This window comes from Lampetra fluviatilis, chromosome 2, assembly GCF_964198595.1.
Source record: "Lampetra fluviatilis chromosome 2, kcLamFluv1.1, whole genome shotgun sequence".
In the NCBI taxonomy this organism is placed as follows: Eukaryota; Metazoa; Chordata; class Hyperoartia; order Petromyzontiformes; family Petromyzontidae; genus Lampetra; species Lampetra fluviatilis.
Window position 1 is genome coordinate 23673061 of NC_136276.1, and position 288358 is coordinate 23961418.

The 288358-nt window shown below is 49.7% G+C and overlaps 2 pseudogenes; one reads left to right on the forward strand and one right to left on the reverse strand.

Annotated features, from left to right (window-relative positions):
• Positions 1–16898: 16898 nt before the first annotated feature.
• On the reverse strand, positions 16899–23615 carry LOC144937348 (histone H2A-like; annotated as a pseudogene).
• Positions 23616–42687: 19072 nt separating this feature from the next.
• LOC144944355 (sodium-dependent neutral amino acid transporter B(0)AT1-like) lies at positions 42688–208627 on the forward strand (annotated as a pseudogene).
• Positions 208628–288358: the final 79731 nt, after the last annotated feature.

The window sequence follows — 288358 nt, forward strand, 5'->3', positions numbered from 1 at the left end:
CCGGTGGAGAAATTGGTCGGCATTGGACCGATTGTGTTTGACCTCCCATCCTGCGATTCTCCTGAATGTTCGCCTCCATACCTCCGCAGTCTGTGTACCTTCCCGCTGGATGGTTATCTCGCCATCTTTGTGTGCAACTTTGACCTCGTGTGTGTCGTGGCATGGTGTGTTGATATGGTTTTGTTCTGAACCTCCCCCTCCTGCGATTCTCGTACATTTTTGGCCCAGTGTTACTCCCATTTGGGTGCCAAATTTTTTCTGGATTGTTACTTTGCCATTTTTGTGGGTAATTTTGACCTTGCATATGTCGGGGCATGGGGTGTTGATATGATTCTGCCCTTGGTCTCCACATTCTGCGATTCTCCTGAATGTTCGCCTCCGTACCTCCGCAGTCTGTGTACCACCTTCTCGCTAGATGGTTATCTCGCCATCTTTGTGAGTAATTTTGACCTTGCGTGTGTCGTGGCATGGTGTGTTGATATGGTTCTGCTCTGAACCTCCCCCTGCGATTCTCCTGAATGTTCGCCTTTGTGCCGCTCTCATTCTTGTGCCCCCCTCTCTCTGGGTTATTTTGCCATGTGTGCGTGCGTCTTTGCTCCTCCCTGCATTGTAGGACTGCTCGGTGATTTTTATTCCTCTCTGAGAGGCTGGGTTCCTTATCCCTCTCCCTGTGTTCTGGATCCGAATTATGATTCTTAGCTCTGTATAACCATGCCATGTACGCCTTGCTCTCTATGCGGCGTAAGGATGCGGTTTCTGGATTCAAAGCCATTCTCACCCTTTCTGTAATCTCTGGGCTCAAGGATTCAAAAAACATAATTTTGAACATTTTATCTCCTTCGTGGTATTGATTCACATCGCCTGCGTAATACACTCTTTTAAATTGTTAAAGGTAGTCACGTGGGTCTTGGTCCATGCCCTGGGTCATCGATTTTACCGCATAAAACCCCTCGATGAGTGTCGAATATTCTCCAGACTTCCGAATCACTGCCAGGCTCAGTTGTTTAAAATCATTTCTAACCTTGTGTGGTAGTGACTTTACCCATGGGATAGATTCTTTATGTAAGCTCCGTTTCAACAAACTCGCTTTTTCATCCCGTCTCCTCAGCCATCTGATCATTGCCTCCTCTTCTACTGTTGCGATATGTGTGTGTATATCCATGGATTTATTGTGTGGGTCAAAATCTGGAATTCTGACTAGAGCCTTGTCCATCAATTTAAGGGTTTTACTGTTGAATAAGTATTCCGAAAGTTGATCGCCGTCAGCGTCATCATCAAACAAGTTATCATCAGGCAATCTGTCACTTTGGTCTGTGCTGTGTCGCTCGTGTTTCAGCGGTGTGCATTTTTTGTGTGCGCGCCCAGTGCTGTGTCGCTCGTGTTGCCATTTCCCTTCAGTTTTTGCCTCTGCCCTTAGTGGAGCATATCCTGTCGACTTTACTTTAACATTTTGCCTCCCTCTATCTGTGAAGTTGTCAGTCTCACATGTTGTTGTTTGCATATGTATCTCTCCATCCCTTCTCTCGAATTGTGAGGGTTTCCCTTTGTCAAGGATTTTTTGTTCGATATCCATAATTTTTTTGCGATCAGTCCCTGGACTCTGTCCACGTACCCAAGAGTGTGATTTACTGTTACTTCCATATTTATTCTGTGGATCAACGTCTGTGAGTTTCGCTGGTGTCGCGAGCACTGATTTCTCCTCCCTTACGATGGTGTGAGGACATTTCTCATCGTTTATTAGAGACGATTTCTCTCCCGTTTCCTTTCCAAAATTTTCCTCATTCCACAATCCCTGTGTGTATGCCTGTGTGGGAAGGCATGAGTCCTGTCCTGCCTTCTCTGCAGTTTTTGCATCGTGTTCGCCTTCGTTACATTTTATCCAGTCAATTAGTTTCCCCCGAGGTGTGTTTGTGTTATCGATACAGCTCCCTTCCCATATGTCTCTCTGACTGTACTGCTTTGTAACAGATCGATCGGTACGTTTTAATACGAGCTCCCAGTACCCCGTAACCCATTAAAAAATTATTCTTAATCCAAGCATCTCAAGCGTGGCGGGAGTTACTTTGACATTTCCTTTTAGAGTGCATATAAAACAATTATCTCACAGAGTGTAGTCAATTTGACTCGAGCTACTCTGTTATTTTCCGATTCAGAGTGCGTACCTCTAACACCATTTATCACAGGATGCAATTGGTTTGATACGATATTATCTTAATTCCACTGTCTCTGTTTCAACCTGCTATTCTGGGTTTTAACCTTAGAGGGCGTTTTTTTTTTTTACGCCCGTTTCCAATCACCATGCAATGTTCGATCCCGATATTCTGGTTAACACGTAGTGATTCATTCCATCATCCATGCAAAACACTGTCTGCGAGAGATCCCGGACGACGCCACCCATTATGTTGTATGTGTTGGGTTATGAAATTTTGATAAAAATATAAAAAATTACTAATTTTCCGAAAAATGCGCAAATTGCATTAATTATGTTAATGTGTGTATTAACATGCATAAATTATGATAATGCATACATTATGATAACCGCGGAGATAATCGTAGTAATTTATGCGGATGCTTGCGATTATGTCACTGTGAGCAGTTGTGATAATTAAGCTTAGCTTCGTTTATCCAGTGTTATATCAATCAGGATAACACGATTATCGTCGATTAAACGTTTACTGATGATCTTAGTGTGTTTATGTTATTTTAGGTCTCCAGTTTCAGATCTCATCACAGGATACAGTTATCAAGAATAAGATAGTTTTGCATGGACTTGGAAAGAAGCACTCGAACAGTTGGTGTTAAGCAATTTTATTCTAAACAAGCACATGACACTCTCTTATCCGAAAGCAAGTATACGTCAATAAATTCATGGGCAAGATTATGCGATTAACGAAAATGAATGACTAAAAATACTTCTTCATTGGCGTGATTATGCAGTTAACGAAAATGAATGACTAAAACATTTCTTATTCATGTAACTCGACGGCAGCAACTGCGTTGCACGATCAGTTGATACTGAATGCACCACCTCGAAATGGCAACCCTTTTTGAAACGCAAAGACAATTTTTATTTTTTCTTTCGGTTAAGTCACGTCTAAAGATAAAATAATAAATTGAATTACATAATAGAATACGACGTTTCGATTGCAACACAAGCAATCATCATCAGGTATAATGAAATAGCGACATAAAATCTAACCAGAAAACTATAGACAGACATATTAGCAGACAGATATCACCAAGATACATAGAGAGAGCAACACAGGTAACAGAGAGAGGTGGTCGTCTCTGTGGGGTGGCCTTAAATAGACAGAGGAGGGCGGACGCAGAGAGAGGGAGGGGGTTTAGAGAAAAAATTAGCATATCAATGAGTGGACAACAAAACGTGGTGCTGCAAGTGCGATGACACGGCAAGCAAGCCTGAAAATCAGGAGAAGGACACACTAAAATTAAATAACCTAGTAAATATCGAAATGTAATGTAATACAACACAGAGGGTCGGTCAACACACAATTAACGCATAGCCTGGTTGATTACGTATTTCAAAGATTGCTAAGTTAGAATTTAAGTGTGAACATTCCAAAGAGAGGACACAGGCAGAGAGAACAAGTAGTCAGAGAGAGAAAAAAGAAGATAAGTTTAAAACTTCCCCATAGAAGTGGTTCAATCTTAATTTTAGAACTTTCGTGACTGCAGGAATTATTATTTGTTTCTTTCGGTTAAGTCACGTCTAAAGATAAAATAATAAATTAAATTAAATAATAGAATACGACGTTTCGATTGCAACACAAGCAGTCATCATCAGGTATAATGAAATAGCGACATAAAATCTAACCAGAAAACTATAGACAGACATTTTAGCAGACAGATATCACCAAGATACATAGAGAGAGCAACACAGGTAACAGAGAGAGGTGGTCGTCTCTGTGGGGTGGCCTTAAATAGACAGAGAAGGGCGGACGCAGAGAGAGGGAGGGGGGTTAGAGAAAAAATTAGCATATCAATGAGTGGACAACAAAACGTGGTGCTGCAAGTGCGATGACACGGCAAGCAAGCCTGAAAATCAGGAGAAGGACACACTAAAATTAAATAACCTAGTAAAATATCGAAATGTAATGTAATACAACACAGAGGGTCGGTCAACACACAATTAGGCTTGCTTGCCGTGTCATCACACTTGCAGCACCACGTTTTGTTGTCCACTCATTGATATGCTAATTTTTTCTCTAACCCCCCTCCCTCTCTCTGCGTCCGCCCTCCTCTGTCTATTTAAGGCCACCCCACAGAGACGACCACCTCTCTCTGTTACCTGTGTTGCTCTCTCTATGTATCTTGGTGATATCTGTCTGCTAATATGTCTGTCTATAGTTTTCTGGTTAGATTTTATGTCGCTATTTCATTATTCCTGATGATGATTGCTTGTGTTGCAATCGAAACGTCGTATTCTATTACTTAATTTAATTTATTATTTTATCTTTAGACGTGACTTAACCGAAAGAAACAAATAATAATTCCTGCAGTCACGAAAGTTCTAAAATTAAGATTGAACCACTTCTACGGGGAAGTTTTAAACTTATCTTCTTTTTTCTCTCTCTCTGACTACTTGTTCTCTCTGCCTGTGTCCTCTCTTTGGAATGTTCACACTTAAATTCTAACTTAGCAATCTTTGAAATACGTAATCAACCAGGCTATGCGTTAATTGTGTGTTGACCGACCCTCTGTGTTGTATTACATTACATTTCGATATTTTACTAGGTTATTTAATTTTAGTGTGTCCTTCTCCTGATTTTCAGGCTTGCTTGCCGTGTCATCGCACTTGCAGCACCACGTTTTGTTGTCCACTCATTGATATGCTAATTTTTTCTCTAACCCCCCTCCCTCTCTCTGCGTCCGCCCTCCTCTGTCTATTTAAGGCCACCCCACAGAGACGACCACCTCTCTCTGTTACCTGTGTTGCTCTCTCTATGTATCTTGGTGATATCTGTCTGCTAATATGTCTGTCTATAGTTTTCTGGTTAGATTTTATGTCGCTATTTCATTATACCTGATGATGATTGCTTGTGTTGCAATCGAAACGTCGTATTCTATTATTTAATTTAATGTATTATTTTATCTTTAGACGTGACTTAACCGAAAGAAACAAATAATAATTCCTGCAGTCACGAAAGTTCTAAAATTAGCAAAGACATTTTTTTTTAAGTCTTATTCGTGTGCGTGCTGTGTGTGCGTTGTCTCCTTGTAATATCAATTAATTCTTAGAGCCGGGAGTTGTGTCGTTAGCTTGTGTGGTGTGGGAGGATACAAACAGCGGCCAGAAGTTTTCTCTGGGTTGGGCGTGGCCGCCGCGAGCCCCTGCTGCTCCCTCGCTCGGCGTGTCTCTGCTTGTGCGCTCTCTCTCTCTCCACTGCTGGACGACGAGTTGGCACGACGCTCGGTGACGCCCGGTGACGTCCGAGTCGTGCTGCTCTTGCGCTCTCTCTCCCTCTACTGCTAGATGACGAGTTGGCACGACGCTCGGTGACGCCCGGTGACGTCCGAGTCGTGCTGCTCTTGCGCTCTCTCTCCCTCTACTGCTAGATGACGAGTTGGCACGATGCTGTCCTTGAAGATGCTCGGTCGCTCGTGTCGCTCGGTGGCGCTGGGTGTCGCTCGGTGTCGCTCGGTGGCGCTGGGTGTCGTTCGGTGTCGCTCGGTGTCGCTCGGTGTCGCTCGGTGGCGCTCGGTGGCGCTCGGTGGCGCAGCTCTGCTGGCGCTCGGTGGCGCTCGGTGGTGCTCAGTGGCGCTCGGTGGCGCTTGGTGGCGCAGCTCTGCTGGCGCTCTCCTTCTCTTTCTCCCGGCTGATTGTTCGTTAGCGCAACTCCAGTTGCAGCTGTTGCATTCGCTCTCAAAATTTATAATTGTATTTGCACACCTCTTAGCCGACTGTGAAAACTTAGTACAATCAACTTATCGCAATCCTTGACTTTGCGAGCAACTCAACACATCAGGATAACTGTAGAAGAGAACTTTCAGCGATACTCTCTCGGCTCATGCCGACACCTCCCTTGCGAGCCCCGTTGCACCGCTGAGCGCGACTCGGACTGACTGCACTCAGACTGTCACCTTAACGACGTCTCGTCGTCCCATCTCTCCTCGAGGCACGATCTGCCCCAGCTCTCTTGCGAGCCCTGTCGCAACGCTGCGTCGCAAGCTGAGTTGCGAGACCGAGCACGACTCGACCCAGACTGCCTGTTCGCTGTGTGCGCCCGTGCCTAACTCAAAACGTGACTCCCCTCTACTGCGCATTCCTTGTGAGCGGGCAACAAAAAACACAAACAGAGCGAGAAGAAGCAGACACCCCCGCGACCCCTCCTCGCGACCTTTCCTAACCCTCCAAGCATTCATGGGCCATCTGTTTGTGCTGCGGGGAGACAAAGACGGCCGTGTTTAACTCAAACGTGAGCACCCTCTCCTCTCTCCGCGTCTCTTGCGAGGGAAAATAAACAAAAAAAAACCAGATGTTCTCGAATGTCAGCACAAACCCCCCCCTTTGTGACCTTTCTGCTCCCTTCTTGCTTGCCCTGCGTGGGTCATTCTGAGGTCAGACCCCGCTGGAAGACAAAGGTGGTCGAGGAGATGTATGCGATACATTTATGTGGTCCTGTGTGTTACATTTATTCTTGAATTATATTTTATGAGTTCCTTCGGTCTTAGTATCGTGGTTATCATTCGTCTATGTTTAATGAATATTCGTAATGATCCTCGTCACATTATTATTTTGGGGCTTCGCCAAGTTTAGTTCTCCAGAGATTGGTGTTTTATTCTGAGTTATATTTTAATGTCCTGAGTTTAAATGTAACTATGTTTCCACTTAAGCTTTCTGGAATTCGTACTCTTTAGTTTTTCGAAAGGTCGTGTAGATAGGAAACATATAATTCTAAATAATATGTATGCGGTGAATACGAGTAATATAAGATAATTACTAATAAAAAAAACCCTATGGTTTGTTGGTTAATTCTCTTTGTTAAGTTTCTACTTTTCGGTTAGGAAAACGTTAAGAAAACGCGAGTGGCAACCGTTATTATCCTTTACTCTGCTCTGCACCCCCTCCGTGCATCTCAAGATGTCTCGGGAGTTCAGGTTATCGATCTTTGTCCATCTGGATGTCTCTGACCTCTCTGTGACCGACTTCTTACCAGTTTAATGGCCGTTTCACAGATTCCTGATGTGCTTGTAGTGGGTTGTTTTCATTATTTAATTAAAAAAATATATATAGATATAATAAAAAAAATATATATATATTTTTTTATTATTCTATATATTAATAACGGAAAACAGGGCATAGATACAACACGCCCCCCTCCTCCTCTCCCCCCTCTTCTTCCGCCCCTGCTTGCCGGGCTGCCGCCGATCGAGTGATCAGCCTCCCCGCACCAGCGTCCTCTCTGAGGGACATGGCTAGTGGCTGGCTCCCCACTGCCTGGAGTTAGCGGCCACTTCCACTAACGCGGAAGTGGCTGCGTGAACGCGCGTGCCCGTGCAAGTTGCTCACCACGGCTCGCGTTAAAAATAGCCGTAGAAATATGCACTCCCCCCTCCTATGGGTCGGCCTTAATCCGCCGCGGCGGCTGGAGCATAAGTACGCGCACGGGCACAGGCATGTGGGCAAAACGACGGCCGTATTCATGACAATTTACGTACACCCCACCATTGATGCGATTGTCGCTACGTAAACGCACTGCGTATAACGCGCTGTGTAAACACGCACTCGAACAGGTTTTAACTCACCCCTCCCTTGCCCTATTAATCACGCGGCTGCACGGACACGGGAGCCGTTAATGAATTACTACCCGAGCTGCCTCACACACACACACGCTCGAATTACACACTACGCCGACACTTTCACCACACCCACAGAAATCACACCACACGGATCCTCTGTGCTAAAGTTTATTAATGGCGCCAATACGCATTACCCGGAGGAGGAATATTTCGCGAGGAGAGCCTAGCGTAACTCTGACTATGAACCCAGTTACCCAAACGTTCTTCCACGTACCTCGTAGCTGTACTCACGGCGTCGCACAGACGTTGTGAGAGTCGGAGGGAGAAGGACGAGCGAATCCCTTGCTTATCACTGCCTCATAGCAGCACTCGCGGGCATCACACGGATGCTGCGAGCGGCTCAAGGAGGCAGGACAGCAGGGAGGGGTCTGGATCGCCCTGAGGTTGAATACAACTCAACTCACTGTCCCGGAGCACCTATTTTATTCTATGAACTTCAGCCCAGGGTGACGTCATACCGCGCAGCCAATCGGGCGCTTAACTGTGCCCCCCGTCGTCATCCCCCTCCACCGTCTCTACCGTGGCCTAATCCCCGCACTTCAAAGGTCCAGGGTGGCCTTGTACTGCGCAGCCAATTTCGTGCTCACCTGCGCCGTCTACATGGATGGCTACGGGGTTTGCTGCTGCGGCCCCTCACCCATTGTCCTCCCGTGCTCATTAATTCTAACCCACTGGTCTGCCCTTCTGGCCTAATATTCCACCCTCCGCCTCTCCCAGTGTCGTGAGTTCTGCGTCCATAAAATCTTCAGCCAATTTAGGGGCACCCAATGTAACCTGTCCTGTGAGGGTCGGCCAATCTCCTGCACCGGAAAACCGTGGGACTCTCCCTCGAGGGGCCCTTCGGATTAAAACCCGATGTGCCAGGCAGCCCCCCGTCAGAATACTACGTGGGTGCGCTGTGTGTGGGTGCGTGTTTAGTGTGGGGGCCGGGAGGGGAGTGCGGTGTTTGCGGAGTTGCTCCGTGGTCGTGGCACCACACCAGCAATCGGGTGGATGAGTCTATCTAACCTATATCATTCATTTTTTGTCTGTCCGTCTGTCCGTCTGTCCCTCTGCGTACGCTCGCTTTGAGGGATTTGGCGCTCGGGCCGTGGGGTTTAGGAAGAACATTTTTTGCAGGTGGGCACGCCCCCGGCCCCGCGGTGAACGTAGGCATTTCCGATTTTTCGTCCGTCGCCTTTAAATCGGTCCGATTATCGATTTTGTGCGAATTCTCTTTATTTATTTATTTACTATTGCCGACCGGCGCGGACCACGGCGGTTGCCCCTGGCAACGGGTAGCGACGCCTTCGCTGCAGGGTGGACGCCATTTTTAATTCCCGTTAAAAATATGCACACGCATTAACACGCGACGCTGAGGTAAATACATCAAAGTTTCACGTCCTCTTCACTCCCCCCCCATTCCAGTGTGCGCAATTACTATTATAGGGTCTGCAGATAATAAAATTATAGCGATTAGACAGTATTATTCCAGCGCGGGGGGGTGGGGGGGAGGCGACCCCAATACCCAGCATCGGCCGGCTGGGCAATCTAGGTGAGGCTGGAGGCTCTGCACGGTACTAGGCCTCGACACCCCACACGTGTCAGGCGAGCACTTTGTGCTATAAACTCGATATACCCAGCGTTGCCCGGGTGAAAAATACATTTATAAACTTCTGAACAATATAAAACATAACATACCAATGAAAATACAACTGTGTAATTACGTTTAAACCCGACGCGCCAAGAATCGAATCTCTGAATCGCGCAAAGGAATCGATGGTTGTAGATTCATTTATAATCGCCCTGTTCCCATTTAAAATAAGTTGATTATAGAGTCGATATAAACTGCTACGAATGGGAAATATCCGGCGTTGACCGGGGCAAAAATATAATTAAAAACTCCTGAAAACTTTCAAACATAACATACCAATACAAATAAAACTCTGTAATTAAAAATGTAGCCCAAGCGCGAAAAGAAGCGATTCTTTGCAATCGTTGCGAAGGAATCAAGGGTTGTAGATTACTTTAGAATCGCCCTATTCCCTTTTTAAAAGCTGCGTGTCGCAGACACACACATTCACACATTTTGCTTTTACATTTAACATACAAAACGTCAGCATGTACTGCTGTCATCATAGGCAAAAATATATACACCCTCACCACTCTCCCTCACCACTCTCCCTCACTCACCACTCACCACTTACTATCACTCACCACTCACACCAGAACCGGCTCTAGATCTTTGGGGGCCCTAATCAAAATTTGGTTGGAGGCCCCTTTGATGTATGATTTTTTTCACCCACTAGCTCGCAGTGACTCTAGGGGGCCCTCTGCTGGCCACGGGGCCCTTTGCAATTGCAAGGGTCGCTTAGTGGCTGGGCCGGCTCTGACTCACACTCACCACTCACCATCACTCACCCTCACCACTCACCCTCACCACTCACTCACCCTCACTACTCACCCTCACCACCACTACTCACCCTCACCACTCACCCTTCTCCCTCAACACTCACGCTCACCCTCACCAATCATCCTCACCCTCACCACCACCACCACTCATCCTCACCACTCACCCTCGCCACCACCACTCACCCTCAACACTCACCCTCACCACCACCACTCACCACCACTCACCCTCACCTCTCACTCACCCTCACCTCTCACCACTCACCTCTCACCACTCACTTCTCACCCTCACCACTCACCCTCACCACTCACCCTCACCACTCACCTCTCACCACTCACCCTCACCACTCACTCTCACCACTCACTTTCACCACTCACCCTCACCACTCACCCTCACCACTCACGCTCACCCCTCTCCCTCACCACTCACGCTCACCACTCACCCTCACCACTCTTCCTCACCACTCTTCCTCACTCCTCACCACTCACGCTCAACACTCACCTCTCACCACTCACTTCTCACACTCACCACTCACCCTCACCACTCACCTCTCACCACTCACCTCTGACTACTCACTTCTCACCCTCACCACTCACCCTCACCACTCACCTCTCACCACTCACCTCTCACCACTCACCCTCACCACTCACTCTCACCACTCACTTTCACCACTCACCCTCACCACTCACCCTCATCACTCACTACTCACCCTCACCACCACTACTCACCCTCACCACTCTCCCTCACCACTCACCCTCACCATTCACCCCTTTCTCTTACCACTCACGCTCACCACTCACCATCACCAACCATCCTCACCCTTACCACCACCACTCTCCCTCACCACTCTCTCTCACCACTCACCCTCACCTTAACCACTCACCCTCTCCACTCACCCTCAGCACTCACCACTCACCCTCACCTTCACCACTCACCACTCTCACAACTCACCCTCACCATTCACCACTCACCCTCACCACTCACCCTGACAACTCACCCTCACCACTCACCATACACCCTCACCACTCACCGCTCTCGATCACCACTCACCCTCACCGCTCACCACTCACCCTCACCACTCACCATCACTGTGGTGGTGGTACCTGCTATCATGACAGTAGTACAAGCTGACGTTAAGCATACTTGGCGACACGTAAGCAAGTTTTTTTTAAAACGGGAATAGGGTGAGTGGTGGTGGTGAGGGTGAGTGGTTAGGGTGAGTGGTGAAGGTGAGGGTGAGTGGTGATTGGTGATTGGTGAGGGTGTGATTGGTGAGGATGAGTGGTGAGTGGTCAGGGTGAGGGTGAGTGGTGAGCGATGAGGTGAGTGAGGGTGAGTGGTGAGTGGGCAGGGTGAGTAGTGAGGGTGAGTGGTGAGCGTCAGTGGTGAGCGTGACTGGTGAGTGGTGAGGGTGAGTGGTGAGGGAGAGTGGTGAGGGAGAGTGGTGAGGGTGAGTGGTGAGGGTGAATGGTGAAGGTGAGTGGTGAGGGTGAGTAGTGAGTGGTGAGGGTGAGTGGTAAGTGGTGAGGGTCAGTGGTGATTGTTGAGGGTGTGATTGGTGAGGATGAGTGGTGAGTAGTGAGGGTGAGTGGTGAGGGTGAGTGGTGAGGGTGAGTGGCAGTTGTGAGTGGTGATTAGTGAGGGGTGAGGGTGAGCGTGAGTGGTGAGTGGTGAGGGTGAGCAGTGAGGGTGAGTGGTGATTGGTGAGGGTGTGATTGGTGAGGATGAGTGGTGAGGGTGAGTGTGAGTGGTGAGCGGTGAGGGTGAGTGGTTGTTGTGAGGGTGAGTGGTGAGGGTGAGGGTGAGTGGCAATTGTGAGTGGTGATAGGTGAGCGGTGAGGGGTGAGTGGTGAGTGGTGAGCGTGAGTGGTGAGGGTGAGTGGTGAGGGTGAGTGGTGAGGGTGAGTGCTGAGTGGTGAGGGTGAGAGAGTGGTTAGTTTTAAGGGTGAGTGTTGAGGGTGAGTGGTGAGGTTGAGTGGTAAGGGTTAGTGGAGAGTGGTGAGTGGTGATTGGTCAGTGGTGATTGGTCAGGATGAATGGTGAGGTTGAGAGGTGAAGTTGAATGGTAAAGGTGAGTGGTGAGGGTGAGTGGTGGTTGTGACGGTGAGTGGTGAGTGGTGAGGGTGAGTCGTGAGGGTGAGTGGTGAGGCTGAATGGTGAGGGTGAATGGTGAGAGTGAGTGGTGAGTGGTGAGGGAGAGTGGTGAGGGTGAGGGGTGAGTGGTGAGGGTGAGTGGTGACGAAGAGTGGTGAGGTTGAGTGGTGAGTAGTAAGGGTGAGTGGTGATGGTGAGGGTTAGTGGTGAGGGTGAGTGGTAAGGGTGATTGGTGAGGGTTAGTGGTGAGGGTGAGTGGTCAGGGTGAGGGGTGAGGGTGAGTGGTGAGGGTGAGTGGTGAGCGGTGAGGGTGAGTGGTTGTTGTGAGGGTGAGTGGCAGTTGTGAGTGGTGATGGGTGAGTGGTGAGTGGTGAGCGTGAGTGGTGAGGGTGAGTGGTGAGGGTGAGTGCTGAGTGGTGAGGGTGAGTGGTGAGAGAGTCGTTAGTTTTGAGAGTGAGTGGTGAGGTTGAGTGGTGAGGGTTAGTGGAGAGTGGTGAGTGGTGATTGATCAGTGGTGATTGGTCAGGATGAATGGTGAGTAGTGAGGGTGAGGTTGAGTGGTGAGGTTGAGTGGTGAGGGTGAGTGGTGAGGGTGAGTGGTGGTTGTGACGGTGAGTGGTGAGTGGTGAGGGTGAGTGGTGAGGGTGAGTGGTGAGGCTGAATGGTGAGGGTGAATGGTGAGAGTGAGTGGTGAGGGAGAGTGGTGAGGGTGAGTGGTGAGGGTGAGGGGTGAGTGGTGAGGGGTGAGTGGTGAGGGTGAGTGATGACGAAGAGTGGTGAGGTTGAGTGGTGAGTAGTAAGGGTGAGTGGTGATGGTGAGGGTTAGTGGTGAGGGTGAGTGGTTAATGGTGAGGGGAGAGTGGTGAGTGGTGAGTGGTGAGGGTGAGTGGTGACGGTGAGTGTTGAGGGAGAGGGGTGAGGGTGAGTGTTGAGGGTGAATGGTGAGGGTGAATGGTGAGGGTGAGTGGTGAGGTTGAGTGGTGAGGTTAAGTGGTGAGGGTGTGTGGGGAGGGTGAGTGCTGAGGGTGTGGTGAGAGTGAGTGGTGAGGGTGAGTGGTGAGGGTGGGTGGTTATGATTTGTGATGATGGTGAGTGGTGAGGGTGAGTGTTGATGTTGAGGGTGAGTGGTGAGGGTGTGTGGTGAATAGTAAGGGTGAGTGGTGAGAGTGAGTGGTGAGGGTAAGGGTGAGTGGTGAGTGGTCAGTGGTGAGGTTGAGTGGTGAGTAGGAAGGGTGAGTGGTGAGGGTGAGTGGTGGGTGGTGAGGGTGAGTGGTGAGGTTGAGTGGTGAGGTTGAGTGGTGAGGTTAAGTGGTGAGGGTGTGTGGTGAGGGTGAGTGGGGAGGGTGAGTGCTGAGGGTGTGGTGAGAGTGAGTGGTGAGGGTGAGTGGTGAGGGTGAGTGGTTAGGATTTGTGATGATGGTGAGTGGTGAGGGTGAGTGTTGATGTTGAGCGTGAGTGGTGAGGGTGTGTGGTGAATAGTAAGGGTGAGTGGTGAGAGTGAGTGGTGAGGGTAAGGGTGAGTGGTCAGTGGTGAGGTTGAGTGGTGAGTAGGAAGGGTGAGTGGTGAGGGTGAGTGGAGGGTGGTGAGGGTGAGTGGTGAGGTTGAGTGGTGAGTAGGAAGGGTGAGTGGTGAGTGGGGAGGGTGAGTGGTCAGGGGTGAGGGTTAGTGGTGAGGTTGAGTGGTGAGTAGGAAGGGTGAGTGGGGAGGGTGAGTGGTCAGTGGTGAGGGGTCAGGGTTAGTGGTGAGGGTGAGTGGTGAGGGTGAGTGGTGAGCGTGAGTGGTGAGGGTGAGTGGTGAGGGTGAGTGGTGAGTGGTGAGGGTGAGTGGTGATGGTGAGGGGTGAGTGGTGAGGGTGAGTGGTGACGAAGAGTGGTGACGTTGAGTGGTGAGTAGTAAGGGTGAGTGGTGAGGGTTAGTGGTGAGGGTGAGTGGTGAGGCTTAGTGGTGAGGGTGAGTGGTTAGGGTTTATGGTGATGGTGAGTGGTGAGGATGAGTGGTGAGGGTGAGTGGTGAGGGTGAGTGGTGAATGGTGAGTGGTGAGGGTAAGTGGTGATGGTGAGTAGTGAGGGTGAGTGGTTCGGGGTGAGTGGTGGGGATGAGTGGTGAGGGTGAGTGGTGAGGGTCAGTGGTGAAGGTGAGTGGTGAAGGTGAGTAGTAAGTAGTGAGGATGAGTGGTGAGTGGTGAGGGTGATTAGTGAGTAGTGAGGGTGAGTGGTGAGGGTGATTAGTGAGTAGTGAGGGTGAGTGGTGAGGGTGAGTGGAGAGGGGTGAGAGTGAGTGGTGAGCGTGAGTGGTGAGGGTGAGTGGTGGTGGTGAGGGTGAGTGGTAAGCGTGAGTGGTGAGGGAGAGGGTGAGTGGTGAGGGTGAGTGGTGAGTGGTGAGGCTGAATGGTCAGGGTGAATGGTGAGAGTGAGTTGTGAGGGTTAGTGGTGAGTGTGAGTGGTGAGGGTGTGTGGTGATTGGTGATTGGTGAGTGGTGAGGGTGAGTGGTGAGGGTGAGATGTGAGGGTGAGTGGTGAGGGTGAGGGAGATTGGTGAGGGAGATTGGTGAATGGTGAGGGTGATTAGTGAGTGGGAGTGGTGAGGATGAGTGGTGAGGGTGAGTTGTGAGTGGTGAGTGGTGAAAGGTATTGTCAAAGCCCACCGGGCTTTGACAATACCTTAGTATCTAAGAAATATATTTTGCACCCGGGCAACGCCGGGTACTTCTGCTAGTTTATATATAAGATGATACATGTATATTGAGACATTCAAAAACGTGCAACACAACTCATTCCCTCACACGACGTTTTTGTCACGTTTTGAATTGTTTTGGAATTTCACAAGGCAGAGAAATCGTTAATTTAAACCGAATCATTGGCTGGGTTTCGAGTACACTCAGCATATATCAAAGGTCGTGTTTATATGCAAAGGACTGATTATATTTGGTGACATTTCAACCCTCTGCAAACACACGTAACACTTATACATCAAATGCTTCAAACATAATCGTTAAATGACAATTGTTATTCATTTTTAAAGTTTTCAAGGCAATGAGTGAAGAGCGCATCAATCGATGGGTGGAAAATTAAGTAAAACTGTCTGGAATTATTTGATATTTTGAATAAAGACCACATTTTGCGCGTGCAACATGATGATGATGCAATGAAGATGCGCAACAATGAATAAAAATGGTGAGATTCTTCAAGAATGTCTGGATTTTGAAATTGTGGATTTACTTTAGAATCGACAGACAGAACGTGGACGTCGCTGAGATCACCCAGCACTCAAGTCTAGTGAATGAGCCGCCTCCCGACTGGCTGTGTTAATCAGCCCTGCCTTCGGGCTCGATTATTCCCATAACATTCATGGCAAAACACATCTAGTTGGTAAATAATCGTAAGGACCATTTCTTTAATGTGCGTAACGTAAACAATCTCCACAAATACTCACACCTGAACTGCATCACCACGCGCCTTGAACAGGGTCGAGGAGCAGCGAACAATCATCAGCAACCACATTGAGCTCCTGCGACTCCGTCGCAGTCGATTGGTAAACAAAAAAAAACTTACCTTTAATGCACCGTACGACTTGAAATTCTAGGAGTGCAGGATCGTTTTCCGCAGCATGAATTGAATTCTATTCGAATGCACATGCATGCAATGCCAATTAATTAATATTTCACTCCAAATGGAAATCATTTCAAGGAGTACGCAAGCAATCTGTTGATGGAATTTATTTGTGTGAAGGCGAGAAATGTACCAAGATGTTCATAACGATGCAAAAAAAATCCTCATGCCACGTGTGAATTATTCATTATAACTCAGTACTGTAGTAAATTATTCATTGTATTCCCTTTTACGTTTGACACCAAAGGATAAAAAAATAGCAATTCTAACTGTAATTGTTTTGGAATTTCTCAATGCAGACAAATTATGAATATTCATAAATTAATTGGCAGGGTTACGAGTACAGTGTGTATTTAGATATTTCATATCGAGCTCTGCGCGGTGCTAGCAATTAATGTCACTGACCATGGCGAGCCAATGAGCGTGTTTTTTTTCTTCCAGCCGCTATTTCCATGTTTTCTGATATGAAAAAATGGTGGTTTCACGCTAACAATAATTTTCTGAACTGTTTAAAATCTACTGGTGCACACCACTACAGCAAGTTGCTGTGACAACATCCCCTCGCGGAAGCCGTGTTTTTTTACAACCAAGCGCTCACTTCCTAAAAAACTTCAGTCAATTCGTGCAAGTGGACTGTAAGGTGATGGCGTCAAATAGCCTATGTAATCTGACGGCTCAAAAAGAACGTTTTTTTTTCTTAAAAACACAACTTTCTTCCAATACTAATGCCCTCAATTTATTCTAAACCATGTTTTATGATTGATGCAATGTTGGAATGCTGCTCAAACACCGTTCCCAAATTAGAGAAAAGGGGTATCTGGAATGAGCAGAGCATTCGTTTAATTGCGAGCAATTTGGGACGGCCACTAGGCGATTGTGTCCTCATTAATAACACGACCCCTGTGTACGACTGTCCGAGCTCTTTGCAAGCAAGTGGGTGGCTCTAAAAAGAGCTGTTGTTGTGGTGGTTGAGGCGGCGGCGCGTTCACTTCTTGGGCTGAGAGGTCTTGGGCAGCACACCACCCTGGGCGATGGTCACATCGCCCATGAGCTTGTAGAGCTCTTCGTCGTTGCGCACGGCGAGCTGCAGGTGTCGGGGGATGATCCTCGTTTTCTTGTTGTCGTGGGCGGCATTGCCAGCCAGCTCAAGGATCTCGGCAAAAAGGTACTCGAGCACGGTGGTCAGGTAGACGGGTGCTCCAGCGCCGCACGCTGGGCATAATTGCCCTTGCCGAGCAGCCTGTGAACGCAGCCCATGGGGAACTGCAGACCGGCGCGGGAATGTTGTGTATATATGTAGGCCTTTTTCCAAAATTTATGTTAAGAATAATTCTGCCAATATTTATTTTATAATAATCATTCGCGGTGTCGCTTGGGGCAAAAAGGGAGTGATGCGAATCCCCTCCCCTCAAACAGCAGCTGCCTTTCACACTCATGACCAGGCAAGGAAGTAGCCATAAAAGGTCATTAAAAAAAGCAAAAAAAAAAGAGGAGAGCGGGGGAGTTGCTAATGAGATTCTGGGGAAATCTCTACACGGCTTCAAAGGCCGCATCAAAAGCGTACAGACAACAGGCTCCACGAGGACAAAAGGCAACTGTTTTTTAAAATAGTTTCTTAGTTTCTTTTGATACAACAATAAAAGTTCGGAACTTAGCAACAAGAATAAGTCGACATCATAGTCTGCCAACACACTCACCCAGATTGAAAACCAGACTGCAGTCCACATTGGTGGCCTTGCATTATTACTTACCTTATTTTACTCTCATTCACCTCACATTGTTTTTTATTGCATCTTGCTATCTACGTGACTTTACCAAAAGAACCAAGGAATATGAATTCCAGCAGTCAAGAAAGCTTAAGTGAAAACTTAGTTACATCTCCAACCTCAGGATATCAAAATATAACTCAAGTATAAACTGCACGGATCCCTGGATACAGACGGGTAACAAAGGTTAATAAAACCCTAGGAATATACGTGGTAATAACGATGATAAATCACAAATCTTGGGAAACAAACCAAATAATAATTATGAAGTTTTAGACCGGATGTCATCCAGAAGAGATGCAAGGCGAAATAGGTCAATCACACATGACCAAGATGAAATGTATTTCATAGAGAAAGCCTCCCCAACCGCCTTTGCCTTCCAGAAGCACGTGGTAAAAATAAAATCACAAAGGCAGAGACTTTGCCCCTCTTTGAGAGAGACAAAAATGTAACACCCAGCCACGGGGGGTGGGGGGGAAGAATGCAACCGGGCAAAAGGAACCCCTCCCTCTTTCCAGATTAATTATTACAGAAGTTGAAAAAAAACTAGGAAAACACCTAGGGGCAATTTGGAGCATCTGTTTTCCACTGATGAAAAGGTGGCTTGAGGAGGGGGACAGGAACCAGGCTTTAGGGTGAGACTTAACAGATTGTTTAATAAGTCAGAACATACACATACACGTACACCGGACAAACAACTGCCCCCACAGCGAAGAACGAAATCAAAGGAAGTCCGGTCCTTTGTGAGAAGGTGAGCCGAGGGGAGAGAATTTCAGAAATTAACAGAGACATAACACACAATTGAGTACTGCGAGCAGCAGGCTCCAGGAATCTACCCCCGTGACAGGCACATCTATAGGGAGCTGCATCGACAGAAGTGACCAGTCGCGGAGTTCGTCTTTTATTTTTCCTTTTTTATTGTTCATTTCACCATTGAGAGCATAACCAGCACAGCCCTGAAGTAAGGGCGGGTGTCCGTGTGAAGCTGGCAGCTGCATGATCAAGAAGAGAGCAAGAGAGAAAAAGAGTGACGAGCAACGACACGCAATCAACCTGGAGAAAGGGCGGAAATCGCCAAGCATCGACCAAGCGAGCATCGCAGAGGACCAGCCGCAGCGGACGAGCTACAAGCGCAATCATGCACCGCCAGAGAGCACGGAGCAGGAGAGAGCGCGCAACCAAGTGCAACCAGCTCCACCGAGCAAGGGTGTCTGCCATCAGCGAACGAGCTGTGAGAGAATCGTGCATCGCCAGAGAGCACCGAGCAAGAGTGCCAGCCCCAGCGACCTGCCGACTCAGCTCATCCAGAAGTGGACAAGCAGCTGACGCCGAGAGCGCCGTGTGTATGACACGCACACAAACACACATGGCTCATTGCACAGCAGGGGACAAACGAATTTTTGGTACAAGAAAGCCACAACCTCGATGTCTGCTTAACGCAAACAGTTGAGCAAGGAGACAATCCACCCACACACACATAACGCACATATTGGGACTAATAAGAGTCTCCAAAGTTCTTTCTGTGTTTCAAAAAAGGGTGGACATCCTAAGATGGTGCGTCAACTATTAGCTGATCATGAAAAGCATTGCTGCCCATTGAGTTACGTGGATATGGGGAAAGGGGACAAACCCTATTATTATATTTTGGTACTGGCAAAGGAGGTCCAATGATGTTAGATGCTTACCCCGAGCCATCATTACTTTGATAGTGCATTATCTTTGAGCTGTATGCCTTTCGGCGTCATCTAGTCTAGCACCAATTGAGACTAGGCTCTAAGGAAAGCTGTCTCTGGTGTGGAACAATCAATTTCAAGGACAATGCATATACTATCAGAGTGTGTGTTTTTGTTTGCATTTTGACTAAGTATTGTTGTTAATGCAGACATGAATCCTCGTAAAAAAAGGTTTCAGTTTTGTTGCCATAAAAAAGGGGAAAAACCCTCTTATTATATTTTGCTACTGGCAAAGCAGGTCCAATGATGATGTGGATATGGTCGTTTAAAAGTATTTTAGTCATTCTTTTTGTTAATTGCATAACTGTACCAATGAATTCATTGATGAAACTAAACATTTAGAAACATATGTTAAGAATCTACACATTCACAGGGAGACTATTGTGTTAAAATCTTTCTTTTGATTACGTAATCTTGTCTGCAAATTTATTGAAGCCTTAGCCAATTGATAAGCATTCGCTACACAAGCAGGCACACTGCCGCACACCATTGTTCCAAGATATTTTGTTAATTGCATAATCTTACCAATGAGTTCATTGAGGTCTACTTTTGCTTTTGGGACATGTTTCTTTATTGCTGTTCGTATGAATATTGTCATATTAATTTGTAAAGACTTTTTCCCATCGCCGTGTATGCGCGCTTTACTCTGAGGAATTAACCGATTGTTCTGCTACTCAGTTTAACAAACGTAAACATTGAGGGTTAAATGTATGGATCAATGAGGAGGACATCTCGAGGAATACTGTGTTGACATTCCAAGCATAAGAGGTCGTATATTAGAGTGTTATGTTTTTGTTTAGAGATTAAAGTTGCTTAACACAGAAGTGTCTGAGTGGTGCCTTCCTAAGTTCATGCGTAATAATCTTAATTATAAGAACTGTATCCTGCGGAGAGATCTGAATTTTGAGACCTGACATAAACACACTAAGACACAACCAGTAAAAGTTAAAGTGAGAATTATTGTATTATCCTGATTGATAATACAACCCTAGACAACGAAGCCGAGCTTAATCATCATACTTACATTAGCATAATCGCATACACTTGAATAACTTTATACAATTACACCTTCCCAATTAGCATAAATAATCTGCAGAATTGCATAAAAAAAGGAAAAGAACTAAATTAAATCACGACAGTAAAATTACAGTAATTTTGCTGTGGCGGTTCCACCTGAAGACGGAGGCTTGTGTTGCTTCCGAAACGTGATTTCATTTAGTTTTCATTTACATTTATTTTATTTTATTCTTTACCTACGTGACTTTACCGAAAAACCAAAAAGTATGGATCCTTGCAGTCACGAAAACTTCAAATCTAGAAATAATTCCATAAATTAGCATACATTTTCAAGACCCGATATATATGTAGTGGTGATACGCGCTGGCAGTAGGGATCGTGTGGCAGCGCGTGGTGATTGGCTGTGTATTGGTGACGCGCGCTGACAGTGAGGGATCGTGTGGCAGCGCGGGGTGATTGGTTATGTGGTGGTGACACGCACTGGGAAAAAGGGATCGTGTGGCAGCGCGTGGTGATTGGTCAACTAGAGTGGGTGCTCACATCGAGGTCCGCATAGGCTCCGTCCCCTCGGGAGCGGAGGACTATAAAAGGCGATGCGCGCGGGTGCTCGGGGAGTTGGTAACCAGTGAAGACGGAAGACGGAGGAGGAAGAGATAGGGCCCTTAGACCCCTAGTCCCGCTGTCCTTGTAAGGGCCGGGACCCTGTGTGGCTCAGAGGCGGGACCTTGGGACCCGCGGCCGGACATCCGTGTGAGGGCCGGGCTGCGGGACCCAGTGGTCGTGATCCATACCCAAGCTGGGGTGGGTCTGTAAGTTCCCCTGGAAGCTACGGGGCTGGAGAGCCCGTGTGTGTGTAGCCGGGTGGAACGTGTAGCGTGAGCTGTAGTGACCACACGTGTTATTGTGGCAAGGAAAAGTGTTAATAAAGTGTGCTACCCATCAAGTGGTCTCCCGCCGTAATTTACGATATTACAACTGGCGTCAGAAGTGAAACAGTCTTCCAGCCATGGATACCAGGAAAACTCATCGGACTCACGAGCGTGACCGGGAGGAAAACCACGACGACTCGGGCCAGCAGGCATCGGGGGGAGAAGAGGAGGAGATGCCGGCGCCACAGGACTCCTCTTGGGCGCCCAACGAGCAACTGGGGTCCGATGTTGGACTCCGCGACGCGCACTCCCGCCTGGCAGAGCTGCTACTCGCCGCGCATCCATCCTAGCGGAGATCACCACGTCTGGAGGAGGGAGAACGTCGACGGATATCGAGAGGGGTCGCGTTGCTGATTCCTGCCAAAATGTGCTTCACACGAATGACTTTGAAAATCCCGCCATTTCTACCGAGCGGCCGTCTATTGGCGGGAATCGCGAGCAACACGTGGGGGAGGTCCTCCAATCTCTGCCGCTCACGTCATCAGCGTGCGCTACAGGCCGCCATCAGACACCCGTCACAGGGGACGCCATTTCTCCTATCGACGGTGCGGCGCGGGGAAAAACACGAGGCGGAGGACGACATTATTTTCCAGCAGCGTCTTCCCACGTTGACGGCTTTCAAGGCGGAAGGGGGTGACTGGGGCGCATTCCAGCGAAGATTTCTCGCCCATCAAGAGATGTCGGCCTGGTCCGACGCTACGGTGCTGCGGGCACTGCCTGCGATGCTGGACGACAACGCGCTCGCAGCCTTCAGGTCCGCCCCGAGATCGGCCCGCTCCACGCTCAAGGCCGCGCTGGGCCTCATGGCCAAAGTGTACGGACCACCTTCGGCCTGCCGCCACAATTTTACGAGCAACGGAAGGCGGACACGGAGACCGCGCTCGCCTACCGCACGGCGTTGTTGGCTCTCGCGGACGCCGCGTTCCCTCGTATGGACGAGGAGGGGCAGGACGCTATGGTTTTGGAACAACCGCTGAAGTTGGCTTAGGACCTGGGGGTCCCCATCAACACAGCCGACGAGGTGGACATATGTTTGTTGCGGGTGGCGACGAGCATCCAGGCGCACGAGGTCCTGAAGTGGAAACAAGTGGTCGTCTGCGCTTCTGCCGCGGTCTCAGCTCCGGCCCCAGTGGACGCCGAGCCCCAAGTCATTCGCCCATGGGAGGAGGCGTTCGCTGCAGCACGACCAGGGGATTGGAGGTCAGGGGGTCGTTTGCCTCTGCGATCGACCCGCAAGCTGGAGCAACCGAGACCTCCGACGTCCCTCGTCACGTGCTACAACTGCGGCCTTCGGGGCCACGTGGCGTCCGGGTGCCGCGCTCCACGTCAGCGCGCCACGGGACCTCGGCTGGACGACGACCAATGCCCCAAGTCGTCCCAACTACCCCCGGCAAGTCGCGGCACTTCACATGCTCGGCCAACATACACGACACACATGGGCCACCGCTTTGCGGTGGAGGATGTGCGATTGGGGGCCGGGGATTCGGTTCAGAAAGTGGGGTTCGTACGGGGCCAAGGGGAAATTAAGTGGTCCGAGTTGGGCCACAGAATAGTGGCTGCGTCGGCCGGCTCGTCTGTCATTACGGGATTCATAGACGGCATCGAGGTCAGGGTGTTGGTGGACACGGGAGCGTCGGCGACTATAATTTACGATCTCATTTATAACATTCTCCCCGTCCAATGTCGACTTCTGCTCCCGGTGGACGTGCCATGTTACGCGGCAAATGGGGGCTTGTTGGGCATTATAGGTCAGATTCGGGCGAGCATTTGCATAGGGAATATTAAATTGGCGGGACCTGTTTTGGTCTCCTCTTCCCTAGAGGTTCCTTGTCTGTTGGGTACCGACTTTTTGGCTAAGATGCCCATTAAAATTCTGGTTGATCAACGTTGTATTGAGCTGCCATCGGGTCGCCGTATTTCCTTTTTATCTAACCCTACTGAAATACGGACGGCGTGTGCGACGATCCAAGCGCTAGCGACCCATACGGTGCACGTGCCCCCGGGTTTGCAGATGTTGGTACCCCTCCGGTTGTGGAAGCCATTGGGTGGGGAGACTGCGGGACAAGGCGTGCTTTTGGGTCCATCGAATAGAGCTGTCGGGGGTCTGGATTTGGCGGTGGCTCAAACGTTGGTTCGGGCTGACGGGGACCCGTTCGTTATGGTTTTAAATGCTGGTTCGCGGCCGGCTGTTATTCCGCAGGGCACCGTGCTTGCTCACGCGGCACGGGTCCCTGTGGAAGAGCGGCTTATTGCGCATGTTGATCCCGTCCCGGCGCAGAAAATTCTATCGGGTGAGGACCTTGAATGGGTGGACTCGCTGTGTGCGGGCTCCAGTGATTTGTCAAGGGTGCAATTGGGTGCGCTGCGCACACTGCTGATCGAATTCTCCAATGTGTTCAGCAAGCACAAATATGATATTGGGTGCACGGACCTGTTATGCCACCACATTGAAACAGGTGATGCGGCACCAGTCTGGCAGAATCCTTTCCGGCTGAGTCCTGCCGAGAAGGACCACGTCCAATCGGCCGTCAATGACATGCTGACTGCCGACATCATTTCACCCTCATCCAGTCCGTGGGGAGCACCTATCGTTCTGGTTAAGAAGCAAGACGGGTCCTTGCGTTTTTGTGTGGATTTCCGTTGCCTTAATAAGATCTCCGTGGCTGACGCGTATCCGCTCCCCAGAATGGATGAGTCTCTGGACGCATTATCCGGGGCGCGGTATTTTTCTACACTTGACTTACTGTCGGGATTCTGGCAACTACCACTCGACGATGAGTCTAAACCTAAGACCGCATTCTGGACCCCAGGGGGCCTGTTCCAGTTTAATCGCTTGCCCATGGGACTCCATTCCGCTCCCGCGACGTTTCAGCGCCTTATGGAATTGGTTTTGTCGGGTCTGCAATGGGATACTTGCTTGATTTTCCTTGACGATGTCATTGTTTTCAGTAGAACCTTCGAGGAACACCTCCAGCGATTGAGGGGGGTGTTCTTGCGGATGCGATCGGCTAAGTTGAAGTTTAAACCGGCTAAATGCCACCTGCTTCAGAAATCCGTAAGGTACTTAGGCCACGTTGTCGACTCTTCGGGGATCTCCACCGATCCTGCGAAGACGAACTGTGTCAGTTCATGGCCAACGCCCACGTCGGTTTCTGAGGTCCGCAGTTTCATTGGATCTGCTTCCTACTACCGCCGATTCGTTGAGCATTTCGCCACCATTGCCAAACCCTTGCATGCTCTGACAGCCAAGGGGGTCAGGTTTCGATGGGGGCCAGAGGAGGAGGCCGCGTTCTGCTCCCTTCGGGACGCCTTGGTGAGTGCCCCGCCCTTATGTTACCCTGATTTTACGACACCCTTCTTGCTGGATACTGATGCTAGTAACACGGGCATTGGGGGGGTGCTCTCACAGGTCGTTGGGGGAGTCGAACGGGTGGTCGCCTATGGTAGCAGGGTTTTATCGCCAGCGGAACAGCGCTACTGCGTGACTCGTCGCGAGTTGCTGGCTATTGGTTTTTTTGTACAGCAATTTAGACCTTATCTCTATGGCCGTCATTTCACGGTCCGTACGGACCACGCGGCGCTGCAGTACGCATTGAGGGTCGCCCAAACCTCGGGCCAATTATCACGGTGGTTGGAGGTCCTTCAGGACTATCAATTTACAACCACTTACCGTAAGGGGTTGCGCCACACCAACGCGGATGCCCTGTCGCGGTTGTCGCCTCGTCCAGAATGTGCGTGCTTGATGGGGTCGGCGCGCTGTAAACCGCATGGTGCTGTACCCGAGGGTGAGTTGGTCGCGGCCGCGAATGCACCGTTGGTTGACGTTCCTGCTACTCCTGTGGGCGGGGACTCGCTACTCTCACTGTATCTCGTTGAGTGGGGCCGGCTCCAGATGGCTGACAGCTCCCTGCTCGCGTTGCGTCGCAGGGCGGGGGGTCCTGAGGAAGGTCACAAGTGAGCTGGCTCCTTGCTGCTTAAGCAGGGCCTGCTGATGAGATGGGACAATATGTCCCGGCGGCACGCACTCGTCGTGCCTACCGCTATGCGGGGCAAAGTTGTTCTGGCCGCACACGAACGCCTCTTGCATCTTGGAGTAAACAAAACACTCGCTTTGATCCAGCGTGACTATTATTGGCCGGGGATGGGGAGCGATGTGGTCAATATACTGAAGGGGTGTGTGGATTGCGCGAAACGGAAACCGCCGCCCGTTGCGCCAAATCCACCGTTGCAGTCCATTCAGGTCTCGCGCACTAACGAGCTCGTTGCGCTGGATATTTTGGGGCCTTTTCCTGTCACGCCTAGGGGTAACAAGTACCTGTTGGTTGGTGTGGAATACTTTACTCGGTGGCCTATGGCGTGGCCACTCGCCAACCAGTCGGCGGCGGCCGTGGCGGACGCCTTTGTCCAGGGCTACGTCTTGGACAATGGGGCTCCGGAACGCTTGCTGACCGACCAGGGGAAGAATTTTTCGAGCAAATTGCTGCATGAGGTGTGCGACCTTTTGGGTACAAAAAAGGTGCGTACTTCCCCGTACCACCCACAGACTGACGGGATGGTGGAGCGACTCCACAGAACTTTAACTTCCATGTTGTGCCAGCAGGTGGGCGAAGCACAGGTTGACTGGGACTTGCAGGTCCCGGGGGTCCTCGCCGCGTACAGGATGGCCCCCCATGCAGCTACGGGATTTTCCCCATTTTATCTGATGTACGGTCGGGAGGCCGATCCGCCCATGGAGACTCAGCTGGGGCTTTGCGTGCCACGGCCTAATTCTAAGTTGGCCGACCATATTAAATTTAACATCGCAAAACTGGCCGAGGCACGGGAGGCCACACGGCTAAATTCAAGGTCTCGCCAAATCGCCAACGAGCGCTTGCGTTCACGGAATGTGTCCGTGCACAATTGGGAACCGGGCGATAGGGCCTGGCTGCACTGCCCTCATGCACCATTGGCTACGTCGCCTAAACTATTGAGGCCATGGCGGGGACCCGTGGAGGTCGTGCGGGTTGCACGCCCCCAGTGTGTTCAGATAAAATGGGGAAAGCGCCGTTGGTACGTTCACCCCTCTCGGCTGAAACCGTTCTCGCCACCATATGGCCTTCCTTTATGTCGTGAGGACCGAGCATGTGATGTGACCGACGACCCGGGGAGGGAAATGTCTCCGCCTGATCCTCACATGTTTTCGCCTGATCCGCTCCCAGGTGTCTCGGAACTGACGGCTGCCGACCACCAGCGACCGGATCCCCATGACACGGACGGTCCTTCCAGGCCCGAACTGTGCCTTCCTGGGCTGCCGGAGCCACCGGACGGTCGACAGCGTCCCGTCCCGTACGACGGACCGGCCAGGCGGACTCGCGCTAGATCGCGCCACTTTTCCTGACCCAATAAATGAGGTGGAGGTGCGGTGCGAGTCGGCCGGCTCGTCTCGTCACGGCGTTACCCGTCCGTTTGACCGCTCTATCGTTCCGTTCAAGGAGCAAGCTGGAGGGGGATCGGGAGTCGAGGACACACTGGACACATCGGTCTTTTCAAAATAACTTTTATTCTGTTACTCGTCGGTTTGTACATAGTTCGTTGTTGTTACTGGTTAACGTTCGGTGTTGTGTTGTTGTGTTGCATTATGGTTACGGGGCACACTTGGGGAGTGGGGTTTTTTTGGCAGCCGGGCCGGCTGCGAGCTATGTGGGAGGGGGTGATGTAGTGGTGATACGCGCTGGCAGTAGGGATCGTGTGGCAGCGCGTGGTGATTGGCTGTGTATTGGTGACGCGCGCTGATAGTGAGGGATCGTGTGGCAGCGCGGGGAGATTGGTTATGTGGTGGTGACACGCGCTGGGAAAAAGGGATCGTGTGGCAGTGCGTGGTGATTGGTCAACTAGAGTGGGTGCTCACATCGAGGTCCGCATAGGCTCCGTCCCCTCGGGAGCGGAGGACTATAAAAGGCGATGCGCGCGGGCGCTCGGGGAGTTGGTAACCAGTGAAGACGGAAGACGGAGGAGGAAGAGATAGGGCCCTGAGACCCCTAGTCCCGCTGTCCTTGTAAGGGCCGGGACCCTGTGTGGCTCAGAGGCGGGACCTTGGGACCCGCGGCCGGACGTCCGTGTGAGGGCCGGGCTGCGGGACCCAGTGGTCGTGATCCATACCCAAGCTGGGGTGGGTCTGTAAGTTCCCCTGGAAGCTACGGGGCTGGAGAGCCCGTGTGTGTGTAGCCGGGTGGAACGTGTAGCGTGAGCTGTAGTGACCACACGTGTTATTGTGGCAAGGAAAAGTGTTAATAAAGTGTGCTACCCGTCAAGTGGTCTCCCGCCGTAATTTACGATATTACATATACATCACTGCTTTCACTACAGCAGTGCATATTGATTGTGGTGGTACCTGCTATGATAACAGCAGTGCATACCGACTGTGGTGGTACCTGCTTTCACTTCAGCAGTGCATACCGACTGTGGTGGTACCTGCTATGATAGCAGTGCATACTGATTGGTGGTACCTGCTATGATTACAGCAGTGGATGCCGATTGTGGTGGTACCTGCTATCACTACAGTAGTACATGCTGACTCTATCTATCTTACATATAAAAGGGAAATTTGCAACCAACTTATATTAAATGGAAATAAAGAAATCTACAACCTTCGATTCATTTGCGCGATTTAAACAATCTATTCTTGGTGCGCTTGGGTTTTATTTTATTTTAAATTAATGAGTTTTCTTTTCATTTGTATATGTTATGTTTTTAAGTTTTCAGAAGTTTGAAAATATATTTTTCCCCGGGCAACGCTGGGTATTTCCCGCTAGTAGCAGTATATATCGACTCTAGAGCACAAAGTACTCACCTGACAGAGTTCCGTGGTGAGGCTTAGTCCTGTGCAGAGCCCCCGGCCTCGCCTAGATTGCCCAACCGGCCGAGGCTGGGGGCTGGGCCGCTACCCCCCACCCCCCACCTCCCCCCAGAGTTCAAATAATACTGTTTAAGTGCTTTAATTTTCGTATCTACCGACGCTATAATAGTAAGTGCACACATTGGGGTGGGGGAGAGAAGAGGACGTGATACTTTGATGAATTTACCTCAGCGTTGCATGTCATTTTTTTGGCATTTTGAACGCGAATGAGAAATCCCCCTCACCCTCCCAGCGACTGCGTGCGTTGCCAGGGGCAACTCGTGTCAACGTTTCGCGCATGCGCAATCGTGTGCTTTGTCCCGCGCCGGGCGGCAAAAGAAAATATATAAATAAAGAAAAATCACTCAACAACGCTACTTTAACTACTGTAAAGTTTACAGATGCGAAACGGAATAGTCTATTCCCACCGCGGGGCTTGGGGCGTGCTGCCCGGCAAATATTTTTCCACATACACCCCACCGTCCGAGAGCCAAATCCCTCACAAGCGCACGTACACAGACGGATGGACATAGGGACAGAGAGAGAATGCCTTTTATAGGTAAACAAGTATAACCCGTAAAAACAAAGTTTTTCACTATAAATCCTTTATATGCGTGACGGCTAGAGTCCTCTCGTCCTCTGGCTTGAGATGGCTGCCACCTATGAGTCAGATGATTGCATTGCACCATTAAGCAATTGGTAATTAAATATAATATTTTTGTCCTAAGAAGTGTACAATTTTGGAGAAAAAAAATTCACGAACATTAATTGTCACGCACAACGAGTCTGTGTGGAAAATGGCAGCTCGATTGGATCACGGGAAGTGGGTTAAAAAACGACCGAAAGATTTGCACGGTCATAAGCAAGCAAGCGAACTTAATATAAAGGATTTAAAAAAGCGCGTGCTCGCCCATACCAACTCACACGCGTTCGGTGGGGGGCAGGGCCCCAACCAAGTCACACGCGTTCGGTGGAGGTGTGGGGGCATTTCTCTATCATGTGGACACTGCGCAAGGTAACATACACGCAATTACAGCTCCCTTCAAACATACATTTATCGTATTTATCTCATTTCTATTACTGCTTTTTTATAATACAATCGTAAACATTAACAAAATGTTTGATGACAGCAGATATACACTATGAAACAGGCTTTTTTCCCCTGAATACCAACTGTTCTATTTCATTTCCTTAAGGCAACAAAGTACAGCCATTGTGTCTTTTCCCCCCACAAACTTTCCTATTGTGAGCAGGACTTTATGTCAAGAACTTTTTTACTTTGTTTACATTTAATTTACACTTGTGTCAGTGTAAGTCCAAGTGTGTGTGTGTTATAGTCCATGTGTGTGTGTGATTCGCTGTATGTGTGTCAGTCCATGTGTGTGTGTGTGTCGGTAGTCTAGCAGTAAGCACGCTGCACCACGAAGCCGCCGACCCCAGTTACAATCCCCCTCACGCCCAACACCGAGGAAGATTATCTGAAACGGTCGAGAGCCTCCCCCTAGGTGGCTTCAACTTCAAATGATAACCTGCTGCGATGTACGGTAAACATCGCCACCGGGGACTAAAACTAAATTATTCTTTAAAGTGTTTATTACCGCTTCTGAAAATTATATTGCAATGCATCAGTATTAATAAACTAACTCTATCCATCTTCTTGGTTCTTTCGGTAAAGTCACGTAGAATGGAAATAATAAAATAATAAAAATAAAATAATTAAATCATTCTCACGACGTTTCGGCCACAACGCAAGCAGCCGTCCTCAGGTGAAGAACAGGTCTGTCGAGAAGACAGAGTTTGAATGACAACCCCAGGCTTAGAGCGTCTATTTAAGCTGGGTTGGAGGGGGGGAGAGCGTCTTGACAAAATTATTTGCATATCAAGAGGAATTTAGCATATTTATGGGAAATGCAGATATGCGATTAGTACTACTTGTGAAATGCGTAGGAGGTTTGGCGGGGGGTTTAAAGTCTGCATTTCCCATAAATATGCTAAATTCCTCTTGATATACAAATTTATTAAATTATTAAAAATACAATAACAATTTAAACTACCAAACAACGGCCTGCCTGGCCCAGGACGACGACTCGGGACTTGACGACCGATGATGTCTTCGCTTTGGAGTACAGTACAACAGCCCCGCTCTGCGTTCACACCACGCTTATATCTGGTTTGGCGTGGCTGGCTCCGCCCCGGCGTGGCTGGCTCTCTTCAGGCCACGCCTCCCTTCCCAGGACACGCCTCACTTCCCCCACCTCTGGGAAGGTCCGGATCCCTCCACCACGTGACCCCCCAGGCACCCCCTTGGGGCCCCCAGCCTTCGTACAGGCCGACACAGTAGTGGCCATTCTCTGTCACTACACCTGTATAAAAGACACCTGGGAGCCAGAAATCTTTCTGATTGAGAGGGGGTAAAATACTTATTTCCCTCATTAAAATGCAAATCAATTTATAAAAAATTTGACATGCGTTTTTCTGGATTTTGTTATTCTTATTCTGTCTCTCACTGTTCAAATAAACCTACCATTAGAATTATAGACTGATCATGTCTTTGTCAGTGTGCAAACGTACAAAATCAGCAGGGGATCAAATACTTTTTTCCCTCACTGTACTTCATGGGAGATGAAGGTCAGCAATGCAACCAGCGCTGCATCAAAGTTCCCGGTGCCAGACTTGAAATTGTCCTCTCCCTCCAAGGGATGTTCAACCAACACAATTTATTAATTACAAGCTTCAAACATGCAGCACAACAAGTCACCTCCAATGATTATCAGGTTGTAATCCGTGCATCCAAGGTTCCAAGCGGGGAGCACAACGCAGGTTCAATGCCGCAACTTGTTGTGAGGTTGCTGTTCTTATGGTGGGTGAGGAACATGGTAAGCGAGAAATTCTGCTTCGATACCAAGACAACACCATCAAAATAATTCCTGAGACAAACAGAGCATATGATGCCCTACAATACCCCATTATACTGTGGCAAGGCCAAGATGGGTACCACGTCCAGATTCCTCAAATTATCAAAGCTACAGGACAAAGCCATCATCACAAAACTGTCTCCTCTAAAGACTTCTATTCCTTCATCATCATGGACAGAGAAGGAGGAAACCACATATTACGGTGCGCCAACCTCTTTCACCAGTATCTTGTCGATGAGTATGCACAAATTGAGAGTGATTGCCTTCTTTACACTCAACTTAATCAAAAACGCCTGTGTGGAGAACAGTATGCTCATTTCAGGGACACTATCAATGCTGACGGAGATGCAAATGCTCAGAATGTGGGGAGATTAGTTATTTTGCCTTCATCCTTCACAGGTGGACCAAGATACATGCATGAGAAGACTCAGGATGCCATGACGTACATCAGGTAATATGGCAGGCCCGATCTCGTTATCACCTTCACTTGCAATCCTAAATGGAAGGAGATACAGTTTGAGCTTTATCCAAACCAAAAGCCAACAGACAGACATGACATCATTGCAAGGGTCTTTAAACTCAAAGTTGTTGAACTCATGACGCTTATTACGACTAAGGAAGGTGGCGTCTTTGAAAAGACAAGATGTAACTTAGTCTTCCTTATGCTCACATATTGCTTTGTGTTGTATATATGAGCCTTTTTCCAAAATTCATATTAAGAATAATTCGGCCAATATATTTGTTTTAATCAACCGCGGTGTAGCACGAGGCACAAACAAAAATTGTAACAACCACCCTCCCAACAGCTGCCGTTCACACTCGAGGCCAGAGAGCAGAAGGTGAGCCATACAAGGGTAATAAAAAAAACTGAACAAAAGAGAAGAGGTCGGGGGTGTTGCTAGGGAGGACTCCCACAACTTAAAAGACCCGCCACCCATCAAGGATGGCGAGGCTCGCTGAGTAGCGATGTGCGAGTTCAGCGCCAACAGAAGAAGTATCGCTCGAAAGTCATCCTGCTCAGGGTACCGACTCCCACGAGCCACTGCTGTTCGAGTTGAGCTGACGAGAATTCCAGCATTGTCCTCGAGAAAGGGCGGAAAGCACCAAACATCGACCAAGCCAGCCCAGCATCACAGCGCCAGCCACGCCATCGAGCAAGAGTGTCAGCGCCAGCGAGAGCACCGTGTGTTCGACTACACACACCAACCTGCACCAGCTGGGAACCAAGACATCCAGCAGCGGACGAGCTGTGCGTGCTATCTGACGACGGAATCATCGCGCACCGCCGACGGCGAGCGCCGTGCCGACTCGTCATTAACAGCAACTCCCCCCCGGGCGAGAGAGCGTGAGGGAGCTTCGAAGTCGTTCGTATGCCCCTCCCCCACCCTCGCAAGCTATAAGTACATTAGTCGTTATATTATAATTTTATATTATTTTTGTATTTTTAATCGCATAAAATTACCAATAGATTCATCGATGCAAACTAAACTTTTGAAACCTTCGTTACGAATCTACACGCTCACAGGGAGAATATTGTGTTAAACCTTTTTTTTGAACACCGAATCTTGCCAACGAATTAATTGAAGCTTAGCCACCGCTGCACACCATTGTCTCAAGACATTTAGTTCATTATATAATCTTGCCGATGAATCTATTGACGTATACGTTTGCCTTCGGGATGTAATAATTTGCTTTTTATTGCCTTTCGTATGAATATTGTTGCATGCATGTTTTAAAGACTTTCCCTATCGCCGTATATGCTCGCGTTACTCAGAGGAATTAATCAATTGCGCAGTTGCCCAGTGAAACAAGGCAATCATTGATGGTTAAATGTACTGCTCAATGAGGGAAATTTCCCCGATGATGCTGTGGATTATTCCAAGCATGAGAGTTCGCACATTAGAGTGTTACGTTTTTGTTTAGAATTAAAATTGCTTAACACAGAAGAGTCTGAGTGCTTCCTTCCTGAGTTCATGTATAATAATCTTATTTATAAAAACTGTATCCTGCGTTTAGATTTGAATTTGGAGACCTGACATAAACACGCTAAAATGTAGTCAGTAAATGTTTAAGCAAGAAGAATTGCATTATCCCGATTGATAATACGACCCTAGACAACGAAGCTAAGCCAATTTATCATTGCTGTCCACATTAGCATAATCACATACACTATAACAAATTAATAGAGCACCATTAATTAGCATAATTTATGTACATAATTGAATAAATTAGCATAGTTCCCGTTTATTATGCATTTTTCCATCTTCATTAGATTATCATAATTTGTATTCATTTTTGGAAAACCCGACATATACAACATTTGGATGAGGGAAAAAATGTATGCAAGTGACATTGACACGTTTATCAGTGCTGAGCAACCTGACCCCCATCAATACCCTGCCCTATTTGATGTGGTCTGCAAGCAAATGGTCCATGGCCTATGTGGGGAGTTCAATCCAAATTCGCCATGTATGCAAGACTGCAAGTGTACCAAGAAGTATCCACGAAACTTCTTGAAAGGCACTCAGGCAAGGCATGAGGGCTATCCTCTATATCGTCGCAGAAATACTGAGGATGGTGGATTTGAAACAACGCTCAGACCTGGCACTAACTCTTAAATGAAGGTTGACAAGCAGTAGATGGTTCCCTACTGCCCTCTTCTGTGCAAGATCTTCGAGGCCCACATTAATGTGCGATTCTGCAATTCTGTGAAAGCCATCAAATATGTTTGCAAATACATCAACAAAGGCTCTGACATGGCTGTCTTTGCATTACAAAAAGAGGGCAAAAGTGTGGATGAGGTAAAAAAAAATACATCACTAGCAATGAGGCCATTTGGAGAATTATTGGCTTCCCCATCTACATTGAGGAACGCATCAAAAAAGCAACCGGAAAACCGCGCATTCTATGGAAAACCCTCAAAGATCTTCTACATCCTGGTAGCACCATGGTCCCTCACCTTAGCGATCCCCTTGCCTCACTGAAACTTGCCACCTCTTTTAATACTTACTTCACCAACAAGCTAATCACCGTCGCAAACTTGTGCACGTCTACCGACACATCGTACCATTGTACCCCGCTCATGGTACCAAAAATTGTAAGCACTAACCAAGACACTCTTCTAAAGCCGGTGTCTACAAAAGACGTTTTCTCTTTAATTGAATCACTTCATTTAAAGGCAGCTCCACTCAACGTGCTCCCAGGTTCCTTGTTCAAGCAATGTGCTCCGGAACTCGCCATCATGATCAGGAACATCGCAAATGCCTCCTTCTCTTCGGGGTGTTTTCCGTCCAACCTCAAAGCTGGCCTGGTTTCTCCCTTGTTAAAGAAACCAAGTCTAGACCCGGATGACCCATCTAGTTATCGTCCCATCACTAACCTCTCGAACCTCTCTAAACTCCTTGAACGACTAGCTACAACCACACATCACCTCCTCCGCAAACTACTGCTGCTTCCAGTCAGCTTACCATCAAAACTATTCCACAGAAACAGCACTCACTAGAGTGCTCGATGACAATTTAACGATCATTGATTCCGGCTCAACTGTTGCACTTGTAAGTCTGGACATTTCGTCAGCCTTCGACACCATCAACCATTCGCTCCTTACTTCCCTCCTGAAATCCGACTTCGGTATATGCGGCTCAGCACTCAAGTGGATAGTTTCGTACCTTTCTGATCGGCAATCTTCAGTCAGGGTGGGCATGTCCACATCGCCTGAAACGATAGCATTATGCGGGTTCCCCAGGGCTCTGTACTAGGTCCCCTGCTCTTCACAGCCTACACCTCCCCGATCGGCCGGCTCATCGCAAGCTTCGGTGTTAAGCATCACTCATACGCGGATGACATGATTCTATTCACCGCCATCGATTCTAGCAATGCATCTGGATTCGAGAGGCTCTCGGAATGTACCACCGCCGTGCAACAATGGTTCACTGCACACAACCTAGCCTCCTAGTCCTTAATCCGAAAAAGTCAGTGGCCATCATGTTAGGTACCAAGCAACGTCTCAATTCAGCAGCACTCCCCACACACATACACATCTTCGGTCATAGCATCAAGTTCACCGACCACTTCAGCTACCTCGGTGTCATCCTAGATTCAACTTTATCCTTCGACCGTCAAACCAACCATATCATCAGCTCATGTAACTTTCACCTGAAGGCTCTCAGACACATACGTCCTCTCATCTCTACTGAAATTGCCAACACATTGGCATGTTGCATAGTTGGGTCTCGCCTTGACTATTGCAACTCCGTCCTAGTCCGGACCTCTGCTGGCAACCTAAAGAAACTTCAAAGACTACAAAATAACCTAGCACGCGTCGTCATTGCCCACACTGATCCCCGTCTCAACTCACTAGCTTGTCTCCGTGCTCTCAACTGGCTACCCATCGCCAGTAGGGTCACATACAAGACCGCCTGCCTCTGCCACAATGCCTTCATATCCGCCTGCCCGCCGTACCTTTCTTCATTATTGACAACTTGCAGCTCAGCACACGGCAGATGCCTGCGCAGCGCGACTCACGACCTCCTCTTGATACCAAGATCCAGGATGGTCATGTCTATGCGTCGCTTCTCAGTGGCAGCCCCAACAGTCTGGAACGATATCCCTCTGCACATTCACAGCATCACCTCAATCGCCTCCTTCAAGAGAGACTTCAAAACTCACCTCTACAATCATGCTTTCGAGCGACTCTGAGCTTGGCTCTGCGGCTCTGAGTTGCGGCCACTACGTCTGCAAATTTGCGCGCATTACAAATTGAACTATTATTATTATTATTATCCATGAGCGTTCCCCCACAGTCGTCCATTTGGTAGTTCAGCTCGAAAATAGTCAACGCATCTACTTCACCGAAGGAAATGCCTAACAACAGGCCCTGGCTCCATAATATACTACCCTAATGGCGTTCTTTGTTTTGTGCCAAAGTGACCCATTTGCTGCCAACCTGCTCTACCATAAACTTCCCTCCTACTATACATGGACTGATAAAAGAAATATGGAAGCGACATGCTTGTGACGCTAAATCTGATGCCTTAGGAAGAGTCTACACAGTTCATCCAAACGATCAGGAGTGCTACTTTCTCCGAATGCTTCTCCATGTTGTCAAAGGACCCAAATCTTTCCAAGATCTCAAAACAGTGGAAGGAGTTGTCTGCCAAACATACAGGGAAACTTGCAATCTTCGTGGAATTCTTGATAATGATCAGCATCTTGATAAAGCTATGATAGAAGCTTCTGTTAGTCAGTCCCCTTCTCAACTGAGATTGCTCTTCTGCATAAATATTCAAGTTTGCAGCCCATCTAACCCCATGGGACTCTGGCAAAAATACAAAGAGGGCATGAGTAAGGACATCCTCCACAGAGCTCAATGAGATAATCCAAACCTCGACGTCACCTTTTATGATATCATCTATAACCAGGCCCTCATCCTCCTTGAGGACAAACTTCACTCCATTGGTGGAAAAGACCTCACGTCTATCGGACTACCAACACCCTACACTCCTACAGGGACAACCTGAATGTCCTTGCTCAAGAGATCCTACGTGAAATATTATGTGATGGGTTAGAGCTTCTTAAATTTGTTGAGGAAAATGAACCAAATCTGATGGATGCACAACGAGCAGCCTACACGAAAATCTTGGAAGACATTGAGTCTAAAAATGGAGGCATATTTTTCCTTGATGCACCTGGTGGTACTGGGAAGACCTTTGTTCTCAACCTGCTCCTGGCTAAGGTTCGCCAGAGGGAGAAAATTGCTCTAGCTGTGGCATCATCGTGGATTGCGGAAACTCTGCTTACTGGAGGAAGAACTGCCCATCCACATTCAAGCTTCCAGTGGATATATCCCGACATAAAAACCCTGTTTATAATATTTCAAAGGAGACTGCCCTTGCAAAAGTCCTGCTTAATTGTGAATTAATAGTGTGGGATGAATGCACCATGTCCCACAAGGGAGCATTTGAGGCTGTCGACACATCTTTGCAGGACCTCCACAGCAATTCCAGGATTATGGGTGGTGTAACTTTTCTCATGGCTGGTGACTTCCGACAAACCTTACCTGTTGTACTTCGAGGAACCAAAGCTGATAAGTTAAAAGTCCTGCATCAAGTCATCATTCCTCTGGAGGCACGTGATGAAACTGAGACTAACTACAAACATGTGTGTATATCTCCATGGAGACCAAGAGGCAGGCAACTTTTCTGAAGCTCTTCTTGATATTGGAAATGGCAGTATTCTTGCTGACGGCACAGATGGACTTATCACCGTGTCTAAAGTCATCCTTTCCACTTCAGAACAGGAACTTGAGGAAAAAGTCTACCCAAACATGCAACAACACTTTCAAGATGTTATCTGGCTTCACGCATGCATGCGAGCGCTTACCACCGTCGAGGTTATCCTCAACAGAAACGGCGGCGGTATGATTATGCACACCTACACCCCCCCCCCCCCCGTGGATAAGCCTTAATCCTCTGTGCAAACAGAGGCTAATGCTAGCAGAAAAGGAACGGCGGGATAGGGCTATGGGGCATGCCTCACCGTTAACGCTATTTCTACTGTGTAAACGTGATGTGTAAAGCACGCTGTGTAAACACGCACGTGAGAGCAAGCACGCGCAAACGACGGCGGCCGTGTGTTCTACAGTACACGTGCCTCACGCGCATGCTCAAATCACTCGCACCACCCCTGCGCTGCAGCCCTGTGCTCACTCTGGGCACACCATCTTTCCACGCAGACGCACCACACACAGATCACAGACGCTATGCCGAGGTTCTGACCACACACCCAGAAATCACACTACACAGATATTTTATACTAGAGTTTATTAATGGCGCCAATACGCGTTACCCCGAGGAAGAATATTTCACAAGGAAAGCCTAGCGTAATTCTGCCTATGAACCCAGCTACTCAAACGTCCTACCACTTACCTTGAAACTGGACTCACGGCGTCCCACAGACGCTGAGAGAGTCGGAGGGAGGAGGACGAGAGAAGACTTGCCCAATCACTGTCTCGCAGAAGCACTCGCTGGCATCACACGGATGCTGGGCTCCTACTTTTATACTCTAAACTTCAAAGGCCCCAGGGGGGGGGCGTCGCGCAGCCAATCACGTGCCTACCTTTCGATTTGCAACTGATGCCCTGCCTTTACTTGGAGCGTCTGTTACGCCTCCACCCATCGTTTTCTTCGTTCGTGCCTCCGGTTTTTTTGCTCTTTCCGCCCCTTACCCATTGTTCTCCAGTGCCCAGTAGTTTGAGCCTTCGGTTTTGCTCTTTACGCCTAATATTCCACCCTCCGTTCTCCCCACAATGTTGTGAGTAACTCATTGCGGTTGGCCCAGGGAACCTCGCCTTTTTGCACCCATACAATTTTAAGCCAATTTAAGGGCACTGCAATGGAACCTGTCCTGTGGGGGTCAGCCAATCTCCTGGCACCGGGAAACCATGGGACTCTCCCCCTAGGGGCCCTTCCGATTAAAACCCGATGTGCCAGGCAACCGCCTCCCCCCCCGCCAGGACACTACGTGGGTGTTCTGCATGCGGGTGTGTGTTTAGTGTGGGCGCCGGGAGGGAGTCGCGGCGCTTGCGGAGTTGCTCCACGGTCGTGGCACCACAGGTGATCGACAGGATCCTACTCATGGTGACAGCCCCAAGCCTTCGCTCGGGTCCACTTTTATCCTCCCAGCGTGGCCTTGCTCCGCCCCAGCCACGCACCCTTTCCAGAACCTACTCGCGGGTCCTCGGGCTTTTCTCCGTGCCCCCTCTGTAACCTTTTCCTTACATCCCTCTCTCTGGCTTGTCACGCGACCTGCTGTCAGTCAGAGCTGCTGCAACTGCAGATCCCCTTCTCTGTCAGCAAGCAGCGCTATGCTACGTAGTGACCCATTCTATGTCACGACATATTCATTCACTCACTCAACCATCAGTATATCTCTCTTCTAGCCCGTGTTATACAAAGACAAATTCACTCTACAGAACAATGGGAGAACACTGTGAAAAAGAGCTTCATAGATCATCGAATTCCTCCAGTATAAATTAATATTCTGATTCTGATACAAACTCAACAAAAAGAGGACCGCCCGGGTCGGGAGTTAAACCCAGAGTCCCTGTTGGTGAGAGGCTACGTGGCACATGTATGACGGTGCCTCTACCTTGGGGAGCATGCGGTGTCCAATCCTTTTGGGCACGGTGTCCTTGTGTGAGAGATGATTCAACCACCTTCGTGTTTAATCAGTCAGCAGATTTTTTCAGCTCCACTAGCGGTCCAACGCAAAAACAAAGCTCCCCCGTGGAGCCTCTAGCAGGCTGTTAAGGCAAGTGCTGTTAGCGAACACCTATGAAGGCCGGCAATGTGGCAAATGAGGGGGTGGGTGGTCAGCACCACGCCTGACCGCCTTTGTCTCCCCAGTGGCGATGTTTAGGACACTCTGCACCAGGTACTATTTCATCCTGAGTCGACCTACGAGAGGCCTCACGTGAGACTCTTAGACACAAAGAGAGACCAACAAACTCGCACAGAGACAAAGATCCCCCGTATAGCCTTAACAGACTTGGGGCAAGTGCTCTTAGTGAGGAGCTATGAAGGCCAGCACGGCACACGAGAGGGTGGGTGGCCAGCACCACTCCCGGTCGCCTTTGTCTCCCCAGTGGCGATTTTTACAACACACCGCACACCAGGTTCTCATTTGAGGCTGAGTCGACCTAGGGGAGGCCCAGCACTACTGGACATTTTTGGTAATTAAAGATTCTGATTCTGGTTCAAAATATTCGCCAATCGTTTTTTGGGTCGTGAGTGGGAATCGAACTTGGGTCGTGGGGCTCGTAGCGTAGTTGGAGTGCGCTAACCACTGCACCACCGCTCCCCACCAGGCTATACCGAACCCCCCGCCCCCAGTCCCGTCTCACTCTGTAGGACGGGAAGTTACCCATTAACGAGAGATACCTCACGGGGCCAGCGGGTCTGGTGAATGAACGAATCACCAGCAATGATTAAAATGTAAAGCAAGCCCCGAAGTGTGACTGGCGGTTAATCCGGTGTCACAGGTCGAGTCCTACAGCCGTGAGGTGATGGAAGGTCGAGGATCAGCGTTGCAAGTCTCTGCCTGGTTGCCTTCCTAGTTGCATGGCTGCTTGGCTGCTGTCCTAACCCCTTTATCGTATATAGTGGACCATATATCGGTGACACCGTGGCGAGATGTGAATTCCCTCATCTGGTATTCAGGAGGTCCTGGGTTCGACCCTGACCCTTGACACCTGTTGTATATTTGGAGTTTGCGTGTCTCTCTCCCCGTGGATGTTTCCCCGGGAACTCCGGTTTTTTTCCTCCACATTTAGAATAAACATCACGTGTTCAGAGTATGACTGCTGCTACAAATGTCCACGTGATAAGCCACTTCGTGGAGCTATCATTTATGGTCACCGCTTCTGATAAAGAGCTACATATATCAGTGGGCCTTACCTGCTAAAGTCAAACATAGTTATTTAGTTTAGATAAGGGGGTGGCAGCAGCAGCTACACAGTCGTCAGGAGCCGGCGCTTCCAAGAATTGCACAAGGTCCGCAGTCCTCTATATATTAAGATGTCAACAGACAATGCGTGTTTTTTATACACGTGGGAGGAAAGCGAAGCCCAAGCATGCGAGTGGGAAACATTCTATCCAGATTGAAAACAATTTCTTTAAAACTGTTTGTTATGGTGTTTAGTTTGTTGTCCTTCACCTGTACCTCCGATTTGCGCGGTTGGCTACGTTCGGTGCGAAAGGAGTTCAACATACATTCAAATTAAGGTTAGTCCGCAATTTGCTGCACCACCTCCCAGTGAGAGATGTTACGGCTCCTGCTTGACACCCACAGGAACGGGTTGTGGAAGATATGAGGGTTAGTAAACAGAAGTGAGCTACCATTTGTAGCCAGGTCGCTTCTAAAAAATAGTTACATAACTCAGTGGTCCTTACCTGGTAAAAGCAAAAAGAGTTTAGTTTGCTGCTTGCTGCTGCCATGTTGCACAAGAGCAGAACTCATTCATCATAACTCGGAGTTAGGAGTAATCTCAATGTAATCTGAGAGTACCACACCGCTTTACGATGTCCTAAAACGTTCAGCTCCCAGTTCGCCAGGGATGGTGATCCTCCAGGATGGTGGGATCGCTGTAGTTCTATGGGAAAATCTGAATGAGTCTGTGGGCCTCTGTGTGCGTGTTGGCCGTGAGTGGGAATGGAACTCGTGGTCTCCTGGGCCAACGCTCCCGAAGTAGAATATGTACACTCACTCATACACTTGCTCGGACACCAATGCACAGGTGTAACATGTTGACTGATGTGCCTGGCTAGGTACATGAGGTTACTGGACAGACCCAGGTGCCATGGGTTGATTACTGTACGATGCTAGGTGCAGGGACCCAGGTGCTATGAGTTGACGGCCTGAGATGCACCAGCTGTGCCCCTACTATGCCAACTTGCTGCGTTTAATATGCCCGGCGCTACGCTCGTTTTTGTGAGCATCGCTCATCTGCTCTCCATTGTTGCTGGAGGGCGACTGCCTCCAACTGACCAGTAGCCTCACTGTACACCTAGGCTGGTACTACCTAGTAGCATATTTAACGAACCTCCTCCACAGGGGCCGATCTTGGCGCAGTGGTTAGCGTGTTGCGCTACGAACCCGGCCACCCGAGTTTGATTTCCGGTGATGACTACCGGTGACGATTATCTGAATCGGTCCTGGACCTCCCCTAGGTCGACTCTGCCTCAAATTAGTACTTGGTGCGGTGTGTATAAACATCGCCACTGGGGAGACAAAGGTGGTCGAACAAACATTATAATGCTGGCCACGAACACATCGTGTGCTGTGCTGGCCTTTATAGGTGCTCGCTAACAGCACTTGCCCAACAGTTTGTTATGTCTATATGGGGGATTTTTGTCTCGTCTTTTGAATCTGTGGGTCTCTCTGTTAGTCTGTGTGTCTCTCCGTGTGAGACTGGTTTCTTGTATGTGTTTGCGGGTCTCTGTGAATATGTGGGTCTTTGTATGAGTATTGGGGTCTCGGTGTGTTAATTTGTGGGTTTCTGTGTGAGTATGCGGGTCTGTGTGTGTTTGTGAGTCTATGGCTCTCTGTGTGAGTCTGTGGGGCTCTATGTGTGAGTCTGTGGGTTTCTGTGTGAATCTGTGGGTCTCTCTGTGAGTCTGTGGACTGTGTGTGTGTCTGTGGGTTGCTGTGGTTCTGCGGGTCTCTGTGTGTATGAGTCTGGAGGTCTCTGCGTGTGTGGCCCAAAGGTGCGGTGTGTAAACATCGCCACTAGGGAGACAAAGGCGGCCGGGCGTGGTCCTGGCCACCCACTCCCTCGTTTGCCATGCCAGCCTTTATAGGTGCTCGCTAACAGAATTTGCCCCAACAGTCTGTTAAGGCCACACTGGGGATCTTTGTCTTTTGTGTTGAACTGCTCAAGCGAGTTGCTGTTATTGTTGTCTTGGTGGTGGGGGAGGGTCTTAAAATAAATATGCTTATTTAACTTCTGTTAATCGTCCACTAAACACCCGTGCTTCACATTAATGGCACTCCTTTCAAACCCACCCCTACGTGCGTATAAAACATCTGCTGGTGTTGGGAAGGTTCCCATTGATCTCCGTGCTGTAGAGAGGGAGACATCCCCAGACAATCGCAGCGACAATTGCGGCTCTTCCCACTCACCAGGTGAGATTAGCTCGGGACACTCACACCTGGCCCGTTACACCACATGTGATGGTGTCACTTTAAGAGCCATAGACTCACGCGGAGACCGATAAACTCACACAGAGACCCATACACCCACACAGAGACTCATAGACTCACATTTAAACAGAGACCCACAGACTCACACAGAGACCCATAGACTCACACAGAGACCTATAGACTCACAAAGACTCATAGACTGCGGGCTGTGTTGAGTATACGGGCAGTGGTGAGTCTACGGGCAGTATTAAGGCTACGGGCAGTGTTCAGTCTACAGACAGTGTTGAGTCTACGGACAGTGTGAGTCTACGGGTAGTGCTGAGTTTAAGGGCAGTGCTGAGTTTAGGGGCAATGTTGAGTCTACGGGCAGTGTTGAGTCTACGGGCAGTGTTGAATCGATGGGGAGGTGAATTTACGGGCAGTGTTGAGTCTACGGGCAGTAATTGAGTCTACAGGCAGTGTTAAATCTATGGGCAGTGTTGAATCGATGGGGAGTGTTGGATTTACGGGCAGTGTTGAGTCTATGGGCAGTGTTCAATCTACGGGCAGTGTTGAATCGATGTGGAGTGTTGAATTTAAGGGCAGTGTTAAATCGATGGGGAGGTGAATTTACGGGCAGTGTTGCATCTTCGGGCAGTGCTGAATCGATGGGGAGTGTTGGATTTACGGGCAGTGTTGAGTCTACGGGCAGTGTTGAGTCTATGGGCAGTGTTGAATCTACGGGCAGTGTTGAATCGCTGTGGAGTGATGAATCTACGGGCAGTGTTGTATCTATAGGCAGTGTTGAGTCTACGGGCAGTGTTGAATCTACGGGCAGTGTTGAGTCCTTGGGGAATGTTGAGTCTGGGCAATGTTGAGTCTACATGTTTTGTTGAGTCTATGGTGAGTGCTGCGTCTATGTGCATTGTTAGTATATGGGGAGTGTTGAGTCTATGGTCAGTGCTGAGTCTACGGTCATTGTTGAGTCGGGTCACATGGTCATTATGATACAGGGTTGCCCAAAGGTATCGACACAGGGTTATTATATAGGTGTCCTAAACGTCAGTACACATAGGGTCATTATACAGGGTGGCCCAAAATGCAAGACACATAGGTTTATTATACAGGGTGGCCTGAAAGTAAAGACATACAGAGTTGTTATACAGGGTGGCTCAAAGTCAAGAGACATAGGGTCATTATACAGGGTGGCCCAAAATGCAAGACACCTAGGTTTATTATACAGGGTGGCCGAAAAGTCATGACACAGGGTTATTATACAGGGTGGCCCAAAAGTCAGAACACATAGGGTCGTTATACAGCGTGGCCCCAAAGTCAAGCCATATAGAGTCATTATACCGGGTGGCTCAAAGTCAAGTGACATAGGGTCATTATACAGGGTGGCCCAAAAGTATGGATATAGTTTTGTTATACAGGTGGTCTAAAATTCAGGACGCTTAGGTTGATTATACAAGGTGGCCTAAAAGTCCGGACACGAATGCTGATTATACACGTGGCCTAAAAGTCAGAATACATGTAGTTATTGTGCAGGGTGGCCCAAAATTAAAGAAACAGGTTCATTATACAGGGTGGCGTTAAAGTGAGGAAATATAGGGTTATTATACAGGGGTACCCTAAAATTAGGACACAGGGTTATTATACACAGTGGCCCAGCAGTCGAGACATGTAGGGTCATAATACACGGTGGCACAAGAGTCAGGAGAAATAGGATAAAGGGTGGCCTAAAGTCAGAACACACATGGTTATTATAGAGGGTATCCCAAAAGTAAATACATATAGGGTCATTTTTATACAGGGTGGCCAAAAAGTGAGGACACGTAGGGTTATTATACAGGGTGGCCGAAAAGTCAAGATACAGGTTCATTATACAGTGGCCTAAAAGTCAGAATATATAGGGTTATTATAAAGGTGGCCCAAAAGTAAAGACATAGGGTTGTTATTATTATATAGGTTGGCCCAAAAATCTGGATATATTGGGTTATTATATAGGTTGGCCCCAAATTCAGGACACAGAGGGTTATTTTACAGGGTGGCCTAAAATTCAGAACGCATAGGATTAGTAGACAGGTGGCCTAAAAATCAGGGCACATAGGGTCATTATAAAGGGTGGCGCAAAAGTCGAGGCACTGGTTCATTATAAGGGTCTCCTAAAAGTCAGGACACACACACACCATCACACTCTCAGACTCACACACTCACCCTCACATTCTCAGACTCACAGACACATACACTCACCCTCAGACTCACACACACACTTAAAACTCACACTCTCAGACTCACACACATACACTCACTCTCAGACTCACACACACACTCACTCACACACTCACTCTCACACTCTCAGACTCACACACTCACACTGGTAGACTCACACACACACACTCACCCTCACACTGTCAGACTCACACACACACACATGCACTCTCACACTCTCAGACTCACACACACATACACTCACTCTCAGACTCACACACTCACTCTCAGACTCACACATACACTCACTCTCAGACTCACACACTCACTCTCAGACTCACACATACACTCACTCTCAGACACAGACATTCACTCTCACACTCTCAGACTCACACACTCACTCTCAGTCTCGCACACACACTCACTCTCATACTCTCAGACTCACAAACACACACTCACTCTCACATTGTCAGACTCACACACACATACACTCACACACTCAGACTCACACACATACACACTCACTCTCACACTCTCAAACTCACTCACACACACACTCTCACACTTTCAGACTCACACACACACTCAGCGCGGCGTTCAGGGGGGGGGGGGGGCAGTTGGATGAGTGGGCATGTTTACCCTTCCCCCCCACTTTCCCTGACATCGTCAACCAATCGCGGCGTTGCTCGTTTTCGGTGGGGAGGGGATTGCATGAGTGGGTGTTTACACCCCACCTCTACCAATGGCGTCCCCGCTCGGCGTTTGGGGGGGGGGCAGTTGGATTAGTGGGCATGTTTACCCTTCCCACCCTCCCCGACATCGACAACAATCGCGGCGTTGCTCATATTCGGTGGGGAGGGGATTGCATGAGTGGGCGTGTTTACACCCCACCTCTACCAATGGCGGCCCCGCTCGGCGTTTGGGGGGGGGGGGGAAGTTGGATGATTGGGCGTGTTTACCTTCCCCCCACCCTCCCCGACATCCTCAACCAATCGTGGCCCTGCTCGGCGGTCGGTGGGGGGGTGCATGGGTGGGCTGCATTCCGATTCACGACAGACAAATAATCCCTGGTGGGCAGTGTGGAATCTGTTATTCCTACCTGTAAAACGTTTAGTTTTATAAGGCCACCACGGGGAGACCAGCCCCTCCTCACCCAGCCCCACCCCTCCTACCCCCCACCCAGCCCCTCCCCACCCAGCCCCTCCCCACCCTCCCCTCCCCACCCTACCCTCCCAACCAAGCCCCTCCCTCCCCTCTCCACCCATCGCCACCCACCCCTCCAATATTTGGAATGCACGACGGACAGAATAATCCCCCGTGGGCTGGTGTAACCAGGAGGTTACTACCAGTATAAGTGGTCTAAAAGTCAAGGTACAGGTTCATTTTTCAAGGTTGCATAATATTCAGGACACATTGGGTTACTATACAGGTGGGCTAAAAGTCAGGGCACGTAGTTATTGTAGAGGTTGGCCCAAAATTCAAGAAACAGGTTCATTCTAGATTTAAAGTTTTCATGACTGCAAGGATCCATACTTTTAGTTTTTTTCGGTAAAGTCACGTAGGTAAAAAATAATAAAATGAAATAAATTAAAATGAAAACAACTAAATTAAATCACCACAGTAAAATTACAGTAATGTTGTTGTGGCGGTTCCACCTGAAGACGGAGGCTTGTGTTGCTTCCGAAACGTCGTGATTTCATTTAGTTGTTTTCATTAAAAAACATTTTTTTATGATTTTTTACCTACGTGACTTTTCCGAAAAAAACTAAAAGTACAGGTTCTTCATATAGCTTGACCTAAAATTCAGGATACATAGGGTTATTATATAGGTGGCCTAAAAATCAGGACAGATGTGATTATTCACGGTGGCCTGAAAGTCAGAACAAATATGATTTTTATACAGGTGGCCGACAATTCACGACACATTGGGTTATTATAAAGAGTGCCCCAAAAGTCAGGATACACAGGGTTATTATATAAGTGGCCTAAAATGATGGACACATGAGGGTATTATACAGGTGGCCTCAAGGCAGGACACGTAGAGTTTTTATTCAGGGGGCCTACAAGTCAGGACACATAGTTATTTTACAGTGGCCCAAAAGTCAGGATACAGAGGGTTTTTATACAGGTGGCCTAAAAGTGAGAATACATAGGGTTACTATAAAGGTGGCCTAAAGCCAAGACACACAATGTTATTATACAGGGTGGCCCAAAAGTTAAAACACATAGGGTTATTCAGGTGGCCTAAAAATCGGGACACAGGATTATTATACAGGTGGCCCACAATTCAAGAAACAGGTTAATTACACAGGGTGACCTAAAATTCAGGACATATAGTGTCATTGTACAGTGGCCCAAAAGTCAAGACACAGGTTCATTATACAGGGTGGCCCAAAAATCAGGACACATGGACATTATACAGGGTGGACCAAAAGTCAGGACACATAGGATTATTAAAAACGTGGCCTACAAGTAATGAACACAGGGTTATTTTGCACAGTGCCCCAAAAATCGGGACACATAGGGTTATTATGAGGGTGGCCCAACATTTAAAACACAAAGGGTTATTATTTTTCATTGTGGCCGAAAAGTCAGGACACATCGGGTTATTATACACGGTGGCCCAAAGTCAAGACACATAGGTTGGCCTAAACGTTAGTACACAGGATTATTATACAGGTGGCCTAAAAGTCAGGAAACATTTAGTTATTGTCCAGGGTGGCCCACAATTCAAGAAACAGGTTCATTATACAGAGTGGCCTAAAGTCAGAACACATAGGGGTTTTATTCAGGTGGCATAAAAGTCAGGATTATACAAGGTGGCCCAATACCAGGAAATATCGAGTTATTATACAGGGAGTTCCTGAAGTCAGGACACGTAAGGTTATTATCCAGGGTGGGACAAAAGTCAGGAAACACAGGGTTATTATACAGGGTGGCCCAAAAGTTAAAACACATAGTGTTATTATTTTACATTGTGGCGAAAAGTCAGGACACATATAGTTATTATACAGGGTGGCCCAAAATTCAAGACACATAGGGTTATGATAAAGGTGGCCTAAAAATTTGGACACATAGGGTTATTATGAAGGTGGCCTAAAGTCAGTACACATAGGGTTATTATACAGGTGGCCTAATAGGACACATCGGGTTATTATACAGGGAGGCGTACAAATCAGGACACATATGGTTATTATACTGGGTGGCCCGAAAGGTCAGGATAAACAGTTATTTTTAAACCAAGTAAGTATTTGATTGAGTGTATAAGTGAGTGCTTGAGTGAGTGCATGAGTCAGTGTATGAGTGAGTATTTGAGTGAATGTATGAGCATGTGAGTGTATGAGTGAGTTATGAGTTAGTATTTGAGTGATTGGTACCATCGTACGCACGATTATTACCTCATTTATGAACGATCTTCTGTTGCGCCTATGACATCGTTTGCCTCTAAAAAAACCCCGATACAGCAGGGTGAGGATGAATGAAAACAAAGGCGGCCGTGAGAGGGCGCAGTGGGGGACCAAGGCTGACTATCTCCTCAGCTGTGTCGGCTTTGCGGTTGGTCTTGGCAACGTCTGGAGATTCCCATATCTGTGCCAGACGTACGGTGGAGGTAAGTCAGCGAGTGTGTGTGTATGTGGTGAGTCTGTGGATTTGTGTGTGAGTCTATGTGCCTTTGTATGAGTCTATGGTTCTCTATGTGAGTTTATGGTTCTCTGCGAGTTCATGGGTCTCTGTGTGGTGAGTCTATAGGTCTCTGTGTGAGTCTGCGGGTGTGTGTGTAAGTCTGGGTCTATGTGTGAGACTGTGGGTTTCTGTGCCAGACATACAGTGAGGGAAAAAGTATTTGATCCCCTGTTAATTTCGTACGTTTGCCCACTGGCAAAGTAATGATCAGTCTATAATTTTAATGGTAGGTTTATTTGAACAGTGAGAGACAGAATAACAACAACAAAATCCAGAAAAACGCATGTCAAAAATGTTATAAATTTATTTGCATTTTAATGAGGGAAATAAGTATTTGACCCCTCTGCAAAACATGACTTAGTACTTGGTGGCAAAACCCTTGTTGGCAATCACAGAGATCAGACGTTTCTTCTAGTTGGCCACCAGGTTTGCACACATCTCAGGAGGGATTTTGTCCCACTCCTCTTTGCAGATTTTCTCCAAGTCATTAAGGTTTCGAGGCTGACGTTTGGCAATTCGAACCTTCAGCTCCCTCCACAGATTTTCTATGGGATTTAGGTCTGGAGACTGGCTAGGCCACTCCAGGACCTTAATGTGCTTCTTCTTGAGCCACTCCTTTGTTGCCTTGGCCGTGTGTTTTGGGTCATTGTCATGCTGGAATACCCATCCACGACCCATTTTCAATGCCCTGGCTGAAGGAATGAGGTTCTCACCCAAGATTTGACGGTACATGGCCCCGTCCATCGTCCCTTTGATGCGGTGAAGTTGTACTGTCCCCTGAGCAGAAAAACACCCCCACAGCATAATGTTTCCACCTCCATGTTTGACGGTGGGGATGGTGTTCTTGGGGTCATAGGCAGCATTCCTCCTCCTCCAAACACGGCGAGTTGAGTTGATGCCAAAGAGCTCCATTTTGGTCTCATCTGACCACAACACTTTCACCCAGTTGTCCTCTGAATCATTCAGATGTTCATTGGCAAACTTCAGACGGGAATGTATATATGCTTTCTTGAGCAGGGGGACCTTGCGGGCGCTGCAGGATTTCAGTCCTTCACGGCGTAGTGTGTTACCAACTGTTTTTTTGGTGACTATGGTCCCAGCCGCCTTGAGATCATTGACAAGATCTTCCCGTGTAGTTCTGAGCTGATTCCTCACCGTTCTCATGATCATTGCAACTCCACGAGGTGAGATCTTGCATGGAGCCCCATGCCGAGGGAGATTGACAGTTCTTTTGTGTTTCTTCCATTTGCGAATAATCACACCAACTGTTGTCACCTTCTCACCAAGCTGCTTGGCGATGGTCTTGTAGCCCATTCCAGCCTTGTGTAGGTCTACAATCTTGTCCCTGACATCCTTGGATAGCTCTTTGGTCTTGGCCATGGTGGAGAGTTTGGAATCTGATTGATTGATTGCTTCTGTGAACAGGTGTATTTTATACAGGTGTAGTGGGTTCGAATTAGGTGCACACACACACAGCTTGGAGGCAACACTATTTATTAAACGGTAAGTAATATAACACTGTACATGAGGTGGTGACCACCTTCCTCAACTCACTAACACTCTGGAACACGACACAGAGTGGACCAGGCAGGCAACGGGCTGCCTGGTCCAGGACGACGACCCGGGACTTGAGGACCGATGATGTCGTCTTCACTTCGGAGTTCAACAGCCCCGCTCTGCATCCACACCCCGCTTATATCCGCTCCGGCGTGGCCGGCTCCGCCCAGGCATGGCCGGCTCTGCCCAGGCCACGCCTCCCTTCCCAGGCCACGCCTCCCTTCCCCCACCTCAAGGGAAGGTCTGGGTCCCTCCACCACGTGACCCCCCAGGCACCCCCTTGGGGCCCCCAGCCCTCGTACGTGCCGACACAGTAGTGACGTCCTATGTCACTACATCACACCCCCCCCCCCCCCTGTATAAACACACAGCCGTCCCCGGCTGTAACACAACTGTGAAACATCGAAAAAGTGTGCCTCCGAACCAGCAACATCAATAAATGACCGTCGTCCGATAAGAAATACAATCACGTAATATACACAGAATCGACGAGGGTAAAAGGAAGGGAACCCCATAGAAAAGGGGAATTAACAACAACAAATATACATGAAAACTGGCTAACCCACTTATGCTCCAGCACAGCCTCCCCGTGAGAATCACGCATGCACCGACATGTGAGTGTGGCCATTGGAACGACGGCGTAGGCAATGAGCAAGGCGTCTGAGAGCCATGTAGAGCAGCCAGTCTTCCACAAGTCCATGTGGCCGGGCCCCCCAGGGCAGGTGCACACACCCCCCCTGGAGGCCCTGGGGAACCAGAAGCGGCCCAAAGGGCACGGCCCCTCCCCAGGAGTCAAGAACAGGAGGAGCAGGAGTAGCTGACGCATGCTCTACTCCCTCCCCCCCCAGTCCATAGCCGGTCGGCATAACCGGCCAGTCCAAGGTGCCAGGTAGATACTGCCTCCTGTGACGAGAAACAAACCCTCCTGAGGCATCACTCAACGAACACTCACCTCCACTCTTCGGACATGACAGTCACCCGGCCCCAGGGTAGTGGAGATGATTGTATACCGCCCGGTGGGAGAAAATAAAACTAAAATATACAGATTCCGACGCGTTGGATGCACAACCAACACCGGTAATCGAACAGAAATCACACAACCACCCCATGGATGGCAGGGTTCCACACCACCGTACCACTGTCCCATCCGTCAGGTGGTAAGAAGGCAAAAATCAACATGTCTAGCACCCCTCTACACACATTAATTAATATTCCGGATGTCTGTCTACGTCCCGGGTCGAGAAGTCGTACTTCAGGGTCGACCCATTTACTGGGCAAAGAAGTCGCACTTCAGGGCTGCTCCAGTATCTACATTTTAAAATATATATATATAAAATTGACATGACACAAACAAAATAAATCTGCCTGCTCTAGCCCAGAAATGGCGGCCGCACGCGCGAACCGCATCTCCAAGGCTACCTGTGCTTGCGTCCCAGCAGCCCTCACTGAGGACCACCACATACATTACATGTCACCTGTTAGCACCCCCCACTTTTCCGACGTGGCTTCTCCATCCTAAAACCGTCCACGTCGGCCATATCGGGGGGGAATTTTATGTAACCACCCCACCGCCTTTCCGACGCGCGTCACAACCAGTAGCACGCGTCAGCCGTATCGGGGGAATTTTAACCCAGTCTCTCTCCAAGACTCGCATCGCAGCATATAGCTTTACCGACCGAGCTGAGACGACCCATCGTTCACTCACTGTACAACATGCACCCTAACAACAGAGGGATACAGTCCCAACGTAACGGGACAACTACACCTGAACACTACGAATCTCCAGCCCATTGTTTCAACGCGCCTCGGAGTGTCTCAATCTCCGGGCCGTCAGGGCGAGCCTACAGCTCCAAACGCACCACGGAGGGTCTCAACCTCCGAGCCGTCAGGTCAAGCCGTCAGCCATAGTGTAATGCGAGCAAGGATTGAGGGGGGGCGGAGTCTGGGTCACGTGGGGAGTGGGTGGAGTTAGGGTCACGTGGGGGAGAGGATTTAGGGAGAGAACCGGAAGGGGAAGGGAGAGTTGAGACGGAGTCAAATACGAGGAGGCCACGCTGGGCAAGACGGAGAGAGTGGCGCGGTCGCCACGCGGTGGGAGACGTCGACACCGACAGCCATCGGTGTCAGACGAAGAGAGCTAACGGGGCAGTGAGAGGCTAGCTGTGAAAGGGGCAGCAGTGACGCTAGATAGTGGGGCAGCGGTGTGGCTGCAAGGATTGCCTGAAGGGGCAGCAGGGAGACTGCATATTGGAGCAGCAGGGAGACTGCACAACGGAGCAGCCGAGGGCTGTGGAGAGGTCGTCGAGCGGGACGCGGGCCTGAGCGAGACGCCGTGGTATCGAGATTCTACGAACCCAATAAAGGACAACGGAGATCGACATCTGAGACAGAGTCCTTTATTACATTGGTGTCAGAAGTGAAACGGCATGTCAAAACAGCTCAGGAGGAAGACCGTCCCTGCACCATCTTCGGCAACATCTTCCGACGACAACCTCCCTCCAGCGGTGGCGCTACCCACGATGGAGGAGAAAAGCGGAGCGGGGACGAGCGGGGTTCCAGCCGTGCAGGACGTGGCCGCCTCAGTGGGCCCACCCGCGCGACTGGATGCTGAGGACGGATGGCGACAGGTGGCGGCGCAACTGGAGGTGCTGAAGACGGTGTTGGCGAAATTGTGCGTCCTCGTGACGCCGGCGACGACTTCGGGGAGGCCCGGTGAGGAACAACGGGCCGGTGCCTTGCCGTCCCCATCAGCCCTCTCGACCACGCGACACGAAGACGCCATCTTGGGCGTGGCCGAGGAAGAACGGCGGGAAGCCGCCATCTTGCGCCCTCCACCGCGGGAAGCCGCCATCTTGCACACGTTGCGGAGCGACGCCATCTTGTCGCTGCCGCGCGTGTCACCATGGGAGGAGGACAGAGGAGCAAGAACCCGCAGCCGTCATTTAACAACGGTCAAAGAATTCTCAATCGGCAGCGATTGGAGCACATTCGCCTGCCGTTTTCAAGCGGCCGTACGCTCCGCCAAATGGACGGACGCGGAGGCCCTGGAAGTCTTACCAACACTTCTCGACGACGAGTCCGTCCGGTTCTTCCGCTCCATCAAAGCCGACAAGAAGAAGACGCTGCAGCGTGTCTTCGAGGAGATGGCGGATGCGTACGAGCCTCCGGACGACGCCCATCGGAGATTTGAACAGCGCCAACGGGCGCCTGATGAATCGCCGGTGGCCTTCAGAGGCGCAGGTCTGGAACTGGCGATGGCGGCATACCCCGAGACGGAGCCCGATTTGTTGGAGCCCCTCGTGTTGGGAAAAATGCTCGAATTATCTAGAGACCTGGGGATCCCCATGCCGGTGTGCAGCCATGATAAATTGACGTCCCGTGCTGTGGCTAAGTGCTTGGACGCTCAATTTAATCTCCGACGCTGGAAGCAGGTGTCAGCTTGGACGGGGGGGGGCCCGTCGTTGAAGGCGGTGCTACGGGGTGGGATCCTACGAAGGCGATCTGCGTTCCTGATGACAAGGGTCCGCAGGAGTTGACGGCCACCTCCGCCCAGTGGCCTGCTCAGGGGGGGGACAGGGCCGAGGTCCGGGCCGCCAGCGCGGGAGCGTCGGGACAGGGGGGGGTGCCGCGCGTCGGAACGACGTGGAGTGTTTCCGCTGCGGCCGTAACGGCCACTTCACCAGGGACTGTTGGGCTCGCATCCCGGGGCCGCCCCAGCAGGAGGCCTTGATCACGGACGTCGCGCGAAAGGACCCACCAGTACAGGCAAGTCGGTGCGCACCAGACACCCGGCAAGGCCTGTCACCTCATGCATCACCATCGCCGCGCGGTTTGTTTGTCTTTAACAACAAGGTGCCTCCGGTTGACCCGTGTCGCTCGCTGACGCAATGGCGCCGATTGGCACGCAGGGTAGTTGCGGCCGCTACGGGGTCGTATTTCGGATGTCATTTTCCATCTTTTGGGCATTCCGCCAGGGAGAGTGCGAGCGGTTTATGATTCATGCATAGCGGCGAACGGGGGAAGTATGGGCATTGTGGGCCAGGTGGACGCCAACATATCCATCGGGGGGGTGTCGGCTTCAGGGACCGTGTTGATCTCTAGGTCCCTCGCGGTACCCTGTTTGTTGGGGACTGATTTCCTGGCAAAAATGCCCATTCAAATAAGGATTGATCAAAACTGCATTGAATTACCGGGGGGGCGCAAAATTTCGTTCCTACCGTCGCCATGGGGCCGGCCTGCCCCTGTTTGCCAGGTGCAGGCGCTGTCTGAGGTATCTGTTAACATTCCACCTGGTTCGCAGATGCTTATCCCGTTGAGATATCGGAAGCCAGTATCTGGCGTTGAGGGAGCGGCGGGGGTTCTGTTATCGCCGTCCACGGCTATAACGGGCGGCTCGGCGCTGGTTGGGGCACAAACAATTGTCCAGCCGGGCCAGCCCCCGTTCTTACAGGTGCTAAATGGGAGTGCAGAGAATGTCAGTGTCCCGGCCGGAACGGTTGTGGCTCACGCCACGACCGCGTTCACGACCCATGACAACCGGGTCCGCCGGGACATGGTAGGGGGGGTTTCAGGGCCAACGGGGCAGGATGACCGTTGGGTTGCCGAGTTATGCGGGGAGAATTCATCCCTGACCAGAGAGCAACGGTCCGCGCTTCGCGCGCTGTTGCTAAGTTATTCCGACGTGTTCAGCTCCGATGATTTTGACTTGGGACGCACCTTTCTGCTTTCCCACCACATTGATACGGGGGATGCCGCTCCCATTCGGTTGAACTCGCATCGGTTGAGCCCGACGGAGTGGGATCAGGTTCGCGGGGCAGTGGAGGACATGCTAGCCGCTGACATTATATCCCCGTCTAACAGTCCATGGGGTGCGCCGGTAGTCCTTGTGAAGAAGAAGGATGGGAAACTGCGATTTTGCGTCGATTTTCGGAAATTGAATAAGGTGTCCGTCGCAGACGCGTACCCACTTCCGCGTATGGATGATTCCCTCGATGCCTTGTCTGGGGCGAAGTTTTTTTCAACATTGGATTTCTCTTCGGGATTCTGGCAGCTTCCCCTTGATGAGTCCTCGAGGGAAAAGACGGCTTTTCGCACGCCGCAGGGACTGTTTCAGTTTAATTGCCTTCCGATGGGCTTGAATGCGGCTCCCGCCACTTTTCAGCGGTTGATGGAGCTGGTGTTAACGGGTCTGCAGTGGGAGACATGTTTGATTTATTTAGACGATGTCATCGTCTTTAGCCGCACATTTGACGAAAATTTGCAGAGATTGGAGACAGTTTTTGCTAGGATGCGCTCCGCAGATTTAAAATTCAAACCGAAAAAGTGTCACCTACTGCAACGATCCGTGCGTTATTTGGGACACATAGTCAGTGCGGACGGGGTGGCCACGGACCCGGAGAAGACGGCGTGCGTCCACAACTGGCCAACCCCTGCCTCGGTTGGGGACGTACGTCGCTTTTTGGGGTTCGCCTCATACTATCGCAGGTTCGTCCCGAACTTTGCTATGATCGCTAGGCCCTTGCACCTCCTTACGGGTAAGGGTTGGAGGTTCAGTTGGGGTCCGCCGGAGGAAGCGGCGTTTCAGGGCCTACGCGATCGGTTGGCGACGGCGCCGACATTGGACTATCCGGATTTTGATTGACCTTTTATTCTGGATACGGACGCTAGTGACACTGGGATTGGGGCCGTTCTGTCACAGTCCAAGGGCGGCGTGGAGCGCGTTGTAGCCTACGGCAGAAACCCGCTACTGCGTCACTCGCCGCAAATTATTGGCTATTGTCTATTTTCTCAGCCAATATCGGCCGTATCTTTACGACCGGTCATTTATTGTGCACACGGACCGTGCGGCTCTGCAATATGCCCTGAGGGTTGACCAACCATCTGGCCAACTGGCACGATGGTTGGAAACCCTGCAGAAATTTTCCTTCGACATACAATATCGGAAGGGGTCGCGTCACGAGAATGCGGACGCACTCTCCATATTACAGCAGGGGTCCCCTTGCGCTTGCGCGTCGGGTACGAATAGGTGTACGCCGGTTCAGCTACCCCCTCGGCCTGTCGTGTCAGCTGTCGAGGTGCCAGGGCTCCGGTGTGCCCAGGACCGGCCGATGGGGTTCTGAACCTGCCGCGCTCGGTATGGATTCGTGAACAATTGCTTGACGACTCGTTGGTGGCTTTACGGAGTCGGGCTGCGAAGGGAGCGGGGAGATTGCTATCCGGTGGGACGCCGGGGGCCGCTCTCCAGGATGGGTTGCTCATGTGGAGAGAGGGATTGCATGACTGCTGGCGTCTGGTGGTACCGTCGTCGCTACGGTACGAATTGATTCGGACTCTGCACGGCGACACTTTATTACATCTTGGGGTGCAGAAGACTTTGTTAACATTAAATTGAGACTACTTCTGGCATGGCATGACGACGGATGTCGTCGGACACATTCGGGCGTGTCCCGAGTGTGCCCGGCGGAAGCTGCCTAAAAACCTTTACGTGCCGCCGGTGCAGTCTATACAAGTGTCTCGAATCAACGAGTTGGTGGCGCTGGATATTTTGGGACCTTTCCCGCCATCCGCTAGGGGTAATAAATATTTGCTGGTCGGGGTGGAATATCTTTCCCGCTGGCCGATGGCTTGGCCCTTACCCGACCAGTCGGCGGCGTCTATCACGGACGCCTTCCTATTTGGATATGTGATGGACAAAGGGGCGCCGGAGAGGCTACTCACGGATCAGGGGCGAAATTTTTCTTCCAAATTGTTGGCGGAAGTGTGCGCTGCTCTGGGAACCAAGAAGGTTCGTATGTCTCCTTACCACCCGCAGACGGATGGCATGGTGGAACGCCTTAATCGGACGCTGTCGGCCATGCTATGTCACACGGTTGACGAGAAACAAGCTGATTGGGACTTGCATATACCTGGGGTACTCTCCGCGTATCGGATGATGCCTCATGCGTCCACTGGGTATTCTCCATTTTTTCTCATGTACGGCCGCGAGAATGTACCGCCGGTGGAAGTACAGCTGAGTACGGGGGCGAAGGGTCCTGTTAAACCTCTCCCCGAATACATTCAGGACACGGTTCGACGCGTCGCCGAGGCACGGGAGGGGGCCCGGTTGGCTACTGCCAAGACTCAGGCGCGAAACGAGCGTTGCGCCCGGCGCTCGACCGGTACATGCCCCTGGCGAGTGGGGGACATGGCATGGCTGCACTACCCGCAGGTGCGCCCGGAAACCTCCCCTAAGCTTCACAAACCATGGCAGGGGCCGGTTAAGCTTATTGAAGTCCCTAACCCGCAATCCGCACGGGTTCGGTTCGGATCGCGGCACTGGTACGTTCATACATCTAGGCTGAAGCCATATGTGGCCCCGCGGCCGGATGCGTCATCCCCTGATATTGCCTTGCCGGTGTCTGTTGTGCCCGACGCACCTCTGCCCTTGCTTGTTGACTCTGCAAGCGCGCCTGTCGTGCCTTCTACAGACGAACCAGCCGTGACGCAGGCGGATGTGGCGAATCCTGCTCTGGGTGGGCCTACCACGGCGACGGGGCCACTTGGCCCCGCTGCCCTTCCAACCCCACCACAGACACGGTTGCCAGAGACCCCGGACTTGGGTCTCCCTGGGGAATGGGACCTTGGCGTTGACGGGCCTCCAACAGCGGCGGGCGGTTCTACTCCCGACGATCTTAAGACCCCGTCGCGTTCTCGGTCCGTGGGGGGACCGCCGCCCGTTCGGGATGGGCCGGCGACCCGCACGCGTTCTAAATCCCTTTCCTTTCGTTGATTGTTATTGTTCTTGTTGTTCTTGTTATCGTTCTTATATTCTCCGTTGTCCAGTGATGCCAGATGGTTCCAATATTGCTCGCATTATTTTCTTGTAATTATTGCAGCCGAGGACGGCTGGGTTTTTATTAGGGGGGGGGGGTCGTGTAATGCGAGCAAGGATTGAGGGGGGGCGGAGTCTGGGTCACGTGGGGAGTGGGTGGAGTTAGGGTCACGTGGGGGAGAGGATTTAGGGAGAGAACCGGAAGGGGAAGGGGGAGTTGAGACGGAGTGAAATACGAGGAGGCCACGCTGGGAAAGACGGAGAGAGTGGCGCGGTCGCCACGCGGTGGGAGACGTCGACACCCACAGCCATCGGTGTCAGACGAAGAGAGCTAACGGGGCAGTGAGAGGCTAGCTGTGAAAGGGGCAGCAGTGACGCTAGATAGCGGGGCAGCGGTGTGGCTGCAAGGATTGCCTGACGGGGCAGCAGGGAGACTGCATATTGGAGCAGCAGGGAGACTGCACAACGGAGCAGCCGAGGGCTGTGGAGAGGTCGTCGAGTGGGACGCGGGCCTGAGCGAGACGCCGTGGTATCGAGATTCTACGAACCCAATAAAGGACAACGGAGATCGACATCTGAGAGAGAGTCATTTATTACAATAGCATGACGGGACCACATTCTCTGAGCCATGTGAGCGCACAGCCCACTAGGCTAGACAAGCCATGGAGTGTCTCGATCTCCGGGCTGTCAGGTCAAGCCATCAGACACAGCATGACGGGACCACAACGTTCGTATTAGACACGCAACACTCACTGGGCCATCCTGGTCAGAATCTGCGCCCCAAGATAGGTGACAGCCAGCACCACAATTCCAAATCCCTGGCAGCATGTCACCATCGCAATTAAAATGCTCAATACCAATGACGGCAGAGCCACAAACCAAGGCAGTCATCCCCCACACAATCGCAATTTGACACCATCACAACACATACAATTTGAATTAGGATCCTCCACTGAACTGATCCAATGCCGAACAGGTACGCACAATTTGTGACGATCCTGAATATTCAATGGTCAGAACAATACACCTCACATCCCGTATCCGTACACATCATCTCCGAGACTCGCATTGCAGCATGCAGCTGTACCAACCGAGTTGAGAGAGCAACGCAATTTTGCGGCAATTAACTGAAACGCACCCCCGATCCATTTAGAACACAAGGGGCATTCCCGCACAAAGACAGCATCTGTGCTACAACGGACAGGAACCAACCAGCGAGTTTGAAACACACCGAACCTGTCATTTCAAAACCCCCTTCAACATTAACCATGGGACTCAGGGCATTCGAATTTTGAGAGCAAAAAAAACTAGACACAAAACCCAAGAATCACCGAATTGATTAATACAGTATATGCAGTATACGAAGTTCGTATAGTCAATCATTTGGAGCAATGCTCCATCCAGTCCCCAATGGCAACACACACAATCAATACTCCAGACAATCCGTACATAGTAAATAATCACAAGCAAGTATCCAACAGTCCATACACTGTTAACACTCTCAAGCAAAGCTCCATGCGGTCTGTACCTTGGCAACAATGACGATCAAAGTTTCTGACAGTTACACGTGAACAATCACGAGCGAAGCTCCATACAGTATACACAATAACAATCGCGATTTCGCAACAAAACGATGTAAGAACACGAGTCATTAACACGGCAACCCACAGGATATCAACGGAGCTCGGGACACCCAACAACGAATTAATCATTAACTGCCCCCTGAAGATAACGATCTCGACGCCGTAATTAACAACAACACTGTTACAAGCAGACACCCGCACGGACGCCGCGTCAATTTGTCACGCACACAACCGGACGAACACGCTCCGCAAACCAGCGAGTTAAAAAAAACACACGCAATCGCAACCCGGCACGTGCAAGATGGGTCAAGTTATTATTATTATTTTTCTTGGGGCCCGGTGCTTATGTCATGTCACGACTCGCCTGGCAAACTGTGAATAGCGGAGTGCTGCAAGGTGGAGCAATGGGACGCCTCAAAGAATCTTGCATGGTGAATACGACCTCCTCTTGCGAACCCATCCACCTCTCGCGCTCGAGCAGAAGATGGGCGTGCCACCCGAATGTGTGGAACTCCCCCTCCGCAGGCATTGATGTCGGTGGGAATGGCATTTCGGCAGCAGGAACAGCGCCCCGACCAGCCGCCGAATTGGCGGGAGCGGCATTTTGGCAGGAACAGCACCACGACCAGCTGCCGAGTTGGCGGGAGCGGCATTTTGGCGTGAACAGCGCCACAACCAGCCGCCGATTTAGCGGGAGCGACATTTTGGTGAGATAAACGCCAGGACCAGTCGTCAAGTTGGCGGGAGCGGCATTTTGGCGGGAACAGCGTCACGACCAGCCGCCAATTTAGCGGGAGCGGCATTTTGGCAGGAAAAACGCCAGGACCAGCCGTCGAGTTGGCGGGAGCAACATTTTGGCGGGAACAACACCACGACCAGCCGCCGAGTTGGCAGGAGCGGCATTTTGGCGGGAACAGCGCCACGACCAGCCGCCGAAATGGCAGCCCCACTGCGTGGCCCGCATGCCCGGGCCTCCCTAGCCAGCCCCCACAGCGACGACGGTGTCCTCTCCCCGCGGCTCTGTCGCACCATTCCCGATGGCGGCGAAGCAGCGGTGCGATGCCCTTCCCGCCGCTCCGCGTGCAGCGCCATCTCTGTCACCGGGGCTGCCATCCCCGGGGCTGTCCGAAGGATGGTCGTCACGCCGTCCCCACCGTACGAAGGCGTCCAGGTGAGTTTTGTTTTTGTTTTTCGTGTGCCCATTTTACTTTCCTAGGATAACACCTAGCAATATTTATTTTTCCACAACTTCGAATTAGGTGCACAAACACACAGCTTGGAGGCAACACTATTTATTAAACGGTAAGTAATATAACACTGTACATGAGGTGGTGACCACCTTCCTCAACTCACTAACACTCTGGAACACGACACAGAGTGGACCAGGCAGGCAACGGGCTGCCTGGTCCAAGACGACGACCCGGGACTTGAGGACCGATGATGTCGTCTTCACTTCGGAGTTCTACAGCCCCGCTCTGCATCCACACCCCGCTTATATCCGCTCCGGCGTGGCCGGCTCCGCCCAGGCGTGGCCGGCTCTGCCCAGGCCATGCCTCCCTTCACAGGCCACGCCTCCCTTCTCCCACCTCAAGGAAAGGTCTGGGTCCCTCCACCACGTGACCCCCCAGGCACCCCCTTGGGGCCCCCAGCCCTCGTACGGGCCGACACAGTAGTGACGTCCTATGCCACTACACAGGTAAGAAGCTGACATTAGGAGCACTCCCTTTAAGAGTGTGCTCCTAATCTCAGCTCGTTACCTGTATAAAAGACACCTGGGAGCCAGACATCTTTCTGATTGAGAGGGGGTCAAATACTTATTTCCCTCATTAAAATGCAAATCAATTTATAACATTTTTGACATACATTTTTCTGGATTTTGTTGTTGTTATTCTGTCTCTCACTGTTCAAATAAACCTACCATTAAAATTATAGACTGATCATTTCTTTGCCAGTGGGCAAACGTACTAAATCAGCAGGGGATCAAATACTTTTTTCCCTCACTGTACGGTGGATTTGAATCCGTGGGTTTCTATATGAGTTTATTGGTCTTTGAATAGTGAGTCTATAGTCTCTGTGTGATTATATGAGCTCTATGTCAGTCTGCGGTTTGTTGTGCGAGTCTATGGGTATTTTTGTGAGTCCGGGGGTCTGTGTGAGTCGTTGGGTCTCTGCGTGTCTATGGGTATCTTTGAGTATGGGTCTCTGTGTGAGTTTAACACGGAGGCTTTCGCGACCAATATGATCGATATTAGAGGTTTTTTGGGTTAGATCGGGTAGATATATAAATGTGTCGTTAAAACCCTTCACCACCCGACACAGCCAACTAGTAAGGGTTCTCACCGGTGTGTTGGAGAGCCAAGCCACAACATTTACAAACTGAGTATGACGTTTCGCCAGTAATTACAACTAGCTTCATCAGGCGACAGCCCGATTTGTGGAGAAGTCTTACTATTTTGTTCCTTATATAGAGGCGTACATGTGTTGACCACCCTTCTGCGCTAATGCACAATATGAGGGGGGGTGGGATTACTGAGGCAACGTACATTATGCATGTACATTATGCCAGCCTTTTGAACCTGTCTTTCCTGTCTATTGTGTTTATTAAAATAGCCCTACCAACGGTAATCCCTATTGGAGTACGCTGCCGTTTGTAGGCATGCATTTAAATAATGTATTATTTGATGATTCGCTTTCATGCAGCACTAAGACGGTAGCTATCCAAACAGTTAAAGTTACTTTGATTTCTTTCAATTTCGACAGATTATCTAATTAGTCTTGGCCAGTAGTAGCTGGTTTTGCACAAAACTTCAACATTATCAAAATAAATTGTGTCCTTGTTGGCACGCGTGTTCTGCTACTACTGACAGTTGCATTAGGGAGAATTTAATATTTCTCTGATGTTCTTTTAGTCTCGTGCTGATCATTCGTCATGTTTGCCCAACATAACATTTACCTCACGTGCAGTTAATCCTGTACACACCTTCTGTTGATCGCTTCGGTAATACATCTTTTGTACCAGATATTAAATTCTGTATTTTATGTATTGTGCCAAATCTGACTCGGGTGTTTTGTTTTTCCAAACATCTGGCTAGTTTATCAGTTACTCCCGCAATGTACGGTATTTTGATCGTTTTAATTACTTGGGCAGTTTCAATGCTCTCGTTATTTGATTTGATTTTGGTATTCAATTCATTTGCAGCACTTCTTTAACATGTTGAATTTCACTTCTCAGACTGTCACCATCTGACACTTTCTTAGCTCGATGAATGAGCGTCTTGATAAGAGAAGATTTCTGTGTGGGGTGATGGTGTGACTGCATTCAGATAGGCGTCAGTATGCGTTTTCTTTCGGTAAACACTGCAGGTTATGTTACCATTTCTACCCCGTCCGAGCAGAATATCCAGATATGGTAGAGTTCTGTCAGCTTCCACTTCCATGGTGAACTGGATGGATGGGTTTTGCGAGTTGAGATGATTTAGAAATGTGTTCAGTGTATCTTTGACGTGTGACCAGACCACCTAGTTAGATTAAATGTTTACGTGGTGAAGACAACCTACCAGGACGTTGTCTGACGACGAAGACGATTAGGGCATTATTCCCCAGACAGCCCCGGGGATGGCGACCCCAGAAAAAGCGAGCGAGGCGCCGCCAGCGGAGCAGCGCGACGATCATCACAGTGACGCCTCACTGCCTGCGGGGAGAGAGCGCTAATCATTCCGCACCCACCTCGGCGAACTTTTCGAGGCCGTTGCCGCGATGGTCGCCGAGCTCGACCGAGAAGAGTTGGCGGTGGAGGAGAGAGCGCCGGAGCTGCGCAGAGCCGAGTCCTCTGCCCCTGATTCCCGCGTGCAGGAGGGTTTGGTTGCACAGCCTGCACACGCAACCGCCATTCTGCTCGTCTGGCGGGAAGGAGAGCCCGCCAAATCTGAAAGCCTATCGTGATCCCATCACTCAGGCGCCGTCTACCTTTTGTGAAGGAATTCACGGCTGCGGGAGGCGATTGGGTGGCCTTCAAGCGTCGCTTCACGACGAATTGTGACTTGGCGGGATGGACGGAGGCAGAGGTGCTGAGCGCTTCCCACCGCCCTTGACGACGACGCCTTAGTAGCGTTCTGCGCAATTCCGATGGTAGAGAGGGCCACGCTTCTGTAGGCCTTTACCCAGATGGCGGCAATCGACGACCCGCCGTCAAATGTTCGCCACAAGTTCACTCCGCGGAGGAGGGGGGAGTCCGAGACGCCCCTTGCCTTCCACAGTGCACTGTTGATGCTGGCAAAGGTGGCCTTTCCGAAGATGGACCACGCTGGAGTCGACTCGCTGGTCCTTGAAAGGTTGTTGATGCTGGCGAAGGATCTCAACATCATCCTGCCAGCTATGGAGGAGGATGATTTGTCATCCCTCAAAGTTGCGAGGTAAATTAAGGTGCACCTGCTTTTGAAACAGCATACGGGGTTGGTGGCGTGCACCGCGCCTCTTGAGATGAGTGGTGCACCCGAAGATGCAGAGCCTGTCCAAGCCTGTGCTTCGGTCCACTGTGGAGGCTGGCGGGGAGGCAACATGGAGCGACGGGAGGGACAAGACCGATGGCGGGGGACCTACACTTGTCCAGGGAGCTGCCCTGTCGTATGCTACAACTGCGGCCTGCTGGGACACATCTCGTCGAGTTGCCACGCCTCACGACGACGACTCCCTGGACCGTTGCCATCATCGTCCCGACTGTCCTCAACTCCACTAGGTCTCAAGGTGAGTCACAGCACACAACACACTCAGCCCTTGCATCCACCTCATTCATCGCGTTTGGACGTTTTTCATTCCTGTCGTGTCATGTGGCATGAGGGTTCAGATTTGGTAGGGGTCGGCTGGCCACTCTGACCAGTTCAGTGGTTGGAGCTGGCTCATCGGGTTGTTGCCGTGGCAGCGGGATTGTCTGCTGTTATCGGTATGATACACGGGATAGATATTAGGATGCTCGTCGATACCGGTGCGTCCGCTACCATTATTTCCGAATTAATTAACAATTTTTTGCCCCAAAAGCGTCATACCCTGTGTCCCATCAGGATTCCGTGCTTTGCCATGAATTTGCAGCTCATTGGGCATTATTGGTCAGTTCTAGATTTGAAGCTTTCGTGACTGCAAGGATTCATACTCTTAGTTATTTCGGTAAAGTCACGTAGGTAAAATTAATAAAAATAAAACAATAAAAATCACGACGTTTCAGAGGCAACACAAGCTTCCGTCTTCAGGTGAAACCGTCACAGCAAAATATCTGTACCTTATATAGTGGTTAAGGGGGGAGGAGCCAGGAAGGGCAGCGGGGGAGGAGGAGTTGTGAAGTGGTCAGTTACTGCTTTTGTTATAATGCTGGGTGGGTAAATGAATTAGATACGATTAAGCCGCTCTTTGTTATGCTGTTTGTGCGCAAGTCACTGTGGGATGAATGGACTCGTGGTCAGGGACGTGTTGCGCAAGTAACTGTGGATGTACATAATAGAAAAGGAGCGGAAATGCCCATGTTTATGTAGTGGTGATACGCGCTGGTAGTAAGGATCGTGGGGTAGCGCGTGGTGATTGGCTGTGTGTTGGTGACGCGCGGGGTCATGGGTTATGTGATGGTGATTGGCTGTGTGTTGGTGACGCGCGCTGACAGTGATGGATCGTGTGGCAGCGCGTGGGGATTGGTTATGTGCGCTGGCACAAGAAGGGATCGTGTGGCAGCGCGTGATGATTGGTCGGTTAGGGTGGGTGCTCGCATCGCGGTCTGCATAGGCTCCGTCTCCTTGGAGCGGAGGGCTATATAAGGCGGTGCGCGCGGGCGCTCGAGGAGAAGTTGGTGACCAGTGAAGACGGAAGACGGAGGAGGAAGAGATAGGGCCCTGAGACACCTAGTCCCGCTGTCCTTGTGTAGTGACATAGAACGGTCACTACTGTGTCGGCCTGTACGAAGGCTGGGGGCCCCAAGGGGGTGCCTGGGGGGTCACGTGGTGGAGGGATCCGGACCTTCCCAGAGGTGGGGGAAGTGAGGCGTGTCCTGGGAAGGGAGGCGTGGCCTGAAGTGAGCCAGCCACGCCGGGGCGGAGCCAGCCACGCAAAAGCAGATATATAAGCGTGGTGTGAACGCAGAGCGAGGCTGTTGTACTGTACTCCGAAGTGAAGACATCATGGGTCGTCGTCCTGGGCCAGGCAGGCCATTGCCTGCCTGGTCCAGTCTGTGTCGCGTTCCAGAGTGTTAGTGAGTTGAGGAAGGTGGTCACCACCTCATGTACGGTGTTATATTACTTACCATTTAATAAATAGTGTTGCCTCCAAGCTGTGTGTGTGTGTGCACCTAATTCGAACCCACTACACTTGTAAGGATCGAGGCCCTGTGTGGCTCAGAGGCGGGACCTTGGGACCCGGGGGCCGGACGTCCGTGTGAGGACCGGGCCGCGGGACCCAGTGGTCGTGATCCGTACCCAAGCTGGGGTGGGTCTAGAGGTTCCCCGGATGCTACAGGGCTGGAATGCCCGTGTGTGTGTAGCCGGGTGGAACGTGTAGCGTGAGCAGTAGTTACCACCCGTGTCAGGTGGAACGTGTAGCGTGAGCAGTAGTTACCACCCGTGTCAGGTGGAACGTGTAGCGTGAGCTGTAGTGACAACACGTGTTATTGTGACAACCCAAGTGTGAATAAAGTGTGCTACCCGTCAAGTGGTTTCCCGCCGTAGTTTACTATACTTCATTTATACCAGTGTTGGCTGACAATAAAGAGTACTGTTAAACGTTAGGGATGTTAACACTCGGTGAAGTAAAATAGTGCCTGTCAGATAAGATGGTCCAAAAATGTGTAATTAAATCTTTTTTGCATGGTTGATGACATCTTTCCAATGATTACTAAGTTTGTACCCATCATCACGGTTGAAATTATGTCTGTGTTTGTATATCTGAATGGCTTCGTGTACAAACCTTTGATGGTAGCCAGAAGGCTTGCAGAGCACCTTAGTCTCGGAGAAAACAATCTCATGAGAGCCCACCGAGTTGTAGCAATGATCGGCAACGGCGGACGACTCAATTTTGCCGTGTTCCAAATCTGACTTGTGCTCGCGGACACGATCAGAGACATGACGTTTCGTTTCCCCAATGTAACAGTCACCACAGCTGCAACTCAGTTTATAGACTCCATCGTATTGCAAGTCAGGGATGACATCCTTCACAGATGGAATTATATCACAGATTTTATGTACTGTACTGAATCGGACTTGGATCTTATGTTTGTTATGTTTGTTTCGAATTTTGGAGATCTTTTTGGTCACGCCTGCTATGTATGGTAACGTGACAGTTTTGATCGGAGTTTCAAGTGGCTGTTTCTGTATGGTGGGAGAAACAGCTTGGAGGATGGTGCGTTCAGAGTATCCGTTCATCCTGAGGGCCCGATGTACATGTCTCAATTCACTGGCCAGGTGGTGTTGGTCAGAAATGCCATGAGCTCTGTGGTATAGCGTTTTGATGAGAGAATTCTTTTGAGATGGGTGGTGGTGAGAATCCGGTTTCAAGTAGAAATCTGTGTGGGTGGCTTTCCTGTAAACAGAATGTCCCAAGGATCCGTCAGGTCTCCTCTCAAACAGAATATCTAAGAATGGTAGTTTGCCATCTTTCTCCACTTCCATGGTGAATCTGATGGATGGATGTCTGGAATTGATGTGGTCCAAGAAGTGGTTCAATGCTGGGAGGCCATGTGGCCAAATGACGAAAGTGTCATCCACATACCTCTTCCACAGGGAAGGACGCAGGGAGGATGTCTGAATGGCGTCTGATTCAAACTTTTCCATGAACATGTTGGCTATCACTGGTGACAAGGGGGAGCCCATAGGGATACCCTCATTCTGTTTGTAGAAGGTGCCATTCCAGGTAAAATAAGTGTTGGTGAGGCAATGCCTAACCAGCGCAGGTACATCCGAATTCAATCCATGTTGGACCAAGTCCTCAATTAGTGTTAGGGTATCAGGCACTGGAACTTTGGTAAACAGAGATACTACATCAAAACTAACGAGGATATCATCAGGAGATAGTACCATGTCCTTGACCAAAGAGACTAGTTGGGTTGAGTTGAGTACTGCCGAAGAGGTCTTGCCTGTGAAGGGAAGTAGAGTGTCTGATAGAAAACGGGCTAGTTTGTAGGTAGGGGAGTTAATCGTTGACACGATGGGTCGTAGCGGGGCGCCTTCTTTATGGATCTTGGGAAGACCATAGAGTCTGGGAGGTCTAGCAGCCGAGGGTTTTAGAGAGGGACGTTTAGTTGGTTCGATTAGGGAAGTCGAACTAGTGATGATACTGTTGGTTTTTGTCGTTAGGCTGTTAGTAGGATCGCTTTTCATTTTGGAGTAACTACCATCATTAAGTAGGTCCAGGATTTTGTTGTTGTATGATTTTTTATCCATGATGACCGTGGCATTGCCTTTGTCTGCCGAGAGGATGACTATATCATCTCTCTTTTTTAAGTTCGCGAGTTTAGAGCGTTCGTTTTTGCCAATGTTACTAGTGGGTTTCTTAGCATTCTTTAGAATCGTGGCTATTTCAGCTCTTGCTACATCCGCATGGATGTGTCCTATGCCTCTGAGGGCAACATCAACCTGAGAAATGACATCCTCTACTGGTATATATTTAGGGGTGACAGCGAAATTTAGTCCTTTGGACAGTACCGTTTTCAGATTGTCAGAAATTGGTATGTTACTCTGATTAATAACAGTCTTGTTGACATCCAGCTTTGTGATTTGTGGCTCTGATTTCTTCTTAGATAGGAGGTTGAATTTAGAAATCAGGTTGGCTTTGCATTTGGTTGACAGTGAGTCAGCAGAAGCAGAAGTCATGTTGTCAACGTGGTTCCAATCAGAAGGGGACATTTTTTGTGTTAACATTAAATGTGTTTGTAAGAGAGTCTTGTCTAAATTATCGAGTTCAACTCGGAGTAACCTTATTCTCTCCGAGATTAGTGATAGGCTAGCTTTAAGTAAAATCTGTTTAGAGTTCGGTGAGGACACAGCAGCAGATGTGAGTGGGAAAGCGATGGGTATTACCTTGTTATCGCGGCATCTCTTGAGGAAGGTCAGCGTCTCTAGAAGCTGTGACTTCTTGTCTCGTTGTCTGTTAAAAATTCTAACAGATAGGTGAAATTCCTCCCCGTAGAGGGTATTCATTCTAGATTTGAAACTTTCATGACTGCAAGGATTCATACTCTTAGTTCTTTCGGTAAAGTCACGTAGGTAAAATTAATAAAAATAAAACAATAAAAATCACGACGTTTCGGAGGCAACACAAGCTTCCGTCTTCAGGTGAAACCGTCACAGCAAAATATCTGTACCTTATATAGTGGTTAAGGGGGGAGGAGCCAGGAAGGGCAGCGGGGGAGGAGGAGTTGTGAAGTGGTCAATTACTGCTTTTGTTATACTGCTGGGTGGGTAAATGAATTAGATACGATTAAGCCGCTCTTTGTTATGCTGTTTGTGCGCAAGTCACTGTGGGATGAATGGACTCGTGGTCAGGAACGTGTTGCGCAAGTAACTGTGGATGTACATAATAGAAAAGGAGCGGGAATGCCCATGTTCATACCAATGTTGGCTGACAATGAAGAGTACTGTTAAACGTTAGGGATGTTAACACTCGGTGAAGTAAAATATTTTTTGCATGGTTGATAACATCTTTCCAATGATTACTAGTAATCATTGGAAAGATGTTATCAACCATGCAAAAAATATTTAATTACACACTTTTGGACCATCTTATCTGACAGGCACTATTTTACTTCACCGAGTGTTAACATCCCTAACGTTTAACAGTACTCTTTATTGTCAGCCAATACTGGTATAAACATGGGCATTTCCGCTCCTTTTCTATTATGTACATCCACAGTTACTTGCGCAACACGTCCCTGACCACGAGTCCATTCATCCCACAGTGACTTGCGCACAAACAGCATAACAAAGAGCGGCTTAATCGTATCTAATTCATTTACCCACCCAGCAGTATAACAAAATCAGTAATTGACCACTTCACAACTCCTCCTCCCCCGCTGCCCTTCCTGGCTCCTCTCCCCTTAACCACTATATAAGGTACAGATATTTTGCTGTGACGGTTTCACCTGAAGACGGAAGCTTGTGTTGCCTCCGAAACGTCGTGATTTTTATTGTTTTATTTTCATTAATTTTATTTAATTTTTACCTACGTGACTTTACTGTTGGATAAAAACCACAATAGCCAGTAACTCGCGACGGGTCACGCAGTACCTCTGTTCCGCCGGCGACAAAACCCTGCTACCGTAGGCGACAACGCGTTCGACACCCCCGATCACCTGTGAGAGTACTCCACCAATGCCTGTGTTACTGGCGCCCGTATCAAGCAAAAACTGCTCGGTGAAATCAGGGTAACACAAGGGCGGAGCACTCACCAAGGCGTCCCGAAGGGAGCGAAAAGCGGCTTCCTCCTCCGGCCCCCAGCGAAATTTCACACCTTATGCCGTCAAAGCATGCAGGGGTTTGGCTATGGTGGCAAACTGTTCGACAAAACGCCGGTAATAGGAGGCAAACCCAAACTATGGACCTCGCTGACCGAAGTGGGCGTCGGCCAAGAACTGACACAATGTGTCTCAGCGGGATCAGTAGAGATACCCGAACAGCCGACGATGTGCCCTAAGTACCGTACCGATTCCCGGAGTAAGTGGCACTTTTGCGGCTTAAACTTCAATTTGGCGGATCGCATCCTGAGGAACACTGCCCTCAAACATTGGAGGTGCTTCTCGAACGTTCTACTGAAGATGATGACGTCATCCAGGTAAATTAAACAGGTATCCCATTGAAGGCCAGACAAAACCAATTCCATTAACCTCTGGAACGTTGCGGGAGCTGAATGGAGTCCCATGGGCAACCGATTGAACTGAAATAGGCCCACAGGTGTCCGAAACGCGGTCTCGGGTTTCGACACCTCGTCAAGGGGCAGTTGCCAGAATCCCGATAGCAGGTCCAATGTGGAAAAATACCGTGCCCCCGCTAAATCATCCAAGGATTCGTCCATCCTGGGGAGCGGATATGCGTCAGCCACAGAGATCTTATTTAGGCGACGGAAATCAACGCAAAACCTCAGGGACCCATCGTGTTTTTTTTCACAAGCACGATGGGAGCCCCCCATGGACTGGATGAGGGCGAAATGATGTCAGCAGACAGCATATCATTAACAGCTGATTGCACATGTTCCTTCTCGGCTGGGCTCAGCCGGAAGGGATTTTGCCGAATGGGGGCAGCGTCACCTGTGTCAATGTGGTGACGTAATAGGTCAGTGCAACCAATATCATACTTGTGCTTGCTGAAAACGTCTGAAAATTCGAGCAACAGGGCGCGTAATGCTGCCAGCTGTGAACTAGACAGGTCACTGGATCCAGAACACAGTGAATCCAACCACCCCTGATCACCCACCGATTTAAGATGCAGATCCGGAGCAGTATCAACATGCGCTATCAGCGGCTCTCCCACGGGCACTGGTTCTGCATGAGCGAGCATGGTACTCTGTGGAATCACAGCTGCCCGTGACCCCGCATTTAAAACCACAACGAAGGGGTCTCTGTCTCCTCGCATCACCGTCTGAGCCACCGCCAAATCCAAACCCCTGACAGCTGCGTTAGACGGGCCTAACAGAACACCATGCTCCGTCGTACCCACCCCAAAAGATTTCCGCAAGCGTAGGGGCACTAACATCTGTGACCCCGGGGGTACGCGTACCGTCTGGGTTAACATCGCCTGCACCATCACACAGGCCGTGCGTAAATTGCTAGGGAAGGACAAAAATGCTATGCGGCGGCCCGAGGGGAGCTCGATGCAACCCTGATCAATGAGGATCTTGATCGGCATTTTAGCTAGAAAATCCGTTCTCAATAAACATGGGACCGCCAGATATGATGAGACCAAGACAGGTCCCGACAATTTAATATCCCCAATGCAAATACCCACCAGGATCTGACCCACAATACCCAAGGATCCTCCATTCGCCGCATAACATGGAACGTCTACCGGGAGTAAGGGTCGACATTGAACGGGAAGAATATTGTAAATAAGGTCGGAAATGATCGTTGCCGACGCCCCTGTGTCAACCAAAACCCGAACCTCAACACCCTCGATCGACCCAGTAACCATGGACGAACCGACCGACGCAGCCACTACCCTATGGGCCAGCTCAGACCATTGGCCTGGTCCGAACCCCCCTCCCCGCACTGAACCAGCACCCGAATCCCACAGCTCATCAGGCGCGGCGCGGCGACTTGTGTGTAGCGTGTGAGTGGGCTGAGCATGTGTGGTGCCGCGACTTGCCGGGGACTGTTGGGACGACTTGGGACCTTGGGCGTCATCCAGCCGAGATCCTGTGGCGCATTGGCGTGGAGCCCGGCACCCAGATGCAACGTGGCCTCGAAGGCCGCAGTTGTAACACGTGACGAGAGCCGTTGCTGGTTTCGGTTGCTCCAGCTTGCGTGGCGTTCGCAGGGGCGAACGACCTCCAGACCTCCAGTCCCCCGACCGTGCCGTGGCGAAGACCTCCTCCTGTGATAGAGCGCCTAGGGGTTTGCTGGGCGCCGAGGCTGATGCAGAAACTGAGGCTGATGCGCAGACAACGACAGGCCGTTTTCGTTTAAGAACTTCGTGCGCGTGAATGCTCGTAGAAACCCGCAACGAGCATATATCTACCTCATCTGCTGCGTTAATAGGAACACCCAAGTCCTGCGCCAATGCCAAAAGCTGCTCCGTGACCATCGCGTCTTTGCCTTCTTCGTCCATGCGAGAAAAAGCGGCGTCAGGGAGAGCCAGAAGTGCAGTGTGGTAGGCGAGAGGGGTTTCCGTCTCTCCTTTACGGCGAGCGTAGAAGTGGTGGTGACAGGCAGACGGCGGTCCGTAGACTCTGGCCATGAGGCGAAGTGCAGCATGGAGTGTGGAGCGGCCAGACTTTGGAGTCGACCTGAAGGTGGCCAGAGCATCATCATCCAGAGTCGCTGGTAGCACGCGCAGTGCCTCGGCATTGGTCCACCCCGACATCTCTTGGTGAGCGAGGAACCTTCGTTGAAAGGCTCCCCAGTCGCCTCCCTCAGCTTGAAAGGCCGTCAACGCAGGCAGTCGCTGTTGGAATGCCTGCCCCTCTCCCGGTTGCTGATGTTCCCGCGCAGCGCCGTTGCTCAGGGAAATGGCGGCCCCTTCCACGGGTTGGTCGTGGCGACATCTGTCGCGTATCGATGACGTGGGAGGTGGTGACTGGAACCCCTCCCTCACGTGGTGCTCTCGGTTTCCACCAGTCAACGAACTGGACGGAAGAATGGCGCCAATTTCAGTGTCCGTGGCGGGAGGCTGATTTTGGTGCCAATCCTTGCGTTGCGGTGCGGTGCTGGTGCGAGCCGGTGCTTGACGCCAATTTGCTTCATGGGCACCAGCCCCCCCTCCTCCAGATGCAGTAATCTCCGCCAATATGGAGGCAGCAGCGAGCAGCAACTCAGCCAGGCGGGAGTGAGCATCCTGGAGCCCATCCCCCAGCTGCAGCGGTGTGTCAGGCATCCGCGACAGGTGCTGCAGCGTCAGCACCACCTCTGATTCCCCGTCCGAACCCTGCTGACTCGTCCCCTCCTGGTCGTTACCCTGGCCATGCTCGTGAGGACGAATAGTCTTCCTGGTATCCATCACGTGAAGACAGTTTCACTTCTGACACCAGTTGTAATGGTGTAAATACTGCAGGAGACGAGTTGACGGAGGCAGCACGTATTTATTATAACACCCGACAGAAACAGTCAGCTATACAGCCTAGGAACACAGCCTACGGCTACGCGTGCCTGACACCGGCTATGCTCTCAGGTCCTCCGGCTATGTACTTCCTAGAGGAGGCTATCTAACCCGACCTAGCCAGGGTACGGGTCTCAACCACTGGCCCATCGAACATGGCCCTGATAAGGACGTCGGGCCGCGGGTACCCAGGGTCTCACCACTGAGCCACACAGACTCCCGGCCCTGATAAGGGCGGCGAGGCTAGGCGTCCCAGGGTCCTATCTAGCTTGCTCCGTCTTCATTCTTCACTGGCTCCAACGATTCCCCGAGCGCTCATGCGCACCGCCCTATATACCCCTCTGCCCCCCGAGGGGCGGGGCTAATGCGGACGTCGATGTAGCCACTCACGCACGGACCGTGATGTAGACACCGGCTACGCGATGGCTCGCTACACCCCGGTACGTACCACCTCTTCATAGGTAAGAGACGGGGGGAGGAGCCAGGGAGGAGAGATAGAGGGGGTGGGGAAGTGGGCGGGGCTGGGAATGGGAGGAGGAAGACACTGGAGATGCGCATATGAAGGGGGCTTTGGGCTGACTTTAGGAGGGTTTTGGCTGAGTTTAGAGGGGTTTTGGCTGAGTTTAGGGGGGTTTTGGCTGAGTTTACTGGGGTTTTGGCTGAGTTTAGGGGGGTTTTGGCTGAGTTTAGGGGGGTTTTGGCTGAGTTTATGTGGGGTGTTTGGCTGAGTTTAGGGGGTTTTTGGCTGAACTTAGGGGGGTTTTGGCTGAATTTAGGGGGGTTTTGGCTGAGTTTAGGGGGGGTTTGGCTGAGTTTATGGTGGTTTTTTGGTTGAGTTTAGGGGGGGGGAGGGGGGGGCTTATCTGAATGTGGTAGCCAGTGAATGGAACGTGTTGGGGTGTGGGTTGGCGGGGCTAAAAGAGGACAATCAGTGTACCTCGACTACGGGTTGTAACCGGTGTGGGCAGACAATCGAAATACAAAAAAGGCAGTGCTGTTAAAGTATTCTTAGGTTTTTTCGATAAAGTCACGTAGGTAAAAAATTAAAATTAATAAAAGTAAAATAAAATAAAAATAAAAATCACGACGTTTCGATTGCAACACAAGCCATCAACATCAGGTATAAATGAAATAGCAACAAAACATGTATACTATGGGAACCTCATTTGCCAGTAAAAATATGATAATTGGTTCTTTACCCTTCTATCTGGCAACAAAACTGACACCTTTTTACAAGGAGTCATGTTTGCATAGACCGCAATACCTGCAGTCATAATACATACAAAAGAACATAACTCTGATAATGTGCACTGTTCTTAAAGTTGATTGATCCACACCCGAGACAGCTTTCCTTAGAGCCTAGTCTCATATGGGTTGGACCAGATGACGCCAAAAGGCGCCTTTTGGCGTCATCTGGTCCAACCCATATGAGACTAGGCTCTAAGGAAAGCTGTCTCGGGTGTGGATCAATCAACTTTAAGAACAGTGCACATTATCAGAGTTATGTTCTTTTGTTTGTATTATGACTGCAGGTATTGCGGTCTATGCAAACATGACTCCTTGTAAAAAGGTGTCAGTTTTGTTGCCAGATAGAAGGGTAAAGAACCAAAACATGTATAACCAAAAAACTATAGACAGACATTTAAGCAGACAGATATCACCAAGATACATAGAGAGAGAGAGTAGAATTGCTGTTAAAGTGTTAAACGCTAGGGATGTCAACACTCGGTAAAGTAGAATAGTACCTGTCAAATAAGATGGTACAAATATTTGTAGTTAAATCTTTTTCACATGGTTAATAACATCTTTCCAATGATTACTCAGTTTGTACCCATCATCACGGTTGAAGTTATGTCTGTGATTGTATATCTGGATGGCTTCGTGTCCAAACCTTTGATGGTAGCCAGAAGGTTTGCAGAGCACCTTGGTCTCAGAAAAGACAATATGAGAGCCCACAGCGTTGTAGCAATGTTCGGCAACGGCGGAAGACTCAATTTTGCCGTGTTTCAGATCTAACTTGTGCTCGCGGACACGATCGGATATGACGTTTCGTTTTCCCAATGTAACAATCACCACAGCTGCGACTCAATTTATAGATTCCAGGGTATTGCAAGTCAGGGATGACATCCTTCACAGATGGAATTAGATCACGGATTTTATGTACTGTACTGAATCGGACTTGGATTTTATGTTTGATAAGAATTTTGGAGATATTTTTGGTCCAAAACTAAAAACTCAGCCAAAACCCCCCTAAACTCAGCCAAAAGCCCCCTAAACTCAGTCAATAGCCCCCTAAACTCAGTCAAAACCCCCCTAAACTCAGCCAAAACCCCCCTAAACTCAGCCAAAAGCCCCCTAAACTCAGCCAAAACCCCCCTAAACTCAGCCAAAACCCCCCTAAACTCAGCCAAAAGCCCCCTTCATATGCGCATCTCCAGTGTCTTCCTCCTCCCACTCCCAGCCCCGCCCACTTCCCCACCCCCTCCTCTATCTCTCCTCCCTGGCTCCTCCCCCCGTCTCTTACCTATACAGTATAGCCCCTTGTTACAGCAGCTCTTTTGCCCACTTCAGCATTTGTTTCTTGCTGTGGTTGTCCCACCTGATGACTGACGCTTGTGTTGCGCCCGAAACGTCGTGATTTATTATTTTATTTCTATTATTATTTCTATCATTTCATTATTAATTTTTTCTTATTTATTTTTACCTACGTGAGCAAAACAATGAATTATGCAATCTGGTATTGCGTCATCCATGATATGAATTGCATCATGTTATTCCTAGAAGTTATGGTGAACCTGGTATTGCGTCATACATTATATGAATTGCATCATGTTATTCCTAGAAGTTATGGATGATGCAATCATCACTAGGCTTACATCCCTCTGCTGAACAAATTGCCCTATATCAGCTCTAGAAATCATAGTGTCGTGCTCTCTTATTTGTCAGTTTTTTATTTTGCAAAAGGACACATTTCTGTTTAGCCAAAGTGAGCAGAGATGCCTCGTACTTGTGTGAACAAAGCTGATAACTATGTTTGTGGTAAAGTGACATTTGCATCACAAAAGCACAGTGTTAAACACTATGGTTAAGAAAGCCTATCACCTTTATTTTGGCTGCAAAATTAGAGATCAGAACAAGATGTGGGCCCCACACATATGCTGCAAAACTTGTGCAACAAATCTTCGCCAGTGGTTGAACAGGAAAAATAAATGTATGCCTTTTGCAGTGCCAATAATTGGGAGAGAGCCAACAGATCATATCAGCAATTGTTACTTCTGCATGGTGCCTCCAGTTGGGAAAGGGGTGTCAAAGAAGAAAAAGTGGACTGTGCATTATCCAAACATTCCATCAGCTATACGCCCAATACCCCATGGAGAAGGACTGCCGGTTCGTGATGCACCAAAATCATTCTCACTTGAGTCAGACGAGGAAGAGGATTAAACTTCTGGTCCTGAACCATCAAGGTCACATGACCCAGATTTTATCCCATCCTCCTCCTCTGAACCACACCTCATAACACAAGGTGAACTGAAAGACCTTGTCAGGGATTTGGAACTACCCAAGAGTTAGGCAGAGCTATTGGGCTCCAGGCTCCAGCAGTGGAATCTCCTGGCAGGTGATGTTACGGTTTCCATGTTACGTGACTGTCAAAAGGATCATGTCCCATTCTTCTTCATGGAAGGTGTAGCCTTCAACAACATCGATGGTGTGATGGCAGCCCTCAACATCATTCATGATCCAGATGGATGGAGACTGTTCATTGATTCATCGAAGATTTGTCTTAAAGCTGTTTTGCTGCATAATGGCAATTTTTTGCCATCAATTCCAGTTGGTCATGCAGTCCATATGAAGGAAACCTATGACAACATGAAACAACGTTTGAGGTGCATACACTATGACCAACCTCAGTGGCAGCTTTGTGGAGATTTGAAGGTTGTTGCGCTCTTGCTTGGTCTGCAGACTGGATACACAAAGTACTGCTGTTTTCTCTGCGAATGGGATAGTCGTGCGAGAGATTCCCACTACATCAAGATAGATTGGCCACTCCGACAGTCATTGTAGCCTTGGAGGAAACGTGTTCAGCATCCACCACTTGTTGAATAAAGGAAGATTTTGTTACCACCCTTACACATCAAGCTTGGTCTGATGAAGAACTCTGTCAAAGCAATGGACAAAACACAAGCAACTTTCAAGTACCTCCGTGGAAAATTTCCAAGGTTAAGTGAAGCTAAGATAAAGGAAGGTGTCTTTGTTGGTCCTCAGATTCGTGAACTTCTTCAAGATGATGCATTTGACGGTGCACTGCGTGGTAAGGAAAAGACGACATGGAAAGCCTTCCAGTTAGTGGCAACACATTTTCTCGGAAACAACAAGGCAGACAACTACAAGGAGTTGGTGGAAAACTTCCTCAAGGCATACAAAAGCCTTGGTTGCAACATGTCACTAAACATTTTTTTTGCACTCTCATCTATATTTTTCCCACCGAACTGTGGAGCAGTGACATTGCTACAATGGATAAACGCTATCAGGGCAAATGGAGCCCATTAATGCTTACAGACTATTGCTGGACAGTGACAAGATAATCTCCATTTAATGAATACAAGAGACAAACCAAGCAGCGCCGAGTAGACACTAAATAAGGAGTAAACTATGTACTTATTTTTACCTAAATGTGTCATAATACATTTTATCTACATAACCCTTTTGCTGATTTTCAAAGTGTTACATGAACAGGACAGGTGACATGTTGTCATGTAAAGCAAGCATAAACACATGAAAAAACCTCGGTTTACAATTGATGAGTAAAACTCTACTATCTACACAATATACATAGACGTAAAATGTAAAAACTTAAATATATTGGGAACAGTAGCCAATCAGTTGTTTTAATTGTTATATTTGAATTCAGCACATCAAAATACATAATAAACTGCACATTTCATCTCTGAAGCAGACGACGTATAAAATTGTAGACCAGTGTTTTGTGTATGTGTGTGATTAGCTCTTTCGTTGTCTACGGGTATGTATAACCAATCGTGATAATACCAATGATTCTCGCTTTAACATTTACTGAATTATCTCTTTAACAATTATCATTCTCGCTTAAAAATGTATGATTCTCGCTACAACAGTTATGATCGTAATTATATCAGGTCTCGGGATTCAGATCTCACCGCAGGATACAGTTCGTCATTACGAAAATTACGCACGAGTTTAGGAAATAAGCACTCGGAAACCTGTTTTTAATCTAAGCAACTTTAAAGTCAACTTATGCTAACGTTCAAAAACTCTTATCATCAGAATACCAACAACAGTGCCCATGCAAATATACGTACTCATCAATCCGTACTGGATGATCATAAAAGCATCAATGGTAAAATCTTACAAACACGTGATTAAAACAGAACAATAGGCAACACCTCAAAATGGCAAATTCGTACAGAATGCGTTCTCATCAAATGTGTATAAAATAATTAGAAAGCGTCAAGGATCAGATCTCACGATCGCGTGAATAAAATAAAACAATAGGCTTTTTGATGGTAACTCGACAATACACAATTCCTTTTTTATGGTGTGCGATGCATGCGAGCTGAAATTATTCTTGGCCCACAACCTGTACAAGGTACAGTTAAAAATAGTGAGTTAATATAAAGTTAATGTTCCTTCTTCTGCTTCTTCTTTCTCCCCGAACAATACCTCAAGTCCTACAACGATGTGTAAAATGGGAGGCTTGGTCCACAGCTGCAATGCGCTCGCGGCCACGCTGCTCGCTGCATCTTCGCGGTGTTGTCTGTGCATCATGCTTGATCCACAGCTGGCGTGTGTTCGAGACTAGCGAGTCAGCACGCTTGTGGTCAGCTGTTAGCTGCTGCGCTGCACGTTCGCATGTTATCTGCACGCCAGGCTCGATCTGCAGCTGGAGTCCTCTGTGGCCACACTGCTCAGCACATTGCTTATCAGCAGAGCCGCTTGGTTCGCGCGAGCACCCTTGGTGCCCCCCCCCCCCTCAGGAGGTCTCCTGCTGTGCAGCGGCCTGCTCGCCTCGCTCCCTCTCTAAAACTCATAAAACATCAGTCACTTGACCAACAGAACTTTTCCAGCCTATAGCTTGGACAACATTTCATGCACACTCATGAAATTAAAATCTTCACTTAACTTCTCACACGTCTTAGCTTATCACAGGAGTATATGAAAATATCACTGCATACCCATACCAGCTTAGTGAATACCTGGTCTGGCATGTAAATATCGCCACTAGGAAGACAAAGGCGGTCGGGCACGGCTTTGGTTTTACCCCTTGCATTATCATTACGTTTCACATGCTAAACCCAGATGCGTCTCGTAATAGCAATCGTTAATACAAATATGCGAAATAGTCATATTGAAACATTTTGACCTGAGCTGCATCGTCATAAAAAAGTACATCCTATCATCACGCTAACGTTTAATACCATGATATTTGAAACTATTCCGAAGCAGTGGTGGTCAATCCAAACTTCACAACTTTTTAAGCCAAGGCTTGTCAATAATTAACCGCCCAGATGCCGAGTCTCCTTTGCGTGAGGGACGAAGTTGAAGCAGCATGGGTGCCCCTTTGGCCTTTGTTGTCTCGAGGGAGGATTTTCACATGTCACCGTTTTCCTGCGTTTCTTTTAGTACGCGCTAAATCCAAATATGTGTACAAAGATAACTATTACATAAAAAATAGGCAATACCATTCTTAATATAAACTTTTGAAAAGGAATAGAAACAACTGTGTCTGTGTGAGTCGGTGGGTCTGCGAATCTATGGGTCTCTATGAGTCCATGGATGTTTGTGTCAGACATGGTGGAGGTGAATCCATGGGTCTCTGTGTGAGTCTTAGGTCTCTATGTGAGTCTGTGGGTCGTTATGTAAGTCCATGGGTCTCTGTGTGAGTCTGTGGATCTTCGTGCCAGACGGTGGATGTGAGTCGGTGCATCTCTGTGTGAGTATATGGTCTCTGTGCGAGTCTGTGACTTTGTACGTGTAAGTCGTGGATAGCGGAGGTGTAGCGCTCACCAGTCACGATTATCTGAACCGTTTCTGGGCCTCCTCCCCGAGGTCGACTCAGCCTCAAATGAGTACCTGGTGCAGTGTGTAAACATCGCCACTAGGGAGGCAAAGGCGGCCGGGCGTGGTGTTGGCCAACCACCCCCTCGTGTGCCGTGCAAGCCATGAATAAGTGCTCACTAACAGCACTTGCTCCAACAGTCTGTTAAAGGCTACACGGGGGATCTTTGTCTTAGATTTGTGTGTGTGTGTCTGTGGGTCTCTGTGTAGTGAGCGATCACAAATCGCTCTTTAATTCCATCAAAAAAGTAACCTGCAGCGCCACACCTATTGCCATCATTAGGGGAAAGAACGGTGATCCAATCTCCGACCCCCAGGAACAGGTTTGCAGATTTGCTGAGCATTTATGTGAGGTCCTGGGGGAGGGGAATCCCTCAGCCTGGAAAACATCGTGGGACAAAGTGGGGATGACCCTGCTGAGGCTGCGGTGCCTCATATATTTGAAGAAGTCACCCTCTGGGAGTGGCTGGCTGAGGTGCCATCTGTTGAGGAAGTACTGAAGGTGATCCAGAGCCTGAGACCAGGAAAGGCACCAGGCAAAGATTATCTCCCAAGCGAAATGCTAAAGGAGGGTGATGTTTGTACACAGACTACCCTACATGACATTAAAACAACAGTCTGAACCACTGGACGGGTTCCGCAGGATTGGAAGGATGCCTTGGTGGGACCGCACAGACTGTAACAACTACAGTGGCATCTCACTCCTCAGTGTGCCGGGGAAAGCCCTGGCAAGGATTATTCAACATCGCCTTGCCAATCTTAATTTAGGAGCTTTCGTGACTGCAGGAATTATTCTTTGGTTCTTTTCGGTTAAGTCACGTCTAAAAATAAAATAATAAATTAAAATAACATATTACGACGTTTCGATTGCAACACAAGCAATCATCATCAGGTATAAAAGAAATAGCAACAAAAAATCTAACTAGAAAACTATAGACAGACATACAAGCAGACAGACATCACAACGGCACACAGAGAGAGGACACACATCGGCACAAAGAGAGGGGTTGTCTCTATGACGGTCCCTTAAATATAGAGAGGGGGGGCGAGAACGGAGAGAGGGAGGGGGCAGAGAGAATTAGCATATCAATGAGTGTACGCCAACGTACTGCTGCTGCTGCAAGTAAGATGACAATGTGGAACGCGCACGCAAAATTGAAAACTAGGAGACAGGCACACGAAAATTAAATAACCCAGCAAAATATCGAAATGTGATGTAATACAACACAGAGAGTCGGTTAACACACAATTAACGCATAGCCTGGTTGATTACGTGTTTCAAAATTTGCTAAGTTATAATTTTAAGTGTGAAAATTCCAAAGAGAGGACACAGGCAGAGAGAACAAATAGCCAGAAAGAAAAAGGATAAGCTTAAAACTTCCCCGTAGAAGTGGTTCAATCTTAATTTAGGAGCTTTCGTGACTGCAGGAATTATTCTTTGGTTCTTTTCGGTTAAGTCACGTCTAAAAATAAAATAATAAATTAAAATAACATATTACGACGTTTCGATTGCAACACAAGCAATCATTATCAGGTATAAAAGAAATAGCAACAAAAAATCTAACTAGAAAACTATAGACAGACATACAAGCAGACAGACATCACAACGGCACACAGAGAGAGGACACACATCGGCACAAAGAGAGGGGTTGTCTCTATGACGGTCCCTTAAATATAGAGAGGGGGGGCGAGAACGGAGAGAGGGAGGGGGCAGAGAGAATTAGAATATCAATGAGTGTACGCCAACGTACTGCTGCTGCAAGTAAGATGACAATGTGGAACGCGCACGCAAAATTGAAAACTAGGAGACAGGCACACGAAAATTAAATAACCCAGCAAAATATCGAAATGTGATGTAATACAACACAGAGAGTCGGTTAACACACAATTAACGCATAGCCTGGTTGATTACGTGTTTCAAAATTTGCTAAGTTAGAATTTTAAGTGTGAAAATTCCAAAGAGAGGACACAGGCAGAGAGAACAAATAGCCAGAAAGAAAAAGGATAAGCTTAAAACTTCCCCGTAGAAGTGGTTCAATCTTAATTTAGGAGCTTTCGTGACTGCAGGAATTATTCTTTGGTTCTTTTCGGTTAAGTCACGTCTAAAAATAAAATAATAAATTAAAATAACATATTACGACGTTTCGATTGCAACACAAGCAATCATCATCAGGTATAAAAGAAATAGCAACAAAAAATCTAACTAGAAAACTATAGACAGACATACAAGCAGACAGACATCACAACGGCACACAGAGAGAGGACACACATCGGCACAAAGAGAGGGGTTGTCTCTATGACGGTCCCTTAAATATAGAGAGGGGGGGCGAGAACGGAGAGAGGGAGGGGGCAGAGAGAATTAGCATATCAATGAGTGTACGCCAACGTACTGCTGCTGCTGCAAGTAAGATGACAATGTGGAACGCGCACGCAAAATTGAAAACTAGGAGACAGGCACACGAAAATTAAATAACCCAGCAAAATATCGAAATGTGATGTAATACAACACAGAGAGTCGGTTAACACACAATTAACGCATAGCCTGGTTGATTACGTGTTTCAAAATTTGCTAAGTTATAATTTTAAGTGTGAAAATTCCAAAGAGAGGACACAGGCAGAGAGAACAAATAGCCAGAAAGAAAAAGGATAAGCTTAAAACTTCCCCGTAGAAGTGGTTCAATCTTAATTTAGGAGCTTTCGTGACTGCAGGAATTATTCTTTGGTTCTTTTCGGTTAAGTCACGTCTAAAAATAAAATAATAAATTAAAATAACATATTACGACGTTTCGATTGCAACACAAGCAATCATCATCAGGTATAAAAGAAATAGCAACAAAAAATCTAACTAGAAAACTATAGACAGACATACAAGCAGACAGACATCACAACGGCACACAGAGAGAGGACACACATCGGCACAAAGAGAGGGGTTGTCTCTATGACGGTCCCTTAAATATAGAGAGGGGGGGCGAGAACGGAGAGAGGGAGGGGGCAGAGAGAATTAGCATATCAATGAGTGTACGCCAACGTACTGCTGCTGCTGCAAGTAAGATGACAATGTGGAACGCGCACGCAAAATTGAAAACTAGGAGACAGGCACACGAAAATTAAATAACCCAGCAAAATATCGAAATGTGATGTAATACAACACAAAGAGTCGGTTAACACACAATTAACGCATAGTCTGGTTGATTACGTGTTTCAAAATTTGCTAAGTTAGAATTTTAAGTGTGAACATTCCAAAGAGAGGACACAGGCAGAGAGAACAAATAGCCAGAAAGAAAAAGGATAAGCTTAAAACTTCCCCGTAGAAGTGGTTCAATCTTAATTTAGGAGCTTTCGTGACTGCAGGAATTATTCTTTGGTTCTTTTCGGTTAAGTCACGTCTAAAAATAAAATAATAAATTAAAATAACATATTACGACGTTTCGATTGCAACACAAGCAATCATCATCAGGTATAAAAGAAATAGCAACAAAAAATCTAACTAGAAAACTATAGACAGACATACAAGCAGACAGACATCACAACGGCACACAGAGAGAGGACACACATCGGCACAAAGAGAGGGGTTGTCTCTATGACGGTCCCTTAAATATAGAGAGGGGGGGCGAGAACGGAGAGAGGGAGGGGGCAGAGAGAATTAGCATATCAATGAGTGTACGCCAACGTACTGCTGCTGCTGCAAGTAAGATGACAATGTGGAACGCGCACGCAAAATTGAAAACTAGGAGACAGGCACACGAAAATTAAATAACCCAGCAAAATATCGAAATGTGATGTAATACAACACAGAGAGTCGGTTAACACACAATTAACGCATAGTCTGGTTGATTACGTGTTTCAAAATTTGCTAAGTTAGAATTTTAAGTGTGAACATTCCAAAGAGAGGACACAGGCAGAGAGAACAAATAGCCAGAAAGAAAAAGGATAAGCTTAAAACTTCCCCGTAGAAGTGGTTCAATCTTAATTTAGGAGCTTTCGTGACTGCAGGAATTATTCTTTGGTTCTTTTCGGTTAAGTCACGTCTAAAAAAAAATAAAAAATTAAAATAACATATTACGACGTTTCGATTGCAACACAAGCAATCATCATCAGGTATAAAAGAAATAGCAACAAAAAATCTAACTAGAAAACTATAGACAGACATACAAGCAGACAGACATCACAACGGCACACAGAGAGAGGACACACATCAGCACAAAGAGAGGGGTTGTCTCTATGACGGTCTCTTAAATATAGAGAGGGGGGGCGAGAACGGAGAGAGGGAGGGGGCAGAGAGAATTAGCATATCAATGAGTGTACGCCAACGTACTGCTGCTGCTGCAAGTAAGATGACAATGTGGAACGCGCACGCAAAATTGAAAACTAGGAGACAGGCACACGAAAATTAAATAACCCAGCAAAATATCGAAATGTGATGTAATACAACACAGAGAGTCGGTTAACACACAATTAACGCATAGCCTGGTTGATTACGTGTTTCAAAATTTGCTAAGTTAGAATTTTAAGTGTGAAAATTCCAAAGAGAGGACACAGGCAGAGAGAACAAATAGCCAGAAAGAAAAAGGATAAGCTTAAAACTTCCCCGTAGAAGTGGTTCAATCTTAATTTAGGAGCTTTCGTGACTGCAGGAATTATTCTTTGGTTCTTTTCGGTTAAGTCACGTCTAAAAATAAAATAATAAATTAAAATAACATATTACGACGTTTCGATTGCAACACAAGCAATCATCATCAGGTATAAAAGAAATAGCAACAAAAAATCTAACAAGAAAACTATAGACAGACATACAAGCAGACAGACATCACAACGGCACACAGAGAGAGGACACACATCGGCACAAAGAGAGGGGTTGTCTCTATGACGGTCCCTTAAATATAGAGAGGGGGGGGCGAGAACGGAGAGAGGGAGGGGGCAGAGAGAATTAGCATATCAATGAGTGTACGCCAACGTACTGCTGCTGCTGCAAGTAAGATGACAATGTGGAACGCGCACGCAAAATTGAAAACTATGAGACAGGCACACGAAAATTAAATAACCCAGCAAAATATCGAAATGTGATGTAATACAACACAGAGAGTCGGTTAACACACAATTAACGCATAGCCTGGTTGATTACGTGTTTCAAAATTTGCTAAGTTAGAATTTTAAGTGTGAAAATTCCAAAGAGAGGACACAGGCAGAGAGAACAAATAGCCAGAAAGAAAAAGGATAAGCTTAAAACTTCCCCGTAGAAGTGGTTCAATCTTAATTTAGGAGCTTTCGTGACTGCAGGAATTATTCTTTGGTTCTTTTCGGTTAAGTCACGTCTAAAAATTAAATAATAAATTAAAATAACATATTACGACGTTTCGATTGCAACACAAGCAATCATCATCAGGTATAAAAGAAATAGCAACAAAAAATCTAACTAGAAAACTATAGACAGACATACAAGCAGACAGACATCACAACGGCACACAGAGAGAGGACACACATCGGCACAAAGAGAGGGGTTGTCTCTATGACGGTCCCTTAAATATAGAGAGGGGGGCGAGAACGGAGAGAGGGAGGGGGCAGAGAGAATTAGCATATCAATGAGTGTACGCCAACGTACTGCTGCTGCTGCTGCAAGTAAGATGACAATGTGGAACGCGCACGCAAAATTGAAAACTAGGAGACAGGCACACGAAAATTAAATAACCCAGCAAAATATCGAAATGTGATGTAATACAACACAGAGAGTCGGTTAACACACAATTAACGCATAGCCTGGTTGATTACGTGTTTCAAAATTTGCTAAGTTAGAATTTTAAGTGTGAAAATTCCAAAGAGAGGACACAGGCAGAGAGAACAAATAGCCAGAAAGAAAAAGGATAAGCTTAAAACTTCCCCGTAGAAGTGGTTCAATCTTAATTTAGGAGCTTTCGTGACTGCAGGAATTATTCTTTGGTTCTTTTCGGTTAAGTCACGTCTAAAAATAAAATAATAAATTAAAATAACATATTACGACGTTTCGATTGCAACACAAGCAATCATCATCAGGTATAAAAGAAATAGCAACAAAAAATCTAACTAGAAAACTATAGACAGACATACAAGCAGACAGACATCACAACGGCACACAGAGAGAGGACACACATCGGCACAAAGAGAGGGGTTGTCTCTATGACGGTCCCTTAAATATAGAGAGGGGGGGCGAGAACGGAGAGAGGGAGGGGGCAGAGAGAATTAGCATATCAATGAGTGTACGCCAACGTACTGCTGCTGCTGCAAGTAAGATGACAATGTGGAACGCGCACGCAAAATTGAAAACTAGGAGACAGGCACACGAAAATTAAATAACCCAGCAAAATATCGAAATGTGATGTAATACAACACAGAGAGTCGGTTAACACACAATTAACGCATAGCCTGGTTGATTACGTGTTTCAAAATTTGCTAAGTTAGAATTTTAAGTGTGAAAATTCCAAAGAGAGGACACAGGCAGAGAGAACAAATAGCCAGAAAGAAAAAGGATAAGCTTAAAACTTCCCCGTAGAAGTGGTTCAATCTTAATTTAGGAGCTTTCGTGACTGCAGGAATTATTCTTTGGTTCTTTTCGGTTAAGTCACGTCTAAAAATTAAATAATAAATTAAAATAACATATTACGACGTTTCGATTGCAACACAAGCAATCATCATCAGGTATAAAAGAAATAGCAACAAAAAATCTAACTAGAAAACTATAGACAGACATACAAGCAGACAGACATCACAACGGCACACAGAGAGAGGACACACATCGGCACAAAGAGAGGGGTTGTCTCTATGACGGTCCCTTAAATATAGAGAGGGGGGCGAGAACGGAGAGAGGGAGGGGGCAGAGAGAATTAGCATATCAATGAGTGTACGCCAACGTACTGCTGCTGCTGCTGCAAGTAAGATGACAATGTGGAACGCGCACGCAAAATTGAAAACTAGGAGACAGGCACACGAAAATTAAATAACCCAGCAAAATATCGAAATGTGATGTAATACAACACAGAGAGTCGGTTAACACACAATTAACGCATAGCCTGGTTGATTACGTGTTTCAAAATTTGCTAAGTTAGAATTTTAAGTGTGAAAATTCCAAAGAGAGGACACAGGCAGAGAGAACAAATAGCCAGAAAGAAAAAGGATAAGCTTAAAACTTCCCCGTAGAAGTGGTTCAATCTTAATTTAGGAGCTTTCGTGACTGCAGGAATTATTCTTTGGTTCTTTTCGGTTAAGTCACGTCTAAAAATAAAATAATAAATTAAAATAACATATTACGACGTTTCGATTGCAACACAAGCAATCATCATCAGGTATAAAAGAAATAGCAACAAAAAATCTAACTAGAAAACTATAGACAGACATACAAGCAGACAGACATCACAACGGCACACAGAGAGAGGACACACATCGGCACAAAGAGAGGGGTTGTCTCTATGACGGTCCCTTAAATATAGAGAGGGGGGGCGAGAACGGAGAGAGGGAGGGGGCAGAGAGAATTAGCATATCAATGAGTGTACGCCAACGTACTGCTGCTGCTGCAAGTAAGATGACAATGTGGAACGCGCACGCAAAATTGAAAACTAGGAGACAGGCACACGAAAATTAAATAACCCAGCAAAATATCGAAATGTGATGTAATACAACACAGAGAGTCGGTTAACACACAATTAACGCATAGTCTGGTTGATTACGTGTTTCAAAATTTGCTAAGTTAGAATTTTAAGTGTGAAAATTCCAAAGAGAGGACACAGGCAGAGAGAACAAATAGCCAGAAAGAAAAAGGATAAGCTTAAAACTTCCCCGTAGAAGTGGTTCAATCTTAATTTAGGAGCTTTCGTGACTGCAGGAATTATTCTTTGGTTCTTTTCGGTTAAGTCACGTCTAAAAATAAAATAATAAATTAAAATAACATATTACGACGTTTCGATTGCAACACAAGCAATCATCATCAGGTATAAAAGAAATAGCAACAAAAAATCTAACTAGAAAACTATAGACAGACATACAAGCAGACAGACATCACAACGGCACACAGAGAGAGGACACACATCGGCACAAAGAGAGGGGTTGTCTCTATGACGGTCCCTTAAATATAGAGAGGGGGGGCGAGAACGGAGAGAGGGAGGGGGCAGAGAGAATTAGCATATCAATGAGTGTACGCCAACGTACTGCTGCTGCTGCAAGTAAGATGACAATGTGGAACGCGCACGCAAAATTGAAAACTAGGAGACAGGCACACGAAAATTAAATAACCCAGCAAAATATCGAAATGTGATGTAATACAACACAGAGAGTCGGTTAACAAACAATTAACGCATAGCCTGGTTGATTACGTGTTTCAAAATTTGCTAAGTTAGAATTTTAAGTGTGAAAATTCCAAAGAGAGGACACAGGCAGAGAGAACAAATAGCCAGAAAGAAAAAGGATAAGCTTAAAACTTCCCCGTAGAAGTGGTTCAATCTTAATTTAGGAGCTTTCGTGACTGCAGGAATTAATCTTTGGTTCTTTTCGGTTAAGTCACGTCTAAAAATAAAATAATAAATTAAAATAACATATTACGACGTTTCGATTGCAACACAAGCAATCATCATCAGGTATAAAAGAAATAGCAACAAAAAATCTAACTAGAAAACTATAGACAGACATACAAGCAGACAGACATCACAACGGCACACAGAGAGAGGACACACATCGGCACAAAGAGAGGGGTTGTCTCTATGACGGTCCCTTAAATATAGAGAGGGGGGGCGAGAACGGAGAGAGGGAGGGGGCAGAGAGAATTAGCATATCAATGAGTGTACGCCAACGTACTGCTGCTGCAAGTAAGATGACAATGTGGAACGCGCACGCAAAATTGAAAACTATGAGACAGGCACACGAAAATTAAATAATCCAGCAAAATATCGAAATGTGATGTAATACAACACAGAGAGTCGGTTAACACACAATTAACGCATAGCCTGGTTGATTACGTGTTTCAAAATTTGCTAAGTTAGAATTTTAAGTGTGAAAATTCCAAAGAGAGGACACAGGCAGAGAGAACAAATAGCCAGAAAGAAAAAGGATAAGCTTAAAACTTCCCCGTAGAAGTGGTTCAATCTTAATTTAGGAGCTTTCGTGACTGCAGGAATTATTCTTTGGTTCTTTTCGGTTAAGTCACGTCTAAAAATAAAATAATAAATTAAAATAACATATTACGACGTTTCGATTGCAACACAAGCAATCATCATCAGGTATAAAAGAAATAGCAACAAAAAATCTAACTAGAAAACTATAGACAGACATACAAGCAGACAGACATCACAACGGCACACAGAGAGAGGACACACATCGGCACAAAGAGAGGGGTTGTCTCTATGACGGTCCCTTAAATATAGAGAGGGGGGGCGAGAACGGAGAGAGGGAGGGGGCAGAGAGAATTAGCATATCAATGAGTGTACGCCAACGTACTGCTGCTGCTGCAAGTAAGATGACAATGTGGAACGCGCACGCAAAATTGAAAACTAGGAGACAGGCACACGAAAATTAAATAACCCAGCAAAATATCGAAATGTGATGTAATACAACACAGAGAGTCGGTTAACAAACAATTAACGCATAGCCTGGTTGATTACGTGTTTCAAAATTTGCTAAGTTAGAATTTTAAGTGTGAAAATTCCAAAGAGAGGACACAGGCAGAGAGAACAAATAGCCAGAAAGAAAAAGGATAAGCTTAAAACTTCCCCGTAGAAGTGGTTCAATCTTAATTTAGGAGCTTTCATGACTGCAGGAATTAATCTTTGGTTCTTTTCGGTTAAGTCACGTCTAAAAATAAAATAATAAATTAAAATAACATATTACGACGTTTCGATTGCAACACAAGCAATCATCATCAGGTATAAAAGAAATAGCAACAAAAAATCTAACTAGAAAACTATAGACAGACATACAAGCAGACAGACATCACAACGGCACACAGAGAGAGGACACACATCGGCACAAAGAGAGGGGTTGTCTCTATGACGGTCCCTTAAATATAGAGAGGGGGGGCGAGAACGGAGAGAGGGAGGGGGCAGAGAGAATTAGCATATCAATGAGTGTACGCCAACGTACTGCTGCTGCTGCAAGTAAGATGACAATGTGGAACGCGCACGCAAAATTGAAAACTATGAGACAGGCACACGAAAATTAAATAATCCAGCAAAATATCGAAATGTGATGTAATACAACACAGAGAGTCGGTTAACACACAATTAACGCATAGCCTGGTTGATTACGTGTTTCAAAATTTGCTAAGTTAGGATTTTAAGTGTGAAAATTCCAAAGAGAGGACACAGGCAGAGAGAACAAATAGCCAGAAAGAAAAAGGATAAGCTTAAAACTTCCCCGTAGAAGTGGTTCAATCTTAATTTAGGAGCTTTCGTGACTGCAGGAATTATTCTTTGGTTCTTTTCGGTTAAGTCACGTCTAAAAATAAAATAATAAATTAAAATAACATATTACGACGTTTCGATTGCAACACAAACAATCATCATCAGGTATAAAAGAAATAGCAACAAAAAATCTAACTAGAAAACTATAGACAGACATACAAGCAGACAGACATCACAACGGCACACAGAGAGAGGACACACATCGGCACAAAGAGAGGGGTTGTCTCTATGACGGTCCCTTAAATATAGAGAGGGGGGGCGAGAACGGAGAGAGGGAGGGGGCAGAGAGAATTAGCATATCAATGAGTGTACGCCAACGTACTGCTGCTGCTGCAAGTAAGATGACAATGTGGAACGCGCACGCAAAATTGAAAACTATGAGACAGGCACACGAAAATTAAATAACCCAGCAAAATATCGAAATGTGATGTAATACAACACAGAGAGTCGGTTAACACACAATTAACGCATAGCCTGGTTGATTACGTGTTTCAAAATTTGCTAAGTTAGAATTTTAAGTGTGAAAATTCCAAAGAGAGGACACAGGCAGAGAGAACAAATAGCCAGAAAGAAAAAGGATAAGCTTAAAACTTCCCCGTATAAGTGGTTCAATCTTAATTTAGGAGCTTTCGTGACTGCAGGAATTATTCTTTGGTTCTTTTCGGTTAAGTCACGTCTAAAAATAAAATAATAAATTAAAATAACATATTACGACGTTTCGATTGCAACACAAGCAATCATCATCAGGTATAAAAGAAATAGCAACAAAAAATCTAACTAGAAAACTATAGACAGACATACAAGCAGACAGACATCACAACGGCACACAGAGAGAGGACACACATCGGCACAAAGAGAGGGGTTGTCTCTATGACGGTCCCTTAAATATAGAGAAGGGGGGCGAGAACGGAGAGAGGGAGGGGGCAGAGAGAATTAGCATATCAATGAGTGTACGCCAACGTACTGCTGCTGCTGCAAGTAAGATGACAATGTGGAACGCGCACGCAAAATTGAAAACTAGGAGACAGGCTTGTGTTGCAATCGAAACGTCGTAATATGTAATTTTAATTCATTATTTTATTTTTAGACGTGACTTAACCGAAAAGAACCAAAGAATAATTCCTGCAGTCACGAAAGCTCCTAAATTAAGATTGAACCACTTCTACGGGGAAGTTTTAAGCTTATCCTTTTTCTTTCTGGCTATTTGTTCTCTCTGCCTGTGTCCTCTCTTTGGAATTTTCACACTTAAAATTCTAACTTAGCAAATTTTGAAACACGTAATCAACCAGGCTATGCGTTAATTGTGTGTTAACCGACTCTCTGTGTTGTATTACATCACATTTCGATATTTTGCTGGGTTATTTAATTTTCGTGTGCCTGTCTCCTAGTTTTCAATTTTGCGTGCGCGTTCCACATTGTCATCTTACTTGCAGCAGCAGCAGCAGTACGTTGGCGTACACTCATTGATATGCTAATTCTCTCTGCCCCCTCCCTCTCTCCGTTCTCGCCCCCCCTCTCTATATTTAAGGGACCGTCATAGAGACAACCCCTCTCTTTGTGCCGATGTGTGTCCTCTCTCTGTGTGCCGTTGTGATGTCTGTCTGCTTGTATGTCTGTCTATAGTTTTCTAGTTAGATTTTTTGTTGCTATTTCTTTTATACCTGATGATGATTGCTTGTGTTGCAATCGAAACGTCGTAATATGTTATTTTAATTTATTATTTTATTTTTAGACGTGACTTAACCGAAAAGAACCAAAGAATAATTCCTGCAGTCACGAAAGCTCCTAAATTAAGATTGAACCACTTCTACGGGGAAGTTTTAAGCTTATCCTTTTTCTTTCTGGCTATTTGTTCTCTCTGCCTGTGTCCTCTCTTTGGAATTTTCACACTTAAAATTCTAACTTAGCAAATTTTGAAACACGTAATCAACCAGGCTATGCGTTAATTGTGTGTTAACCGACTCTCTGTGTTGTATTACATCACATTTCGATATTTTGCTGGGTTATTTAATTTTCGTGTGCCTGTCTCCTAGTTTTCAATTTTGCGTGCGCGTTCCACATTGTCATCTGACTTGCATCAGCAGCAGTACGTTGGCGTACACTCATTGATATGCTAATTCTCTCTGCCCCCTCCCTCTCTCCGTTCTCGCCCCCCCTCTCTATATTTAAGGGACCGTCATAGAGACAACCCCTCTCTTTGTGCCGATGTGTGTCCTCTCTCTGTGTGCCGTTGTGATGTCTGTCTGCTTGTATGTCTGTCTATAGTTTTCTAGTTAGATTTTTTGTTGCAATTTCTTTTATACCTGATGATGATTGCTTGTGTTGCAATCGAAACGTCGTAATATGTTATTTTAATTTATTATTTTATTTTTAGACGTGACTTAACCGAAAAGAACCAAAGAATATCGCCTTGCCAGGAACGCTGAGGAGAAACTTGCGGAGCCCCGATGGTGTTTCAGGAACGGGCGGTCGTGCACAACTCCCAATTGGTTATAGGGCAGTTGTGGAGAGAGTGGAGCATTTCTCATACCTGGGCAGTGTGCTCATGACTGGCTCTGGTTTGACAGCAGATGTCTCACTCCGAATCAGTCGAGTGGCATTATTTTTTAATCGGTTACATAGCGCTGTGTGGAAGATACCTGGTCTGTCGCTCCGCACGAAGCTTCAGGTCTTCTCGGCCACAGTCATTCCCTCCCTTCTATACGCTTGCGAAACGTGGACCCCCCTAATGGAACATATTCACCGGCTAGAAACATTTTGGCTGGCCGACCTACGATCCACCCTGAGTTTAACCAGGCTAGATTGTGTGAGGAGCTGACATATCCTTGAAAGATCTGGACAAAGTCCCATCGGTGAGCTCCTCCTGCAGGCAAGGCTACGTTGGCTGGGTCATGTAGCCCGCATGCCCAGCCACCGCATGCCTAAACAGCTTTTGTTCGGCCCGGTCGAGGGGGCTAAACGTGCGCGGCACGGGCTAGAGAAGAGATGGAGTGATGTGGTGCAGGAGGATGTGGAGCTGAGTGTACTTACCGATGACTGGTACCAGCGGTGTCAAGATCGGCCTCTGTGGAGGAGGCTCGTGAAGGACGCTACTGGGCAGTTGAAAGGCAGTCGCCCTCCAACAACAACGGAGGGGGGAGGAGCGTGCGAGTCTATGGGTCTCTTTGCGAGTCTGTGGGTCTCTGTGTGGGTCTATGGGTCTCTGTGCGAGTATGTGGGTCTCTGTGTGGATCTGTGAGTCTCAGTTTGAGCTTATGGGACGCTATGTCTCCCTGTGAGTCTATTGGTCGCTATGCGAGTCTATGGGTCTCTGTGTGAGTCTATGGGATGTCGAGTCAGAACTCAGGTTATAATCGCAGCGGTTTTTGGCGAGCCATCGAACACAGACAGTTACCACATTGTGCGCTTTCAGCTTCGCTTCTGCGGCCGTCAGGAACACTCTTCCTTCCGATATTAGGAAGCCACTGGAGTTATGCACTTTAAATTCATCATCTCGATTGACGAGCTCATTTCTTTAGAACTGCTTTTGGTATTTTGTTTGCTATCCTTCCCCTGCACATCCGAATATCATGGTTGGCTACATACGGTGGGAAAAAAGTTAAAAGTACATATAGACAACAACAAAGACAAAAAATCCCTGTGTAGTCTGGACATACTTTTGATGCAAGTGCTGTTAGTGAGTAGCACCTATGAAGGCCGGCACGACACATGGTAGGTGGCCAACACCACGCCCGACCGTCTTTGTCTCCCAAGTTGCGATGTTCACTACACACTGCACCAGCCAAGTAGTCATTTGAGGCTGAGTCGTCTTAGGGGAGGACGCCCAGTACCGGTTCAGATAATGGCCACTAGTGTTGGCCGTGAGCGGGAATCGAACTTGGGTCACCACCGCTCCCAACCACCGCCACCACCGCAGTGGTGAGGATATTGCAGATAAGCGAGCGTGATGATAATGATGCCTCGAGATGTCGGTGGATGGGAGTCGATGGATTATATAGTCAGATCAAGGAACATCTTATCAGTCTCAAAACTGGTAATTATTAAAATAAGAATTCAACGTTCAACTTGAACTGGTTCTTTTTCATTGGTTCACATTTTGTCTCTCGGTTGTATTTCGATTTAGCAATCGGCACAAGGTAACGCGAGGTACCCGGGGGCGACTATGATAGCTATGCCGCACCTCCGATTCGCGCGGTTGGCAACCTACGGTGTGAAAGAAGTTAAACATACATACCTACATCCTGCACTACACACTACACATATACTACACTATGCACTACACTACACACATCACGCTATACACGCCACTATATACTATACACTACACAATATTACTATACTGCACACCACTATACACCACTATACACTATACTATAAACGACACAACTATATTCTGCACCACTACACTAAATTGAACTGCTTTTTTGTGTTTAGTTTGTTGTCCTTCGCCAGCATCTCCGATTAGCGCGGTTGGCTACGTATGGTGCCAAAGAAGTTCAACATCCATGCAAGAATACACACGTAAAAAATGTAACTATCAATAGTAAGGATTGAAGTTGCAGATCATATTGGCAAATACGGTTGCTGTATCCAGCACTATTCTTTTTCCATAATAGAGTTTTTTTGGGTTAGATCGCGTAAGTATGAACGTGTTGTTCAACCCGGCACCACCAGACAAAGCTAATTCGTAAGGGTTGTCACGTAAAGAAAACGTGCCAATTAGGAACTACTTCAGCACACCGGTGTGTTGGAGAGTAAACATTTACAATTCGAGTACCGTGGCGTTTTGCTGGTGATTACAACAACCAGCCCCATCAGGCGATTTGCCAAAATTGTGAAGAAGTCTTCCTGTTTTGAATCGAGTAAAGGTGATGATGTGTTGAACGACGCATGTATATTGACGCGATCTAACCCAAAACACTTATGAATAATATTGGTCGCAAAAGCCGACTTCTTCGCGTTAAACTGACTAATCTTCTTCTCCCTGTCTCTCTGTGCGACAGAGAGTGGAGACTGCGGCACGTTGAAAGTTGACATTGTTATTATAATGAGGCTGGCGCAGTGGTAACCGATACACCTAACGGCAAAGGAGGACCCTGGGTTCGACTCCAGATTTTCTGTGGAATTTGTGTGGGGAGTGGTGGCGCAATGATTAGCGCATTGTGACTGGCGGGTGAGTGGTGGCGCAGTGGTTAGCGCACTGTGTGTATGGGGGGGGGGGAGTTCTGGCGCAGTGGTGTTGTATGTGTCGGGTTATGAAATTTTGATGAAAATAATAAAAATTAATAATTTTCCGAAAAATGCGCAAATCGCATTAATTATGTTAATGTGTGAGTTAATATGCATAAATTATGATAATGTGAGTAATTATATGCATAAATTATGATAATCACGGATATAATCGTAGTAATTTATGCGGATGCTTGCGATTATGTTAATGTGTGCAGTTATGATAATTAGGCTCAGCTTCGTTTATCCAGAGTTATCAATCAGGATAACACGATTATCATCGATTAAACGTTTACCGATTGTCCTAGTGTGTGTTATGATATTTTAGGTCTCCATTTTCATATCTCATCACAGGATACAGTTATCAAGAATAAGATAGTTTTGCATGGACTTGGAAGGAACACTCGATATGCTTCTGTGATAACAATTTTATTCTAACAAGCATGTGACATTCTATCATGCAGGTTAAACATGCGTCCATAATTCATGAGCAAGATTATGCAATTAACGAACATGGATAACTAAAAATACTTCTTCATTTGCGAGACTATGCATTTAACTAAAATGAATGAATAAACACTTATGCATTTGCGAGACTATGCATTTACTAAATTGAATAACTCAAAACTCTTATGCATTTGCGATATTGTGCATTTAACGAACTGAATGGCTAAAAACCCTCCTAACAATCGTAACCTCTACCTTTCCACCAGGCATTTATTAGTTCGTTTTTGTATCGATCACAATCGGCGACTGTCCGAGTTTGAAAACAAGCATGACACACTTCATTTTGCGGTAATAAAAGCACTTATTGTATCCCAGAGGCGAAAGTATATGTCAATAGATTCATCGGCAAGTATAAAATCCTTTTAACTGAATGTTTGATATAGTGGTGGGTGAGGGCGTGTGTGTGGGAGAGCGAATCTGGCTCTGTTTTAATTAATGCTTCGGCGAGACTCTATGACAAAGGAAACTGGTTTGACAAGATTTTCTCTGTGCTTCCTTGAGTCTGTATGTGGGGAGCGATACGACCTCTGTCCGTGCGAGTTGCAGCCGAGATTTTCTCCGCGGTGAGGTGAGCGGCGGCGCTTGGTTGTACTTGGTAGCTGACGGCGCGATGGCGCCTCTCTGCAGCTCTGGCGGCGCTCGTTCGGAAGACTTTGACTCTCTTTCTCCACGGCGGGATGACGAGTCGGTTTTGGTTTATGCTGGTCGATCTGGGTGTCGCTCGGTGTCGCTCGGTGTCGCTCGGTGTCGCTCGGTGTCGCTCGGTGGCGCTCGGTGGCGCTCGGTGGCGCTCGGTGGCGCTCGGTGGCGCTCGGTGGCGCTCGGTGGCGCTAGGTGGCGCTCGGTGGCGCTCGGTGGCGCTCGGTGGCGCTCGGTGGCGCTCGGTGGCGCTCGGTGGCGCTCGGTGGCGCTCGGTGGCGCTCGGTGGCGCTCGGTGGCGCTCGGTGGCGCTCGGTGGCGCTCGGTGGCGCTCTCCGCCTTTCCTGCGGGTTGTTCACTGGTCGTCACTCTGACGAGGAGCGATGCTTCGTTCGTGGCAGGGTGGACGTTGGCGTCTTTGTTGGCTTCACTCGCAGCTCGGCGACTCAGGGTAGCGATTCTTCTCAGGTGGTGCAGACCTCGGCTTGTAGCGGCACGTCGCTACCCCGCGAACCTCGTCATTCTGGATGACGAAAACTTCTTGACGTTCTCTGGTGGGGCCCGTGGCCCGGACGATCTGCTTTGGATGGATTTTCCTTTGGCTTATATCTGGGAATTCCACTCAGTTTCCCGAGTTGTTCAAGGTCTGTCATAAAACATTCCTGTGGGTGTGAACCATCTGCGTCCGTGTGTGTGTCGTGTGCGTGTCCGTCCGTGTGTTTCGCGTGCGTGTTTGTCCGTGTGTTTATTAGCTTTGAAGACACAGCTGTGTGTCGTTCTGGAAGAAGGGGTGGAGGGGGGGCCTCGTGACGGCGCCACCTAAGTTATCCATTAATCAGCCCGATGATTCGCGTCGAGTTATATATGAAAAAAATATTCGAATCCATGTTTTTGTTTCTGAATAATATTTGTCGCGAAAGCCTACGCGTTAAGCGAGCTTAATTATTCCCTCCCTTGCTCGGGGATCATATCTTTTGTCTCACACAGCTTAAGTTGTTTTGGTTTGGAAGTTGAAATGCGACTTATTTCCATTATGCCCAAGTTATGCCGAAACCGTGTTCACGATGTTTTATCGTGACCTGATCTCCCATGGAAAGGTTATTTGCTCGCGTGTGCAATTTTTGCTGTCCGTGTTGCGGGGAGACAAAGACGGTTGTTTCCACGGTGGAAGCACCCGGCGCATGCGCTTATTTATTATCTTCGGAGGCATGTGTTCCAACCTTTATTGGGGCAATTTCCTGGCTTTGTGCCTGCGTGTGGAGATCCTCTCGGAAAAACAAAGACGGCCGTGTTGCTCGCTTCCCATGGGGTGTTGTGTTTGGTTAATTTTGAGAGGCTTCTCCGCCCTTAGCTCCTCTAGGATATCCCCTTTAATTCCGTACTCATCATTTGACTTCTTGTGATTATTTAATCTGATATCCCGGCTAGGAATTTTGTTTTGGAGCGAAATAGATGCCATAATTATTATTTGATGCTTCGGCCCGGCCGCGTAGAAATTATTTAAGGTAAATCATGTCCGTATTTAATTAACAATTGATGAATCGCGACTCTGGTGCAGACTGTAGTCTGGTTTTCAATTGGAGTGAGGATGGATACTGTTTGCTTACTTCATGGCTCAGTTGGTAACTTTGTGTATCTAACATGGTTCAAAGACCCGTCTGTGCTTTTTGTCGTCAATGCTGTTTCTTTGTTAAGAATATAATTATCTCTTCCTCCGTGGTGCCTGGTTTTGTAAGGCTTTTTAACGAAAGGGTGTCATTCTAACCCCCCCCCCGCCTGCAATTCTCCCCTCTCTTGTTCCTCTTGTGTGAAATTCGGGGAGTTTTTATGACCTTGATTGCCCTCTTTCATGCCCTCTTTCATGCCCTCTTTCCTTTGAAATGAGGTATGCGCGCATCTGTGGAAGTGTGGGGGCGTGTTCGTTCCACGTTGCCCCGTGTCTATTAAAAAACGATATTATATATGTTGGCAGAATAATTCTTTAAAAAAATAATATAAAAAATAAAATAAAAAGGGGACATATACACAACAGTGGTTAGCGCATTGTGTGTGGGGGGGGGGTGGCGAAATGGTTAGCGCATTTTGGGGTAGTGGTGGCGCAGTGGTCAGCTCACCGTGCGTGTGTGAGGGGAGTGGTGGCGCAGTGATTAGCACACTGTGTATGTGGAAGGGGGGGGGAGTGGTGGTGCAGTGGTCAGCTCACTGTGTGTGTGTGGGGGGGGGGGAGTGGTGGCGCAGTGGTTAGCCCACTGTGTGTGTGGGGGGGGGGGAGTGGTGGCGAAATTGTTAGCACATTGTGTGTGTGGGAGAGTAGTGGCGCACTGCTTAGCATAGTGTGAGGGAGAGGGGAGGGAGTGGCACAGTGGTTAGCACACTGTGTGTGGGGGGAGTGGTGGCACAGTGGTTAGTGCACTCTGTGTGTGAGAGGAGTGGTCGCACAGTGGATCGCACACTGGGGGGAGGGAGGATTGGTGGCGCAGTGCTTAGCGCACTATGTGTGTCGGGGGGGGGTGGGGGCCCAGTGGTTACAGTGAGGGAAAAAAAGTATTTGATCCCCTGCTGATTTTGTACGTTTGCCCACTGACAAAGAAATGATCAGTCTATAATTTTAATGGTAGGTTTATTTGAACAGTGAGAACCAGAATAATAACAACAAAATCCAGAAAAACGCATGTAAAAAATGTTATAAATTGATGAGGGAAATACGTATTTGACCCCCTCTCAATCAGAAAGATTTCTGGCTCCCAGGTGTCTTTTATACAGGTAACAAGCTGAGATTAGGAGCACTCCTTTTAAGAGTGTGCTCCTAATCTCAGCTCGTTACCTGTATAAAAGACACCTGTTCACAGAAGAAATCAATCAATCAGATTCCAAACTCTCCACCATGGCCAAGACCAAAGAGCTCTCCAAGGATGTCAGGGACAAGATTGTAGACCTACACAAGGCTGGAATGGGCTACAAGACCATCGCCAAGCAGCTTGGTGAGAAGGTGACAACAGTTGGTGCGATTATTCGCAAATGGAAGAAACACAAAAGAACTGTCAATCTCCCTCGGCATGGGGCTCCATGCAAGATCTCACCTCGTGGAGTTGCAATGATCATGAGAACGGTGAGGAATCAGCCGAGAACTACACGGGAGGATCTTGTCAATGATCTCAAGGCAGCTGGGACCATAGTTACCAAGAAAACAGTTGGTAACACACTACGCCGTGAAGGACTGAAATCCTGCAGCGCCCGCAAGGTCCCCCTGCTCAAGAAAGCACATATACATTCCCGTCTGAAGTTTGCCAATGAACATCTGAATGATTCAGAGGACAACTGGGTGAAAGTGTTGTGGTCAGATGAGACCAAAATGGAGCTCTTTGGCATCAACTCAACTCGCCGTGTTTGGAGGAGGAGGAATGCTGCCTATGACCCCAAGAACACCATCCCCACCTTCAAACATGGAGGTGGAAACATTATGCTTTGGGGTGTTTTTCTGCTAGGGGGACAGGACAACTTCACCGCATCAAAGGGACGATGGACGGGGCCATGTACCGTCAAATATTGGGTGAGAACCTCCTTCCCTCAGCCAGGGCATTGAAAATGGGTCGTGGATGGGTATTCCAGCATGACAATGACCAAAAACACACGGCCAAGGCAACAAAGAAGTGGCTCAATAAGAAGCACATTAAGGTCCTGGAGTGGCCTAGCCAGTCTCCAGACCTTAATCCCATAGAAAATCTGTGGAGGGAGCTGAAGGTTCGAGTTGCCAAACGTCAGCCTCGAAACCTCAATGACTTGGAGAAGATCTGCAAAGAGGAGTGGGACAAAATCCCTCCTGAGATGTGTGCAAACCTGGTGGCCAACTACAAGAAACGTCTGACCTCTGTGATTGCTAACAAGGGTTTTGCCACCAAGTACTAAGTCATGTTTTGCAGAGGGGTCAAATACTTATTTCCCTCATTAAAATGCAAATAAATTTATAACATTTTGACGTGCGTTTTTCTGGATTTTGTTGTTGTTATTCTGTCTCTCACTGTTCGAATAAACCTGCCATTAAAATTATAGACTGATCATTTTTTTGTCAGTAGGCAAACGTACAAAATCAGCAGGGGATCAAATACTTTTTTCCCTCACTGTAGCTCACTGTGTGTGTGAGGGGAGTGGTGGTGCAGTGGTCAGCTCACTGTGTGTGTGGGGCGGGGGGGAGTGGTGGCGCCGTGGTTAGCGCACTGTGTGTGTGTGGGGCAAGTTATGGCACAGTGGTCAGCTCATGCGTGCGTGTGGGGGGGGAGTGGTGGCACAGTGGTTAGGACAGTGTGTGAGGGGAGTGGTGGCGCAGTGGTTAGCATAGTGTGTGTGTGGGGAGGGGGGGCAGACAGTGGTGGCCCAGTGGTTAGCGCACTGTGTGTGAAGGGAGTGGTGGCGCAGTGGTTATCTAACTGTGTATGTGTGATGGGAGTGGTGGCACAGTGGCTAGTGCACTGTGTATGAGGAGGAGTGGTGGAGCAGTGGTTAGCGCAATGTGTGTGGGGGGGGGGTGGTGGCACATTGGTTAGCACACTGTGTGTATGTGTGTGAGGAGAGTGGTAGTGCAGTGGTTAGCACACTGTCTGTGTGTGATGGGAATGGTGGCACAGTTGTTAGTGCACTGTGTGTGAGGGGGAGTGTTGGAGCAGTGGTTAACACACTGTGTGTGCTGGGGGAGTGGTGACGCAGTGGTTAGCGCACTGTGTTTATGGAGGGGAGTTGTGGCGCAGTGGTAAGCGCACTGTATATATGTGATCAGAGTGGTGACGCAGTGGTTAGCGCACTGTGTTTATGGGGGCGGGGGGAGTGGTTGCGCAGTGGTTAGCGCACTGTGTGTGATGGGAGTGGTGGCACAGTGGTTAGTGGTTAGCGCACTGTGTGTGTGTGGGGAGAATGGTGGCACAGTTGTTAGTGCACTGTGTGTGAGGGGGAGTGTTGGAGCAGTGGTTAACACACTGTGTGTGGGGGGGGAGTGGTGGCACAGTGGTTAGCACACTGTGTGTGGGGGGGGGTGACGCAGTGGTTAGCACACTGTGTTTATGGGGGGGAGTTGTGGCGCAGTGATAAGCGCACTGTATATATGTGATCAGAGTGGTGGCGCAGTGGTTAGCGCACTGTGTTTATGGGGGGGGGGAGTGGTGGCGCAGTGGTTAGCGCACTGTGTGTTGGGAGTGGTGGCACAGTGGTTAGCGTACTGAGTGTGTGAGGGGAGTGGTGGCACCATGGTTAGCATACTGTCTGTGTGTGATGGGATTGGTGGCACAGTGGTTAGTGCACTGTGTGTGAGGGGGAGTGGTGGAGCAGTGGATAGCGCAGTGTTTATGGGTGGGGGGAGTGGTGGCGCAATGGTAAGCACACTGTGTATATGTGATCAGAGTGGTGGCGCAGTGGTTAGCGCACTGTGTTTATGGGGGGGGGGGGGGTTGGCGCAGTGGTAAGCGCACTGTGTGTGGGGGGGAGGGGGGTGGTGGCGCAGTGGTTAGCACAGTGTGTATGGGGATTGGTGGCCCAGTGGTTAGCGCACTGTGTGTGTGAGGGGAGTGGTGGCGCAGTGGTTAGCACAGTGTGTGTGTGGGGGGAGAGTGGCGGTGCAGTGGTTAGCATCGTGTGTGTGTGGAGGGGGGGCAGTGGTGGCCCAGTGGTTAGCGCAATGTCTATGTGTGATGGGAATGGTGGCCCAGTGGTTAGTGCACTGGGGGGTGGGGGAGTGGTGGCGCAGTGGTTAGCTCACTGTGTGTGTTGTTGTATGTGTCGGGTTATGAAATTTTGATAAAAATAATAAAAATTAATAATTTTCCGAAAAATGCGCAAATCGCATTAATTATGTTATTGTGTGTATTAACGTGCATAAATTATGATAATGCGTGTAATGATATGCATAAATTATGATAATCGCGGAGATAATCGTAGTAATTTATGCGGATGCTTGCGATTATGTTACTGTGAGCAGTTATGATAATTAGGCTTAGCTTCGTTTATCCATTGTTATATCAATCAGGATAATATGATTATCATCGAATAAATGTTTACCGATTATCTTAGTGTGTGTTATGATATTTTAGGTCTCCATTTTCATATCTCATCGCAGGATACAGTTATCAAGAATAAGATAGTTTTGCATGGACTTGGAAAGAAGCACTCGAACAGTTGGTGTTAAGCAATTTTAATTCTAAACAAGCACATGACACTCTCTTATCCGAAAGCAAGTATACGTCAATAAATTCATGGACAAGATTATGCAGTAACGAAAATGAATGACTAAAAATACTTCTTCATTGGCGTGATTATGCAGTTAACGAAAATGAATGACTAAAACACTTCTTATTCATGTAACTCGACGACAGCAACTGCTTTGCACGATCCGTTGATATTGAACGCACCACCTCGAAATGGCAACCCTTTTTGAAACGCAATGACAATTTTTTTTTATTCGTGTGCGTGCTGTGTGTGCGTTGTCCCCTTGTAATATTAATTAATTCTTAGAGCCGGGAGTTGTGTCGTTAGCTTGTGTGGTGTGGGAGGATACGAACAGCGGCCAGAAGTTTTCTCTGGGTTGGGCGTGGCCGCCGCTCTGATCCTGCTGCTCCCTCGCTCGGCGTGTCTCGGCTTGTGCGCTCTCTCTCCCTCTACTGCTAGATGACGAGTTGGCACGATGCTGTCCTTGAAGATGCTCGGTCGCTCGTGGCGCTCGGTGGCGCTCGGTGGCGCTCGGTGGCGCCCGGTGGCGCCCGGTGGTGCCCGGTGGCGCCCGGTGGCGCCCGGTGGCGCTCGGTGGCGCCCGGTGGCGCCCGGTGGCGCTCGGTGGTGCTCGGTGGCGCTCGGTGGCGCTCGGTGGCGCTCAGTGGCGTTCGGTGGCGCTCGGTGGCGCTCGTTCGGAAGACTTTGACTCTCTTTCTCCACTGCGGGATGACGAGTCGGTTTTGGTTGATGCTGGTTGATCTGGGTGTGTATTAGACACACGGCGCATTCGATGGCGCTGTCCTCTTCCTCACAGCCGTTTGACCAGGCTTTCTCCACTGCTTCGCGCTCTCTGCTTTGCTCGCTTGGTCGACGCTTGGCGATCTCCGCCCTTTTACAGGTTGATTGCTTGTCGTCGCTCGTCACTCTTTCTGCTCCATGCTTCCCTTGTTCGTGCAGCTGCCAGCTTCACTCGCACTTAACTTCGTTCTGCGAGAAGCGACACCTGCTATCGGCATCGGTGTTTCGTTTCCTCGGAGCACGGCTGAAACCCAGCCCCGACCCAGGTTGAACTCAGACTTCTGCGACTCGAACGACCCCTCCTCGTTCCATCACTTCTCGAGGCACGATCTGCCCCCGCTCTCTTGCGAGCCCTGTCGCAACGCTGCGTCGCAAGCCGAGTTGCGAGACCGAGCACGACTCGACCCAGACTGCTCTCAGACTGTCACTTTAACGACGTCTCGTTGTCCCATCTCTCCTTGAGGCACGACTGCCACACCTCTCTTGCGAGCCCCGTCGCAACACCGCGTCGCAAGCCGAGTTGCGAGACTGAGCACGACTCGACCCAGACTGCCTGTTCGCTGTGTGCGCCCGTGCCTAACTCAAAACGTGACTCCCCTCTGCGCATTCCTTGCGAGCGGGCAACAAAACACAAACAGAGCGAGAAAAAGCAGACACCCCCGCGACTCCTCCTCGCGACCTTTCCTAACCCTCCAAGCATTCATGGGCCATCTGTTTGTGCTGCGGGGAGACAAAGACGGCCGTGTTTAACTCAAAACGTGAGCACCCTCTCCTCTCTCCGCGTCTCTTGCGAGAGAAAACAAACAATGTCAGCACAAACCCTCCCCCTTGTGACCTTTTTGCTCCCTCCTTGCTTGCCAGACACCGCTGGAAGACAAAGGTGGCTGAGGAGATGTTTGTAATACATTTATGTGGTCCTGTGTGTTACATTTATTCTTGAATTATATTTTATGAGTTCCTTCGGTCTTAGTATCGTGGTTATCATTCGTCTATGTTTAATGAATATTCGTAATGATCCTCGTCACATTATTATTTTGGGGCTTCGCCAAGTTTAGTTCTCCAGAGATTGGTGTTTTATTCTGAGTTATATTTTAATGTCCTGAGGTTAAATGTAACTATGTTTCCACTTAAGCTTTCTGGAATTCGTACTCTTTAGTTTTTCGGAAGGTCGTGTAGATAGGAAACATATACTTCTAAATAATATGTATGCGGTGAATATAAGGGAATTACTAATAATAAAAATTATTGTTTGTTGGTTAATTATCTTTGTTAAGTTTCTACTTTTCGGTAAGGAAAACGTTAAGAAAACGCGAGTTTCAACCGTTATTTACTCTGCACCTTATCTGTACATCTCCAGATGTCTTTGGGAGGTTAGTCCATGCATCTTTTTGTCCATCTGGATGTCTATGACCTCTCTGTGACTGACTTCTTACCAGTTTAATGGCCGTTTCACAGATTCCTGGTGTGCTTGTAGTGGGTTGTTTTCATTATTTAATTAAAAAAGTTTATATAGATATAATAAAAAATATATTATTTTTTTCTTAATTATTCTTAATATTAATAACGGAAAACAGGGCATAGATACAACAATCCGCCCTTTTAAAAATTATCAATGGTTGATTCGGCCACTGGCGAATTTTTAAACAAAGTAAATGCCCTGTTTTTTTTCGTTATAAATCCATCAGCCGCCCTCACTCTCGGCGGTTATTTCTCACAACGCGCGCGTATGTATTACAATCTTAACATGGTTATATTTGAAATAAGCAAAGAAATAAAACAAAACGTTAAACATCAACACCACAAATTACATTGATTCTCAACCATCATAACTACGGCGGATATTAATTTTTTTTTTTGTTAACATGGTTACATTTGAATTAAGCAAAGAAAATAACAACACGTTAAACATCGATATCACCAGTTACATGGTTCTCATACATCATAACTCCGACGAATATTCATTTTTGTTTTTGCTTAACATGGTTACATTTGAATTAAGCAAAGAAAATAACAACACGTTAGACATCGATATCCCCAATTACATAGGTTCTCATATATCATAACTCCGACGAATATTCATTTTTGTTTTTGTTAAATCCTGGGAAACGCTAGGTAGCGGTTTCGAACGCATTTATGCGTTACCTTCCTCATGTTTTCTGGTTTACCACTTATCACTTTGATAATTCGATCACGGTTTTCGGGTTCGTTTTTGTAGTTTCCTCTCTCACTCTCTCGCGTCGTGGGAGTGTGTGGTGAAAAATTGTGCTGCACATAATCAGAATTCGCGCACACAACCCGCTTTGACACTTGGTTCGTGGCATTCGCTCTCTCTGCGATTACATGCACATTTGCCGAGTCAGTGTGTCGATTTAATTCTGTGCCTCATAATGTTGTCCTCTTTGTTTTTACGAGTGTGTTAGATTTCAACACCATTCCCGATACGTCATGGACATTCGTCTCCATTTCAGCACTCCGATCCACATTAATTTTTGTTTCATTTAGATATTTTCCATTCAGAGGCTCACGCCTGTACTTCCCAGGGTGGGTCTCTGTGTTCCCTCTCCCTGCACTATTATCGCTCTCTTTTGCGACGCGTGGCACTGTTTTTCCTGTGCGCTCTGATTTTCCTCTCTGTCTCTGCTGTCTGTTATCTACTGTCCGATCACACTTCAATTTAGCCCTGTCCTTGCATTCGATTTGCGCGTCATTTACGGGAGCACTGTCCGCGTTTCTTACCGCATCGTATGCATTTGATGTTTCCCGGTTGTGGTGGTATTTGCCCGCCCTGTCACTTGCAGCCTGCTTGTATTTCCCATTGAGCTCAGGGTTTAACAAAACTTCAGCGTGCGTGGCGCGTATGGGCTGCTCGCTCTCAATCACTGTGGGTGGTTCATCACGTATTTGGACCGCATTCGGTGTTATTCCTCTATTCCCTCCTGGTATAGCCGGTGGAGGAATTGGTCGGAATTGGACCGATTGTGTTTGACCTCCCATCCTGCGATTCTCGTACATTTTTGGCCCAGTGTTACTCCCATTTGGGTGCCAAATTTTTCCTGGATCGTTACTTTGCCATTTTTGTGGGTAATTTTGACCTTGCGTATGTCGGGGCATGGGGTGTTGATATGATTCTGCCCTTGGTCTCCACATTCTGCGATTCTCCTGAATGTTCGCCTCCGTACCTCCGTAGTCTGTGTACCACCTTCTCGCTAGATGGTTATCTCGACATCTTTGTGTGTAATTTCGACCTTGCGTGTGTCGTGGCATGGGGTGTTGATATGGTTCTGCTCTGAACCTCTCCCTCCTGCGATTCTCGTACATTTTTGGCCCAGTGTTTCTCCCATTTGGGTGCCAAATTTTTCCTGGATCGTTACTTTGCCATTTTTGTGGGTAATTTTGACCTTGCGTATGTCGGGGCATGGGGTGTTGATATGATTCTGCCCTTGGCCTCCACATTCTGCGATTCTCCTGAATATTCGGCTTTGTGCCACTCTCATTCTCGTGCCAACCTCTCTCTGGTTTATTTTGCCACAGGTGCGTGCGTGTTTGCTCCTCCCTGCATTGTGGGACTGCTCGGTGAATTTTTTTTTTCTCTGAGAGGCTGGGTTCCTTATCCCTCTCCCTGTGTTCTGGACCCGAATTATGATTCTTAGCTCTGTATAACCATGCCATGTACGCCTTGCTCTCTATGCGGCGTAAGGATGCGGTTTCTGGATTCAAAACCATTCTCACCCTTTCGGTAATCTCTGGGCTCAAGGATTCAAAAAACATAATTTTGAACATTTTATCTCCTTCGTGGTATTGATTCACATCGCCTGCGTAATACGCTCTTTTAAATTGTAAAAGGTAGTCACGTGGGTCTTGGTCCATGCCCTGGGTCATCGATTTTACAGCATAAAACCCCTCAGTGAGTGTCGAATATTCTCCAAACTTCCGAATCACTGCCAGGCTCAGTTGTTTAAAATCATTTCTAACCTTGTGTGGTAGTGAATTTACCCATGGGATAGATTCTTTATGTAAGCTTCGTTTCAACAAACTCGCTTTTTCATCCCGTCTCCTCAGCCCTCTAATCATTGCCTCCTCTTCTACTGTTGCGATATGTGTGTGTATATTCATAGACTGATTGTGTGGGTCAAAATCGGGAATTCTGACTAGAGCCTTGTCCATCAATTTAAGGGTTTTACTGTTGAATAAGTATTCCGAAAGTTGATCGCCGTCAGCGTCATCATAAAACAAGTTATCATCAGGCAATCTGTCACTTTGGTCTGTGCTGTGTCGCTCGTGTTTCAGCGGCGTGCATTTTTTGTGTGCGCGCCCAGTGCTGTGTCGCTCGTGTTGCCATTTCCCTTCAGTTTTTGCCTCTGCCCTTAGTGGAGCATGTCCAGTCGACTTTACTTTAACATTTTGCCTCCCTCTATCTGTGAAGTTGTCAGTCTCACATGTTTTTGTTTGCATATGTATCTCTCCCTCCCTTCTCTCGAATTGTGAGGGTTTCCCTTTGTCAAGGATTTTGTGTTCGAAATCCATAATTTTTTTGCGATCAGTCCCTGGACTCTGTCCACGTACCCAAGAGTGTGATTTACTGTTACTTCCATATTTATTCTGTGGATCAACGTCAGTGAGTTTCGCTGGTGTCGCGAGCATTGATTTCTCCTCCCTTACGATGGTGTGAGGACATTTTTCCTCGTTTATTAGAGACGATTTCTCTCCTGTTTCCTTTCCGAATTTTTCTTCATTCCACAATCCCTGTCTGTATGCCTGTGTGAAAAGGAATGAGTCCAGTCCTGCCTTCTCTGCAGCTTTTGCATCGTGTTCGCCTTCGTTACATTTTATCCAGTCAATTAGTTTCCCCCGAGGTGTGTTCGTGTTATCGATACAGCTCCCTTCCCATATGTCTCTCTGACTGTACTGCTTTGTAACAGATCGGTTGGTACGTTTTAATACGAGCTCCCAGTATTCCGTAATCCATTCAAAAATTATTCTTAATCCTATCATCTCAAGTGGCAGGAGTTACTTTGACCTTTCCTTTCAGAGTGCATATAAAACAATTATCTCACAGAGTGTGGTCAGTTTGACTCGAGCTATTCTGTAATTTTCCGATTCAGTGTGCGTACCTCTAACACCATTTATCACAGGATGCAATTGGTTCGATACGATATTATCTTAATTCCACTCTTTGTTTCAACCTGCTATTCTGGGTTTTAACCTCAGAGGGCATTTTTTTTGTTTTACGCCCGTTTACAATCACAATGCAATGTTTGGTCCCGATATTCTGGTTAACACGTAGTGATTCATTCCATCATCCATGCAAAACACTGTCTGCGAGAGATCCCGGACGAGCCACCCATTATGTTGTATGTGTCGGGTTATGAAATTTTGATAAAAATAATAAAAATTAATAATTTTCCGAAAAATGCGCAAATCGCATTAATTATGTTAATGTGTGTATTAACGTGCATAAATTATGATAATGCGTGTAATGATATGCATAAATTATGATACTCGCGGAGATAATCGTAATAATTTATGCGGATGCTTGCGATTATGTTACTGTGGGCAGTTATGATAATTAGGCTTAGCTTCGTTTATCCATTGTTATATCAATCAGGATAATACGATTATCATCGATTAAACGTTTACCGATTATCTTAGTGTGTGTTATGATATTTTAGGTCTCCATTTTCATATCTCATCGCAGGATACAGTTATCAAGAATAAGATAGTTTTGCATGGACTTGGAAAGAAGCACTCGAACAGTTGGTGTTAAGCAATTTTAATTCTAAACAAGCACATGACACTCTCTTATCCGAAAGCAAGTATACGTCAATAAATTCATGGACAAGATTATGTTAACGAAAATGAATGACTAAAACACTTCTTATTCATGTAACTCGACGACAGCAACTGCTTTGCACGATCCGTTGATATTGAACGCACCACCTCGAAATGGCAACCCTTTTTGAAACGCAATGACAATTTTGTTTTATTCGTGTGCGTGGTGTGTGCGCGTTGTCCCCTTGTAATATTAATTAATTCTTAGAGCCGGGAGTTGTGTCATTAGCTTGTGTGGTGTGGGAGGATACGAACAGCGGCCAGAAGTTTTCTCTGGGTTGGGCGTGGCCGCCGCTCTGCTCCTGCTGCTCCCTCGCTCGGCGTGTCTCGGCTTGTGCGCTCTCTCTCCCTCTACTGCTAGATGACGAGTTGGCACGATGCTGTCCTTGAAGATGCTCGGTCGCTCGTGGCGCTCGGTGGCGCTCGGTGGCGCTCGGTGGCGCTCGGTGGCGCTCGGTGGCGCTCGGTGGCGCTCGGTGGCGCTCGGTGGCACTCGTTCGGAAGACTTTGACTCTCTTTCTCCACTGCGGGATGACGAGTCGGTTTTGGTTGATGCTGGTTGATCTGGGTGTGTATTAGACACACGGCGCATTCGATGGCGCTGTCCTCTTCCTCACAGCCGTTTGACCAGGCTTTCTCCACTGCTTCGCGCTCTCTGCTTTGCTCGCTTGGTCGACGCTTGGCGATCGCCCTTTTACAGGTTGATTGCTTGTCGTCGCTCGTCACTCTCTCTGCTCCGTGCTTCCCTTGTTCGTGCAGCTGCCAGCTTCACTCGCACTTAACTTCGTTCTGCGAGAAGCGACACCTGCTATCGGCATCGGTGTTTCGTTTCCTCAGAGCACGGCTGAAACCCAGCCCCGACCCAGGTTGAACTCAGACTTCTGCGACTCGAACGACCCCTCCTCGTTCCATCACTTCTCGAGGCACGATCTGCCCCGCTCTCTTGCGAGCCCTGTCGCAACGCTGCGTCGCAAGCCGAGTTGCGAGACCGAGCACGACTCGACCCAGACTGCTCTCAGACTGTCACTTTAACGACGTCTCGTCGTCCCATCTCTCCTTGAGGCACGACTGCCACACCTCTCTTGCGAGCCCCGTCGCAACACCGCGTCGCAAGCCGAGTTGCGAGACTGAGCACGACTCGACCCAGACTGCCTGTTCGCTGTGTGCGCCCGTGCCTAACTCAAAACGTGACTCCCCTCTGCGCATTCCTTGCGAGCGGGCAACAAAACACAAACAGATCGAGAAAAAGCAGACACCCCCGCGACTCCTCCTCGCGACCTTTCCTAACCCTCCAAGCATTCATGGGCCATCTGTTTGTGCTGCGGGGAGACAAAGACGGCAGTGTTTAACTCAAAACGTGAGCACCCTCTCCTCTCTCCGCGTCTCTTGCGAGAGAAAACAAACAATGTCAGCACAAACCCTCCCCCCCTTGTGACCTTTTTGCTCCCTCCTTGCTTGCCAGACCCCGCTGGAAGACAAAGGTGGTTGAGGAGATGTTTGTAATACATTTATGTGGTCCTGTGTGTTACATTTATTCTTGAATTATATTTTATGAGTTCCTTCGGTCTTAGTATCGTGGTTATCATTCGTCTATGTTTAATGAATATTCGTAATGATCCTCGTCACATTATTATTTTGGGGCTTCGCCAAGTTTAGTTCTCCAGAGATTGGTGTTTTATTCTGAGTTATATTTTAATGTCCTGAGGTTAAATGTAACTATGTTTCTGTAATGTAGTAACTCGGCGGGAGACGACTTCACGGGTAACACACTCTTTATTTTATCAAACTCGTTTACAGGTGACTAACACCTACTTTGTATCTCGGGTGACAAACACCCACTTAGTATCTCGGGTGACAAACACCCACTTAGCTACTTGGCGACTAACGCCCACTGAGCTACTCGGATGACCAACATCCACTTAGTACTCGGGTGACAAACACCCACTTAGCTACTTGGCGACTAACGCCCACTGAGCTACTCGGATGACCAACATCCACTTAGCTACTCGGCGACTAACGCCACTGAGCTACTCGGATGACCAACATCCACTTAGTACTCGGGTGACAAACACCCACTTAGCTACTTGGCGACTAACGCCCACTGAGCTACTCGGATGACCAACATCCACTTAGCTACTCGGCGACTAACGCCACTGAGCTACTCGGATGACCAACATCCACTTAGCTACTCGGCGACTAACGCCACTGAGCTACTCGGGGCACTAGGTCTTCAGCTCCGTCTTCGGGTCTTCAACTGGGTAACTCTCCCCGAGTGCTCTCGCGCGTCCCCCTTTATACCCCACCTGCGGACGTCGCTGCGAGCACCCACTTATTCGACCAATCGCTGGGCGCTGGCTACGATCCTCTTTTCCCACATCTCATCGTGCCTCACCACCCACGCCGCGCCGCCCTGTCATCTCTCCCTCCCGGCGCGCGCGTCCACACCACGCCCACAACGCGTGCCCAACCCCGCACCCCGCGCCGCCCCGTGATCCATCACTGTCACAGTCGGCGCACGTCAATACCACCACTACATTTCCACTTAAGCTTTCTGGAATTCGTACTCTTTAGTTTTTCGGAAGGTCGTGTAGATAGGAAACATATACTTCTAAATAATATGTATGCGGTGAATATAAGGGAATTACTAATAATAAAAATTATTGTTTGTTGGTTAATTATCTTTGTTAAGTTTCTACTTTTCGGTAAGGAAAACGTTAAGAAAACGCGAGTTTCAACCGTTATTTACTCTGCACCTTATCTGTACATCTCCAGATGTCTTTGGGAGGTTAGTCCATACATCTTTTTGTCCATCTGGATGTCTATGACCTCTCTGTGACTGACTTCTTACCAGTTTAATGGCCGTTTCACAGATTCCTGGTGTGCTTGTAGTGGGTTGTTTTCATTATTTAATTTAAAAAAGTATATATAGATATAATAAAAAAATATATTATTTTTTTCTTAATTATTCTTAATATTAATAACGGAAAACAGGGCATAGATACAACAGTGTGTTGGGAGTGGTGGCACAGTAGTTAGTGCACTATGTGTGAGGGGGAGTGGTGGAGCAGTGGTTAGCGCAATGTGTATTTGGGAGGGGGAGTGGTGGTGCAGCGGTCGGCTCACTGTGTGTGTGTGGGGGGGGGGAGTGGTGGCACAGTGGTTAGCACAGTGTGTGAGGGGAGTGGTGGCGCAGTGATTAGCATAGTGTGGGGGGGGGGGGCGGACAGTGGTGGCCCAGTGGTTAGCGCACTGTGTGTGAAGGGAGTGGTGGCGCAGTGGTTAGCTAACTGTGTATGTGTGATGGGAGTGGTAACGCAGTGGTTATCACACTGTGTGTGTGAGGGGGAGTGGTAGTGCAGTGGTTAGCTCACTGTGTATGGGGGGATGGTGGCGCAGTGGTTAGCGCACTGTGTGGGGGGGAGTGGTGGCGCCGTGGTTAGCACACTGTGAGGGGGGGAGTGGTGGTGCAGTGGTTAGCGCACTGTGTGGGGGGGGGGAGTGGTGGCGCAGTGGTTAGCGCAATGTGTGTGTCTGTGGGGGGAGTGGTAACGCAGTGGTTAGCACACTGTGTGTGTGAGAGGAGTGGTGGTGCAGTGGTCAGCTCACTGTGTGTGGGTTGGAGGGGAGTGGTGGTGCAGTGGTTTGCGCACTGTGTGTGGGGGGGAGGGGGGTGGTGGCACAGTGGTTAGCACACTGTGGGGGGGGGAGTGGTGGTGCAGTGGTCAGCTCACTGTGTGGGGGGGAGTGGTGGCGCAGTGGTCAGCTCATTGTGTGTGAGAGGAGTGGTGGCACAGTGATTAGTGCACTGTGGTGGGGGAGTGGTGGTGCAGTATTCAGCTCACTGTGTGTGGGGGGGGGCAGAATGTTAGCACACTGTGCGTTTCTGTGTGAGGAGAGTGGTGGGGCAGTGGTTAGTGCACTTTGCGTGTTTGTGGGGGGGGATGGCGGAGTGGTTACCTCACTTTGTGTGTGTGGGGGGTTGGGTGTGATGTTGCAGTGGTTGGCGTACTGTGTGTGTGGGGGGGGGGATTGGTGGCACATTGGTTAGCGCACTGTGTGTGTTTCTGTGGGGGGAGTGGCAACGCAGTGGTTAGCACACTGTGTGTGGGACGGGGGGGTGAAGGCGGGCGCAGTGGTTAGCTCACTATGTGTGTGTGGGGGCGGGGGGAGTCGTGGCACAGTAGTCAGCGTACTGTGTGTGTGGGGGGGGGGCACAGTGGTTAGCGTACTGTGTGTGTGTGGGGAGCGCATTGTATTTTACCATGTAAGGCCCACAGATATGTAGCTCTTTTTTCAGAAGCGACCTTGCTATCACAGTGGCTTATTACGTGGAATTCTTTTTGCAGCCTAATACCCTAAACGCATTATCCTAAATTTGGAAAAACCGAAAAATCCACGCAACCACGGGAAGAATTTGCAAATTCCTAATATACAACCCAAGCCTCCTGTATACCAAGCGAGGTAGTTAACATCTCGTCAGATAGTGCAGTGTGTGGCTGGGTAGTGGAATGTGTGGCTGGGTAGTGGAGTGTGTGGCTGGGTAGTGGGTTGTTATATCGGTGCCTATTCCTTGTTATAATGGTGCACGTCCTGCGTTATAACGGCACGCATTCCGCATTATAACACTGCGTGTTCCGCGTTATAATGGTGCACGTTCCGCGTTACAACAGTGTGCATTCCATGTTATAACGGTGCACATTCCGCGTTATAACAGTGCACGTTCCGCGTTGTGGGAAGTGTTCCCGAATGTGTAGTAACGCTTACGACTCGATGACACCGGAGTTGGAGGCACACTTGTTTATTTGAACACCAACTTTGTGACATACACAATTGAGGGGGTATCGGCCCCCTCACCCGTCTAGCTGAGGACACACCTCTAGGCTAACCTTAGCCTGCCTCTGAGTCCTCCGCTAATGGGCTAGGGGAGGCTATCTTGGCCCGACACTGGTCAGTCGGGCCCGGTACCCAGAGTCCAGACCAGCACTGGCTCTGGCTCTGGTACCACGCCACTGGCTCGAGCCTGCGCGGTCCTGATAAGGACGGCGTACCAGGGGGAGTCCAGGGCTCTATCTCAGACGTCTTCCTCCTCCTCTTCTTTAGCTAAACCTCACTCCCGAGCCCTTCGATACATTCCCCTTTTATACCCAACCCCTCCCTGAGGGGTGGGGCCCCGGGGGATCATAATGACCGAATCGACCCCCCAGGGTGTCTGGCGCGGACGTCGCAGAGGGCACCTGCTCGTGCACACATGTAGCCCCGCCTACTGTGTTTGTTTACCATAGGCTGCCATGCATAACGGGCTCTCTCTCTAACACCCCTACATCACTCCCCCCCGCATAGCATGCAGCCGTCCCGGCTGCCAACATACAAAAATTTGACAATAAAGGTGCCTTCACCCCCTGACCGCGCGTGTGCCTCACTATTTTTGAACAATAACAGGAACCAGAACAAGAACGCAACAGCAAGATGAGAAAACAACCCGTCGCACCCCCCCCGAATAAATACGAATTCCGTAAAAAAAACAGCCTATATACAATCAGCAGGGAACCCACCACGCACACACAACACACGGTGAAGCCAACATATGTACATCCGAGGAGTGGGGAACACACCACCCACACAACATCCAATGAACACAACAGCTATGTACACATTTTCCGGCCTCACAACAGTTTGCGCATTTTAGCGCGCGTCCTTGCAGCGGGCCCCTCACACGGGGTAACCGCGCGTGGCGGACCATCAGGTGGCAATTGTCCGTCTTGGGGTGAGCATTCATCCGACTCCGCGTGACCCTCGGTATCCGCAGGAGGGGTGATCGGGCGTGAGCCCGTCACTCCTGATGCACCTGAAGGTGGCACAGCCGGCAAGGCATTAGGTGAGAGCGACGGAGACGGACCCAGCGAGTCGGCCGACCCCCCACATGCTTGGCCACGCGCGTGTGAAGTGTGATTGTGTACCGCAGAGAAGGGTTTTAACCTAGAGGGGTGCACGAACCATCGCCGCTTCCCCCACTTGATGCGCACGCACTGCGGTCGTAACACCTCCACCACTTCCACAGGGCCCCGCCACGGCCGCACCAGTTTAGAGGAGGTTGCCAGTGGCACCTGGGGGCAGTGCAGCCATGCCTTGTCCCCCGGCTTCCACTGCAGCATGTGCGCTCGACTCAATCTGAGGCGCTCATTCGCCTTCTGACGGAGGTCAGAGTTTTGCATTGCAGCATCCCGTGCCTCGGTCAATTTGTCCAGATTAAATTTAACGTGGTCAGCCAGATTAGTTTTTCCCTGCGGCACGGGGATCTGCAACTGGGCACGAACAGGCGGGTCTGGTTCTCGGCCGTACATGAGGTAAAAGGGAGAAAACCCCGTAGCTGCATGGGGTGCCATCCGGTACGCCGCCAAGACCCCCTGAATTTGTAGGTCCCAATCCGTTTGCGAGTCCGAAACTTGTTGTGATAACATGGACGTGATGGTGCGATGCAACCGTTCGACCATCCCGTCAGTTTGTGGGTGATATGGGGAGGTCCGAATTTTCTTTGTGCCCAGGAGATCACAGACTTGTCTGAGTAGTTTACCGGAAAAATTTCTGCCCTGGTCGGTCAGCAGCCTCTCCGGAGCACCTTTGTCCAGGACATAACACTGAACAAAGGCCTCCACGATGGCTGCTGCCGACTGGTTGGCCAGAGGCCAGGCCATAGGCCAGCGTGTAAAATACTCGACACCAGTCAACAAATATCTATTCCCCCTGGGGGTGGCGGGGAATGGTCCCAAAATGTCCAGAGCGACCAGCTCGTTTATCCTGGACACTTTGATCGATTGCAAGGGCGGGTTAGACTCCCGTGCCGGCGGTTTGCGTTGTGCACATCGAGGGCATGATCCCAACAAATCCCCAACATCCCTCGTCATGCCAGGCCAATAAAAATCAAGTTGCAGCAAGGCGAGAGTCTTTTGGGTCCCCAGGTGTAGGAGGCGCTCATGAGCGGCCCATACCACCCTGCCCCGCAACCCAGTAGGGACCACCAGCCGATGTCGACGCGACTTCCCGTCCCAATGCATCAGCAGGCCTTGGCACATTTCCCATGCGTCGGAACCACCTCTTTTTCCCCCCGCCGCACCGCCAACGCGACGTCGCCACCCGAGGAGGGAGACATCCTCCATCTGGAGGCGCCCCCAGTCAATGACGGGCAACCCCAACAGGGAATCTTTGCCCTGTTGTTCGATCGAATTAGTAACTACTGTATCGTCGTCGTTGGCGGCCGCCAAGACAGGAACCGATGTGTCCCCTGGAGGTCTGCAACGTCCAGACCCCAGGAGGCATGCACACTCGGAGGTGGTTGGCAAGCGCGACAGAGCGTCCGCGTTGGTGTGGCGAACGCCCTTACGGTATGTGGTTTGGAAATCGTAATCCTGGAGGACCTCCAACCATCGGGACAATTGTCCCGATGGCTGTTGAACCCTCAGGGCGTACTGCAGTGCCGCATGATCTGTGCGGACGGTGAAATGCCGACCGTACAGATATGGGCGATACTGTTGGATGAAATGGACAATTGCCAACAGTTCCCTACGGGTGACACAATATCGTTGCTCCGCTGGAGACAACACCCGACTGCCGTACGCAACCACACGTTCCACGCCGTCAACCACCTGGGAGAGCACGCCCCCAATACCCGTGTTGCTCGCATCGGTGTCGAGCAAGAATGGTTTAGAAAAATCAGGGTAAATCAGGGGAGGAGCGTTTACCAAAGCGTCCCGAAGGGAGCAAAAAGCAGCTTCCTCCTCCTGACCCCAGCAGAACCGAACCCCTTTTGATGTTAAAGCGTGTAGGGGTTTTGCTATAGTCGCAAAATTAGCGACGAAGCGTCTATAATACGACGCAAACCCAATAAAACTCCTAACCTCTCCCACTGAGGTGGGAGTCGGCCAGGAGCTTACACACTGCGTTTTGGCGGGATCGGTAGAAATACCTGAGCGTCCCACGATGTGCCCCAAATAACGCACCGACTCGCGTAACAAATGGCATTTTTGGGGCTTAAATTTCAAATTAGCAGCCCGCATCTTTAGGAAAACCGCCCGCAACCTCTGGAGATGTTCATCAAAAGTTTTGCCAAAGACAATAACGTCATCCAAATAAATCAGGCACGACTCCCATTGCAATCCAGCCAAAACCAATTCCATCAACCGCTGGAAAGTTGCCGGCGCTGAGTGTAAGCCCATCGGCAACCGGTTGAATTGAAACAGGCCGTGCGGAGTACGGAAAGCAGTTTTAGGCTTTGAATCATCGTCCAGAGGAAGCTGCCAGAATCCCGAAAGTAAGTCCAATGTGGAGAAGAATCGCGCTCCCGCCAAGGCGTCAAGCGATTCGTCCATCCGTGGGAGCGGGTATGCGTCGGCAACCGTAATTTTATTAAGGCGCCGAAAGTCAACGCAAAACCGCAACGAACCGTCCTGCTTCTTAACCAGGACGATCGGCGCTCCCCAAGGGCTGTTGGAGGGAGAAATGATGTCGGCGGCTAGCATGTCATCAACAGCCGATTTGACATGGTCCTTTTCGGCGGGACTCAACCGAAAAGGATTCTGGCGTATTGGCGCGCTGTCACCCGTATCAATATGGTGACGCAGCAGATTAGTGCAGCCCAAATCGTATTTATCCCGACTGAAAACGTCGGAAAATTCCCTTAGTAGCGTCTTAAGACGTTGACGCTCTAAATTTGACAGGTCCGTCGATCCCGCACAAAGCGCCTCGAGCCACCCTTCATCGCTGTCCGAATGTGGTCGCGGTGCAGGGACAGCGCCGACATGACTCGCGACGGGTTCCTCACAGGGCACCGGCGTTGCGTGAGCAAGCACGGTCCCCTGTGGGACCACCACCGTCTGCGAGCCCACATTGAGGACCGCGATGAAGGGTTCTCCTTCCCCTCTCACTATGGTCTGGGCCGGGAGTAAATCAGGTCCACTGACCCCGGCCCTAGACGGTCCCAACAGAACCCCTTGAGCCCCAATGCCCTTAGCGAAGGGCCGCCGAAGTTTCAAAGGAATCAACATTTGCGCCCCCGGAGGAACGCGCACCGTTCTATCTACGAACGCCGGCACCGTCGCGAACGCCGTCCGGCTCGTAGCGGGGGATGGCAGAAACGCCATGCGTCGGCCCGATGGGAGCTCAATGCATCCCTGGTCGATTAATATCCTAATCGGCATTTTGGCCAGGAAGTCCGTCCCCAGCAGGCACGGAACCGCCAGCGAGGAGGAAACAAAAATCGGCCCAGACAATTTAATATCCCCGACACAAATTTGGGCACGAATTTGTCCGATGATGCCAAGTGAACCCCCGTTAGCAGCAAAGAATGGCACGTTAACAGGCATCAAAGGACGGCTTTGGGCAGGGAGAATGTTATAAATCAACTCCGAAATAATGGTCGCCGATGCTCCTGTATCGACCAGGATGCGCACCTCGACCCCATCGATGTGACCCACAACGGCCGACGACCCTGACGACGCGGCTACAACCCGATGGGCCAACACGGACCACTGGCTGGGTTCAATCTGAGTACCCAGAGCGGTGCGTGTTGGTGCCATGGTACGCGATATTGGCCCCCCCTTCGCTGCGGTGTTTGAGTGTGTGACGGGCGTGTGCGTGGGCCAAGCATGAGGGGTGCCGCGACTCGCCGGATTATGATGGTGGAGCTTGTGACGAGGGCCGGCGTCCCGTTGAGGTGTCGTCCTGCGCTGCCCAGGAGAGCGGCACCCCGAGGCGACGTGGCCCCGGATGCCGCAGTTGTAACAGCGTGGAAGCGCTGGTGACGACGATGGATGTTGTAGACGGCTTGAACCGGCCCGGTCCTCCCGTACTCCCGCTCCATGCTGCCGTTGATGGTCGATGGCGCAAACCTCTTCCGCCGGGAGGGTGGCTGCAGCGACGGCACGCCCGCTCGCCGCCTTGCTGGCCTTCCGTCGTTGAGAGGACAGGTTTGCGTGGAGAAGACGGGCCGCTTGGAGGGAGCACATCTCTGCATCGTCCTGTGCGACAATGACGATGTCTAAGTCGTCCGCCAGCAAAAGTATCTTCTCTGTCACCATGGCGTCGACACCCTCGTCATCCATTCGTGGAAAGGCCTCCTTCGCCAGTGCCAGGAGGCTTGTGCGGTACGCCAGGGGCGACTCCTTCGTCCCCCGCTGGCGATCGTAAAAGAGTTGGCGACAGTCCGATGGTGGACCATATACCGCCGACAGCACCTGCATCGCCTTCCGCAGCGTGGAGCGCCTCTCCTTCGAAGCCGATGTTAGAGTGGCGAGGGCGTCGCTGTCGAGAAGTGCTGGCAGCGCGCGGAGAGCCTCGGCGTCTGTCCACTGTGCCATCTCCTGGTGAGCGAGGAAGCGCCGCTGGAAGCCGCCCCAGTCGCCATCCTCGCCCACAAATTCCTTGAGTGGAGGTAGCCGCTGATGTAAGGCAGCGGCTGCAGAGGAAGAACGCACTCCCTCGTCCGCCTCACTCAACTCAGCGTCGGCACGAACCAGCGATGGCATCGCCGGTCGCACCCGTGGTGATGTTCCGCCCGTTGGTGGTGACGCGGCAGGTACTGTACTCCCGCCGTTGGACGCGATGCTTAGAGCGGCCACGCCCTCAACAGCAGCTGCAGCGATGGCGGGAGTTTCAAAATGTTGCTCCGTGGAAATGGCGGGAAGGCGCTGTGATCGTCGGCTGCCGTTGCCCCGTGGCGGTCCCGCAGCCCCCAGCTGCGTGATGGTGTCGAGCATGGCGGCTGCGGCGTACAGCAGCTCGGTCAGCTTCGCGTGCGCCTCCCTCAGCCCCTCCATCGACGGCTCCCCTTCCTCCAGCTGCTGTGGCGTGGATGCGCCCAGCCCCGGCTGGTCGATGGCATTTTCAGCCGTCTCGGGCCCTCCGACTGCAGTGGTGTCTTCTGCCTCTGGTACCCCGACTCGAGTCGTCCGGCGTGTATCCATGTTCGTACTTTGTTTCACTTCTGACGCCAGATGTAGTAACGCTTACGACTCGATGACACCGGAGTTGGAGGCACACTTGTTTATTTGAACACCAACTTTGTGACATACACAATTGAGGGGGTATCGGCCCCCTCACCCGTCTATCTGAGGACACACCTCTAGGCTAACCTTAGCCTGCCTCTGAGTCCTCCGCTAATGGGCTAGGGGAGGCTATCTTGGCCCGACACTGGTCAGTCGGGCCCGGTACCCAGAGTCCAGACCAGCACTGGCTCTGGCTCTGGTACCACGCCACTGGCTCGAGCCTGCGCGGTCCTGATAAGGACGGCGTACCAGGGGGAGTCCAGGGCTCTATCTCAGACGTCTTCCTCCTCCTCTTCTTTAGCTAAACCTCACTCCCGAGCCCTTCGATACATTCCCCTTTTATACCCAACCCCTCCCTGAGGGGTGGGGCCCCCTGGGGATCATAATGACCGAATCGACCCCCCAGGGTGTCTGGCGCGGACGTCGCAGAGGGCACCTGCTCGTGCACACATGTAGCCCCGCCTACTGTGTTTGTTTACCATAGGCTGCCATGCATAACGGGCTCTCTCTCTAACACCCCTACAAATGCAAGACCTGCGTTCTAGCGAAATCGCGTTATAGTGGGAACTCCGCCACGCATTAAGCGATGACTTACTGTATCAGGGGCGGGTGCAGATCTCTTCTGGTTTGAGAAGACCTCTGCAGGGCAGATCTGAAATGCTGTATGTATGTAATTTGAAATTCTTTCGCACCATAAGTAGCCACCTTCGTAGCCATTTGGAGGTGCGGCGGATCCGCTATGCTATCGGCCACCCGAAAAGGAAAATAATAATATTATTTTTCACACGACACAACTGCATATATACAGTGAGGGAAAAAAGTATTTGCTCCCCTGCTGATTTTGTACGTTTGCCCACTGACAAAGAAATGATCAGTCTATAATTTTAATGGTATGTTTATTTGAACAGTGAGAGATGGAATAGCAACAACAAAATCCAGAAAAACGCGCGTCAAAAATGTTATAAATTTATTTGCATTTTAATGAGGGAAATAAGTATTTGACCCCTCTGCAAAACATAACTTAGTACTTGGTGGCAATACCCTTGTTGGCAATCACAGAGGTCAGACGTTTCTTGTAGTTGGCCACCAGGTTTGCACACATCTCCGGAGGGATTTTGTCCCACTCCTCTTTGCAGATATTCTCCAAGTCATTAAGGTTTCGAGGCTGACGTTTGGCAACTCGAACCTTCAGCTCCCTCCACGGATTTTATATGGGATTAAGGTCTGGAGACTGGCTAGGCCACTCCAGGACCTTAATGTGCTTCTTCTTGAGCCACTCCTTTGTTGCCTTGGCCGTGTGTTTTGGGTCATTGTCATGCTGGAATACCCATCCACGACCCATTTTCAATGCCCTGGCTGAGGGAAGGAGGTTCTCACCCAAGATTTGACGGTACATGGCTCCGTCCATCGTCCCTTTCATGCGGTGAAGTTGTCCTGTCCCCTTAGCAGAAAAACACCCCAAAGCATAATGTTTCCACCTCCATGTTTGATGGTAGGGATGGTGTTTTTGGGGTCATAGGCAGCATTCCTCCTCCTCCAAACACAGCGAGTTGAGTTGATGCCAAAGAGCTCCATTTTGGTCTCATCTGACCACAACACTTTGTCCTCTGAATCATTCAGATGTTCATTGGCAAACTTCATTAGGGCATGTATATGTGCTTTCTTGAGCAGGGGGACCTTGCGGGCGCTGCAGGTTTTCAGCCCTTCACGGCGTAGTGTGTTACCAACTGTTATCTTGGTGACTATGATCCCAGCCGCCTTGAGATCATTGACAAGATCCTCGCGTGTAGTTCTGGGCTGATTCCTCACCGTTCTCATGATCATTCCAACTCCACGAGGTGAGATATTGCATGGAGCCCCAGGCCGAGGGAGATTGACAGTTCCTTTGTGTTTCTTCCATTTGCGAATAATCGCACCAACTGTTGTCACCTTCTCACCAAGCTGCTTGGCGATGGTCTTGTAGCCCATTCCAGCCTTGTGTAGGTCTACAATCTTGTCCCTGACATCCTTAGAGAGCTCTTTGGTCTTGGCTATGGTGGAGAGTTTGGAATCTGATTGATTGATTGCTTCTGTGAACAGGTGTCTTTTATACAGGTGTAGTGACAGAGAAAGGTCACTACTGTGTCGGCCCGTACGAAGGCTGGGGGCCCCAAGGGGGTGCCTGGGGGGTCGCGTGGTGGAGGGATCCGGACCCTCCCAGAGGTGGGGGAAGTGAGGCGTGTCCTGGGAAGGGAGGCGTGGCCTGAAGAGAGCCAGCCACGCCGGGGCGGAGCCAGCCACGCGAAACCAAATATAAGCGTGGTGTGAACGCAGAGCGAGGCTGCTGTTGTACTGTACTCCAAGGTGAAGACATCTTCGGTCGTCAAGTCCCGAGTTGTCGTCCTGGGCCAGGCAGGCCGTTGCCTGCCTGGTCCAGTCTGTGTCGTGTTCCAGAGTGTTAGTGAGTTGAGGAAGGTGGTCACCACCTCATGTAGAGTGTTATATTATTTACCGTTTAATAAATAGTGTTGCCTCCAAGTTGCGTGTGTGTGCACCTAATTTGAACCTACTACATTTGGCGTCAGAAGTTGTGGAAATATAAATATTGCTAGGTGTTATCCTAGGGAAGTAAAATGGGCACACGAAAAACAAAGACAAAACTCATCTGGACGCCTTCGTACGACGGGGATGGTGTGACGACCATCCTTCGGACAGCCCCGGGGATGGCAGCCCCGGTGACAGAGGGAGAGAGATGGCGCTGCACGCGGAGCGGCGGGACTGTCATCGCACCGCTGCTTCGCCGCCATCGGGAACGGAGCGATGGAGCCGCGGGGAGAGGACACCGTCGTCTCTGCGGGGGCTGGCGGGGGGAGGCCCAGGCATGCGGGCCACGCGGTGGGGCCGCCAACTCGGTGGCTGATCGTGGCGCGGTTCCCGCCAAAACGCCGCTCCCGCCAACTCGAGGGCTGGTCGGGGCGCGGTTCCCGCCAAAACGCCGCTCCCGCCAACTCGAGGGCTGGTCGGGGCGCGGTTCCCGCCAACTCGAGGGCTGGTCGGGGCGCGGTTCCCGCCAACTCGAGGGCTGGTCGGGGCGCGGTTCCCGCCAAAACGCCGCTCCTGCTGCCGAAATGCCGCTCCCGCCGACATCAACGCCTGCAGAGGGGGAGTTCCAGCCTTCTGCTCGAGCGCGAGAGGTGGATGGGTTCGCAAGAGCAGGCCGTGTTCACCATGAAAGATTCTTCGGGCTGTTCCAGTGCTCCACCTTGCCGCCCTCCGCTATTCACAGTTTGCCAGGCGAGTCGTGACATGACAAGCACCCGGCCCCAAGAAAAATAATAATAATCTTCACCCATCTTACGTGCGCCGGGTTGCGATCGCGTGTGTTTTTTTTTTTAACTCGCTGGTTTGCGGAGCGTGTTCGTCCGGTTGTGTGCGTGATAAAGTGACGCGGCGACCATGCGGGTTTCTGCTTGTAACAAGTGTTGTTGTTAAATACGGCGTCGAGATCGGTATCTTCTGGGTGTAGTTAATGATTAATTCGTGTTGGTGTCCCGAGCTCCGTTGATATCCTGTATGTTGCAGTGTTAATGACTCGTGTTGTTACATCGTTTTGTTGCGAAATCGCCGTTGTTATTGTGTATACTGTATGGAGTTTCGCTCGTGATTGCCACGTGTAACTGTAAGAAACTTTGATCGTCATTGTTGCCAAGGTACAGACCGTATGGAGCTTTGCTTGGAATTGTTAACAGTGTATGGAATGTTGGGTACTTGCTTGTGATTATTTACTATGTACGGATTGTCTGGAGTATTGATTGTGTGTGTTGCCATGTGGGGACTGGATGGAGCATTGCGCCAAATGATTCACTGTACGAATTTCATATACTGCATATACTGTATTAATCAATTTGGCGATTCTTGGGGTTTGTGTATAGTTTTTTTGCTCTCAAAATTCGAATGCCCTGAGTCCCATGGTTAATGTTGAAGGAGATTTTGAAATGACAGGTTCGATTCGTTTCAAACTCACTGGTTGGTTCCTGTCCGTTGTTGCACAGATGATGTCTTTTGTGCGAGAATGCTCCTTGTGTTCTACATGGATCGGGGGTCCGTTTCCGTTAATTGCCGTCAAATTGCGTTGCTCTCCACTCGGTTGGTACAGCTGCATGCTGCAATGCGAGTCTCGGAGATGATGTGTACGGATACGGGATGTGAGGTGTATTGTTGTGACCCATTGAATATTCGGGATCGTCACAAATTGTGCGTACCTGTTCGGCATTGGATCAGTTCTGTGGGGGATCATAATTCAAATTGTATGTGTTGTGATGGTGTTAAATTGTGATGGTGACATGCGGCCAGGGATTTGGAATTGTGCTGCTGGCTGTCACCTATCTTGGGGCGCAGGTCCTGACCAGGATGGCCCAGTGAGTGTTGCGTGTCTAACATGAACGTTGTGGTCCCGTCATGCAATGGCTGACGGCTTGACCTGACAGCCCGGAGATTGAAACACTCCGTGGCATGTCTAGCCTAGTGGGCTGTGCGCTCACAGGGCTCGGAGAGTGTGGTCCCGTCATGCAATGGCTGACGGCCTGACCTGACAGCCCGGAGATTGAAACACTCCGTGGCATGTCTAGCCTAGTGGGCTGTGCGCTCACAGGGCTCGGAGAGTGTGGTCCCGTCATGCAATGGCTGACGGCTTGACCTGACAGCCCGGAGATTGAAACACTCCGTGGTATGTCTAGCCTAGTGGGCTGTGCGCTCACATGGCTCGGAGAGTGTGGTCCCGTCATGCAATGGCTGACGGCTTGACCTGACAGCCCGGAGATCGAGACACTCCGTGGCTTGTCTAGCCTAGTGGGCTGTGCGCTCACATGGCTCAGAGAGTGTGGTCCCGTCATGCTGTCTTGACAGCTTGACCTGACAGCCCGGAGATCGAGACACTCCGTGGCTTGTCTAGCCAAGTGGGCTGTGCGCTCACATGGCTCAGAGAGTGTGGTCCCATCATGCTGTGTCTGATGGCTTGACCTGACGGCCCGGAGAGTGAGACACTCGGAGGTGTGTTGAAACAGTGGGCTGGAGATTCGTAAGGTTCAGGTGGAGTTGTCCTGTTACGTTGGGACTGTATCCCTCAGTTGTTAGGGTGCATGTTGTGCAGTGAGTGAACGATGGGTCGTCTCGGCTTGGTCGGTACAGCTATATGCTGCGATGCGAGTCTTGGAGAGAGACTGGGTTAAAATCCCACCGATATGGCCGACGCGTGCTGCTGGTTGTGACGCCGCGTCGGAAAGGCGGTGGGGTGGTAACATGGAAATTCCCCCCCCGATATGGCCGACGCGTGCTACTGGTTGTGACGCCGCGTTGGAAAGGCGGTGGGGTGGTAACATGGAAATTCCCCCCCCCGATATGGCCGACGCGTGCTACTGGTTGTGACGCCACGTCGGAAAGGCGGTGGGGTGGTAACATGGAAATTCCCCCCCCCCGATATGGCCGACGCATGCTACTGGTTGTGACGCCGCGTCGGAAAGGCGGTGGGGTGGTAACATGGAAATTCCCCCCCCCGATATGGCCGACGCGTGCTACTGGTTGTGACGCCGCGTCGGAAAGGCGGTGGGGTGGTAACATGGAAATTCCCCCCCCCGATATGGCCGACGCGTGCTACTGGTTGTGACGCCACGTCGGAAAGGCGGTGGGGTGGTAACATGGAAATTCCCCCCCCCCCGATATGGCCGACGCGTGCTACTGGTTGTGACGCCGCGTCGGAAAGGCGGTGGGGTGGTAACATGGAAATTCCCCCCCCCGATATGGCCGACGCGTGCTACTGGTTGTGACGCCACGTCGGAAAGGCGGTGGGGTGGAAACATGGAAATTCCCCCCCCCGATATGGCCGACGCGTGCTACTGGTTGTGACGCCGCGTCGGAAAGGCGGTGGGGTGGTAACATGGAAATTCCCCCCTCGATATGGCCGACGCGTGCTACTGGTTGTGACGCCGCGTCGGAAAGGCGGTGGGGTGGTTACATGGAAATTCCCCCCCCGATATGGCCGACGCGTGCTACTAGTTGTGACGCCACGTCGGAAAGGCGGGGGGATGCTAACGGGTGACTGTCATTGCATGCGTGATTCTAACGGGTGGGGGGGCTGTGCTGGAGCGTAAGTGGGTTAGCCAGTTTTCATGTATAATTGTTGTTAATTCCCCGTTTTCGATGCGGTTCCCTTTTACCCTCGTCGATTCTGTATATATTATGTGATTGTATTTCTTATCGGTCGCCGGTCATTTATTGATGTTGTTGGTTCGGAGGCACACCTTTTCGATGTTTCACAGTTGTGTTACAGCCGGGGACGGCTGTGTGTTTATACAGGAGGGGGTGATGTAGTGACAGAGAAAGGTCACTACTGTGTCGGCCCGTACGAAGGCTGGGGGCCCCAAGGGGGTGCCTGGGGGGTCGCGTGGTGGAGGGATCCGGACCCTCCCAGAGGTGGGGGAAGTGAGGCGTGTCCTGGGAAGGGAGGCGTGGCCTGAAGAGAGCCAGCCACGCCGGGGCGGAGCCAGCCACGCGAAACCAAATATAAGCGTGGTGTGAACGCAGAGCGAGGCTGCTGTTGTACTGTACTCCAAGGTGAAGACATCTTCGGTCGTCAAGTCCCGAGTCGTCGTCCTGGGCCAGGCAGGCCGTTGCCTGCCTGGTCCAGTCTGTGTCGTGTTCCAGAGTGTTAGTGAGTTGAGGAAGGTGGTCACCACCTCATGTAGAGTGTTATATTATTTACCGTTTAATAAATAGTGTTGCCTCCAAGTTGCGTGTGTGTGCACCTAATTTGAACCTACTACACAGGTAACAAGCTGAGATTAGGAGCACTCCCTTTAAGAGTGTGTTCCTAATCTCAGCTCGTTACCTGTATAAAATACACCTGGGAGCCAGAAATCTTTCTGATTGAGAGGGGGTCAAATACTTATTTCCCTCATTAAAATGCAAATCAATTTATAACATTTTTGACATGCACTTTTCTGGATTTTGTTGTTGATCTGTCTCTCACTGTTCAAATAAACCTACCATTAAAATTATAGACTGGTCATTTTTTTGTCAGTCGGCAAACGTACAAAATCAGCAGGGGATCAAATACCTTTTTTCCCTCACTGTACACACACACACGGACACACGTACAACTTCCCCCACAGCAAAGAGTGAAATCAAAGGAAGTGCCGTTCCTTTGTGAGAAGGCGAGCCGAGGGGAGAGAATTTCAGATATAAACAGATATACCAACACACACAGTTTAGTGCTGCGATCGGCAGGCTCCGGGAACCTGCCCCTGTGACAGGCACATCGTCAACGAGCTGCATCAATAGAAGCCACGAGTCTACAAAGTCAACGCAAAGAGTTGAGTACTGCCAGCGGACGAGCAACGAGTGCGATCGAGCACCTTCAAAGACAAGTGTCGTGCCGACTCAGCTCATCCAGCAGTGAAAAGAGCTGTGGGAGCTACTGCCTCCCGATTCCTCTCTGTGAGACATAACTCTCGGCTGGCCCCCTGGTCACCTTGTTCATTCAAACACCTTCCGCGTGCCTTCCCTCAAACATTGGTAATAACTACCCGCACGCTACTGCTTAACTCCATGCACGCTCCAGAAATGGCATGGCAGCTGGGGGTCAGAGGTCAGAGGGCAGCAGCGTTGCTCGCACACGCGCGGCCGCCGTGAGCGGGTGACAACGCTCGTTTAAAGGGGCCGTGGAACAGATGTTTACGGTGGGTGTGAGCCCTCAACGCAGCACGAGTTTCCACAGCGACAGAACGGAGCGCGCACCCGCGAAAACACCCACGTTACGAGTGTACACACACACAGCACCACGCGCTTTCACACGCTCGTCGAAACCACACGAGGCTGCGATTAGTTATTAATGATTTATTACCGGCCGACTGTGATTCACTGTTCAGTAAGTAAGGATCGGCAAGGCAGGCCTACACTATCGCCCGAGGGTCTGTACCCGATTTATCTAATTTGATGGGCTCTAAGCGGTGTTGGTTTCCCTAGACTCAATCCCAATACTCTCTTTCCTCTTACTCACAGTTAGATGCGTACGGCGCTCCGGTGGTCTCGTCCTCGCTGCTCACCTCGATGCGTCACACGGACATTCGAGTGGCCGAACTGGAGACCGTCCCGAGGGCTGACTTTCGGAGCAAGAGACTTCTACCTTTCTGCGCCCCCCTTTTATGGCTAACCCACATCAAAGATAGCCGCCGTCGACCCGAGGGTCTTCTCGGCCAATCAGGTCGTTGTGCTTGTTCAGCCGCACACCCGGTTTCCCTAACAAAGGGCCCCCCGCTGACTGCGGTGCCAGCGGCGGCCCACGAGCACCCTTGTTATGCTAATCAGCCGCGGTTTCCGTAACAAGGGGCCCACCGCTGGCTGCTGCGCGGGCGCGGTCCACGAGCTCATCTGCTATGCTAATCAGCCGCGGTTTCCGTAACCAGGGGCCCGCCGCTGGCTGCTGCGCGGGCGCGATCCACAAGCACATCTGCTATGCTAATCAGCCGCCCACCCTGGTTTCTCCCGTCGTTCGTGGCTGCGCCCCCCCTGCCTGCCTGCCGATCTGTGTGTGGGGGTGCGTTTTAACTGTGGTGGCTGGATAGCCCCCGCCGTGACCATGTAATTGCAACCCAGGTCACAGCGCCGCGGTGCGAATTAGCATCGGGGGAGATCGCCCAATTCCCTGGCCGCAGGAAACAGTGAAGATTATCCCTATGAGGGCTTCCGGGTGAAAACCTGTTGGCCAGGTGACCTCCCCTCGGAGCTCTATGGGGGGAAATGTGTGAGGGTGTGTTTATGTGGGGGACGGTGAGGGGGAAGCGGGGTCGGCCCCGTCGCTTGGTGGTGGCGAGGTCGTAGATGGGGCGCCCGCCGAGCGGCTTCGCGGCGGCGGCATCACATAGCCCCCCGAGGGGCCAGTCCCTGTCCCGGGTTGACTGGAGCACCTCGCCTGGGTCGCACCCACGAGGAAGCGCTGCGGGGTCCGGGGGATCTGTCCGGACCTCGTGGCTGGTCTCAGGGCGGGTGGCTCCGTCCTCTGGGGTTCCTGCCGCGGCCTTCTCCTCCACTCCAACGGCAGAAGGGTTTAGGGGCCGTCGCCAGCCTCGTCTCCTGACTGGATCGGGACGCCTCGGGGTCGGGGGCCCGGCGGGGCCCATGTAGCGTGCGAGGCCCCCGAGCACGGGGGGTGCGGGTACCCCGGGATTTCAGGGCATTCGGGCGGCGGGGTTCTCCCTCGCCGGGGCCACTTTCCATGGTTTTAAGCGGCAGACGTTGACCACCGTCTCTCGGCCCCTCTCCCCGCCCTGGATGAGTACCGTCCAGGGGGAGATCTGCCGCACCACGGTCCAGGGTCCTCGCCAGTAGGTCGTCAGTTTCCCCACCTGCCCGGCCCCAAAATGAGGGGTGTGTAGCCACACCTTAGCGCCTGTTGGGAATAACGGGGGCTCCATGCGGGGTCGGGTGCTCTGTTCCTGCCGCCGATGCGCGGCTTCCCCTTGTGGGTATGCTCGGCCTCGGGCCTCCCGCAGGGTCTCCATCAGGTGTTCTACGGGGCGGCTCCCTTCCTCCGGTTGGGGGGGAGGAACGCCGAACAGCAGGTCTGCGGGTAAACGAGACTCACGGCCGAACATCATTAAGAACGGGGTTTGTCCCGTCGACGTGTGTACGGTGGTGGCGTAGGCGAATAGGGCGTAGGGGAGGTGTTCGTCCCAATCCCGTTGATTTGCGGCTGCCATACGTCTGAGCTTCCCCGCTAAGGTCTGATTCATGCGCTCCACCATACCGTTCGCTTGGGGGTGGTACGCTGTGGTTCGGTCCTTCTGGATTCCGAACTCTCGGCACAGCGCCTGGAACAGCTCGGCCTCGAACTCGCTACCCTGGTCGGTGAGGACTCGTTCCGGGATCCCATGCCTTAGTACGTAATGCTCCACAAATGCCCGGGCCACCACAAGGGCCGTTTTGTCAGGGATGGCCACTGCCACGGGGTAGCGGGTGAAATACTCCACCGCTACGAGGATATACCGGTTGCCTCGATGGGACCGTGGAAATGGCCCCTGTAGGTCGATCCCGACCAGCTGGTTTGTGCGGCTGACGCGAAACGGCCTTAGGGGTACCTGATATCGTGTCGGTTTCGGTCCGCATTGCTGACAAGCGCGGCAGCCCTGTACCCAGGCGGCCACGTCTTGCGTCAATTTGGGCCAGAGATACTGGCGATGCAGGGTCTCCCGAGTGCGCCGTTCCCCGTCATGGCCCCCGAGCGGGTGGTCGTGCACCAGCCGTAGCAGCTGGGGTCGCACGTGGGCGGGAACACAGATGCACCCCGGTTGGCCGGCCTCTGTTAGCTCTCGTACCACCCCGTTCTGCACACACAACCGGCCGTACAAACCACTCCAGGGTCCTGGCAGGGCGTCCTTCTTCTCTCATAGGGCCGCTTCCACCGCCGCAAGATCCGGATCCCGCTGCTGGGTTCATCTCAGCTGCTCGTCGTCCAGGCCCGGGAAGGCGCAGCCGACGTCCTCCTGGATCCGTCCGATCGGGGCGGGGTGGTTCGTCGGGTCCTGAGTCATGAGCTCCACGATCGCTGGGCGGTCTGCTGGGCTTCCGGCTTCCTCCGTGGGGGTCTCTGTGGCGCATACCGCACTCTCTCTCACCGGGGGGGGGGGGGGGGGGGGGGTCAGTTGCCGCGGCCTCCCGGGGGTCCGTTGCCCGCCGGCAGCATCCCCCCGTGAAACACGGGCAGGCCTCCTCCCCCCTTGTTTTGGCGCACACCGCGGGCCACCTCGATAAGGCGTCCGCGTTTGCATGCGTCCGCCCAGCCCGATACTCGATTTGCAGGTTGTACTCCTGCAACTGCGCCAGCCACTGGGCCATCTGCCCCCGTGACTCCTTGAATGGAAGAAGGAACTGCAGAGCATAATGGTCCTTGCGCACGCGACATTTCCTGCCGTACAAATACGGCCGGAACTGCTTACATGCGAAAATCACAGCGTACAATTCTTGGCGGGTCACGCAATAGTTCAGCTCAGCCCCACTCAGGGTCCGGCTGGCGTACGCGATGACCCGCTCCGTCCCATCCTGCACCTGCAACAACACCGCACCCAGCCCGCTGCTGCAAGCGTCGGTGTCCAAAATAAAATCGGTGGTGAAATCGGGGAAAGCCAGGGTAGGGGTGTGGGTGAGGTGGTCTTTGAGGGTGGTGAAGGCCGTCTGGCAGGCCCCCGTCCACTGATAGGGGTTCTTAGGGGAAGTGAGTTGGGTGAGAGGGCGTGCAATCTCGCTGAATCCCTTTACAAATCGACGATAATAAGTGGCGAGCCCCAAGAATGATCTGATCTCCGTCAGGTTCCTTGGTCGTGGCCAATCCACAACGGCGCATACCTTCTCCGGATCGGTGCGCACCCCTGCCTCGCTGACGCGATGTCCGAGGTACCCCACCTCGTGCTGTGCAAGGTAACACTTACGCGGCTTGAGCTTGAGATGGGCCGCTCGCAGTCGCTGAAACACCTCCCATAACCTGGACCAGTGCTCAGACAGAGATCTACTGAACACTATCACATAATCCAGGTAAATCAGACACTGTTCCCACTGCAAGCCCCGCATCACCAGCTCTATCAGCCGCTGGAACGTCACGGGCGCGTTGGTGAGTCCGAAAGGGAGTACTCGAAACTCGAATAGTCCCATCGGGGTGGTGAAGGCGGTTTTTGGTCGATCCTTTGCCGCCATCTCTACCTGCCAGTACCCGGACGCGAGATTGAGGGTGGAAAAACACCGCGCTCTGGCGAGGCTGTCAAAGGTGTCGCCAATGCGGGGTATGAGAAAGGCGTCGCCGAGGGTGACCGCGTTCAGTTTGCGGTAATCGACGCAAAACCGGGTTGACCCATCCTTTTTCGTTACTAGTACCACCAGGGCTGACCAGGGGCTTGCCAAGGGCTGGATTATGTTATCGCGGAGCATGTCCCCGACCGCCTCCTTGATCTGGGCCCGTTCGAGTGCGCCCACTCGGTACGCGGGGAATTTGATGGGTTGGGCTGCACCGGTGTCAATTTGGTGCTTAAAAAGGTCTGTCCGACCCACGTCCGAGTCGTGTTCACTGAACACGTCGGCATACTCCCGCAGTAACTCGCGCAGCTGATCGGCCTCCCCCTTAGGTAAATCTGCCCAAGGAATGTGTAACGCGTCGAGCAGGGGAACGACCTCGGTTCGGGGAGTCGGGCCGACTCGTCAGGCCAGGTCCTGGTCGCCCTTGGGGCAACCGGGGTCCTCAGCCCAGAGTGCAAACACTGAGTCGTCAGAGTGGCGTGCGTGCAGGGGGTGTACAGTGGCTATCGGGGTGCGCTGTCGCAGTATCGCCGGGGTTCTGTGAGGGTTAAACATCCGCATAAACAATCGGCCCCCATCTGCGTTTACCAACGTGGCTGAACCCACCACCCCATACCGTTTCGCCAACTCCGGGTGGGGGGTTAGCATTACCTCACCCGATGGTCGGTGCGTGTGATCGGTGGAGGGTGTTGTCACCGGTACCAGCATCTCGGCGAGTGGCCCGATGGTGACGCCGTCACCAGGGTAGCGGCCACGGGTGTGAAGAGGGGTCGATTCGGCTTTTGTCCCAAGAATGGTATCCGCTCCCCGCTGCTCTCCATGGTGGCGCACCACTGGCGGGGTTGCACGTTGAGTCCCAGCTTTTCCAGTAGGTCGGTACCTGCAATACACTCGTGGCACAACACACTCGAGACGTAGAACTCCTGGGTGCACACCTGGCTGCCTATGCGGACCTCTAGGGTGGCCCTCCCCAGTAGCCCCATTCCGGCTCTGCTCGCCGTGTGCAGCGCACGGTCCAGGGCCTGCAGGCGGCTCACATCGACCCCGATCATGCTGCAGTGCGCCGCGCTCACGAGTGAGGTTACCGCCCCCGTGTCCAGCAAGATCTGGGTACACCGCCCGTTGACCTGCCCTTCCACCAGCGATGTAGCCCCGTGATTCCCGCCACCAGTTCCCGCAGCCAGTCGCCAGGAGTCGCCGCGTTCCTTGGTGTCGTTGCTGGAATCTGCGTGGGGGTCACTCGCTCGCTATTATCATTACAGCTTGTTTGTGTCGGGGCTACGTAGATTTCACCCCCCGGTGGTCCCCTCTCTAGGGAGGCCTTAGTGTTTGACCTAAGCTCTTGTCTAGCTCGGGCGATCTGAGGACAGTCCCTCATTCGGTGCCCCCGTTGGTCGCATATATGGCATGCAGGGGGAAGGGTGGCGGCTCTGTAGTAGGCTCTCTGCCAAATCGCTCCTCCCCCAGAGCGCCGCAGCTCATACTCTGCTTCTAGTCGGGCTACCCTTCCAGTTAGCTCCCCCACCTCGGACTGGATGGTCTCAAAGGAGGACTGCAGCTTGGTCATACTTCGGCTCATTTTATGATCTACTTGGGTTATCCTCTCACCGACTTGGGTTACCTTATCGTCCATTCCGTTTACTCGGCCGGCGATATCTCCTATGCCGGTCTGTATCCCGGCTACTCACCCTGGGGTTGTCTCGCGGGGTCTCTGGGGCTCCCTTGCCCGTCCTCTTCCGCGATGGCGAGCTCCTCCTCCTCTTCCTCGTCTGGGAGTAGGCTTTCCACGGCGCACTCCCGTCCCCTCCCTCAGAACTGCGTGCGCTCACCAGAGAGTCTCTCGCATGCACGCGCGCGCTCGACAAGGGTGTCAAAGGGAAGGCGTGCACAGTCTACATTGGGCTACCACCACAAGGTGTGAGCCAAATACCGCTTCATCCTCTGGGCGGCGAGATCCTCAATAATCTCTGTCACATACCCCGAGTGTGCGATCTGTGTTAGCGAGTGCACGTCCTCGGCGTAATCGTGAAAGTCTTCGCCGGGCTGGCGGCGTCGCGTCTCTAAGGCCGCCTGCACCTCCTCCTCATTACTTGCGCCGAAGCGCAGGTCGAGCCGGCGTATTACTTCCCCCCACTGTGTTTGTGTGCTTGCGGGTAAAGCTGCCCGCCCATCCAAATGCATATTAAGCTGCTGTAACGCCTGCGCGTCCGTCCAGCCATTAATATCTTTAGCACACGTCATGCTGCGGGCGAACAATTTCCATGAAGGAATCCCTCGCCCGGTGAATACATGTCTTACCTTAGTGTGGGGTGAAGCGCCTCTCTCCCTTGGAGGTGCGGGGGATCATCCCACTTCTGACACCAATTTGTGGGGGCTACTGCCTCCCGATTCCTCTCTGTGAGACATAACTCTCGGCTGGCCCCCTGGTCACCTTGCTCATTCAAACACCCTTCGCGTGCCTTCCCTCAAACATTGGTAATAACTACCCGCACGCTACTGCTCAACTCCGTGCACGGTCCAGAAATGGCATGGCAGCTGGGGGTCGGAGGTCAGAGGGCAGCAGCGTGGCTCGCCGTGAGCGGGTGACAACACTCGTTTAAAGGGGCCGTGGAACAGGTGTTTACGGTGGGTGTGAGCCCTCACGCAGCACGAGTTTCCACAGCGACAGAACGGAGCGCGCAGCCGCGAAAACACCGACCACCCACGTTACGAGTGTACACACACACAGCACCACGCGCTTTCACACGCTCGTCGAAACCACACGAGGCTGCGATTAGTTATTAATGATTTATTACCGGCCGACTCTGATTCACTGTTGAGTCGGTAAGGATCGGCAAGGCAGGCCTACACTATCGCCCGAGGGTCTGTACCCGATTTATCTAATTTGATGGGCTCTAAGCGGTGTTGGTTTCCCTAGACTCAATCCCAATACTCTCTTTCCTCTTACTCACAGTTAGATGCGTACGGCGCTCCGGTGGTCTCGTCCTCGCTGCTCACCTCGACGCTTCACACGGACGTTCGAGTGGCCGAACTGGAGACCGTCCCGAGGGCTGACTTTCGGAGCAAGAGACTTCTACCTTTCTGCGCCCCCCTTTTATGGCTAACCCACATCAAAGAAAGCCGCCGTCGACCCGAGGGTCTTCTCGGCCAATCAGGTCGCTGTGCTTGTTCAGCCGCACTCCCGGTTTCCCTAACAAAGGGCCCCCTGCTGACTGCGGCGCCGGCGGCGGCCCACGAGCACCCTTGTTATGCTAATCAGCCGCGGTTTCCGTAACAAGGGGCCCGCCGCTGGCTGCTGCGCGGGCGCGGTCCACGAGCACATCTGCTATGCTAATCAGCCACCCACCCTGGTTTTTCCCTTCGTTCGTGGCTGCGCCCCCACCGCCTGCCTGGCGATCCGTGTGTGGGGGTGCGTTTTAACCGTGGTGGCTGGATAGCCCCCGCCGTGACCATGTAATCTCAACCCAGGTCACAGCGCCGCGGTGCGAATTAGCATCGGGGGAGATCGCCCAATTCCCTGGCCGCAGGAAACCGTGAAGATTATCCCTATGAGGGCTTCCGGGTGAAAACCTGTTGGCCAGGTGACCTCCCCTCGGAGCTCTATGGGGGGAAATGTGTGAGGGTGTGTTTATGTGGGGGGCGGTGAGGGGGAAGCGGGGTTGGCCCCGTCACTTGGTGGTGGCGAGGTCGTAGATGGGGCGCCCGCTGAGCGGCTTCGCGGCGGCGGCATCACAGAGCCTGCAGCTGCCAGCGGACGAACGGCGAGTGCGATCGAGCACCTTCAAAGACAAGCGTCGTGCCAACTCAGCTCATCCAGCAGTGAAAAGAGCCTGCAGCTGCCAGCGGACGAGCGGCGAGCGCTATCGAGCACCTTCAAAGACAAGCGTCGTGGTGACTCAGCTCATCCATTAGTGAAAAGAGCCTGCAGTTGCCAGCGGACGAGCGGCGAGTGCGATCGAGCACCTTCAAAGACAAGCGTCGTGCCGACTCAGCTGCCGCCGAGCGAGAGAGAGAGCGAGGAAGCTGTTTGTATGACAAGCCCACACTCACACACCCACAAAGCATCGCCCGGCATCTGCTTAACGCAAAGAGCTGAACAAGGAGACAAGACCACCAACACACCCATAACGCACATATCGGGAATAATAATAAGAAGACTACTGATAAGAGTGCGTCATATATTAGCTGATCATGAAGAACATTGCTGCAAATTGAGTTACGTGGATACGGTCGTTTAGAAGTATTTTAGTCATTCTCTTTGTTAATTGCATAACTGTACCAATTAATTAATTGATGAAACTAAACATTTAGAAACCTACGTTAGGAATATACACACTCAGAGGGAGACTATTGTATTAATACCCTTCTTTTGATCACAGAATCATGCCCGCGAATTTATTGAAGCCTTAGCCAATTGATAAGCATTTGCTGAAGCAGGCACACTGCCGCACGCCATTGTTCTAAGACATTTCGTTAATTGCATAATCTTACCATATATGCTCGCGCTACTCTGAGGAATTAATCGATTGTTCTGTTACCCAGTTTAACAAACGTAATCTTTGAGGGTTAAATGTATGGATCAATGAGGAGAACATCTATAGGAGTATTGTGTTGACAATTCCAAGCATAAGAGTTCGCATATTAGAGTGTTATGTTTTTGGTTAGAAATTAAAATTGCTTAACACAGAAGTGTCTCAGTGGTGCCTTCCTAAGTTCTTGCATAATAATCTTAATTATGAGAACTGTATCCTGAGGTTAGATTTGAATTTGGAGACCTGACATAAAATCACTAAGACATAATCAGTAAATGTTAAAGCGAGAATCATTGTATTATCCCGATTGATAATACAACCCTAGACAACGAAGCCGAGCTTAATCAGCATGATTACATCACACTTGCATAACTTCATACCATCCATCGTATTATCCCGATTGATAGTACATCTCGAGACAACGAGGCTGAGCCTAATTATAATAACTGCATACATTAGCTTAATCGCATACATTTGCTTAACTTAATACAATTATACCTCCATAATTAGCATACATGATGTGCATAATTACACTCATTAGCATAATTTAGGATAATTCCACATTTTTCCATTATCGTTTACTTTTTAATATTTTTTATTAATTTTTCAAGACCCGACATATACAACAGACTGCCACAAGATCCACTCAGCACTACGTGGGACGACACTACAGAGTGCTCCCGATGTCTTGTGACCCTCATTTAATTATCTAAAACTTAATATTGCTTAAGTCAGGTTTATTTACAACAGAAATGTGACGAGTCAATTAAATATATAATCTCTTGCCACGGCAGATCTCTCGCCTACTTCAACAGTTTTTTCTTACTGTGGTTGTCCCACCTGATGACGATTACTTGTGTTGCGTTCGAAACGTCGTGATCTATTATTTTTCTACTTACGTGACTTTACCGAAAAAACCAAAGAGTAGTCACCAAAGCTTCAAATCAAGATTGAGTCAATTAATTTAACATGTAGGCTTTCACGACCAATATTATGCATAATAATGTTTGTTTTTGGGTAAGATCGCGGAAATATAAATGTGTCGCTAACCCACCACCACCGGACACAGCCAATTAGTAAGTTTCGTCACAAAAAAAACGTGCCAATTAGTTACTGCTTCGGCACACCGGTGTCTTGGAAGGTAAACCCGCAACATTTTTATTTTTGCGATCCAACGCAATAAACCCCTCTTTATTATGAAGGGGTCCATTAATTGGAGGTCACAATACATCTGGACCACACTGTACAATTCGGCTTTGTTGTTTCCATCTCCTTGCGTGCCATTCATTTATTTGTGTATTAACTGTTATTTTCCCGAGGGTTCTCATTTACTTGGTAATTAAACTATTTTTTATTTTACTCTGTAGGCCCACTGAGCTATATAGCTCTTTTTCAGAAGCTCTTGTGGAAATTAATAGCAGATAAAAATATAGTATGTATGTTGAACTTATTTCGCACCATACGTCGCTAACCGTGCTAAACGCAGGTTGTTTCTAAATGTGGAGGGAAAACCCGGAGAAGCCGGGGAAAAATCCACACGACCACAGGGAGAGAGATCGAGAGAGACACGAAAACTCCAAATATACAGCAGGCATCAGTGTCGGGATAAAACCCATGACCTCCTGCATATCAGGCGAGGTAGTTGACATCTCGGCAACGCGGTGCCCATAAACAATTTTATATATAAAAGTCTCCGCGCACGCGCTTGCGGGGGATTTGGCTCTCGGACGGTGGGGTTTTATATTCTTAGGTTTTTTCCGGTAAAGTCACGTAGGTAAAATTGTTTTATTAATAAAAGTTAAATAAAATAAAAATCACGTTTCGGAGGCAACACAAGCTTCCGTCTTCAGGTGGAACCGTCACAGCACGATAGCTGTATCAAGTAAGAGAAATTCCAAGAAAACAGTCCTTGTATATATACTGGTTGAGGGTGGGAGGAGCCAAGGTAGGCCCTGGATATTATTATTGTGAGGTTCGGTGCGGCTGAAGCACGCTGTTAGGAATGAGCCTTTGTTGTATAGACTGGTTGAATTCGGAGGTTCCAAGAATTGTTAAGGTGCGGCTGATGTAAAGGTGCGTGTAAATGGGACTGAGCCTTTTTTATGTAGAGGTGGTGCGGCTGAAACCGCTGCCAGAAATGAGTCTTTTTCTTCTTGGTTCTTTCGGTAAAGTCATGTAGAAGGGAAATAATAAAATAATAAAAATAAAACATAAAATATTTTATTCTGTTTTATTTTTATTATTTTTTTATTTCCCTTCTACGTGACTTTACCGAAAAAAACCAAGAAGATGAATCCCTGCAGTCACGAAAGCTTTAAATCGAAATTTAGAATGAGTCTTTGTTGTGTAGACTGGTTGAACTGGGAGGTTCTAAGAGTTGTTAAGGTGCGGCTGATGTAAAGGTGCGGCTGCTGTGAATGGGACTGAGCCTTTGTTATGTAGATGAAACATCACTTTGCTACGTTGCTGGGATTAATTCTAGATTTGCCAAATATGTGTGGTAAAACTTAAAGTAGGAAAACCAGTGTGTGAAAAAAGAAGAAGAAACTATACGGTAACTGAAGAATAGTGCCTGTCAAATAAGACGGTCCAAATATGTGTAGTTAAATCTTTTTGCATGGTTAATAACATCTTTCCAATGATTACTAAGTTTGTACCCATCATCACGGTTGAAATTATGTCTCTGTTTGTATATTTGGATGGCTTCGTGTACAAACCTTTGATGGTAGCCAGGAGGTTTGCAGAGCACCTTGGTCTCGGATGTTTCATCTACATAACGAAGGCTCAGTCCCATTCACAGCAGCCGCACCTTTACATCAGCCGCACCTTAACAACTCTTAGAACCGCCCAGTTCAACCAGTCTACACAACAAAGGCTCATTCCTAACAGCATGCTTCAGCCGCACCGAACCTCACAATAATAATATCCAGGGCCTACCTTGGCTCCTCCCACCCTCAACCAGTATATATACAAGGACTGTTTTCTTGGAATTTCTCTTACTTGATACAGCTATCGTGCTGTGACGGTTCCACCTGAAGACGGAAGCTTGTGTTGCCTCCGAAACGTCGTGATTTTTATTTTATTTTTATTTTACTTTTATTAATTTTAATTTTTTACCTACGTGACTTTACCTAAAAAACCAAAGAATATGAATCCTTGCAGTCACGAAAGCTTCAAATCTGGTGGGGTTTTAGACTGATAAATTTTGCCAGCCTGCACGCCCCAAGCCCCGCGGTGGGAATAGGCTATTCCGTTTTCACGTCCCTAAACTTTTAAGTCGTTTAATTAACGATTTAGTGCCATTCTTATTTTAATTATTTACTTCTTGCGCGACATCGACCGTACCAACTCACGACAATTGCCTGGGGGGGACGGACCCTGCCAAGTGATGCGCGTTCGCTACAGCTCACGGGGGACATTTTATTTTACGCGTTTTACATGGAATAAATATACACATCACGCTGCCGATTTCTCTTCACAGTGTGATGTCCTCTTCCCCCACCCCCACCCCAATGCGTGCAGTTACTGCTATAAAGTCCTTAGATATTAATTTAATATTATTAAAGCGCTTACATCGTATTATTCTGCCTCGGGCGGGGGGATGGTTGGGGGGGGGTAGCGGCCCAGCCCGCAGCCTGGCAATGTCTCACCTCCTCCGGCTTGCGAATCTAGGCGAGGCCGCAGGCTCTGCACGGGACGAGGCGTCACCACGCCAATGTAAATTTCACTTTTATTGCATCTTTCGCTAAGAACTGAGGTTTATTGTTTACTATTATGAAACTAATAAGTTGCCTAATATTACAATTATAATGTTCGTATGCAGAAACTAAAGTCGATGTCTGTGTGTGTGAGTCCATATGTGTTTGTGTGCGTGTAAGTCGATGGGTTTCTATATGTGTGGGTCCATGTCTGTGTGTAAGTCCATGTGTGTGTCTGTCTTTTTCAAACGGACAACGCCCCGTGTGTGTGTGTGTGTGTACGTACAAGTGTTGTGTGTGTCAGGCCATTTGTGTGCGTATCAGTCGCTGTGTGTGTTAGTCCACATGTGTGTGTAAGTCCATACGTGTGTTTCACTCGATGTGTGTGTGTGTAAGTTAATGTGTGTGTGTGAGTGGATGTGTGTGCATGGCTCCATCTCAGTGTGTAAGTCAATGTGCGTTTGTGTGTCTATGTGTCAGTCGATGTGTGTGTGTTCATCCATGTGTGTGTATCTAAAGTAGATGTCTGTGTCACACTCCATATGTCTATGTGTGTGTAAGTCCATGTATGTTTGTCTTAGTCGATATGTGTGTGTGTAAGTACATGTGTGTTTACGTCAATGTGTGTGTGAGTCCACCTATGTCTGTGTGTGAGTCGATATGTGTGTGTGAGTCGCTGTATGCGTGTACGTCGATATGTGTGTAACTCCATGTGTGTGTATCTAAAGTGCATGTATATGCGTGTGTGAGTCCATATGTGTGTGTGTGTGAGTCCATGTGTTTGTGTGTGTGAGTCGATATGTCTGTGTGTGTCAGTCCATGGGCGTCTGTTAGTCGCTTTGTGTGCATGGCTCCATGTCAGTCAGTGTAAGTCCATTTCTTTGCGTGTCTGTAGGTCCATGTGTGCGTGTGAGTGAATGTATGTGCTTTATTGACCTGCTCAAGGCCTATGATACCATCAGTCCGCCTGGCCTCTGGGTTGTTCTTCATGCTTTCGGAGTCCCTCACACTTTGCTCACGATCCTTAAGGACCTTCATGATGGTGAGCGACCCCACGTCAAACTACGTGGCCGTCAGTCAGAGCCATTCCCTCTACACCTTGGGGTGTTACAAGGATGTCCTCTGGCTCCACATTATTTAACATATCTTTGGACCACGTAGTTCGTGAAGCCTTCAATGGCTGTACCCGAGGAATTACCATTTGGTACAGATACAATGGGAGGCTGACCGATGCCCGGGTGCGGTCAAGGGATGCCTCCCTATTGCTCAACCATGTTATGTATGCCGATGCTCTGGTGATTGCTGCTCACTAAGAGGTGGGGCCTTACCATCAGCCCCACCAAAACTAAGCACCTGCCTGGGTATTTTGTACCATCGGACAACCCACCCCCACAACTCACAATTGGTGATGCGGCAGTTGTGGAGAGATCGGAGAGATTCCCATACCTGGCCAGTGTGCTCATGACCGGCTCCGGTTTAACAGCAGAGGTCTCACTCCAAATCAGTCGAGTGCCATTCTCTTTTCATTGGCTGCGTTACGCTGTGTGGAAGTTACCTGGTCTCTCGCTGCGCATGAAGCTCCAGGTCTTCTCGGCCACGGTAATTCCCTCCCTTCTCTACGCTTGCGAAGCATGCACCCCCCTAATGGAACATTCGCCGGTTACAAAAATTTAGGCTGGCCTGCTAACGATCCATCCTGGGTTTAACCATATGTGTGTGTGTGCGTCTAAGTCGATGTGTTTCTATGTGTGTGGGTCGAAATCTGTGTGTAAGTCCATGTGTGTCTGCTTTTTTCGCCCAGGCAACGCCGGGTACTCACTGCTAGTAGTTGCTATAAACAAGAGGATTTGGCCTTGATATATATAATTAATGTACAGCGTTGGGGATGCAATTAGCATGAATGACGTTGCTATATAAACGAATTTATTTTGAACTCTTATTAATAAAAAATTATGTTGGCTGAATTAAGGCGTTCATCCAGCACAGTGAATAATCACTTCCCCTCTCCTCCTCCATACAGGTGCGTTCCTCATCCCATATTTCATCTGCCTGGTGGTGGAGGGAATACCAATCATCCACCTGGAGCTTGCCATCGGCCAGAGGCTGAGGCAAGGCAGCGTGGGAGTGTGGAATGACATTCACCCCCTGCTCGGAGGCCTAGGTACGGTACCACGGCTCATATGCGACCATCTTACATATTTTGCCCTTAACCGATTCACCTCCCTTGCCACGTTTATGTTTCACTAGGGGCGATGTTGCTGTTGTTTGATCCCAATCGTGGAAAGCGTTGGTGCAACGGTTTGTGCACTGTGCTCGGAACCTGGCGACCCGAGTTCGAATCCCGCTATCACACCAGTAATAACGATTATCTGAATCGGTCCTGGGCGTCCCCTAGGTAGACTCAACCTTAAACGAGTACTTGGTACGGTGTGTAAACATCGCCACTGGGGATACAAAGGCAGTCGGGCGTGGTGCTGACCACCCACCCCCTTGTGTGCCATGCCGACCTTCATTGGTGCTACTCGCTAACAGCACTTGCCACATCAGTCTGTTAATAGATTATACGGGGGGCGGGGTCTTTGTCTTTGTGTGCAGGGGTAACGTCCATGCTGATCTCTTTCCTCGTGGGTGTCTACTACAACGCCATCCTCGCGTGGATTCTCTGGTACTTCTTCAACTCATTTGAGGAGCCCCTGCCATGGAAGAACTGCCCACTCAATGAGCAAGGAGATGGTGACTGGATACTTCTGATCTCCTCATTCATTCATTCACTCACCCATTCATTAATAAACATACAGAATAAGAATATTTGTTAATACTGGTGGAATCCGATGAGCTATGTAGCTCTTTTTCACAGATGTCTAGGAGGAGCATGGGGTCAGAACATTACAACAAACAATACAAAAACAAGATAGAAGTGCAAAGTATAGGAAAGGTAAACAAATAATTTAATAAACATATACAAATAAAACTAAACAATTTTATTTTACCAGGTAAGGACCCACTGATATATTAGTTTCTTTTTCAGAAGCAAAGAGGCCACAATTGATAGCTTAATGAAGTTGCTTATCACGTGAAAATGCATCATCATCACGATCCATGGGAAAATAGCCCGTAGGTATCCACTGCACATTTCGTTCCTGTCCGGATCGAACCACCCCCCCCCCCTCTTGCATACCAGGCAAGGAAGTTAACATCTCGCCACCGTGTTGCTCCAAGCCAGTGCACTTGGAGATTGAAAAAGCCTGACCTCCGAAATGTTTTTGCCGAAAGCATGGCTGATAGCGGAGCAGGGTGCGCGAGCCTTTTTCATAAAATTCTCACTCACTCAAAGGAAACGTGTGTAATAGGTCACGTTGAAGTGCTACGAAAGAAGGGCCATTGCCGAAAAATGCTATTTTATATTTTTTCCTTCTAAGGCCATAACACTACTATTGACCAGAATGTTGATGGGTGTTTTTCACACAGACCCTGTGGAGTTGTTTTGTTGATTGCGAATGTATGTTGAACTTATATCGCACCGTATATATGGGTGAGATGTTAACTACCTCACCTGGTATACAGGAGGTGATGGGTTCGATCCTGACCGTGAAGCCTCGATATTTGGAGTTTGCATGTTCTCCCCGTGGTCATGTGGATTTTCCTCTGGGTCTTCCGGTTTTTCCCTTCACAATAAAAAAAAAAACATGCGTTTAAAGTATTTGGCTGCTATACATGTCCACATGATAAGCCACTTCGCTGAGGTTTCATTTGTGGCCAGGTCGCTTCTGAAAAAAAAGCTGTATAGCTCAGTGGGCCCTACGTGGTAAAATAAAAAAAGAGTTCAGTTCAGTTTTAATTGGAGGTGCGGGACATGCTGCCCATGGCAGCAGCGAATGTTTAATTAGTTTGTCAAACTGACCGCATGCAGACTACCTGCCAGAGTGCTTGCGGAGCCATCCCGTGGATCACTTCTGGTACCGTGAGACGTTAAACGTGACTGGCACGCTGGAAGAGAGCGGGGGCATCCAGTGGTGGCTCGGGCTGTGCCTCATGGCGGCGTGGGCCGCAGTCTACCTGTGCACGCTCCGTGGCATCGAGAGCACGGGCAAGGTGTGGGCAGCGTCCCCATGGAGGCCTGCAGACTCACATGGACGTAGTAACTCACGCATAGACCCATCGACTAGCACGGACCCACTGACCCACACATGGACCCAGAGACTCGCACGGCGCCACTGATCCACACATAGACCCATAGACAAGCAGGACCCATTGACCTACACATAGACCCAGACTCACACAGACCCACTGAGCTACATATAGACCCATAGACTCAAACGGACTCACTGACCCACACGGAGACCCAGACTCACATGGATCCACTGACTCACATATAGACCCACAGACTCACACGGACCCACTTATGCACAGAGAGACACGTAATACCAATCAGAGATCCACAGAGTCGCATGGACCCACTGACCCACACACAGACTCGGATGGACGCACAGATGCACAGAGACACTGTGATGCCGCCGCAACGAAGCCGTTCGGCAGGCACCCCACCCCCGACCTCGCCACCACCAAGCAACGGAGCCAACCCCTCGTCCCCCTCACCTCACCTCACATGAACACACCCGCACGCATTTCCCCCCCCCCCATAGAGCTGGAAGGGAAGGTCACCTGATCGACCGGTTTTTATCCGAGAAACCCTTATCGGGATTAACTCTCACGGTTTCTGGCGATCAGGGAATTGGACGGCCTCCCCCGACGCTACGTTGCACCGTGGCGCTGCGACCTGCCTTAAGATGGCATGGCCGCGGCGAGGGGCATTCGGCCACCGCGGTTGAAGCGCATTCCCCACACACACCACCCACGTGTCGACGGGGCAAGCAGGGGAGGGACGGGACAGCATGAGTAGCGGGACCGCAGGGGTTCTTGCGCATAGTCACGGATGGTTGGGATAATTACACTTGAGCGCGCAGGCACCATTGTTAGGGAGGGAAAGGGATTAATTAGAATTTACGCCGCGCAACGCCGCACATTGATTAGCATATCACAGGCGCCCGGAACCGCGGTGCGCGTGCTTGAGGACGCGAGCCCATTGTTAAGGAAAAGCTGAGGGCCACCGTCCGGCGCGGAGCCGCATCCCTTTGATGTAGGGAGGATAAAAAGGGGGGCAAAGGAGAGATCGGGTTCTCTTACTCCAGCGCCAGGCGACCAGACGCAGCTCCAGCCAGCGACCTGGACGTCCGTGCGACGCACCGAGGTACGCTGTTAGCACAAGGATCAGCGGACCACCGTGGACACTTAACAGTGAGTAAGGAGGTAAAAGTAGGATCATAGCCGATAAATCGAGAATAGATTCAGGGGTGGTAGAATAGGCCAGCCTCGTCGACTCAAACTGATTTAACATCAATTCGCAGGTAGCAAATAATAAATCATTAATAGCGAAGCGTGGCCTTGCGTGATCTTGTCGAGCAGTGGGAACGTGTGGGTGCGCGTGTGTACACAGTGGTTCGCCACGTGAGTGAGCGCTGCGTAGAGCGGCGCACGAGTGGGTGTCGCGTGTGTGCAGGTGTGTGCGCTCGTAGTGTGGGGGAAGGGGTTGGTGCGTCCGCAGGTCCCCGCTCCGTCTGTCGCCGCTGGGACTCGCGCAGTGTGAGGGCAGCGTCGTTCGCCCTCCGACCCCTGACCCCCGTTTAATAGCGCGTGATCCGTGGAGAGACAACGCAGCGTCTGCAGGTGAACGAGGGCGTGCGGCGAGCTATGCCTCTCACACGAGCTCGCGGAGGGACGGACCAGGGAGGGGAGCCGTCGGGCGATGAGCCCAGCGACGGCAGCAGCTGCTCGCAGAGCAGCGAGGGGTCGGCGCACGGCGGAGTCCCTGCCATAGGCACGGAGCAGGGAGGGACTTCGGGGACCAGCGGCCCCAACAACATACATCCCACTTCTGACACCATGTTGTTGGGGCCGCTGGTCCCCGAAGTCCCTCCCTGCTCCGTGCCTATGGCAGGGACTCCGCCGTGCGCCGACCCCTCGCTGCTCTGCGAGCAGCTGCTGCCGTCGCTGGGCTCATCGCCCGACGGCTCCCCTCCCTGGTCCGTCCCTCCGCGAGCTCGTGTGAGAGGCATAGCTCGCCGCACGCCCTCGTTCACCTGCAGACGCTGCGTTGTCTCTCCATGGATCACGCGCTATTAAACGGGGGTCAGGGGTCGGAGGGCGAACGACGCTGCCCTCACACTGCACGAGTCCCGGTGGCGACAGACGGAGCGGGGACCTGCGGACGCACCGACCCCTTCCCCCACACTACGAGCGCACACACCTGCACACACGCGACACCCACTCGTGCACCGCTCTACGCAGCGCTCACTCACATGGCGAACCACTGTGTACACACGCGCACCCACACGTTCCCACTGCTTGACAAGATCACGCGAGGCCACGCTTCGCTATTAATGATTTATTATTTGCTACCTGCGAATTGATGTTAAATCAGTTTGAGTCGACGAGGCTGGCCTATTCTACCACCCCTGAATCTATTCTCTATTTATCGGCTATGATCCTACTTTTACCTCCTTACTCACCGTTAAGTGTCCACGGCGGTCCGCTGATCCTTGTGCTAACAGCGTACCTCGGTGCGTCGCACGGACGTCCGGGTCGCTGGCTGGAGCTGCGTCTGGTCGCCTGGCGCTGGAGTAAGAGAACCCGATCTCTCCTTTGCCCCCCTTTTTATCCTCCCTACATCAAAGGGATGCGGCTCCGTGCCGGACGGTGGCCCTCAGCTTTTCCTTAACAATGGGCTCGCGTCCTCTAGCACGCGCACCGCGGTTCCGGGCGCCTGTGATATGCTAATCAATGTGCGGCGTTGCGCGGCGTAAATTCTAATTAATCCCTTTCCCTCCCTAACAATGGTGCCTGCGCGCTCAAGCGTAATTATCCCAACCATCCGTGACTATGCGCAAGAGCCCCTGCGGTCCCGCTACTCATGCTGTCCCGTCCCTCCCCTGCTTGCCCCGTCGACACGTGGGTGGTGTGTGTGGGGGATGCGCTTCAACCGCGGTGGCCGAATGCCCCTCGCTGCGGCCATGCCATCTTAAGGCAGGTCGCAGCGCCGCGGTGCAACGTAGCGTCGGGGGAGGCCGTCCAATTCCCTGATCGCCGGAAACCGTGAGAGTTAATCCCGATAAGGGTTTCTCGGATAAAAACCGGTCGATCAGGTGACCTTCCCTTCCAGCTCTATGGGGGGGGGGGGAAATGCGTGCGGGTGTGTTCATGTGAGGTGAGGTGAGGGGGACGAGGGGTTGGCTCCGTTGCTTGGGGGTGGCGAGGTCGGGGGTGGGGTGCCTGCTGAACGGCTTCGTTGCGGCGGCATCACAAGACACATAGATTCACGTAGATTCACGCAGAGGCCGGCCCATAGACTTGCATGAACCCGAGATGTTATCTCTCTCGCCTGGTATGCAGGAGGTCGTGCATTCGATCCCAATCCTGACGCTTGTATATTTGGAGTTTTCATGTCTCCCCCTGTGGTGACTCGGGATTTTTCTCCAGGTTCTCCAGTTTATCACTACACATTTAGAATCAACTTGCGTTTAGGGTATTTGGCTGCAATAAATTTGAAAATTATAAGCCACTTCGTTGACCTATCATTTGTGACCAAGTTGCTTCTAAAAAAGAGCCACTGTACATAGCTCAGTGGGCTTTACCTGGTCGTAGGTTGTCACCTCACACATGAAACCCATAGACTAGCACGGATGCATAGATGCACAGGGAGACATGCAGACTCACAGAGACCCTTAGACTATTGCAGATATCAATAGATCCCCCCAGAGACCCATATTCTCGCGGAGATATACTCGTATTTTGAACTTCTATTTGCACCATACGTAGACAACTGTGATAATCCGACTCACACAAAGAAGAGCATACTTGCAGAGACCCACAGATTCAAACTGAGACACAAGAGACTCACGCAATAAGAGACCCATAGACTCGCGTATGGATATTGGATTTTAGGTGATGTTGTGTTCAGGCGGTGTACGTGACGGCCACGTTCCCCTACGTGATTCTGCTGTGCTTCCTGGTGAGGGGACTCACGCTGGAGGGAGCGACTGACGGACTCGCGTACCTCTTTACTCCCAAGGTGAGTCTCCGTTTTTGTAGAGACAAATCACATTTTGAGGTTGGAGTTACGGTGCGAGTTAGAGTGAGCCGCGCTTTGTGGTTGTTTCTGTTTTTAATTATTATCTTCGACTACACTAGTTAGTATGGTGCCGAATAAGGTTAATAGACTACGCATTTATCGATGCCCATATGGACACTTGTAGAGGCATCGATTGTTATGTTACTTTAAGAAGGAGTTTGGTCACCATGACCTACTACTGTGCCCATCCACCACTGGAGCCAAGCATTTAAAAAAAATCAATATGAACCCGGTCTATAGCACAAGTCGCGACGCAGGTAAAGAAATTCCGTGTACCTTAGTCCCAAACTCTGAACACCTGAGTTTAAAACCAGGGGAAAGGAGCCATGCACTTTTAAATAATCAAGATTGAAAACTCGTCTTTTTTATTATATATTTTTGTGTTTAGTTTGTTGTCCTTCCGATTAGCATATTTGGCTATGTACAATGCAAAATAAGTTCAACATACATACAGTACTAAAGTACCAGTGGGGACATACGTACATAGGTAGTGACTGCTGTTGTATCTATGCCCTGTTTTTCAAAAATTTATATTAAGAATAAAACATTTTTTTACATAGATATTTTTTTAAATTAAATAATGAAAACAGCCTCTACTCCTTACAAGTGTAATGTAGTAACTCGGCGGGAGACGACTTCACGGGTAACACACTCTTTATTTTATCAAACTTGGTTACAGGTGACTAACACCTACTTTGTATCTCGGGTGACAAACACCCACTTAGCTACTTGGCGACTAACGCCCACTGAGCTACTCGGATGACCCACATCCACTTAGTACTCGGGTGACAAACACCCACTTAGCTACTTGGCGACTAACGCCCACTGAGCTACTCGGATGACCAACATCCACTTAGTACTCGGGTGACAAACACCCACTTAGCTACTTGGCGACTAACGCCCACTGAGCTACTCGGATGACCAACATCCTCTTAGCTACTTGGCGACTAACGCCACTGAGCTACTCGGATGACCAACATCCACTTAGTACTCGGGTGACAAACACCCACTTAGCTACTTGGCGACTAACGCCCACTGAGCTACTCGGATGACCAACATCCACTTAGCTACTCGGCGACTAACGCCACTGAGCTACTCGGATGACCAACATCCACTTAGCTACTCGGCGACTAACGCCACTGAGCTACTCGGCTTCACTAGGTCTTCAGCTCCGTCTCCGGGTCTTCAACTGGGTAACTCTCCCCGAGTGCTCTCGCGCGTCCCCCTTTATACCCCACCTGCGGACGTCGCTGCGAGCCCCCACTTATTCGACCAATCGCCGGGCGCTGGCTACGATCCTCTTTTCCCACATCTCATCGTGCCTCACCACTCACTCCGCGCCGCCCCGTCATCTGTCACTCCCGGCGCGCGCGTCCACACCACGCCCACAACGCGTGCCCAACCCCGCACCCCGCGCCGCCCCGTGATCCATCACTGTCACAGTCGGCGCACGTCAATACCACCACTACATCACCCCCTACCACATAGCTCGCAGCCGCCCCGGCTGCTATAAAAATATACAAACCCCCCCTGTGTGCCCCGTAACACAACACAACAACAAGAACAACAACCATCCGCAACCCTCAACCAATGCCACCGCGACAATAGAACAATATATACAAACCGGCGAGTGACAATAGCAATGTGTATGCAAAAAAAATAAATGGAAAATTTTTTTTTTTCTTTCGACTCGTGCAGTGTCCCCTTTTCTTCCGAGCGTCCCTACAACGGGACATTACCCCGGCAGAGGGGAACACCGGGCGAGCTCGGTGTAGAGCAAAAAAAACCGTCTTCATGAAAATTGTTGAGACCTAGCCCGAGTCCGCCTTGCCGGTCCGTCGTACGGCACCAGACGCGGTTGAACGTCCGGTGGTGCCGGCGGTTCAGGAAGACATCGGCCAGGCATCGAGGACTCGTGCGTGCCCCGGGGTTCAGGCTCCCGACGGTCAGCAGCCGTCAAGCCCGAGGCACCTGGGGGTGGGTCAGGTGGAGACACGTTAGGAGCAGCCTGCGACACCTCCCTCCCCGAGTCGACGGTCACATCACACGCCCGGTCGTCACGGCACAGAACGGGGTCACACGGTGCCGCATAGGGCTTCAGTCGGGAGGGGTGCACATACCAACGGCGTTTCCCCCATTTAATCTGTATACTCTGGGGTCGTGCAACCCGCACAATTTCCACCGGTCCCCTCCAAGGTCTCAACAACTTGGGGGACGTAGCCAACGGTGCATGTGGACAATGCAGCCAGGCCTTATCGCCTGGTTTCCAATCATGCGTATGCACCCTCCGCTCATGCAATTTCTCGTTTGCAATTTGCCGCGACCGCGAATTCAACCTTGCCGCCTCCCGCGCTTCAGTCAATTTGGCGATATTAAATTTGATGTGGTCTGCCAATTTAGATTTTGCACGTGGCTGGGAAATCCCCAGTTGGACGTCCATGGCCGGATCGGCCTCCCGCCCATACATAAGAAAAAATGGGGAAAACCCCGTCGCCGCGTGAGGGGCCATTCGATAGGCCGCGAGTACCCCCGGCACCTGTAAGTCCCAATCAACCTGATCGTCGCAGACCTGTTGGCACAACATAGACGTAATCGTCCTGTTCAGACGCTCAACCATCCCGTCAGTCTGCGGGTGGTAGGGGGAAGTACGCACTTTCTTTGTACCCAACAGGTCGCACACCTCGCGCAACAAAACGCTCGAAAAATTCTTCCCTTGATCCGTCAGCAAGCGTTCGGGGGCGCCCTTGTCCAACACATAACCCTGGACAAAGGCGTCCGCCACCGCCGCAGCCGACTGGTTGGCGAGCGGCCATGCCATAGGCCATCGGGTGAAGTATTCCACGCCAACCAGCAGGAACCTATTTCCCCTTGGTGTAACCGGAAAGGGCCCCAAGATGTCCAACGCTACCAATTCGTTTATACGCGAAACCTGAATGGATTGCAGCGGTGGATTAGCTGCCAATGGTGGCGGTTTCCTTTTGGCGCACCCTACGCATCCCTTAAGAATATTCGCCACGTCGTTACCCATCCCCGGCCAATAATAGTCTCGCTGGATTAGGGCGAGCGTTTTGTGAAAACCCAGATGCATGAGCCGTTCATGAGCTGCCAGAACAACCCTACCCCGCATAGCAACAGGCACAACGAGCACGTGACGCCGGGACATGTTGTCCCACCTCATCAAAAGGCCCTGTCTGCACACCCAGGAACCGACCCGCGCCTCCCCTTCTTCGGGAGCGCCAACTTTCCGACGCAGCGTAAGTAGGGAGCTGTCGGACATCTGGAGGCGGCCCCACTCAATGAGGGGCAACGACAACAGCGAATCCCTCCCCGAGGGGGCGTCCTCTCCCGGGGTGTCAGTGGCGGCGAGCGCAACTCCCGGGGTGCCGGCGACCGGGGGTTTGCACCGCGCTGATCCCAACAAACATGTGCAGTCCGTGCACGGCGGCAACCGCGACAAGGCGTCCGCGTTTGAGTGCCGCAACCCCTTTCGGTAAATCGTCGTGAATTGGTAGTCTTGAAGGACCTCCAACCATCGGGACAATTGGCCCGATGGCTGTGCCACGCGCATAGCGTATTGTAGAGCCGCATGGTCCGTCCGGACCGTAAAATGACGGCCGTAAAGATACGGCCTGAATTGCTGTGTAAAAACCACAATGGCTAACAATTCACGACGAGTTACGCAATAGCGTTGTTCTGCGGGGGAAAGAACCCTACTACCGTAGGCGACCACCCGTTCAACCCCCCCGACCACCTGTGAGAGCACCCCCCCGATACACGTATTGCTGGCGTCCGTGTCAAGCAAAAACGGTTGTGTGAAATCGGGGTAACACAAGGGGGGAGCCTGCACCAAAGCGTCACGGAGGGAGCAGAACGCAGCCTCCTCTTCCGCCCCCCAGTGAAACCTCACACCCTTAGCCGTCAAAGCGTGCAGGGGCTTGGCTATGGTGGCAAATTGCTTGACAAAACGACGGTAATAGGAGGCAAAACCAATGAAACTACGAACCTCCGTGACCGAGGTTGGCGTTGGCCATGAGCTGACGCAATGCGTCTTAGCAGGGTCCGTCGAGATCCCTGAACGACTCACGATATGGCCCAAATACCTGACCGATTCCCGAAGCAGAAAACATTTAGCCGGTTTAAATTTAAGCTTAGCGGAACGCATCCTGAGGAACACCGCTCTCAGTCGCTGAAGGTGCTCCTCGAAAGTCCGACTAAAGACGATAATATCGTCAAGATAAATCAAACAGGTATCCCATTGGAGCCCCGACAAAACCAATTCCATGAGTCTCTGGAACGTGGCGGGAGCGGAATGTAAGCCCATGGGCAAACGGTTGAATTCAAATAGGCCCCCAGGTGTTCGGAAAGCAGTTTTAGGTTTAGACTCGTTATCGAGTGGCAATTGCCAAAATCCAGAAAGCAGATCGAGTGTGGAAAAAAACTGCGCTCCCGCCAAGGCATCCAGCGACTCATCCATCCTGGGGAGCGGATACGCATCCGCCATCGAGATTTTGTTTAAGCGGCGGAAATCGACACAAAACCGCAAGGACCCGTCCTGTTTCTTTACTAGGACAATAGGAGCACCCCACGGACTAGAAGAGGGCGAAATGATATCTGCCGCCAACATATCATTAACCGCCGATTGCACATGTTCCTTCTCGGCCGGGCTGAGCCGGAAGGGATTCTGACGAATAGGGGCCGCGTCCCCTGTAGCTATGTGGTGGCGCAACAGGTCAGTGCAGCCGATATCGTACTTATGTTTGCTGAACACGTCAGCAAACTCGATGAGCAAACCCCGCAATGCTCCCAATTGCACCCCGGACAAGTTATCTGAACCCGCACACAGCGAGTCCAACCACTCAGTCCCCTCATCACTATGAGGATGCGACTCGACAGTGAAATCTGCTTGAGCCACGAGCCGTTCCTCAACGGGTAGCGGCGCGGCGTGAGCCAGCACCGTTCCCTGCGCAATTACGGCCGGCCGCGACCCCGTATTCAGGACCATTACGAACGGCTCACTGTCCCCTCTCACCATGGTTTGAGCAACCGCTAAGTCGAGGCCCTTACTGGCTCTGTTTGACGGCCCCAACAGCACCCCCTGTGCCTCCGCACCCACCTCGAGTGGCTTCCTGAACCGAAGGGGTACTAACATTTGCGATCCCGGGGGCACCCGTACAGTGTGAGTCGCCAGCGCCTGCACCGTCGCACAAACCGTGCGCACTTTGGTAGGGCTCGACAAGAAGGCAACCCGCCGACCTGACGGAAGCTCTATGCAGGCCTGATCTATAAGAATTTTGATGGGCATTTTTGACAAAAAGTCCGTACCTAGCAAACAGGGAACGGCCAGCGATGATGATACAAAAATAGGGCCCGCTAATTTAATGTCACCAATACAAATAGTCGCCCGAATCTGGCCGATGATCCCCAGGGATCCCCCATTCGCCGCATAAAATGGCACGTCTACCGGCAGAAGGGGTCTACTTTGGACGGGAAGAATGTTATAAATAAGGTCCGAGATGATGGTGGCCGACGCACCCGTGTCAACAAGCACCCGGACCTCAACCCCGTCAATGAACCCCGTTACCACGGACGACCCGGCCGACGCAGCCACGATCCTGTGGGCCAATTCGGACCACTCGACTGCTTGCGGGCCGCGTACGGACCCCCCTCGCCGAATTGAACCCCCGGCACCCAGCCGCGAACCCCCCACCGCGAAGCGGCGACCCGAATGTGCCGTGTTTGTGGACCGAACGTGTGAGGTGCCGCGACTTGCCGGGTTTTGTTGGGATGACTTGTGGCCCTGGTCGTCGTCCCGACGTGGTCCTGCGGCGCGCTGACGCGGGGCCCGGCACCCGGCTGCGACGTGACCCCGAAGGCCGCAGTTGTAGCAGACGACGGACGTCGTAGGTTTCGGTTGCTCCAGCTTGCGGGGCGAACGTGTGGGCGAACGACCTCCCGTTCTCCACTCCCCCGGACGCGATGCAGCGAAGGCCTGCTCCTGCACCGCAGCTGGCTGAGGTTCGGCGATCGTGGCGGCCAGTGCCGCGTTCCCCGGCCATTTGCAGACGACCCCCGGCTTGCGTTTGAGGACCTCGTACGCGTGAATGCTCGTGGCGATCGCCAGGGAGCAGATCTCCATCTCGTCTGCCACGTTGATGGGGACCCCCAACTCGTGGGCCAACACCAGCAGCTGCTCCGTCACCATGGCGTCCTTCCCCTCCTTATCCATGCGGGGAAAAGCTGCGTCCGCCAAGGCGAGTAGTGCCGTGCGGTAGGCTAGCGTCGTTTCCCCAGCCACCTTCCGCCGATCGTAGAACTGGTGGCGACACGTGGAGGGCGGCCCGAACACCTTCGCCATCAGGTGTAGTGCGGCCTGGAGCGTAGAGCGGGACGACCTTGCAGCAGATGTGAAGGCTGCAAGCGCGTCGTCGTCAAGCATCGCTGGCAACGCACGCAGGGCAGTGGTGTCGGACCACCCCGACATCTCCTGATGAGCGAGGAACCTTCGTTGGAAGGCTCCCCAGTCGCCCCCATCCGCCTTGAACGCCGACAGCGCGGGCAATCTTTGCTGGAGGACCCGATCGTCGTCGACGTCGGAGAGATTTTCCCGCGCTCCGCTGGAGTTGTGTAAAATGTCGGCTCGGTTGTCAGGCGCAAAATGGAGGGCTCCGGCGCGCTCTGATGACGTGGGCTGCGCTGCGCGGAGGTGTCCGGCCACGTGGCGTCCGTGTTTCCCGCCAATCAATGGCGGCTCCTCAAAAACGGCGGGAACTTCCAGACTTTTGGCGCGAAGCGCCTTTTGGCGGGATCCCGCCAGCCTCGCTCCTTCCTCCAACCCCGCAGCCGTTTTCCCGCCCGCTGGAACGGAGATCTCGGCCAAGATTGCAGCGGCGGCGAGCAGCAACTCCGCCAACCGGGAGTGCGCGTCCTGGAGGCTGGTGTCGGAGGCAAGCGGAGCGTCGGCCATCACCGCGAAGTGCTGCATCGGCGGCAACTCCTCGTCCTCTACTCCCGAGGTCGGTGTCCCCGGTACGCCGTCGTCATCCCGACCTCGCTCGTGGGTACGGGTAGTCTTCCTTGTGTCCATACTTCTTGAAGACAGGTTTACTTCTGACGCCAGTTGTAATGTAGTAACTCGGCGGGAGACGACTTCACGGGTAACACACTCTTTATTTTATCAAACTTGGTTACAGGTGACTAACACCTACTTTGTATCTCGGGTGACAAACACCCACTTAGCTACTTGGCGACTAACGCCACTGAGCTACTCGGATGACCAACATCCACTTAGCTACTCGGCGACTAACGCCACTGAGCTACTCGGATGACCAACATCCACTTAGCTACTCGGCGACTAACGCCACTGAGCTACTCGGCTTCACTAGGTCTTCAGCTCCGTCTCCGGGTCTTCAACTGGGTAACTCTCCCCGAGTGCTCTCGCGCGTCCCCCTTTATACCCCACCTGCGGACGTCGCTGCGAGCCCCCACTTATTCGACCAATCGCCGGGCGCTGGCTACGATCCTCTTTTCCCACATCTCATCGTGCCTCACCACTCACTCCGCGCCGCCCCGTCATCTGTCACTCCCGGCGCGCGCGTCCACACCACGCCCACAACGCGTGCCCAACCCCGCACCCCGCGCCGCCCCGTGATCCATCACTGTCACAGTCGGCGCACGTCAATACCACCACTACACAAGCACACCAGGAATCTGTGAAACGGGGAGGGCCATTAAGTGGCAAGATTTCAGAGCACAGAAAGGTCAGAGACATCCAGATGGACAAAAGGTCGATGGCCTAACCTTCCCAAGACGTCTGGAGATGCACGGATAAGGTGCAGAGCAGAGAAAAACAACTATTGTAACTCGCGTTTTCTTTAACGTTTTCCTTTACGAAAAGTAGAAACTTAACAAAAATAATTAACCAGCAAACAATAGGGGCTTGTTATTAGATATTCCCTTATATTACTCGTATTCACCGCTTATATATTATTTTGTATTGTATGTTTCTATCTACATGACCTTCCTAAAAACTAAAGAATACGAATTCCAGAAAGCTTAAGTGGAAACTTTGTTACACTTAACCTCAGGACATTAAAATATAACTCAGAATAAAACACCATTCCCTGGAGACAAACGCATAACCAAACTTGGCAAAGCCCTCAAAATAATGATGTAACGAGGATCATTACGAATATTCATTAAACATAGACCGAATAATAACCACGAGATACTAAGACCGAGGGATACTCATAAGAAATATCAAGAATAAATGTAACACACAGGACCACATAAATGTATTGCATAAATCTCCTCGGCCACCTTTGTCTTCCAACGATTTGGCACAAACACATACCAGCCTGAATACGTATTGGGGGTCTGGCCTCGGAATGACCCACTCAGAGGGAGGAGGGGTCAAAGGGTCGCGAGGGGGGGGGGTCTGTGCTGGCATAGCTGGGACGTCTGTTTTTCAGTTGTTGTTTCTCTCGCAAGAGATGCGCAGAGGGGAGGGGTTCACGTTTTTTAGTTTAAGCACAAGCGCACATCACGAATGAGCAGTCTGGTTCGAGTCGCGCTCAGTCTTGCAACTCGGCTTGCGACGCGGCGTTGCGACGGGGCTCGCAAGGGAGCTGGGGCGGATCGTGCCTCGAAGAGAGATGGAACGAGGAGGGGTCGTTCGAGTCGCAGAAGTCTGAGTTCAACCTGGATCGAGGCTGGGTTTCAGCCGTGCTCCGGCTGGCGGAGCGTCGTGAGGGAGCAAACACCGATACCGATGGCAGGTGTCGCTTCTCGCAGAACGAAGTGTTGAGGTGTGGTTAAGTGCAAGTGAAGCTGGCAGCTGCACGAACAAAGGAAAGCACGGAGAAGAGAGAGTGACGAATGACAACCAGCAATCAACCTGTAGGAAGGGCGGAAATCGCCAAGCGTCGACCAAGTGAGCATCGAAAAGGACGAGCAGCAGCGGATGAGCAACACGAGCCATCGTTCATCGCCAGAGCACTCCAAGCCGGTGAGCGCGCACAGCCGCGTCGTCCAGAGCCTGAGCCAACACAGCCAGTAAGGGCGAGTGTCCATGTGAAGTTGGCAGCGATCAAGGAGAGAGCGACGACGATATCATCGCACACCGCCGAAGGCGAGCATCGTGCCGACTCAACAATCATCCAGCAATGGAGAAGCCTGGAGCTGCCACCAAGAGAGAGAAAGCGCCATCGAATGCGCCGTGTGTTTGATACACACACACCGACCAACACCCAGTGAGAACAGACAAGACGTCCAGTAGCGACGACGGAATCATTGCGCACCACGTCGGCGAGCGTCGTGCCAACTCGTCATCGAGCAGTGGAGAGAGAGAGCGCACGAGCAGAGACACGCCCGAGTGAGGGAGCAGCACGGGCTCGCTGCGGCCACGCCCAAGCGAGAAGGAATCTCTGGCCACTGGTTGTATCCTCCCCCACCCCACAAGCTCCGACACAGCGCCCTGCCTCTACTTAAAATATTAATTATCAAGGGAACAATACAACGCACATACAACACGCACACGAATAAGACTTTCAAAAAGTTATCTTTGCGTTTCAAAAAGGGTTGCCATTTCAAGATGGTGCGTTCAATATTAACTGATCGTGCAAAGCAGTTGCTGCCGTCGAGTTACATGAATAAGAATGTTTTAGTCATTTATTTTCGTTAATTGCATAATCTTGCCGATTAATCTAATGACATATACTTTTGCCTTTGCATCTTAGAGGTCATATGTTTGTTTAGAATTAAAATTGCTTAACACCAAGTGTTCGAGTGCTTCTTTCCCAGTCCATGCAAAACTGTCTTATTCATAAGAACTGTTACCTGCGATGAGATATGAACTTGGAGACCTAACATAACACAACATAAGCACACTAGGATAATCAATAAATGGTTAATCAAAGATAATCATTTTATCCTGATTGATACAACTCTGGATAACGAAGCTAAGCCTAATTATCATAATTGCACACATTAACATAATCGCAAGCATTCGCATAAATTACTACGATTATCTCAGTGATTATCATAATTTATGCATATAATTACACACATTAACATAATGTATGCGCTTTACGCATTTTTTAAAATTGTATTGATTTTAATTATTTTTATCAAAATTTCATAATCCGACATATACAACACTGCACCGTTCCCGTTTCATTGCAATGTGCACTGATGCATAAGTTATTGAGGGTAATATTGCCAAACAAAGTAAAGATTGATAATTACCAGTACGACAAAACTACAGTACCAGTTCCAACCATTACAAAAGAACGCTGCCAACACCCAAGCCTCTCAGAAAAGTAGTCTATTACGAGCTAGACTCCTTGCTTTATAGGGAGTAGTCAGTCACAAGCTAGACTCCTCATGTTATAGCGAGCAGGCCGTCACAAGCTAGACTCCTCGTTTTAAAGCTTTCGTGACTGCAGGGATTCATCTTCTTGGTTCTTTCGGTAAAGTCACGTAGAAGGTAAGTAATAAAATAATAATAAAACATAATAAAATAATTGTGTTTCATTCTTCACCTGAGGACGGCTGCTTGCATTGTGGCCGAAACGTCGTGAGAATTATTTTATTATGTTTTATTTTTATTATTTTATTACTTCCCTTCTACGTGACTTTACCGAAAGAACCAAGAAGATAGACTCCTCGTGTTATAGCGAGCAGGCCGTCACAAGCTAGACTCCTCACGTTATAGTGAGCAGCCCGTCACACGCTAGACTCCTTGCATTATAGTGAGTAGTCTTGTCACATGCTAGGCTCCTCATCTTTAAGGGAGTAATCTGTCATGAGCTAGACTCATGTCATGGCGAGTAGTCAGTCACGCGTTAGACTCCACACGTTATAGCGAGCAATCCATCACGTGCTAGGCTCCTTGTGTTATCGCGAGTAGTCCGTCACATGCAAGAATCCTCTCGTTAGGGCAAATAGACCATCACACGCTAGACTGCTCTCATTATAGCGAGTAGTCCGTCACACGCTAGACTCCTTGCATTATAGCGAGCATTCTGTCACATGCTAAACTTTTTGCGTTATAGCGTGTAGTCTGTCACTCACTCGTCTCCTTGCATTATAGCGAGTAGTCCGTCACAAGCTAGACTCGCCACATTCTAGCAAGTTGTCCGTCATGCACTAGACTCCTCGTTTTGTGGCAAATAGTCTGTCACGCACTAGACTGCTCTCATTGTAGTGAGTAGTCCGTCACGTGCTAGACTCCTCACGTTATAGTGAATAATCTGTCATGCGCTAGACTCCTCGTGTTATAGCGAGCAGTCCATAACATGCTAGACTCCTCGCGTTATCGCGGGTCGTCCATCACACGCTATGCTCCTCACATTATAGAGTAGTTCGTCAGACACCAATTTCCTCGCGCTATAGCGAGCAATCCACCACTCCATAGACTCCTCGTGTTATAGCAAATAGTCCATCACAGTCTAGACTCCTGACATTATAGCGAGCAGTCTGTCACGTGTAACGGGTTCCGGAGACACTTGTAGAGGTAACTTCTTTATTACAATCCAACACTCCAACACTCCAACACTCCAACTCTCCAACAGTCCTGATACTCTGTTACAGCCTAGGTACACAGCCTAGGTACACAGCCTAGATACACTACTCTGGCTACGCTCTGGAACTCGCCCTCACAAGGTCGTAGAGTCGGGAGTTCCAGAGTCCCACCACTGGCCCTCACAGCGTCCCAGGGTTCTCAGATGGCTGGTCTTGGGTCTTGGGTCTTGAGCTACAACTGCCCCTCACAACTGGCCCTGATCGTCCAGGGAGCTCCCCTTTTATGCCTAGTTCCCAACGAGGGGTGGGGCCGTGTGCGCCCCCAGATATCCCACAGAGCACACACAGCCCCCCCCCCCCCCCCCGTTGGTGACGCCAAGGGGCTTAAGCGCCTGGGCCGCCCGGGAACCCAACGCCTGGCGCCAAGAGGCTTAAGCGTCTGGGCCGCCTGGGAACCCAGCGCCAAGGGGCCCAAGCGCTTGGGCCGCCCAGGGTCCCAGAGCCCCCCAGCAGCCCCTCCCCTCCCATGTCACTACACATGCTAGACTCCTCGCATTATAGCCAGTAGTCCGTCACATGCTATACTCCTCTCGTTAAAGAGAGTAGTCCATTACACACTAGATTCCTCACATTATGGCAAATAGTCCATCACACACTAAACTGCTCTCGTTATAGTGAGTAGTCCGTCAAGCGCTAGACTCCTCGAGGTATAGGGAGTAGTCTGTCAAATTCTAGACTCCTTGCATTATAGCGAGTAGTCTGTCATGAGATAGACTCCTTTTGTTATAGCGAGTAGTTCGTCACGTGCTAGACTCCTCGCGTTATAGCGAGTAGTTTGTCCTGTGCTAGACTCTTCATATTATAGCAAGTAGTCCGTCTGTATGAACCCTTTCTGAGACAACTCCAAGTTGCAGGGTGGGTGTCCCGTTCACCGTAGCACCGTTGTTTTTAAAGACATTCTATTCACCGTATCAAACTGTAGCGACACAACCCCCACACTCTACGATAGCTGGCGCCAAACTCTGCCACACGTCCTCCCCCTTGTGGGAGCCTCTACTTCATTCACAGGGGCTATTCGAGATCCCATTACCTAATTCGCAAGAATAGTAGACCCTTTCGTTGCCAGCACCATGTTGCAAATTTGAATAAGACCCATAAATTCACACTGAGACCCATAGAGTTGCACAGAAACCTATAACCTTACACAAGGACTAATACACTCACACAGGGACCCATAGACTCACATAACCCATAGACTAACACAAAGAACCACAGACACACAGATACCCATGAAGTTACACAGAGACAAATATATTGTCTGTGTCTCCTAAAAAATTTTGAGATGCAGTTTGCGTGTCAAACGAAATATTATCACCGTAGGTAATTTGGTTGACCGAAACCAGGGCATCGATCACCTTCTAAGCTGTGTTCATCCTCATTTATCTCTGTCTCTCTTCCACTCCCCATCTCTCCCTTAGTTGGAGGTTCTGAAGAACCCACGCGTCTGGCTCGATGCGAGCACACAGATATTCTACTCCCTGGGTCTCGGCTTTGGAGGAATGATGGCGTTCTCCAGCTACAACCCCATAGAGTGCAGGCTCACATACAGACCCACAGCCTCGCACTGAGACCCCCACAGACTCTCTCAGAGACTCGAACACTCACCCCGGGAGACCGACAGAGTTGCTCAGAGACTCACACTCTCATAAAGGCTCGCAGTGAGACCCGTAGACTCACACAGGAGACACACAGGAGATCCACAGAGTTGCACGATGTCACGTGGTCTCACACAGGAGACACAAACTCTCCTAGTTACATATATATGTTGCATGTACATATGTTAAACTTCATTCACACCGTACGTAGCCAACCATGCTAATCGAAGGTGCGGGACGGACAACAATCTAAAAACAAAAAGCAGTTCTATTAAAATTAGAGGCGTAGTGTCGTTATTTTTAAAGACAGCGTACTCAGAGCAGAGAACTGTAGCGACACGACGGCCACACTCTACTATAGCTGGCGCCAAACTGTGCCACACGTCCTCCCGCATGGCCTTATGGGAGCCTTGGTACCGATAAAGTTAATTTGTATTAATGTTTATTTTCTGGTTTCGTTTAGATGATTATGTACACGTACATCATCAGACCAGGAAAGGGTTGTTCGATAACACCTTCATATGTATAGGATGTCACAGCTTGGGCAAAGGTTGGTCGTTGGCTCCTAACTGCATGACTGCTGCTGCCTTCCTTCCCGCATGTGGATCCTCCTCCTGATGCCGCTCAGTCGTCATCTCTCTCCCTTTATTCATGAGAGCGAATCCTGAAGGGAGGGGACTTCAGAGTTACAGCGTTCAAGTTTTACAGAGTTTTTGAATTACAGTGTTACAGCAATACAGATTCTTTGGTTATTTCGGTAAAGTCACGTAGATAGAAAGATCATAAAAATGAAGTGAATAAAACAATAAAAACAAAATAACACTAATGTAGACTGTAGCCTGGTTCTGAATCGGAGTGAGTGTACTGGCAGTCTATAACGTGGACTGTAGCCTGGTTACTAAGTTTTAGTGAGTGTACTGGCACTCTATAATGTAGACTGTAGCCTGGTTCTTAACCTTGGTGAGTGTACTGGCAGTCTATAATGTAGACTGTAGCAATGGTTATTAAACTGAGTGAGCGCACTCGCAGTCTATAATGTAGACTTTTTATGGTTGTTTCAGTAATAAAGATAAAATATGAATAAAAACAAAAACCACGACGTTTCGATCGCAACACAAGCGGTCATCAGGAAAAGGGGGGTTAGCCTCTAAAGGCAGACTGTTTATAAATGTTTAGAGATAGGCGTAGCCCAAATGTGTCAGCAGCATGGGCTGGGCAGCTAATGTTAATGTAGGAGAAAACGAGTAGGTCTACACCAATCAAAGGGCTGCCAGGCAACCATTGCACCTTGCTCCACACACCCACACTGCTGACGGTGGAGGTTGACAAGAAAACACAAATCAAGTCATGACCCAAAGTGGTTGATGACATATTTTCAATGATTGCTGAGCTTATAACCATCCTCTCGGTTGAAATTGTGTCTGTATATATGGATGGCTTCATGAACCAATCTTTGTTGATAGCCAGTAGGCTTGCAAAGTACCATCGTCTTAGAGAAATAAATTTCGCGTTAGCCAGCCGCATTAAAATAATAATCAGCCACGGCAGAAGTATTGATCCTACCTTGTTTCAAATCTGCCTTATGCTCACGAACATGTCGCTTAGATTCCCAAATGTAACTACTGCCGCAGATACAGCTTAGTTTGTAGACACCGGGATATTGCATGTCAGGAATCTTGTCCTTCACAGATGGGATCAGATCACACATTTTACGTACTGTGTTAATTCGGACCTGGATCTTGTGTTCATGATTTTGGAAATATTTTTAGTTACCCCTGCTATGTATGGCAAGGTGATGGTTTTGATTGTATCCTCAGATGGCTCCTTCCTCACGGTTGGGGTAATGGCTTTGCAGATTGTGTAGTCAGAATATCCATTCGCCTTGAGAGCTTGGTATACGTGTTTGAGTTCACTGGTTAGGTGTTCATGGTCGGAGATACATTGGGCTCTTTGGTGTAGCGTTTTGATGAGGGAATAATTCTGGGATGGATGGTGGTGGGAATCAGGTTTTAGGTAGGCGTCAGTATGGGTTACTTTCCTGTAGACAGGTCTCTTTTTGATTAGGATATCCAAGAAAGGTAGCATGCCATTTTTTCTACCTCCATGGTGAATTTGATGACTGGGTGTATGGAATTTATGTGATTGAGGAATTGGTTCAGAGCCACTCGGCCATGTGGCCAGATGACAAACGTGTCATCCACGTACCTCTTCCACAACGACGGGCGTAGAGTGGATGCCTAGATGGCGTCCGTCTCAAATTTTTCCATTAAAATATTGTCTACAACCAGAGATAAGGGAGAACCCATTGGGGTGCCTTCAGTTTGTTTGTATAATGTTCCATTCCAGGTGAAGTATGTATTGGTGAGGCAGTGTCTCACCAGGTCCGGTACATCAGCATTCAATCCTTGTTGGACCAAATTTTCATTGATTGCAATGGTATCGGGCACAGGAACCTTGGTGAATAAGGAAACTACATCTAAACTAACGAGAAAATCACCTGGGGACAGTGATATGTCTTTAATTGATGATACCAGGTGAGCTGAGTTAAGTACAGAAGAGATTGTCTTACCAGTGAATGGCTGCAAGGTCTCAGATAGATATCGGGCCAGTTTATAGGTGGGTGAGCCAATGGTGGAGACCATGGGACGAAGGGGTGTACCTTCTTTATGGATTTTTGGCATGCTATATAATCTGGGTGTTCTAGCAGCAGAAGGTTTTAAGGAAAACCGTTTGGTCTGTTCAATTAATGAAGCTGAATCAGTGATTATACGGTTCGTTTTTGTAACGAGGCTGTCGGTTGGATCTCTTTTAATTTTTGTGTAGCTACCATCATTAAGTAGGTCCTTAACTTTGTTATTGTACACGGTTTTGGCCATGACCGTGGCATTTCCCTTGTCGGTTGAGAGGATGACGATCTTATCCCTCTTTTTCAATTTAAATAATGCAAAATGCTCATCCTTACTGATGTTACTGACTGTTATCTTAGCGCTTTTGAGGGTTGCAGCTATTTCAAATCTTGTCACGTCTGCAGGGATGTGTCCCACACCCTTAAGAGGTACATCGACATGGGCAATAATGACATCCACTGCGAAGTTCAACCCTTTAGCCAAAACCGACTTTAGACTATTGGAAAATGGACTATTACTCAGATTAATAACAACCTTGTCAACGTATAACTTTTTAACATGATGATCTGGTTTCTTCTTGGAAAGGAAGTTGAACATGGAAATCAGGTTATCTTTACATTTAGCTGACATTGTAGCAGATGATGAAGCAGTCATGTTATCTACATGTTCCCAATCAAATGTAGGCATTTTTTCTGTCAATGTTAAGTGTTATATCAAGAGTGTCTTGTCTATGTAAAGGAGAGCCGACACAAGATTGCAGGGGTTTCGTCTTTTAATCCTTTTCTCCCATCCACACCTGTCCCCAGCCGTCCCAATCTCGTTCCCGCCAAAGGCCCCCTCTTCCCGCCTGTTCTCCCCTTATATCCCCTCGATCACCCCTCCCACTAACCCTCCTATTGGTGGGAATCCTTCCCCTAACACCCCTACATCACCCCCCCCCCCGGAGAAAAAAAACCGTCCTCGGTTCTGCCTCCCCCATGGACCATTTAAGTCTCCCCATGCCTCCCCCCACTGACAGTGACGACAGCCCTTAACCCCCCCACAACCATACAATGCAATATAACACAACAAAATCAATTGCGCGGCCTGCCCAGATCTCCAGCCAGCGTCCCGTAACAGCCCGGACATCCACAGGCAGCAGATGACCGTGGCGGCCCCCTCCTTCGAAAGCCCTCTCGTCGCGGTCCCTGGTTCGGTGGTGCCGGTGTCGCCTTGCCTGGCGCCACTGTCTCTCCGGTCCCCGCTCGTGCCGCCGCTCCATCAGGCCTCACATGGGGTGCTGTAGGTGACAAGGGAACACAGGGCACCGAACCCCCTGCCGGTCGGCGCGTGGTGGTCGGCGACCTTGGCCTGGGTATGGATGATGATGATGATGTTGGCAGTGATGTTGGTGGTGATGTTGGTGAAGATGACGGTGGAGAGATGTGTGGCTTAAGGCGGGTGGGGTGTACAAATCATCGTCGCTTACCCAGTTGGATCTGGACGCACTGCGGTCGGAGTGCTTTAATGACCTCGACCGGCCCTTTCCAGGGTCGGTGCAGCTTTGGTGAGAGGCCAACCGGCACCTGAGGACAGTGTAGCCATGCCTGGTCCCCGACTTTAAAGGGCTTGGCTGTCACTGTCCTCTCCCGTATCCATACATTACTCTCTTGGCTCGTGGCCGATGCGGCCTCGGCTGCTTGGCGGGCCTCTCTCAAATAAATGAGGGAGGTCTTTAGTGCCTTCGGCCATGCGTCGGCTCTTGCGGGAATGTCCGTCAGCTGCACCTCAATAGGCGGAACAGGATCCCGTCCGTACATCAGGAAAAACGGCGAGAACCCCGTCGCCGCGTGCGGGGCCACCCTGTATGCCGCTAAGACCGAGGGAATGTGGAGGTCCCAGTCGGAATGGTTTTCGTCCACCACTTGGGACAGCATGGCCGCTATGGTGCGGTTAAGCCGCTCTACCATCCCATTGGTCTGGGGATGATACGGAGATGTTCGGACCTTTTTAATGCCCAGGATAGAGCAGACGTCCTTCAACAGCTGTGAGGAGAAATTCTTGCCCTGATCCGTGAACAACCGCTCCGGTGCCCCCTTATCAAGGACATAGCCTCCCACGAAGGCATCGGCGATGGTCTGTGCCGTTTGGTCCGGGAGGGCCCACGCCATCGGCCACCTCGTGCAGTACTCGACTCCGACCAACAGGTATTTATTTCCCCGTGGCGTGACCGGCATTGGTCCCAGGATGTCCAACGCAACCAATTCGTTGACCCTGGTCACCGTGATGGGCTGTAGGGGCGCCCGGCTTACCCGGGGTGGCGGCTTTCGCCGCGCACATTCGACACAGGTAGCGACCCATCGATGCACGTCAGCAGTCATACCTTGCCAAAAGTAATGTGTACAGTGTCTTCCGCCCCGCCAGGTGCAGCAGCTGGCGACCGTGTACCAATTGTTGACGCAGCAACTCCAGAACTACCAGGCATCGCTGGCGCCCTGTCGGGTCCCATCGCATGAGGAGGTCCTCCCATACGATGTACTCCTCCCCCCCAGCCTCTGCTGAGGCACGTAGCGTTCGCAGTGGGGCTTCCTCCAGCTGTAGCCATCTCCAATCGTCCAAGGTCAGCCCAAGGTCATGGTCGATCAGCTGGACCTCACCCTGTGCGCCCTCCGCCGTGCGTACGGGAGCGATGACCGTCCCCTCCGGCCTCGCCTCCTTGCAGCGTGCCCCGCCTGTGGTGCATGCACAAGGGCCCTGGGGCGCCAGTCGGGACAATGCGTCTGCGTTGGCGTGTCTGGTCCCTTTGCGATGCACTACTTGGTACCTGTACTCCTGCAGGCGCTCTATCCATCTGGCCAGCTGGCCCGAAGGCTGGTCGATGCGGAGCGAATACTGCAAGGCCGCGTGGTCAGTGCGGACCGTAAATTTGTGACCATACAGGTAGGGTCGGAATTGCTGCACGAAGTGAACGACTGCCAGAAGTTCCCTACGTGTGACGCAGTAGTGCTGCTCCGCTGATGAAAGCACGCGACTACCGTAGGCGATAACCACCTCCCGACCGTGCTGGACTTGCGACAAAACACTGCCGATGCCCACATCGCTGGCGTCCGTGTCCAGGATAAAGGGAAGGCCAAAATCCGGAAAGGCCAATGGTGGTGCATCTGTCAGACGTGAGCGCAGCTGCTGGAATGCCTCTTCCTCCAGAAACGAAACCCACAAACCGGCGTACCTCTGGAACCGTTGTGGGAACAGCCCAGGCCCTCACGCAGGCCATCTTTTCCGGGTCTGTAGCCACTCCAGACTCACTGACGACGTGGCCCAAGTAGCGTACCGACGACTGCATAAGGTGGCACTTCGACGGCTTGAGCTTCAAGTTCGCGTTCCGGAACCGCAGGAATACCTGACGTAATCGGTCAATGTGTTCCTCGAATTATCGGCTGAAGACAATGACGTCATCCAGGTAGATGAGGCACGTTTCCCATTGGAGGCCTGCTAAGGCCAACTCCATTATGCGTTGGAACGTTGCCGGCGCAGTCTGGAGGCCCATAGGCAGGCAGTTGAACTCGAACAGGCCCTGTGGTGTCCGGAACGCTGTTTTAGGCCGGGAGTCTGCGTCTAGTGGGACCTGCCAGAACCCGGACAATAAATCCAGCGTACTGAAAAATTTTGCTCCCACCAGTGCATCCAATGAGTCGTCGATACGTGGTAGGGGATATGCGTCGGCCAGCGTGACGGCATTGAGGCGTCGGAAGTCCACACAGAATCTCAGTGACCCGTCTGACTTCTTGACTAGGACCACCGGTGCCCCCCAGGGACTCGAGGATGGAGAAATTATGTCGGCCCGCAGCATCTCCTGCACCGCTTGTTGAATGTGCCCTTATTCCATTGGGCTCATTCTATATGTGTTTTGGCGCAGGGGTGCAGCATCTCCCGTGTTAATGTGGTGCTGCGACAGATTTGTGCGCCCTAGGTCGAACGGTCCCCGGCTTAACACGTCCGAGAACTCATGCAATAACGAGTGCAGCTGCTGTTTCTGGTCAGGCGGCAATCCCGGCTCAGGCCCCGCCAGCTGGTCCATCCACGATTCGGCCCCTCTGTCCTCGGACTGGCTGATGCTGCCTACAAGCTCGGGCTCTGTCCCTGGGGCTCCTAGTGACAAGGGACTAACGTGGGCCAGAACTGTTCCCTCCTGCACCGTCGCTGTTCTATCGGAGGTGTTCAGCACCTGAATGAACAGATGCTGGTTCCTCTGTACAATAGTTGCGGCTCCCACCAGCGCATGGCGATCCATGGCAGCTGACGTCGGAGACACCAGGATGGGTGAGTCTGGTCGGGCTGTCACGAGGGGGGACTGATATTGCAGCGGAATTAGCATCTGGGCTGCCGGGGGAATGGAGACAGACTTACTGACCAGAGCCTGCACGTAGGGTACACCCCGGCTGGCCCCCTCCGCCTTTAGGAAATGGAGATGCGTTCCCTGGACTTCCACCCGCCCATTGGCCAGATCGATTTTCATTGGCATCCGCCTCAGAAAGTCCGTCCCCAACAGGCAGGGTACGGGCAACGTTGCGGAGACAAGGATGGGTCCTGCTACCGAAAGCTGCCCAATCTGTATCGGGGCTTCAACCTGGCCCAGGAAGCCCATGCTGCCTCCATTTGCTGCAATGAACGTTGTCTTGACGGGGACTAAAGGTCGGATTTTATCCGGCAGCATCTCGTGCATGGTGCTCGAGATGATCGTGGCTGATGCCCCCGTATCCACTAAGATACGTGCCGACACTCCCGCGATTTCACCGACCAGGACCGAGGTTCCTGACGTGGCCGCTACCACCCGCCTTGCCAGCTTCCTCCATTGTGTGGCTGAGTCCGGCCACTGACCAGGCGGCGTCTCGTTATCCTGTGGTGCAAGGTGAGATGATGGGAGATGGATGTGAATGGACCGAAGATGGGGTTCCTCCCTTTGGAGTGCGTCGCAGCAGGGTGAACACGCCCTTGTTACATAGTGTGGGCTTCCCCCTGGGTTGCGGGCTGGTCTCTCTATGTGGTGCAAATTGCTCCCCCTTGGTGACGTAGGATGGGCCCCCCTTGTGGTGTGGGGGGGGGCCCCCCCATTGTAGGGGGCGGTGGGGACTGGGGGGTGGGCCTTCCCGTGAGCCCCTCCCTTCTCCCCTCCCTTTCCTTTGTCACGGGGGCGTGGTCCCCCTGGTTCTGTCTCGCTCTGCCGCAAAGCGGTGGTGAGGCGGGCCGTGGAACTGCTCCAGGGGGCAATGTCAATTTTGTGTGCTGCCTCAGCACAAGGGCCGTTGCCCCTGGCAACTCGCCGGCGTCGCAGGTAACTGGTGACGTCACGCCCGCCCGCGACGTCACGCCCGCCCGCGAAACCACGCCCGCCCGTGAAACCACGCCCGCCCGCGACGTCACGCCCGCCCGTGACGCCACGCCCGGCCGCGACGCCACTGATGGCCGCGATGTCACTGCTGGCCGCGACGTCACCGCCGGCCGCGACGCCACCCCCGGCCGCGACGTCACTTTGGCCCGCGACGCCACGTCCGCCCGCGACGTCACTTCCGCCCGCGACGTCACCTCCGCCCGCAACGTCACTTCCGCCCGCGACGTCCCTCCCAGCCTCGGCGCGATTCCCGGCGCGGTCCCCGGCCTCGGCGAGATCCCCGACGCGGTCCCCGGCCCCGGCGCGATTCCTGGCGGGGTCCACGGCCCCGGCGCAATTCCCGGCGCGATCCGTGACACCACTTTCGGCCGCGACGTCACTTCCGGATGCAACGTCACGTCCGTTTGCGACGCCACTCCAGGTCGCGACGCCACTTCTGGTCGCGACGCGATCACCGGCCCCGGCGCTATCGCCGGCGCGATCCCCTTCCCCCGACCAGGACAGTGGGGACTGGGAAACGACACCGATGGCGCCCACCCCGAGGAGACTCCCGGTGAGTTCGCGGCGTCGGGGTTGTAATTGCTCGGCCCGACCGAGAGGCCGGGCGGGACGGCGTCACTCGCCTGGATCCTGTCGGCGTTCGGCCCGGCGGGTTCCAGGTGGCGTTGGTGGCCTCCGGCTCCGTGCGGCACCCCCTCGCCACATGCCCCTCTCGACCACAATGGTGGCAGACCCACGGGGCGTTCCGTCGGGGGGCTCGGCGCGATGTTGTAGAGGCGGCTGCCAGCGACGCGGCGGCTGGTCGCGCCCCTGGTCCCTCTACTCCGCCAGTCCCCGGATCGCCGCGTACACCTCCCGCAGCGATGGCTCCGGCTCAGACGTCGGGGGTCCGTTCCCAGCTGCCCCACAGGCAGCCTGTGGCGACGGTGCAGGTTCGGCGGTTGGTGTCGCTGGACCCAGTAGCGCCGCGGCAACGGCTCTGCTGTTCGCCCCCGCCGCGCCAGCCACCCTGCCCACGGGTGGCGCCCGGCCCATGACCTGCTCGTGGGCTTGGATGGTCCAGGCAGCCCACAGCGAGGTGCGTTCCTCCGGCGTCATCATGGGCATTACAACGCCAGCGCGGCAAGCGTAGGAGATGAGGTGCTCGACCACGAGGTCCTCGAGCGCTTCTTCAGCCAGGCGAGGGAAAGCCCTCCTCGCCAACACGAGCAGCGCACCCCTGTAGGCTAAAGGGGATTCTCTAGCCCCTCGCTGGCGGTCCTGGAATCGTTTAAAGGCTCCTTCCGCCGGGCAATAGATCTCCCCCAAAGCCTCGTAGGCCGCCTGTAGCATGGTCTTGCTGTGCGAGGGAAGGGAGGTGTAAGAGGAGAGTGCCTCTTCGCCCAGAACAGATGGCAGCGCTCGTAGTGCCTCTTCATCTGTCCACTCGAGAGCGTGGAAGGCAGCCTCGAATCGGCGGACAAACCCCTCCCAATCTTCTTCCTCGGCCACGAACTTGTCGACGGGCCCCAGCCGACGCGGCCGTCCTGCCACCTGCTCTCCGTGTTGGGTGTTTAGCCCTGGGGGTTTTGGCGGGAGCGGCGGCGACTGGCGTGACAAGGTTGGTTGCGGCTCCTGCCCGGCCGGCTGGTCGGCCTCCGGGTCCCGTGGCCTCTCCTCCCGTAGTACGCGTGGGGGTGGGGGTCCCGGTGCTGGTGGGCCCCCCATAGGGAGCCTCTGCAGTAGCTCCTGGAGTGCCCTCTCCATGCGGGCCATGCGGTCCTCCATAGGGTCCTCCAGGCGATCCGGGCCCCCTGCTGCTGCTTCTGATAGCAGGCCCCCTTGTTGCCCGGGATGGGAAGGATCCCCGGCCCCTGCTTCCTCTTCTCTTGGCTCTTTTCCACGGGGATTCTTCTTTGTAGCCATTGTAGATCCCACCGCTGCCACCAGATGTAAAGGAGAGCCGACACAAGATTGCAGGGGTGTCGTCTTTTAATCCTATTCTCCCATCCACACCTGTCCCCAGCCGTCCCAATCTCGTTCCCGCCAAAGGCCCCCTCTTCCCGCCTGTTCTCCCCTTATATCCCCTCGATCACCCCTCCCACTAACCCTCCTATTGGTGGGAATCCTTCCCCTGACACCCCTACATCTACATGATCTAGTTCAGTCGGAGCAGTCTAATTCTCTCTGAGATCAGGGCCAAGCTAGCCCTGAACAAAATTCGTTGGGCATTGGAAGATGTGACGGCAGCAGAAGTCAGTGTAAATAAGATTGGTATTAACTTAGAGTCGCGGAATCTCTTCAGAAATGTGAGTGACTCGATCAGATGAGCTTTCTTGTCTCGGAGTTTGTTAAAAGATATTATGGTTATGTGGAAACCCTCCCTGTAGAGGCGGTTAAATTTTGTCTTAAAACTTCCGTAACTGCAGGAATTCATATTCTTTGGTTCTTTCGGTAAAGTCACGTAGATAGAAAAATTATAATAAAAATAAAGTTAATAAAAAATAATACAAATTAAAATAAGAATTAAAAAACCCACTAATGTAGACTGTAGCCTGGTTCTTCATCGGAGTGAGTGTACTGGCAGTCTATAATGTGGACTGTAGCCTGGTTATTAAGTTTGGTGAGTGTACTGGCAGTCTATAATGTAGACTGTAGCAATGGTTATTAAGCTGGGTGAGTGTACTGGCAGTCTATAATCTAGACTGTAGCCTGGTTACAGAGTTACAGTGTTACAGTGTTTGAGAGTTACAGCGTTACAGAATTACAGCGTTACAGCATTACGGAGTTACAGCGTTACAACCTTACAGAGTTACATAGTTACAGTTACAGCATTAAAGAGTTACAACCTTACAAAATTACAGCCTTACAGAGTTGCAACGTTACAGAGTTACAGCATTACAGAGTTACAGCGTTACAGAGTTACACCATTACAAATTTGCAGCATTACAGAGTTACAGCGTTACAGAGTTACATCATTACAAAGTTACAGCGTTCGAGAGTTACAGCGTTAGAGAGTTACAGCAATACAAAGTTACAGCATTTAAAAGTTACGGCGTTAAAGTGTTACAGCGTTACAACATTACAGAATTACAGCGTTATAGAGTTACAGCGTTAAAGCGTTAGAGTTACAGCATTACAGAGTTACAGCGTTTCAGAGTTACAGAGTTACAACGTTACAGAATTACAACGTCATAGAGTTACAGCATTATAGTGTTAGAGAGTTACAGCATTAACAGAGTTGCTGCGTTACAGAGTTACAACCTTACAGCGTTACACAGTTACAGCCTCACAGAGCTAGAGCGATACAGATTTACAACGTTACAGTTATGTCGTTACAGCGTTACAGAGTTACAGCGTCATAGAGGTACAGCATTACAGAGTTACAGCTTTACAAATTTACAGAGTAGAACGTTTCTTTGCTTTCCTCTGTCGTGGTGAGGTTTTTTTTCACTCACCTGTTTCACATTTGAATCAAACGTCGGATGTGCAAGTCCCAGGTGCAATGCTCACCCCCGTTCCTGTCCCTCGTCTTTGTGGGACAGAAACGACTGCGAGAGGGATGCTGTGACCATCGCGTGCATCAACAGCGCCACATCGCTATTCGCCTCCATTCCCATCTTCAGCATCCTGGGCTTCAAGGCCACGACGGCTTTCACTGGATGCCTGGACGGGTACCTGCCCCCGGTCTCTCTGATCGCGTGATGTTGAGAATAACTCTCTCTGAGTCCCTCTGTGATCATGCCTGTCCTTTCTCAAAGGTGTCGGTGATCATTTGTTCCCTTTCCCCAGCACATCTAATTAGCGCAGTTGGCTACGTACGGTGCGAAAGAAGGTCAACATACGGTACAGGGGAAATGGAAGTCACTGGGAAAATTTGTAGTGAGGCTGAGTAGCTTGTTTTTTGTATTGGTGACAAGATTGGCCACCGAAGGAGATGACAATTTTCAGGAGGGTATTTAATTAACATCAAAGCAGAATACAATGAAACACCTCTCTCACCAAATCTCGCGAAATGAATGTGTATGTGATGCTGACAACACTGGAGCAATGTTACTTGTACGCCAAGAGTCCAGGTTTGTATCTCTTGCTGTAGACAACATCCTGATTACCCTTGTATGTGTGTTTATGTTTAACTTTTTTCGCACCGTACATAGCCAACCGTGATAGTCGGAGGTGCGGGGGAAGGACAACAAATTGAACAGAAAACAGTTCTAAATAAATTAGTTTTCAATCTAGAACCTCGTGTTGAACACCCACGCGATCACGAACAATGCCTTGGTAATTGCTACTCCATTGTCAGTGAGGTACAGTAGTCTCACCTCGTTACGGACCGGGCGATCATAGTAGCTGCGGTGGTAAGATGTTAACTATCACACCTGGTATACAGGAAGTCGTGGGTTCGATCCCGACCCTGACGATGCCTGTTGTGTCTGTGGAATCTGCGTGTATCTCTCTTTCCCCGTGGTCATGGTGGATAATTTTCCGGGTCCTCCGGTTTTTCCCTCCACATTTAGCATCAACGTCACGCATTTGGAGTATTTAGTTACTGCTGTAGTGTGGTAAAATACGCGGTGCGCACTGCACACGGAGCTGCTGAGAGGAAGAGCTGCCGCAGGCAGGTCAGCGAGGTGTAAAGTAGATAGGGGAAGTTGGTTAACAAAGTGACCGTATAGACAGAGATAAGAGTAATAAAGTGTAAGCAGGTGACTTGAAACAACGTGTCCGACTGAGTGATTCTACACGACACTACACTGCTATAAATTTCCACATAATAAGCCGCTTCGTTGAGCTGTCAGTTCTGATAACCAGGTGGCTTCTGAAAAACAGCTACAGTGGGCCTCACCTGGTAAAAGTAAAAAAAAAATGTAGGTTGTAGTCATTGATTAAAATCTATTACCCCCTCTCCCTGTTCACGTTAAAGTTGTTTTGGGTTAGATCGCATATATGGAAATGTGTCGTAAACCCACCTCCACTCGACACAGCCAATCAGGTGGCATTATGTAGACAAAACCCACAAACAATATTTACCATTTGAGTTAATGATGCTGGTAATTACAACAACCAGCATCGTCAGGCACATGTTAGAATTGTGAAGAAGTTTTGCCGTTTCCGGTCTTACATCGAGTAAGGTGATGTCATCACTGTGCGCCTACCAAACGCGAAGAACCCAGGCAGGAGGGGTTAATCTTTCTTCTTTTATATATAAAAGTCTCCGCGCGCGCTCGCGGGGGATTTGGCTCTCGGACGGTGGGGTTTTAGACCGGTAAATTTTGCCAGCCTGCACGCCCCAAGCCCCGCGGTGGGAATACGTCCCTAAACATTTAAGTCGTTTAATTAACGATTTAGTGGCATTCTTATTTTAATTATTTACTTCTTGCGCGACATCGACCGTATCAACTCACGACAATTGCCTGGGGGGGGGCGGACCCTGCCAAGTGATGCGCGTTCGCTACAGCTCACGGGGGTCATTTAATTTTACGCGTTTTACATGGAATAAATATACACATCACGCTGCCGATTTCTCTTCACAGTGTGATGTCCTCTTCCCCCCACCCTCACCCCAATGCGTGCAGTTACTGCTATAAAGTTCTTAGATTTTAATTTAAGATTATTAAAGCGCTTACATAGTATTATTCTGCCTCGGGCGGGGGGATGGTGGGGGGGGGGGGTAGCGGCCCAGCCCGCAGCCTGGCAATGTCTCACCTCCTCCGGCTTGCCAATCTAGGCGAGGCCGCAGGCTCTGCTCGGGACGAGGCGTAACCACGCCAATGTAAAGTTCACTTTTATTGCATCTTTCGCTAAGAACTGAGGTTTATTGTTAACTATTATGAAACTACTAAGTTGCCTAATATTACAATTATAATGTTCGTATGCAGAAACTACATGTGTGTCCCTAAAGTGGATGTCTGTGTGTGTGAGTCCATGTGTTTGTGTGCGTGTAAGTCGATGGGTTTCTACGTGTGTGGGTCGATGTCTGTGTGTAAGTCCATGTGTGTGTCTGTCTTTTTCAAATGGACAACGCCCCATGTGTGTGTGTGTACGTACAAGTGTTTGTGTGTGTGTGTCAGTCCATTTGTGTGCGTATCAGTCGCTGTGTGTGTTAGTCCACATGTGTGTGTAAGTCCATACGTGTGTGTTTCACTCGATGTGTGTGTGTCTAAGTTAATGCGTGTGTGTGAGTGGATGTGTGTGCATGGCTCCATCTCAGTGTGTAAGTCAATGTGCGTTTGTGTGTCTATGTGTCAGTCGATGTGTGTGTGTTCATCCATGTGTGTGTATCTAAAGTGGATGTCTGTGTGTCACACTCCATATGTCTATGTGTGTGTAAGTCCATGTGGGTGTGTCTTAGTCGATATGTGTGTGTGTAAGTACATGTGTGTTTACGTCAATGTGTGTGTGAGTCCACCTATGTCTGTGTGTGAGTCGATGTGTGTGTGTGAGTCGCTGTATGTGTGTACGTCGATATATGTGTGTGTAACTCCATGTGTGTGTATCTAAAGTGCATGTCTATGCGTGTGTGAGTCCATATGTGTGTGTGTGTGTACGTCCATGTGTTTGTGTTTGTGAGTCGATATGTCTGTGTGTGTCAGTCTATGGGCGTCTGTGTTAGTCGCTTTGTGTGCATGGCTCCATGTCAGTCAGTGTAAGTCCATTTCTTTGTGTGTCTGTAGGTCCATGTGTGCGTGTGAGTGAATGTATGTGCTTTATTGACCTGTTCAAGGCCTATGATACCATCAGTAGACCTGGCCTCTGGGTTGTTCTTCATGCTTTCTGAGTCCCTCACACTTTGCTCACGATCTTTAAGGACCTTCATGATGGTGAGTGGCCCCGCGTCAAACTAGGTGGCCGTCAGTCAGAGCCATTCCCTCTACACCTTGGGGTGTGACAGGGATGTCCTCTGGCTCCACATTATCTAACATATCTTTTGACCATGTAGTTTGTGAAGCCTTCAATGGCTGTGTAGTGGGTTATCAGTGAGATGGAGACGACGTAGTCGGAGGCACACTTATTTATTCAACCAAAAGGCAGAACACAATACTTGAAGGGGTAACGGCCCCTTCACCCGTCTAACAGGGAGACACCCCTAGCGCTAGCCTGGCTAGTCTGCTCCCAGGTCCTCCACTAGAGAGCTAGGGGAGGCTAGCTGATCCGGCTCTGGCCAAGCTAGGATCTCGGCACCCTTAGCCAACCAGACCGGCTCTTACAAGAGCATCGGCTCTGGGCTCTTAGGGCCGCGCCGCTGGCTTGCCCTGGTCGGTCCTTAGAAGGACAGCGAGCCAGGGGAGTCCCAGGGCCTATCCTGCTGGTCTTCGCTCTTCGCTGGTTAAGCTGTGATACTCGACCCCGAGCCCACCGGCTCCCCGCCTTATATAGTAATCCCCCACGAGGGTTGGGGCTCTGGGGGATCACAGCGCCATCCCAGCCCCCCAGGGCTAACCGTTACGGACGTGGATGTAGACACCCTTACGTGTGCGGGCGCAAACACCCCTTGTGTGTTTGTTTGCCCTCCCGTAGCACCCCTACATCACCCCCCCCCCCCCCCTGTACAGTCTGCAGCCGTCCTGGCTGCAACAAAATCCAACAATAAAAGACGAAACCCCCCAAAACCGTGTGTGCCTCGCATTAATAACAACAACAACAACAACAATAAGAACAACACATATAAAAAAAAAAACGACGTACCCCCAAGAAATACCCCATCCCATGAAACCAACATATATACAATACATGACTCCCCACCCCGACGGATTCCCCTTGACCGCAGCAAGGACCGCACAAGAGACCAGCCTCACAAAAGGTGGTGCGTTTTGGCACGAGTTCTTGCAGCGGGTCCATCACAAGGGGCAACCCCGGTCGGCCCGGTGGTGGGTGTCAACAGTTCGGCCGTGCGACCGTCCGTCTTCTCGGACGAGCATCCGCTGACCCCCCCGGGGGAGGTTGGCGGTTGAGAAGGCGTCAATCTCTGGACACCTGAAGGTGGAACAGTTAGTGGCGGATCAGAGGCAGGTGGCAAAGTCGCCCTCCGGAAATCAGTGAACCCATCACATGTTCAGCCATTGTCATGTAGAGAAGGAGCATGTGGTGCAAAGAACAGCTTCAACCGTGAGGGGTGTACGAACCACCGGCGCTTTCCCCACTTAATGCGGACACATTGGGGCCGCAAGACCTGCACAATTTTCACGGGGCCCCTCCATGGTCACAACAGTTTAGACGAGGTAGCCAATGATACCTGGGGACAGTGTAGCCACGCTGTCGCCCGGGTTCCATGCGTGCGTGTGCGACTGGCGCAACCTCAACCTTTCGTTCACCTTCTGGCGAGAGTCTGAGTTTTTAATGGCCGCCTCCCGTGCCTCAGCCAATTTCAGGATATTAAATTTTATATGGTCAGCCAGTTTAGACTTAGCATGTGATGTGGAACCTCGCAGCTGGGCCGCAACAGGCGGATCAATCTCGCGGCCATACATAAAAAAAAAATGGTGAGAATCTGGTAGCCGCGTGAGGAGCCATTCTGTAGGCTGCCAGAACCCCTGGGATCTGAAGGTCCCAATCGGTTTGGGACTCAGACACTTGGTGAGATAACATGGACGTAATGGTCCTATGTAGACGTTCTACCATCCCATCCGTTTGTGGGTGGTATGGGGAGGTACGAATTTTCTTATTACCCAGGCCGTTCCGGAGCGCCCTTGTCGAGGACATAGCCCTGGACAAAAGCCTCGGCAATGGCTGCTGCCGACTGGTTGGCGAGGGGCCAAGCCATAGGCCATCGCGTGAAATATTCAACGCCAACCAGTAGGTACTTATTAGGCATAAAAGGAAACAGGCCCAAAATATCGAGTGCAACGAGCTCATTAACCCGGGTGGCCGAAATAGATTGAAGCGGCGGACTGGCCCCCCTCTCTGGTGGCTTCCGTTGAGCACACTTAGTACAAGATCTCAGAAGATCGTCCACATCCCTTGCCATGCCCGGCCAAAAGAAATTAGGCTGGAGCATGGCAAGGGTTTTGTGGGTGCCTAGGTGCAGGAGACGCTCATGAGCAGCCCACACAGCCTTACCCCTCAAGGTGGAAGGCACCACCAGCCTGTGGCGGCGGATCGTCCCATCCCAATGCATGAAGAGACCCTGATACAATCCCCATGAGTCAACACCCGACAATCCCTGACTGGATTCCCCTGCGTGACGCCGCAGCGCCAGGAGGGTAGCGTCCTCAATTTGGAGGCGCCCCCACTCCGCAACGGACAATCCCAGTAAGGAATCCCTCCCTTCTTTCGCAATAGGCCCAACAATCAAAGGCGTGTCGGCGACGGCAGCCAGGACCGGATCGTGGTCGTCACTTGGAGATTTGCAGCGCCCCGAACCCAGGAGACAGGCGCATTCCGAAGTGGGCGGCAGGCGCGACAGAGCATCAGCATTAGTGTGGCAAATACCCTTTCGATATGTTGTTTCAAATCAAAGTCTTGAATGCCCCGATGGTTGTTCAACGCGCAAGGCATACTCCAACGCCGCATGATCTGTACGGACGGTGAAGTGCCGACCATAGCTCCTCCGATGCGGAGGTGGTCGCCGCCACGGTGTGTCCTGCGGCCGCCTTGTTAGCCTTTCTTCGTTGGGACAGCAAGTTTGTGTGGATGTGTTTCACAGCCCGCAAGGAAGACATGTCCGGGTCGTCTTGCGCCAGGATAATGATATTCAAGTCTTCCGTCAACAACAGGATATTCTCGGCCACCATCGCGTCCACTCCCTCTTCGTCCATACGCGGGAAGGCCGCCTTTGCCAACGCCAGAAGAGCTGTACGATACGTGAGTGGCGATTCCTTGGCGCCTCTCTGGCGCTCGTAGAACAGCTGGCGGCAGTCCGAAGGCAGCCCGTAAACTGTGGCCAGAAGTTGGAGCGCCGACTTGAGGGTGGAGTGTGCCGATTTCGGCGTCGTAGTAAGAGTGGCGAGGACGTCGCTGTCCAGCGTCGCCGGGAGAGCACGTAGCGCCTCTTCGTCCGTCCACCCAGACATTTCTTGGTGGGTGGGCGAGGAAACGACGCTCGAACGCTCTCCAGTCGCCGCCGTCCAACACAAACTCCTGCAGGACCGGCAAGCGCTGTTGGAATGTCGGCTCCGCCCCCGACGATCGCCGGCCACCGGTCCCGCCCTTATTGACAGTGTCGGGAGTAATGGCGGACTCCCTCGGCGGTCGCACCGCTGGTGACACGCTGGCTGTGGCTTGGCGCTCGGTACAGTCATCCGTTCCTGATGACATGGCGGCCGCTGATTGGTAGCAGCAGCGACCAGCCCTCGAGGATGATGTGGCGATCGCTGGTTGGCCCCCGTCGTCTGCGTGATGTGCTGGGGCCCCTCCCATGGCCCCTACTGTACTTGTGGCGGCAATTACGAATCCTAGGCCCGTTGTTATGGTGGAAGTTTCGGTCGAGCGTTGTTCGTCTTCGCGCCGCGCCGCTCCTCCCAGCCCAAGGCGAGTTATTTGCTCCTGTGTGGCGGCTGCAGCATACAGCAGCTCCGCCAGATGGGAGTGAGCCACCCGCAGTTCATCAGCCGACGTCCCGCACTCCTCCGGCTGCCGCGCTGTTGGTGGCCTCGGCAGCGGCTGCTCAGATTCGTCCTCGGCGATTTCTTGCACCGCCTCTCCCAAGCTGTCTTCCTCCTCTGGTTCCTGGGTACGAGTCGTCCGTCCCGTGTCCATTTCGTTTCTTGTTAAGACCACTTCGACACCAGTTGTAGTGGGTTCTCAGTGAGACGGAGACGACGTAGTCGGAGGCACACTTATTTATTCAACCAAAGGGCAGAACACAATACTTGAAGGGGTAACGGCCCCTTCACCCATCTAACAGGGAGACACCCCTAGCGTTAGCCCGGCTAGTCTGCTCTCAGGTCCTCCACTAGAGAGCTAGGGGAGGCTAGCTGATCCGGCTCTGGCCAAGCTAGGATCTCGGCACCCTTAGCCAACCAGACCGGCTCTTACAAGAGCATCGGCTCTGGGCTCTCAGGGCCGCGCCGCTGGCTTGCCCTGGTCGGTCCTTAGAAGGACAGCGAGCCAGGGGAGTCCCAGGGCCTATCCTGCTGGTCTTCACTCTTCACTGGTTAAGCTGTGATACTCGACCCCGAGCCCACCGGCTCCCCGCCTTATATAGTAATTCCCCCCCGAGGGTTGGGGCTCTGCGGGATCGCAGCGCCACCCCAGCCCCCCAGGGCTAACCGTTACGGACGTGGATGTAGACACCCTTACGTGTGCGGGCGCAAACACCCCTTGTGTGTTTGTTTGCCCTCCCGTAACACCCCTACAGCTGTACCCGAGGAATTCCCATATGGTACAGATACAATGGGAGGCTGATCGATGCCCGGGTGCGGTCAAGGGATGCCTCCCTATTGCTCAACCATGTTATGTATGCCGATGCTCTGGTGATTGCTGCTCACTACTGCTGAACCTGGAGCTTGCCACTAAGAGGTGGGGCCTTACCATCAGCCCCACCAAAACTAAGCACCTGCCTGGGTATTTTGTACCATGGGACAATCCACCCCCACAACTCACAATTGGTGATGCAGCAGTTGTGGAGAGATCAGAGAGATTCCCATACCTAGCCAGTGTGCTCATGACCGGCTCTGGTTTAACAGCAGAGGTCTCACTCCAAATCAGTCGATTGCCATTCTCTTTTCATCGGCTGCGTTACACTGTGTGGAAGCTACCTGGTCTCTCGCTGCGCATGAAGCTCCAGGTCTTCTCGGCCACGGTAATTCCCTCCCTTCTCTATGCTTACGAAGCATGCACCCCCCTAATGGAACATTCTCCGGTTACAAACATTTAGGCTGGCCTGCTAACGATCCATCCTGGGTTTAACCATATGTGTGTGTGTGCGTCTAAGTCGATGTGTTTCTATGTGTGTGGGTCGAAATCTGTGTGTAAGTCCATGTATGTCTGCTTTTTTCGCCCGGGCAACGCCGGGTACTCACCGCTAGTCTAACCTATAAAAGTAATGTTTGTGTGTCTGTCTGTGTGTGGCTGACACTTGCAAGCGATTTGGCTCGCGAACCGTGGGGTTTCCATTTTTTTAAAGTACCCAGGTAACATGCCATAAGTCCCGTCGTGAGCCAGTGCTATTCCGATTTCGCATCCATCACCTTTAAAGTAGTTTAATTCGCAATTTAGTGCTGTTTTGGTTATTTATTTATTACATCGCGCCTTCGAACGCACGCCAAAGCACGTATCTGCGCATGCTCGCCCCTACCAAGTCATACGCGTTTGGTTGGAGGGAGGGGGCAATTTTCATTCGTGTGGACACTGTGCAACGTAACACACATATTTACAGCTTCCTTCAAACATTTATTACCATGACTGTTTACTCATTACTATTCCTGTTATGAAATATTTAATGACAGGGATTAACCAATGTTTGATGATAGTTACCCAAAGTAACACGGTTTTTCTCCCTGAGTACTAAGTGCTACTTTTAAATTGTTATATACCACATGGCTATTATTCCCCACAAACTTTGTTTTAGCGACCACGTATTTGTGTGAGGGAATGACACTTATGCACTCTTTGAAAATCGGTACATTTCTAAATATCACTGTCCTGCTCACAAAAAACAAGTTTTAGCGGAAAAATAGCCTTTTTCTGTACTCTTGAGGCATAAGCAGCCAAGTAATATCACTTACTGCACAGGGGCAAACCAATAAATCTACACATTGCTATTATGTCTTTGTTCAAACATATTTACACTTGCCCCCTCAGTACGGGGGTTGAGCAGTGTCGTTATGTAAATTACGCTTGATTGGTGCCCATCTGGTCATAGTTGCAGGTAGGATAGGTTGATTTATTATTAGTTGACTTTCATTTATTTGCCGCTTTTGCTCGTGGCAAATATTTGCACTAAAATGGCGGAACACCCTCTTCTTTGCTCTTAATTACTTACTTATTATACACGCGTGCATTTCCCTTCTCCCTTGCTTCTTTCGCTAAAGTCACGTAGATAAAAAAACTATTATAAAAAAACTTAGTAAATATAAAAGTTATAGTATGTGTGTGTGAGTCGATGTGTGTGTGTGAGTCTATGTGTGTCAGTCGATGTGTGTGCATCGATGTGTGTGCCTGTGAGTCCATGTGTGTTTGTTAGTCCATATGTGTGTGTAAGTCGATGTGTGTGTAAGTCGATGTGTGTGTGTGAGTCGCTGTGTCTGTGTGTGTGCAGGTCGATGTATGTGTGTGTGGGTCGATGTATGTGTGTGTGAGTCGATGTGTGTGTCAGTCCATGTGTTTGTATGTCAGTCAATGTGTGTGTGTGAGAGTCGATGTGGTTGTGTGTGTAAGTCCATGTGTGTGCGTAAGTCGATGTGTGTGTAAGTTCATGTGTGTGTGAGTTCATGTGTGTATGTGTGTAAGTTGATGTGTATGCGCAAGTCGATGTGTGTGTAAGTCGATGTCTGTGTGTGTGAGTCGATGTGTGCACGTAAGTCCATTTATGTGTATAAGTCGATGTGTGTGTGTGTGTGAGTCACTGTGTGTGTGTGCAAGTCGATGTGTGTGTGTCGATGTATAAATGTGTGTGTAAGTCGATGTGTGTGTGTGAGTCGATGTGTGTGTGTGAGTCGATGTGTGTGTGTGTGAGTCGATGTGTGTGTGAGACGTGTGTGTGTGTGTGTGAGACAATGTGTGTGTGTGTGAGTCGATGTGTGTGTAAGTCGATATGTGTGTGTGTAAGTCGATGTGTGTGTAAGTCGATATGTGTGTGTGTAAGTCGATGTGTGTGTGTCCATGTGTGTGTAAGTCTATGACGTCTCCTGGCCAAACCCCATCTGGCGGAGCCAGGAGATTGGTATCTTTACCCTCTGGGCTCCTCCAGAAACAATGACAAGCCACTACGGATGGCCACGTGGAATGTTCCATAACTCACTGCGGAGGAGAGGCTGCCACTCGTCTGTCGGGAGCTGGACCAGTACCACCTGGATCTCTGTGGCATTCAGGAGGTCCGGTGGACCGGCTCTGGCTCCTGTCACCATGAGGGGTGGACAGTCCTCTACTCGAGGCAGGAGACTGCCAAACAACAGGGTGTGGCTCTTCTTCTGAACAAAAGAATGAAGGGGGCGTGGGAGCATGCCGGTGAGGTGTGGGAAGCTGTAAGCCCCATTCAACTTTGGGCTTGCCTTCCCATCAGCCAGAGGCAAGAAGTGGTGGTCGTGGTTACTTATGCCCCCACCGAAGACGAACATCTATGGAGGGATGCAGGCAAGGCCGATGAGTCAGATGCCTTCTATGACCTCCTGTCACAGGTGCTGGCTAAAGTGGCCCCTCGGGATAGGGTCATCTTGTTGGGTGACTTCAATGCCCGAGTTGGTCATGATGCTGGCACCTGGTCTGGAGTGATTGGAAGGCATGGGCCAGATTAGCTCAATAAAAACGGTAGGTGCTGCTAGATTTTTGTGCAACCCATGGGCTTGTAATTACCAACACGTTGTTCTGGTATTGGCGCATCCACACAACATCATGGATATATGCCGGGTCGAAGCAAGAACATCTGCTGGACTACATAGTGACGGATCAGCGGATGCGAGCCCATGTCCTTGACACCAGGACCTACCGTGGAGCTGATCTGTCCTCTGACCATCGACTAGTCATCTGTAAGATGCGCCTGCCATTCTTCCACTCCGGTGGTAGGTGTACACCCAAGACCCCATTCCAACCTAAGGTGGCCTGGTCTCAGTTAGCTGATGAAAGTTGCAAGCGAGAATTTCATCATCACTTGCGGCTGGGGATGGCATCGTCCCCCACTCCTCCTGATGTCGAGGGTAAATGGGCGAGGTTTAGGACTGTGACTCATGCAGCTGCAATGGCTGCTTTGGGTATGCAGTCCAGACCCCCCCCAGAGACCGTGGCTGACAGAGGAGGTGTTCAGGAAGGTTGAGAAAAAGCGATAGGCCCACTCTACTCGTCTACAGCATCCCACGTCAGAGAATGAGGAGGCTTACTGCAGCCTTCGCTCGGAGGTTCGGAGAGCCGTGAGGCGCTGCAAGGATGGGTGGTGGTCGCGGGTTGCTGAGGAGATGGAGTCTGCCTCAGTGGCCCATGATCACAAAATTATATTTAACTCTCTCAAAAAAGTAACCTGCAGCGCCACACCTATTACCATCATTAGGGGAAAAACGGTGATCCAATCTCCGACCCCCAGGAACAGGTTTGCAGATTTGCTGAGCATTTTTGTGAGGTCATGGGGGAGGGGAAATCCCTCAGCCAGGAAAACATCATGGCACAAAGTGGGGATGACCCTGCTGAGGCTGCAGTGCCTCAAATATTGGAAGAAGAATCACCCCCTGTGAGTGGCTGGCTGAGGTGCCATCTGTTGAGGAAGTACTGAAGGCGATCCAGAGTCTGAGACCAGGAAAGGCACCGGGCAGAGATGATCTCCCAAGCGAAATGCTGAGGGAGGGTGGCGTTTGTGAACAGACTGCCCTACATGACATCATAACAACAGTCTGGTCCACTGCACAGGTTCCGCAAAATTGGAAGGATGCCCTGGTGGTCCCCCTCTTTAAGAAGGGGGACCGCACAGACTGTATCAACTACAGGGGCATCTCACTTCTCAGTGTGCTGGGAAAGGTCCTGGCAAGGATTATTCAACATCACCTTGCTAGGCGCGCTGAGGAGAGGCTTGCGGAGCCCCAATGCGGTTTCAGGAAAGGGCGGTCTTGCACAGATGCCATATTTTCTGCTACAGCAGAGGTAGGGAATTCCAAAAAGACCTACATCTCTGCTTTATTGACCTGGTCAAGGCCTATGATACCATCAGTCGGCCTGGGCTCTGCGTTGTTCTTCGTGCTTTCGGAGTCCTTGACTCTCTGCTCACGATCATTATGGACCTTCATGATGGTGAGCGGGCCCGGGTAAAACTACGTGGCCGGGAGTCAGAGCCATTCCCTGTACACCTTGGGGTACGACAGGGATGTCCTCTGGCTCCCACATTATTTAACATCTATTTTGACCGCGTAGTTTGTGAAACCTTCAATAGCTGTAACGGGGAAGTTTCCATTTGGTACTGATATAATGGGAGGCTGATCGATGCCCGGGTGCGGTCAAGGGATGGCTCCCTATTGGTCAACCATGTTACGTATGCCGATGATTTGGTAAAAGCTGCTCATTCAGAGGAGGAGTTGGAGACGCTGCTGCTGAGACTGGAGCATGTCACTAAGAGGTGGGGCCTTACCATCAGCCCCACCAAAACTAAGCACCTGCCTAGGTATTTTGTACCATCGGACACTCCACCCACACAACTCTCAATCGGTGATGGGGCAGTTGTGGAGAGAGTGGAGAGTTTCCCATATCTGGCACAATAACAGGCACCGCGGTAGCGAGATGTTAACTACTTCACCTGGTTTATAGGAGGTCGTCGATTTAATGCCAACCCTGATGCGTATATATTTGGAGTTTGCATGTGTCTCTACCTGTGGTCGTGTGGAATCTTTTTTTCCGCGCTCTCCGGCTTTTTCCTGATAAATTTATGAACATGCTTTGAGAGTATTTGGTTGCTATCAATTTCCACACTATAAGCCACTTCGTTGAGCTATAATTTGTGATAGCCAGGTGCTTCTGAAAAAGAGCTACATAGCTCAGTGGGCCTTACCTGATAAACATAAATTTGTTTAGTTTAATTTCATATCACCCGCATTGGTGATCCCTCCGTGCATCATCTCATCTCCCAACTCCCACCACCAACCCTCTCTCTTGCACAGTGACCGTTGTAGTGTGTGGACTTTGTTCTATTGCTATGCATTATACCAAGTTTCTTGACCTTAATTTACTGTTTATTTGCATAAAATTGTGACCTTAATCATGCAGAAGCGAGTACTTGACAGGGGCTTCCTCGTGGGGTCGGATGCTTAACAGGGTCTTAACGAGTCTACCATTAGAACCTCCCCAGTACCTCATCCTCATCAATGTCATCATCACGTCAGTTTTAAAGGTAAAGAACATTATTTTATTGTTTTTAATAATGTTTTTTTTTTATTATGTCATTGTGTATTTTACGTGTGTTTAGTGAGGCAACTTAGTGAGGCTTTGACGAGTGCATCCACGGCCACGGTTGCCCTCACCCCCGTTTCCCACATCGGGGTTGAGTATCGCCAACTGCGCAGTTTTGCCAACTACGGCGGTTTTCAGGAGATGAGGGATTACCGTCACTGGTATTTTTTTAGTGCTCTTTTTAGTTTTGTGCCAATCTTTTATCTTGTCCATGGCAGAAACATCCTCAAGCTGACCAACGAGTTTGACCTGGCTGAGGGGAATGTGACGCGAGACTCCTACCACGTTGCCCTCGCCTCCCTCAACTCCACGTGGCCTCAGCGTGTCCACTCGCTCGGCATACTGACGTGCAACCTGCAGCAGAACCTCAACCAGGTAGTGTATCTTCTCTGTGCTCAGCTTATTGCTCCACTGGTAGCTGGATGTTGAACAGAAATACTGGTAGTTGGTTACCTTACACGTGTGAGTATATTGTAACTTTTATCGTATAGCCAACTGTGTTAATTGGAGGTGTGGGGGAAGGACAACAAACTTAACAGAAAAAGCAGTTCTAAAAAACTAAGTTTTCAATCCAGATTATTTAAAAGTGCATATCTCCAGTGGCTTCCTAATATCGGAAGGAAGAGCATTCCAGACGGCCGCAGAAGCGCATGATGCGGTGCCCGTCTTGGTTCGATAGTTAGCCAAAACCCTCTGCGAGGATGACCAGAGTTCACGTGTTGGTTTATGCTCCTTGAGATCAGCAAGGTATTCCGGTTCATTTGTTTCAAGCACTTTGTGTGTAATGAGTGCGACTTTGTAATGCAACCTTATTATACTGTGGTCTTTCCTGACATCTCAATTGTATGGGAGGAGTTTCTTTATGAATGTTGGGCTGGTTTGGCACGTTCCATAAACAACAACCAACAACAACCACGACAGTTGTGCCAGGCTATGTGCACCTTGAGGCCACGTGAAGTGTCGAACGCCGCTGGCAGGAGATCACGGGGCAGACCCAGCTGCCACGGGTCAACTGACTGAGACGACTGGCTGATGCACCATCTGTGCCCCCTACTGTGCCAAATTGCTGTGCTTTAGCCACCCGGCGCTCCGCTCATTGTTGTGAGCGTCGCTCCTCCGCCCTCCGTTGTTGTTGGAGGGCGACAGCCTCCAACTGCTCAGTAGCGTCCTTCACGAGCCTCCTCCACAGAAGCCAATCTTGACACCGCTGGTACCAGTCATTGGCAAGTCCACTCAGCTCCATATCCTCCTGTACCACATCACTCCATCTCTTCTCTAGCCCGTGCTGTGCACGTTTAGCCCCCTCGATCCGGCCGAACAAAAGCTGTTTAGGCATGCAGTGGCTGGACATGCGGGCTACATGGCCCAGCCAACGCAGCCTTGACTGCCGGAGGAGCTCAGCCGATGGGACTTTTGTTCAGATCTTTCAAGGATTTGTGAGCTCCTCACGCAATCCAGCCTGGTTAAACCCAGGATGGATTGTAGGCAGGCCAGCCGAAATGTTTATAACCAGCGAAGATGTTCCATTAGGGGGGGTCTACGTTTCACAAGCGTAGAGAAGGGAGGGAATAACTGTGGCCGAGAAGACCTGAAGCTTCGTGCGGAGCGACAGACGAGATAGCTTCCACACAGCGTTACGCAACTGATGAAAAAATAATGCCGCTCGACTGATTCGGAGTGAGACCTCTGCAATTAAACCGGAGTCGGTCATGAGCACACTACATAGGTATGGGAATCTCTCCACTCTCTCCACAACTGCCCTATCACCAATTGGGAGTTGTGGGGGCAGAGTTTCCGATGGTACAAAATACCCAGGCAGGTGCTTAGTTTTGGTGGGGCTGATGGTAAGGCCCCACCTCTGAGTGACAAGCTCCAGGTTCAGCAGGAGCACCTCCAACTCCTCCTCTGAGTGAGCAGCAATTACCAGATCATCGGCATACATAATATGGTTGAGCAATAGGGAGCCATGCCTTGACCGCACCTGGGCATCGATCAGCCTCCCATTGTATCTGTACCAGATGGAAATTCCTCGGGTACAGCCATTCAAAGGCTTCACGAACTACGTGGTCGAAATAGATGTTAAATAATGTTGGAGCCAAAGGACATCCCTGTCGCACACCAAGGTGTACAGGGAATGACTCCAACTCCCGGCCACGTAGTTTTACCCGGGCCCGCTCACCATCATGAAGGTCCTTAATGATCGTGAGCAGAGGGTCAGGGACTCTGAAAGTACGAACAACAACCCAGAGCCCAGGCCTACTGATGATATCATAGGCCTTGACCAGGTCAATAAAGCAGAGATGTAGGTCTTGTTGGAATTCCCTACACCTCTACTGTAGCAAACGGACAGAAAATATGGCATCTGTGCAGGACCGCCATTTCCTGAAACCGCATTGGGGCTCTGCAAGCCTCTCCTCAGCGTGCCTAGCAAAGCGATGTTGAATAATCCTTGCCAGGACCTTTCCTGGCACACTGAGGAGTGAGATGCCCCTGTAGTTGTTACAGTCTGTGCGGTCCCCCTTTTTAAAGAGGGGGACCACCAGGGCATCCTTCCAGTCCTGCGGAACCCGTCCAGTGGTCCAGACTGTTGTTATGATGTCATGTAGGGCAGTCTGTGCACAAACGCCACCCTCCCTCAGCATTTCGCTTGGGAGATCATCTCTGCCCGGTGCCTTTCCTGGGCTCAGACTCTGGTTCGCCTGCAGTACTTCCTCAACAGATGGCACCTCAGCCAGCCACTCACAGGGGGTGACTTCTTCCAATATTTGAGGCACCGCAGCCCCGGCAGGGTCATCCCCACTTTGTCCCACGTTGTTATCTGGCTGAGGGATGTCCCCTCTTCCAGGACCTCACAAAAATGCTCAGCAAATCTGCAAACTGGTTCCTGGGGGTCGGAGATTGGATCACCCTTCTTTCCCCTAAAATGATGGTAATAGGTGTGGCGCTACAAGTTACTTTTTATGAAATTAAAAAGCGATTTGGAATCGCGGGCCATTGAGGCAGACTCCATCTCCTTAGCAACCCGCGACTACCACCCATCCTTGCAGCGCCTCACGGCTCTCCGAACCTCCAAGTGAAAGCTGCGGTAAGCGACATCATTGCCCGTCCAGCACCACGAGGAGGCAGGGGTTTGTTTTGATGGACTTCCGTAAGCACATGCCTAAGCACGTGCATTGAATATAACAACACATGTGCTTTTCTGCACAACGTTCTAAATCAATCTCTTAATTTCAACACAAGAGGTTCCTCCTCTAATTATTTTATTTAAAGTTCATGCCGTACGACTGATAAATTGGTGGTTTAAATGAGGCTCCCTCAATTCCTTCCTGTGCCAGTACACCATCACCCTCATTTAGACTGAAAACTAATTTCTTTACAACTGTTTATCTAAATACAACACATAAAAACATAATAAGCACGTAAAGCAGTGGACTGTAGTCAAATTAAAACTATCATAAAATTCCGGGATGGAACGGCACCTCCACCTTCACCGTTATTCCTGACAGCAAAATTACTGCCCGCTTAATGCAAATTCGTTTTACGCAGCAATTTGGCATTATGCTTTCAGCTGCCGTCTGGAATACTCTTCTGAATTTAGGAAGCCACTGGGAACTGTGCACTTTTAAATCATCTAGATTTACAAATGTATTTCTTTAGAAACGCTTTTTGTGTTGAGCTTATTGTCCTTCCCCTGCACCTCTGATTAGCACCATTGGCTGCGTACAGTACGAAAGAAGTTGAACATACATTGTTGGTAGCGCCGGCTCCCCACACTGGCGTGGCACCTGCTGCTGCCTTATCGCTGGTCTGTAGTTCCTCATCCCGAGGTCACGTCTCTGTAGGACGATGGGTGGCAGCTCTTTTCCTGCTGTCGCCTCTAGGTTGTCAAATTCACTTCCATTGGACATTCACTGTGCTGAGTTCCTCGCGTTATTATAATCAAAGCCATACATTTTAAGGCCTTTTCATCCTATGTGAATAATTCATGTTGGGGTTGTAATTAATTGGTATAAGCCTGCATGTTTTTTTTGTACACTTGTGACCTCCAGCTTCAATGTAATCTATAAGTGTAAATTATGATAGACTTACAGACTCTCGTGGAGACTCACAGACTCTCATAGAAAGTGCTGTGTGGCCAGATGTGGTGCTGGCCACACACCCTTTGTGTGTCATGCCAGCCTTCATCTTCGCAACTCGCTAAAAGCACTTGCCTCTGCAGTCAATTCAAAGCTATATCTGAGACCTTTGTCTGCCTGTGTGTGTGTGTGTACCTAGGCAGCGTCAGGAACTGGACTTGTGTTCATCGTTTTTACTGAAGCAATACTGAACATGCCCGGATCACAGGTGAGCTCAGGTGGGAATTAATGCGTTTGAGTCCTAAGTCTGGGTATCGCCCGTCTCTCTCTAAGAAGGTTCATAGTAAACGTATTAGAGACACTGAGCCAGCACCACGGAGGCCTGAATTGGATTTCAGGTTCCAGCTGTACCTGGGATTTAACTGGGTTCTGTATGTGTGTACGTTGAACTTTCGCACCGTACGTATCCAACCGTGTTAATCGAAGGTGCGGGGGAAGGGCAACAAACTAAACACAAAAGCACTTTGAAAGAAATTCGTTTTAAATCTATATGATTTAAAAGTTCATCGCGCCAGTCGTTTCCGAATATTGAAAGAGCGTTCCAGACACATCTGAAAGCGCAAGGTGACCGTGTTTATTTGATGGTTCGCCAAAAGCCGCTGCTGCGTGGGTGACCGGAGATCGTGTGATGGTGTAATGGGTTCAACTGAGTTGCAGACGTAGACTTGGAGGCAACACATTTATTCAGTTCCAACAAACGGGGTAACTTCCCCTTAACAGAATAACAACCTATGGTGGTGATCACTAGGCTAACTACACTAGTTACAACGTAACTGCTACTATGGACTGGGACCAATGACTTCGGCCCGGGTCCACGTGTTGGAGACTCATTTAACGGAGAACGTAGACGAAGCGTTTCTTCCAGGATGAACAACAACCCTGGTCCCTCTCGGGACCCGGCTTATATTCTCTGTGGCATGGCCGGCTCCGCCCTTGGCCACGTCCACCTTCCAGAATCCTCGGGAAGGATCTGGGTCCCAATCACGTGACCCCCCCCCTATCCCCCTCTTGGGGCCCCTTTGTCAACTTAACTGGTCACGTGTCCTCCCGGGTCAACCAGAATGCCATGGCCTCACAGAACCTCATCCTTCGGCCGGCACCCACACACCGTGTCCTGTTGGGTCGGCACTGCACTTAAAGCGTGGTGCCATCTAGCTCTATTATTCAGCACACACCGGGCCCCTCTAGGGCTCGTACTACACCCACATCATTGTGGTATCCGGCGATGTCGCTATACCGCACACCGTGCCCCTCTAAAGCCAGTACTGCACCCACAGCCTGTTGACATCCAGCGATGCCACTACAATGGTTTATGCTCCTTGATGAGATCAGCAAGGTATTGTGGTTCATTTGTAGCAAGCAGTTTGTGTGTGTAATGAGTGCGACCTATAATATATTCGTTTGGCAACCGGAAATCAATGAAGCTTGGCGAGCACTGGTCGGACTAGCTTCTGAAGTATAGTGATCTTGTGGTCTAATACCCATCACCAGTGACTGGCATAGAGTGGACCATAGTTTCAAGTTTATTTTGGTTCACCTCGTGAGAATTCAAGAGGCTAGCAGAGAGTCTAGTTTGTAAGAATGGCCTGGGGTCACCAACATTACTTAGAGACCCAGAGAGACCCACAGTGATACATATACAGGTAGTCCTCTACTTACGATGGAGATGTGTAGTGCCATAAGAGGGGAGGGGCTGCTGGGGGCTCTGAGATCCTAGGTAGATAAGCCCTCGGCGCCAGGCGCTAGGATCCCAGGCACCCCAGACAGTTAAGCCCCTTGGCGCCACCAACGGGGGGGCTGTGTGTGCTCTGTGGGATATCTGGGGGTGCACACAACCCCACCCCTCGTTGGGGACGAGGCATTAAAGGGCAGCTCCCTGGCCGATCGGGACCAGTCGCAGCTCAAGACCCAAGACCCGCCAGCCAGCCAGCTTAGGACCCTGGAGCCCCTCGTCCCGCTTGTCCTTGTAAGGGCCGGGACGCTGTGAGGGCCAGTGGTGGGACTCTGGGACTCCCGGCTCTACGTCTTTGTAAGGGCGAGTTCCGAGGAAGCCAGAGTCCAGACCCGCACCTTGGCTGGGTCGGGTCAGGTAGCCTCCCCTAGGGTAATTGTAGCCGGAGGACCCCAGAGCGTAGCCAGAGTAGTGTATCTAGGCTGTGTACCTAGGCTGTGTACCTAGGCTGTAACAGAGTATCAGGACTTTTGGAATGTTGTATTGTAATAAAGAAGTTACCTCTACAAGTGTCTCCAGAACCCATTACAGATGCGTTACGACGAAGATGGCCTAGCCTACCCAGGAGTCTTAAAGAATGGTGATAATTTAGCAAAACAAAGCAATTTACAGTACCTCACTGTATAAACTATACTCTGTATGTATTTATTAATTACAATACTGTATTGCACGGTAAAATGTAAAGTAAAAATAAACAAGGTAAATTCTTAGCCTACCTATATGAACTGAAATTTAATAGAACGTTTTTTCAGGAAACAAACCTATCTACTATAAAAACTTTTAACATGCTAAAAATACACGTGCTAACACTGAGACAACTTAACTCCGTCGACCGCTGGTGAGAGTGAGGCATCACACAAGGTGGGAGATGCATACATCCCGGCAGCGTCCCAACGTACAGTATCGTACCTCGTACGCTGCTGCGTTTGCCTGCCGCGCGAAATTTAAAATATTTTACAATTTTGTCGTATTGCTATCGCCATCGTAAGATCGAAATATCATAAGTCGGACCATCATAACTCGTGGACTATCTGTATATGTGTAGTGAGTCCAACTGAGTCGCAGACGTTATCTTAGGAGCAACACTATTTATTTCACCAACTCAACACACAACATAACATAGCCTACACTTGGGTGTTGAACGCCCATCTAACCACGCTACGGCAGAACTAAACACGATTCGCTATCCCGGTCCAGACCACAAGCTGGGTCCCAGACCGCGTGGCTAGAGGCTTCTTCAACCCGACGTAGATCTTCATCACCAGCAACCCGAAAACCCCGAGCCCCTCACGGGGCTGGGGCTGGCTCCGCCTCTCGCCCCGCCCACCTTCTAGATCTCTCTAGCTCTTTCCCGAAGGCTCCTGAGAGCTCCTTTATACCATGTGACCGCCCAGCGGCTGCCATCCACCGCACACTGTACGTGGTGCCTCCGCATACAGTAACCCATAGATTCACCATGTTGTATGTGTTGGGTTATGAAATTTTGATAAAAATAATAAAATTTAATAATTTTCCGAAAAATGCGCAAATCGCATGAATTGTGTGTGTAATTACATGCATTAATTATGATAATGTGTGTAAATATATGCATAAATTATGATAATCACGGAGATACTCGTAGTAATTTATGCGGATGCTTGCGATTATGTTAATGTGAGCAGTTATGATAATTAAGTTTAGTTTCGTTTATCCAGAGCTATATCAATCGTGATAACACAATTATCATTGATTAAACATTTACCGATTATCTTAGTGTGTGTTATGTTATTTTAGGTCTCCAGTTTCATATCTCATCACAGGCTACAGTTCTCAGGAATAAGACAGTTTTGCATGGACTTGGAAAGAAGCACTCGAGACTTGGTGTTAAGCAATTTTAATTCTAAACAAACACATGACACTCTAGTATGCAAAAGCAAGTATACGTCAATAAATTCATGGGCAAGATTATGCAATTAACGAAAATGAATGACTAAAACATTCCTTATTCATGTAACTCGACGGCAGCAACTGCTTTGCACGATCAGTTGGTAGTGAACGCACCACCTTGAAATGGCAACCCTTTTTGAAACACAAAGATAACTTTTGAAAGTCTTATTCGTGTGCGTGTTTTGTGTGTTGTCCCCTTTTAAAATGAATTAGATTTTCTTAGAGCCGGGAGTTGTGTCGTTAGCTTGTGTGGTGTGGGAGGGAATATACAAACAGCGGCCAGGTTCTCTCTGGCTTGGGTGTGGCCGCAGCGAGCCGTGCTCTCTCCCTTTCTCCACTGCTCGATTGAGCGGCGTTGGCACGATGCTCGCCGTCGTGGTGCGCGATGATTCCGTCGTCGTATAACGCGCCGCTCCTCCACGAGTCGGCACGACGCTCGGTGACGCCCGAGTCGTGCTGCTCGTGCGCTCTCTCTCTCTCTACTGCTAGATGAGTGGCGTCGGCACGACGCTCGCCGACGTGGGACGTGCTGCTGCTGTCGCTCTCTCCTTGATCGCTGCCAACTTCACACGGACACTCGCCCTTCAGGCGGTGTTGGCTCGAGCTCTGAACAACGCGGCTGTGCGCGCTCACTGGCTTGGAGCGCTCTGGCGATGAATGATGGCTCTTGTTGCCCATCCGCTGCTGCTCGTCCTTTGCGATGCTCGCTTGGTCGACGCTTGGCGATTTCCGCCCTTTTACAGGTTGATTGCTTGTCGTCACTCGTCACTCTCTCGTCTCCGTGCTTCCTTTGTTCGTGCAGCTGCCAGCTTCACTCGCACTTAACTTCGTTCTGCGAGAAGCGACACCTGCTATCGGCATCGGTGTTTGCTCCCTCACGACGCTCCGCCAGCCGGAGCACGGCTGAAACCCAGCATCGACCCAGGTTGAATTCAGACTTCTGCGACTCGAACGACCCCTCCTCGTTCCATCTCCCTCGAGGCACGATCTGCCCCAGCTCCCTTGCGAGCCCCGTCGCAACGCCGCGTCGCAAGCCAAGTTGCAAGACTGAGCGCGACTCGGACAGACTGCACTCAGGCTGTCACCTTAACGATGTCTCGTCGTCCCATCTCTCCTCGAGGCACGACTGCCACAGCTCCCTTGCGAGCCCCGTCGCAACGCTGCGTCGCAAGCCGAGTTGCAAGACTGAGCGCGTCTCAGACAGACTGCACTCAGGCTGTCACCTTAACGATGTCTCGTCGTCCCATCTCTCCTCGAGGCACGACTGCCACAGCTCCCTTGCGAGCCCCGTCGCAACGCCGCGTCGCAAGCCGAGTTGCAAGACTGAGCGCGACTCGGACAGACTGGTCATTTGCTATGTGCGCTTGTGCTTAACTCAAAACATGACTCCCCTCTCTGCGCATTCCTTGCGAGCGGGAAACAAAACAACAAAAACGAGCGAGAAGAACCAGACACCCCCGGCGACCCCTCCTCGCGACCTTTCCTAACCCCCCAAGCATTCATGGGCCATCTGTTTGTGCCGGACCGTTGGAGACAAAGGTGGTCGAGGAGATTTTTGCAATACATTTATGTGGTCCTGTGTGTTACATTTATTCTTGAGATTTCTTATGGATTCCTTCGGTCTTAGTATCGTGGTAATTATTCGTCTATGTTTAATGAATATTCGTAATGATCCTCGTTACATCATTATTTTGAGGGTTTTGCCAATTTTAGTTCTCCAGAGATTGGTGTTTTATTCTGAGTTATTTTTTAATATCCTGAGGTTAAGTGTAACTATGTTTCCACTTAAGCATTCTGGAATTCGTACTCTTTAGTTTTTAGGAAGGTCATGTAGATAGGAAACATATAATTCTAAATAATATGTATGCGGTGAATACGGGTAATATAAGGGAATTACTAATAAAAAGCCCCTATTGTTTGTCGGTTAATCCTTTTTGTTAAGTTTCTACTTTCCGGTAAGGAAAACGTTAAGAAAAACGCGAGTTGCAACCGTTATTGTCCTTTACTCTGCACCTTATCTGTACATCTCCAGATGTCTTGGGAGGTTAGTCCATCGATCTTTTTGTCCATCTGGATGTCTATGACCTCTCTATGACCGAATTCTTATCGTTTTAATGGCCCTCCATGTTCATAGATTCCTGGTGTGCTTGTGAGGAGAAGTGAGTTGTTTTCATTGTTTAATTAAACAAAATATATATAGATAAAAAAAAAACAATTTTTTTTTAAATTATTCTTAATATTAATAACGGAAAACAGGGCATAGATACAACAACCATACACACCCAGACTCACATCGAGACCCACAGATTTATATCGAGACCCACAGACTCATACAGAGGCCCACATACTCCTACAGTGACCCATTGACTGATACAGAAATCCACACTCTACAGTGAGGGAAAAAAGTATTTGATCCCCTGCTGATTTTGTACGTTTGCCCACTGACAAAGAAATGATCAGTCTATAATTTTAATGGTAGGTTTATTTGAACAGTGAGAGACAGAATAACAACAAAAATATCCAGAAAAACGCATGTCAAAAATGTTATAAATTGATTTGCATTTTAATGAGGGAAATAAGTATTTGACCCCCTCTCAATCAGAAAGATTTCTGGCTCCCAGGTGTCTTTTATATAGGTAACGAGCTGAGATTAGGAGCACACTCTTAAAGGGAGTGCTCCTAATCTCAGCTTGTTACCTGTGTAATAAAGGACTCCGTCACACGATGTTGATCTCCGTCGGTCCTTTATTTGTGTTCGTCTTCCGCTCACCCCGCTGGCCTCCTCCTCGGCCCAGCGTCGTCTCTCCTTGCGCCCCGCGCACTCTGCAGCTACCCTGCTGCTCCCTATGCAGCCCCACTGCTGCTCCGCTATGCAGCTACTCTGCTGCCTGTGCAACCTCGCACCCTCTGCTAGCCTCCGCTAGTTCTGCAGCTACTCGGCTGCTCCGTGCAACCTCGCACGCCCTGTGCTAGCCTCCGCTAGCTCTGCAGCTACTCGGCTGCTCCGTGCAACCCCTGCACGCCCTGTGCGTCCCGCGCACTCTGCTCTCTCCTCACCCCGCTGGCTGGCGCCGTCCGATGAGCCCCTCAGCCACCAGGCTGAGGCACGGCGGCCACCCAACGTGGTCTCCCTCTTCAATCCCTCGACTCCCCCAGATGTCTTCCGGTCTCCTCCCTATAACCCCTCGCCCACGTGACCCTGACTCCTCCCTCTCCCACGTGACCCTGACTCCTCCCTCGCGGATCGTCACATCCGGCCTGGCCAATTACGCTCGCATTACACCTGTATAAAAGACAACACACAGACACGAAGACACAGAGACAGACACTTAAGCAGAGAGAGATAACACAAAGACACAGAGAGAGAGACACACATAGGCACAACAGAGAAACAATGCCTCGGTGTCGAGGCCTTAAATAGAGAGAGAGAGGGAGGCAGAGAGAGAGAGGGGGGTAGATAAATTAGCATGTCAATGAGAGATTTGGAGCTTTCGTGACTGCAGGAAATACTAGAGCGACAACACAAGGACACAGAGAGAGAGAGAGAAACCACACTTAAAATAAACAAACTTAGTAAAATTTTGAAATATAATGCAATGCAACACAGAGAGTCGGTCAACACACAATTAACGCATATCCTGGTTGATTACGTTCTTCCAAAGATTGCTAAATTAGAAGTTAAGTGTGAAATTTTGAGAGAGAGACAAGACACGATCCTCTCAGCCGACAAAGGCAATGCCACTGTCATCATGGACAAAATAGAATACAACAACAAAATTCAAGAACTACTCACCGATGGCAGCTATACAAAAATAAAAAGAGACCCCACCAACAGCCTCGTCTCCAAAACCAACAACATCATTTCTGCTTCAACCGCATTAATTGATCAGACCAAACAGTTCTCGTTGAAACCTTCTGCAGCCAGGCCACCAAGATTGTACGGCTTGCCAAAGATACATAAAGAAGATACACCTCTTCGTCCCATTGTCTCTACTATCAACTCCCCGACTTACAAACTGGCTCGTTTTTTGTCCGAAATCCTACGGCCTTTCACTGGAAAAACCACCTCTGCAGTACTAAACTCTACTGACCTGGTATCAACAATCAAGGGGATTGCCCTGTCCCCAGACGACCTGCTTGTCAGTTTTGATGTGGTTTCCTTGTTCACCAAGGTGCCTGTGCCTGACACCATCGCAATCATTGAAGACTTGGTTCATCAAGGACTGAATGCTGGGGTACCCCCCCTGGTGAGACACTGCTTAACCAATACATACTTCACCTGGAATGGAACCTTCTACAAGCAAATTGAGGGCACCCCAATGGGCTCCCCCTTATCTCCGGTTGTAGCCAACATCTTCATGGAGAAATTTGAGACGGACGCCATCCAGACTGCCACTCTACGCCCGACCTTATGGAAGAGGTACGTAGACGACACTTTTGTCATCTGGCCACATGGCCGGCCTGCTCTAGACCAATTTCTCGACCATATCAATTCCATACACCCAGCCATCAGATTCACCATGGAAGTCGAAAATGATGGCAAGCTACCCTTTTTGGATGTCCTAATCAAAAGGAGACCTGATGGTTCAATGAGCCACTCTGTCTACAGGAAAGCCACCCACACGGAGGCTTATCTAAAACCGGATTCCCACCACCATCCATCCCAGAAGAATTCCCTCATCAAGACTCTATATCATAGAGCCCAATGCATCTCCGACCATGAACACATTTCCAGTGAACTCAAACACGTACGCCAAGCTCTTAAGGCTAATGGTTACTCCGACTACACAATCCGCAAAGCCATCACTCCAACCACCAAGAAGGATCCTGTTGAGGAGCCTTTCAAGACCATCACCTTACCCTACATTGCTGGGGTCACAAAAAAGATCTCCAAAATCCTGATTAAACACAAGATCCAGGTCCGATTCAACACAGTACATAAAATCCGTGATCTGGTACCGTCTGTAAAAGATGTGGTTCCAGACATACAGTACCCTGGTGTCTACAAACTAAGTTGCCTCTGTGGTAGCAGTTACATTGGGGAAACCAAACGACATGTCTCGGACCGCATCCGTGAACATAAAGCTGACCTGAAACACTGTAGGACAAACACCTCAGCCGTGGCAGATCACTGTTACAACTCAGTGGGCTCACATGACATTGACTTCTCCAAGACAGAGGTTATCTGCAAGCCATCTGGCTATCATGAGAGATTCGTACATGAGGCGATCCACATTTACAAACACAGAGACAATTTTAACCGAGAAGATGGATTCTGGCTTAGCAATCACTGGAAGGACGTAATAAACCATTTTGATACACATTAGGGTGGGTAGAATAATACATAGTGTTATATTAAAAATGTATAAGGTATAGGGTGGTTTATAGCAATACAGTATGTAATTTAATGTTGGTTTTGCCTATGGAAGTATATAGTACGGTATAGACGCGTGTGATGTAAGAGAATAAAGTTTAGATGGAAGCATATTATATAATTTTTTACAACGTAGAATTTTTCATGTATTACTTACTGTTAGTAACTCAGCTTATTGTAGAGTATAGTAAGTTTACTGATGATGCTATGTAGTTTATACTTTAGTTTGTCATGCAGTTTATACTGTAGTTTTTTACGTGGTTGTTTAGTAACTACAGCTACATACTATTAACATTCCTTTCCTTTGTTAATGCTCCCCCCCTTCCCCCCCCCCCCTTTGATGCTGCTAATCCTGCATAATGCACGGGCATAGTATTGATTTGGAACCCCCCCCGCCCACCTCCTACGCATTTTCCATATGCTGAATTCCTCTTGATATGCAAATTATTTTGTTTAGGCGCTCTTCTTCCCACCTTCCCCCCCCTCTAACCCAGCTTAAATATACGCTCCAAGCTTGGGGTGTTTCATTCTTCGCCTGAGGATGGCTGCTTGCGTTGTGGCCGAAACGTCGTGAGAATTGTTTTATTATGTTTTATTTTTATTATTTTATTACTTCCCTTCTACGTGACTTTACCGAAAGAACCAAGAAGTTGACTAAGTTTGTTTGATTAAGTGTGTTTTCTCTCTCTCTCTGTGTCCTTGTGTTGTCGCGCTAGTATTTCCTGCAGTCACCAAAGCCCCCTCTCTCTCTGCCCCCCTCTCTGTCTATTTCAGGCCTGGATACAGAAGCGTTGTTTCTCTGTATATCTATGTGTGTCTCTCTCTGTGTGTCTCTGTGTTATCTCTCTCTCTGCTTATGTGTCTGTCTATGTATCTCCATGTCTGTGTTTTGTCTCTCTCTCTCAAATTTAGCAATCTTTGGAAGAACGTAATCAACCAGGTAGGGCGTTGACTGTTATGTTAGCCGACTCTCTGTGTTGTATTGCATTATATTTCTAAGTTTGCTAGGTTTGTTTTCTCTTTCATTCGTACCTGATGATGATTGCTTCTGTTGCAATTGAAACGTCGTATGCTATTATTTCATTTATTTTTCTTTCTACGTGACTTTACTGAAATAACCAAAGAGTAAAAACGTATCACAAGAGGAATTTAAAGTATCGCGCACAGACCCGATTCCCTGCAGTGTAATAAAACCATAGACTTGCATAGAGACTGATTGACTGAAACAGACACTCACATAGAGACCCATGTCTCACAAGGAGGCTCAAAAACTCACATATGGAACTATAGACTCACACAGAGTCCCATAGACTCACACAGAGGCCCATACACTCACATAGACATCCAAAGACTCACACAAAGACCCATAGACCCCACACGGAGACTGATGAACTAACCCGGAGCGCCGATGTGCATCCCCATGTGCAGGTGTGGTCCGTACTCTTCTTTGTCATGCTCTTCATGCTCGGGCTCTCCTCCATGTTTGGCCACATCGAGAGCATCCTCACCCCACTGCTCGACCTGCACGTCTTCCCGGCCAGGTTCCCCAATGAGGCGATCTCAGGTCACTACACGCCCTGCCCTCTGGGCCTACGGGCCTCTGTTTGGGGTCTGTGGGTCTCTGTGTGGAGTATATAAGTCACTGTGTGGGGTCTACGGGTCTCTTTGTGGGGTCTATGGGTCTTTGTCTGGGGTCTATGGATCACTGTGTGAGTTTACCGGTCTCTGTGTGAGTTTGAGTCATTGTGTGGAATCTGCGGGTCTCTGTGTGAGTCTACGAGTCTCTGTGTGAGTTTATGGGTCACTGTGTGGGGTTTGTGAGTCTCTGTGTGGGGTCTACAGTTGTCTGTGTGGAGTCTATCGGTCTCTGTATGGGGTCTACGGGTCCTTGTGTGAGTTTACGGGTCTTTATGTGGGGTTTATGGGTCTCTGTGTGAGTCAACAAAGTCACCACTCTTTTGAGCCTCACGGGCGCCATGAATTGCCCTGCACCCCACGTCCCAGGTCTGATCTGCGGTGTTAGCCTCCTCATCAGCCTGCTGTTCACGCTGGGTTCTGGCAGCTACTGGCTCATTGTGTTTGACAGCTACGTGGGCTCCCTACCGCTCCTCTTCACTGTCATGATCGAGCTCCTTGCGGTCATCTACGTCTATGGCTACCACAGGTGGGTGCCGTTTGATTAAATGGTTTATTAGAAACATTCAGCCATGCGCTGGCTTTACGAGCATCACTCATCGTGATTGGCTGAGCCTCACTGCCTCCTCACTGGAGGCTGAGAAAACCGGCACGTGACCTGGGACCTACAATAGTGCCGCTTGGGGAGACAAGACGGAGACAAGACTTAAACGAGACGGAGGTGAGGCAAGACAAAAATGAGACGTAGACAAGACGGAGGCGGAGATAAGACGGAGGCGAGAAGAGGTGAGACGGGGACGAGACGGAGGCCAGGCCAGACTTAGACAAGACGGAGGCGAGGCGGAGACTCGTCGGGGGCAAGACGGAGGCAAGGCTAAACAGAGACGAGACAGGGGCGAGACGGAGGCGTGATGAAACGGAGAAGAGATGGAGGTGAGATGGAGACAAGACGGAGACGAGACAGAAGAGATGGAGGTGAGACTGCACTGCATGTGTTTTTCCGTGACAGCAGCGTCATCACGAGCAGTGTAGTCACGACGCGTTTTGTACTGGCATCTCGCGGTCAACTTCGTGTGGTCGAGCCACAGGGGTGGGCGCAATCAGCAAACTCTGTCACTCAGTACATTGGCACGAAACCGCAAAAATCTCGATAACTAAACCCGCGAGAGGAAAGGGTTTGCTGCATTACAACACCCATCCGGGAGTTTGGTCTGATCTCTCCCCTTACGGTCGTCTTCGGAATAACTGCAGGTGGGTGCCGTTTGATAGACATTTTTTTGCCGCTCGTGGTAAAAAACCTTCAGCCGACATCTACACCGCTCGCGGTCCCCACTCGAGTGGGGCAGTGAGCCCAATCTCCCTTCTTTAAACTGCACACGTGGTGGATCACACACAGGTGTTGCTCACACTCCACTCCCGTGGATGTAGAGCATTGGCCGTACCCTGGCTTTGCCAGGAGAGGGTGGTACAGGGAAAATGTTGACTCCACCTGTTCCTCCGTCTGTACGGGATAGAGTGTTTCCCCCTCTCATGTGTGGGTTTTCTATAGGTGCTGCGGTTTCCTCCCACATATGAACACTCATCATTGATTGCTCAATGACACCTTTGTATATAGGGGACCGCAGAGCTTGGGAAATTGTTGGTGTGCTGGCTCCTCATCATTTGGTTGTTCCTGCCTTCCGGCCTGTTTGTGGTTCCTCTGGGTGCCTTTGATTCATCCTTTGTCTTTCTTCGAGAGCAGTGACTCTTGTACGGCGTTACACATCACAAATTACACTTATAAGTGTCGCCATTGCACCACCCTGTATCTCGTTTCTATCTGTCTTAATGTCTCTATCTCTCTCCAGGTGTTATCAGTGTATATCTCTGTGGCTACCTCTATGTCTGTCTCTCTCTGTGCAGGTTCAGCAGTGACCTGGAGTTCATGACAGGCCGCAGGCCTAACCTCTACTGGCGGGTGATGTGGTGCGTGATCAGCCCCCTGCTCCTGGTCATCATCTTCATAGCCTATGTGGCCATGCAGTCCAGCACTCCCTTCACCTACGAGACCTGGAACCCAGACTACGTGAGTGCATGAGACGCTCTCTTTTGCTCTGTATCAACAACAACAATAACAGCCACCATTCACCACTAAGTGGCGGTGATGTCACCATGGTACTTGTGCCAGGCTGTGTACACTTTGAGGCTATCACGTGAAGTGCCAAACGCCTGCTGGCAGGTTACTGAACAGACCCAGGTGTCATGGGTTGACTGACTGATATGACTGGCAGATGCACCACCTGTCCCTACTCTGCCAACTTGCTCTGCTCATCGTTGAGCAGAGCACGATTGGCTATGTACGGTGGGAAAGAAGTTCAACATACATATGTGAACATCGCTGCTCTGCCCTCCACTGTTGTTGGAGGGCACCTACCTACAACGGCCCAGTAGCATCCTTCACGAGCCTCCTCCACTTGACACTGCTGCTACCAGTCATCAGAAAGTTCACTCAGCACATTAGTTCATCTCTTTTCTAGCCGATGCCATGCCCGTTTAGCCCCCTCTATCTGGCCAAACAAAAGCTGCGTGGGCATGCGGTGACTAGGCATTTTGGCTACACGAACCAGCCAATGCAGACGCCTGCAGGTGGAGCTCACTGATGGCAATTTGTCCAGATCTTTCAAGGTTTTGTGAGCTCCTCACACAATTCAGCCTGGTTAAACCCAGGAGGGATCGTAGGCAGGCCAGCCTGAATGTTTATAGCCAACGCAGATGTTCCGTTTGGGGGGTCCACGTTCTCAAACTATAATAAAGGGAACGCATGGCTCTGGCCGAGAAGACTCGAAGCTTTCTGTGGAGCGACAGACCAGGTATCTTTCACAAAGCATTACGCAGCTGATGAAAATATAATGCCACCCAACTGATTCGGAGTGAGGTCTCTGCTGTCAAACCGGAGCTGGTCATAAGCTCACTGCCCTGGGAAGTAACACTCTCCACTCTCTCTACAACTGCTCCATCAACAATGTGGAGTTGATGGGATGGAGTGTTTGATGATACAAAATACTCAGGCTGGTGCTTTGTTTTGTTGGGACTGGTGATAAGGCCCCACCTCTTAGTAGCATGCTCCAGGTTAAGCAGCAAAATCTCCAACTCCTCCTGAGTGAGCAGTTATCACCACATCATTAGCATACATAGCATAGTTGACCAATAGGGAGCCATCCCATGACCGCATCCGAGCTTCAATCAGCCTCCCATTGAATTTGCTTTAGCAGATGAATATACAGTGAGGGAAAAAAGTATTTGATCCCCTGCTGATTTTGTACGTTTGCCCACTGACAAAGAAATGATCAGTCTATAATTTTAATGGTAGGTGTATTTGAACAGTGAGAGACAGAATAACAACAACAAAATCCAGAAAAACGCATGTCAAAAATGTTATACATTGATTTGCATTTTAATGAGGGAAATAAGTATTTGACCCCTCTGCACAACATGACTTAGTACTTGGTGGCAAAACCCTTGTTGGCAATCACAGAGGTCAGACGTTTCTTGTAGTTGGCCACCAGGTTTGCACACATCTCAGGAGGGATTTTGTCCCACTCCTCTTTGCAGATCTTCTCCAAGTCATTAAGGTTTCGAGGCTGACGTTTGGAAACTCGAACCTTCAGCTCCCTCCACAGATTTTCTATGGGATTAAGGTCTGGAGACTGGCTAGGCCACTCCAGGACCTTAATGTGCTTCTTCTTGAGCCACTCCTTTGTTGCCTTGGCCGTGTGTTTTGGGTCATTGTCATGCTGGAATACCCATCCACGACCAATTTTCAATACCCTGGCTGAGGGAAGGAAGTTCTCACCCAAGATTTGACGGTACATGGCCCCGTCCATCGTCCCTTTGATGTGGTGAAGTTGCCCTGTCCCCTTAGCAGAAAAACACCCCAAAGCATAATGTTTCCACCTCCATGTTTGACGGTAGGGATGGTGTTTTTGGGGTCATAGGCAGCATTCCTCCTCCTCCAAACACGGCGAGTTGAGTTGATGCCAAAGAGCTCCATTTTGGTCTCATCTGACCACAACACTTTCACCCAGTTGTCCTCTAAATCATTCAGATGTTCATTGGAAAACTTCAGACGGGCATGTATATGTGCTTTCTTGAGCAGGGGGACCTTGCGGGCGCTGCAGCATTTCAGTCCTTCACGGCGTAGTGTGTTACCAACTGTTTTCTTGGTGACTATGGTCCCAGCTGCCTTGAGATCCTCCCATGTAGTTTTGGGCTGATTCCTCACCGTTCTCATGATCATTGCAACTCCACGAGGTGAGATCTTGCATGAGCCCCAGGCCGAGGGAGATTGACAGGTCTTGTGTTTTTTCCATTTGCGAATAATTGCACCAACTGTTGTCACCTTCTCACCAAGCTGCTTGGCGATGGTCTTGTAGCCCATTCCAGCCTTGTGCAGGTCTACAATCTTGTCCCTGACACCCTTGGAGAGCTCTTTGGTCTTGGCCATGGTGGAGAGTTTGGAATCTGATTGATTGATTGCTTCTGTGAACAGGTGTCTTTTATATAGGTAACAAAGCACTCCCTTTAAGAGTGTGCTCCTAATATCAGCTTGTTACCTGTATAAAAGACACCTAGGAGCCAGAAATATTTCTGATTGAGAGGGGGTCAAATACTTATTTCCCTCATTAAAATGCAAATCAATTTATAACATTTTTGACATGCGTTTTTCTGGATTTTGTTGTTATTCTGTCTCTCACTGTTCAAATAAACCTACCATTAAAATTATAGACTGATCATTTCTTTGTCAGTGGGCAAACGTACAAAATCAGCAGGGGATCAAATACTTTTTTCCCTCACTGTAGAGTGTGGATCTCTGTATCAGTCTATGGGTCACTGTAGGAGTCTGTGGGCCTCTATATGAGTCTGTGGGTCTCGATATAAATCTGTGGGTCTCGATATGAGTCTGTGGGTGTGTGTGGTGAATCTATGGGTTATTGTATGTGGCTGTGGGTCTCGGTATGAGTCTGTGGGTGTCTGTACCATTTTATGGGTCTCGATATGAGTCTGTGGGTCTATGTGTGAGTCTGAGTCTCTGTGTGAGTCGATGGGTATATGTGTGACTCTGTGGGCTACACAGCAGCAGCAACAACATAACCCCCCCTCCCCGCAACTGAAAAATATTGGTAAAACCCTCCTGAAAAAGAGTCTTGATGCTCGGTGAGTCTTTGCGGGGTAAATAAGCGTAATATCATTATAACACTATCTACACGTACACATAAAGACAAAAATCCCCCTCATAGCCTTAACAGATAGTTGGGACAAGCACTGTTAGCGAGCGCCTATTAAGGCCAGCACAGCACACAAGGGGGTGACTAGCCAGCACCATGCCAGACCACCTTTGTCTACCATACCAGGTACTCATTTGAGGCTGAGCCGACTTAGAGGAGGCCCAGGACCGGTTCAGATAATCGTCACTGATGTTGGCCATGAGCGGGAATCGAACTCGCATCACCAGGTTTGTAGCGCAGCATGCTAACCGCTACACTACCGCTCCCCACACACATACACATGCGCACACACGCAGGACAAGTTTCCGGAGAAGCAGGTGAGGCCGTACCCGTCTTGGATGGCGGCGGTGGTGGTGCTACTGGCCGGCGTGCCCTGCCTAAGCCTCCCACTGGTGGCCCTCTACCGGCTCGCTCAGGGCGGGTGGCCTCCACAGACTCCTTCTCTTCCTCCTCCTGGGGGCCTCAAGATGGGGGACCCTGCCGACATTGGTGGCCCCAGCACGCGGCTCTGAGTGAGCAGCCGGGACGTGCGATGCCGCGTCAGTTTGACAAGGCGGGTGACCCGAGGTCATTTTTCTGAGTCAACGTCGCGACGCATTCGGTTTGGTTTTGGGGGTCCATTCCTCCTTCTCCCTGTGCCCATTCCCGTCGTTGGTCCATCTCCCTCGTTTTACCCCTCCACTGGAATCAACTTCTCCATGAACAACAAGCAGCATTGCCCATAGATTCAGAGCTGCACCATAGACTCAGTGCTGCACCATAGAGCTCAGTGTTGCACCATAGACTCAGCGCTGCACTATAATAAAGGTTTTTGGGTTAGATCGCGTATGTATAAATGTGTCGTAACCCTCCACCACCCGACACAGCCAATTAGTAATGGATTTCATACTCTTTGGTTCTTTCGGTAAAGTCACGTAGATATAAAATGTATAGATCACGACGTTTCTATCGCAACACAAGCAATCGTCATCAGGTGAGACAAACATCAGGAGAACTGCTGAGGTAGGAGAAAGCTGCTGCAACAAGAGGTTATATAGGCTTCAGGTGGGCTCAACCCAAAGGTAAGTAGGCAGAGCTAGAAATGGAATTTGCATGTAAATGTAAGAGATTAGCAGTCAATGTGAGACGCTCCAGCAACCGGGGGCTGTGCCAATTAGAAGATTAGCATGTCAATGTCAGAGAACCGGGTAACAAAAACCAAAAAAACGGCAAGAGCAACTACTAGGAGAGACCAGCATGTCAACGAGAGAGACACACATGGAGAGAGAGACACAGAGAGAGACACACAAAGAGAGACACACACAGAGAGACACAGAGAGAGAGACACACAGAGGTACAACTCACAAACAGAGAGAGACATCCACATAGAGAGAGACACAGATACACACACAGAGAGACAACCACAGAGAGAGAGACACACGCACATAGAGAGAGACACACAGAGAGAGAGAGACACACCCAGAGAGACACAGATAGAGACCCACACACAGAGACACAAAGAGAGAGACACACACATAGAGACACACACAGGGAGACGCACATATAGAGAGACGCACAGAGAGAGACACACACGGAAACAAAACGCCAATTTGTTGCTACTCTACAACATTTACAATTTGAGTACGGCATATTCTTTGTTTCTTTCGGTAAAGTCAAGTAGATAGAAAAATAAAAATAAAGTAAATAAAAAAAACACTAATGTAGACTGTAGCCTGGTTCTAAATCGGAGTGAGTGTACTGGCAGTCTATAATGTAGACTGTAGCCTGGTTCTTAACTTCGGTGAGTGTACTGGCAGTCTATAATGTAGACTGTAGCCTGGTTCTTAACTTCGGTGAGTGTACTGGCAGTCTATAATATAGACTGTCGCCTGGTTTTTATGCTGGTGAGTGTAATAGCAGTCTATAATGTAGACTTTAGCCTGGTTCTAACCTTAAATAAATCGAAACAAAAACCACAACGTTTCGATCGCAACACAAGCGGTCGTCATCAGGAAAAAGGGGAGAAAAACATTTTGTGTGAGCCAGCCGCATTAAAACGATGATCGGCCACTGCAGAAGTATTGGTCCTACTGTGTTTCAAATCTGCCTTATGCTCACGAACATGGTCTGAGACATGTCGCTTAGTTTCCCCAATGTAACTGCTGCTGCAGATACAGCTTAGTTTGTAAACGCTAGGATATTACATGTCAGGAATCTTGTCCTTCAGAGGGGATCAGATCCAGAATTGTATGTACTGTGTTAAATCTGACCTTGATCTTGTGTTTGTTCATGATTTTGGAAATATTTTTGGTTACCCCTGCTATGTATGGCAAGGTGATCGTTTTGATTGGATCCAATCAAGACGATGGTACTTTGCAAGCCTACTGGCTATCGACAAAGATTCGTCCATGAAGCCATCCATATGTAATAAAAGACTCCGTCAGGCACTGCTGGTCTCCGTTGGTCTTTTATTTAGGTTCTTTCTCCGCACCCCGCTGGTCTCCTCTGCAGACCAGCGTCGTCTCACGCGCGCCCCGCACGCGCTCCCTCGTCAGCTCCTCGCACGCGCCCCGCACGCGCTCCCTCCTCAGCTCCTCCACTCTTCCTCACACCCCGCTGGTCCTGACAAGGGACCAGCATCTCCTCTCACGTGCCGCGCACGCTCCTCTCGCGTGCCGCGCACGCTCCTCCGTTAGCTCCTCCTCGCGCGCGCCCCGCACGCGCTCTCCTGTCAGTCACTCCACTCCTCCCCGCTCCGCACACCGCTGGCCGATGGTGTGCCGAAGCCCCATCAGCCACGTAGCTGATGGCGCGGCGGCCACCCAACATGGTCCCGTTTCACTCCAACAACTGACCCCGATCTCTTCCGGGCTCCCACTTATATCTTCTTTCCCACGTGACAGGGCAGTATGGGCCTTCCCATACTGCCCTGCTGGCTCCACCTCCCTTCACCTCGCTTCCCATTGGAGCCGAGGTGAACGGCGGCCCCTCCCACACGCCCCCCATACCGGGCTCCGCCCCCCAATACCCTGGGCCGTGTGATTGGGACAGAGCCCAGCAGCAACCAAATTTACGCTCGCATTACATGACCCCCCCCCTGATGAAAAAGCCAGCCGTCCCGGCTGCAATAGGATAAAATAATGCGAGCGACGGCATCACAATCAGGAATCACCCCAGACACAACGGAGAGTACAACGACAAACACAATTAATTAAAGGGAAGTGATCAGGATCCGACGATCAGTTGAACCATGAAGTCGAAATCAAGAGCAGAATTGAACAAGCAAGGCAAGCATTTATTAAATGGAAAACACTCCTTGCAGACCGCAACTTGAGTACATCACTGAAACTGCGCACACTGAAATGCTACATCTGGTCAATTTTGCTGTACGGAGTAGAGACGTGGACACTGACAACAACAGCAACAAAAAGGCTCGAAGCTTTCGAGATGTGGCTGTATCGAAGAATGCTGAAAATCCCATGGACAGCCAAAACCACCAATACACAAGTTCTGCAAGATATGGGCACTGACAGGCAACTGCTGAAGACCATCATTAGCAGGAAGTGTTACTACCTAGGCCACATTGCCCGAAACGACCACAAATACCAGCTATTAAAACAAATCCTGGAAGGAAAAATCAAAGGGAAAAAACGACCAGGACGGCCAAAAACGACATGGCTCAGTAACATCAAAACATGGCTACAATTAACAACAGCACAAACTCTACACGCCGTGCTAGACCGGGACCAATATCATCGTGAAGTCGCACACGCCGTTAGGCAGCACTAAAGAAGAAGAAGATCAGGATCCGGTACGGAACACCGGCCCATCCTCCGTGCAACAAGCAAGAAAGAATTAAGGAATGGAAGGCAATGCACAACAACGGTAACCGACACGCAAGAACGGCAGATGCGCATAATCAGGAATGCGGTGTCTTCGAGCGTGTCCGTGTTGCTGGTCCATCCGCCTGGCTCAAGTCCAACTTCAGAGAACAACTGGTAGAGCAGGAGTGACGAACAGGCGCTCCACTCCCCCTTCAAGTCCACATCCGGTTAGCACAACCGGTGACACCCAGTGTGGCAGGCGCCGAAGATCTGTGACAAAAAGGAGAACCCAACCCCCTGAGGCACAGCACCACAAACGCACATCCGCATGTCGTACACGACAGCCACCCGGCCCCAGGGTAGTGGAGATGATCCTAATCTGATCGTAAGGAGAAAACCAATAAATACACAAAAATCGACGCGATGGATGCCCCAGTATCTACATTTTAACAAAAAAAATATGATTTACACGTGACAACAAACATTTTCCTGCTCTTGCCCATCAGCAGTCCTCCCTTGAGGACCAGCACAGACATCTCACGTACACAGCATCTACACACTGTCACTCTCAACACAGCCCCGGCCGCACACCCTCGCGTGGAGAGAGCAACGCTCCCCAGCGGCAACATTTAACCTGCCTTCGCCCGCACCGTGGTCATCCAACCACAGCAACGTCCACTGGCCATCCACTCGGCCAGTGCAATTTCGGGGACGAGACAATGGCACATCGCAACGACTCAGCCACGCTCCATCCCGTGCTATCCCATCACCAATGGACACACCCCAGCATCTTATAGTCTGACGCTTTACAGACAAGGGAAGGTTCATCCCTTGGCAAGGCCAGACCCCTTCGACCCCCCACGGGGCAATGTTCCCTAGCCAATATCTTTACGATATGGAGTCGCACTCCCCAACACGCATTCTGAACAACTTAGGTTTACTATCACCATTATTCTTTGGTTCTTTCGGTAAAGTCACGTATAAAAATAAAATAATAAATTAAATAATAGCATACGACGTTTCGATTGCAACACAAGCAATCATCATCAGGTATAATGAAATAGCACCACAAAATCTAACCAGAAAACCACAGACAGACATATAAGCAGACAGATATCACCAAGATACACAGAGAGAGCAACACAGGTACAGATAGGGGTGATCGTCTCTGTGGGGTGGCCTTAAATAGACAGAGGGGGGCGGAGGCAGAGAGAGGGAAGGGTTAGAGAAAAAATTTACATGTCAATGAGTACGAAGAGATGCGTAGTAAAGTACGCAGGCTTAGATGGAGAAAGAACACACTAAATTAAACAACCTAGCAAAGTATCGAAATGTTATGTAAAACGAGACATAGAGTCGGTCAACACACAATTAACGCATAGCCTGGTCGATTACGTATTTCAAAGATTGCTAAGTTAGAATGTAAGTGTGAAAATTCCAAAGAAAGACAAAACATAAAAACAAGAGGAACGGAGACACACAGACAGAGCAGAACACAAGAACGACAAAAAACGAGTGTAGACAGAAAAAATCACACCAAATATACCGGCAGAGAGAGAACAAAAAAACCCAGAGAGAGAGAAAAAGGCAAACTCAGAACTTCCCCCTAGAAGTGGTTCGATCTTAATTTTGGAGCTTTCGTGACTGCAGAAATTATTATTTGGTTCTTTCGGTAAAGTCACGTATAAAGATAAAATATTAAATTAAATAATAGCATACGACGTTTCGATTGCAACACAAGCAATCATCATCAGGTATAATGAAATAGCGACACAAAATCTAACCAGAAAACCACAGACAGACATATAAGCAGACAGATATCACCAAGATACACAGAGAGAGCAACACAGGTACAGAGAGGGGTAATCGTCTCTGTGGGGTGGCCTTAAATAGACAGAGGGGGGCGGAGGCAGAGAGAGCGAGGGGTTAGAGAAAAAATGTACATGTCAATGAGTACGAAGAGACGCGTAGTAAAGTACGCAGGCTTAGAGGGAGAAAGAACACACTAAATTAAACAACCTAGCAAAGTATCGAAATGTTATGTAAAACGACACAGAGAGTCGGTCAACACACAAGTAACGCATAGCCTGGTCGATTACGTATTTCAAAGATTGCTAAGTTAGAATTAAAGTGGGCCACCCCACAGAGACGATCACCCCTCTCTGTACCTGTGTTGCTCTCTCTGTGTATCTTGGTGATATCTGTCTGCTTATATGTCTGTCTGTGTTTTTCTGGTTAGATTTTGTGTCGCTATTTCATTATACCTGATGATGATTGCTTGTGTTGCAATCGAAACGTCGTATGCTATTATTTAATTTATTATTTTATCTTTATACGTGACTTTACCGAAAGAACCAAAGAATAATTCCTGCAGTCACGAAAGCTCCAAAATTAAGATAGAATTAAGATTACTATCACCAATAGGCTGTCCAGCATGTGTCCTCACTGCCGTCCTCGCAATCACCCCGGACCCGTCGCATTCCGCTAACCTAGGCCATATTCCATTTACTTGAACCCCCACAATATCCATATCCCTGACTAGGATCTGCAGGACTAGTTCCCCTATACATTCAATACCGTTATAACCCAGAGCGGAACAAGTCCGTGGCCCTTCCCGCTGGAGGACCCACAAGGGGAATCCCTGCCCCATGTTAGCCAGGTCTCACCGTTCGCTGCAACGTAACGGAACCACTACTCCTGAATTCCGTGAGCCTCCGGCCCACCAGGTTAAACAGTCTGCCACTGCACGACGGAACCCCGACTCCCCGAGCCATATGAGCACACGGCCCATTAGTTTGAGACATACCACGGAGTGTCTCGCCTCCGGGCTGTCAGGTCAGCCATCGGCCATAGCCCGATGTGACCACAACTCGTGCATCACCCACTCAACAAAGGCAGGCGTATACTGGTGAAATATTGGCCCCAGAATAGAACCCAGCCAGCATCTCAGTCCCAAAATGCTGGTGCAATGACACCCCCCCCTTAGTCAGACACGGGCCACTATGCTCCTGTAACCCCGATGGGCGCCAACACGCCAGCATTGCGCACAACACGCAATGCACGCACACAAGTTAGAGCGCAACACGAGAGTCAAGGGATGAGATCCATAACCGCATCTCCGCGGCTCGACGTGTATACTCAAAATGGCGGCGGCACGCGGGAAGCGCTCCACCGAGGTTTCCCGAGCGCGCTCAAAATGGCGGCCCCATGCGCCGAGCGCATCCCTGCGATTTCTCACGCTAGCCAAAATGGCGGCCCAACGTGCGACCAATTCGGAAGTTTTTCCCGTGCGTGCACCCCAGCTGCCCCTTGCTGGGGGTCACAACACACATCCCCTGTCACGTTTTAACAACCCCCAACGATACGACGCATCGCCGCAGCTCGCTGCGCACAGCAGTCGTATCGGGGACATTTTTTACCCATAGTTGACTAAGACACATTGCTCATACACATCAACTCGCAATGCAACCCCTGGCCGCACGCAATCAACGGAAAGAGCGACGCCACTTGGCGGCAATTTACGGCCCCATCACCCTTGACGGCAGAGCCACCAACAACGCCCTCATCCCTCAACACTCGCAATTTCCTATGAACACACATGCAATCTCGTGTGCACGAACACCCATACAACCAAAAATTAGGGTCCCCCAATGAATTGACCAATTTCCGAACAGGTACGCATAACTAATAACAATCCCGAACCCAATGGTCAGAACAATGCACCGCACTCCGTATCCGTACAGAAAGACAGTCTATACAGTACGTGCAGTCAGCATATCGCGATTACAAGCAGCAAAGTTCCACACAGGACGTACATTATGCACAATCGCAAGCAGAGCTGCAGGCAGACAACACACCGTTAACCCTGTCGTACCTTGCAGCAAAAAAAATCATCAAAAGAAACACGTCGCACACGGCAAGCCACGGGATGGTAACGGGCTCGGGACACGCGACGCAACCGAATTATTACTTAACTTCGCCATCAAGATAACATCCCCATGCCGCAATGCATAACCACTATTTGACACAGAGCAAACACAAGCAGACAGCGCGTCCATCCTCAACACACACACACAGCCCGAACCGCGCTCCGCAATCTCGAGCCATAACAAACAATCGCACACGCAAGATGGGTGAGGTGTGTGTTAGGGCCGGGTGCATATCGTCACGACTCGCCCGGGTCTGCAGCGAGCAGAGGACGGCAGGGTGGTGACTTGAGACGCCTCGAAGAACTCAGACGATGAGCGCGGCGTCCTCCCGCAACTGCTCCGGTGTCTCGCACACGAGCCAGGACGGGGGTGCTCCCGCCCCGGTAGCAGCAGCAATGGCGGCTTCCCCCGTGGCTCCGGCGCTCTCTCGTTGAAGGTGGTGAAGCAGCGTCGGCGTCCTCTCCTTGCGGCTCGTTCCCGCAAAACAGCTGCTCAGCAGCAGGACGCACACCACGCGGCGCCTCCGAGATGGCAGCGCACGGCCACCTCTCCGCCGCGATGTTCAAGATGGTGGCGGCCTGCCACGTGGTCGCTGGAGGACGTGCGCAGGCAGCCGTCTCTTCATCTACGGAAGACGTAACAAGTGGGTTACGCTTTTTCAAGTTCTCGGCCATCTTCCTCGATGTTATTTTGCCTTGAAAAAGTCCACTTCTGACAGCAGTGTAATAAAAGACGCCGTCAGGCACTGCTAGTCTCCGTTGGTATTTTATTTAGGTTCTTTCTCCGCACCCCGCTGGTCTCCTCCACAGACCAGCGTCGTCCCGCGTGCGCCCCGCACGTGCGCCCTCGTCAGCTCCTCCTCGCGCGCGCCCCGCACGCGCTCCCTCCTCAGCTCCTCCACTCTTCCTCACACCCCGCTGGTCCTGACAAGGGACCAGCGTCTCCTCTCGCGTGCCGCGCACGTTCCTCTCGCGTGCCGCGCACGCTCCTCCGTTAGCTCCTCCTCGCGCGCGCCCCGCACGCGCTCTCCTGTCAGCTCCTTCTCGCGCGCGCCCCGCATGCGCTCTCCCGTCAGTCGCTCCGCTCCTCCCCGCTCCGCACACCGCTGGCCGACGGTGTGCCGAAGCCCCATCAGCCACGTAGCTGATGGCGTGGCAGCCACCCAACGCTCTTCACTCCAACAACTGACCCCGATCTCTTCCGGGCTCTCACTTATATCTTCTTTCCCACTTGACCCTGACTCCTCCCCTTCCGGATCGTCAGATCCGGCCTTCCCATACTGCCCAGCTGGCTCCACCTCCATTCACCTCGCTTCCCATTGGAGCCGAGGTGAACGGCGGCCCCTCCCACACGCCCCCCATACCGGGCTCCGCCCCCCAATACCCCGGGCTGTGTGATTGGGCCAGAGCCCAGCAGCAACCCCATTTACACTCGCATTACACATATATACAGACACAGACGCAATTTCAACCGAGATGATGGTTATAAACTCAGCAATCATTGGAAAGAAGTCATCAACCACTTTGGGTCATCACTTGATTTGTGTTTTCTTGTCAACCTCCACCATCAGCAGTGTGGGTGTGTGGAACAAGGTGCAATGATTGCCTGGAGGCCCTTTTGGCGGAGACCCACTAACTGCTTAGTTGTTTTCTACATTAACATTAGCTGCCCGCCCATGCTGCTGACACACTTAGGCTACGCCCATCTCTAAACCTTTATAAACGGTTTGCCTTTAGAGGCTAACCCCCCTTTTTCCTGATGACGACAACTTGTGTTGCGATTGAAACGTCGTGGTTTTTGTTTTTATTTTTATTTAATTTTATTCAGGTTAGAACCAGACTACAGTCTACATTATAGACTGCCAGTACACTCACCCAGTTTAATAACCATTGCTACAGTCTACATTCTAGACTGCCAGTACACTCACTCCGATTTAGAACCAGGCTACAGTCTACATTAGTATTTTTTTGTTTTTTATTATTTTATTTTTATTGTTATTTTTATTCACTTTATATTGATTCTTTTTCTATCTACGTGACTTTACCGAAATATCCGAAGAATATGAATTCTTGCAGTCACGAAAGTTTTAAGTCAAAATTTGATTACGACTTTTCGCTGGTAATTACATCCAGCATCATCAGGCGATTTGCTAGAATAGTGAAGCAATCCACCTGCTTCAACTCTTAAATAGAGCAGGACCACGTCATCACTGAACCCAATCAGGTGCATAGATCAGAGGCAGAGGAGGGGGAGGGTATTGTAATCATATCATAGATTAGTAATCAGTTAATTATTATGTGTTTCCTCTATAAGGAATTGTAGGATGTATTACTTAATAATACGCTTCCAGGTCGCAATAAGCATGTAGCTGTCAGAGCGGTTAAAATTATTTGTATTTATCTCAATTTAAATGGATTCTCGAATTAGTCTTGCCCATTAATAATTCGTTTTACACAACAAAGTAAGATTTGGCACGGTACACACAATCCAAACGCTATGATACTCGTACTAAAGAAGACTTGTGTTGGGGTCGCTGGCCCCCGAGATCCCTCCCTCGATAATGCTAACGGCCGGGCTAACATCATTACTCGCCCCCCCGCTGCTAGGCGAACCGCTGCTGGGTTCCTCACCCATGGGGTGGGAGCCGTCGCTCGAGGATTCCCCTCCACCGCGGGTCCGCGTAGTAGGCATGGTTAGTTAGTTACCGAGTAGTATTACGTCCCCTTCACACTACCACGATGCTTCCCTTTCCTAATCGCGCACCTGTATCCTCCACGTAGCGAACGTACACCCACACCCACACACAGCTCCACCCGCGTTCACACTTCTCAACGAGATCACACGAGGCCATGATCGCTATTAATGATTTATTTTCGGCTACCTGGGAATTGATGTTAAATCAGTAAGAATCGACGAAGCTGGCCTATTCTACTACCCCTGGACCTATTCCCTATTTATCGGCTTATGATACTAATTCACCTTCTTACTCATGGTTAGGTGCCCATGGCGGTCCGTTGATCCCATCCTCGCAGCGAACCTCGATGCGTCGCACGGACGTCCGGGTCGCTGGGCTGGAGAGCGTCTCGTGGCCTGATGCTGGAGCAAGAAAGAGAGCTCTGCCCGTTTTCGCCCCCCCCCCCCCCTTTTATCGTCCCTACATCAAAGAGATGCTGCTCCGCCTGTTGCGGTGCTCTCCCAGTTTTTCTTTAACAATGGGCGCGCGCCAGTCAGGGCACGTGCGGCGGTTCCAGGCGCCTTTGCTATGCTAATAAGATGCGCTGCGTGTTGCGGTGTTTATTCTAATTAATCCCTCTCTCATGCATGGTGCCTTGGTTATGCACATTATGCAGCGGCGTCCATCACAAAGGCCTGCCGTGGGAAGTTATGCGCGGAGCCTCCGCGTACCTCCGCTTATTTGTAATTCTAGCTTTTACCCTTTAACTTCCCTAATTTCCCTAATTTTGGTGCCTACGCGCTCAAGCGAAATTATCCTAACCATCAGCGACTACGCGCAAGAGCCCCTGCGGTCATGCTAACCATGCCGTCCCGTCCCTCCCCTGCCTGCCTCGTCGATACCTGTGTGGGTGTGGGGGGGTGCGTTTCAACCACAGTGGCCGAGTGGCCCCTCGCTGCGACCTTGCAATCTTAAAGCCGGTCGCAGCGCCGCGAAGTAGCATCGGGGGAGGTCGTCCAATTCCCTGGTCACCGGAAACCGTGAAAGTTATCCCGATAAGGGCTTCTCGGATTAAAACCGGTCGGCCAGGTGACTTCCCCTCGGAACTCTATGGGGGGGGGGGGGGGGAATGCGTGCGGGTGTGTTCATGTGAGGTGAGGTGGGGGGACGCGGGGGTCGGCTCCGTCACTTGGTGATGGCGAGGTCGGGGATGGGGCGCCCGCCGAGCGGCTTCGTGGCGGCGGCATCACATAGTCCCCCGAGGTGCCAGTCCCCATCCCGGGTTGACTGGAGCACCTTGCTTGGGCCGCGCCCACGAGGAAACACTGCGGGGTCCGGGGGATCCGTCCGGACCTTGTGGCTGGTCTCGGGGCGGGTGGCTCCGTCCTCTGTAGCTCCTGCGGCGGCCTCCTCCTCCACTCCAGCGGCTCTCCCCGTCCTCCGGCACCTGTGGGCTGGGGCACAAACTCAGCAGCAGAAGGGTTTAGGGGCCGTCGTCCGCGCCGTCTCGTGACTGGATCGGGGCGTCTCAGGATCGGGGGCCCGGCGGGGCCCATGTAGTGTGCGAGGCCCCCAAACACGGGGGGTGCGGGTACCCCGGGATTTCGGGGCCTTCGGGGGACGGGGTTCTCTCTCGCTGGGGCCGCTTTCCATGGTTTTAAGCGGCGGACGTTGACCACCGTCTCTCGACCCCTCTCCCCGCCATAGATAAGTACCATCCAGGGGGAGATCTGCCGTACCACGGTCCAGGGTCCCCGCCAGTAGATCGTCAGTTTCCCCACCTGCCAGGCCCCGACGCGAGGGGTGTGTAGCCATACCTTAGCGCCGGTCAGGAATAAGGGGGGTTCCATGCGGGGTCGGGTGCCCTGTTCTTGCCGCCGATGCGCGGCTTCCCCTTGCGGGTATGCTCGGCCTCGGGCTTCTCGCAGGGTCTCCATCAGGTGTTCCACGGGGCAGCTTCCCTCCTCCGGCTAAGGGGAAGGAACGCCGAACAGCAGCTCTGCGGGTAAACGAGACTCACGGCCGAACATCATTAAAAACGGGGTTTGTCCCGTCGATGTGTGTACGGTGGTGGCGTAGGCGAATAGGGCGTTGGGGAGGTGTTCGTCCCAATCCCGTTGATTTGCGGCCACCATACGTTTGAGTTTCCCCGCTAAGGTCTGATTCATGCGCTCCACCATACCGTTCGTTTGGGGGTGGTACACTGTGGTTCGGTACTTCTGGATTCCGAATTCTCGGCACAGTGCCTGGAGCAGCTCGGCCTCGAACTCGCTACCCTGGTCGGTGAGGACTCGTTCTGGGATCCCGTGCTTAAGTATGTAATGCTCCACGAATGCCCGGGCCACCACCAGGGCCGTTTTATCAGGGATGGCCACTGCCACGGGGTAGCGGGTGAAATACTCTACTGCGACTAGGATATACCGGTTGCCTCGATGGGACCGTGGGAATGGCCCCTGTAGGTCGATCCCGACCAGCTGGTTCGTGCGGCTGACGCGGAACGGCCTTAGGGGTACCTAATATCGTGCCGGCTTCGGCCCGCACTGCTGACAGGCGCGGCAGCCCCGTACCCAGGCGGCCACGTCTTGTGCCAATTTGGGCCAGAGATACTGGCGACGCAGGGTCTCTCGACTGCGTCGTTCCCCATCGTGGCCCCCGAGTGGGTGGTCATGCACCAGCCGTAGCAGCTGGGGTCGCACCTGGGGAGGAACACAGATGCACCCAGGCTGGCCGGCCTCGGTTAACTCCCGTACCACCCCGTTCTGCACACACAACCGGCCATACAAACCGCTCCAGGGTCCTGGTAGGGCGCTCTTTTTCTCCCGTAGTGCTGCCTCCACCGCCGCCAGATCCGGATCCCGCTGCTGGGTCTGTCTCAGCTGCTCGTCGTTCAGGCCCGGAAAGGCGCAGCCGACGTCCTCCTGGATCCATCCGATCGGGGCGGGGTGATCCGCCGGGTCCCGAGTCGTGGGTCCCGCGCTTGCCGGGTGGTCGACGGGATCCTCGGTGCCACCTGTGAGGGTCTCTGTGGCGCACACTGCACTCTCTCTCGCTGGGGGGGGGTCAGTGGCCGCGGCCTCTCGGGGGTCCGTTGCCTGCCGGCAGCGTCCCCCCGTGAAACACGGGCAGGCCTCCTCCGCCCTTGTCTCGGCGTACACCGTGGGCCGCCTCGACAAGGCGTCCGCGTTTGCATGCGTCCGGCCAGCCCGATACTCGATTTGCAGGTTGTACTCCTGCAACTGCGCCAGCCACCGGGCCATCTGTCCCCGCGGCTCCTTGAATGTAAGAAGAAACTGCAGAGCATAATGGTCAGTGCGTACGCGACATTTCCTGCCGTACAAATACGGCTGGAACTGCTTACATGCGAAAATCACGGCGTACAACTCTTGGCGGGTCACGCAATAGTTCAGCTCAGCCCCACTCAAGGTCCGGCTGATGTACGCGATGACTCGTTCCGTCCCATCCTGCACCTGTGACAACACCGCGCTCAGCCCGCTGCTGCAGGCGTCGGTGTCCAAAATAAAATCGGTGGTAAAATCGGGGAAAGCGAAGGTGGGGGCGTGGGTGAGGTGGTTTTTGAGAGTGGTGAAGGCCGTCTGGCAGGCCCCCGTCCACTGATAGGGGTGCTTAGGGGAAGTGAGTTGGGTGAGGGGGCGTGCAATCTCGCTGAATCCCTTTACAAATCGACGATAATAGGTGGCGAGCCCCAAAAATGATCTGATCTCCGTCAGATTCCTTGGCCGTAGCCACTCCACTACGGCGCGTACCTTCTCCGGATCGGTGCGCACGCCTGCCTCGCTGACGTGATGCCCGAGGTGCCCCACCTCGCGTTGTGCGATGTAACACTTACGTGGCTTGAGCTTGAGATGAGCCGCTCGCAGTCGCTGGAACACCTCCCGTAACCTGGACCAGTGCTCAGACAAAGATCTACTGAACACTATCACATCATCCAAGTAAATCAGGCACTGTTCCCATTGCAAGCCCCACATCACCAACTCCATCAGCCGCTGGAACGTCGCGGGCGCATTGGTGAGTCCGAACGGGAGTACTCGAAACTCGAATAGTCCCATCGGGGTGGTGAATGCGGTTTTCCTGGGTTGGGGGGCCTCTCTCCCTTGGGGCCGTGGGGGATCGTCCCGTTTCTGACACCACTATGTTGGGGTCGGTGGCCCCCGAGATCCCTCCCTCGATAATGCTAACGGCCGGGCTAACATCATTACTCGCCCCCCCGCTGCTAGGCGAACCGCTGCTGGGTTCCTCACCCATGGGGTACGAGCCGTCGCTCGAGGATTCCCCTCCACCGCGGGTCCGCGTAGTAGGCATGGTTAGTTAGTTACCGAGTAGTATTACGTCCCCTTCACACTACCACGATGTTTCCCTTTCCTAATCGCGCACCTGTATCCTCCACGTAGTGAACGTACGCCCACACCCACACACAGCTCTACCCGCGTTCACACTTCTTTCGGCTTCCTGGGAATTGATGTTAAATCAGTAAGAATCGACGAAGCTGGCCTATTCTACTACCCCTGGACCTATTCCCTATTTATCGGCTTATGATACTAATTCACCTTCTTACTCACGGTTAGGTGCCCATGGCGGTCCGTTGATCCCATCCTCGCAGCGTACCTCGATGCGTCGCACGGACGTCCGGGTCGCTGGGCTGGAGAGCGTCTCGTGGCCTGATGCTGGAGCAAGAGAGAGAGCTCTACCCGTTTCCGCCCCCCCTTTTATCGTCCCTACATCAAAGAGATGCTGCTCCGCCTGTTGCGGTGCTCTCCCAGTTTTTCTTTAACAATGGGCGCGCGCCAGTCAGGGCGCGTGCGGCGGTTCCGGGCGCCTTTGCTATGCTAATAAGATGCGCTGCGTGTTGCGGCGTTTATTCTAATTAATCCCTTTCTAATGCATGGTGCCTTGGTTATGCACATTATGCAGCGGCGTCCATCACAAAGGCCTGCCGTGGGAAGTTATGCGCGGAGCCTCCGCGTACCTCCGCTTATTTGTTATTCTAGCTTTTACCCTTTAACTTCCCTAATTTCCCTAATTTTGGTGCCTACGCGCTCAAGCGTAATTATCCTAACCATCAGCGACTACGTGCAAGAGCCCCTGCGGTCATGCTAACCATGCCGTCCTGTCCCTCTCCTGCCTGCCTCCTCGATACGTGTGTGTGTGTGGGGGGGTGCGTTTCAACCGCAGTGGCCGAGTGGCCCCTCTCTGCGACCTTGCAATCTTAATGCCGGTCGCAGCGCCGCGAAGTAGCATCGGGGGAGGTCGTCCAATTCCCTGGTCACCGGAAACCGTAAAAGTTATCCCGATAAGGGCTTCTCGGATTAAAACCGGTCGGCCAGGTGACTTCCCCTCGGAGCTCTATGGGGGGAGGGGGGGGGAAATGCGTGCGGGTGTGTTCATGTGAGGTGAGGTGGGGGGACGCGGGGGTCGTCTCCGTCACTTGGTGGTGGCGAGGTCGGGGATGGGGCGCCCGCCGAGCGGCTTCGTGGCGGCGGCATCACAATTGCCTTAGTTATCAACAGAAGGTGTGTATCGGATTAATTGCTATGTGGCAGATGCTATATTGGACAGGCGGGACGTAACATTAGCGTAACACTAAAATAACACCAAATAAATATTTAATATTCTCAAACACAACTGTTGGCAGTTGCAAAACATGGTTGCCAAGAAGGACACTCAATTGATTTTAATAACGTTGAAGTGTTGTAATGGGCAGTGGTAGTGCAGCGGTTAGCACACTGCGCTACGAATCTGGCGACCCAAATTCGATTCTCGCTCACGACCAACACCAGTAGTGATTGTCTGAAGCGATCATGTGCCTCCTCTAGGTTGACTCAGCCTGAAATGACTACCTGATGCAGTGTAAAACATTACCACTGGGAAGACAAAGGCGGACGGGCGTGGTGTTGACCAACCACCCCTTCATGTGCAGTGCCGGCCTTCATAGGTGCTCACTAACAGCAGTTGCCTCTACCATCTGTTTGAGCTAAACGGGGTGTCTTTGTGTTTATTTGTGTACAGTTCTTCCAAGGCTGATACTCTGAAGACATGAATAAGCACAATCGCAGACGCCACGCATTAATAATAGTTACAATATAAACAATAATTATTAAGTACCATTTGGCGTTGACGCGATCATTCTCATTCCGCAGGGCGATGAGAACAAAAACATTATTCACTGCTGCTGTGTTTCACGGACGCAGTCTGCAGTAGTTTCATAGTAGGGAGCCAATGATCGATGCTGCTTTGTGTGCGATCATAATTGAGTTACCAGTGGCACAACTCCGGTCATTCTCACAGCAGCAGCGGCTTTTAGCTGGCCATCACCGAATCGTGCGATTTCAGATGCTATATATACTACACTATACACTCCACACTAATATGCACTACACTACTGTACACAATACTACACACTAAACTATACTACCCTATACACTACTATACACACGACACTATACACTAAATTTTAAACTACACTTCACACTTTTGGCTAGCCATCGAACAAAGATGGTCACTGCATCGCACGCTTTCAGATGCGCTTCTGCGGCCGTCTGGAACACTCTTCCTTCTGATATTCGGAAACTTCTGGCGCGATGCACTTTTAAATCTAAATCGAAAACTAATTGCTTGAGAATTGCTTTTTGTGTTTAGTTCCCCCGCACCTCCGATTAGCGCTGTCGGCTCCGTACTTGGTGATACTGTTGATGATATTGACATTAATTTTGTTGTTGACCTCTTATTGTTGGTAATATGAACAATAATATAATTGTTGTTGATTTGATGTCGTATATATTATATAGCACGGTTCCGCAACCTCCGATTAACACGGTTGGTTATGTACGGTGTGAAAGGAGTTCAACGTACACACATACACAATGGCCAACTCCTCTTTTCCCAATGACGCCAAGCGATTCAATGGCTATGGAGTGAAGGGGAATGCGTCGAGTAGTATGGTATGGTTAATACCAACCGCAGTAATTACCAGGGTGGTCTTCCTGATTCGAACCGCGAACCTCTGCAATGCTCCCATCCCATTCCAACCCCCCACCCCACACCCACCCACTCGACTTTTTAATAAAAATGTTCTGTCATTATTTTGATTTAAAATGCTTGTGGTTATCAGTTGTCAATAGTATTGTGAAGAAGTTACAATCAGGTGAGTGTTCAACTCGATCTCCTTTGCGCCTTTCACAGCAGAGTGCTGTCACAACACAAGGAATCATTCGGTCAGGAGCCACCTCGAACCCCCTTCTATAGACTCACACAGAGACTAACATAGAGACTCCCACAGAGACACAGAAACACAAAGACTCACATGGAGACACCGATACTCATATAGAGACTCATACAGAGACACAACATCCCATAGATACACACAGAGACCCATAGACTCGCAAAGAAACGCAGAGACTCAAGAGAGTCCCATCGACTCAACTCAGAGAGCCATAGACTTGCATCGAGACACATACACAGAGAGCCAGAGACTCGCATAGAGACCCAGATACTCATTTCGAGACCCATAGATTTAGAGAGACCCATAGACACACATAAACCCATAGACTCACATACTCAAACATAGAGACCCATTGACTCAGAGAAACCCATAGACTCATGGAGAGACGCAGCGTCACGTAGACTTACACAGAGACCCATAGACTCGCATAGAGACTCAGACTCGGAGAGACCCAAAGGGTAAGCCCTATTCTTTTTTCACTCATGTACTCTGCCGAGTCTGTCTAAGGCCGTATGTGTGATGACAGCTATGACCACAACTTGACTGCCGGGGCGTAACATCAGCGAAAGACTAAAATAACACCAAAGAAATATTAAATTATCTCAAACACAACTGTCGGCAGTGGCAGAACATGCTTGCCAACAGGGACACTCAAGTGATTTTGATAACGTTGAAGTATTGTGTAAAACTAATTATTGCTGGCAAAAACTAATTAGAGAATCTATTGAAATTGAGAGCAACAGAAATAACTTTAATCGCTCTGACAGCTACAGGCTTCGTGCGGCATGGAAGCGTATATACATAATAGCCCAGATCTGTCCTATGACTGTGATTAACGCCCCCGGATTGGTTGAAGTGCGTCACGTGCCCGCGAGCTAGCAGCCAACCAGAGGTGCGCCCCTCCCAATCATGTACACCCCCGGATTGGTTGAAGTGCGTCAAGTGACCGCGAGCTGCCCACTTCGAGAAGCACCAACATCATGGCCAAAGCGCCGGAGACGCAGCCACAGAAAGCTGACGGTCGATCCACTCACACACGGCTCACTCCACTGCTGCCGTGAGGGAGCCAGACGCACTCTCTCCACTTCTGCCCTGAGGCAGAGCCGTGCTCGCTCCGCTGCTGCCCTGAGGGAGAGCCATGCTCTGTCCACTGCTGCCCTGAGGGAGAGCCGTGCTCTGTCCATTACATTAGTACTCGAGTTTTTTTTGTGCTTAAATCCACTGCTGGATGAAGGCCCACCGCACGCTGTGTGAGTGGATCGTAAGGATTTACTTCAGTCTGTTGGGGGCCGCCGCCCGCTGTGGTTGTTGGGGGGTGCCGCAGGCTGTACTTGTTCGGGGACGCTGCAGGCTGTGGTTGTGCGGGGGCGCCAAAGGCGCCCCCCAACAACCTACTTATTAAATAATACATATTACAATTCCTTATAGGGGGAACAAATACTAATTAGCTGATTACTAACGTAGCGTATAATTACAATAACACATTACAACTAATTACTAATCTACAACTCACTATTAATCGTAACAATCGACTGATTACCAATCTAGTATATAATTACAATAACCCCCTCCCCCCGCCTCAAATCACTGCACCTGATGAGTTCAATGATGACGTCACTCTGCTGCTGCTCTATTTAAGACCGGGAGCAAGAGCAGACCCTCACCATTGACCGTCGCGTGAAAGATAGTGTATAGCAGATTGTATAAATAGTATAAAAATGTAATGTTTAATACAATGTATAAGGTAATATACAGTATCGTAATTGTATAGTGAATATACAGCAGTGTGGTATACAGTAGGGTGGGTAGAATAATACTTAGGGTAATATTATAGTCGAAGGTATAGAGTGGTGTATAGTAATACAGTATATAATTTAATGTTGGGTTTGTCTATGGTAGTATATAGTACGGGGTAGACCCGTGTGATGTAAGAGAAAAAAGTTTAGCTGGAAGCATATTATATTTTTTGCGACGTAGAATTGTAATGTATTACTGTTAGTAGCTCAGCTTATTGGAGAGTTTATTTAGTATACTGATGATACTATGAAGTTTATACTTTCGTTTTTTACGTGGTTGTTTAGTAACTGCAGCTACATACTATTAACATTCCTTCCCTTTGTTAATGCTACCCCCATCCCCTCCCTTTGATGCTGCTAATCCTGCATAATGCACGGGCATAATATGACTTTGAAACCCTCCGCCCACCTCCTACGCATTTCCCATAAATATGCTAAATTCCTCTTGATATGCAACTTCTTTTGTCAAGGCGCTCTTCTTCCCCCCTCCAACCCAGCTTAAATATACGCTCCAAGCTTGGTGGTGTTTCATTCTTCACCTGATGACGGCTGCTTGCGTTGTGGCCGAAACGTCGTGAGAATTATTTTATTGTTTTATTTTTATTATTTTATTACTTCCCTTCTGCGTGACTTTACCGAAAGAACCAAGAAGATGAATCCCTGCGGTCACGAAAGCTTTAAATCGAAGCTTCATAGCTCATCGGATTCCTCCAGTCTAAATACAGATTCTGATTGTGTTTGATATGGAATGGAGTGGTGTCAAGTAGGTAAACTGCCGATAGCTGTGGTACTACTGAGTTTATCATATTCTTGGTTCTTTCGGTAAAGTCACGTAGAAGGGAAATAATAAAAAATAAAACATAATAAGATAAAATTCTCACGACGTTTCGGCCACAACGCAAGCAGCCGTCCTCAGGTGAAGAACAGGGCTGTCGGAAAGACAGCGTCCTAATGAACACTGCTAAGCTTGGAAGCTTATTTTTAAGCTGGGTCGGAGGAGGAGCCTTGACAAAGGAGTTTACATATCAACAGAGGAATTTAGCATATTGATGACAAATGCAGATATGGGATTAGTCACTACTTGTGGAATGTGTAGGTGGTGGGGGGTCTCAAAGTCATATTATGCTAGTGTATTGTTGTCTGTGTCGGGTTATGAAATTTTGATGAAAATAATAAAAATGCATAATTTTCCAAAAAATGCGCAAATCGCATTAATTATGTTAATGTGTGTATTAACATACATAAATTATGATAATGTGTGTAATTATATGCATAAATTATGATAATCGCGGAGATAAGCGTAATAATTTATGCGGATGCTTGCGATTATGTTACTGTGAGCAGTTATGATAATTAGGCTTAGCTTCGTTTATCCATTGTTATATCAATCAGGATAATACGATTATCATCGATTAAACGTTTACCGATTATCTTAGTGTGTGTTATGATATTTTAGGTCTCCATTTTCATATCTCATCGCAGGATACAGTTATCAAGAATAAGATAGTTTTGCATGGACTTGGAAAGAAGCACTCAAACAGTGGTGTTAAACAATTTTATTCTAAACAAGCACATGACACTCTCTTATCCGAAAGCAAGTATACGTCAATAAATTAATGGACAAGATTATGCAGTAACGAAAATGAATGACTAAAAATACTTCTTCATTGGCGTGATTATGCAGTTAACGAAAATGAATGACTAAAACATTTCTTATTCATGTAACTCGACGACAGCAACTGCTTTGCACGATCCGTTGATATTGAACGCACCACCTCGAAATGGCAACCCTTTTTGAAACGCAATGACAATTTTTTCTTATTCGTGTGCGTGCTGTGTGTGCGTTGTCCCCTTGTAATATTAATTAATTCTTAGAGCCGGGAGTTGTGTCGTTAGCTTGTGTGGTGTGGGAGGATACGAACAGCGGCCAGAAGTTTTCTCTGGGTTGGGCGTGGCCGCCGCTCTGTTCCTGCTGCTCCCTCGCTCGGCGTGTCTCGGCTTGTGCACTCTCTCTCTCTCCACTGCTGGACGACGAGTTGGCACGACGCTCGGTGACGCCCGGTGACGTCCGAGTCGTGCTGCTCTTGCGCTCTCTCTCCCTCTACTGCTAGATGACGAGTTGACACGATGCTGTCCTTGAAGATGCTCGGTCGCTCGTGGCGCTCGGTGGCGCTCGGTGGCGCTCGGTGGCGCTCGGTGGCGCCCGGTGGCGCCCGGTGGCGCTCGGTGGCGCTCGGTGGCGCCCGGTGGCGCCCGGTGGCGCTCAGTGGCGCTCGGTGGCGCCCGGTGGCGCCCGGTGGCGCTCGGTGGCGCTCGGTGGCGCTCGGTGGCGCCCGGTGGCGCCCGATGGCGCTCGGTGGCGCTCGGTGGCGCTCGGTGACGCTCGGTGGCGCTCGTTCGGAAGACTTTGACTCTCTTTCTCCACTGCGGGATGACGAGTCGGTTTTGGTTGATGCTGGTTGATCTGGGTGTGTATTAGACACACGGCGCATTCGATGGCGCTGTCCTCTTCCTCACAGCCGTTTGACCAGGCTTTCTCCACTGCTTCGCGCTCTCTGCTTTGCTCGCTTGGTCGACGCTTGGCGATCTCTGCCCTTTTACAGGTTGATTGCTTGTCGTCGCTCGTCACTCTCTCTGCTCCGTGCTTCCCTTGTTCGTGCAGCTGCCAGCTTCACTCGCACTTAACTTCGTTCTGCGAGAAGCGACACCTGCTATCGGCATCAGTGTTTCGTTTCCTCGGAGCACGGCTGAAACCCAGCCCCGACCCAGGTTGAACTCAGACTTCTGCGACTCGAACGACCCCTCCTCGTTCCATCACTTCTCGAGGCACGATCTGCCCCCGCTCTCTTGCGAGCCCTGTCGCAACGCTGCGTCGCAAGCCGAGTTGCGAGACCGAGCACGACTCGACCCAGACTGACTGTTCGCTGTCTGCGCCCGTGCCTAACTCAAAACATGACTCCCCTCTACGCATTCCTTGCGAGCGGGCAACAAAAAACACAAACAGAGCGAGAAGAAGCAGACACCCCCGCGACTCCTCCTCGCGACCTTTCCTAACCCTCCAAGCATTCATGGGCCATCTGTTTGTGCTGCGGGGAGATAAAGACGGCCGTGTCTAACTCAAAACGTGAGCACCCTCTCCTCTCTCCGCGTCTCTTGCGAGAGAAAACAAACAATGTCAGCACAAACCCCCCCCCCTTGTGACCTTTTTGCTCCCTCCTTGCTTGCCAGACCCCGCTGGAAGACAAAGGTGGCTGAGGAGATGTTTGTAATACATTTATGTGGTCCTGTGTGTTACATTTATTCTTGAATTATATTTTATGAGTTCCTTCGGTCTTAGTATCGTGGTTATCATTCGTCTATGTTTAATGAATATTCGTAATGATCCTCGTCACATTATTATTTTGGGGCTTCGCCAAGTTTAGTTCTCCAGAGATTGGTGTTTTATTCTGAGTTATATTTTAATGTCCTGAGGTTAAATGTAACTATGTTTCCACTTAAGCTTCCTGGAATTCGTACTCTTTAGTTTTTCGGAATGTCATGTAGATAGGAAACATATAATTCTAAATAATATGTATGCGGTGAATACGAGTAATATAAGATAATTACTAAAAAAAACTTATGGTTTGTTGGTTAATTCTATTTGTTAAGTTTCTACTTTTCGGTTAGGAAAACGTTAAGAAAACGCGAGTGGCAACCGTTATTATCCTTTAATCTGCTCTGCACCCCCTCCGTGCATCTCAAGATGTTTTGGGAGTTCAGGTCATCGATCTTTGTCCATCTGGATGTCTCTGACCTCTCTTGTGACCGACTTCTTACCAGTTTAATGGCCGTTTCACAGATTCCTGGTGTGCTTGTAGTGGGTTGTTTTCATTATTTAATAAAAAAAAAATATATATAGATAAAAAATTTTTTTTTATTATTCTTAATATTAATAACGGAAAACAGGGCATAGATACAACAATCCGCCCTTTTAAAAATTATCAGTGGTTGATTCGGCCACTGGCGAATTTTTAAACAAAGTAAATGCCCTGTTTTTTTTTTTTGTTATAAATCCATCAGCCGCCCTTACTCTCGGCGGTTATTTCTTACGACGCGCGTGCACGTATTACGATCTTAACCTGGTTACATTTGAAATAAGCAAAGAAAATAACAACACGTTAAACATCAATATTGCGTTACATCGGTTCTCATACATCATAACTCCGACGAATATTAATTTTTGTTTTTGCTTAACATGGTTACATTTGAATTAAGCAAAGAAAATAACAACACGTTAAACATCGATATCACCAGTTACATGGTTCTCATACATCATAACTCCGACGAATATTCATTTTTGTTTTTGCTTAACATGGTTACATTTGAATTAAGCAAAGAAAATAACAACACGTTAGACATCGATATCCCCAATTACATAGGTTCTCATATATCATAACTCCGACGAATATTCATTTTTGTTTTTGTTAAATCCTGGGAAACGCTAGGTAGCGGTTTCGAACGCATTTATGCGTTACCTTCCTCATGTTGCCTGGTTTACCACTTATCACTTTGATAATTCGATCACGGTTTTCGGGTTCGTTTTTGTAGTTTCCTCTCTCACTCTCTCGCGTCGTGGGAGTGTGTGGTGAAAAATTGTGCTGCACATAATCAGAATTCGCGCACACAATCCACTTTGACACTTGGTTCGTGGCATTCGCTCTCTCTGCGATTACATGCACATTTGCCGAGTCAGTGTGTCGATTTAATTCTGTGCCTCATAATGTTGTCCTCTTTGTTTTTACGAGTGTGTTAGATTTCAACACCATTCCCGATACGTCATGGACATTCGTCTCTATTTCAGCACTCCGATCCACATTAATTTTGTTTCATTTGGATATTTTCCATTCAGGGGCTCACGCCTGTACTTCCCAGGGTGGGTCTCTGTGTTCCCTCTCCCTGCACTATTATCGCTCTCTTTTGCGACGCGTGGCACTGTTTTCCCTGTGCGCTCTGGTTTTCCTCTCTGTCTCTGCTGTCTGTTATCTACTGTCCGATCACACTTCAATTTAGCCCTGTCCTTGCATTCGATTTGCGCGTCATTTACGGGAGCACTGTCCGCGTTTCTTACCGCATCGTATGCATTTGATGGTTCCCGGTTGTGGTGGTATTTGCCCGCCCTGTCACTTGCAGCCTGCTTGTATTTCCCAATGAGGCCAGGGTTTAACAAAACTTCAGCGTGCGTGGCGCGTATGGGCTGCTCGCTCTCAATCACTGTGGGTGGTTCATCACGTATTTGGACCGCATTCTGTGTTATTCCTCTATTCCCTCCTGGTATAGCCGGTGGAGAAATTGGTCGGAATTGGACCGATTGTGTCTGACCTCCCATCCTGCGATTCTCGTACATTTTTGGCCCAGTGTTACTCCCATTTGGGTGCCAAATTTTTCCTGGATCGTTACTTTGCCATTTTTGTGGGAAATTTTGACCTTGCGTATGTCGGGGCATGGGGTGTTGATATGATTCTGCCCTTGGTCTCCACATTCTGCGATTCTCCTGAATGTTCGCCTCCGTACCTCCGTAGTCTGTGTACCACCTTCTCGCTGGATGGTTATCTCGCCATCTTTGTGTGTAATTTCGACCTTGCGTGTGTCGTGGCATGGGGTGTTGATATGGTTCTGCTCTGAACCTCCCCCTGCGATCCTCCTGAATGTTCGCCTTTGTGCCGCTCTCATTCTCGTGCCCCCCTCTCTCTGGGTTATTTTGCCATGTGTGCGTGCGTCTTTGCTCCTCCCTGCATTGTGGGACTGCTCGGTGAATTTTTTTTTTCTCTGAGAGGCTGGGTTCCTTATCCCTCTCCCTGTGTTCTGGACCCGAATTATGATTCTTAGCTCTGTATAACCATGCCATGTACGCCTTGCTCTCTATGCGGCGTAAGGATGCGGTTTCTGGATTCAAAACCATTCTCACCCTTTCGGTAATCTCTGGGCTCAAGGATTCAAAAAACATAATTTTGAACATTTTATCTCCTTCGTGGTATTGATTCACATCGCCTGCGTAATACGCTCTTTTAAATTGTAAAAGGTAGTCACGTGGGTCTTGGTCCATGCCCTGGGTCATCGATTTTACAGCATAAAACCCTTCAGTGAGTGTCGAATATTCTCCAAACTTCCGAATCACTGCCAGGCTCAGTTGTTTAAAATCATTTCTAACCTTGTGTGGTAGTGACTTTACCCATGGGATAGATTCTTTATGTAAGCTCCGTTTCAACAAACTCGCTTTTTCATCCCGTCTCCTCAGCCCTCTAATCATTGCCTCCTCTTCTACTGTTGCGATATGTGTGTGTATATCCATAGACTGATTGTGTGGGTCAAAATCGGGAATTCTGACTAGAGCCTTGTCCATCAATTTAAGGGTTTTACTGTTGAATAAGTATTCCGAAAGTTGATCGCCGTCAGCGTCATCATAAAACAAGTTATCATCAGGCAATCTTAATTTAGGAGCTTTCGTGACTGCAGGAATTATTCTTTGGTTCTTTTCGGTTAAGTCACGTCTAAAAATAAAATAATAAATTAAAATAACATATTACGACGTTTCGATTGCAACACAAGCAATCATCATCAGGCATAAAAGAAATAGCAACAAAAATCTAACTAGAAAACGATAGACAGACATACAAGCAGACAGACATCACAACGGCACACAGAGAGAGGACACAAATCGGCACAAAGAGAGGGGCTCCTAAATTAAGATTGAACCACTTCTACGGGGAAGTTTTAAGCTTATCCTTTTTCTTTCTGGCTATTTGTTCTCTCTGCCTGTGTCCTCTCTTTGGAATTTTCACACTTAAAATTCTAACTTAGCAAATTTTGAAACACGTAATCAACCAGGCTATGCGTTAATTGTGTGTTAACCGACTCTCTGTGTTGTATTACATCACATTTCGACATTTTGCTAGGTTATTTAATTGTCGTGTGCCTGTCTCCTAATTTTCAAGCTTGCGTGCCCGTTCCACATTGTCATCTAACTTGCAACAGCAGTACGTTGCCGTACACTCATTGATATGCTAATTTTCTCTGCCCCCTCCCTCTCTCCGTCCCCGCCCCCCCCTCTCTATATTTAAGGGACCGTCACAGAAACGACCCCTCTCTTTGTGCCGATTTGTGTCCTCTCTCTGTGTGCCGTTGTGATGTCTGTCTGCTTGTATGTCTGTCTATAGTTTTCTAGTTAGATTTTTGTTGCTATTTCTTTTATGCCTGATGATGATTGCTTGTGTTGCAATCGAAACGTCGTAATATGTTATTTTAATTTATTATTTTATTTTTAGACGTGACTTAACCGAAAAGAACCAAAGAATATCATCAGGCAATCTGTCACTTTGGTCTGTGCTGTGTCGCTCGTGTTTCAGCGGCGTGCATTTTTTGTGTGCGCGCCCAGTGCTGTGTCGCTCGTGTTGCCATTTCCCTTCAGTTTTTGCCTCTGCCCTTAGTGGAGCATGTCCAGTCGACTGTACTTTAACATTTTGCCTCCCTCTATCTGTGAAGTTGTCAGTCTCACATGTTTTTGTTTGCATATGTATCTCTCCCTCCCTTCTCTCGAATTGTGAGGGTTTCCCTTTGTCAAGGATTTTTTGTTCGATATCCATAATTTTTTTGCGATCAGTCCCTGGACTCTGTCCACGTACCCAAGAGTGTGATTTACTGTTACTTCCATATTTATTCTGTGGATCAACGTCTGTGAGTTTCGCTGGTGTCGCGAGCACTGATTTCTCCTCCCTTACGATGGTGTGAGGACATTTTTCCTCGTTTATTAGAGACGATTTCTCTCCTGTTTCCTTTCCGAATTTTTCTTCATTCCACAATCCCTGTCTGTATGCCTGTGTGAAAAGGAATGAGTCCTGTCCTGCCTTCTCTGCAGCTTTTGCATCGTGTTCGCCTTCGTTACATTTTATCCAGTCAATTAGTTTCCCCCGAGGTGTGTTCGTGTTATCGATACAGCTCCCTTCCCATATGTCTCTCTGACTGTACTGCTTTGTAACAGATCGGTTGGTACGTTTTAATACGAGCTCCCAGTATTCCGTAATCCATTCAAAAATTATTCTTAATCCTATCATCTCAAGTGGCAGGAGTTACTTTGACCTTTCCTTTCAGAGTGCATATAAAACAATTATCTCACAGAGTGTGGTCAGTTTGACTCGAGCTATTCTGTAATTTTCCAATTCAGAGTGCGTACCTCTAACACCATTTATCACAGGATGCAATCGGTTTGATACGATATTATCTTAATTCCACTGTCTCTGTTTCAACCTGCTATTCTGGGTTTTAACCTTAGAGGGCGTTTTTTTTGTTTTTGTTTTACGCCCGTTTACAATCCCATGCAATGTTCGATCCCGATATTCTGGTTAACACGTAGTGATTCATTCCATCATCCATGCAAAACACTGTCTGCGAGAGATCCCGGACGAGCCACCCATTATGTTGTCTGTGTCGGGTTATGAAATTTTGATGAAAATAATACAAATTAATAATTTTCCAAAAAATGCGCAAATCGCATTAATTATGTTAATGTGTGTATTAACATGCATAAATTATGATAATGTGTGTAATTATATGCATACATTATGATAATCGCGGAGATAAGCGTAGTAATTTATGCGGATGCTTGCGATTATGTTACTGTGAGCAGTTATGATAAGTAGGCTTAGCTTCGTTTATCCATTGTTATATCAATCAGGATAATACGATTATCATCGATTAAACGTTTACCGATTATCTTAGTGTGTGTTATGATATTTTAGGTCTCCATTTTCATATCTCATCGCAGGATACAGTTATCAAGAATAAGATAGTTTTGCATGGACTTGGAAAGAAGCACTCGAACAGTTGGTGTTAAGCAATTGTATTCTAAACAAGCACATGACACTCTCTTATCCGAAAGCAAGTATACGTCAATAAATTCATGGACAAGATTATGCAGTAACGAAAATGAATGACTAAAAATACTTCTTCATTGGCGTGATTATGCAGTTAACGAAAATGAATGACTAAAACATTTCTTATTCATGTAACTCGACGACAGCAACTGCTTTGCACGATCCGTTGATATTGAACGCACCACCTCGAAATGGCAACCCTTTTTGAAACGCAATGACAATTTTTTCTTATTCGTGTGCGTGCTGTGTGTGCGTTGTCCCCTTGTAATATTAATTAATTCTTAGAGCCGGGAGTTGTGTCGTTAGCTTGTGTGGTGTGGGAGGATACAAACAGCGGCCAGAAGTTATCTCTGGGTTGGGCGTGGCCGCCGCTCTGCTCCTGCTGCTCCCTCGCTCGGCGTGTCTCGGCTTGTGCGCTCTCTCTCTCTCCACTGCTGGACGACGAGTTGGCACGACGCTCGGTGACGCCCGGTGACGTCCGAGTCGTGCTGCTCTTGCGCTCTCTCTCCCTCTACTGCTAGATGACGAGTTGGCACGATGCTGTCCTTGAAGATGCTCGGTCGCTCGGTGGCGCTCGGTGGCGCTCGGTGGCGCTCGGTGGCGCTCGGTGGCGCTCGGTGGCGCCCGGTGGCGCTCGGTGGCGCCCGGTGGCGCTCGGTGGCGCTCGGTGGCGCCCGGTGGCGCCCGGTGGCACCCGGTGGCGCCCGGTGGCGCTCGGTGGCGCTCGGTGGCGCTCGGTGGCGCCCGGTGGCGCCCGGTGGCGCCTGGTGGCGCTCGGTGGCGCTCGGTGGCGCCCGGTGGCGCCCGGTGGCGCTCGGTGGCGCTCGGTGGCGCTCGGTGGCGCCCGGTGGCGCTCGGTGGCGCTCGGTGGCGCTCGGTGGCGCCCGGTGGCGCTCGGTGGCGCTCGGTGGCGCCCGGTGGCGCTCGGTGGCGCTCGGTGGCGCTCGGTGGCGCTCGGTGGCGCTCGTTCGGAAGACTTTGACTCTCTTTCTCCACTGCGGGATGACGAGTCGGTTTTGGTTGATGCTGGTTGATCTGGGTGTGTATTAGACACACGGCGCATTCGATGGCGCTGTCCTCTTCCTCACAGCCGTTTGACCAGGCTTTCTCCACTGCTTCGCGCTCTCTGCTTTGCTCGCTTGGTCGACGCTTGGCGATCTCCGCCCTTTTACAGGTTGATTGCTTGTCGTCGCTCGTCACTCTCTCTGCTCCGTGCTTCCCTTGTTCGTGCAGCTGCCAGCTTCACTCGCACTTAACTTCGTTCTGCGAGAAGCGACACCTGCTATCGGCATCGGTGTTTCGTTTCCTCATGACGCTCCGCCAGCCGGAGCACGGCTGAAACCCAGCCCCGACCCAGGTTGAACTCAGACTTCTGCGACTCGAACGACCCCTCCTCGTTCCATCACTTCTCGAGGCACGATCTGCCCCCGCTCTCTTGCGAGCCCTGTCGCAACGCTGCGTCGCAAGCCGAGTTGCGAGACCGAGCACGACTCGACCCAGACTGACTGTTCGCTGTCTGCGCCCGTGCCTAACTCAAAACATGACTCCCCTCTACGCATTCCTTGCGAGCGGGCAACAAAAAACACAAACAGAGCGAGAAGAAGCAGACACCCCCGCGACTCCTCCTCGCGACCTTTCCTAACCCTCCAAGCATTCATGGGCCATCTGTTTGTGCTGCGGGGAGATAAAGACGGCCGTGTCTAACTCAAAACGTGAGCACCCTCTCCTTTCTCCGCGTCTCTTGCGAGAGAAAACAAACAATGTCAGCACAAACCCCCCCCCCCTTGTGACCTTTTTGCTCCCTCCTTGCTTGCCAGACCCCGCTGGAAGACAAAGGTGGCTGAGGAGATGTTTGTAATACATTTATGTGGTCCTGTGTTGTATATGTTGGTTATGAAAATTTGTTATGTGTTGTATGCGTGCGTGGGTGAAATTATTATGTTGTATATGTGGGTTATGAATATTCAGTGAAAATAATAATAATCAAATGAAATTTGGTTATTTGTGTAGTTATCCGGAAATATGTTAATTTATGTAATTATGCACATTTAATTATGCCAATTCGAGAGGTAATCGTAGTAATTATGCGAGTGGGTGTAATTATGATAATGCAAGTCGTTATGATAACCAGACCCTGCCTCGGTGACGAGGGTGGGTTATCGATCGGAATAAGGCAATTAATTGTATGCAGTTATGCAGGTGTGGTGTAAGTATGCAAGATTAACTTAGATTAACTCGGCATCGTTGTCTAGGTTCGTCTCATTCTCGCTTATTTTTAGGTCCCCGGTTCACCCCGTTATCGCTTTAACATTTACTGAGTATGTATTAGTGTGTTTATTAAGGTCACCAAGTTCAGATCTCAACGCAGAAGCAGATCTTATGCATAGATTTCAGGAAAGAATCACACAACCACTTCTGTATTAATTAATTTATTACTAATTCAACCTCAACTATGATATAGTATGCGAACTCTCATTCCCGGAACGTCAACACGGCATCAATACAGTATCATCAACGATTGTCTGATTTCACTTTGACAACGGCACATGGATCCCGCATAACGCGATGGTTGTTAGTGAGAGAGAGAGTCGTTAAAACATGCAAATACTATGCTAAGGAAAACCTTAACGTTAATGAATGATTACTCAATATTGTTCACGCAGTACCGTACTCCTTATTGATCATACGCAACCCTTATCACGTTGTTAGCACCTTGGGTCACGGGACAGTTGAATATTCTGTAGAGGATGCGAGTACGTGCGGCGATTATGACTGAAAGATACTTGAAAGATTATACGGCGATAAAAGAAACACAATCAAAAACAGTTATTATTCTTAAAGGCACCAATCTCAACAGATACATCGGCAGGTTATCTGACAACAGAATGGCTCGGAGTAAGGGCCTGCGACGGTGCTCCTTTTCCGAAGATCGTTATCTTATCAAGTTTACTAATTGGGGACCAGATCACCTGATAAGGATCTGGTGGGCCACCACTCCCCACGTGAGCGTGGCTCGGCGGAAGGAGGTGCCAAGAATCAATTCGTATTGATGGATCTGTTGGGAATTTATGCGATTAAGAGTACAGCCCACTAAATATTAAAGATAAAAATTACGAATACACTTATAAACGACGGATGGCTATCACTCGGTCTCGCTGTGATGCCTTCACAGCCACGGATGGCTTATGGGTTCGAGTGTTTTTGAGTGGTAAGAGTTGTCTTGAATAGTCAGTGTTCGGAGTCGGTTCTTTATGTCAAACAGACGCCTGGTGGTCGTGTGGTGAGGGGGCGGTGTGCGTCATACGTATCAGTCGCTCCCCTGTCACCGTGGTGAACTTGGTTTGGATGCCCGGTCGGTAGGTGGCGCCCACAGCTCGCTCGCAGCGTGCAGTGTTGGGTCGTCAACCAGGGGAAGCACAGAGCCTCGTCGCCAAACCGCGACCTCCGGCGGCAGCAGAGACCTCCGACTCGGCAGAGGTTGACCCACGCAGGCCGAGTTGAGCTGTCAAGCGGGTCTTGCCCGCCTGCAGAGGAGATGGGGAGCCGCTTGAGTCGAGCCCCGAGAGCCGGCTCCGGTGAGCCGATCGAACTCGGCTGAGTCCCAGACGAGCTGAAGAGTCGAGCCGACCCGCTGGTCGCAGCTCGCTCCTGAGTCGACCCTCCCGGTCGAGCTGGTTTCCAATGCTCAGGGTCCTTTCTTTTATGCCGAAAAATCCCTTTTGGGTCCTGCCCACAAGGCGGGGTTTCTTTCGATTTTTGCTGTGTCAGGATCTGTCCGTAGGTAGGTGTGTCCATGTGTGTGTCCGTATGTCCTTGTCCTTGTGTGCATCACCCACGGTATATTCCGTTGTCATACTCCCTCCATAAAATCCACGAGCAAACAATCAGATGTTACAAATTGCCTCGAAGTCGTCTCTCTGTCTGGGTGCAATATTATCTCTTGTCTGGCCTTCTTCATGAACCAAAACACAGACGTTACAAATCGTCTCACAGGCGTCTCTGTCCGTGTTGCACGACCTGGAGGGAGGGCAACACTCCCTCCGACCCTCACCGATGCACAAAGAAATGGTTAAAAAGTTTTAACATTTGTCCCTTACCATTTCACAGTTATGATTCTGTATGTAACCTAAGGTCTGCCGTTTCCCATCGTGGTGCTTGACCCAAGTGGAGGTGCCTCCCCGAGCGTATACACACTCTTATCCCGCGCTGCGGGGATACAAAGACGGCCGGGATCTCCCTTTCTCTCCGACCCTGGGTTTAACATCGCTCTTTTATTATGTATTTTATATTCGACCTGGTGGTGATTCATCCCGTTATCCTGGCTTTTCATAAGTTTTACTTTTGTCTTTTCATGCATAGGCTTATTATTATTAATTTATTTCCGATATCTTAGGTTAAGGGGTAAGTTTCTTGATCCTAGGAATTCGTATTCCTTGGTGTCTGCATGGTTATATAAGCGGAATATAGTTTACGGTGAATAGCGTTAACATTGATGTTATGTACGATATTATGTGTTGTGATGTCTTTAACTTAACTTGTTGGTCAGGGCTTTACTGACATGAAGTTGCATTTCATAGCCCCGCAGTCTTTGCCTCACCCTGTCTCTGCTCGCCGTTGTTGTTGCTGTCCAGCTGACGCCGTTAACTCAAGGCCTCATTAATTTCCGTCACTCCTTGTAGGTGAGGGCGGTTGAACCTTGGAGTCAGTTCTGGTTTTTGTCTGCCTGCTTCTTCTGATGTCCCCTGACCCCGGGAGTTATTATTTCTACTTTTATGGCCTGTCGAAGCCCGACTCGCTGTTGTTGGGCTGGTGGGTCGCTGGGTTGGTGTCGTTCCCGGCTTTTTTGCTTACGTTTGCAGTTCGCCGTGCTCTTAATTTCCTTCCCTCTTCAACCTTATATCGACTATTCGCTCCTGTCTGGGTGCGATTCAATTTTGACTTAGGAAGGTTGTGATTGTCATATGCTTTGGGTCGAGTTGTATAAAAAGTATTAAAGTATGGAAATAACATTTCATATTGACTTAATGATGGTGATGGTTCAGTAGGCGTAACTTGTGGCCTGGTTTAATTGGAGTGGGTGTGAATATCAATAACTTTAGCCTACCCTGTTGTTAAATTCCGACTTTAACGTTACTTTAATAGCAATACAGAATAATTGAGCTTTTTGTCTTAACTAGGCGAACGCGAACTTCTGGTGACCCCCGCAGCCTTGTTGTTGCTGAGTCTGCATGGTTGAGAGATATACAACCCTCTTATTCGTCTCACTGTGGCCACCCAACCTTCTGCTCTGGGAGTGTTATTCTTGATTTCAGGTCAAAGGCCCCCTCACGTTCAGACGTGCAGGGTTGTTTAAATCAGCTCCCTCCAGTTCATTACTTAACAACCCCTGGTGTTTTGCAGTTTGCTGCGCTTTGGTGTGTTTTCATTCATTATATAACAAGTAAAAAGATAATATATAAAAAATATCAATTTTGGAAGAAGGCTAGTACACAACACCTGTGTGTTACATTTATTCTTGAATTATATTTTATGAGTTCCTTCGGTCTTAGTATCGTGGTTATCATTCGTCTATGTTTAATGAATATTCGTAATGATCCTCGTCACATTATTATTTTGGGGCTTCGCCAAGTTTAGTTCTCCAGAGATTGGTGTTTTATTCTGAGTTATATTTTAATGTCCTGAGGTTAAATGTAACTATGTTTCCACTTAAGCTTCCTGGAATTCGTACTCTTTAGTTTTTCGGAATGTCATGTAGATAGGAAACATATAATTCTAAATAATATGTATGCGGTGAATACGAGTAATATAAGATAATTACAAAAAAAAACTTATGGTTTGTTGGTTAATTCTATTTGTTAAGTTTCTACTTTTCGGTTAGGAAAACGTTAAGAAAACGCGAGTGGCAACCGTTATTATCCTTTACTCTGCTCTGCACCCTCTCCGTGCATCTCAAGATGTTTTGGGAGTTCAGGTCATCGATCTTTGTCCATCTGGATGTCTCTGACCTCTCTTGTGACCGACTTCTTACCAGTTTAATGGCCGTTTCACAGATTCCTGGTGTGCTTGTAGTGGGTTGTTTTCATTATTTAACCTTCTTGGTTCTTTCGGTAAAGTCACGTAGAAGGGAAGTAATAAAATAATAAAAATAAAACATAATAAAACAATTCTCACGACGTTTCGGCCACAACGCAAGCAGCCGTCCTCAGGCGAAGAATGAAGCACCTCCAAGCTTGGAGCGTATATTTAAGCTGGGTTAGAGGGGGGGAGGTGGGAAGAAGAGCGCCTCAACAAAATAATTTGCATATCAAGAGGAATTCAGCATATGGAAAATGCGTAGGAGGTGGGCGGGGGGGGGGGGTTCCAAATCAATACTATGCCCGTGCATTATGCAGGATTAGCAGCATCAAAGGGGGGGGGGGGAGGGGGGTAGCATTAACAAAGGAAAGGAATGTTAATAGTATGTAGCCGCAGTTACTAAACAACCACGTAAAAGACTAAAGTAAAAAACTGCATAACAAACTAAAGTATAAACTACATAGCATCATCCGTATACTTACTATACTGTACAATAAGCTGAGTTACTAACAGTAAGTAATACATAAAAATTCTACGTTGTAAAAAATTATATAATATGCTTCCATCTAAACTTTATTCTCTTACATCACACGTGTCTATACCGTACTATATACTGCCATAGGCACACCCAACATTAAATTACATACTGTATTGCTATAAACCACCCTATACCTTTATAGCAATACAGTATGTAATTTAATGTTGGGTGTGCCTATGGCAGTATATAGTACGGTATAGACACGTGTGATGTAAGAGAATAAAGTTTAGATGGAAGCATATTATATAATTTTTTACAACGTAGAATTTTTATGTATTACTTACTGTTAGTAACTCAGCTTATTGTACAGTATAGTAAGTATACGGATGATGCTATGTAGTTTATACTTTAGTTTGTTATGCAGTTTTTTACTTTAGTCTTTTACGTGGTTGTTTAGTAACTGCGGCTACATACTATTAACATTCCTTTCCTTTGTTAATGCTACCCCCCTCCCCCCCCCCTTTGATGCTGCTAATCCTGCATAATGCACGGGCATAGTATTGATTTGGAACCCCCCCCGCCCACCTCCTACGCATTTTCCATATGCTGAATTCCTCTTGATATGCAAATTATTTTGTTGAGGCGCTCTTCTTCCCACCTCCCCCCCTCTAACCCAGCTTAAATATACGCTCCAAGCTTGGAGGTGCTTCATTCTTCGCCTGAGGACGGCTGCTTGCGTTGTGGCCGAAACGTCGTGAGAATTGTTTTATTATGTTTTATTTTTATTATTTTATTACTTCCCTTCTACGTGACTTTACCGAAAGAACCAAGAAGATGAATCCCTGCAGTCACGAAAGCTTTAAATCGAAATTTCATTATTTAATTTAAAAAATATATATATAGATATAATAAAAAAATATTCTTAATATTAATAACGGAAAACAGGGCATAGATACAACAGTATTATGTAGGATTAGCAGTAATAAAGGGAGGGAAATAGGATTAGCAGTAATAAAGGGAGGGAAATTTTAATAGTAAAGAGCTGCAGCAGCCAAACCACCGCGTATCAAGCTCGTGCATTATGTGAACAAAAAAGGAGTTTCTAAAGAACTGTAAATACCCTACTACCATACAATACACCGATGTGAAAAAATATATAAACTACATCAATATAATCAATGTACTCAATATACTCTCCAATAAGCTGAGCTACTAACAATATGTCATTATACATTACACTCCTATGTCGAAAAAAGTGGCGGTTTTTTCTTCACGTTAGCACCACGGAAAGCGGTGAGTGTTGTTCAGACGGACTAGTCCATCTATGCTCGGAACGGAGGAGGGGAGAGAGAGACACAACACGGTGCGCTATCCTGTCCTGTGCTGCATTACAACTATGCTATAAACTAGACTACATTACAATATTATACCTTCCAATCTAAACTACACTGTATAATATCGTATACAAAGCCGTCTTTGTCCATCCTGGGGTATAGCTTCCTGAGGGTGCTGACCCTAGGAAGGTCTTCTCCCTTGTTGATGACCTTGATCTCACTTGCATAAGCTGCCTGTTGCACACAGCGGAAGATTGATTTCCTTGCTCTGGAAAGCTCATCTTCAGTGTGTGGCACTGCGCAGTGATGCCACCCATTGCAGCTACCAGTGGTGCCTCTCATCAGGCGATGGAAGCAGTCTGCGATATGCGTTAGATGTGCTATCGCTCGCATGAGCGTCGTCCATCTCGAGAAATGTTCAAAATGGTGTAGACTCAGTGGACTTCTTGGTCGCACATTTGTTATGAAAGTTGTCACTTGAGAACGAATCTCCTTGTCTGACTCGGGGCTCTACGAGTCCAAAAGTCTCTTTGGTAGTACCTGGTCCACCGTCACGTCGTAAGAGGAACGCTGGACTCGTCAGCCAGATGGTTTGCTTCAGCAGAGATGCAGGGACGGACCTAGTTGCGAGATCTGGATTCTGATCAGTTGGAACGTAATTTAATTGCTCCGGCTGCATCGATGTCCTGATGCGTTCCACCCTATTGCTGATGTAGATGTAGAACTTTCTGGTTTGGTTGTTTATGTAGCCTAGTACGACCTTAGTGTCCGTTTAGAACTTGACCGCATTCAGTTTAATGACCAATTCGTCTAAGATCAGTTCCGTCACTTCTGTAGCTAGAACAGCTCCACACAGCTCGTGCCTTGGGATTGTATGTTCTGGTTGTGGGGCCTTGCCGTGGAACTCCTTCCAGGATTCCCACTCGGACGACAGCTGCGGGTCTAAGAACGGAGAGGCGACGGCCACAGCAACCAGCGCCACAACCACCAGCAGAGCGACGAGCAGCAGCTTCATCTTAGTCTTCTTTCTGTCAGTCATGACCCGCTTGGAGAAACGTGGAGGAACAAAATCCAGCGAAGACGGTGGATGTACAAGCGAAGTCGTGGTCAGTTTCTCTTTCATCGTGAAGTGGTTGGGGCACGGTTTGAAGAGCGACGTGCGTCCATTCGTGAGCACACTTGTTCTGAATGTGCTAATGCGGTCTGGTTTGTGTGTTCCATCGAGACAGACATCACCTATGATGACCCATCCTAGGTCGAGTCTCTGGGCATAGGGAGCGTCGTGAGGTCTGTTGCGTTGATCGCGAACCTTGTGGACTCTCAGCATGTCCCTGCCTAGCAGAAGTAAAATCCGTGCCCCGTGATCCAATGGCAGGATGAACTCTGCTATGGGTTTCAGGTGTGGGTGGTGACGTGCGACTTCGGGCGTGGGAATCTCACTCCTGTTGTCCGGTATCTCATGGCACTCTATCACCGTAGGAAGAGCTAGCTTCATGGTGCTATCCATGGTTTCCACCATGAGGCCACTCGCTCTTCGTCCCGCTGTCTCCATCAGTCCTGAGCATGTTCTGAGCGTATATGGAAAGGAATTCCCACATACGCTTAGCTGATCAAAGAACTCTGACCTTGCCAAAGACTTGTTGCTCTGGTCGTTCATTATGGCGTACATCCTTACTGCCCTTTCAGGATGTCCTTTGGGATACACTCAGACGAGGCATATCTTTGAGCAAGATTTTACTTTGAAGCCTTCTCCACAGACTTCTGTGCATTTGGTTGTGATTGACGAAGTGAGTGCGGCGGTCTCGCCTTGCTCCCCGCCGTGCTCTGCTTCGGGATCGGAAGCCTTAGTGCCACTGGGTTTGGAGTAAAATGTGTGCAGAGCAGTTGCGTGTTTGTCACTGCCACATTCCTCACACTTGATATCTGCATTTCCACCATTCCCGTAGACAGCATTCATGTTCACTCGGTGCAGAGATGGTGATGCCTGAACGTCCACCCTTTGTTCAGTATCGTTTGGTGGAGGAGCATTATTCAGACCAGTCCAAAATATTTTTTCTGGTGAGTTGCTCACGGTCCTTGACAGGTATCTGAGTGCCAAACTCACTCCAATTCTCTTCCGTATCCAGATTGGATGCTGCTTTGAGCACCTCTGCTCGGGCCCTTGCAGCAGCTGCTTCTTTTTTGAGCTGTAGGGTACTTAGCTTAGCATCCAGCTCAATTTTCTGCCGTGCAGCAGTAGCCACTAAAATACTCTCTTGTTCTTCCAGCTCTGCATTCCTCCGTGCGGCAGTAGCCACTAATATACTCTCTTGCTCTTCAAGCTCTGCTTTCTTTCGTGCAGCAGCAGCTACCGATGCACTCTCTTGTTCTTCAAGCTCTGATTTCTTCTGTGCAGCAGCAATTGCTATGCTTGTTTCTTCCTGCTCTGCTTTCCTCCGTGTGGCAGCAGTTGCTATGCTTGATTCTTCTTGTATGCAGGCCTTTTCAATTAGCATGGCTTCCTCTTCAGCCATGTAGGCTATACGGGCATTTGCAGCTTCTGCTGCTGCGCGTGCCTGAGCTGCTGCCATACTAGTAGATGATATCTGTGAGTGTGCTGAGCCTTTAGATCTTGTGGTAGACTTAGATGAGACAGAGTGCTGCGATCGTGTCTCTCTTAAGCCCTCCACACGGTCCATTGCGTCTTGTATCACTGCCTGCACATCATCGAGCAGTTCAAGGAAGTGCTTTTGCGTGCACATTCCCTCAATGCCCTCATCTGTTTTCACCTTCAACAGGAGGGAGATGTATTTATTTGCCAGCAGCTTGTAGCTTGAGCTGCTCATCTTCACTCGGTGTATGGCCCGCTGAATTGAGGCCACTGTGTCTGAGGCATTTGAAACTTCAGATATATCTGCTTCAACCCGGTCCCATGCCCTTTGTATCCTGGCATCAAGGTCCTGCTTCTCAAAATCATAGCTTTCCAAGGCCCGCTGTGTCAGCCTGACCTCTCTTTGGGGCCTTGAACTCCCTTGGTCCTCTTGAAGCAGGATGGGAGGTCCTGAATTGCTTAAATCACTTTCATCAGCATCTCTCTCTGCTGAACTGTGGCTTTCCATGCCGCGATGCTTGCAACACAATTTTAATGTAGACTCATATTCTCAGGTTTTTTCGGTAAAGTCACGTAGGTAAAACATTAAAAGTAATGAAAGTAAAATAAAACAAAACAAAAATAAAAATAAAATTCACGACGTTTCGGAGGCAACACAAGTCTCCGTCATCAGGTGGGACCGTCACAGCCAGATTAGCTGCATCAAGTGATGCAGCTAATCTGGCTGTGACGGTCCCACCTGATGACGGAGACTTGTGTTGCCTCCGAAACGTCGTGAATTTTATTTTTATTTTTGTTTTGTTTTATTTTACTTTCATTACTTTTAATGTTTTACCTACGTGACTTTACCGAAAAAACCTGAGAATATGAATCATTGCAGTCACGAAAGCTTCAAATCTAGAATTAATGTAGACTCGTTGAAGAGCTGGTTGCTTGCTGCAGGGCTGACTGCTTGAGAGCTCCTTGCTTACTGCAAGGCTGACTGCTTGAGAGCTCCATGCTTGCTACAGGGCTGACTGCTTGAGAGCTCCTTACTTGCTGCAGGGCTGACTGCTTGAGAGCTCCAAGCCTGAGGAGCTGATTGGGAGCTCCAAGAAGAATGTCTTTTTACTGTCTCTGCCTTGCTGTGCGCTGCGTTGCACCACTATCCGAGTAGATAACATCGCATTCAATAAACCTTCAGAGCCAGGGTGAACATCTGACTCCAAACGTATTTAATGAATTGAACGAGGTAAAACTGATGGAAAAACACAGCACAGATACAGCATCTGTTAATACTTGGAAATATCAATACAATGAATGGACACTACAGCATCATAACGTTGTCTTAGATAACATGTTTCTCAACAATAGATCCTGGATGGACCAGGCACCCACATTAGTACTGTACAGCTATATGTAGTGGTGGTATTGACGTGCGCCGACTGTGACAGTGATGGATCACGGGGCGGCGCGGGGTGCGGGGTTGGGCACGCGTTGTGGGCGTGGTGTGGACGCGCGCGCCGGGAGTGACAGATGACGGGGCGGCGCGGCGTGGGTGGTGAGGCACGATGAGATGTGGGAAAAGAGGATCGTAGCCAGCGCCCAGCGATTGGTCGAATAAGTGGGTGCTCGCAGCGACGTCCGCAGGTGGGGTATAAAGGGGGACGCGCGAGAGCACTCGGGGAGAGTTACCCAGTTGAAGACCCGAAGACGGAGCTGAAGACCTAGTGCCCCGAGACCCCTAGTCCCGCCGTCCTTGTGGGGACCGGGGCCCTGTGTGGCTCGGAGGCGAGGCTGTGGGACCCGGGGTCCGACGCCCCCGTGGGTCGGGCTGGGGACCCACAGTCGAGACGGATACCCCGGGCAGGGAGTGTCCCGAGTAGCTCAGTGGCGTTAGTCGCCGAGTAGCTAAGTGGATGTTGGTCATCCGAGTAGCTCAGTGGCGTTAGTCGCCGAGTAGCTAAGTGGGTGGTTGTCACCCGAGATACTAAGTGGATGTTGGTCATCCGAGTAGCTCAGTGGGCGTTAGTCGCCAAGTAGCTAAGTGGGTGTTTGTCACCCGAGATACTAAGTGGGTGTTTGTCACCCGAGATACTAAGTGGGTGTTTGTCACCCGAGATACAAAGTAGGTGTTAGTCACCTGTGAACGAGTTTGATAAAATAAAGAGTGTGTTACCCGTGAAGTCGTCTCCCGCCGAGTTACTACATTACAACTGGCGTCAGAAGTAAACCTGTCTTCAAGAAGTATGGACACGAGGAAGACTACCCGTACCCACGAGCGAGGTCGGGACGACGACGGCGTACCGGGGACACCGACCTCGGGAGTAGAGGACGAGGAGTTGCCGCCGATGCAGCACTTCGCGGTGATGGCCGACGCTCCGCTTGCCTCCGACACCAGCCTCCAGGACGCGCACTCCCGGTTGGCGGAGTTGCTACTCGCCGCCGCCGCGGTCTTGGCCGACATCTCCGTTCCGGCGAGCGGAAAAACGGCTGCGGGGGTCGTGGAGGAAGCGACGTTGGAGGATTCCCGCCAAAAGGCGCTTCGCGCCAAAAGTCTGGAAGTTGCCGCCGTTTTTGGGGGGCCGCCACCGATTGGCGGGAAAGACGGACGCCACGTGGCCGGACACCTCCGCGCAGCGCAGCCCACGTCATCAGCGCGCGCCGGAGCCCTCCATTTTGCGCCTGACAACCGAGCCGACATTTTACACAACTACAGCGGAGCGCGGGAAAATCTCTCCGACGTCGACGACGATCGGGTCCTCCAGCAAAGATTGCCCGCGCTGTCGGCGTTCAAGGCGGATGGGGGCGACTGGGGAGCCTTCCAACGAAGGTTCCTCGCTCATCAGGAGATGTCGGGGTGGTCCGACACCACTGCCCTGCGTGCGTTGCCAGCGATGCTTGACGACGACGCGCTTGCAGCCTTCACATCTGCTGCAAGGTCGTCCCGCTCTACGCTCCAGGCCGCACTACACCTGATGGCGAAGGTGTTCGGGCCGCCCTCCACGTGTCGCCACCAGTTCTACGATCGGCGGAAGGTGGCTGGAGAAACGACGCTCGCCTATCGCACGGCACTACTCGCCTTGGCGGACGCAGCTTTTCCCCGCATGGATAAGGAGGGGAAGGACGCCATGGTGACGGAGCAGCTGCTGGTGTTGGCCCACGAGTTGGGGGTCCCCATCAACGTGGCGGACGAGATGGATATCTGCTCCCTGGCGATCGCCACGAGCATCCACGCGTACGAGGTCCTCAAACGCAAGCCGGGGGTCGTCTGCAAATGGGCGGGGAACGCGGCACTGGCCGCCACGATCGCCGAACCTCAGCCAGCTGCGGTGCAGGAGCAGGCCTTCGCTGCATCGCGTCCGGGGGAGTGGAGAACGGGAGGTCGTTCGCCCACACGTTCGCCCCGCAAGCTGGAGCAACCGAAACCTACGACGTCCGTCGTCTGCTACAACTGCGGCCTTCGGGGTCACGTCGCAGCCGGGTGCCGGGCCCCGCGTCAGCGCGCCACAGGACCACGTCGGGACGACGACCAGGGCCACAAGTCATCCCAACAAAACCCGGCAAGTCGCGGCACCTCACACGTTCGGTCCACAAACACGGCACAGTCGGGTCGCCGCTTCGCGGTGGGGGATTCGCGGCTGGGTGCCGGGGGTTCATTTCGGCGAGGGGGGTCCGTACGCGGCCCGCAAGCAGTCGAGTGGTCCGAATTGGCCCACAGGATCGTGGCTGCGTCGGCCGGGTCGTCCGTGGTAACGGGGTTCATTGACGGGGTTGAGGTCCGGGTGCTTGTTGACACGGGTGCGTCGGCCACCATCATCTCGGACCTTATTTATAACATTCTTCCCGTCCAAAGTAGACCCCTTCTGCCAGTAGACGTGCCATTTTATGCGGCGAATGGGGGATCCCTGGGGATCATCGGCCAGATTCGGGCGACTATTTGCATTGGTGACATCAAATTGGCGGGCCCTATTTTTGTATCATCATCGCTGGCCGTTCCCTGTTTGCTAGGTACGGACTTTTTGTCCAAAATGCCCATCAAAATTCTTATAGATCAGGCCTGCATAGAGCTTCCGTCAGGTCGGCGGGTTGCGTTCTTGTCGAGCCCTACCAAAATGCGCACGGTTTGTGCGACGGTGCAGGCGCTGGCGACTCACACTGTACGGGTGCCCCCGGGATCGCAAATGTTAGTACCCCTTCGGTTCAGGAAGCCACTCGAGGTGGGTGCGGAGGCACAGGGGGTGCTGTTGGGGCCGTCTAACAGAGCCAGTAGGTGCCTCGACTTAGCGGTTGCTCAAACCATGGTGAGAGGGGACAGTGAGCCGTTCGTAATGGTCCTGAATACGGGGTCGCGGCCGGCCGTAATTGCGCAGGGAACGGTGCTGGCTCACGCCGCGCCGCTACCCGTTGAGGAACGGCTCGTGGCTCAAGCAGATTTCACTGTTAAGTCGCATCTTCCAAGTGATGAGGGGACTGAGTGGTTGGACTCGTTGTGTGCCGGTTCTGCTAACTTGTCCGCGGTGCAATTGGGAGCATTGAGGGGTTTGCTAATCGAGTTTGCTGACGTGTTCAGCAAACATAAGTACGATATCGGCTGCACTGACCTGTTGCGCCACCACATAGCTACAGGGGACGCGGCCCCTATTCGTCAGAATCCCTTCCGGCTCAGCCCAGCCGAGAAGGAACATGTGCAATCGGCGGTTAATGATATGTTGGCGGCCGATATCATTTCGCCCTCTTCTAGTCCGTGGGGTGCTCCTATTGTCCTAGTAAAGAAACAGGACGGGTCCTTGCGGTTTTGTGTCGATTTCCGCCGCTTAAACAAAATCTCGATGGCGGATGCGTATCCGCTCCCCAGGATGGATGAGTCGCTGGATGCCTTGGCGGGAGCGCAGTTTTTTTCCACACTCGATCTGCTTTCTGGATTTTGGCAATTGCCACTCGATAACGAGTCTAAACCTAAAACTGCTTTCCGGACACCTGGGGGCCTATTTGAATTCAACCGTTTGCCCATGGGCTTACATTCCGCTCCCGCCACGTTCCAGAGACTCATGGAATTGGTTTTGTCGGGCCTCCAATGGGATACCTGTTTGATTTATCTCGACGATATCATCGTCTTTAGTCGGACTTTCGAGGAGCACCTCCAGCGACTGAGAGCGGTGTTCCTCAGGATGCGTTCCGCTAAGCTTAAATTTAAACCGGCTAAATGTTTTCTGCTTCGGGAATCGGTCAGGTATTTGGGCCATATCGTGAGTCGTTCAGGGATCTCGACGGACCCTGCTAAGACGCATTGCGTCAGCTCATGGCCAACGCCAACCTCGGTCACGGAGGTTCGTAGTTTCATTGGTTTCGCCTCCTATTACCGTCGTTTTGTCAAGCAATTTGCCACCATAGCCAGGCCCCTGCACGCTTTGACGGCTAAGGGTGTGAGGTTTCACTGGGGGGCGGAAGAGGAGGCTGCGTTCTGCTCCCTCCGTGACGCCTTGGTGCAGGCTCCCCCCTTGTGTTACCCCGATTTCACACAACCGTTTTTGCTTGACACAGACGCCAGCAATACGGGTATCGGGGGGGTGCTCTCACAGGTGGTCGGGGGGGTTGAACGGGTGGTCGCCTACGGTAGTAGAGTTCTTTCCCCCGCCGAACAACGCTATTGCGTAACTCGTCGTGAATTGTTAGCCATTGTGTTTTTTACACAGCAATTCCGGCCGTATCTTTACGGCCGTCATTTTACGGTCCGTACGGACCATGCGGCTCTACAATACGCTATGCGCGTGGCACAGCCATCGGGCCAATTGTCCCGATGGTTGGAGGTCCTTCAAGACTACCAATTCACGACGATTTACCGCAAGGGGTTGCGACACTCAAATGCGGACGCCTTGTCGCGGTTGCCTCCGTGCACGGACTGCACATGTTTGTTGGGATCGGCGCGGTGCAAACCCCCGGTTGCCGGCACCCCGGGAGTTGCGCTCGCCGCCACTGACACCCCGGGAGAGGATGCCCCCACGGGGAGGGATTCGCTGTTGTCGTTGCCCCTCATTGAGTGGGGCCGCCTCCAGATGTCCGACAGCTCCCTACTTACGCTACGTCGGAAAGTTGGCGCTCCCGAGGTAGGGGAGGCGCGGGTCGGTTCCTGGGTGTGCAGACAGGGCCTTTTGATGAAGTGGGACAACATGTCCCGGCGTCACGTGCTCGTTGTGCCTGTTGCTATGCGGGGTAGGGTTGTTCTGGCAGCTCATGAACGGCTCATGCATCTGGGTTTTCACAAAACGCTCGCCCTAATCCAGCGAGACTATTATTGGCCGGGGATGGGTAACGACGTGGCGAATATTCTTAAGGGATGCGTAGGGTGCGCCAAAAGGAAACCGCCACCATTGGCAGCTAATCCACCGCTGCAATCCATTCAGGTTTCGCGCATAAACGAATTGGTAGCGTTGGACATCTTGGGGCCCTTTCCGGCTACACCAAGGGGAAATAGGTTCCTGCTGGTTGGCGTGGAATACTTCACCCGATGGCCTATGGCATGGCCGCTCGCCAACCAGTCGGCTGCGGCGGTGGCGGACGCCTTTGTCCAGGGTTATGTTTTGGACAAGGGCGCCCCCGAACGCTTGCTGACGGATCAAGGAAAGAATTTTTCGAGCGTTTTGTTGCGCGAGGTGTGCGACCTGTTGGGTACAAAGAAAGTGCGTACTTCCCCCTACCACCCGCAGACTGACGGGATGGTTGAGCGTCTGAACAGGACGATTACGTCTATGTTGTGCCAACAGGTCTGCGACGATCAGGTTGATTGGGACTTACAGGTGCCGGGGGTACTCGCGGCCTATCGAATGGCCCCTCATGCGGCGACGGGGTTTTCCCCATTTTTTCTTATGTATGGGCGGGAGGCCGATCCGGCCATGGACGTCCAACTGGGGATTTCCCAGCCACGTGCAAAATCTAAATTGGCAGACCACATCAAATTTAATATCGCCAAATTGACTGAAGCGCGGGAGGCGGCAAGGTTGAATTCGCGGTCGCGGCAAATTGCGAACGAGAAATTGCATGAGCGGAGGGTGCATACGCATGATTGGAAACCAGGCGATAAGGCCTGCATTGTCCACATGCACCGTTGGCTACGTCCCCCAAGTTGTTGAGACCTTGGAGGGGACCGGTGGAAATTGTGCGGGTTGCACGACCCCAGAGTATACAGATTAAATGGGGGAAACGCCGTTGGTACGTGCACCCCTCCCGACTGAAGCCCTATGCGGCACCGTGTGACCCCGTTCTGTGCCGTGACGACCGGGCGTGTGATGTGACTGTCGACTCGGGGAGGGAGGTGTCGCAGGCTGATCCTCACGTGTCTCCACCTGACCCACCCCCAGGTGCCTCGGGCTTGACGGCTGCTGACCGTCGAGAGCCTGAACCCCGGGGCACGCACGGGTCCTCGATGCCTGGCCGATGTCTTCCTGAACCGCCGGCACCACCGGACGTTCAACCGCGTCTGGTGCCGTACGACGGACCGGCAAGGCGGACTCGGGCTAGGGCTCAACAATTTTCATGAAGACGTTTTTTTCTCTACACCGAGCTCGCCCGGTGTTCCCCTCTGCCGGGGTAATGTCCCGTTGTAGGGACGCTCGGAAAAAGAAGGGGACACTGCACGAGTCGAAAGAAAAAAAAAAATTTTCCATTTATTTTCCTTTTTGCATACACATTGCTATTGTCACTCGCCGGTTTGTATATATTGTTCTATTGTCGCGGTGGCACTGGTTGATGGTTGCGGATGGTAGTGTTCGCGTCGTGTTGTGTTGTTACGTTAGTTGTTCTTGTTGTTGTGTTGTGTTACGGGGGACACACAGGGCGGTTTGTATATTTTTATAGCAGCCGGGTCGGCTGCGAGCTATGTGGTAGGGGGTGATGTAGTGGTGGTATTGACGTGCGCCGACTGTGACAGTGATGGATCACGGGGCGGCGCGGGGTGCGGGGTTGGGCACGCGTTGTGGGCGTGGTGTGGACGCGCGCGCTGGGAGTGACAGATGACGGGGCGGCGCGGCGTGGGTGGTGAGGCACGATGAGATGTGGGAAAAGAGGATCGTAGCCAGCGCCCAGCGATTGGTCGAATAAGTGGGTGCTCGCAGCGACGTCCGCAGGTGGGGTATAAAGTGGGACGCGCGAGAGCACTCGGGGAGAGTTACCCAGTTGAAGACCCGAAGACGGAGCTGAAGACCTAGTGCCCCGAGACCCCTAGTCCCGCCGTCCTTGTGGGGACCGGGGCCCTGTGTGGCTCGGAGGCGAGGCTGTGGGACCCGGGGTCCGACGCCCCCGTGGGTCGGGCTGGGGACCCACAGTCGAGACGGATACCCCGGGCAGGGAGTGTCCCGAGTAGCTCAGTGGCGTTAGTCGCCGAGTAGCTAAGTGGATGTTGGTCATCCGAGTAGCTCAGTGGCGTTAGTCGCCGAGTAGCTAAGTGGGTGGTTGTCACCCGAGATACTAAGTGGATGTTGGTCATCCGAGTAGCTCAGTGGGCGTTAGTCGCCAAGTAGCTAAGTGGGTGTTTGTCACCCGAGATACTAAGTGGGTGTTTGTCACCCGAGATACTAAGTGGGTGTTTGTCACCCGAGATACAAAGTAGGTGTTAGTCACCTGTGAACGAGTTTGATAAAATAAAGAGTGTGTTACCCGTGAAGTCGTCTCCCGCCGAGTTACTACATTACATATACAAGAGAGTAAGCTACTGTGTTAATTAAGGGCACATCGTGTATTCATCATACTACACATAACACTGAATTGTGGATGAGATATTTCGTCATCCTTGCTCTCAAGATCGCAATGGGGTTACATGGGTACGAGTTTGACTCGACTTATTCAATTACAAATAACATTCACAATAAAGAAAGTTGCAGGCTTCGTTGTTAACTAGGCCCCATATTTGTCTTAACATCATTATAACGGCATTTACAGCATTATAACGGTCATTCTAACATTATAACAGCATTCCCAGTATTATAAGAACGTAAACTAAATTACAGACAGTGCTTCTTAAAGTCCCACAATGGACAGATGCACCTGTGGTCACCGAGACGTTATTTGTGCCTCCATTCAGCACTGTGTAATGGCTGACACACGCGTGGTTGAGCGGGAATCTCAAATCGCAACTTCCTGGTCACGTGACCATACTCAGCATCAAAAACAGGAAATTCCTGTGTACACACGCCCCCACTCCTGCCGCGGAGCAAAACACCTGCCGTGAGGCAGAACACTGAGCAATCATTGGAAGGACATTATTAACCAGTTTAGGTCATAACTGGCTGTGATGTTCTTATCCTACCTAGCAGTTATTTTAGACTCTCTGAGTTACATTCACTAACACAGCCACCGTTAGCTGCGTTAGTAAATGGCGGCTTGCCATTCCTCTCCACCTCCATGTGGCCACTGCGCTGTCTTTCATTGACATGATAATCTCTCACAATACAATGGCCACCCCCACAGCTCCGTAGTACCTCCCGCACATTGGCATGAGCTGCCCCGTCCATCTTTAAACCATTTGTATACAGCTCTTTGATTGGTGTAGACCAGGGGTCCTCAAACTTTTTAAACAGGGGGCCAGTTCACTGTCCCTCAGACCGTTGGAGGGCCGGACTATAGTTAAAAAAAACTATGAACAAATTCCTATGCACACTGCATATATCTTATTTTGAAGTGAAGAAACAAAACGGGAAAAATACAATATTTAAAATGAAGAACAAGAAAAGTTAAATCAACAAACTTGCCAGTATTTTAATGGGAACTATGGGCCTGCTTTTGGCTAATGAGATGGTCAATGTCCGGTTCCATATTTGTCACTGCTAGTCGTAACAAGTGATGCAAGTGTGCATCCGTTAGTCTAGATCTGGTTGGAGATTTCAAATGTTTCATTCAGGAAAAAGTATGTTCACAGACATAAGTGCTGCCAAAGATGGTTGCCATTTTGAGTGCATGGTTCCTGAGATGAGGATATGTCTCAGAGGGGAGAGATGCATAGAAATTATGAAGGCTGCTTGACTTGAATGCGTCTTTCAGAGAGTCACAATTCTGCAGTTCAGCCAGTTCCATTTGGTAAATTGTATCCACATTTTCAATGTCAATAGAAAATAGGTTACGGAAAAGCTGTATGTCCTGTTCATGGAGATGAAGCTCTTTAAATCTAAATTGGAACTCCTTTTGCAATTTTACAGTGAATCCACACATATTTTGTTTGGGAATTGCAACCAATGGTTATTCCGCTAACAGATTTTGAGTTGTGGGGAGATGGCAGAAGTTTTCCTCCTTAACTTGTTTGATGAGGAGGCCTAATTTTACTTCAAATGCTTTGACATGTGATTGCATATCACAGATGAGCTTCCCCTTTCCTTGAAGTTGCACATTGAAACTGTTGAGTAGCTCTGTTACATCTGTCAGAAAGGCAAGGTGCCATTTCCATTCTGCATCATTGAGCTCTGGTACTTCTAGATTTGAAGCTTTCGTGACTGCAATGATTCATATTCTCAGGTTTTTTCGGTAAAGTCACGTAGGTAAAACATTAAAAGTAATGAAAGTAAAATAAAACAAAACAAAAATAAAAATAAAATTCACGACGTTTCGGAGGCAACACAAGTCTCCGTCATCAGGTGGGACCGTCACAGCCAGATTAGCTGCATCAAGTGAAGCAATGATTCAAGATGTAATCCCTTATAAGCAAGTTGAAGGGGGGAGGAGAGGGGGGGGGAGTTCATCAGAATGTGGTAGCCAATGAATGGAACGTATCGGGAGGGGGGGGGGGTGGGAGGGGGAGGGAGCCAACAAAACATTTGGCGACGGCTTGGACGCGGCTGCTGCGCACGCCAACACAACGTCATGTTGTGTTGCATGTTGTGTTGCTGACGTCATGTTGCTGATCGTGTCCGCGAGCACAAGTCAGATCTGAAACACGGCAGAACTGATTCTTCGGCCGTTGCCGATCATTGCTACAACTCGGCGGGCTCTCATGAAATTGTCTTTTCCGAGACCAAGGTTCTCTGCAAGCCTCCTGGCTACCATCAAAGGTTTGTACACGAAGCCATACAAATATACAAACACAGACATAATTTCAACCGTGATGATGGGTACAAACTCAGTAATCACTGGAAAGATGTTATTAACCACGCAAAAAAGACTTAATTACACTTTTTGGACCATCTTATCTGACAGGCACTATTTTAATTTACTTCACCGAGTGTTAACATCCCCAGTTATTTTTAACAGTACTCTCTTCATTTTTTCAGCCTGCATTGGTATAAACATGGGCATTTTCGTTCCTTTGTTCTATCATGTGTATCAGACCTCCCCTCCCCCCTTTCTGCCCATTGTGTTGGCGTGCGCAGCAGCCGCGTCCAAGCCGTCGCCAAATGTTTTGTTGGCTCCCTCCCCCTCCCACCCCCCCCCCCTCCCGATACGTTCCATTCATTGGCTACCACATTCTGATGAACTCCCCCCCCCTCTCCTCCCCCCTTCAACTTGCTTATAAGGGATTACATCTTGAATCATTGCTTCACTTGATGCAGCTAATCTGGCTGTGACGGTCCCACCTGATGACGGAGACTTGTGTTGCCTCCGAAACGTCGTGAATTTTATTTTTATTTTTGTTTTGTTTTATTTTACTTTCATTACTTTTAATGTTTTACCTACGTGACTTTACCGAAAAAACCTGAGAATACTCTGGTACTTCTTTGTTTTTTGAAAGCAGAAAAGCTGTAATCTGTGGAAGTAAGTCATAGAAACGTTTCAAAACTCTCCCTCGACTCAGCCAACGGACTTCTGTGTGGTACAGAACATCTTCATAGTCAACATTTAGTTCAGACAGAAATTCCTGAAATTGTCTGTGGTTAAGTGCATGAGCTCTAATGAAGTTAACACAAGATGCCACAATTTTCATAACAGAGTCCCACTTCAGTGATTTACTACACAGCGCTTGTTGGTGGATGAGGCAGTGTATGGCTATTGGATGAGAATGGTTATGTTTGTCCATCTCTTGGTTAATGCGAGCAATTACTCCTTTATTAGACCCCACCATGCTAGGAGCACCATCAGTTGTCACACTGGCTAGTTTAGCCCAGTTCAGCTCCAAACCATTCACAGTTTGGCAAACTTTTTCATAGATATCCTCTCCTGTAGTTGTTCCTTTGATGCTTTGCAGTGCAGCAAGCTCTTCTGTGACTTCGAAATAGTCATTCGTCCCACGAATAAAAATTAGAAGTTGTGCAGAATCACGAACATCATTGCTTTCGTCGAGTGCCAAGGAAAAATAGGAAAGTGTTTTTTGTGGAGTTTTGCAAATGCTGATGCAAATTGTCTCCCATTTCTTCAATCCTCCGTGTAATTGTAGGTCCTGAAAGACTTGCTGTACTAAATAAATCGGCCTTCTCTGGACACATCTCTTTGGCAACAGAAAGAAGGCATTCTTTAACAAATTCTCCCTCCACGAATGGTCTGCCAGTGCACGCTATTAGCTTGGCAACTTGAAAACTTGCTCGCAGTGATGAAATATTTAGCTGCTTCTGCTTCACAAAAGTATTTTGCTGAGTTGTTAATGTATTTTTCAGTTTTAATATTTTATCTTTTCTCAATTCTCCGACCAACCAATCATATTTATCTTTATGTTGAGTTTCATAGTGTCGACGTAAATTGTATTATTTGAACACAGACACTATATTCTGGCATATCAGACACACAGCTCTTTCCTTGTACTGCATGAAAAAGTAATCATAAGTCCACTGTTCTTTGAATATCCTACACTCCGAGTCAATTTTTCTCTTTCTTGACATCATTGTTTCCTAGGGAGTCAAAATTGCTATTAGTAAAATACCAATATATATACAGCGCTACAAAAACAATATACCAGCAATAACGTTGCCCACACAGAGACATACAGACTGCACTGCCCATCAATGCAGTCTGATTGGGGGAACTCCGCTTTTACCCCAGGCTCACACTGGTGCGGGTGCCATTAAAAAGTTAATTACACCTGCAGTTTTGTTCACAGATCTCAGTACATCCCCAGCACACAGGAATATCACTGGGAGTGGAGCCGAGGGGCAAGTGAGGGAGCTGAGGGAGGGAGAGCCAGTCAAGCGCAGCCAGGGGAGGGCTGGCAGCCTTAGGCCTGGGGGGCTAGTCCAGTCAATTGGCCCATTGAACCATTCACCAGCGCAGCCCAATCAGTGCCCACCACCGCAGCCCAATGAGTGCTCACCACCGCAGCCCAATGAGTGCTCACCAGCGCAGTCCAATTAGTGCTCACAAGCGCAGCCCAATTAGTGACCATGGGCCAGATAAATGTCCTCGGCGGGCTGCATGTGGCCCGCGGGCCGTAGTTTGAGGACCCCTGGTGTAGACCTTCTGCAGGTTACGGAGACCTCCCCTACATTAACATTAGCTGCCCCGCCCATCTCGAAACCTTTCTAAACAGCCTGCCTTGGCAAATTTCTCCCTCTTTTTTCACCTGAAGACGATTGCTTGTGTTGTGATCAAAACGTCGTGATATTGTTATTATTTTGATTATTTTTTCTATCTACGTAGCTTTACCGAGAGACCCAAAGAATATAATACACAAACACAATATGAGTCCAAAGTATAGGAAAGGTAAACAAATCACTTTAAAAAAAAACGACACAGCTATTATTATTTTACCAGGTAAGGCCCACTGAGCTATTTAACTCTTTTTCAGAGGCAACCTGGCCGCAAATAATAGCTCAATTAAGTCGCTTATCAAGTGGAAAATTATAGCAGCAGCCAAATACTCTTAACGCGTGTTTCTCAATGTGGAGGGTAAAACCAGAGGACGTGGAGAAAATTCTACACAACTAGAGGGAGAGAGAACATGAAAACTCCAAATATACAGGTGTCCAGGTCGGGATTGAACCCAGGACCTCCTGGATACCAGGCGAGGTAGTTAACATCTCACCACCATGGTGTTTGTGAGTGAACACACAGTCTGATTATTTAGATTTGTTTGCTGTTATAAATGTTCACATGTTAAGCTACTTCGTCGAGCTATTATGTGAAAAACCAGGTCAATTCTGAAAAAGAGCTACTGTACCTGGTAAAATAACAATAGCAAAATATAGATGTATATAGCAGTGCATTATTCCAAAGGCCCTTTACGATAATTATACAAGTGTATCTAAGATCACAGTGGTTAAAATAATGAGTGGGGGTTGTTTTTTTTATTTAAAAAAGTGTTGTTGTCGTTATGGTAACAGGAGGATATGTTAAAACTTTAAACGCACTTTTATTCTAAACTAGCGGTAAGTACCTGGCGTTGCCCGGGCGAAAAAGACAGACACACACACATCGACTTACACACAGACATCGACGCACACACATAGAAACACATCGACTTACGCGCAGACACACATATGGACTTACACAGACATCGACTTTAGATACACACACATGGAGTTACACACACACATCGACTCAAACATACGTAGACTTACACACACACATATGGACTCACACACATACATAGACTCACACACACAGACATATGAACTTACACACACACATATCGACGCACACACACACACACATTGCCATACACATATCGACTGATTCACATAGACTCCCACAAACATACATGGACTCACACACGCACATAGAGCCACACGCAGATGGACTGACACACACACATGTACGTACACACACACACATGTACGTACAGACTCGCACACATGGACCAAAACACACACAGAAAGAAATGTACTTACACTGACTGACATGGAGCGATGCACACACAGCGACTAACACACACGCACACCGACTGACACAAGCACACAGACATCTCGACTCACACACACAAACACATCGACTCTGACACACAGACTCACACACACACATTGACTCACACACACAGACACATCGACTTACACACACACATCGCCGCAGACATGCACATCGACCCACACGCACACATGGACTTAGACGCAGGCATTATTATTGTGAAAAGAAGTAACTTAATTTAAAAAGAGTAGTTGTTTACACACACACACCACGCACATACATTGACTAACACACACACATGGACTTACGCAAAGACACATCGATGGTATGCACGATTATTACAGCAATGCATACCGACTGTGGTGGTACCTGCTTTCACTACAGCAGTGAAAACCGACTGTGGTGGTTTATGGTATCACTACAGCAGTGCCTAGTGACTGTGGTGTAACCTGCTATCACAAAGGCAGTGCATACTGACAGTGGTGGTAGCTGGTATGACAAGAGCAGTGCGTACTGACTGTGGTGGTACGTGCTTTCACTACAGCAGTTCATACTGAATGTGGTGGTACCTGCTATTAATACAGCAGTGCATGCTGTGATGGTACCTGCTATCAGTACAGCAGTGCATACTAACTGTGGTGGTAGCTGCTTTGATAACAGCAGTGCATACTGTGGTTGTACATGGTTTAACAACAGCAGTGCATACTGAATGTGCTGATACCTGCTATGAAGGCAGCAGTGCATAGTGACTGTGGTGGTACCTGCTAGCACTACAGTAGTTCATGCTGACTGTATAGCAGTATATATGGAATCTATAGCACGTAATAGCAACCAGACAGAGTGCCGTGGTGAGGCCTAGTCCCGTGCAAAGTGCTGTAGATTCCATAAATAGTGCTTTCCAGTCAGCATGTACTACTGTAGTGCTAGCAGGTACCACCACAGTCACTATGCACTGCTGTCATCATAGCAGGTACCACCACTGCCGCTTGCCCTGCTGTAATCATAGCAGCTTACACCACAGTATGCATGCACTGCAGTAGCTAAAGCAGGTACCACCACTGTATGCACTGCTGTAATCATACCAGGTACCAGCACAATCAGTATGCACTGCTGTTGTTAAACCATGTACCACCACAGTATGCACTGCTGTTATTATAGCAGCTACCACCACAATAGGTATGCACTGCTGTACTGATAGCAGGTACCATCACAGTATGCACTGCTGTATTAATAGCAGGTACCACCACATTCAGTATGCACTGCTGTAGTGAAAGGACGTACCACCACTGTCAGTATGCACTGCTCTTGTCATACCAGCTACCACCACTGTCAGTATGCACTGCCTTTGTGATAAAATTTTAAATCACAGTCACTAGGCACTGCTGTAGTGATACCACAAACCACCACAGTCGGTTTGCACTGCTGTAGTGAAAGGAGGTACCACCACAGTCGGTATGCACTGCTGTAGTGATAGTGCATACCGTCGATGTGTGTGTGCGTAAGTTCATGTGTGTGTCTTAGTCAATGTGTGTGCGTGGTGTGCATGTGTAGACAACTACTCATTTTAAATTAAGTTACTTCTTTTCACAATAATAATGCCTGCATCTAAGTCCATGTGTGCGTGTGGGTCGATGTGCATGTCTGCGGCGATGTGTGTGTGTAAGTCGATGTGTCTGTATGTGTGAGTCAATGTGTGCGTGTGTGTTAGTCGCTGCATGTGCGTCGCTCCATATCAGTCAGTGTAAGCACATATCTTCCTGTGTGTGTTTTGGTCCATGTGTGAGTCCATGCGTGTGTGTCTGTACGTACATGTGTGTGTGTGTACGTCCATGTGTGTGTGTCAGTCCATTTATGTTTAATTCGTAGTTTCGTGGTAATGAATTGAAGGTGGAGGGGTTACCAGCCCCTCGCACCCGTCCAGAGCCCCCGTTTAGCCACTGTGGTGGTCACAGACGCCATGAGGGGAGAGGCCAATGGGCATTGGCCCTCCCCCCACAGCACTGTCCACGACAGTGTTGCCCATCCGGCACTGCAAGGATGTAGGGGGTTGTTTTGCCGGACTCGGCACAAGCGTTGTGGTGACGTCACCGCCACTTGGTGGCGAATGGCGGTTGTTGTTGTTGTCAGTCCATGTGTGTGTGGCTCTATGTGCGTGTGTGAGTCCATGTATGTTTGTGTGGGAGTCTATGTGTGTCAGTCGATGTGTGTATGGCAATGTGTGTATGTGTGTGACAGTCCATGTGTGTGTGTGCGTCGATATGTGTGTGTGTGTAAGTTCATATGTCTGTGTGTGTGAGTCTATGTATGTGTGTGCAGTTGGAGGCAGTCGCCCTCCAACAACAACGGAGGGTGGAGGAGCGATGCTCACAACAACGAGCGGAGCGCCGGGTGGCTAAAGCACAGCAAGTTGACACAGTAGGGGGCACAGGTGGTGCATCAGTCAGTCATCTCAGTCAGTCGACCCGTGGCACCTGGGTCTGCCCCGTGACCTCCTGCCAGTGGGCGTTCGACACTTCACGTGGCCTCAAGGTACACATGGCCTGGCACAAGCGTCGTGGTGACGTCACCGCCACTTAGTGGCGAATGGCGGTTGTTGTAGTTGTGTGTGAGCCGATGTGTGTCTGTAAGTCGATGTGTGTGCGTGTGTCCATGTGTGTGTGTAAGTCCCCGTGTGTGTGTCTTTGTAAGTCCATATGTGTGTGTGTAACTCCATGTGTGAGTGTCTAAAGTCGATGTCTGTCTGTGTGAGTCCATATATGTGTGTGTGTGCATGTAAGTCGATGTGTTTCTATATGTGTGCGTTGATGTCTGTGTATAAGTCGATGTTTGCGTCTGTCTTTTTCGCCCGGGAAACGCCAGGTACTTACTGCTAGTAATAGATAAACCTAACTAAATAATTTAATAAACTCTCCAAAAAAACGCTAATTTAACTAATTTAAAGGTGACGGACGTGATGAAGGAATAGCCTATTCCCACTGCGGGACTGAGGGTGTGCTGGCTGGTAAAGCCCACCGTTCGAGAGCCAAATCCCTCGCAAGCGCGCGTGTGGAGACTTTTATATATAAGACTAGCGGGAAGTACCCGGCGTTGCCCGGGCGAAAATTTTATTTCAAAACTTCTCTTAAAAACCTTACATATACATACACAGATACTAACCTATTGTGAAAGCCCGGTGGGCCGTTTGTCAATTTCTCCACCAACAAAATTATAAGAGGCTTGCATAAGTCCAAGAAGTTATAGAAAGTGTGGGATAAATAGTTGATCTTTAAGGTTTGTTAAAATTGTCGACCCTCCCCCCCCTCAGAAATTATATTGACCCCCGCGTAGGTATATATATCTACACCTTACATATGTAGTGGTGGTATTGACGTGCGCCGACTGTGACAGTGATGGATCACGGGGCGGCGCGGGGTGCGGGGTTGGGCACGCGTTGTGGGCGTGGTGTGGACGCGCGCGCCGGGAGTGACAGATGACGGGGCGGCGCGGCGTGAGTGGTGAGGCACGATGAGATGTGGGAAAAGAGGATCGTAGCCAGCGCCCGGCGATTGGTCGAATAAGTGGGTGCTCGCAGCGACGTCCGCAGGTGGGGTATAAAGGGGGACGCGCGAGAGCACTCGGGGAGAGTTACCCAGTTGAAGACCCGAAGACGGAGCTGAAGACTTAGTCGCTAAGTGGATGTTAGTCATCCGAGTAGCTCAGTGGCGTTAGTCGCCGAGTAGCTAAGTGGATGTTAGTCATCCGAGTAGCTCAGTGGCGTTAGTCGCCGAGTAGCTAAGTGGATGTTGGTCATCCGAGTAGCTCAGTGGGCGTTAGTCGCCAAGTAGCTAAGTGGGTGGTTGTCACCCGAGTACTAAGTGGATGTTGGTCATCCGAGTAGCCCAGTGGCGTTAGTCGCCGAGTAGCTAATCGGATGTTGGTCATCCGAGTAGCTCAGTGGGCGTTAGTCGCCAAGTAGCTAAGTGGGTGTTTGTCACCCGAGTACTAAGTGGATGTTGGTCATCCGAGTAGCTCAGTGGGCGTTAGTCGCCAAGTAGCTAAGTGGGTGTTTGTCACCCGAGATACAAAGTAGGTGTTAGTCACCTGTAACCAAGTTTGATAAAATAAAGAGTGTGTTACCCGTGAAGTCGTCTCCCGCCGAGTTACTACATTACAACTGGCGTCAGAAGTAAACCTGTCTTCAAGAAGTATGGACACAAGGAAGACTACCCGTACCCACGAGCGAGGTCGGGATGACGACGGCGTACCGGGGACACCGACCTCGGGAGTAGAGGACGAGGAGTTGCCGCCGATGCAGCACTTCGCGGTGATGGCCGACGCTCCGCTTGCCTCCGCCACCGGCCTCCAGGACGCGCACGCCCGGTTGGCGGAGTTGCTACTCGCCGCCGCCGCTGTCTTGGCCGACATCTCCGTTCCGGCGAGCGGAAAAACGGCTGCGGGGGTCGTGGAGGAAGCGGCGGTGGAGGATTCCCGCCAAAAGGCGCTTCGCGCCAAAAGTCTGGAAGTTGCCGCCGTTTTTGGGGGGCCGCCACCGATTGGCGGGAAAGACGGACGCCACGTGGCCGGACACCTCCGCGCAGCGCAGCCCACGTCATCGGCGCGCGCCGGAGCCCTCCATTTTGCGCCTGACAACCGAGCCGACATTTTACACAACTCCAGCGGAGCGCGGGAAAATCTCTCCGACGTCGACGACGATCGGGTCCTCCAGCAAAGATTGCCCGCGCTGTCGGCGTTCAAGGCGGATGGGGGCGACTGGGGAGCCTTCCAACGAAGGTTCCTCGCTCATCAGGAGATGTCGGGGTGGTCCGACACCACTGCCCTGCGTGCGTTGCCAGCGATGCTTGACGACGACGCGCTTGCAGCCTTCACATCTGCTGCAAGGTCGTCCCGCTCTACGCTCCAGGCCGCACTACACCTGATGGCGAAGGTGTTCGGGCCGCCCTCCACGTGCCGCCACCAGTTCTACGATCGGCGGAAGGTGGCTGGGGAAACGACGCTAGCCTACCGCACGGCACTGCTCGCCTTGGCGGACGCGGCTTTTCCCCGCATGGATAAGGAGGGGAAGGACGCCATGGTGACGGAGCAGCTGCTGGTGTTGGCCCACGAGTTGGGGGTCCCCATCAACGTGGCAGACGAGATGGAGATCTGCTCCCTGGCGATCGCCACGAGCATTCACGCGTACGAGGTCCTCAAACGCAAGCCGGGGGTCGTCTGCAAATGGCCGGGGAATGCGGCACTGGCCGCCACGATCGCCGAACCTCAGCCAGCTGCGGTGCAGGAGCGGGGCTTCGCTGCATCGTGTCCGGGGGAGTGGAGAACGGGAGGTCGTTCGCCCACACGTTCGCCCCGCAGGCTGGAGCAACCGAAACCTACGACGTCCGTCGTCTGCTACAACTGCGGCCTTCGGGGTCACGTCGCAGCCGGGTGCCGGGCCCCGCGTCCGCGCACCGCAGGACCACGTCGGGACGACGACCAGGGCCACAAGTCATCCCAACAAAACCCGGCAAGTCGCGGCACCTCACACGTTCGGTCCACAAACACGGCACATTCGGGTCGCCGCTTCGCGGTGGGGGGTTCGCGGCTGGGTGCCGGGGGTTCAATTCGGCGAGGGGGGTCCGTACGCGGCCCGCAAGCAGTCGAGTGGTCCGAATTGGCCCACAGGATCGTGGCTGCGTCAGCCGGGTCGTCCGTGGTAACGGGGTTCATTGACGGGGTTGAGGTCCGGGTGCTTGTTGACACGGGTGCGTCGGCCACCATCATCTCGGACCTTATTTATAACATTCTTCCCGTCCAAAGTAGACCCCTTCTGCCAGTAGACGTGTCATTTTATGCGGCGAATGGGGGATCCCTGGGGATCATCGGCCAGATTCGGGCGACTATTTGCATTGGGGACATTAAATTAGCGGGCCCTATTTTTGTATCATCATCGCTGGCCGTTCCCTGTTTGCTAGGTACGGACTTTTTGTCAAAAATGCCCATCAAAATTCTTATTGATCAGGCCTGCATAGAGCTTCCGTCAGGTCGGCGGGTTGCCTTCTTGTCGAGCCCTATCAAAGTGCGCACGGTTTGTGCGACGGTGCAGGCGCTGGCGACTCACACTGTACGGGTACCCCCGGGATCGCAAATGTTAGTACCCCTTCGGTTCAGGAAGCCACTCGAGGTGGGTGCGGAGGCACAGGGGGTGCTGTTGGGGCCGTCAAACAGAGCCAGTAAGGGCCTCGACTTAGCGGTTGCTCAAACCGTGGTGAGAGGGGACAGTGAGCCGTTCGTAATGGTCCTGAATACGGGGTCGCGGCCGGCCGTAATTGCGCAGGGAACGGTGCTGGCTCACGCCGCGCCGCTGCCCGTTGAGGAACGGCTCGTGGCTCAAGCAGATTTTACTGTCGAGTCGCATCCTCAAAGTGATGAGGGGACTGAGTGGTTGGACTCGCTGTGTGCGGGTTCTGCTAACTTGTCCGGGGTGCAATTGGGAGCATTGAGGGGTTTGCTCATCGAGTTTGCTGACGTGTTCAGCAAACATAAGTACGATATCGGCTGCACTGACCTGTTGCGCCACCACATAGCTACAGGGGACGCGGCCCCTATTCGTCAGAATCCCTTCCGGCTCAGCCCGGCCGAGAAGGAACATGTGCAATCGGCGGTTAATGATATGTTGGCGGCCGATATCATTTCGCCCTCTTCTAGTCCGTGGGGTGCTCCTATTGTCCTAGTAAAGAAACAGGACGGGTCCTTGCGGTTTTGTGTCGATTTCCGCCGCTTAAACAAAATCTCGATGGCGGATGCGTATCCGCTCCCCAGGATGGATGAGTCGCTGGATGCCTTGGCGGGAGCGCAGTTTTTTTCCACACTCGATCTGCTTTCTGGATTTTGGCAATTGCTACTCGATAACGAGTCTAAACCTAAAACTGCTTTCCGGACACCTGGGGGCCTTTTTGAATTCAACCGTTTGCCCATGGGCTTACATTCCGCTCCCGCCACGTTCCAGAGACTCATGGAATTGGTTTTGTCGGGCCTCCAATGGGATACCTGTTTGATTTATCTTGACGATATTATCGTCTTTAGTCGGACTTTCGAGGAGCACCTCCAGCGACTGAGAGCGGTGTTCCTCAGGATGCGTTCCGCTAAGCTTAAATTTAAACCGGCTAAATGTTTTCTGCTTCGGGAATCGGTCAGGTATTTGGGCCATATCGTGAGTCGTTCAGGGATCTCGACGGACCCTGCTAAGACGCATTGCGTCAGCTCATGGCCAACGCCAACCTCGGTCACGGAGGTTCGTAGTTTCATTGGTTTTGCCTCCTATTACCGTCGTTTTGTCAAGCAATTTGCCACCATAGCCAAGCCCCTGCACGCTTTGACGGCTAAGGGTGTGAGGTTTCACTGGGGGGCAGAGGAGGAGGATGCGTTCTGCTCCCTCCGTGACGCTTTGGTGCAGGCTCCCCCCTTTTGTTACCCCGATTTCACACAACCGTTTTTGCTTGACACGGACACCAGCAATACGGGTATCGGGGAGGTGCTCTCACAGTTGGTCGGGGGGGTTGAACGGGTGGTCGCCTACGGTAGTAGGGTTCTTTCCCCCGCAGAACAACGCTATTGCGTAACTCGTCGTGAATTGTTAGCCATTGTGTTTTTTACACAGCAATTCAGGCCGTATCTTTACGGCCGTCATTTTACGGTCCGGACGGACCATGCGGCTCTACAATACGCTATGCGCGTGGCGCAGCCATCGGGCCAATTGTCCCGATGGTTGGAGCTCCTTCAAGACTACCAATTCACGACGATTTACCGCAAGGGGTTGCGGCACTCAAACGCGGACGCCTTGTCGCGGTTGCCGCCGTGCACGGACTGCACATGTTTGTTGGGATCAGCGCGGTGCAAACCCCCGGTCGCCGGCACCCCGGGAGTTGCGCTCGCCGCCACTGACACCCCGGGAGAGGACGCCCCCACGGGGAGGGATTCGCTGTTGTCGTTGCCCCTCATTGAGTGGGGCCGCCTCCAGATGTCCGACAGCTCCCTACTTACGCTGCGTCGGAAAGTTGGCGCTCCCGAACAAGGGGAGGCGCGGGTCGGTTCCTGGGTGTGCAGACAGGGCCTGTTGATGAGGTGGGACAACATGTCCCGGCGTCACGTGCTCGTTGTGCCTGTTGCTATGCGGGGTAGGGTTGTTCTGGCAGCTCATGAACGGCTCATGCATCTGGGTTTTCACAAAACGCTCGCCCTAATCCAGCGAGACTATTATTGGCCGGGGATGGGTAACGACGTGGCGAATATTCTTAAGGGATGCGTAAGGTGCGCCAAAAGGAAACCGCCACCATTGGCAGCTAATCCACCGCTGCAATCCATTCAGGTTTCGCGTATAAACGAATTGGTAGCGTTGGACATCTTGGGGCCCTTTCCGGTTACACCAAGGGGAAATAGGTTCCTGCTGGTTGGCGTGGAATACTTCACCCGATGGCCTATGGCATGGCCGCTCGCCAACCAGTCGGCTGCGGCGGTGGCGGACGCCTTTGTCCAGGGTTATGTGTTGGACAAGGGCGCCCCCGAACGCTTGCTGACGGATCAAGGGAAGAATTTTTCGAGCGTTTTGTTGCGCGAGGTGTGCGACCTGTTGGGTACAAAGAAAGTGCGTACTTCCCCCTACCACCCGCAGACTGACGGGATGGTTGAGCGTCTGAACAGAACGATTACGTCTATGTTGTGCCAACAGGTCTGCGACGATCAGGTTGATTGGGACTTACAGGTGCCGGGGGTACTCGCGGCCTATCGAATGGCCCCTCATGCGGCGACAGGGTTTTCCCCATTTTTTCTTATGTATGGGCGGGAGGCCGATCCGGCCATGGACGTCCAACTGGGGATTTCCCAGCCACGTGCAAAATCTAAATTGGCAGACCACATCAAATTTAATATCGCCAAATTGACTGAAGCGCGGGAGGGGGCAAGGTTGAATTCGCGGTCGTGGCAAATTGCAAACGAGAAATTGCATGAGCGGAGGGTGCATACGCATGATTGGAAACCAGGCGATAAGGCCTGGCTGCATTGTCCACATGCACCGTTGGCTACGTCCCCCAAGTTGTTGAGACCTTGGAGGGGACCGGTGGAAATTGTGCGGGTTGCACGGCCCCAGAGTATACAGATTAAATGGGGGAAACGCCGTTGGTATGTGCACCCCTCCCGACTGAAGCCCTATGCGGCACCGTGTGACCCCGTTCTGTGCCTTGACGACCGGGCGTGTGATGTGACCGTCGACTCGGGGAGGGAGGTGTCGCAGGCTGATCCTCACGTGTCTCCACCTGACCCACCCCCAGGTGCCTCGGGCTTGACGGCTGCTGACCGTCGAGAGCCTGAACCCCGGGGCACGCACGAGTCCTCGATGCCTGGCCGATGTCTTCCTGAACCGCCGGCACCACCGGACGTTCAACCGCGTCTGGTGCCGTACGACGGACCGGCAAGGCGGACTCGGGCTAGGTCTCAACAATTTTCATGAGGACGGTTTTTTTGTGCTCTACACCGAGCTCGCCCGGTGTTCCCCTCTGCCGGGGTAATGTCCCGTTGTAGGGACGCTCGGAAGAAAAGGGGACACTGCACGAGTCGAAAGAAAAAAAAAAATTTCCATTTTTTTTTTTTGTATACACATTGCTATTGTCACTCGCCGGTTTGTATATATTGTTCTATTGTCGCGGTGGCATTGGTTGAGGGTTGCGGATGGTGGTGTTCGCGTCGTGTTGTGTTGTTAGCTTAGTTGTTGTTCTTGTTGTTGTGTTGTGTTACGGGGCACACAGGGAGGGTTTGTATATTTTTGTAGCAGCCGGGGCGGCTGCGAGCTATGTGGTAGGGGGTGATGTAGTGGTGGTATTGACGTGCGCCGACTGTGACAGTGATGGATCACGGGGCGGCGCGGGGTGCGGGGTTGGGCACGCGTTGTGGGCGTGGTGTGGACGCGCGCGCCGGGAGTGACAGATGACGGGGCGGCGCGGCGTGAGTGGTGAGGCACGATGAGATGTGGGAAAAGAGGATCGTAGCCAGCGCCCGGCGATTGGTCGAATAAGTGGGTGCTCGCAGCGACGTCCGCAGGTGGGGTATAAAGGGGGACGCGCGAGAGCACTCGGGGAGAGTTACCCAGTTGAAGACCCGAAGACGGAGCTGAAGACTTAGTCGCTAAGTGGATGTTAGTCATCCGAGTAGCTCAGTGGCGTTAGTCGCCGAGTAGCTAAGTGGATGTTAGTCATCCGAGTAGCTCAGTGGCGTTAGTCGCCGAGTAGCTAAGTGGATGTTGGTCATCCGAGTAGCTCAGTGGGCGTTAGTCGCCAAGTAGCTAAGTGGGTGGTTGTCACCCGAGTACTAAGTGGATGTTGGTCATCCGAGTAGCCCAGTGGCGTTAGTCGCCGAGTAGCTAATCGGATGTTGGTCATCCGAGTAGCTCAGTGGGCGTTAGTCGCCAAGTAGCTAAGTGGGTGTTTGTCACCCGAGTACTAAGTGGATGTTGGTCATCCGAGTAGCTCAGTGGGCGTTAGTCGCCAAGTAGCTAAGTGGGTGTTTGTCACCCGAGATACAAAGTAGGTGTTAGTCACCTGTAACCAAGTTTGATAAAATAAAGAGTGTGTTACCCGTGAAGTCGTCTCCCGCCGAGTTACTACATTACACATACAACAAAGTAGTATCTCTTGACTCTGTAGTTATATCTACCGACTGTACAGTAGTATCTATTGAACCAGTAGTAGCTACTGACTGTTTTGTATTATTTACTGACTGTAGTAACTACTGACCGGAGTAGTATCTACTGGCCCTACAGTAGTATCTACCGACTCTATAGTAGTAACAACTTACTCTATAGTAGTAAATGCTGACTATATAGTAGTATCCACTGACTATAGTAGTATCTACTGACTCTAGTAGCTACTGACCGTAGTAGTATCTACTGACTGTATAGTAGTATCTACTGACTGTAACAGTATTTACTGACTGTAGTGGTATATACTGTCTGTTTTAGCATCTACTAACTCTATATATCAGTATCTACCAACTCGATAGCAGTATATACTATCACTACAGCAGTGCATACCGACTGTGGTGGTCCCTGCTATGATTACAGCAGTGCATACTGACTGTGGTGGTACCTGCTATTATTTAAGCAGTGCAAACTGTGGTGGTACCTGCTACGATTATTGCAGTGCATACTGAGTGTGGTGGGACCTGCTATGATTATAGTAGTGCATACTGTGGTGGTTGTTTTATATGTCGGATTATGAAATTTTGATAAAAATAATAATATAAAAAAAAAATACGAAAAATGCGCAAATCGCATAAATTATGTTAATATGTGCAATTATATGCATAAATTATGATAATCACTGAGATATTCGTATTAATTTATGCGAATGCTTGCGATTATGTTAATGTGTGCAGTTATGATAATTAGGCTTAGCTTCGTTATCCAGAGTTATATCAATCGGGATAGAACGATTATCATTGATTAAACATTTACTGATTATCTTAGTGTGTTTATGTTATGTTAGGTCTCCAAATTTTTTTCTCATCGCAGGTTACAGTTCTTATGAATAAGACAGTTTTGCATGGATTTGGAAAGAAACACTCGAGATACTTCTGGGTTAACAATTTTATTCTAAACAAACATGTGATACTCTTAACATGCAAAGGCAAAAGTATACGTCAATAGATTCCTTGGCGAGATTATGCAATTAACGAAATTGAAGGCTAACATTCTTCTAACAATCGTAATTTCTACTTTTCCACCAGACATCTCATTAGTTCCCCATGTATCGAGCATCACCGGCGACCGGCTGCGTTTTAAAACAAGCATGCGACGATATTCATATGATGGCAATAAAAGCACTTATTGTACCCCGAAGGCGAAGCATACGTCAATCGATTCGTTGGCAAGATTTTATCTGTTAATGAAATGTTTGAGACAATGGTGGTTGAGGGCGTGTGTTTGTGTGAGCGCGTATCTGGCTCTGCCTTAATTAATTCTTCGGTGAGACTCTATGACAAAGAAACAGGTTTGACACGATATTCTCTCTCTGTAACGTGTCGATTCGCAATGAGGATTTCGAGAGTTGTAGTTTGCATCGACGAATCTATTGGTCGTTTATGCGATAAGAGAAACGAAAAAGGCAAGAAAAACTTCACACTCTTATAACTGACGGATTCTTAATTACTCAAAGGGCCACGATTCCTTAAGGCCAGCTGGTGTTCAAACTTTATAATTAGTCTTCTGATGATTGTCTAGGGTTGGTCCCATTGTGAGAGAGGTGGATTGTCTCTTGGATAAATTCTTGCATGCCCCGCGGGAAGTAGATGTCTGTGTGTATGTACTTCCTGGAGGTTGTGAGTGGGGGAGGTGATACGACCCTGGTTCGCAGATTCCTCTCGCCCGTGCGGGTTGCAGCCGCGACTTTCTCCGCAGGGAGATGATGAACTTCGGCCCGCTGCGGCTCGCGGAGAGGCTTGCCCGCTGGGTCCGTGCTGCGGCTCTTGGCGGCGCTTGTCGCAGCACCCATACTGTGTGACTCTGACGGCGCGGTGCCGTTCTCTCCACTGCTGGATGACGAGTCGGTTCTCGTTGGTGCTGGTTGATCTGTGTGTGCGTATTAAAGACACGGCGCATTCGATGGCGCTGTCCTCTTCCTCGCGGCGTTCGATCAGGCTTTCTCCACTGCTTCGTGCTCTCTGTTTTGCTCGCTTGGTCGTTTGGCGAATTCCGCCCTTTTCTCCAGGTTGCTCACTCTCGTTGTCGCTCGTCACTCTCTCTTCTCCGTGCTTTCCTTTGTTCGTGCAGCTGCCAGCTTCATACGGGCACTCGCTGATGCCTCTCGTTCGGAAGGCTCTGACTCTCTCTCTCTCCACTGCTAGATGACGAGTCGGTTCTCTCACGAGAATGATAGCTGGAATCTCCGTCAGCTTCACTCGCAGCTCGGCGGCTCAGTGTGGCGATTCTTTTTAGGTGGTGCAGACCTCAGCTTGTCGATGCACGTCGCTTCCCCGCGAACATCGTCATTCTGGATGACGGAAGAGCTTCTTCGTTGTCGGCGATGAGAAGAGATGTGGGGGCCGAAGCCCCGGAGAGATGGGGGCCCTGAGCCCTGGTGATATCTGAGTTGAATGGATTTTTCCTCGGCTTATATCGGGAAAATCCATTCGGTTTTTTTCGAGTTGTTCAAAGGCCGGAACGTTTTCTTTTTGTTGTGTGTGGACACATCTGCGTCCGTGTGTCGTGTGTGTGTCCGTCCGTGTGTGTCGTGTGTGTGCTTTATTGGAGGAAAGGTTTTTTTAAAGACACAGCTGCCCGCAATAATTCTGGAAGGAGGGGTGGGGGCTTCCTCGCGAACCGGCATCACATGAGTCATCAAACTAAACCAGACCGACGATTCGCGTTCGTACCGAGGTTACAAAATCATAATCCACGTTTTTGATTATGAATGATATTGGTCGCGAAAGCCTACGCGTTAAGCGAGCTCTATAATCCCCTCCCCCGCTCTTGGCGTTTATCCTTTGTCTCATACGGCTCCAAGCCGTATGCCTGGTCTGGAAGTTAAAATGAGACACTTTTGCTGCTTAGTATTATTGTGATTTGATTGCAAGTAGCCGTGTTCACGGTATTTCCATCGTGGTTTGATTTCTTTATGGGGAGATGCTATTTGCTCGTGTGTGCAAATCTTGCTGTCCGTGCTGCGGGGAGACAAAGACGGCTGTGCTCCATCGTTGGAGCACACTGCGCGTGTGTTTTATTTTATTTTTTTGAAGCATCTGATTTCCTTTCTCGAGCCGTCGCCTGCTCGCCACGAACTTTTATGAGGGCCATTTCCTGGCGCTGTGTGTGCTCTGGCCATTTCTCTCGGGAAGACAAAGACGGCTGTGAGCTGCTCGCTTTCCCTGGAGTGTTGCCTGTTGGTTAATTATGATAGACTTCTCCGCCCTTAACTCCCTCGGAGATCCACTTTAATTTAGTAGCCTGTTATTATTTTATCTGATATCCCGGGGCTAGGGAATTTGTTTTTTTGTTTGTTTTGCTTAGGAGCGACCCTGACTGCCATAATTATTCTTTGATGCTTCGGCCCGGCCGCGTAGGTAAATAATGTCCGTCAAAACCCGTCTGTGCTTTCTTGTTGTCAATGCTATTTTTTGTTAAGAATATAATTATATATATTCTTCGTGGCACCTGTCCTTGTATTGTAAAAGGGGCTTTTGAAGAATTGGTGTTATCCTAACCCCCGCTTGCAACTCCCCTCTCCCCTTCTCTTGTGTGAAATTCGGGGAGGTTTTATGACATTTGATGGCTGTCTCTTTCCTGCCTTCTGGCCTTTGAAGCGAGGTGTGCACGCCTGTGGAAACACAGGTTTTCCGCTCGTCTTTGTTTGCTCCCAAGTTGCCACCGGTGGCTGTTAAAAAGAAATATAGTATTGGCAGAATTATTCTTAATATTAATTTTAAAAAAGGGTATAGATACAACAATCTGCCCTTTTGAAAATTATCAGGGGTCGATTTGGCCACTGGCGAATATTCAAACAAAATAAATGCCCTTTTTTTTTGCTATGAACCCATCAGCCGCCCTCATGTTTCGGCGGTTATTCCTTACTACGCGCGCATATGTATCACAATCTTAACATGGTTACATTTGAAATAAGCAAAGAAAATTAAACAAAACGTTAAACATCGATACCACATGTTACATCGATTCTTACCCATCATAACTACGGCGAATATTATTATTTTTTTGTTAAATCCTGGGAAACGCTAGGTAGCGGTTTCGAACGCATTTATGCGTTCTTTTCCTCATGTTACCTCCTTGCCATATTTTTACCAAGCTCCGAGTGTCTGGTTTACCACTTATCGCTTTGATCATTCGGTCACGGTTTTCAGGTTCGTTTTTGTAATTTCCTCTATCACTCTCTCGCGTCGTGGGAGTTTGTGGTGTAAAATTGTGCTGCACATAATCAGAATTCGCGCACACAACCAACTTCTGCACTCGGTTATCAGTGGCACTCGCTCCCTCTGCGACAACCTGCACATTTGCCGAGTCAGTGTGTCGATTTAATTCCGTGCCTCGTAATGTTGCCGTTTTTGTTTTTATGAGTGGGTTGGATCTCAACATCATTCCCGATATGTCATGAACATTCGTCTCCATTTTAGCACTCCGATCCACGTAATATTTGGTTTCATTGGGATGTTTTCCATTCAAAGGCTCACGCCTGCATTCCTCCGGGCGTGTCTCTGTGTTCCATCTCCCTGCACCACCATCGGGCGCTCCTGCGACGTGCTCGGCAGTTTTTCCCTTTTCCGGGCGATCCAGTTTTTCTATTTGTCTGTTATCTACCGTCCGATCACACTTCAATGCAGTCCTGTCCTTGCATTCGATCTGCGCGTCATTTACGGGAGCACTGCTCGTGTTTCTTACCGCATCGTATGCATTTAATGTTTCCCGATCGTGGCGGTATTTGTCCGCCCTGTCACTTGCAGCCTGCTTGCATTTTCCAATGGAGCCAGGGTTCCGCTTCAACTCAGCGGGTGGGGCGCGTATGGGCAGTTCGCTCTCAATTACTGTAGGTGGTTCATCACGTATTTGTGCCGCATTTCGTGTCTCCGTCAAGCCAAGTTGTTTTTCCTTATTATTTGTTTCTTTATTCCCCCCTGGTATGGCCGGTGGGGAAATTGGTCGGAATTGGACCGATTGTGTTTGACCTCCCATCCTGCGAACCTCCTGAATGTTTGCCTCCGTACCTCCGCAGTTTGTGTGCCACCCTCCCGCTAGATGGTTATCTCGCCATCTGTGTGTGTAATTTTGACCTTGCGTGTGTCGTGGCATGGGGTGCTGATATGGTTCTGCTCTTAACCTCCACCTCCTGTGATTTTCGTTCATTTTTGGCCCAGTGCTTCTCCGATTCATGTACCACCTTTTTCCTGGATTGTTACCTTGCCATCTGTGTGTGTAATTTTAAACCTTGCGTGTGTCGGGGCATGGGGTGCTGATATGGTTCTGCTCTTAACCTCCACCTCCTGCGATTCTCGTACATTTTTGGCCCCGTGCTTTGTGTGTGTGTGCTCTCATTTGTGTGCCAACCTCTCTCTGGGTTATTTTGCCATATGTGAGGGCGTGTTCGCTCCTCTCTGCATTGTGGGACTGCTTGGTGATTTTTATTTCTCCCTGAGAGGCTGGGTTCATTATCCCTCTCCCTGTGTTCTGGATCTGAATTATGATTCTTAGCTCTGTATAACCATGCCATGTACGCCTTGCTCTCTATGCGGTGTTTCTGTGTTCAAAACCATTTTCACACTTTCTGTAATCTCTGGGCTCAAGGATTAAAAAAACATAATTTTGAACATATGGTCCCCTTCGTGGTACCGATTCACATCGCCTGCGTAATACGCTCTTTTAAATTGTAAAAGGTAGTCACGTGGGTCTTGGTCCATGCCCTGGGTCATCGATTTTACAGCATAAAACCCCTCCGTGAGTGTAGAATATTCTCCAAACTTCCGAATCACTGCCAGGCTCAGTTGTTTGAAATCATTTCTAACCTTGTATGGTAGCGACTTCACCAATGGTATAGATTCTCCATGTAAACTCATTTTCAACAGACTCGCTTTCTCATCAGACCTCTAATCATTGCCTCCTCTTCTACTGTTGCGATATGTGTGTGTATGTCCATGTTCTTGTTGTGTGGGTCAAATTCGGGAATTCTGACGAGAGCTTTGTCCATCAATTTAAGGGTTTTACTGTTGAACGAGTATTCATAAAGTTGGTCGTCGTCAGAGTCATCGGCAGACGAGTTATCATCAGACAAGCTGTCACTTTGATCTGTGCTGTGTCGGGCGTGTTGACATTTTCTTGCAGTTTTTGCCTCTGCCCTTAGTGAAGCGTATCCTGGTGACTTTACTTTAACATTTTACCTCCCTCTAGCTACGAAGTTGTCAGTCCCACATGTTTTTATTTGCATCTGTATCTCTCCCTCCCTTCTCTAGAATTGTGAGTGATTTTCTTTGTCAAGGATATTTTGTTCGATACCCATAATTTGTGTGCGATCTGTCCCTGGACTATGTCCACGTACCCAAGAGTGTGATTTACTGTTACTTTCATATTTATTCTGTGGATCAACGTCTGTGAGTTTCGCTGGTGTCGCGAGCACTGATTTCTCCTCCCTTACGAGGGTGTGAGGACATTTTTCCTCGTTTATTAGAGACGATTTCTCTCCCGTTTCCTTTCCGAATTTTTCCTCATTCCACAATCGCTGTCTGTATGCCTGTGTGAAAAGGGATGAGTCCTGTCCTGCCTTTCCTGCAGTTTTTACATCGTGTTCGCCTTCGTAATATTTTATCCAGTCAATTAGTTTCCCACGAGGTATGTTAGTGTCATAGATACAGCTCCCTCCCCACATGTCTTTCTGCCTTGTCTGTTCTGTAGAAGAACTGCCTGTACGTTTTAATACGAGTTCCCAGTATTCCGCAATCCATTCAAAAAATCCTCCTAGCATCTCAAGTGTTGCAGGAGTTACTCTGACATTCCCTTTCAGAGTGCATATAAAATAATTATATCACAGAATGTAGTTAATTTGACTCGAGCTATTTTGTTATGTTTCAATTCAGAGTGCGTATCCCTAACACAGTTTATCACAGGATGCAATCGGTTCGATATGATACTATCTTAATTCCACTGTCTTTGTTCCAACCTGCTATTCTGGAGTTTAACCTCAGAGGGCGTTTTTTTGTTTTACGCCCGTTTACAATCACAATGCAATGTTGGATCACAATACTCTGGTTAACACGTAGTGATTCGTTCCTGCATCCATGCAAACACTGTCTGCGAGAAATCCCGGCGAGCCACCCATTATGTTGTATATGCCGGATTATGAAATTTTGATAAAAATAATAATATTTAATTAAAAACTCGAAAAATGCGCAAATCGCATAAATTATGTTAATGTTTGTAATTATATGCATAAATTATGATAATCACGGAGATAATCGTATTAATGTATGCGAATGCTTGAGATTATGTTAATGTGTGGAGTTATGATAATTAGGCTTAGCTTCATTATCCAGAGTTATATCAATCGGGATAGAACGATTATCATTGATTAAACATTTACTGATTATCTTAGTGTGTTTATGTTATGTTAGGTCTCCAAATTATTTTCTCATCGCAGGTTACAGTTCTTATGAATAAGACAGTTTTGCATGGATTTGGAAAGAAACACTCGAGATACTTCTGGGTTAACAATTTTATTCTAAACAAACATGTGATACTCTTGACATGCAAAGGCAAAAGTATACATCAATAGATTCCTTGGCGAGATTATGCAATTAACGAAACTGAAGGCTAACATTCTTCTAACAATCGTAATTTCTACTTTTCCACCAGACATCTCATTAGTTGCCCATGTATCGAGCATCACCGGCGACCGGCCGAGTTTTAAAACAAGCATGCGACGATATTCATATGACGGCAATAGAAGCACTTATTGTACCCCGAAGGCGAAGCATACGTCAATCGATTCGTTGGAAAGATTATATCTGTTAATGAAATGTTTGAGACAATGGTGGTTGAGGGCGTGTGTTTGTGTGAGTGCGTATCTGGCTCTGCCTTAATTAATTCTTCGGCGAGACTCTATGACAAAGAAACAGGTTTGACACGATATTCTCTCTCTGTAACGTGTCGATTCGCAATGAGGATTTCGAGAGTTTTAGTTTGCATCGACGAATCTATTGGTCGTTTATGCGATAAGAGAAACGAAAAAGGCAAGAAAAACTTCACACTTATAACCGACGGATTCTTAATTACTCAGAGGGCCATGATTCCTTACGGCCAGCTGGTGTTCAAACTTTATAATTAGTCTTCTGATGATTGTCTAGGGTTGGTTCCATTGTGAGAGAGGTGGATTGTCTCTTGGATAAATTCTTGCATGCCCCGTGGGAAGTAGGTGTGTGCGTGTGTGTGTATGTGCTTCCTGGAGGTTGTGAGTGGGGGAGGTGATACGACCCTGGTTCGCAGATTCCTCTCGCCCGTGCGGGTTGCAGCTGCGACTTTCTCCGCAGGGAGATGATGAACTTCGGCCCGCTGCGGCTCGCGGAGAGGCTTGCCCGCTGGGTCCGTGCTGCGGCTCTTGGCGGCGCTTGTCGCAGCACCCGTACTGTGTGACTCTGACGGCGCGGTGCCGTTCTCTCCACTGCTGGAAGACGAGTCGGTTCTCGTTGGTGCTGGTTGATCTGTGTGTGCATATTAAAGACACGGCGCATTCGATGGCGCTGTCCTCTTCCTCGCGGCGTTCGATCAGGCTTTCTCCACTGCTTCGTGCTCTCTGTTTTGCTCGCTTGGTCGTTTGGCGATTTCCGCCCTTTTCTCCAGGTTGCTCGCTCTCGTTGTCGCTCGTCACTCTCTCTTCTCCGTGCTTTCCTTTGTTCGTGCAGCTGCCAGCTTCTTACGGGCACTCGCTGATGCCTCTCGTTCGGAAGGCTCTGACTCTCTCTCTGTCCACTGCTAGATGACGAGTCGGTTCTCTCACGAGAATGATAGCTGGAATCTCCGTCAGCTTCACTCGCAGCTCGGCGGCTCAGTGTGGCGATTCTTCTTAGGTGGTGCAGACCTCAGCTTGTCGATGCACGTCGTTACCCCGCGAACATCGTCATTCTGAATGACGGAAGAGCTTCTTCATTGTCGGCGATGAGAAGAGATGTGGGGGCCGGAGCCCCGGAGAGATGGGGGCCCTGAGCCCTGGTGATATCTGAGTTGAATGGATTTTTCCTCAGCTTATATCGGGAAAATCCACTCGGTTTTTTTCGAGTTGTTCAAAGGCCGGAACTTTTTCCTTTTGTTGTGTGTGGACACATCTGCGTCCGTGTGTCGTGTGTGTGTCAGTCCGTGTGTGTCGTGTGTGTGCTTTATTGGAGGAAAGGTTTTTTTTAAAGACACAGCTGCCCACAATAATTCTGGAAGGAGGGGTGGGGGCTTCCTCGCGAACCGGCGTCACATGAGTCAAACTAAACCAGACCGACGATTCGCGTTCGTACCGAGGTTACAAAATCATAATCCACGTTTTTGATTATGAATGATATTGGTCGCGAAAGCCTACGCATTAAGCGAGCTCTATAATCCCCTCCCCCGCTCTTGGCGTTTATCCTTTGTCTCATACGGCTCCAAGCCGTATGCCTGGTCTGGAAGTTAAAATGAGACACTTTTGCTGCTTAGTATGATTGTGATTTGATTGCAAGTAGCCGTGTTCACGGTATTTCCATCGTGGTTTGATTTCTTTATGGGGAGATGTTATTTGCTCGTGTGCGCAAATCTTGCTGTCCGTGCTCCATCGTTGGAGCACACTGCGCGTGTGTTTAATTTTTTTAGAAGCATCTGATTTCCTTTCTCGAGCCGTCGCCTGCTCGCCACGAACTTTTATGAGGGCCATTTCCCGGCGCTGTGTGTGCTCTGGCCGTTTCTCTCGGGAAGACAAAGACGGCTGTGAGCTGCTCGCTTTCCCTGGAGTGTTGCCTGTTGATCCACTTTAATTTCATAGCCTGTTATTATTTTATCTGATATCCCGGGGCTAGGGAATTTGTTTTTTGGTTTTTTTTGCTTAGGAGCGACCCTGACTGCCATAATTATTCTTTGATGCTTCGGCCCGTCCGCGTAGGTAAATAATGTCCGTCAAAACCCGTCTGTGCTTTCTTGTTGTCAATGCTCTTTTTTGTTAAGAATATATTTATATATATATATGCTTCGTGGCGCCTGTCCTTGTATTGTAAAAGGGGCTTTTGAAGAATGGGTGTTATCCTAACCCCCACTTGCAACTCCCCCCTCCCCTTCTCTTGTGTGAAATTCGGGGAGGTTTTATGACATCTGATGGCTGTCTCTTTCCTGCCTTCTGGCCTTTGAAGCGAGGTGTGCACGCCTGTGGAAAAACGGGTTTTCCGCTCGTCTTTGTTTGCTCCCAAGTTGCCACCGGTGGCTGTTAAAAAGAAATATAGTATTGGCAGAATTATTCTTAATATTAATTATAAAAAGGGTATAGATAAAACAGGTACCTGCTTTCGCTACAGCAGTGCATACTGACTGTGGTGGTATGTGATATGATTACAGCAGTGCATACTAACTATGGTGGTACCTGCTATCACTCCAGTAGCACATGCTGACTCTATCTATCTTATCTATATATATAAAAGGGACATTTGTGAATGTGTGCCTGTTCGAAATGTTTAGCATACTTCCCAACATACAACAAACTTGAAATTTGGCATGTGGATAGCTTCCGGACTGTACATTATGCAAAAAGTATAAAAATAGACTTTTGTATTTTGTGGGAGGGGGGGGGGGAAATGACCATAAAGTGTGTGGCATCAACCCGCATACAGGACTGGTGAGAATCGATATCTGGTGAGCATTTGTGGTATCGATTAAACGGGAATAGGCAGATTCTAAAGAAATCTACAACCTTTGATTCATTTGCACGATTTAAAGAATCGAATCTCTGGCGCACGAGTGTGTTTTTTTCCACCGCGCGCTGGGTTTTATTTTATTTTTTATTAAGGAGGTAATGATCAAAGTTTTCTTTTCATTTGCATATGTTATGTTTTTAAGTTTTCAGAAGTTTTTCAATATATTTTCCCCCGGGCAACGCGCGGGTATCTCCCACTAGTAGCAGTATATATCGATTCTATAGCACAAAGTACTCACCTGACAAGAGTGCCGTGGTGAGGCCTAGTCCCGTGCAGAGCCCCCGGCCTCGCCTAGATTGCCCAGCCGGCCAAGGCTGGGGGCTGGGCCACTACCCCCCCGCCCCCCGCTACAATAATCCTGTCTAAGCGCTATTATTTTAGTATCTACCGACCTTATAATAGTAAGTGCACACATTGAGGTGGGGGGGGGGGGGAGCGAAGAAGACATGACACTTTGATTAATTTACCTCAGCGTTGCGTGTACATTTATTTGCATTTTGAACACGAATGAAAAATCCCCCCCACCCTCCAGCGATGGCATTTGTGCGTTGCCAGGGGCAACTACTTTCAGCGTTTTCAGCATGCGCAATAGCGTGCTTTGTTATGCGCCGGGCGGCGAACGTAAATAAATAGATAAAGTCGCGCAAAAACGCTATTTTTACAAATTTAAAGTTTACGGATGGGAAAACTGAAAAGCCTATTCCCACCGCGGGGCTTTAGACGTGCTGCCTGGCAACCAAATTTCTACATACACCCCACCGTTCCAGAGCCAAATCCTTCGCAAGGGCGCGTCCACACAGAGACAGACAGACAAAGAATGACGTTTATTAGGTAAAGAAGATGTGGAGGGAAAAACCGGGGGACCCAGAGACAAATCCACGTGACCACGGGGAAAGCGAGAGAAACGAAAACTCGAAATATACAGCAGGCCTTAGGGTCTGCATCGGGATCAAATCCACGACCTTCATACCAGGTGAGGGCGTTAATATCTCGCCACCAAGATGGGTTAATCGGGGAAGATCTCAAGAGACCAGGACACAGCCTTACTTGCAGGAGAGACATTTCAAATATTAAGACGCTGTATGAATTATTATCGGTGCTTTGCTGAATTAAAGTGTGAACGTTGTGGTGCAAGTGTTTATAGTTTGCTTCTGCATTTGTACAGCTGATGTAGATGCAGAGCAACAACTACAATTTCACATTCAGGTGGTCAAACCAGAAAACTGCATCAGGAGCAGAGGAGTGAATCGCCATGATGTCTCCTTTGTATTTGTGGATCGAGTCACTGTGTCATTATACGTTGTACAATCTGTTCCGGATGACCAGTGGCACACTGGAGAGTTATGCATGTTTCGTTTGTATGTCAGGTATCCGCATCTGCCACGGTTTGTGCAGTGGATGCGGTTGAGGGTGGACCATGAACTCCGTGGAAGATCAAAATCAGGAATCTTCTGCGTTAGATCGTTCACAAGGTCTTTGCAAGTTCTTTTGAAATCCAATTCGCTCTCCAAGCTTCATCGGGGTTGAATTCGCATTTTTTAATGTTAAGCAAATGGGTCTAAGAGGGCTTGCCCGACTTCAAGTGATGACGAGGGACGTTATTGGAAGTTGTTGTGTATGTACCCCCTTTTTAATTTTTTTTTAAATATTATTATTTTTAAAATTATTCTGCCAACAGATGTAATATCGTTTTTAATAGACACGGGGCAACGTGGAACGAACACGCCCCCACACCTCCACAGATGCACATTCCTCGCCTTTCAAAAAGACTAAAGGGGGCAATCAAGGTCATAAAAACTCCCCGAATTTCACACAAGAGGAACAAGGGAGGGGGGAATTGCAGACGGGGGGGGGGGGGGGGGGGTCAGGAGGACATCCTTTTGTTAAAAAAACCCTTTGATAAATACAAAACCAGGCCACGAAATATATAATAATATTCTTAACAAAGGAAACAACATTGACGAACCATGTTAGATAAACAATTACCAACTTAGCCATGAAGAGTAAGCAAACGGTATCTATCCTTACTCCAATTGATAACCAGACTACAGGCACCAGAATCGCGACCCATCATTGTTAATTAAATACTGACATGATTTACCTTTAAAGAATTTCTACACGGCCGGGCCGAAGCATCGAAGAATAATTATGACATCTATTTCGCTCCAAAACAAAGATCCCTAGCCGGGATATCAGATTAAATAATCACAAGAAGTCAAATAATAAGTACGGAATTAAGTGAAAGAGAAATCAAGAGCGGAGAAGGCTCTCGGGATTAGCCAAACGCAACACTCCATGGGAAGCGAGCAACACGACCGTCTTTGTCTTTCCGAGAGGATCTCCACACGCAGGCACAAAAGCGAGGAAATGACACCAATAAAACTCCCGGGCAATGGCTCAAAGGAAATTAACACGCTCTCGGAAATAAATAAATAAGCGCATGCGCCGGGTGCTTCCACCGTGGAAACAACCGTCTTTGTCTTCCCACAACACGGACAGCAAAAATTGCACACGCGAGGAAATAACATTTCCATGAGAAATTGGGTCACGATGAAACATCGGGAACACGGTTTCGGCATAACTGGGGCATAATGGAAATAAGTCGCATTTCAACTTCCAAACCAAAACAACTTAAGCTGTGTGAGACAAAAGATATGATCCCGAGCATGGGAGGGAATAATTAAGCTCGCTTAACGCGTAGGTTTTCGCGACAAATATTATTCAGTAACAAAAACATGGATTCGAATATTTCTTTTATATATATATATATATAACTCGACGCGAATCATCGGTCTGGCTAATGGATAACTTCGGTGGCGCCGTCACGAGGCCCCCACCCCCCCCCCCCTTCCAGAACGACACACAGCTGTGTCTTCAAAGCTAATAAACACACGGACAAACACGCACGCGAAACACACGGACGGACACGCACACGACACACACGCACAAGGATGCAGATGGTCCCACCCACAGGAAGGTTTTATGACAGACTTTGAACAACTCGGGAAACTGAGTGGATTTTCTCAATATAAGCCGGAAAAAAAATCCATTCAAGTGAGATCATCCGGGCCACGGGCCCCACCACAGATCATCCGGGCCACGGGCCCCACCACAGATCGCCAGGGCTCTGAGCCCCATCTCGTCGCCAGGGCTTCGACTCCACCACAGATCGTCAAGAAGTTTTTCGTCATACAGAATGACGAGGTTCGCGGGTTAGCGACGTGCCGCTACAAGCCGAGGTCTGCACCAACTGAGAAGAATCGCTACCCTGAGTCGCCGAGCTGCGAGTGAAGCCCACAAAGACGCCAACGTCCACCCTGCCACGAACGAAGCATCGCTCCTCGTCAGAGTGACGACCAGCGAACAACCCGCAGGAAAGGCGGAGATCGCCAAGCGAGCGCCACCGAGCGCCACCCAGCGCCAGCAGAGCTGCGCCACCGAGCGCCACCGTGCGCCACCGTGCGCCACCGTGCGCCACCGAGCGCCACCGAGCGCCACCGAGCGCCACCGAGCGCCACCGAGGGCCACCGAGCGCCACCGAGCGCCACCGAGCGCCACCGAGCGCCACCGAGCGACAACGAGCGACAACGAGCGACACCCAGATCGACCAGCGACAACGAGCGACACCCAGATCGACCAGCATCAACCAAAACCGACTCGTCATCCCGCCGTGGAGAAAGAGAGTCAAAGTCTTCTGAACGAGCGCCGCCGCTCACCTCACAGCGGAGAAAGTCTCGGCTGCAGCTCGCACGGACAGAGGTCGTATCGCTCCCCACATCCAGACTCAAGGAAACACAGAGAAAATCTTGTCAAACCGGTTTCTTTGTCAGAGCCTCGCCGAAGAATTAATTAAAACAGAGCCAGATTCGCTCTCCCACACACGCGCCCTCACTCACCATTATATCAAACATTCCGTTAAAAGGATTTTATACTTGCCGATGAATCTATTGACATATACTTTCGCCTCTGGAATACAATAAGTGCTTTTTATTACCGCAAAATGAAGTGTGTCATGCTTGTTTCAAACTCGGCCAGTCACCGATTGTGATCGATACAAAAACGAACTAATGAGATGCCTGGTTGTTAGGAGGGTTTTAGCCATTCAGTTCGTTAAATGCACAATATCGCAAATGCATAAGAGTTTTGAGTTATTCAATTTAGTAAATGCTTAGTCTCGCAAATGAAGAAGTAAAATTTTAGTCATTCATATTAGTTCATTGAATAATCTTGCTCATGAATTATTGACGCATGTTTGACCTGCATGATAGAATGTCACATGCTTGTTAGAATAAAATTGTTATCACAAAAGCATATCGAGTGTTCCTTCCAAGTCCATGCAAAACTATCTTATTCTTGATAACTGTATCCTGCGATGAGATATGAAAATGGAGACCTAAAATATCATAACACACACTAAGATAATCGGTAAACGTTTAATCGATGATAATCGTATTATCCTGATTGATATAACAATGGATAAACGAAGCTAAGCCTAATTATCATAACTGCCCACAGTAACATAATCGCAAGCATCCGCATAAATTACTACGATTATCTCCGTGATTATCATGATTTATGCATATAATTACATGCATTATCATAATTTATGCATACAATTACTCACACCATCATAATTTATGCATAGTAACTCACACATTAACATAATTAATGCGATTTGCGCATTTTTTGGAAATTTTTTAATTTTTATTATTTTCATCAAAATTTCATAACCCGACACATACAACATAATGGGGTGGCGTCGTCCGGGATCTTTCACAGACAGTGTTTTGCATGGATGATGGAATGAACCACTACGTGTTAACCAGAATATCGGGATCGAACATTGCATGGTGATTGAAAACGGGCGTAAAACTAAAAAAAAACGCCCTCTAAGGTCAAAACCCAGAATAGCAGGTTGAAACAGAGACAGTGGAATTAAGATAATATCGTATCAAACCGATTACATCCTGTGATAAATGGGGTTAGAGGTACGCACTCTGAATCGGAAAATTACAGATAGCTCGAGTCAAATTGACTACACTCTGTGAGATAATTGGTTCATATGCACTCTGAAAGGAAATGTCAAAGTAACTCCCGCCACACTTTTGAGATGCTGGGATTAAGAATAATTTTTTAATGGGTTACGGGTTACTGGGAGCTCGTATTAAAACGTACCGACCAATCTGTTATAAAGCAGTACAGTCAGAGAGACATATGGGAAGGGAGCTGTATCGATAACACGAACACACCTCGAGGGAAACTAAGTGACTGGAAAAAATGTAACAAAGGCGAACACGATGCAAAAACTGCAGAAAAGGCAGGACAGGACTCATGCCTTCCCACTCAGGTATACAGACAGGGATTGTGGAATGAGGAAAATTTTGGAAAGGAAACAGGAGAGAAATCGTCTCTAATAAACGAGGAGAAATGTCCTCACACCCTCGAGAGGGAGGAGAAATTAGTGCTCGCGACATCAGCGAAACTCACAGACGTTGACCCACAGAATAAATATGGAAGTAACAGTAAATCACACTCTTGGGTACGTGGACAGAGTCAAGGGACTGATCGCAAAAAAATTATGGATATCGAACAAAAAATCCTTGACAAAGGGAAACCCTCACAATTCGAGAGAAGGGATGGAGAGATACATATGCAAACAAAACATGTGAGACTGACAACTTCACAGATAGAGGGAGGCAAAATGTTAAAGTAAAGTCGACAGGACATGCTCCTCTA